Source organism: Homo sapiens, chromosome 1, assembly GCF_000001405.40.
Source record: "Homo sapiens chromosome 1, GRCh38.p14 Primary Assembly".
Taxonomy (NCBI): Eukaryota; Metazoa; Chordata; class Mammalia; order Primates; family Hominidae; genus Homo; species Homo sapiens.
In genome coordinates this window covers 35,428,121-35,649,433 of record NC_000001.11, presented here as the reverse complement: position 1 = coordinate 35,649,433, position 221,313 = coordinate 35,428,121, and the positions used below count along the sequence as shown (strand labels likewise).

Here is a 221,313-nt window from a genome sequence, read left to right as displayed (position 1 = left end):
TCTCCTTTACTCTAGGTCTCTACCTTTACCAACAGTAATTTCTTTGGGTAGCATCAAGACATTAAACATATCAGCTCCCAGTTCATATATATACTCTCTGATTTTTAGCAATCTGACATGCCTAGAGAGGGACACATTTCAGTCATTTGAGTTGATTTGGCTTTCGGTCAAGGAATTGAATTCTACAAGAGCATGGACTACTATACTGTAAGAGAATTAATATAGCCTAGAGGAAATACCATAAATGTATACTGTTTATTCCATGTGAATGCAAACTACTTCTGATTCTCCTTCTCGAATGACTCAGAAATAATGCATTATCAGATCAATAGCTGCAAACCATGTACCCAAGATTGTATTATTCTTCTCTAGTAATACCAAACCCAACACGGCAGATGTAATGGGGGGCTATTATTATTATTATTATTATTATTATTTGAGATGGAGTATCACTGTCGCCCAGGCTGGAGTGCAGCGGCCTGATCTCAGCTGATTGCAACCCCTGCCTCCTGGGTTCAAGTGATTCTCCTGCCTCAGCCTCCCGAGTAGCTGGGATTACAGGCATGCACCACCACACTCAGCCAATTTTTGTATTTTTAATAGAGACGAGGTTTCACCATGTTGGCCAGGCTGGTCTCAAACCTCTGACCTCAGGTGATCTGCCTGCCTTGGCCTCCCAAAGTGCTGGGATTACAGGCGTGAGCCACCGCGCCCAGCATGGGGGGCTATTATTTGTAATAATCCATCTAGTCGTTACGTGAGGCAGATTGGTCAGTTAAATTGAGTTATGATGGGACAACCGCCACTGAATCCTTCACATATTTGAAGGTGGCATCAATTTCTATTAATTCCCTAGTATAGTATTATTTTCAAAATAGCTTTATTGAGATATAATTAACATACAAAATATGCACATACAATATTTTGACATATGTATACACCTATGAAACCATAACCATAATCAAGATAATGAACATATCCATCACCCTCCAAAAGTTCCTCATGTCTATTGCATCCTTTCATCTGAACCCTCTCTTCCTCTTCCCTCCCCTGGCAACTACAGATCTTCTTTCATTATAGATTAGTTTGCATTTCTAGAATTTTATATAAATGAAATCGTACAGTGATTTTTGTCTCTTTTCTTCACTCAGCATAATTGAGGCTTATCCATATTGCTGTGTGCAATAGCTCATTCATTTTTATTGCTGAGTAGTATTCCATTGTCTGGATACCACAATGTGTTATTCCGTTGATAGGCATGACTCTCTTTCTCCGTCTTTTCCAGTTTTTTACTATTACAAATAAAACTGTTATGAACATTTATGTAGAAGAGTTGGGTATCTAGTAGGCAGCATATAGTTGGGTCTTCCTTTTTCATTTTACCTGAAAATTTCTGCCATTCAATTGAGGTGTTTGGACCATTTATATTTATGTGATTACTGACATTATCATTGGATTTAAATCTACCATCTTGCTATTTGTTTTCTTTTTTTTTTTTTTTTGAGACAGAGTCTCACTCTGTTGCCCAGGTTGGAGTGCAGTGGCATGATCTCAGCTCACTGCAAGCTCCGCCTCCCAGGTTCACGCCATTCTCCTGCCTCAGCCTCCCCAGTAGCTGGGACTATAGGCACCCGCCACTACACCCAGCTAATTTTTTGTATTTTTAGTAGAGACGGGGTTTCATCATGTTAGCCAGGATGGTCTCGATCTCCTGACCTCATGATCCACCCGCCTTGGCCTCCCAAAGTGCTGGGATTATAGGCATTAGCCACCGAGCCCAGCCACTATTTGTTTTCTATTTGTCTGTTATGCTTTTTCTTTTCTTCCTTTTTTGTCATCTTTTGGATTGAGTATATTATTCCATTTTGTTTTCTGTTAACACATTAGCTATAACCCTTTGTAGTATTATTTTAGTATGTTTGGGGTTTCTTGCATACATCTTTTACTGACTACCTTCAAGTAATGTTATACTACTTTATGTACTGCATGAGAACTTTATAGCAGTTGTATTCCAATTCCTCCCCTCCTGGCCTTTGTGCTTTTGTTATTCTACATTTTACTTTGAAATACATTATAAATCCTACAATATATTTTGTTTTGTTTTGTTTTGTTTTGAGACAGAGTCTCGCTCTGTCGCCCAGGCTGGAGTGCAGTGGCGCAATCTTCGGCTCACTGCAAGCTCTGCCTCCCGGGTTCACGCCATTCTCCTGCCTCAGCCTCCCCAGTAGCTGGGACTACAGGCGCCATCCACCACGACCTGCTAATTTTTTGTATTTTTAGTAGAGACGGGGTTTCACCATGTTAGCCAGGATGGTCTTGATCTCCTGACCTTGTGATCCACCCACCTCGGCCTCCCAAAGTGCTGGGATTACAGGCGTGAGCCACGGTGCCTGGCCTCGCCTGGCTAATTTCTTTTTGTGTTTATGGTAGAGATGGAGTTTTACCGTATTAGCCAGGATGGTCTCGATCTTCTGACCTCGTGATCTGCCCGCCTCAGCCTCCCAAAGTGCTGGGATTACAAGCGTGAGCTACCACGCCCAGCCTACAATATGTTATTTTTGCTTTAAACAATTCTCTTAAAGACATACAAATCTCTCTCTCTCTCTTTCTCTCTCTCCCCCTCCCTCTTTCCCTGCTCCCCCTTCATTCTAAACAGAGTCTTGCTCTGTCGCCAAGGTTAGAGTACAGTAGCACAATCCTAGCTCACTGTAACCTCAAACCTCCTGCCTCAGCCTCCCTTCAAGTAGTAGTAGCTAGGCATACACCACACCAGGTTAATTTTTTTTTTTTTTTAGAGGTGTGATCTTGCTATGTTCCAGGCTGGTCTTGAACTCCTGGCCTCAAGCAATCCTTCTGCCTTGGCCTCCCCAAGTGGTGGTATTACAGTTGTGAGCCACTGTGCCCAGCCTTCACTTTCTTTCTTTAATGAATCAATGGCACTTAGCAATAGCCACCCAATTCTTTGGTCCAGACAATTACTATTTTTCTCATATTTCTCAAGTGTCCAAGAGTTTTCCAGCTACTACATCCCTTTTCACCATAACCCATCCCAGTTAAACACAGGTGAAAGACTGAGCTTTCACCTGCTGTAGCACTGTTACAGGAGGTCGGGAACTATCAATATTCTTTCTACTGCTAGCGTTGGTGTCCTCATCATCCTCTAGGTGGTGAGTGAGCTCACTCCAGAATCCCTTGGAGACTGCTTTCTAGGATGACTTCTGGTGCCAAATGTTTTTTAGTTTGAGTTCCCTAGAAGTGAACCAAAATGAGGATGCTAGTTCAAGTCATTAATTGGGGAAGTATTCTCAGGAGAAGCAGAGTTAGGAAGCAAGATAGGGTAGGGGGAAAAAGCTAAGCACGAACTTGGTCTTGGCTGGAGACCAGCTTTAGACTGATTCCACAGGGAGACTCGGGAGGACAAACTGTATCCCACTTAAATTCAGGGAACTGATTTTTTATTCCTGTGCCAGTCAATCAGTCAATCACTGGCAAGGAGTGGGTACTGGCAAACAGCCTCCTATGCAAGGCGGACTCCTATTTGGCTGAGGAAAATTCTCTGAAGAAAAGGGTAGTTGTGAGTTGTTATCAACCAACATTTATAACAGCTGGGAAATGGGTGCCCAGGTAGGTAAACGGAGTATGGGCAGGGCATCAACAGTATGCAGTACAGTAACTGTCCTGAATGTTTAGGGATGTGCCTCTGATCTCCAGTCTACACTTGTCCCAATCCTATTGTCTAAGCTCACAGGGTCTTTTGAGGGTGAGCTACACTGATGCTTTTATCTCAAGCTTGGGCTTGGGAGTCTTGGCAAGGTTGGTAGCTTCCACATTATGGCCATGTTCCCCAATACTGCAGTCATTCTTCATCACGGTTCTGCCAAACTCTCGCAGAATATGGTTCCTTATACTCATGGAACCAAACAGACCTGCGTCTTTGTCCCATCTCAAGGGAAACACAAAGCAAACCTCTCTTCTGAATGCCTCTTTTATAAATAAGAAAATTGAGGCTCGGGAAGGCTAAACGAATTTTGCAACAAGGCTGAAAAAGGTAAAGCTGGGACCACACTTGGGTGTTGACTTACAGGCCTTCCACTATATCAGGGAGGCAGACTATAGTCCATGAGCCAAGCCCACCTTCCCCCTTCCCCTACCTGTTTTTTAAGCAAAGTTTTATTGGAACACAGCCATGCTCTCTTGTTTATGTATTGTCTATGGCTGCTTTCTCACTGTAATGGCAGTTGTTAGTTGTTAGTAGTTGTTACAGAGAAAGTATGACCTGCAAAGCCAAAAATATTTACTATCTGTAAATATTTTGGCTACATTATGCTACTTCTGTGAACCTCCACAGACTTCTAATTCTAAGACTCAGTTATTCTAAGACTTTAGTTGGAGGAGAGTGACACAGCACAAGCTAGGTCTTGAAAACCTACTTTCTTCTATACTAACAAGAAATGAGGGCAGCTCTAGTGCTACTTAGCTAAAGCAGATTTCAAAAAGTCCTAGGGAGAGCTGGGTGTGGTGTCATGTGACTGTAGTGCAGCTACTTGGGAGGCTGAGGCAGGAGGATCACTTGAACCCAGGATTTTGTCTCAAAAAAATAAAAATAAAAATAAAAAAGCCTGGAAAGAAAGAAGGATGAATCAGCTTAAAAGATAGTCCTTAAAAATAATAATAAAAATACTGTGGATCTTCCAATTCAGAAATCTGCAGCGTTTGTGAATGAATGAATATTGGTATGTACAAAGGAAAAGTCTGGAAGGATACAGACATTCAGTGGGTGGTTACCTTTGGCGGAAGGAAAGGTATTTAACTCTTTGTTTCTTCTATATTGTTTGTGTATGTGTGTATATATAGTATAACTATGTACTTTTTGCAATTAAAAAAACACACAAACACACACAATGAGGATGAGAGAGAGAGAGAGAGAGACCTCCCCCCTCCAAGTGGTATTTAAGAAAACAATCTTTCTAGAGTGATGGATGCAGCTGTGTTCATAGTGGATGGTTGACTTAATGACCTCACTTGCCCCTGGCATCCATCCCATGATTGATAGGCTGCCTCAAACTCCTCAGGCTCTGTGTTCCTTTATGTGCAGGGAGCTGGAAGAAACATTCAGAATAAAGTATTACAATTTCTGCAGAGACAAACGAATTGCATAGTTGTGTTTGGAGATACAACTGCAACTCGTTTCCCATTTCTCAATAAGCTAGTATGAAGACTCAGTTGTGGATGTCAGAAACCCAATCAAGAAATATTTCACCTTTTTTTCAGAATTGCTTCAAGATATAAAGGGATGGCTGTTTTTTTTTCTATTAGAAAAAATACAAATAGTACATGAGCACTGTAAAACATTCAAACAATACCCATGTGTATAAAATAAAAAGTGAAAGTTCTCCCTTCAAATTACACTCACCAGGGTAATAAATGCAAATAATTTGACACTAGAATACCTGTAAACAGGTATTTACAGGTATTCCATTCATATTCAAATATTCATAGTTAAACAAAATGGCATCAGGCTACATATAAAAAAGCATTTTTACTTTCACTTAATGTATCTTGGGCCATGGAATATATAGGTATATTTAGATTCATCTCATTCTTTTTATGGGTGCACAATATTCCACTATGACTGTACTACATTTTTTTTTTTTTTGAGACAGAGTTTTGCCCTTGTTGCCCAGGCTGGAGTGCAGTGGCACGATCTCAGCTCACTGTAACCTCTGTCTCCCAGGTTCAAGCGATTCTCCTGCCTCAACCTCTTGAAGTGGCTGGGATTACAGGCGCCTGCCACCTCGCCCGGCTAATTTTTTGTATTTAGTAGAGACCGGGTTTCACCATGTTGGTCAGGCTGGTCTCGAACTCCTCACCTCACGTGATCCACCTACCTTGGCCTTCCAAAGTGATGGGATTACAGGCATGAGCCACCACACCCGGCCCAACAATGTCTCCACTTTTAGACACGTAAGTTGGTCCTCTTTTGTGTTGTAGTGCTGCAACACTAAATATCTCTCTCTCTTTTTTTTTTTTTTTTGAGAGAGAGTCTTGCTCTGTTGCCCAGGCTGGAGTGTAATGGTGTGATCTTGGCTCACTGCAACCTCTGCCTCCCGGGTTCAAGCGATTCTCTTGCCTTGGCCTCCCCAGTAGCTGGGATTACAGGTGCCGCACCACCACGCCCAGCTAATTTTGGTATTTTTAGTAGAGACGGGGTTTCATCATGTTGGCCAGGCTGGTCTCGAACTCCTGAACTCGTGATCCGCTCGTCTTGGCCTCCCAAAGTGCTAGGATTACTGGCGTGAGCCACTGCCCCTGGCAACACTGAGTATCTCGGTACACAAATATTTGGACTGTGTGTCCAAACATTTCTTTTGGACATATTCAAAAGGTTATGCATATTTAACAGATATTAAAATTGTTCTCTATAAAAAGGTTGTACAACTTAGAACCTTACCCCCAATTTATACTTTCTCATTGTTTCTTATTTCCCATTTTCCTAATTACCATCAAGGTTGAGGATCTTTTCATGTTTATTGGCCATTCGTGTTGCTTCTTTTGTGAATTGTTTTTCTTAGTCTTTGGTCTTTTTTTATTTTTTATTTTTTTTTTTGAGATGGAGTCTCTCTGTTGCACAGGCTGGAGTGGAGGGGCGCTATCTCGGCTCACTGCAATCTCCGCCTCCTAGGTTCAAGCAATTCTCCTGCTTCAGCCTCCGGAGTAGTACAGGCGCCTGCCACCACGCCCAACTAATTTTTTGTATTTTTAGTAGGGACGGGGTTTCACCATATTGGCCAGGCTGTTCTCGAACTCCCGACCTCTTGATCCGCCCCCGTGCCCTGCCGGGTCTTTTAAAAATGGTATTGTCTCACCCGGCTCCCCTCCCATTGGTTTGTAGGAATATCTTTTAAGTTATAGATATTAACTTTTTCCTTTCTTCTGTCTATAAGGTCCAAAATAGTAACTATTTCTACAATTGAAACATTCCCAATTTACATTTACTGTTGAGCATGATAATGACTTTCACCACATAGAGACGTGTAATTTTAGGTAGTCAAATCTGTCAAGTCTTTTCTCATATTGCTTCTGGGTTCCCTGTCAAGCTTAGAAACACATCTCTTCCAAAAATTACAGAAATATTTTTCTACTTTTTCTTCCATGTTTGTATCTCTCTCCCTCTCTTTTTTTTTTTTTTTTTTTTTTTTTTTTTTTTTTTTTTTTTTTTGAGACGGAGTTTCGCTTTTGTTGCCCAGGCTGGAGTGCTCACCGCAACCTCCGCCTCCAGGGATCAAGCGATTCTCTGTCTCAGCCTCCAGAGTAGCTGGGATTACAGGCATGCGCCACCACGCCCAGCTAATTTTGTATTTTTAGTAGAGACGGGGTTTCTCCATATTGGTCAGGCTGGTCTCGAACTCCCAAGCTCAGGTGATCCGCCTGCCTTGGCCTCCCAAAGTGCTGGGATTACAGGCGTGAGCCACTGCGCCCGGCCATGCTTATATCTTTAATCCAACCATATACTATTTTTGTGAAGGATGGAAGTAAGGCTCCCCTCAAGTTAATTTTTCTCCAATCTGGCTTGCAGGAAAGGGGTTTCTGGGGAGATTTTACCGAGCAACGTAGGGAAACGGCTGCCTGGCTACCTACCCCTTTTTGACACCCACACGTGCTCGGCACCTTACATACACTGCGTGATTTTATCCTAAAGCCACTTTTAAAATCTTAGTGTGTAAACAGAGAAACTGGGCGTCACATAAGGCAAGTGACCTGCACAGCCTGCTCCGGAGGAGACCCGTACGATCCCAGAGACAAGCACTGAACATAAGGCACCCGGCGCCGCGCCCGCTTTGCAACCTCTCGCGACAGTTGTACGTCATCCGAGAGCGCCGTGGAAGTCGTGCTGCAGGCGTCGCGCCAATCTTCGCTCTGAGGTGCTGTCTCACCGGTGAGACCTGGAAGCGGGCGAGTCTCGTGCTGTGTCGGACCTGCAGCCCCTGGCCTTCCGCCACCATGGAGTACCTCATCGGTATCCAAGGCCCCGACTATGTTCTTGTCGCCTCCGACCGGGTGGCCGCCAGCAATATTGTCCAGATGAAGGACGGTGAGAGGAAGCAGGGGAGGCCCGGCCAGGCCTGGGGTGTAGGAGCGGCCAGAAGGAGTTTGTCGGGGGTTGAATAAGTACCAGGGAGGATCTGAGAGATGGAAGCCGGCCTGCCCTGCCCGTACTTATTTTATTTATTTATTTATTTTTTCGAGAGGGGTTTCGCTCTTGTTGTCCAGGCCGGAGTGCAATGGCGCGATCTCGGCTTAGCACAGTCTTTGTCTCCCGGGTTCAAGCGATTCTCGTGCCTCAGCCTCCCGAGTAGCTGGGAACAGATATGCGCCACCACGCCTGGCTAATTTTTGTATTATTAGTAGAGATGTGGATTTCTCCATATTGGTCAGGCTGGTCTCGAACTCCCGACCTCAGGAGATCCGCCCGTCTCGGCCTTCCAAAGTGCTGGGATTACAGGCGAAACAGGCAGACAGGTCTGGGACCTTGGCATTTGCTCCTCCAGGGCTCCTGGGTCAGTGCTCTGCTCTGGCCTTCGCTAAATGCTTCTTGCTTGGTGAGAGTTGCCTAAAGGGAATCAGTTTATAAATGTTTAAGCGCCTGCCCAGAGCCTGGCTCTCTAGATCCCCGAATCTCTGATAAGTTTCCTGGTGTCGCTAGTAATGAGGTTAGTTTGTTGGCGGCATAAGGTGGGATCCTGAGGAGAGTGAGACTGTGGGACTGGCTCTCTAGATCCCCGAATCTCTGATAAGTTTCCTGGTGTCGCTAGTAATGAGGTTAGTTTGTTGGCGGCATAAGGTGGGATCCTGGGGAGAGTGAGACTGTGGGACCAGAAGCTTGGCATTTTCCTTCTTCCCGTGGCTCCCGATTCTTCTTTTCCAGTTTTCCAGAGCAATGGCTGCCAGGTTTTCCTTATATTTAAGTAGTTAATGGAGTTAAGAGATTGGAGCCCTGTCATTTATTTGCCTTATGAGTTTGTATAAGTTATTTTGCAGTGCCCAGATTTCCTCATCTTTAAGATTAGCAATACCAAACTCACAAACTTGTCGGGAGGATTTAGTAAATGAGTTATGTGCAAATCCTTAGCACTAGGCAGGTACTTAATAATACTAAGTGTACGTAGGTGCCCAAACATATTTGTCAAATGACCATTAAGTCATCTGAACCAAAGCTTAATACTTTTTCAACAGTAGCACGTCTTTGATCAGTTAAGGAAAACAAACTTAGATTCTGCAGAAAAACAACCAAAATCTTCTTAAAATTATGTATTGAGTAATTTAGTATAGATAGTATAGTATAGTATAGTATAGTATAGTATAGTATAGTATATTATAGTACTTAGGGGCAAAATGTCTGGACTCACTGCATAGGTTGAACCCAGGTTCTGCCACTTGTGACCTTAAGCAAATTTCTCTAACTCCGTGCCCTAGAGCTAACATCTATAAGGTGGTAATGTAATAGCACCTATCTCAAAAGGTTAATGAATTAATGTAAATCACTTAACATAGCACCTTATACTTTATGAAATTCTATGATTAGTTTGTAGAAGTTTTGTTTGTAAGCCAGTCCTTCCAAAGGAGTGAATTTGTTTTGAGAGTAAATTTGTCCATTATTTTGAATACTAAGGTCTTTGACAAGCAAGTGATTTTAACATTAAGTCATGTCTAGGTAGAACAATAATCATTATCTTTACAGGTCTTTTGTTTCATCCCAAATGTATGTGAAATCACATTGAAAAGTAGAATGTGCTTTAAGCCTACTTATGTACACAGTACTTTTAGTCATTATAGGGGATGCAGTATATTACTTATAACCCATAGAAGAGTCCAAGACATTAAGAAAACAAGGAAATAAATGCTGCAAGATGATTTTATATAATAAAAGAAGTATTACTAGTTAGTAGTAGGTTGGTTTTTAAATTAATGAGTTCAAGAGCAAATCCTAAGAGTAATAAAAGAAAGATAACTATGGTATGGGAGAAAGATGAATTTGAGTTAGTTCTTGAAAAATAATTGGAAATAGTTGCACTCTGCACATTCCAATTTTCCCTATAGTCTTTTCTGGTATAAAACAAATTATAATAGAAATTTTAGTATTGTATGATGACTTTTTTATTTATTTTATTTATTTATTTTTGAGACAGAGTCTCGCTCTGTCACCCAGGCTGGAGTGCAATGGCGCGATCTCGGCTCACTGCAACCTCCACCTCCTGGGTTCAAGCGATTCTCCTGCCTCGGCCTTCCAAGTAGCTGGGATTACAGGCGCCCGTCACCATGCCCAGCTAATTTTTGTATTTTTAGTAGAAACGGGGTTTCACCAGTTTGGCCAGGCTGGTCTCAAACTCCTGACCTCAGGTGATCCACCTGCCTCCGCCTCCCAAAGTGCTGGGATTACAGGCGTGAGCCACCGTGCCCAGCCGTCTGATGACTTTTTTCTAATCATTCATTTCACGATGGAGCTTGTTTAGAGTAGGCAAGAATGCTGAAAAAATAGTAACCTTCTGGGACTCCTTTCTCCAAGTATAAAATGATAATACAACTTCCAATCAATTGTCCAGTATGTCACTTTGTAAAAACATTTTGATACTATAGAGTAGACATTTGCTGAGGATTGCCACCTTATTAAGTGGTATAACTTTTGGTTTGCTTATATGCCGCATTTCATGTCTCTTTTCTCTTGGCCTATGTAGAATTGCTTTTAAGTTACTCGGAGTACTCCAGCCCACACAGAATTCTCTCTTTTCTGAATTCCTATAGCATGTATAATCCGAACTACATTATCTAACACTGAGTATCATAATATTGGACATGTATAGAATTCATTAGTTTTTCTCACTTGTGAGTTAGACAGGGGTAAGTCATATTATTAACATTTCACACATTTGGAAATAACATTTCACACATCTGGAAACTGGGGCTTAGAGAGGACAAGTAATTTGCCGAAGTTCAGAGTGCCAAGTCCACATCATAACCAAGGTCTCTTGGATTCTAGTTCAGTTGGTTTTCCACAGTATGACATGCTAATGTTGTTCATTTTGTTGGCCATTTGTTTCATGTATGTGGATCTCGTAAGTTCCTCGTCAAGAATCAGAAATTCCCCAGAGCTACACAGGCAGTTTCCTGTACAACTCAGGGGTCTCTAAGTATCTATCTCTTGTGTTTTTATTAAATATGTTGCCCTCTGCTACTCATTGGACATATTCAGTGTTTAAAAAACATTTTTGGCCTTGTATTAAGCTAATTTTAAAGTTGAACAGGTTACTGCCTAGGATTTTAGCCTTTCTTCTAAGTGTGACATAAGTTCTTTGTAAACAAGCTCCCCCTTCAAATAAAAATATCTTTTTTCTTATTATAAAAATAATGCGAACTTATTGAATAATGCTTTCTTATAAAAGTGAGGCATGTTAAGTATAGAAGTTTTAGGAAAAACCAACAAGCAAAAGAAGGAAACGAAAACTGCCCATACTCTTACCACTGGCAAGCACTTAGAATATACCCTTCTGCTCCTTTTTCTTTGCATAGATAATATAAGTGAATGTTTTTCGTTTATTAACAAGTTTGCAAACTAACAATCTTTAAATCTAGCCTGCATAACAAATAAAAGTGTGTTTGTTTAGGAGTTTTGAGGCAATTTGATATTATCTACAGGTGCATTTTGTGTGTTTTTTCCCTCCAAGTCTAAGAAGCCATATTACTGGTATCTACAACTCTGAAACACTTGTAAAGTATTTGACAGTAGCATTTTGTTCTTTAAATCCTATTAAAGGATTTTGGCATTTCAGAAGCTTTCAAACAGGAAACGTGTCTCCCAGGGAGGATTATTCAGCACTATTTGAAAAATGAAAAGTGAAAGTGAAAGTGAGATAGGAAGATTTAGGCCTTTTCTGAAGCTGCAGACTGAATGTGGAGTTTTCTTCCTTAGGCAATAACTGTAACCTGAATATTTATTTATCTGTCTAATCTGAATGACTCTGGTTCAGCTAGATAAGATTAGAGTATTAGGATTTTTGTGAGGTATTTTAAATAGCTTACTGTCAAAATATTCACTAGAATTTTTGCTTTGGCAATCATTTTAATTTTCTCTTTTTCTTTGGAAGTGGAATTTGTTTACTTTTTAAAGTGATTAATATTCTCAGTTGATTTTCTATTCTTTCTTGAAATGGTTCCTTAATTTTAATTATAGCACCAGTCCTTTTCATATATGCTTTTGTATGTGTATAAATATAATAACTAACATTTGTAGTTGTGGAAACATTTTAGGGCTTTGTTATCATGAGCCTAAAGATAATCGCCATTGGCTGGATTCCTTCAGTTTCTTCTGTCGTTCTGTTCCTTGCATTTCAAATGCCTTTAAATGCTTTAAATTGTATTTTCAATTGGTAGCTTTCATGTATATTCTCCAACCGAAATTGGCATTACACAATATGCTGATGGTTTAACATGAAGAGTGAAAGAGAAAAATTGATACCATTACCTATTAAAATCTTCTAAAAGCAATAATTAGTTAAATTATTCAATATACAGTCGTCCCTTGGTATCTGTAGGGATTGGTTCCAGAACCCCTGCAGATACCCAAATCCATAGATGCTTAAAGTCCATTATATACATGGTATAGTATTTGCATATTACCTATGCAGGTACTCCTGTGTACTTCAAATCATCTCTAGATTATTTATAATACTTAATATGACATAAGTGCTATGTAAATAGTTGTTATACCATATTGTTTAGGGAATAATGACCAGAAAAAAAGTCAGTACATGTTCAGGATAGATGCAAGCATCCATTTTTTTTTTTTTCTGAATAATTTTGATCCATAGTTTGTTGAATTGTGGATTCAGAATCCATGTATATGGAAGGCCAACTGTAGTAATTAATAAACCTGTTTATGGTTACATAAATAATGACGGTCAATGTCTGTTAAGGCAGTTTCTAACACAGTTTTCTTCTTTGAGCAGATCATGACAAGATGTTTAAGATGAGTGAAAAGATATTACTCCTGTGTGTTGGAGAGGCTGGAGACACTGTACAGTTTGCAGAATATATTCAGAAAAACGTGCAACTTTATAAGATGCGAAATGGTGGGTAAGACTTACAGTTTTAGTTGGCATATGAGTTTACTAGGGCTGCCATTACTAAAGTCACAGACTGGGTGGCTTAAACAACAGAAATGTATTTTCTCACAGTTCTAGATGTTAGAAGTCAAAGATTAAGGTGTTGGCAGCGTTGATTTCTGAGGCCTCTCTCCTTGGCTTGCAGATAGCCATCTTCTCCCTGTGTCTTCACGTGATTTTTCTCTTTGTACTATATCCAAATTTTCTCTTCTAAGAATACCAGTCATGTTGAATTAGGAACTCATTTTAATTTAATAACCTCTTAAGGATCCCTTCTCCAAATACAGTCACATACTAAAGTACTAGGGATTAAGACTTCAACATATGAATTTTTGGTGGACAAAATTCAGCCTATAACAATTGGTTTGTCTTTAAATTTGAACTGAAAAATAATATTCTTTAAGACTTATGTGGTCATATTTTCTTTTTTTTTTTTTTTTTTTTTTTTGAGACGGAGTCTCGCTCTGTTGCCCAGGCTGGAGTGCAATGGCGCGATCTCTGCTTACTGCAACCTCCGCCTCCCAGGTTCAAGCGATTCTCCTGTCTCAGCCTCCTGAGTAGCTGGGACTACAGGCACGCACCACCACGTCCAGCTAATTTTTGTATTTTTAGTAGAGACAGGGTTTCACCACGTTGACCAGGATGGTCTCCATCTCTTGACCTTGTGATCTGCCCACCTCGGCCTCCCAAAGTGCTGGGATTACAGGCGTGAGCCACCACGCCCAGCCCATATTTTCATTAGAGTTTTCTGTGTTTAAGAAGTTGTCTAGACCCTAAAGATTCTAATCCTTCATAAAAGATTTTCTACAAAAATCCTAGAGCAGAGAACTGTTGTAACACTGATAGCTGATAGATAAAACTAACACCATCGGCCTGGTATGATGGCTCATGCCTGTAATCCCAGCAATTGGGGAGGACAAGGTGGGAGGATCACTTGAGACCAGGAGTTTAAGACTAGCCTGAGCAATGTAGTGACACCTCATCTCTACAAAAAAAAAAAAAATTTTTTTTTTTTTTGAGATGGAGTTTCACTCTTGTTGTCCAGGCTGGAGTGCAGTGGCACAATCTCGGCTCACCGCAACCTCTGCCTTCCAGGTTCAAGCAATCCTCCTGCCTCAGCCTCCCAAGTAGCTGGGATTACAGGCATGTGCCACCACGCCTGGCTAATTTTGTATTTTTAGTAGAGACAGGGTTTCTCCATGTTGGTCAGGCTGGTCTCAAACTCATGACCTCAGATGATCTGCCCACCTCGGCCTCCCAAAGTTCTGGGATTACAGGTGTGAGCCACCACGCCCGGCCTTCTACAAAAAAGTTTTTAAAAATTAGCTGAGTGTGGTGGCATGCACCTATAGCCCTAGCTACTCAGGAGGCTGAGGCAGGAAGATCGTTTGAGCCCAGGAGGTCGAGGCTGCAGTGAGTTATGATTGTGCCACTGTACTCTGGAAGGCAGCAAGACTCTGTCTCTAAAAAAAATTTTTTTAAACCAACCAAAAAAAAAAAAACCCAACACCATCTTGGAGGTAGGGATGGTAGTATCAGACTTTTTAAGTGTTAGATATCTCAGAGGATGTGGTTTGAGTTTAAAAGTATCTGAACCTGGCCAGGCACAGTGGCTAGCACCTGTAATCCCAGCACTTTTGAGAGGCTGAGATGGGAGGATCACTTGAGGTCAGGAGTTTGAAACCAGCCTAGGCAACAAAGCAAGACCCTGGCTCTATAAAAAATAAAAATATTTACCTGGGTGCAGTGGTGCACACCCATAGTCCCAGCTACTCAGGAAGCTGAAGTGGGAAGATCACTTGAGCCCAGGAGTTCAAGGTCTCAGTGAGCCATGATAGTGCCACTGCACTCCAGCCTGTGCGACAGAGTGAGACCCTGTCTCAAAACAAAGAAACAAAAAAATCTGAATCTCAGCGTCAAAAAACCTAAGTAAACCTTGGCTTTACTATTTTTTATGTGATAAGTCATTTATCTTCTCTGGGACTTTATTTTCCTTATCTCTGAAATGAATTATAATACTAATGAATAATACATATGAAAATATTTTGTAAACCTAAAGCATTGTGTAACTAACTATAAGTATTTACTGTGCCATAAAAGGGTTCTGCCTTACTCTCTGGTAGGTTTCCTTCTAGAGAGATAATTAAGACTTTTGTGAAGTATTTTGTGAGCTCTCTCTGGGGCTAATGAACTCTTATCCACTGGGAAAACCTCCCTAGCAAACGATACTAGCCACTAGGCCTCTGATCCAGGAATGTTTGTAGTGGTGGTCTGGCAGAGAAAACCTTATTTCCACTTACCTCACAGTTCAATAACAACGTTATACACTGCACTGGTATAATATGGAGCTATGAAGGAAGTTAATTTGAATATACTTGCATGTGTAAAATGACCAAAGATCTATTCACATAGTTTGGGCAGTGGATTTAGCATTTGTATTCAATTCCATAAATACTTTTGAGGGCCTCTTCTATGGTAAGCATTCTGCTTAATACTTAAGAGAATTCAAAGATGAATAAGGCTTAGTCCTGACATTCAGGAACATAAAGTACATGGTACTTAGGTTTATGCAGGTTTAGAATATTTCAAGAATTCTGCTTTTTTTTCCAGTGGTTCCACTTTTTGCCTGCATAACAAATGAAGTATGTCAGTAATGCTTCTGAAGTCCAGTAGGTACTGTATGACTTCACTGGCTGTCCTGAGAGAGGGAGAAGAGTGAACAAGAGTAGCAAGAGTTGTTTGTTACTGGGTTTTAGGGTCTAAAGTCAGTGCACAGACAAAAACTGTGTTTGGTTAAAATTGCCCTTAAAGACCCTTAAATTACCTGCCAAGTACAGTTTTGTGTATGTAACTCTATATAGTAATTCTTATATAAGTTAAAGAACTGAGCTAAAATAAGGGAAAGAAAGAGAAAATCTATATGCAGATAATCAGGCATGACTTTTCTGCCTTTAGGATAATGGTCAGATCTTCAGTGGTGTTTAGGGGGTTAAGTAAAGAATTGAATAGTATTCCCACTTGTCTAGGTTCCTTCTTTTTTTTTTTTTTTCTTTTTTGAGTCAGGGTCTCGTTCTGTTGCTCAGATTGGAGTGCAGTGGTGCAGTCTCAGCCCACTGCAACTTCCAGCTCCTGGGTGCAAGTGATTCTCGTGCCTCAGCCTCCTGAGTAGTTGGGATTATAGGCATGCACCGCCATGCCTGGCTAATTTTTTGTATTTTAAGTAGAGACAGAGTTTCGCTATGGTGGCCAGGCTGGTCTTAAACTCCTGTCCCCAGGTGATCCACCCACCTGGGCCTCCCAAAGTGTTCTGGGATTACAGGTGTGAGCCACTGTGCCTGGCCTCTTTTTTTAAATTATTATTATTATTTTTGTTGTTGTTGTTGAGACAGGGTCTCACTCCTGTCGCCTGGGCTGGAGTGCAGTGGCACAATCATGGCTCATTGCAGCCTCGAATTCCCAGGCTCAGGTGATCCTTCCACCTCAGCCTCCCAACTACCTGGGAAAACAGGTGTGCACCACCACCCCTGGCTAATTTTTATATTTTTAGTAGAGACGGGGTTTCATCATGTTGCCCAGAATGGTCTTAAACTCCTGGGCTCGAGTGATCTGCCTGCCTCCGCTTCCCAAAGTGCTGTGATTACAGGCATGAGCCACTGCACCTGGCCAAGGATTGCTTTCATTATGATTTAATATGCACTAATAGACTTGTGAGGATAAAGTACAATAATACATGTGAAAACACTCAGCATAGACCCTGAAACATAGTTGCTGCTCAATAAATATTTGTTAGGATTTGAATCTGAATCTCTCCTAATTTGACAGTGGTATTTGAAATGTTGTAAGCAATTACTTAACCACACTGCTGTGTGTCTTTCCATACTGACATTTTCTGTGTGGGCCCACTGAGTTATGGATCATTCTTGTGCCTTTTGGCACTGGTCCCATTCTACAGGGGGATTAAGCTCCAAAGTGAATGCGTTATTACATGCACACCTGATGCTATTCCTCTGGGTTGTACCTTTGTTGGTATGACAACTTTTATTTTTGAAGTTTTAACACTTGAGATACTCTATTTTTAAAAATACTGCAGAATGATGGAAATGTTCTTTTTCTGTGGCTTATACTTTTGAAAGTCATATTATACTTCTTAATAAAGTAACATTTAAAATATTTTTTTAATAAACTATGACTCTGAGGTAGTCCTAACTTCTAGCCTCTCTTTTCCCAATATCCTTTTTGTTCCTGTTTTCGTTTTTTTAGAGACAGGGTCTTGCTCTGTCACCCATGCTGTAGTGCAGTGGCACAGTCATAACTCACTTGAACTTCTGGGGTCAATTGATCCTCTCCACTCAGCCTCCTAAGTAGCTGGGATTACAGGCATGTACCACCATGCCTAGAAATTTAAAAAAAAATTTTTTTTAGAGATGGGGGTCTCACTATGTTGCCCAGGCTAGTCTCAAACTCCTGGGCTCAAGCGATCTTCCCACCTTGGCTTCCCAAAGCTCTAGGATTACAGGCATGAGCCACTGTGACTGGCCCCCAATATCCTTTTTAAAATAAACTTTTAAAAGATTGGCATCTAAGACGCCTTTCTTTTTTTTTCACTTCTTGTGTATTCGTGTTCCTTTCCTTCTACGGCAGAAACCACAGTGTGTTGATGAATGAATAGTTTAAGCAAGGCTGCTAGAAGTTTCATTCCACTATAGAACTGGTTCTGTTTGTGGCCAAGAATTGCTGTCAGTACTAACCAGCTATTTCATAGCTGTTGCATGAGGAAAGGGACTAGAGTAGGATTGTACCCCTCAGTCTATGCTTTGTTTACTCTGAGTGTACAAAAGATGGTGGGCTTTAGGAACAGGGGTAGTGAATAATTTGGGGCACTGTTATTCCTTCTGCTTTACTTTAAGTATGACTCTTTATCTCTTCTACCAGGATATGAATTGTCTCCCACGGCAGCAGCTAACTTCACACGCCGAAACCTGGCTGACTGTCTTCGGAGTCGGGTAAGTAATATATCAGACATTGTTAGATAGAGCAGAAAAATCCTTTGTGCTTCTTTTATATTCTCATTATACATGAGTAGTATTTTTGCCCTTTTTTGGCCTTCCAGAACCCCTCCTGTTGCTACTTGTTCATTCTTAAGTCCAATGTCTTTGTGCACAGTTGTTATTAATAGGTACAGCCCAAAGGGCAAATATTCATTCCCAGAGAATTGGTTGGGACACACCAATATGAAGGCCTGTGACAACTTACCCTTTTTTTTTCCCCCTAAAAACTATTTTTTAGAGCAGTGTTAGGTTCACAGCAAAATTGAGAAGAAGTATAAAGATTTCCCACATTCCTCCTCACCCACATGTATAGCATTCCCCATTATCAGCATCTTCCACCAGGGTGATACATTGTCACAAATGATGAGCCTATATTGACAGTAATCACCCAGGTCCATAGTTTACATTAGGGTTTACTTTTGCTGTTGTGGATGTTATGGGTTTGGACAAATGTATAATGACATGTATCTACCATTACAGGATACAGAGTATTTTCACTGCCCTAAAAATCCTTTGTACTCTACTTATTCATCCTTCTCCATCCCCACAACTCCTGACAACCACTCATCTTTTTACTTTCTCCATGGTTTTGCCTTTCCCATCATGTCATATAGTTGGAATCATGGATTATGCAGCCTTTTCAGATTGGCTTCTTTTATTTGGTAATACACGTTTAAGGTTACCCTATGTCTTTTCATGGCTTGATAGCTCATTTCTTTTTAACATTGAAAAATACTCCATTGTCTAGATATACTACAGGTTATTTATCCATTCACCTACTGAAGGACATCTTGGTTGCTTCCAAGTTTTGGCAATATGAATAAAGCTAATGTATACATCCATGTGCAGGTTTTTGTTTGAACATAAGTTTTTTTTTGCGTAAATACCAAGGAGTGTGATTGCTGGATCATATAGTAAGAGTACGTTTAGTTTTTTCAAAGTGTTTTTGTAACAAACCATATTACTTAATACCTGTGACTGAAAGTCTCTATGTGTTAGTGAAAGTAGAACTTTGAAAATAATAATTCAGATTATTTTTATTTTTATTTTTTTGAGATGGAGTTTCACTCTTGTTGCCCAAACTAGAGTGCAATGGTGCAATCTTGGCTTACTGGAACCTCTGCCTCCTGGGTTCAAGTGATTCTCCTGCCTCCATTTCCCAAGTAGCTGGGATTACAGGCATGCACCACCACGCCCAGCTAATTTTGTATTTTTAGCAGACACGGGGTTTCTCCATGTTGGTCAGGTGTCAGGCTGGTCTCGAACTCCTGATCTCAGGTGATCTGCCCGCCTTGGCCTCCCAAAGTGCTGGGATTACAGGCGCGAGCCACCGCACCTGGCCGGTAATGTGGATTTTTATCTCGAGATTGCTTATCTGTGTTTCTCTTTTTTTCTTTTTCTTTTTTCTTTTTTTTTTTGAGACGGGGTCTCACTCCAGTTGCCCAGGCTGGAGTGTAGTGGTGTGATCTCAGCTTACTGAAGCCTCAACTTCCCGGGTTCAGGTGATTCTCCCACCTCAGCCTCCCAAGTAGCTGGGACTACAGGTGTGCACCACCACATCTGGCTAATTTTTTGTATTTTTAGTGGAGGCAGGATTTCACCATGTGGCCCAGGCTGGTCTTGAACTCCTGGACTCAAGCAATCTGCTGGCCTTGGCCTTTCAGGGTGCTGGGATTATAGGAATGAGCCACTCACTGTACCTGGCGTACTTACCTGTGTTTTTCTATGACTTTTTCCCAAAGCATACAGCATTGTTCCTCCTTACTTATTCTAGCCTTGTTGCTATTCTAGAGCTGTCTCCATTTCATCGACAGCATGTTAAAAGATGCAACACTAAGTTAAGGATTGAATGCATTAAAGATTGTGTAGGATGTGCTAGGAAAGTTCATATGGTTGCTAAAGGTGTGTGTTATTCCCTTCCCACAGGGACTAAATAAATAGAGCCTTACCACGTGATCTCACCCCCTGTGCCTGTTTACTTATCTATGAAATGGAGATAACTTCCTAACCCCACAGGGGTGCCAGGAAAATGAATGCTTGTAAATCATAATATTTAACATTCATGTGACTTTTGCCCAAAGCATTTTGCTTAATAATTTAATCTACTCACTATTCCACTGAGAAAGATAGTCTCTATCACTGAGATGAAGTGAAAGGCATAAAGTGTCAAAGGGACTAGCTCCAGGTCACACAGCAGGTCAGACAAAGCTAAAATAATGGTGCCATAATTATTTGACTATTCTGCCTTTGGTTCTTCAGTAGTGTTTCTAGAACACTGATGCTATTCATATTTTTATTATGGTTTGAGTTTTCATCTGTACTTGCTTAAAATAACAAGTTACTTTTTTTAAAGTTACTTACTACAGATCTATAAAGCAGTTTATTTTCTAGTGCCTAATAATCTTTGACTGATAATTTCTCAATAAATAGTACCTCTCAGTGCTAGCTTTGACCAAGGGCTTGTACAATCTGAGGGATCATGAAGTTTGAAGAGAAGCTAGAGACATGTAGGATTGAGAGGAGGAGGCAAATTTACATACATTGTTTTGTCCTGGGTGAAAGATCAGTAGTCTTTTCTTTAAAAAAAAAAAAAAAAATATATATATATATATATATATATATATATATATATTTTTTTTTTTTTTTTTTTCTTCCAAGAAAGTCATTGTCACCAAGTGGTCTTTTCTTCACTCCTCCTTGAGAAAGGAAAATGGGTCAGATATTAGTTTTTCTGTCACCCAGAAGTTCCTGTGGTGTTCAGCATTTTATGACTTGCCATGTACGATGTTCCTCTGACTTATCAGGCAGAACCGGAGTAAGAATTCCAGCTTTGGGCACAATAAATACTGTGTCATAAATATCACAGACATTAAGTGAATTAAGCTCCTTTTTGGAATTGAGATAAGAATGGCAGTGTGCTTCATGCAAATGCAGTGAATCTGGTTTAATCTTCTCCTAGCAGAAATGTTTGATGTCTTAACAAATATCCCTTGTAGACAGTGACATGGGGCTCTGGTAAATATTGACTACCTCTGCCTGAGCTTTTCCAGTAGGTCCAATCTCTGCTCCCCCATCTCCTTATCAAAATAGATTCTTAGTTCTAAAATATGAATTTATATTTTAGTCGTCTTATTCTGGGAAGAGAGATGATAGTTTGTCAGTGTTCCTAATAAGTGCAAAGTCACCAAATTTAGTATATTTATATGGTCACACCAGTTGGCAGATGTGACTCATTTTGGGTCAGCCAGTTACCATGTATAACTTCTGTGTCTGTAGCTCAAATTGTTTGATTTCTAATTTGCTCTGTGTATGTGTGGTGGTTTGGTTGGGAGGACATTTACTACCACTGAGTATATAATGAATCTTACATAAACTGGTTCATTAAAATGTAGGCAATTTAGCATTGTGGTTAAGAGCATAGTCTCTGGAATTGGACTACCTGGGTTTGAATATTTGCTTACTGACTTACTAGCTGGATGTCTTTGGACAAATTCTAAGCTTAATTTCCCTACTTACCAATTTCAAAAAGTTATTATGAAGATTAAATAAGGTAATAATGCAAAGCTCTTACTTTTTTTTTGAGACAGGATCTCACTCTGTCATCTAGGCTGGAGTGCAGTGGTATGACCACAGCTCTCTGCAGCCCCTTGACCTTTCAGGCCCAGATGATCCTTCCACCTCAGCCTCCCTGGCAGCTGGGACTGTAGGTGCATACCACTATGCCTGGCTAATTTTTTGTAGAGATGGGGTTTCTCCATGTTGCCAGGCTGGTCCCGAACTCCTGGGCTCAAGCAATCCTCCCGCTTCTGCTTCCCAAAGTGCTAGGATTACAGGCATGAGCCACCATGCCCAGCCCACTTGTGTTTTTATGCTGCGATTGCTGTTTGGTCAAAGAAGCAATTTAATGGCTATAAGTTAGTTTTTCGTGAGGGATCATTTGTTGTGCTTTTTTTTTTTTTTTTTTTTTTTTGAGATAGGGTCTCGCTCTGTCACCTAAGAGGTGGCACAGTCACAGCTCACTGCAGCCTCAACCTCCCGGGCTCAAACAATACTCCCACTTCAGCCTCCCAAATAGCTGGAACTACAGGCGCCAAGCCACCATGCTGGTATTGATAGGGAAAATAGAAGTAAAATAACATTGAACATATATTATGTGCTAGGATTTTTCTAGATCTACACAGTCCAGTATGGTAGCCAACTAGCCACATGGGGCTATTTAAATTTAAGTTAATTAAAATTAAATAAAACTTAAAATTCAGTTTCTGGTGGAAAATCTCCTGGTAGACTTTGCCTGAATGCTAAATCAACTTTTGTTCTTAAAAAAAAAAATTCTGTTCCTCAGTCACAGCCACATTTCAGGTACCCAATAGCCACAACTATTGTATTAGACATCACAGATCTGGAACATATCCATCATCATAGAAGTTCTCTTGGACAGTGCTATTCTAAATACTTACATATGTATCTGTTATTAAGTATCCTTATTATGACACCATAAGATGTGTGTTATCCCCATTTTACTTACAAGGATGTTAAGTATTTCTCTTAGATATGTTTCCAAAGCACATATATACTATGTTAAAGGTTAAGATTCCAGCTTCAAATATCAAACTCTTTCATGGTGTCTTCTTTATTAATTAGTGGACTAATGTACAAGTGTATTTGTGCATTTAGGGAAACATGAAATGTTCAGTTTTGTTAAAATGTCGAAATTGCACATAGTATTATATAGATAAGTTTGAATATATGTCCATTGTAGGTTTTCAATAAGTGTTTGCTGAAAAAGTGTCATCCAGCTAGGTCTATATATTCTGCTGAGAATATTAATTATGCATTTATACACTGGAAGGGAATTCTTAATGAATGGAATACCGGAAGAAGTATTCTTAATAAATGGATGTTAATTTGTATAGGAATTAAAGGCATGAAATCATCAGAAGACGAAAAAAGACAGATGGGGAAAAAATTCAGAAGCCTTCAGTTTAGTTGTTTATTTAAATGCTTGTATACATTTAAGATGGTCTCTTCTTGTTGGTTAGACCCCAAAGAGCAGAAAAAGGGCTTATACTATGCTCAAGGCTTGCTTTCTTCGGCCAGGCACAGTGGCTCATGCCGGTAATCCTAGCACTTTGGGAGGCCAAGATGGACAGATCAGTTGAGCCCAGGAGTTCAAGACCAGCCTGGCCAACATGGTGAAACCCCATCTCTACTAAAAATACAAAAAATTAGCCAGATGTGGTGGCACACACCTGTAATCCCAGTTACTCAGGAGGCTGACGCAGGAGAATAGCTTGAACCCAGAAGGTGGAGGTTGCAGTGAGCTGAGATCATGCCACTGCACTCCAGCCTGGGTGACAGAGCAAGACTCTGTCTAAAAAAAAGGCTTCCTTTCTCAAATTCTCCTTACAGTTTGACTAATGTCAGAGGATGATGAGTTATGGGGCTATTTCTTTTCTTTTTTTTTTTTGAGACGGAGTCTCACTGTGTCACCCAGGCTGGAGTGCAGGGGCACGATCTCGGCTCACTGCAAGCTCCACCTCCCGGGTTCATGCCATTCTCCTGCCTCAGCCTCCTGAGTAGCTGGGACTACAGGCGCCCGTCACCATGCCTGGCTACTTTTTTGTATTTTTAGTAGAGACGGGGTTTCACCATGTTGACCAGGATGGTCTCGATCTCTTGACCTCGTGGTCCACCCGCCTTGGCCTCCCAAAGTGCTAGGATTACAGGCATGAGCCACCATGCCCAGCCTATTTCTTACTTAAAATGAATTATGTGGCATATTTGATGTAGCCCATCTGAATGCCCTAAAATTATCTCCATTTAACAGATAGAGAGACAGGTATAAACCAGGCAAATCTGGTGTCCTTGGGAACGTGAAATTTTGTGGCAAGGCTTAGAGTAGGATGCTGGCCTCCATGATGTGTAATCGTCGGGTTTCACTGCCACACTGGCCAAAGAGTTTTCATTAGAACTTTTTCCGAAGTGTTTCATGAGCCTTTGGTAATTTATCTTTTTACCTATTTATTTGTAAATGCTTAGCAAGTAAACAGTAGAAATAATAAGTTGAAAAGATATCCAGCCTGATGTAGTGGTTTTCAAACTTTATTCTGTGAAGCTGCTTCAGGATACTCACCAAGGAAGACCAGTGTGCAATGCTTTTTTTTTTTTGAGGTGGAGTTTCGCTCTGTCACCCAGGCTGGAGTGCAGTGGCATGATCTCAGCACACTGCAACCTCCACCTTCCAGTTTCAAGTGATTCTTCTTCCTCAGCCTCCCGAATAGCTGGGACTACAGGCGTGCACCACCATGCCTGGCTAATTTGTGTATTTTTAGTAGAGACGGGGTTTCATCGTGTTAGCCAGGATGGTCTCGATCTCCTGACCTCGTGATCCACCCGCCTCGGCCTCCCAAAGTGCTGGGATTACAGGCGTGAGCCACCGTGCCTGGCGTTTTTTTGTTTTTGTTTTTGTTTTTTTTGAGACAGAGTCTTGCTCTCTCACCCAGTCTGGAATGCAGTGGTGTAATCTCGGCTCACTGCAACCTCTGCCTCCTGGGTTTGAGCAATTCTCCTGCATCAGCCTCCTGAGTAGCTGGGATTACAGGCATGCATCACCATGCCTGGCTAATTTTTGTATTTTTCATAGAGACGGGGTTTCACCATGTTGGCCAGGCTGGTCTCCAACTCCTGACCTCAAGTGATCTGCCCACCTCAGCCTCCCAAAGTACTGGGATTACAGGCATGAGCCACTGCACCCAGCCAAGTGTTCAGCACTTTAGCTCTGCTTCATATAGCTCAACTCAGCTTTTATCTATTTGATAGATAGGAATTCTAGGTAAAGTTTTATTTGAAAAGGTGCCATCACTGTTCCCTTACCACCAAAGAGCCCTGCAATAGGAGGGTTAATACTAGCTCTGCTGTGAGTTAGTTGAAAACCTTGGGAGAAAGCAAGCATTTGATTGGATGGTTTTTAGGGTTTGTTCCAGCCCCCAAATAGCATGATTTAAAAATCTTATGTCAAGACCACAACCAGACTTGAATTTTTATTTATTTATTTATTTTTTTAGGGAATGGGAAAGAATATGTAGGAAAGGATTTCAGGTCTTAGTCATTTCCAGCAGTGACCAAAGCTTATCCCCACACTCTGGCCTTAATTCAAGGCTGTTTGGTCTGGTTAGTAGTAGGCATGTATAGCATGCTCCTGTCCTAGAAGAAACCTGTTGCTTTGAGCCTTCTATTCTGACCATGAGAATTATTCTTCTCATGCCTTAGGTGGCTGGCACAAAGGCATCATCTGTTTATTGGTATCAGTGAGGTCCTGTGAACAGATGGCCCAGGTGAAACCCTGACTTTGCAAGTCTTGTCCCTTATACACTACCAACCATTTGTTACATGTGATTGAAATATCACTAACAAGGGTAATTTCACATGATTTTTGGCAAACGTGGTTAGCAGGATGTGACATGACGCAGCACTGCCTTCTTCCTCCATGTGCCATCTCCCTTGAGGCCTCATCTTCTCTACTTGCCCCCGTCTCACCCATGCCGAGGCTTGCCTTCAGCTCACCTGCTCCAGATGGGCAGCACAGTGGGAGGACACTGGCAAAGGCAGATGTGTTTATTTTCCGGAGACAAAATGTTGTGCTGCTGCAGATGGCAGTGCCTTGGAGCAAGAGGCAGCCTTTGACACTGCTGCCACACAGCCTGGGCATCTTGACAGACAGAGCCAGCTTACTTTTGGTGATGCGGAAATTCAAAAATAAAAAACGAAAACCAAGATGTTCATTATGCAGCTCTTGGACTGTCAGTGCAAGCAGCAGCCCTTTTAGACCTGGGGAGCAGTTTTCTTCCCTACCAAACCTTAGTCAGCTAGTGAGCTAACTGTGGATTGTCACTGTAGGCCAAGAGTTACGTGTCTGTTCATTACTTTTGTCTCCCAGCCTTAACAGGACATAAAGTAAAAACTGGAAACAAATGGCTACATTTAGATGGATACTCAGTTTGGTTCTGCAAAACATATGTGTATCCCAGGTCCCATCTCACAGGAGTCTCTTAGGATTGGGGGTGGCTCATGTTGGCCCCATTGGAGATACCGCTGTTCTGTTTTTAGTGGTCATTTTGATTATCCAAAGACCCAGAGACAGATGTGCCTTGAAGTTGAGGTGTCTCAATTAATATGACAACACTTTGTGCTTATAGTGTTTTTCTACTAGGAGGAGTAAGCATTCTGACAGCTGCCCTTTTAAGCAGTATGCGTATGCATTAGTTAAAGCTTGACTAAGTCCATTAGGAAGACAAAGACTGGCTGTTGAATCATTACACTTACTAGGATCCTAAAAAAAATAACTTGGGAAGATTATTTGAAAGTTACTGGCTTTATCAGGAAATTTTTTTTTCTTTTTCTTTCTTTTTTTTTTTTTTTAAATGTGCTGTTTTTCCTAGCCCTAGCTAGTTAGGAGTTTGCAGGTGTAAAGTCCTCCCCCTCCCCTTCCCTGTCTCTCTCCAGGGGGTTGTATGTGAGAAGGTGTTGCTTTCTCACTCAGAGAGCATATATGTGCTACCCTGTTGGATGCCTGCTGCGAGCCCAGAGAACCCCCGTGCTCATTGAATGGAATAAGCCTATTGGATGGCTGGAATTTTGCAGCCCCATAATGCCAACTTTTCACTTAAAGCATCTTTCCTATCCACAATGGGAGTGAAGCAGTATATGTACTTGGTCTAGATTTATATTGTTTTAAAACTCGTGTCTTAAAAATTTTGTGATTTCCTATTAAGGTTTGGTTTAAGCCTAAGGCAGGATAGTGCTGTGTCTGCTTAGTAGGAATGTGCTTTTACTTTTAAAATGTTTACTATTAGAAGTGCAGATTTACCCCCAACTTTTAAGATTGCTTTAAATCACTTGCCCCAGTCTGGGTAGGCATAGGTGTGGGCATGCCCTCCCACATACTCACAGATACAAACACACACAATATCCTGGCATCTTGGTGCCTCTTTTTACCTGCCCTGGCCCAAGATCATGTAGGAATATGAATTTAGGGGCTGATCTCAACAACCTCATGAGGTTTTCTTTACTCTCTCCCAAAAAACAGTTACCTAAAATGAAGGGCAGTGGGAAGGCTTTTCACAAGGGGAAAGGTGGATTTTTCTATTTCTTGACCTGAGAGGTTGTTACGTGTATATTTACTATGTTCATTCGCTATACCATGTATATTTTATGCTTTTTTTTTTCTTCTTTTTGAGACATAGTCTCGCTCTGTCGCCCAGGCTGGAGTGCAGTGGTGCTGTCTAGGCTCACTGCATCCTCTGCCTCCTGGGTTCAGGCAATTCTCCTGCCTCAGCCTCCCGAGTAGCTGGGCCTACAGGCACATGCCACCATACCTAGCTAATTTTTGTATTTTTAGTAGAGATGGGGTTTCACTGTGTTGGCCAGGCTCCCGACCTTGTGATGCATCTGCCTTGGCCTCCCAAAGTGCTGGGATTACAGGCATGAGCCACTACGCTTGGCCTATTTTATGCATTTTTATGTGTATGAGTTATTTCATAAAAAGCTATAAGAAAATGAAAAGGAAGACTAAAAGGGTGGGAAAACATATTACTTTTTAACCTAAAAATGAAAAAAAAAGGGCCAGATTTACCATTACTTTTGAATGTAGACAACAGAGCAAATAGGATTAACTGATTGGAAAGAAGAAAGGAGATAATAGTCTCTGAGTCTTTGTAAACTGAAATGATCCAGCAGAATTCTACACTTCCTTTTCTGACGCTTCCTGATGGATGTGGTTTCTTACAGCCAGGATGTTCCATACCTGCTGATATTCATTCAGCCAGTCTCCAGCCTGCATTGTCCTTGGGGCTGAGGAAACAAAGGTGCACACCTCAATGTGGGCCTTCAGATGGAGAAATGGAGGAGTAAACAGTCAATTGCACTGCAGAGTGACAAGTGCTAAGATAGCCATATACACAGGGTACTCTGGGAGCACAGAGCCTAACCTGAGCCTCAAAGGACTTGCTGTCATGAATGCAAAGATGAAACAAAAGGGCAAACTGAAAGCACAGACCAAGGTGTTTGAGAGTATGTTAGGTTAGGCACAGTGATTTGTTAACAGTAGTCAAGGCAGGGATAAATACTTCTCTGGGCCTCCTCATAAGTTCATCTGTTGTGGGATACTGTGTACAAAATAGGGCTCTACTGATTAAAAACAAATATAAATATATATATTTATTTATTTATTTTATACTACATACATAAAATCGATAATCTAAAGTCAGCCGGGCACAGTGGCTCACACCTGTAATCCCAGCACTTTGGGAGGCCAAGGCAGGTGGATCACCTGAGGCCAGGAGTTCGAGACCAGCCTGGCCAACATGGTGAAACCCCCGTCTCTGCTAAAAATACAAAAATTAGCTGGGCATGGTGACAGGTGTCTGTAGTCCTAGGTACTCGGGAGGCCAAGGCAGGAGAATCGCTTGAACCCAGGAGGCAGAGGGGTTTTTTTGTTTTTTTTTTGAGACAGTCTTGCCTTGTCGCCCAGGCTGGAGTGCAGTGGCGCAGTCTTGGCTCACTGCAAGCTCTGCCTCCCGGGTTCACGCCATTCTCCTGCCTCAGCCTCCTGAGTAGCTGGGACTACAGGCACCCGAGGAGGCAGAGGTTTTAATGAGCCAAGATTGTGCCACTGCACTCCAGCCTGGGTGACAGAGCGAGACTCTGTCTCTAAATAAATAAATAAATACAAGCAGTGGGCCTCTCTGGAAGCCTGTTGGCTAAGAGGGTGTTAGCATGATCAGATGAGATTGGTAAGATCATTAGCTCGTTGGCTGTTCTTTGATGGAGCATTTGGGGAAAGAATGAAGGAAGCGGGGAGACCAATGAGGGGCCTGCATGTCAGTTAAAGCCGTAGCAATAACTTTTGTTGGATCTGGGGTGCTAATGGGGAACATGGTTCTAATAGAAGGGCTCCTAAATAGTCTTTTCCTCAGAATTTCCTTAATACTCTATGGATATCTGAAAACATATACCATCATATATAGTCCTAACTACTCTTTTCTAGAAGACCATCTTATTTATTAGCTCAGAGAGATGAATCAGCTTTGATGTTCAGAATTCATAGATTAGATATTCATGGGCATGCTTAGCATGCACAACTTAATATATGCCTTGTAGTGTGCAAGCGTGTAGCAAAGCATGGTTTCTGCATTTGAGATTTTTAAAAACTGACTTAACGGTATATGGAATCTTAAATTTTCCTAGAATCTGCCAGCTCATGAAAAAAAAAGAATTCAAGTGTCCTTGTTGCAAACATGGTGTTGGTTTTATCATTGCACAATCAGCAATTTTATTTTGACGTTATTTGGGGGGAAGCAGTATTTTTGATTAGCAAGTAAAATTAATGTAGAAAACAAATACTGTGTTAACTATTTGGTATAATAAGGCATCTGTGCCATGTTGCATTTCAACTCATTAAATTTCTAAACTTCTAATTACGATAAGTTACAACTGTAATAGGAAAACCAATCAAACTTGGAGTCATTGATAGCTTTAGAGAAGTAAAATTTATAGTAACTTTGGAATTACTGAGGAGACCTTTAAAATCTAATTTAGTTAAAAATTGAAATATACACAATATTTAAATTTTTTTGGTTGTAAAATTCACATTTATTGGGCACCTACTACTTAGCAAGTCTTCTTCCAGGAACTTTAACACGAGTGAGCACTTGAATTCCTCACAGCTCTGTCAAGCAAGCAGTACTGTCCTCCACATTACAGATGGGGCACTCAAGACTCCAAGTGGCCTATCTCAAGTAACACAACTGTAAGGTGATAAAGCCACATTCGATTTTCATTGCTTTGTCACAGAAGTACATGCCTATCTTATATGACTTATGGCATTTAAAAGCAGAGTTTATCCAAGTAGTAATTTAAAGGATGTTTTTCTTTTAAAGTTTAAAATATTGGTTGTAAATGCAGCAACATTCCTGAGCTTAAGTTCAAGAACTCAACCGTTATATGAGTTTTTACCAGTGTATTAAGCAAAAACATTTGAACATGAGCTAATTGTTATTAAAGGAAAACAAAGACAATTTTTATATTTTTATTTTGGATCTGCCAGCATCAAACAGGTATACCAAATATACTTTCGGAGAATGACCTAAGGCAAGGAAAAGAAAAAGGAAAAAATTGTTTAGACAGTCTCATTTTCAGAGCAGTGTTTCTTTTATTTTGTCTTGGTCCTCTGGAAGTGAAAGGTTTGCTTTGTTTGAGGCACACTTGCCTCCTTATTTCCCAGTATAGTATGAGAATTTATAAACGTGGGCCAGTTTGTTTTTTAGTGCTACAAAAAATAAATGCATTTGGAACAGGAAAGAACAAGAAAGTCAGGTGTTTAACTTTTTGTTTGTGAAGCTCATTATAGTATTCTGATTTTGATCAGTTTACATTTGTACTTTTTTTCCGTCACAAGATTAAGAGAAAATTGTTTTCAACTTCCAATTCCATACCTTCTCCACTCTGAGTGGCAACTGTAGATAACAGGACCCTAACCGGCCCTGGGTTCTCTCTCGCACCTCTGCTTTTGTCATTCCAGCACTTTGCTAGTCTTCCCCCTTGAATGCACCAACATCCTAACGTGGCTCGCTCTTCAGTTCCAGTTAAACTCAGCGTTTATCAGGGAAGTTTTTTCTGTATTTGCTCCCCCACCCCCCACCACATATGTCACCCTCAATTTCTTATGGCAACTTAGGTATACCTTTGCCATAGTGTCCCGTTGTAATCATTTTCTTTACTTTCTTCCATGTGCGAGTGTGAGACTGTATGTGTTCATATGAATGAAACTCTTCACTGGCTGGCTCTTCATTCAGTCTCATGACCTGGGTTATACACTATTTTCTCTTCCCATCTGTCTTTGGACAACTGTGCTTAAGCTCATTAGGTCCAAATTGAGCTCTTTTCAGTTGGACTGCCACTGTCCCCCTTATTGAGAGTCCTCACTCTTCTTTCTCCCTCACCTCTTCTACTGTTATGAAGTTCCATCATTTCTACCTTCTAAATATATCTCATATTTCATACCTCTCTCTCCGCCCCCTCTACTTTTTCCTTAGTTTGGTCCTCATCGTCTGTCTAGAGTAGACTATTGTAGATCCTCTAACCATCCGCCCTTCCTCTCAGTCCTAATCCCGGTCTATCTTTCATGTAACTGTCAATTACCATCCTAAAATGGCAATCTGTTTTGTATTTCCTTTCTAAAAGTCTTCTATTTAAGAGAAGCAGGGAAAATGGCTGGGACATCAGGGTTCCTTGGCACCAATTAACCAATGTGCTATGTCATGAAAAAAGGCTTGGATCAGCAGAGGGATGGAAGTGGCAAATGTTCACTGGTTGCTGTATGGTTTACATACTAATGTAAATATTCTTTAGGAGGCCAGTGACAGTGTCATCCCAGTTTCTCTCCCTACTTCCTGCTGAAGTCACCTAATTCTCCAGGTGTATGTGTCCCATGTTCACCAGTATCCAGACATTCCATATTCCTCTGTTTCTTTGTCTTCACGTATACTGTTTCCTCTATCTGGAGTCCTTCCTATCCACATCTACCTTATGAGTGCCTTCCAGATCCAGACTCCCATCTTCATCATGTCGCATGATGCTTCTCATACAATAAATGCTAAATAAACATTTATTGAACTTATTCACATTCCAAATGTGGAAATGAAGTTAGTTGGGACATCTGCCCATTTAATAATTATTCTATGTTGTAGTCCCAGGGAACTCATGGAATTTGGTTGAAGGCTTTTATAAACTGTGTATTTTTTACTTAAAGCTAAAAGAGATTGAATCTACACATGGGTTTCCTTAAAAAGGAATATAGCCAAGAGGATTAAAGTCAGGGTACAAGGCCGGGCATGATGGGTCATGCCGGTAATCCCAGCACTTTGGGAGGCCGAGGTAGATGGATCACTTGAGGTCAGGAGTTCGAGACCAGCCAGGCCAACACGGTGAAACCCTGTCTCTACTAAAAATACAAAATTAGCCTGGCGTGGTGGCGTGCGCCTGTTATACCAGCTACTCCAGAGGCTGAGGCAGGAAAACCACTTGAACCCGGGAGGTGGAGGTTGCAGTGAGCCGAGATCATGCCACTGTACTCTAGCCTGGGCAACAGAACAAAACTCTGTCTCAAAAAAAAAGTCAGGGTATAAATGATTCCATATTGCTTAGGTAGTTCTCTACCCGCTTCCCCATCCATAGAACCATAGTCTTTTAGAGCTAGGAAAGGTACTAGGTCACAATAATTGGAAGTTGCTGAAATCTTTGAGATTTTTTTAGGTGTTTGAAATAGTGGATTCCAATTCACATATGAAGTCCTTCTTTAATTAAAATAGCAAAATTGAAATTGAGATTTTAAAATTATACCACCAAACCCACCCAAAAAAGATAGCTAGTGAATTTTTTTAGTTATGGCAAACAAAGTCCAGAGTTCAGAACATTAGTGTAAGAAAATAACAATTGATTCATTTTATTTATTAGTGAAATTGAAAAATTGGGGATTGGCAAAGCAGTTAAGGTGTTGGTAATCTATCATCATGGGTATTTATTGAACTACCACATAGTTTTAGATCCTATAGAGGAGTCGTAATTGTATGATATTTTAAACTTGCTGTTTTAAAACTTAAAATATTAGGTAGACATGGAGGCACCCACCTGTAGTCCCAGCTACTTGGGAAGCTAAGGTAGGATTCCCTTGAGCCCAGGAGTTTGAGGCTATAGTGTGCTGTGATTGCACCTGTGGATAGCCACTGCACTTGCTTGGGCAAAATAGCAAGACCTTGTCTCCCAAAATAAACAAACAAAATCCTTAAAATGTTATTGGTCATATAAAGATGTGATAAGTGAAATAGAGAGCAGTAGATGCTAGTATGCAAAATAGTGCATTCTGAAATATATGAGTGTGAAACTGCATTTACATACCAAATCATATTTTTACACTAATTTCCATTTTGTGGAGGCAGCATGATTTCCTGGAAAAGCATGTAGGACTTGCAGTTGGGAGGCCTGAATTCTGGACCTGACCCTTGATGCTAATTACCTGTGTGGTTTAGGGCAAGTTACTGTTTCCTCTTTGAAGTTTAGTCCCCACATTTGTAAAAGGGATACTGGGTAAACTAGTTGAGGTTTTCTATCCTATCTAAGTCTGTAAATTGCATTTTCATGAAATCCTCTCAGTGCTAAAGATGGAATTTTAGGCAGTTTTGACAATCCCCTGGACTAAAAGAAATAGCAGATGTACTGTTCCTTTCAAAGTCCAGTCTCTGTTTAGTATATTTAGAAGTCTGTTTATGAAAACACTCATCTCTAGACAAACTCATTTGTCTCATTGGTGGTTCTGCATCTTCTTCCAAATTACTGACCTCACACACTGCTTAGCATTCCAAGGTGCAACACATCAAAAAAGAAATTGCACCATTCTCCAAAGCACCTCACTCATAGCAGTGTCGTCCCATTCAATTAGAGGTGGCAAAGGCTGGCCTGGCTCCAAAGGAAGACTGTCAATTCCTCTCTTTTTCTGTGTCCACGCTTGGCAGGATGCTTCCTCACGCCCACCTCTCTCCCCCTTGCTGTGACTTTAGCTTCCGCCAGATGTCACACCGCTGCTTGTCACCGCTCAGACTCTTGTCGCTGATTTTGTTGTTTCAGTGTATTTATCACAACCATTCTCTTTAGCTGTAAAATTTATGGAATTTCACGCTCTTAGTTACTACAGTGTTTCTTTTTCATAAGAGAGGGAATATACAAGGAGTCATATGCACAAGAGTTGGAGGGAAGGGAACACTTAATCTAACTTAAGTAAAGTTTGCCTGTGTGCAGTGCACACTCGCCACCCCCAAATGTAGAAGAGTCCAAAGTGGCACTGAGCTCAGTTCTGTGGGACTCAGATGCTCAGAAGTTTTTAAGAAGTCTATTTCAGTCTCGGAAAGAAGTACATAAGAGATGTGCTTATCAGCCAATTCCCCTGTCTTCTTAAATTTGATCTTTTAGTAACCAACAAAAGTTGGACAATTTTATTGGCTCTCTGTAGCCCACTTCTTGATCTTACTATCTAGTCAAATCTGTTGATAATGCAGTCAAATCCTAAAAGTGGTGGTGGTAGTGTTGTGGTAATAGTCAATCTGCATTATTACAATATATCAGGCATTGCACTGAGCACTTTACATGTATTTATCTAAACCTTACCACAACCTTATAATGATGGGTACTTTTATTATCCTTATTATACAGATGAAGAAATCTCAAAATGACCTAAATGCACTTCACTGTGAAAATAAACTCATGTACTCATTAAAGGAGGAAAAGATACATTTGTCTAGTTTCGTCCTCACCCCACCCTCACTGCCTTCTATTAAGAGGCAAAATTTTGGTGGTACCTCATGCTAGAAGCTGAAGTTCATTCTGAATTCCCAGGCTGGTTCATTTAAAATTTTTTCTTTGTATATCAATTAGACACAACTTTAAACATGTTGGTGTTTGCATTGCAGACCATTGATGGTGATTGCCAAGACCTTTGGGTAGAGAGTATCTTAGCTAAATGTTTGGGTTCACTTGGATGAATGTTTGGATATTTAGGTTAATTCAATACTATATATAATGTTCAGTCTTAGCTTATGGTGTGGAAGAAGCCTAGTCTTGTATGTTGCAGTTCTTCCCCTTGGGGACCTCAAAACTTTGTCTTACTACTTAGACTTACTATCTAAACAATTAGAATAGTGGAGACAACCAAAGGCTAGATTATATCATGTACAGAATAGAGATTTCATTTTAAAAGATTCTTGGTAATCTTTGCGAAGGATTACTTTGTAAGAGATTCTTTGTCAAGAGGATCACTGGCAGTGCTCTCATTATTGATTAATGTTTTCATTTCCCCAGATAATTAGGCAAATCCTTAAGTATGTAACATCATGGGGAACTAAGGGAACTGATGAAAAACTGTCTAGAAAGTAGCTTTACCACTCAGAGTAGACACATTTGGAAGGGAAGAAATGACATGGTTAGGGAGGGTTGACCATGAAGTAGATATGCTCTACGTGTCTAGTACAAATGCTTGTGACACTGAACACCATTACCCTAGGGCCCCTGGAAAGAGTCCCAGGAATGAGAGAGGAGGAAACTCATTTACTGACTGCTTTTCTACCATGTGTCAGGCACTGTGCTGGGCACTAACATCCTTCCATATCCCTTTATGAAGACACATAGGAATTTCCCTCGTATCTCAGTGCCAGAAGTAGTTGGGCTTCTCCTGAGTACTTGCATTGTTTATAGAGTCTTTACTGTTTCGGGCATTACACTTATTATCCACATGCATTATCTTTTGGAATCCTCACTGCAGCAACCCTTTTGTAGTAGGGATCATCCCATGTTTTAAATGAGAAATTAAAATTCAGAGAGATTAAATGACTAACTTTTCTAAAGTCACAGCCCAACTCTTTCTTATTTATTTATGCTATTGGTCTCCTCTTTGTTCAGTTCTGAATGCCTGGCCTGTATCCTAAGCTTTTCTTTACTTAGCACCCTGTGTCTAGAGGGAGGTAGAAAGAGAAGGACCCAAGCCTAGCAAAAAGCAACAATAGATGTACATTCATGGAGATGCTGGCAGTTGACTTAAACTTGAACCACTTCTCAGAAGTAGCACTTATTGCTTTCTCACATTTGTTTAGTGACTTTTCTTTTTATTTGGTAGAAATAGGGTCTTACTCTGTTGCTAGTCAGTCTGTAGTACAGTGGGGGGATCATAGTTCACTGTATGCCGGGGCTTAAGGATCCTCCTGCCTCAGCCTTCCAAGTAGCCCCCTAACCTAGATTTTTTTTTTTTTTTCCCATAGAGACAGGGTCTTGCCATCTTGCCTACACTGGTCTTGAACTCCTAGGCTCAAGCAGTCCTCTCACCTTGGCCTCCCAAAGTGCGGGATTACAGGCATGGGCCACTGTGCTCAGCCAAGCCAGAGATCTTTGGTGGAGCATTGTCAGAAGAATTTTACAAACTGCAAGTTGTTGCACAGATGTATTGATTTAATTAGTCTAGATAACACCATTTATTTATGCTTAAGCATCTCACACATGCAAAAGTTGGTAATTCAAAGTCACACAATAATTTGTGAGTTATCTTCAATACCAGGAGTTGTAGCTTCTGAATACCAACTTTGGTAAGTATATGTGTGCGTCAGATGCCTAAGCATGAGTAAATGATACTATATAGACCAATTAAGTGATGGAGTTTGCTTCTGAAATTCTGTTGACATCCTATTTCATCTAAAATTTTCTGGTAGTGGATTTTAAATAACATTTATTGTTCTAAACAATTTAATCTCATAGTATGGACAAGATCTTCATTGAAGACAAAACATCTGGGTTCTAACAAGGCCTCTTTGAGTATCTGGGGGAATACTTAATATACCATTGCAACTTGATGAAATTGTCTTGGCTAAGTATACAGTGAGTGTTCTGGCTAGTTAGTAGAGAAGAGTAGAGATTATCCTCTTAGCAAAAAGATTTAACTTACTTTGTGATAGGTAAAAGACTGTATTATTAATTCTCTTGGGGAGGGATACCAGTTTCTCTTTGCTATTCTGCCTCTTTTCCTCCCTCTTTCTCTCTTCTAATTTTAACTGTAAGAACACCAAGGTATTCTATGTCTGCCAGATTTTGCAGTACTGTTTTCACACTTATATATAACTAATAGCATTTTTAAAATCTGTAGCTAATTTAAGCAGGTTTGTTGTTGTTTAAAGTGATAAGCTTTCAAAAAGAGACTGGGATGTAGTTATGTAGTAGGAATTTTGGTAGCATCTTTTCTTCCAGAGTTTGGGTTGTTTTACCGTTATTATTTTTTCTCATTATATTTCCTAGAAGATAGAAAGGAGAAAGATTAATTAACCCAGTTTTACATGTTAAAAAAAAAAAAACCCAGAAGCTCATAGGGGTTAAGTTTTTTGCCTAAGGTCAGCTTTACTAAGAAGGTACTCAGAATGCACAGAGAATTCCAGAGCTTGGCAGAGTGCCGCACGCTACTCATTGGGAAATACAATAGGCAGATAATTATTTTCTCAGAAGTCTTGACTGCTGGTCAACTTATTTCTCTCTGGGACTACCCACTGTCCTATCACTAAAACAGAAACTTATTTGGAGGTGAGGACTACTCTGTAATCTCCAGGCGATGTTAGGAACCCTTTCTACTTAGCACAGCTGGCTTAGAATTCCAAGTAAGTATATAATATGAGTTTCATGCTAGGCACGGTGGCTCAAGACTGTCATCCCAGCACTTTGGGAGGCCAAGGTGGAAGGATTACTTGAGCCTAGAAGTTGAAGGCCAGCCTGGGCAACATAGTGAGACCCCATCTCTCTCTCTCTCTCTCTCCTTTTTTTTTTGGAGATAGAGTCTTGCTCTATTGCCCAGGCTGGAGTGGTGCAGTAGCACTATCTCGGCTCACTGCAGCCTCTGCCTCCCAGGTTCAGGCGATTCTCATGCCTCAGCCTCCCAAGTAGCTGGGATTATAGGCTCGTGCCACCACGCATGGCTAATTTTTGTATTTTTCGTAGAGACAATATTTCACCATGTTGGCCAGGCTGGTCTCAAACTCCTAACCTCAAGTAATCTGCCCGCCTCGGCCTCCCAAAGTGCTGGGATTACAGGCATGAGCCACCGTGCCCGGCCAAGACTTCATCTCTTAAAAAAATAATAATAAATCAGCAGGGCATGGTGGTAGGTGCCTATAGTCGTAGCTGCTCAGGAGGCTGAGGTGGGAAATTCACTTGAGCCTAGGAGTTTGAGGCTGCAGCGAGCTATGATTGCACCACTGCACTCCAGCCTGGGCGACAGAACAAAAGCCTGTTACTCCCCTCCCAACCCCTCCCCCCAAAAAAAGCAAAAACCATGAGTTTTTTAAGGCTGCCAAGTGGCCGTGTTAATCAGTGTTCAAAGAATGTTAAATGCCACTTTTAGGACCATTAGCTATTACACTTCATGCTTCATAATGAGGTGTCTCACTTACTGTGCGTTTAATTAAATACATAGACAAATTTAGGGATGGGGACATATCCATGGGCAAGGCCTGCTTACTACCCGCTGAAGCAAAGGCAAGAGGAGAAACACATCCTGCAGAGAAAAAGAAAGCCATATAAAATGGAAGTCCCACCCCTGATGCCTGGGGGCATAGACAGACTGAATTTAACATGGTAAATGGCGCAGCTGGTGTAGAAAAAAAAAATCATCCATTTGGAGATGAAGAGCAACGCAGACTCAGTCATGGTTCTCTATAAAACTTATGTTTTTAGATTTGCAGGTAATACAAAGAAAGGATACCTATAAATCCAAGTTATAATTATTTTTTGTTGCTTTTTATTTGTCTCAAAATTACTTTTCAGTTAAGTCTGGTGATTTGATTTAAATATTTGAGACTTATGGCCGGGCGCAGTGGCTCACGCCTGTAATCCCAGCACTTTGGGAGGCCGAGGCGGGCGGATCACGAGGTCAGGAGTTCGAGACCAACCTGGCCAACATGATGAAGCCCTGTCTCTACTAAAAATACGAAAATTAGCCGGGTGTGGTGGAGGGCGCCTGTCATCCCAGCTACTTGGGAGGCTGAGGCAGGAGAATCGCTTGAACCTGGGAGGTAGAGGTTGCGGTGAGCCAAGATCGCACCATTGCTCTCCAGCCTGGGGGACAAGAGCCAGACTCCGTCTCAAAAAAACAAAAAAACAACAACAAAGAAAGAGACTTACTATCCCTCCCTACCTCATGAGTTGTTTCTTTTCTCTCTCTTTCTCTTTTTTTTTGAACCCAGGCTGGAGTTCAGTGGCACAGTCATGGCTCATGGTAGCCCTGACCTCCTTGGTTCAAGTGATCCTCCCACCTTAGCCTCCTGAGTAGCTGGGACCACAGGTGCGCGCCATCATGCCCGGCTAATTTTTTAGTTTTTTTGTAGAAACCAAGTCCCACTGTGTTACCTAGGCTGGTCTGAAACTCCTGGGCTCAAGCAAGCCTCCCACCTCAGCTTCCCAAAGTGCTGAGATTATACCTGTGAGCTACTGTGCCCAGCTATAAGTTGTTTCTTTAGTAGTGGGCATGCAGTTTACCATTTGGGATTGGTCCAGATGCCCAGACTGAGTTTGTTTATTTCATTTGATGTGGTTGGAGCATCTGCTTTTTTCAGTCAGTGGCCTGGCATTCTCAGAATTGTTCGTTGGTTTCAACAATTAGGAATGACAAAAGAGCACCTATGCTTTGCCTTTGCAGTGCTTGCAAAATTTTTTTTTATTTTAAATTTTTGTGCGTTCATCGTATGTGTGTATATATATATTGGGTATATGGGATATTTTGATACAGGCATACAATGTGTAATAATCACATCAGGGTAAATGGGGTATCTCTCACCTCAATCATTTCTCCTTTGTGTGACAGACAACCCAATTATACTCTTTTAGTTATTTTAAAATATACAGTTAAGCTATTATTAACTATAGTCACTCTGTTTTGCTATCAAATACTTTTTGAAGAAGTGCTTTTATACAGGTTCTCATCCATAGACTTTAAGAAGATGGCAGCTTTTTCATATACCTTAAAGTGCTCCAAATGCCCTTCCTTTCAAAGAGAACAAGCTGACGTCCCTTGACCTGTTACCATACTCCAGGTCCTCTAGATTTCCCTACATTTTTACTTTCATTGTGATTTACTCAGTTGCTGCTAATATTTTCTTTCTCATGAAGAGTCAGAATATTCTCATTTGCCATGGGAAGAGATGTTGGTGTTCTGCTTTAGTTATCACTTTGCCATATCTTTTCTTTGCAGACCCCATATCATGTGAACCTCCTCCTGGCTGGCTATGATGAGCATGAAGGGCCAGCGCTGTATTACATGGACTACCTGGCAGCCTTGGCCAAGGCCCCTTTTGCAGCCCACGGCTATGGTGCCTTCCTGACTCTCAGTATCCTCGACCGATACTACACACCGAGTAAGTATTAATACTCTAGGGAGGGAGCAGTGGCAGAGCCCTGCCCTCAGCTGCTTCCCAGGTTTGTCCACTCTTGGAGTTGGGTGGCCAGGGCTTGAATAGGATGGATCCTAAGAAGCATAACCAGGTTCCCCTCTGGAAGCTGCACTCTTCTGTCAGTCAGTAGGGTCTTCCAAAAGCTGATGTAAGTTCTATTTTTTGCCATTCAAAATGAGATAGTACATATCTCTAGAGCTGGGTTTTGTTTTGAAGGAGGATTGGAATAGATGTCACAGTGAATAAAACATTTTTATTGGGTTCTAAAATCCTTCATTTCTAAGAGTTCAAGTTTTTTCACTTATTTTGCTTTGCCTAGATTTTTGGCATCTCAGTAAAGAATGAGTGGGTAAAGCAAGTAGCTGTATATTTGTTTGGAACTTGCAAGGATGAACAGGTCCCCAGCATGACAACTGAAGGTTTCTTTGCTTAAACATCAAAGCTTTCTAAGGCTACAAATCTGAGCCTTCCCTTGGTTGTCACCTAATGGCTGCCTCCTCTTGAAAGAAAAAGCCGTCGCTCTACTTGTCCGTAAAGCGTCAGTTTGGCAAAACTTCAGATACAGGGATGCTTTTTTAAAATTTTATTTTTTAATTGACAAATAATAATTGTACATATATTCATAGAGTACATCATGATGTTTCAATACATGTAATGTAAACAGATCATGGTAGTTAGTATATTGATCATCTCAAACATTTATCATTTTGTGTTGGGAACATTTAGTATCCTCCTTCTAGCTATTTGAAACTATATATTGTTAGCCATAGTAATTTTACAGTGGTATAGAACAATAGAACTTATTCCTCTGTCTATCCATAATTTTCTATCTTTTTTTTTTTTTTGAGGCAGAGTCTCCCTCTGTCGCCCAGGCTGGAGTGCAGTGGAGTGATCTCGGCTCACAGCAACCTCCGCCTCCCAGGTTCAAGCAATTCTCGTGCCTCAGCCTCCCAAGTAGATGGGATTACAGGCGTGTGCCACCACGCCTGGCTAGTTTTTGTATTTTTTGTAGAGATGGGGTTTCACCATGTTGGCCAGGCTGGTCCAGAACTCCTGACTTCAAGTGATCCACCCGCCTTGCCCTCCCAAAGTGTTGGGATTACAGGCGTGAGCCACCGTGTCCTGCCAATTTCGTATCTTTTAACAAATGTCCCCCATCCCTTACAGAGGATTTCTCAGCCTCTAGTATCCTCTATTCTACTTTTTACTTCTATGAGATCAGCTTTTTTAGCTTCTACATATGAGTGAGAACGTGCAGTGTTTTAACTTTGTTCTTGGCTTATTTCACTTAGCAGAATACCGTCCAGTTCCATTCATGTTGAATGACAGTATTTCCTTTTTTATGGATGAATAGTATTTCATGGTGTATATATACCACATTTTCTTTATCCATTGATCTGTTCTCGGACACCTAGGTTGGTTCCATATCTTGGCTATTGTGAATAGTGTTGCAGTAAACACTGGGGTGCAATATTTCCCCAGTGATATAATGATTTCATCCAATATAATGATTTCCTTTCTTTTGGATAAATTCCCAGTAGTGGGATTGCCAGATCATATGGTAGTTCTATTTGTAGTTTTTTGAGGGACCGCCATACTGTCCTCCCTAGTGGCTATACTAGTTTGCATTCCTACCAACAGTGTATAAAGAATTTCCTTTTCTCTACATCCTTGCCAGCATTTGTTGTTTTTTGTCTTTTTGATAATAGCTATTCCTAACTGGGATGAGGTGTTACCTCATTGTGGTTTTGATTTGCATTTCTGTGATGATTAGTGATGTTGAGAATTTTTTCCATATATTTGTTGGCCATTTGTATGTCTTTTGAAATGTCTGTTGAGATGATATGCCCATTTTTTAATGAATTTTTGTTCTCTATTGAGATATTTCGGTTCCTTATATTTTCTGGATATTAACTCCCTGTTGGATGAGTAGTTTGCATGTATTTTCTCCCATTCTGTAGGTTGCCTTTTCACTCTTGTTTCCTTTGCTGTGCAGAAGCATTTTAGTTTGATGTAATCCTGTTTGTTTATTTTTGCTTTTGTTGCCTGTGTTCATGAGATTATTCATAAAATCTTTTTCCAGATCAGTGTCCTGAGGCTTTTTCCCTGTGTTTTCTTCTAGTTTCTGGTCTTAAATTGAGGTCTTTGATCCATTTTGAGTTGAATTTTGTATAGGGTAAGAGGTGAGGGTCTGGTTTCATTCTTCTGTGTATGGATATCCAGTTTTTCTAGCACCATTTATTGAAGAGACAGACTGTCCTTTCCCCAATGAGTGTTCTTGGTACCTTCATCAAAAGTCAAATGTAGATATGTGGCTTAATTTCTTAATTTCTCTATTCTGTTTAATTGGTCTATGTGTCTATTTTTATGCCAGTAGCATACTGTTTTGGTTACTACAACTTTGTGATATATTTTGAAGTCTGGTAGTGGTATCAACTACCAGATTTGTTCTTTTTGTTCAGGATTGCTTTAGCTATTCAGAGTCTTTTGTGGTTCCTTACAAATCTTAGGATTTTTTTCCATAATTCTGTGAGGCATGTCATTGGCATTTTGATAGGGATTGCATTGAATATATAAATTTCTTTGGGTAGTGTTGTCATCTTCATAATATTAATTCTTCTGATCCATGAGCATGAGATGTATTTCCATTCGCTTGTATCCTCTTCAGCTTATTTCATCAGTGTTTTATAGTTTTCGTTATAGAGGTCTTTCATCTCCTTGGTTAAATTTATTCCTAGGTATTTTATTTTCTTTGATTTTTGTGTCTATTGTAAATGGGATTGCCTTCTTGATTTCTTTTTCAGCTAGTTTGTGTATAGAAATACTGATTTTTGTATATTAATTTTGTATCCTGCAACTTTATGGAATTCATTTATCAGATGTGAGAGTTTTCTGGTGGGGTCTTTAGGTTTTTCTATATAGAAGATCATGTCATCTGCAAATAGGGACATTTGACTTCCTGCTTTCCAATTGGGGTACTCTATTTCCTCCCCTTGCCTAAGTGCTCTGGTTAGGACTTCCTAGACACAGGGATGCTTTTGTGCTAAGTTCCATCTTCTGACCCCAGTCCTAACCTCGACTTTAGCCTCTGTGGGCAGTGGGTACTTTGGAATTCTTAGCTTTTACAGACTATAGATGAAGCACAGATAACCACTTCTCTCCTTACATTCCATTCTTCACTGTCAGTATCGTAAGAATCTGGCATGTTCATTCTTTTTTGGTGCTGCCCTCTCGCTCAACCTTAGCCACGCTAGAGCTCCAGGCCACATCCTGAAAAGAATTAGCCTGGCCTCCCAGTGACTTTCTTGATTTGGCATCTGTCAGTAATACAGCTGATTTGCCCACCAAAATAACTACTAGCCACCCCTGAAGCCTGAGTGCATAACATGTCGTCCCAGTTTGCCACGCCCACAGACAGTTCCTTTGGCTCCTATTTGGGGAGAGTCTCAGCCCCATCCTATGAATTCTCTTCCCATTGTTAAACAGAGACCCAGCTGGGAAAACAAGGCTGAAATTCTGACCCCATCGTCTCTTTCCCTGATTTGCAGCTGACTGGGGCAGATGGAATTGATTCAAACCCTGGACTAAGGGGGAGTGAAAGGGGTGGGTTATGATAAAGAGAGACAGGCTGCTGGACTTCTTCAGAGGTGGGCCCTGGCCAGGGGAGGCAGAATTCCTTCATGCTCACCCTTTACTGTAGCAAATCAATTTGCAATGGCTTATAGCTGCTGGAGCACTGGGTCTGGGGCCCCCCCAGCTGCATGTGGAGTAAGTTGATTGCAGGCTAGAAGGCAAAGCATTTTTTGCCTTTTACGTTTGTGTGGCACTGAGACCTGAAGAAGCCAGATTTGGAACTTAATCAAAAGCTTCTGAGAGTTGGATATAATGACAGCACCGGAAGTATTTGGTCTCTGTGTTCTCTTTCAGCTATCTCACGTGAGAGGGCAGTGGAACTCCTTAGGAAATGTCTGGAGGAGGTGAGTAGTTCCCATAGGATCCTGAAAGGAATGTTTGTCTCTCTGTTTGCCAGTGTTGTTCCTGTTCCTCAGTTATATTTTTTCAGATTTTTGCCAGAAGGTGTAATACATACCCACTAACCAGATGTGAAGTTGCTACCAGGGATAGAGTTTGGTGTGGATAGCAAGCTCACTTTTCTCTCACAGATTACCTCCTCAATGTCAGTTTTATAATTTAATTCTTTCTGGTTTATCCAAACCAGTGGTTCTCAAATTTTAGTGTGTGTAAGTATCACCTGGGAAACCTGTTAAACAGATTGCCATCTCTGCCCCAACCCTCAATTCTGAGTCCACTGTTCTGAGGTACAAACTGGGAAGCTCTGCTTTAACTGGCAGTCCCAGGTGATTTTCCTACAGGTGGTAACTGAGGCTGTACTTGAAGAACTTCTGCTCTAGACTTTATTTTTTTATTTGAGACGGAGTTTCGCTTTTGTTGCCCAGGCTGGAGTGCAGTGGCACGATTTCAGCTCACTGCAACCTCCGCCTCTGGGTTCAAGCAATTCTCTTGCCTTAGCCTCCCGAGTAGCTGGGATTACAGTTGCCCACCACCATGCCCGGCTAGTTTTTTGTATTTTTAGTAGAGACAGGGTTTCACCATGTTGGCCAGGCTGGTCTTGAACTCCTGACCTCAGGTGATCCGCCTGCCTCGGCCTCCCAAAGTGCTGGGATTACAGGCATGAGCCACCACGCCCATCCCTGCCCTAGACTTTATACCTGCTCTGTTCTTGTGCCACCTGTAATTGCCATACTGCCTGCTCCCTTAATAGTGCTCGAGTCTTTGTAATCTGTGAGAAAAAGCCTCCCCTAAGAATTCAGGAGGACCATAGAAAGCAACTAGGAAGCTTTGGGCAGAAGGGGAGAGTAGACTTTGGCTTGCGAGGACAGGATTACAGAACACACCCTTTCTAACACTACTCCTTAGAGTCTAAGGCTTTGGGTATAGATGGAGAATGGGGGAATGGGGAGGTCAAAAACCAGCCACATTAGTTTTTTTCATTCTTTTACTGTTCCTGTGGCTTAAGGATGAACTTGACCTCGTGGTTTAGTAAGAGAGTAGGAAGATAAGAGCAGGAGCGTTGGGAGTAATGTCAGTTTGCTTCTTACACAAACCTTTTGTTTTCAGTCCACAGTGCCCACCCCACCCCCCGCTTTTTTTTTTTTTTTTTAAGAGATGGATCTCACTTTGTTGCCCAGGCTGGAGTGGAGTGCAGTGGCACCATCATAGCTCACTGCAGCCTGGATTTCTGGAACTCAAGCGATCCTCCCAAGTAGCTGAGACTACAGACAGGCACCACCATGCCCAGCTCATTTTATTTTTAAGAGATGGGGTCTTGCTATGTTACCTAGGCTGGTCTTGAACTCCTGGGCTCAAGATATTCTTCCACCTCAACCTCCCAATTACAGGCCTGAGCCACAGCTCCTGGCCTCTGCTTCGTTCTGAGGACAATCACTCTTTGTTAGCTTATTATCTTGAGACATTTTAAGAGAGACGTCTGTGTTTACCAGACTGATGGGTAACAGACTATGGGGAACAGAACACTGGATTGTCTCATTCTTTCGTCAGCTGACTGACCAGAGACAGGCTCTTAGTTGCACCTCCCAGTTCAGCCTCCCTGCCTCCCAGTCATCCTCCAGCTGCTGTTTGGGTACCCTCTACCACTAGAGTACTAGTGCCCTACTGCCAACTGCCTCCAGTAGAATATCAGTTCCACAAAAGCAGGGATTTTTGTTTGCTTGTATCCCCAGTGTCTAGAACAGAGCCTGGCACATAGAACTTAGTAATCATTTGTTGACTGATTTCCTCCATGTCTCTCTGCAGCTCCAGAAACGCTTCATCCTGAATCTGCCAACCTTCAGTGTTCGAATCATTGACAAAAATGGCATCCATGACCTGGATAACATTTCCTTCCCCAAACAGGGCTCCTAACATCATGTCCTCCCTCCCACTTGCCAGGGAACTTTTTTTTGATGGGCTCCTTTATTTTTTTCTACTCTTTTCAGGCGCACTCTTGATAAATGGTTAATTCAGAATAAAGGTGACTATGGATATAATTGAGCCCTCTGGTCCAGGTCTCAGTTTACCTAATATTACCTCAGAAAGGATATGGAGGGAAGATGATCTTTTTGCCAGGTCTGACTTTTCTTCCTGCTCCGCCCTCCATTAACGCTCAGTACCCTTTAGCAGCTGACGGCCCCACGTTCTACTCCATGCTTGGCTTCCTTTCCAACTAGCTCTTTCATATATTTTACTTGCTAGTATCTCCATTCTCTCTAAAGTAGTGGTTCTTTTTGCCCTTAAACTTAAATTTTTAAATTAATTAACCTGAATTAATAATACATGCACTTAATGTAACATGCAAACAGTACAAAAACATGTAGTGAAAAATATTTCTTCCAGAGCTGGGTGTGGTGGCTCATACCTGTAATCCCAGCACTTTGGGAGGCCGAGGCGGGCGGATCACGAGGTCAAGAGAGCGAGACCATCCTGACCAACATGGTAAAACCCCGTCTCTACTAAAAATACAAAAATTAGCTGGGCGTGGTGGCACGCACCCCTAGTCCCAGCTACTGGGGAGGCTGAGACAGGAGAATCGGTCGAACCCGGGAGGCAGAGGTTGCAGTGAGCCTAGATCGCGCCACTGTACTCCAGCCTGGCAACAGAGTGAGACTCCGTCTCAAAAAAAGAAGGAAAAATGTTTCTTCCATCCCTATAATCCAGTCATCTGCTTCCTGCTTCCCTTCCTGGAGGAAACTTCAGCTACTAATTTCTTATGTTTTTTAAGAGATATTCTGTTACTGTGTAAAGTATACATACATACAGACACATGCCCCCTTTAAATTTTTTAGATTTATTTATTTATTTAGAGACAGGGTCTCACTCTAGCCCAGGCTGGAGTGCTGTGGCGTAATCTTGGCTCACTGCAACCTCCGCCTCCCGGGCCCAAGTGATCCTCCCATCTCAGCCTCCTGAGTAGCTAGGATTACAGGCGCACACCACCAATGCCCAGCTAGTTTTTGTGTTTTTCATAGAGACAGGGTCTCACCATGTCATTCAGGTTGGTCTTGAACTCCTGGGCTCAAGCAGTCTGCCTGCCTTGGCTTCCCAGTGCTGGGATTACAGGCGTGAGCCACCGTGCCCGGCTAAAAAGTATTTTTAAGTTCTGCATATTGCTTATTTCACTTAACACTATATTAGAGATTGTTTTATATCAATACATATAGATATGCTTATTCTTGTTGACAGTTGCATAATTTTCCATTAAATTGATGTATCATGGGCAGTTAACCAGTTACTCGTTTTACTCTTAGCATAACTTTAGGGAACAATGTGGATGTTTTGTGGTTAAAGCTATTAAAACAGTGGTTCTTGACCAGATGTGTGTTTCAGAATGTTCATCTCACATTTCCAGTTGCTACTGATGCTGCTGGTCTAGGAACCACATATCAAAACCATTTGGTCTCCGACTAAGATAAACCCTACTTTATCCAATTCTGTGCTCCTCTTAATATCATATACAGATAGGTTTTTGTTTTGTCTGTGATTAAATGTATCATCTAAGATACTACCTACTGATCATAACGTTCATATTAAAGTATTGGGTTAACATTAGATTTGGGTGTCTTATACACTATTTAATACGCCAATGATAAATGCCTTACACCATAAGAAGAAAGCTAATCATTGAGTAAATGGGAGAAAAGAGATGATTCACGTCACTACAGTTGATTCAACCTCCAACACCACCATGAATATGCATAGGTTTGAGCTTTTAGCTAGATTCCTGAGTGTAAGGCATCTATTTTAAAAGTGCCACAGGTTGGCCGGGTGCGGTGGCTCATGCCTGTAATCCCAGCACTTTGGCCGCCCGCCGAGGCGGGCGGATCACCTGAGGTCAGGAGTTCAAGACCAGCCTGGCCAACATGGTGAAACCCCATCTCTACTAAAAAAATATATAACAATTAGCCAGGCGTGGTGGCACACGCCTGTAAACCCAACTACTTGGGAGGCTGAGGCAGGAGAATTGCTTGAGCCCGGGAGAGGGAGGTTGCAGTGAGCCGAGATCATGCCACTGCACTCCAGCCTGGCTGACAGAGCAAGACTCTGTCTCAAAAAAAAAAAAAAAAAAAAAAAAAAAGCGCCACAGATGATTCTGACGCCCTACCCAGTGGAGTGCTGCTACTAAAGCACAGACTATCCTGCTACATGATTTTCCCATCTGTACAATGACTGAAATAGCACCTATTCTATGTGGTAGATATGAGAATTCCATGAAGTAATATAGGTAAACATTTAGTTCAGGGCTTGGCATGTGGTAAGTGCTCAGTAAGTGTATAATGATTGGTAAACTTGTTATTCTGCATTCAGGCCTCACCAGGGATGACATACGGTTCTCTGCCTTTGAATGTAAGTGTCCCCAGGGCAATCTCAGGCAAGCCTGCAAACCCATCCTGACTCTCAGTGTTTTTTTGCCAATCTGGATCTCTTTCCTGAGCTCCAAATCAACTCATTCCTAGATAGCTCACCCTCCAGATTTAGGGACATCGAACTCAGTATGTCTAAAGCTGAGCCTTACCATCTGCCCCTCTCCAAACCGCCTCTATGACATTCTGTCTTAGAGAATTAGAGCTACCTGGTTTCCCAAGTGCCCAAGTCAGAAACCCAGGCATCATTTATTTTTAATAAATGTTTTATTTTGGAATAAATTTGGTTTTACAGAAAAGTTGCAAAGATAATATGGTGTCCTTATACCCCTTATTCAGTTTCTGTAATGTTAACATCTTCTATATACCACAGTATGTTTGTCAAAACTGAGAAACCAACATTGGTTGGTGTATTAGTATTACTAAGCTCCAGGCTTTATTCAGATTTTACCAGTTTTTCCACTAATTTTCTTCTGTTCTAGGATATAATCCAAGATACAACATTGCATTTAGCTGGGCATCATTTTTATGCCATTCTTTATCTCCTGTCTCTACATGGCCACCAAGTTCTGGCATTTCTACATCCTAAATCTTTTAATTTTATTATAATTTTTTATTGTTGTTTTTCAGAGACAGGGTCTTGCTCCATCACCTAGGCTGGAGTACAGTGGCACGATCGTAGCTTACTGCAGTAAGTTCACTTGAACTCCTGGGCTCAAGTGAACCTCTTACCCCAGCCTCCCAACTAGCTGGGACTAGAGGGGTGCACCACTGCACCCAGCTAATTTTGTCAAAATTTTTTGTAGAGACAGGGTCTCGCCATGTTGCCTAGGCTGGTCTCGAACTCTTGGCCTCAAGTGATCCTCCCACCTTGGTCTGCCAAAGCACTGGGATTACAGATGTGAGCCACTGCACCCAGCCTAATCTTTATAAATCTCCATCCCCATTACTCTGGTTCACCCCCTATCGTTTCTTAGACTATTTAACAGCCTCCTAACTTCACTCTACTTTTAATCTCTTCCCTCTCCAGGTCTTTCTCCATATTTTAAAAAACTAGTTTCACCATCCATTCCTCTCTGCCCTTAAAACTTTCTGGTGGTTTTCCATGGCTTAAGAGAATAAAGCCCAATTCTTTGATTTGACATGCTAGGCATTCCATAATCCTCTCCGAACCTAACTCCCCACTTCCTTTCCCTCCTTTACACCTCATAAAGCCTGTGTTCCAACTAAATTTACATGGCCTCGTCATTCACTCCTGACTTCACACCTATATATACCTACTATAAGAAGGGTAAGCATTGCTTTGTGGAACTTTTCTTACAGAGGGATGTGTGTGTGGAGTCATGATGTAGTGTGTTCTGGTAACTTCTGTTTTCTTCCGCTGGATTTTAGTTTTTAAAATGCCAGCTGTGTCCTAAATCAATTTCCTGAAGTTTAAAAAACACTGGGAATGTACCCATTATTTAACACTCCTGGCCAAACACTGTTCAGAATGGAGTTCTGATTAGCTCCCATCTGCTTTCAGGTGATTAATACACAGAAAAACAAATTATTCCTTCCCAGGCTCGGGGTGGGAGGGGGGATAGGTTGGAGAAGAGAGCAGCTGTTTTGCCTCAGGGTAGGGAAGCTAAACCCTACTAGAGAGGGTATGGGAAGGCAGAAACCTTTGAGAGATGGAAGAGGCCACTGAAATGACCCAAGAGCTTGGTCTTGCTAGCTGAGCAACTGCTAGGTCTGCCCTGCCTGGAGCCCAGAGTCCTTTCACTTCTGCTCCCCTCGGCCTTTTGACCAAAGCAGCAGCAGTGCCCAAGCAAGAGAAAGAGGTGCATTCTTGGATTCTCTCTAAATGTCTGCTGCTTGCTTAGTCCAGTGTGTAAATTATGTGTTAGTGTGTTTGGGAGGAGAAACCTGCAACTTGCCTTCACTTACTTTCCTTCATGGGAGGGAATGTTTTCAAAGACTGCACTTTTCATATTTATTCTGGAACACTATGATCCTTTAAGAGAAAGTAGGAAAGTCTTTAAACTCCAAATTGGAATGCTTACCCAGTCTAAACACTCTCCGTTTAATTCACAGATACTTGTTTGCAAAAAAGAAGCCATGTAAACAATCTGTGTATACTTTATTTTTAATTTTTAATTTAATTTTATTATTATTATTATTTTTAGACAGAATCTTGCTCTGTCACTCAGGCTGGAGTGCAATGGCACGATCTCGGCTCACTGTAGCCTCTGCCTCCTGGGTTCAAGCAATTCTTCTGCCTCAGCCTTCTGAGTAGCTGGGATTACAGGCGTGCACCACCACACCCGGCTAATTTTTATATTTTTGTAGAGACAGGGTTTCACCATGTTGACTAGGATGGTCTTGGAACCCCTGACCTCAAATGATCTGTCTGCCTCGGCTTCCCAAAGTGCTGAGATTACAGGCGCGAGCCACTGCACCCAGCCCCCGTGTAAACTTTATTCATCATCTACTTTTCCTTAGGGCTAGACCCAGTTAGAGGCTAAAACGTGATTTATTTTGCTGTGGGGAAAAGAAAAACAACTTAATGGGAAGAATCAAATGCTGAGACCTCATTAGGAGCTTCTTAGGCCACTTAGTGTCCATACCATACTGCTTCCTCTGCACTGTTAACTATCCTGACCATATGCTGGCTTAGCAGAGCCTTGGGGCACAAGGGCCTGGGAGGACCTGCTTCCCCTTGCTGGGGTCAGGCCTGTGAGCCCTTCTGTAGACGGCCATGTGATGCAGTGGAAATGAAGGGAGGGTCGGATCACACACGTATGCGTGATCACTTGCTTAGTGACTTTGGGCAAGTTGCTTTGATCTACAACTTTCTTGTTTCTAAAATAGGACTTGTTGAGGACTACATGATCCTTCCTTAGGGAAAGTTGTCCAGCCCCTGAAAAGTTTTTGATAAACTAATTTCTTCTGGGTATTTATAACCTTTTATTGATTTGTTACTATATTCCAGGCATTATATAGAAGCGTTGTATATCTTATTTAATCCCCTCAACTTCCCATGGTCAAAGATAATTTTAGAGGTAGGATGTCTCTTGCCAGGCCCTAGGCTTCAGTTAAAGCAGAGCATACTTCAGCCTTCCCCCACATTCCTTTCTCTTCCTTTCTGCAGAAAGGATTGAATAACCCAGATAGGGATACTTGGGGAAGGCACTGAGCTCTTTGTTAAAATGAGGAAAAGCAAATATTAGGTGTTAAAGTCATGCCAGCCCCAAATGGAGACTTTCTTCTTGATGTATTCAGAAGGACTGATTGAAAGGGGCTGGAGAAAGGCAGAACTTCCTCCCGCATGATTGAGAATTCTTTAGTGCCACATCTGGATACTGCCTCAAGGTATCAGCACCACCTAACATCCTGCTGGGGGGGGGTACATACCAGGGGACCTGAAGCTTAGAGTGGCACACCAAGTGAGTGGCAGGGCCAGGGTTAGAACATATTGAGGGTCCCCATGCATTTAGCATGAGGGACAGGCCCCCAGAGGAGGCCCCACTGTGTCTGGAGAGCTTTCACTGGACACATGGGGACGTTGAGGCATTGCAGCTTCTTGGGAAAAGAAGTCACATCTTTGGACCCTTATCCTGAGAAATGATGCCTAGACCCTGTGTTTCTAGCACAATCTTCACTTGCAAAGCACCCCATCTCTCCCTGACAGCACACTTGCAAAGACACGGGGACAGCAATCCAGGCAAACAACAGTGAATACAATGACCCTGGGGCATAAAACAAAGTGGTAGTTTGAGGAACAGAAAGGAAACCAATGTGGCTGGAGCAAAGTGAGTGATGAAGAGAGTAGTATAAGATGAGGCTAGAGAATCAGGCAAAGTTAGATCATTGCTGGACCTGACTTTGAAGGTGTACCAGAGAAAATAGACCGGTTGGGAGACTACTATAGCAGTCCAGAGAACTAGGGTGTTGGCAGAGAAGAAAGAAGATGGACTCAGAATCCATAGGTCTTTCTGAAGGATTGAGTGTAGAGAAAGAACTAAATAGGACTCCCCAGTTTCTGACTTGAGCAACTGGGTAGAAGGTGGTGTCATCTACTGTGGTGGGATGGTCTGGAAGAGGTCACGATTTCAGTACTTGAGTCATGTGCTCCATTTTGGACATGAGTTTTGAGATGCCTACTAGCCAAGCTGGCAGACAGTTGTACCTCCAAGTCTGGAGTTCAGGCAGCAGCCTGGGCTGAAGATAAACATTCAGGAATTGGCAGTATTGAGATATTGAAAGACATGGGATTGAATGAGACCAATCTAAGGAGACAGTATAGAGAGGGACCTGAGGAAAGCCATCATTTAGAGGTCAAGTAGAGAAGTAGCCAGCTAAGTAGGCAGAATTGGGACCAGTGAGGTCATAGGAAACCAGAAGTTAGGAGCCACAGAGGAAAAGAGTTGCAGAAAAGAGCAAGTAGTCAGCCATATCCATTGACTGCTGCTGTTAAATCCAGAAAAAAGGCCTTGAGATTTGACATTGTGATGACCATGCTGAGTGGACTTCAGCCGACTGGTCGGGAAAAAAGCAGATTGAAGAGGAAATTGGAGGTGAAGAAATGGAGGTATAGGTATAGCAATCTTTCAAGAACTTTAACTGCAAAGGAAATAAAGAAATGGGGAAAGGATTTATGTTTTGTAAGGTAAGAGATCCTAGAACATTTGTACTCTGTGGGGTGATCCAGTAATCATTCTGTAGAGAGGGAGACACTGACGATACAGGACAGAAAAGATGACTGAAGAGTGTAATCCTCAAGACGAGAGTTGGATGAGCGTTGGCCTGATAGACACACACCGTCACCAGTGTTCCGACTGACACCTACACACCACCACCAACGGGCATGGTAACAAATCCACCACCAACGGGCATGGTAACAGCCAAACTGACACATACACCCACCAGCCCACCAAGTCACAGGAATACACATACAGTATTCACTTGACACACACACACACAGGCACAGCAACTAATAGCCACACTGACATGCCAGATAGACCAACATCTGTACCTCCTCTCACACAGAGGGGCCCCCAGTTCCCTCCCATGCTCTTAGGGGCCCCTTCCAATCCTACCCCCTGCCCAATTCCCAGGCCCTGCCTCTCCCCAGTGACATTGCCCTCTTAGGAGGCAAATCCAGGCCTGGGCTAAAGAAGGACAGGGAGGGCTTCATATCCAATGAAAGGCTTTATTAAGAGAATGAGAGATGGGGACATGGGGAGGTACATCAACTGCAGGGGCAAAATAACCACAAATACAAGATCCCAGTGACAACCTCAGGGTGCCTGACACACCTTTCTTCCCTCCCAACCCACCCACAGCCCTTTGCCAGCAAAAACACCCTCTCCCTCCTGGTCCAGCTGGACATATCAGTGTATGGCCAGAAAACAGTGAAATGAATCCCCAACTCATTGGGATAAATAAGTTGCACTGGACATTTTAAAATTTCAAATTTAATTACAACATACATAAATAAATAGGACAGACAGCAACAGGACTATGATGAGCAGCAGCCTGGATTCAAGTTCTGCGATTTGTGCTTTATCTTCTTTGTTCCTTGAGGACCCCTCCTGCCCACTTCTCTCTGAGAGTAGGAAGGGTACAAAGAGTCCACTGGGGCCTCCTTCCAGCACCCCTTTTCTGGGGGTAGGAGATTCTGGAATGAGGGGCACCAACTCCTCAGTAGCACCTCTGATTTATCAATTTTCCTCCTGCCACCAGTGAAAAACACAAAGGCTTTGGCCTCTAGAAGCACCCACGGCCACCCAGCCACGCTAATGGAAAGGGCTCTGCCCCATGAGCCAGATCTTTTCATGTCAATTTTCTGTCCAAACCCTTCTCAACCATCAAAGGTCAGAAAATTGCACACATGAGACAAATACCTGGGCCCTTAACTTACCAACACACCACCACAGAGAGGCCACCCTCCCTTACTCCAAGCCAGATCCCCAACTCTGGGATCTCTGGATGAATGTTCTCTTTCTGGCCTGACTCTAATCCCACCTTTCAGTCCTTCCAGGCCCACCCCCAAGAGCTAAGTCCCTATTTCAGGGCCTGGGAGCCCCTTAGGGATGGGGTGGGAGAAGCAGTTATTTCCGATGCTTGGCATCCTTCTCCGAAGCCTTGGTTTCACCATGCCCACTGCCCACACTGCTTAGAAACATCTTGTCCAGCCCCTTGAGTGACTCCAGCAAATAGTTCTGGAAGGCAGTGAGGGCAGCACAGATGGCAGGCCCACCGAAGCCATGGGTGATGAGGCTAAAGTGTGTCAAGCAGCTCTGTACTCCGGGCTCCAGGATGAGTGCTGGGCGGCTGTTGCCCAGCGGTGAGCGGTCCTGAGCCATCAAGTCTGCAAACTCCTTGCAGATCTGCCTGGTGCGAGAAGGAGGGTCAGAGGTTGGAGGACAAAAGTCTGAGCCCAGAGAAGGACCTGCTACATGCTAGGCATTTTACAGACATTAGCTACACAATTGCTGACCCTCCCAACAGTCTGCAAATGATGACCATACTGTTTTTTACAGAAAAGGAAACTAAGGTTCAGAGAAGTCATTTGACTAGCCCAGTATCACACAGCTAATAAACAGCACATGTCGATCACCCTGTAATGTTTCTTTTTTGGATGTCTGGCCCATATTCATTCAAAGTGCAGCTCAGCTACTTACTACCTTATATAGGAAACTTTCCTGGATTCCCTCTCCCACCCCAAACACTCAATGCTTCACAGAACTTTGTCTTTGAAGCTATCAGGAAACAATCCAGAATCTGCCGGAAATAATAACTAGCAGTGAATATAATTGAAGGCTGGATGCTGTGCCAACCACACTGTCTGCATCATCTTAATCTTCATAACAAGTCTATACTATTATTATCCCCATCATACGGACAAGAAAACTGGTTTCGGACAGGTTGGATGACCTGTCAAGGTGACCGAGCTGGGATTTGAACCTAGCTCTAGTTTGCAGCCATTCATTATTCATTCCTTTGTGCGTCCTGTGTGTGGCTCAGGCAAGAGAATCACTCATCATTCATCTTTGTGTCACCATGAAAGCCAGCCAGTATCTTACACATGACTGAGACCCACAAAGTGCTTGATGAATGAGCTGATAAGTGAACGAGGTGAGCCCCGTCCTGGCTAGGTTTCTCCAGCCACAGTATGAGCAGCCTCAGAGGTCTCTCCATTTGGCAGTCCCAGGAGTCTGTGCTTCCTCTTCTGCCTTGGGCACTTGAGGAAAGCCTCAAAGGCAGGAGGGTGGAGTTGTCAGTTTGAAGGACTGTGTTAGGTGGGAGGACTGGATGTTCTAAGCCGGAAACAAACCCAAGGATGTGAGGACAGGGTTGGCAGAAGTGGGTGGAGTTTGTGTGGGCCAGACTGTGGGGCCCTCAAAAGAGTTTGAACTTTAGCCTACCAACTGGTAGTTCTCAGATTTATCTCTCTCTTTTCTTTTTTTTCCGAGACAAGGTCTTGCTCTGTCACCCAGGCTGGAGTGCAGTGGTGTGATCCCAGCTCACTGCAGTCTCAACCTCAGCCTCCCGAGTAGCTGGGACTACAGGTGCGCACCATCACTCCTGGCTAATTTTTTTTTAGTACAGATGGGGTTTCGCCAAGTTGCCCAGGCTGGCCTTGAACTCCTGGGCTCAAGCGATCTGATCACCTCAGCTTCCCAAAGTGCTGGGATTACAGGCATAAGCCACTGCACTCAGTCTCTCTCTCTTTCTTTCTCTCTTTCTCTATCCCCCTCCTCTCTCTGTCTTTTCTTGCAGTGGGACTGCTATGGTGTGAATGCTTATGTTCCCCAAAATTCGTATGTTGAAATTCTACCCCACTAGGTGATAGTATTAGGAGGTGAGGACTTTGGGAGGTGATTAGGTCATGGAGGTGGAGCCGTCATGAATGGGATTAATGCCCTTGTTATAAAAGAAGCCAGAGAGTAACCCCTTCTCCCTTCTACAATGTGAGGACACACAGCAAGGTGCTGTCTATGAGCCAGAAAGCAGGCCCTCACCTGACACGGAATCTGCCTTGACCTTGAACTTCCCAGCCTCCAGCACTATGAGAAATAAATGTCTCTTGTTGGCTGGGCGTGGTGGCTCACACCTATAATCCAAGCACTTAGGGAGCCCAAGGCAGGTGGATCATGTGAGGTCGGGAGTTTGAGACCAGCCTGGCCAACATGGTGAAACCTTTACTAAAAATACAAAAATTAACCAGATGTGGTGGCAGGCACCTGTAATCCCAGCTACTCAGGAGGCTGAGGCAGGAGAATTGCTTGAACCCAGGAGCTGGAGGTTGCAGTGCACTGAGATTGCACCACTGCACTCCGGCCTGGGCAACAGAACAAGATTCTGTCTCAATAAATAAATAAATAAAAATTTCTGTTGTTTATAAGCTACCCAGTTTATGGTATTTTGTTATAGCAGCCCAAATGGACTAAGACAAGAACTCTTTTGGAAGAACTAAATCTTTCGCCTTTTTTTTTTTTTGAGATGGGGTCTCACTATGTCACGCAGGCTAGAGTACAGCGATGCAATCATGGCTTACTGCAGCCTTGACCTCCCAGGCTCAGGTTATCCTCCCACCTCAGCCTCCCAAGTAGCTGGGACTACAGGAGTGCACCACCACACCTAACTGTTGTATTTTTACTAGAGACCGGGTTTCACCATGTTGCCCAGGCTAGTCTCCAATTCCTGGGCTCAAGCGATCCACCAGCCTCAGCCTCTCAAAAGTGCTGGGATTACAGATGTGAGCCACCTTGCCTGGCCTGAAAAACTAAATCTTGGGGCCGGGAGTGGTGGTTCACACCTGTAATTCCAGAACTTTGGGAGTCCAAGGCGGGTGGATCACCTGAGGCCAGGAGTTCGAGACCAGCCTGGCCAACATGGTGAAACCCCATCTCTACTTAAAATACCAAAAATTAGCTGGGCCTGGTGGCAGGCGCCTGTGATCCCAGCTACTCGGGAGGCTGAGACAGGAGAATTGCTTGAACCCAGGAGGTGGAGGTTGCAGTGAGCTGAGATTGCGCCACTGCACTCCAGTCTGGGAAACAAGAGCGAAACTCCATCTCAAAAAACAAAAACAAAACTAAATCTTAATAGAATACTAGTTTGTTAAACAGGCCCTGAGGTGCCCTCGCAGACCTAGTTTGAAAATCAATGCAGCGGGAACCATTGAAGATTCTTATGCAGTGGGGCGGGTGCACGTGCAGGGAGGTTGGAAACAGGGACGCTCTGGGGTGAAGGTCCAGGAGTGAGATGAAGACCTGAGTAGAGGTGGCAGCATGTGAACGGTAGTGAGGGAGGCACAATGGGATTTGCAGAACAGTCAGGTGTGACTTGGTGGCCTGATGGACGTCACTGGAGCAGAGGGTTGATGGGCAAGGCTAGAAGAGGGAGCCTCAGACCTGCGATGGGGAGTAGGGCTGGTGGTGTCCTGGGAGTGTATGTGAGTGTAGGACCCATGCGTGAGCCTGTGTGAGCCAGTATGTGACATCACTGTTCCTGATGCAGGAGCCCAGATATGTTCACATGTAGTGTCTATGTGTGCTCCAGGAGCTTGTGAAGAGTGTTCATGTATGTCTGAGTGATAAACATGATGCCCAAATATACCCATATGTGGCACCCAAGTGTGCCCAGGTGGCATGCACACATATGCCCAGGAAAGCCTAAGCAGGGAGCCTAGGTGTGCCCATGTGTGGTGCCACATGGGCCGCAGGTACGTGTGTGTGCTCACTGCTCGTGTACACAGTGGCGCGCACGTACGTGTGTGTGCCCACTGCTCACGTACACAGTGGCGCACACATACGTGTGTGCTCACTGCTGATGTACACAGTGGTGCGCACGTATGTGTGTGTGCCCACTGCTCGTGTACACAGTGGTGCGCAAATACGCATGTGTGCCCACTGCTCATGTACACAGTGGTGTCCATTGTGCCCATACATGATGTCTGTCTGTGCATGGCACCCACGTGTGCCTGTGCAGGGTGCCCTCACTCACTTGGCAGCCAGCAGCATGCTCTTGCGGCTGTGCAGCTCCCCCGGGTCAGCGTGCTGTCGGCACAGGTACTCGGCAGCTGCCTTGGCTGGGAACTCCGTCTCACAGACGTAACCGAAGTCTCGGGCCAGGTGCACGGCCTCTCCTGGGGGGAGGGGAGCTGTCACTACTGCAGGGTGTACCTCTGCGCCTGGAACACAGCTTTGAACCTCTGACCCCCTGGTCAGGGGTATCCTGCCCCATCCTGCCTGTGTAGATGCCCCCTCTGATGTTCCTTCCCAGCCCAGCTCCAGCCCCCATTCCATTGCCCCACCTTGGGGCCATTAGGGTTGGGCTCTGAGCTCAGAGATGGGAGCTGGGCCCACCATGTATTCCAGAGGCACCAACCTCCAGGGGAGGGGGCTGTCACCCCCTTCATCCCTTTACCACATCCAAACACTGGCCACTCCCCGCCAACACACACACCCACACACCCACACCCACACCCACATACACATCCGCACACTGCAAGTAGGTCTCCATTGCACATGCATGCACACATGTACAAGGACTACACACAGAAATCACAAACACACCTTATACATGACAGAGAATACGCACACAGATACTGCAACACTTACACGGATACACACACACCACTAAACACACCCTCCTGCATTAGAGACAGTCACACCAGACAACTCACTTGCCCTCACATCCACTCCCATGCCCACCTTCAGGCCTCACTCACCTTCCACTAGCGAAGTCAGCAGCGTCACATTGGCGGCCTTGCGACGGCCAGCTGGCAGGTTGAGCCCAATCTTCTCTAACCGTTCCCGCAAACACCGGCCCCCATTTTTGGACTTGGCCCTTGACATGCACAGAGACAGACAGACATACAACTATGAAGACAAGAGAAACGCATGGAAGCTAAGTGGCTGCCAAAGGGCCTTGTTGCCTCCACCAGCCCCTGTTGAGGTTTGGGATTGGTCCTGGGGATGCTCTGAGGTCTCTTTCAGCAAGGGCGCAACTAATCTCCATGGTTTTGCAGCCAAGACAGAGGCAGGGGGGCCAGCACCCAGCTCCAGGAGCCCCTCAGTTCACTCTAATCCTCTCAACAGCAGGGGCAGCCAGGGTGGGGCATCCTGGGGACCTTAGCACACCAGAGGGCCACACACACCTACCAGGGGATACACAGACCTATATGTAGAGACACGCAGTGACATACAGAAAGAGAGACACATGGGGAGACACAGGTACACACACAGCCACCTGGTGACTCTCTCACACACACACACACACACACGTGAAAGAATAGAGACACATAGAACCAATAGAGACAGACATGCAGAGACACAGACTCAGACACCCAGGGACACAGAGACACAGGATCACACCAAGTCAGGGTCCCAGGAACACATGTACAGACACTCAGGGACTCACAGAGATCCTCCAAGACGCTAGGAGTAAGGAGATAACCCCTATGACTGCACACATGCCACTCCCACACAGTGGCACAGATATGTAAACATCCATATGACTAGCTCCAGATGCACAGGCAATCACACACACACACACACACACACACACACACACACACACACACACACAGAGCAGGACACACCCTAGGCCACACATCCCACTAGAAGAAACACAGGATACTCACACTCATGGAAACACATGCTCCTGGCCATCCGCTACTATAGACACATGCACACGCACACACATGTCCACACCATCCTCAGACTCATCCAAGCTCATGGCCCTGAAGCAGAAATACCCTTCCCAGGCACAAAGACATGCACAGAGAGAGAGAGACACAGGTCTAGGAAGATGAACCATGGACTACCATGCTCCACACCCCAAAACACACAGGGCCTATGCTGCCGCGCAGAATGGGCCTCGGGTCCTGGGGTTCATTTCCTAGAAGAGGGGGTGAGGATGGCCCTCTCTCTTCCCCAGACCCAGTCTCGTCCTGACCAGTGTGGATGAGTTCTCCATCCCTTCTCTGTGCCCAGGCTTCTTTCTCTGCCCACCTCCCTACCCCAGACCCACAGACATGTGGCAGCCACCAGGGACCTGGGCCGGCCCCCACAACATGCACAATCCAGAGTCCCCGGGGCCTCCCCTCCCAGGGAGACTGAGGCAGAGGGCCTAGGTGAGACTGGCCTCCTCTCTGATGCCTTGAGAAGGCCTGAAGAGGCCAGGGATCCAATCAGGCGGGGAATTGTGGGCTGGCCTTCCTACCTGCGGAGGACACCCCCCAGGAGGGAGGCGTTGAGGCACTCGGGAGGCGAGAGTCGCCGCTGCACCTCCCCCACCGTCACCTTGTACTTGGACGTTGAGCTGAGCAGTGAAAGCCGGCCGGGCACGGAGCAGAAGACCTCACCAGGATTTGTGATGCCGCCCACCAGGCTGTCTTTGGCCAAGGAGAGGGCTGAGAGGCTGCTGGCTTTGGAGGGGATGGGCACTGTGGAGAAGAGGGAAACGCTGAGCCAGTGGCTGCCGCACACAGCCCCACTCAAGGGAGGGTCTGGTATCCTTGCTTTATGAAGGGAGAAACTGAGCCACAGTGAGGTGAAAGTGACTCGCCCAAGTTCCCTCAACTGATGGATGTGAACTCAGAGACTGAACTCCGAGTTGTCTGGCTCTTGAATCTGTGTCCCCCTCACTGAACCAGGCTGGTCCTATCTTAAACTCAAACAGCTCCAGCGGAATCTTGGTGTTTTAGCGGATGCCATCAGAGAGGGACCTGGATGTAAGGATATGAGTGTGAGCTGGAGGCAGGACCCCTGGGGCCCTGCAGCAGGGTCAGGCCAGGGCTGGGCAATCACAGGGAGTCCCCAAATCCCCTCTTCCCATTCGTGATTCCCACGTTTTTCCTCTCTGCCCTCCCACCCCACCTCACCCCTGCATCGGTGAGGGGCCTGGAGACTGTGGGCTCCACATCCTGGAGACAGGGAGGTTATTGCCCTGTTAATGCCTTCAGCCCTGGCCCTCTCTTCCTGCCAAGTCACTCTGCGAATGCTAAAGGAGACCAGGAGATAGGCCCTATACCCCCTCCCCAAACACTCCCTAATTATCTACTAATTGTCTGAAGACCAGAGAAGGAATCTGAGAAGTTAATTTTCTTTCTTTCTTTCTTTTTTTTTTTTTTTTTTTTGAGATGGAGTCTCGCTCTGTCACCAGGCTGGAGTGCAGTGGTACCATCTCGGCTCACCGCAACCTCTGCCTCCCGGGTTCAAGCGATTCTTCTGCCTCAGCCTCCTGAGTAGCTGGGACTACAGGTGCCCACCACCACGCCTGGCTAATTTCTATATTTTTAGTAGAGATGGGGTTTCACCATATTGGCCAGGCTGGTCTCAAACTCCTGACCTCATGATCCACCCGCCTCGGCCTCCCAAAGTGCTGGGATTACAGGCATGAGCCACCGTGCCCGGCCAGAAGTTAATTTTCTAAAATTCACTTAGACATTCTTGGCTATAAGAGAAAGAAAGTTCTTCCTGCAGTCTAACCTCCATCCTCCTGCTTAGCCTCAGGGGAAGGGAGAATATCGAAGCACTTGCTTCTTTAGCGGAACCCTTTGGCCTTTTCTTCCTTTAAGGAGGTGACAGCCTTGGTAGACAAGGCCTCGTGTGTACATCAGGAGTGAGGCTCGGGTGTGGAGTCTGGGACTAACAGCTACTGAGCACTCACTGCTGTGTGCTCCCGTATATAAACCCACTCAGTCCTTGGAACAACCCACAAGGGGCTACACTTATCACTATTCCCATTTTACAGATGAGGAGACTGATGTCCAGAGAGGTGAAGTAATATGCCTGAGATCACACAGCTGGTAGACGGAGAACCGGTAGCAAACCCAAGACTGCAGTCTCAAAGGCGGTGCTGTTAGCCTTCCAGCCACTTGGCAATATTGGCTGAGCACTTTCATGCCAAGAATGGTGCCAGGGCTGAGGAATACAAAAGTAGGAAAGGCTAGCCTGATCCGTAGCCTGGCAGAACGTCTAGTCTCTCCCTCTCTGGATAAACCTCCCCACCTCCACCCAGCAGCCCAGCCAGAAACCTCTGTGATACCCTCTGCAACCCTCTCCCCCAGCACATCCCATCCATCACCACACCCCATCCATCACCACATCCCATCCATCACTAGATCCTACAGCTTTCTTTTTTTGTTTCTCCCACCCCTGCCCATCCTACGACTTTCATTTCTTTATGTGCCTTGTATGTGGCCACTCCTCTGCATGCACACAGACACAGGTTCCCTTCCCATGTGAATTTCTCCACAGACCTTGCTCTGGTCACCCTGCCCCAGTCCAGAGGGATCTTTCCATCTGAATGCATCATTCTGCAGCCAAAAACTCAGCCTAAAACTCATCAGAGCCCGGTCAGTTCCCTGAGAATCAAATCCCAGCTCCAGAGCTAGACAAAATGATGTCACCTGTCAATGAGTGCCAACTATAATTTCACCTGTCAATGAGTGCCAGGTGCTGAAAGTTCAAAGAGGTTAAAGTGGGACAGCAAGTAAGGGGCAGAAATGAACCTTCAACTCTGAGCACTGACTCCAGAGTTCACAGCTTTAACCATCATGTTACAATGGCCTCCTTCACCCTCCCTTGTGTTCTGGCTCTGCCTGCCCCTCTTGCTGGGTCCCCATTTGTCCATTAGGCTCTAGACCCAAGCTGACCAAGAGAAATATAATGTGAGCCACATGTATACATTTACATTTCCTAGTGTCCACCATTTTTTTTTTTGAGACAGGGTCTTGCTCTGTTGCCCAGGCTGGAGTACAGTGGTACAATCACAGCTCACTGCAACCACCACCTCCCAGGCTCAAGCAATCCTCCCACCTCAGCCTCCCAAGTTGCTGGGACTACAGGTGCGTGCCACCATGCCTGGGTAATTTTTGTATGTTTCATAGAGATGGGGTTTCACCATGTTGCCCAGACTGGTCTTGAACTCCTGGACTCAAGCTATCCACCTGCCTGCCTTGGCCTCCCAAAGTGCTGGAATTAAAGGGGTGAGCCACCAGGCCTGGCCCACATTTTAAACAGTAAAAAGAAACATGTGAAGTTAATTTTAATCAATATAATAGTAAATAATATATTACTATTTAGTATATTTTATTTAGCCCAATATATTAAAAATAGAATCATTTCAACATGTAATCAATATTTTAAAAATTATTAGTGAGATATTTTACATTGTTTGAAATTAGCCTTCAAAATCCAATGGACATTTTATGCTTAAGCGCATCTCAATTCAGACTAGTCACATTTTGGGTGCTCAAGAGCCACTCGTGGCTATAGTGGCCACTTGGTGGACAGCAAAGCTCCAGGCTTCAAGGGAGGAGGGGCTCAACAGGTAACATAGTAAGTGGGCTGTGGGGGAGGTTGGCAGGCTAGAGGGGCACCTTATGCAAAGTCCCGCCAAGCAAGACACAAAGCTCCTGGTTTGTTTGTGTTTTTGTTTTGTTTTGCTGATTTTTGAAACTAGGATTCTGGATTTTTCTGTGAAATCTCTGGAGTTTTAAGCATTGGCAATGATTCAAAGATTTAAAAACCCAGCACAGGCCAAATGGAACAAGTGTGAAGTGCCTCCTGGGATGTAGTGACTCCCAGGGTGTGAGCTCTTTGAGCCCCACAGTGCTCCTTCGGTTCTCAGGGGTCCTGCTCCACTCTACTGAGTTTAGGCACCAACCCCTGTGCAGAGCTTCTCTCCCCTGCCCCCCAGCTCCCTCTCACCCCCATCCCTGGCCTTACCGCACTGAACCTTCCTGGTCTGTTTCCATGGGTGTCTTCCCTACCAAGCATGAGTGTGTGGAGGGCAGGGTCTTGGCACAGGTGGCCATGAGTGAATATGAAATAAGCTAATGATGCAAGGGCTCTGGGAACCCGAACTGAACTATACTGTATGTATAAAAAAATTATACCTCGAGCTTGACTTCAAACAAATAAAACTACAAATGAGGCCAGGCACGGTGGCTCACACCTGTAATCCCAGCACTTTGGGAGGCCGAGGTGGGAGGATTGAGCCCAGGAGTTCAAGACCAGCCTGGGCAATACAATGAGACCTTGTCTCTACAAAAAATACAAAAATTAGCCCGGCGTGATTGCACATGCCTGCAGTCCCAGCTACTCTGGAGGCTGAGGTAGGAGGATTGCTTGAGCCCAAGAGGCAGAGGTTGCAGTGAGCTGACCATGCCAGCCTGGGTGGCACAGTGAGACCCTGTCTCAAAAACAAAAACAAAAACAAAAACAAAAAATTGATAAATTAAAAATAAAAAGAAGGGCAAAGTAACTGTCTTCCCTCCCATCACCCCTCACCAGAAGTAGGGGTTGGAGAAAAAGGATGAGCAGCCTTCTCCATCCAACTGCTATTAAAACCTAGGGCCCAGGCTGGCTGAGCATGGTAACTCACACCTGTAATCCCAACACTTTGGGAAACTGAGGCAGGAGGATCACTTGAGCCCAGAAGTTTGAGACCAGCCTGGGCAACATAGTGAGACCTCATCTCTACAAAAAAAAATTTTTTTAAGTTAGCCAGGCATGGTGGCATGTGCCCATAGTCCCAGCTGCTCGGAAGGCTGAGGCCACAGAATGACTGAGCCCAGTTTGAGGCTGCAGTGAGCTATGATTGCACCACTGCACTCCAGCCTGGACGACAGAGCGAAACTCCATCTCAAAAAAAATAAAAAAGGATGACTGTATACAAGAACTGTATGCCCTTGTGATAAATACAGCAATGAGGATGAGCTGGAGTATGGAGGAATGTGGTAGCCTAGATATGGATATTTGCAAGTGCTTTCTCCTGTTGATGCCAGATTTATGCAAACATAGGTGCTGCTAGATATAAGGGCAGAGATGACATTGCTCATGTGTTTGTGTATATGAGTGACTGACCTTGCTGCTTCCCCCACCTGTCCCTTTTTTTCTCAGAGCTTCTTCCCTTGAAAATGGCAAGAGGGATGGAATCCATGGTTAGGGAAGCAGGTCGGTCACAGAAGGGCAGTGGTGGAGGTAGGAATTAAACTAGCACACAGGGCAAAGCAGAGACACTAAAGTTTGTCTCCCACACACACAGAACAGGATTCCCTGTGGTGACTCCTGAAGCTGAAGTGATCTAATGGTGTCCTGCTGGTCACATATGCAGAAGCCATTCACACACACACACACACACACACACACACACACACACACTCCTGCAGACACAAGAGCTCCCGGTTATTCAACCTGTCAGACAAGGCACTCTGTCCGCAGGTGGTAGATATGGTCTGACTTCTGAACCTAGGCAAGTGTGCAACAGACTCTCCAAGAAGCCTTGTTAAAGTTGCAAGTTTTTTCTAGAAGAAAACATGGAAGGCCAGGCGTCCTGGCTTACACCTGTAATCCTACCACTTTGGAAGGCAAGGCGGGTGGATCATTTGAGGTCAGGAGTTTGAGACCAGCCTGGACAACATGGGAAAACCCCATCTCTACTAAAAATACAAATAACAACAACAACAACAACAGAAAACTTAGGAGAAAAATCTTCGTGACCTCAGGTTGAGCAAAGAGTTCCTAGATACAACACCAAAAGCAAGGCCCATAAAAGAAAATGATAGGCCAGGTGTGGTGGCTGACTCCTGGAATCCCAGCACTTTGGGAGGCTGAAGCGGGCAGATCACCTGAGGTCAGGAGTTTAAGAGCAACTTGGCCAACATGGTGAAACTGTCTCTACTAAAAATACAAAAATTAGCCCAGCATGGTGGCACTCACCTGTAATCCCAGCTACTTGGGAGGCTGAGGCAGGAGAATCGCTTGAACCCGGGAGGCGGAAGTTGCAGTGAGCTGAGATAGCGCCACTGCACTCCAGCCTGGGCGACAGAGTGAGACTGGTCTCAAAAAAAAAAGAAAGAAAGAAAGAAAGAAAATGATGATAAACTGGACTTCATCAAAGTCTAAAACTTTTGCACCTCAAAAGATATTATTAAGAAAATAGCATGGTATGGTAGCATGAGAATGTAGTCCCAGTTACTCGAGAGGCTCAGGCAGGGGGATCACTTGAGTTCAGGAGTTCGAGGGTGCAGTGTGCTATGATCTTGCCTGTAAATAGCCACCAAACTCCAGCTTGAACAACTTAGTGAGACCTATCTCTAAAAAGTTTTTTAATTAAAAAAAAAAAAGAGAGCAGTTGCTCACTCCTGTAACCCTAGCACTTAGGGAGGCCAAGACAGGAGGATCACTGGAAGCCAGGAGTTTGAGACCAGCCTGGGCAACATAGCGGGACCCTGTTTCTATGAAAAAAAAAAAAAAGATAATTTTTAAAAATGCAAAAAAAAAATTAAAATTTTAAAAATAGAAAAGAAAACGATAAACCACAAACTGGAAGAAAATATTTTCAAATCATATATCTGATAAAGGACTGTATTCAGAATATATTATATAAAGAACTATTATAACTCAACAATAAGATAGCAACCTAAATAGAAAATGGTCCAAATATGTAAATAGACATTTCACTAAAAATGAGAGATGAATGGTTAAATAAGTACATGAAAAAGTTCTTAACATTATTAGTCATTAGGGAAATGCAAATTAAAACTATACTGAGATACCACTTGATGGTTATAATAAAAAAGACAGGGGCCAGGCACGGTGGCTCATGCCTGTAATCCCAGCAATTTGGGAGGCTGAGGTGGATGGATCATGAGATCAGGAGTTCGAGACCAGCCAGCCTGTCCAACGTGGTGAAACCCCGTCTCAACTAAAAATACAAAAATTAGCTGGGTGTGGTGGTGCGTGCCTATAATCCTAGCTACTGGGGAGGCTGAGGCAGGAGAATTGCTTGAACCCAGGAGGCAGAAGTTGCAGTGAGCCGAGATTGTGCCACTGCACTCCAGCCTGGGTGACAGAGAGACAATCCATCTCAAAACAATAAATAAATAAAAAAGGCCAGGCATGGTGGCTCATACCTGTAAGCCCAGCATTTTGGGAGGCCAAGGCGGGTGGATCACCTGAGGTCGGGAGTTCAGGACCAGCCTGACTAACATGGAGAAACCCCGTCTCTACTAAAAAAACAAAATTAGCCGGACGTGGTGTCACGCACCTGTAATCCCAGCTACTCAGGAGGCTGAGGCAGGAGAATCACTTGAACCCAGGAGGCAGAGGTTACGGTGAGCCGAGATCACCTCATTGCACTCCAGCCTGGGCAACAAGAGTGAAACTCCATCTCAAAAAAAAAAAAAGAAAAAAAAGACAATTCTAAGTGTAGGATGTGGAAAAGTGGAACCCTCACACATTGCTGGTGAGAATGCAAAATAATACAGCCACTTTAGAAAATAGCTTGACAGTTTCTTAAAAATTAAACCTAAACCGACCATATAATCCAGCAATTGCACTCCTAGGAGTTTACTCAAAAGCGCTAAAAATATATTTCTATAGTAAGGCATGTATGTGAATGTTCATAGCAACATTATTTAAGACAGCTAAAAAGTGGAAACAACCCAAGTGCCCGTCAACTGACCAATGGATAAACAAAATATGTTACACCCGTACAATGGCATACTATGAAGCAATAAAAAGAAACAAACTGCTGATAATAGTTTGTTTCTTTTTATTGCTGTTTCTTTTACTTAGCATAATGTTTGGGGCGAGCCTCAAAAATATTATGCTAAGCAAAAGACGCTTGATGCAAAAGTCTGCATATTTATATATTCTATTTATAGAACATGTCCAGAATATGCAAATTTATGGACAGAAAGCAGATCAGTGGTGGCCTAAGGCTTGGGGTGAGAATGGAGAGTAGCTACAAATGGGAACTTCTGGGGATGGCAGAAATGCCTCAAAATGGATTTTTTTGTGGTAATGGTTACACAACTCTACATTTACTAAAAATCATCAAATTATATTCTTACAATGTGTAAATTTTAGGTATGTAAATTTTACCTCAAAAAATCGTTAAAAAATGCAAGTTCCAGGGCCATACTTCCAGGGGTTCTCATGCAGTCAATGTGGGGTGGTGCCCAAGAAATTTGCTTTTTTTTTTTTGAGGCAGAGTCTCGCTCTGTCGCCCAGGCTGGGGTGCAGTGGCGCAATCTCAGCTCACTGCAAGCTCCGCCTCCCGGGTTCACGCCATTCTCCTGCCTCAGCCTCCCGAGTAGCTGGGACTACAGGCGCCCGCCACCACGCCCAGCTAATGTTTTTTTTGGTTTGTTTTTGTTTTTTTAGTAGAGATGGGGTTTCACCGTGTTTGCCAGGATGGTCTCGATCTCCTGACCTCGTGATCCACCCGCCTCGGCCTCCCAAAGTGCTGGGATTACAGGTGTGAGCCACTGCACCTGGCCAAAATTTGCATTTTTAACAAGCACCCCCTGGGGGTCCTGATGCATGTGGTTCCTTGGACTACACTTAGGGTACCACTGGTCCAAAGCTTGAAGGGGTTGGAGCAAGAGGAAGGTAGACGGGAGGAGTAGTGACCTGCTCCCTGGCCCACACTGGGGCACAGCATGTGCAAATGCCCTCCCTAGAGTCTCCTCATCTCCCCTGCTGGGACCTGCCGATTAAGTTTCCTTCTCATCAACTGCCAGAGGGTTTCTTTCTTTCTTTTTTTTTAAGATGGAGTTTTGCTCTTGTTGCCCAGGCTGGAGTGCAATGGCACAATCTTGGCTCACTGCAACCTCCGCCTCCCGGGTTCAAGCGATTTTCCTGTCTCAGCCTCCGGAGTAGCTGGGACTACAGGCGTGCACCACCATGCCTGGCTAATTTTTTTTGTATTTTTAGTAGAGATGACATTTCACCATGTTGGTCAGGCTGGTCTCAATCTCCTGACCTCAGGTAATCCACCTGCCTCGGCCTCCCAAAGTGCTGGGATTACAGGCATAAGCCACTGCGCCCGGCCCAGGGTTTCTTTTACATATAATTTCTATCCTTCACTCCCCTGCTCCAAGGTTTTCCATAGCTCCCACCATTTTCAGGTAAAGTCCAAACTCCATCTGCACATTTTTTAAGTTGCTTTCTGGGGCAGAGAGTAGCCTGGGAGGCAGGTGAGAAAGGGTTGTGGAAGTGCAAGTTCAGTAAATTTTTGATATTTTGTTTATCGTGGATTTTTGCACTATTTTCATTTAAAAAGGCCAAGCGTGGTGGCTCACGCCTGTAATCCCAGCACTTTGGGTGGCTGAAGCGGGCAGGTCACTTGAGGTCAGGAGTTCAAGACCAGCCTGGCCAACATGGTGAAACCACGCCCCTACTAAAAATACAAAAATTAGCTGGGCGTGGTGACAGGTACCTGTAATCCCAGCTACTTGGGAGGCTGAGGTACGAGAATCTGAGAGGCAGAGGTTGCAGTGAGCTGAGATCGTGGTGCTGCACCCCAACCTGGGCGAGAGAGTAAAACTGTGTCTCGAAAAAAAAGATTTTTTTTTTTTTTGAGACAGAGTTTTGCTGTTGTTGTCCAGGCTGGAGTGCAATGGTGTGATCTTGGTTCACTGCAACCTCCGCCCCGCAGGTTCAAGGGATTCTCCTGCCTCAGCCTCCGGAGTAGCTGGGATTACAGGTGCCTGCCACCCCACCCAGCTAATTTTTGTATTTTTAGTAGAAACGGGGTTTCACCATATTGGCCAGGCTGGTCTCGAACTCCAGACCTCAGGTGATCCACCCGCCTCGGCCTCCCAAAGTGCTGGGATCACATGGTGTGAGCCACCGCCGCCCGGCCTCTTTTTTTTTTTTTTTTTTTTTTTTTTTTTTGAGATAGTCTCCCTCTGTTGTCCAGGCTGGAGTACAGTGGCATGATCTCGGCTCACTGCAACCTCTGCCTCCTGGGTCAAGCAATTCTCTTGCCTCAGCCTCCTGAGTGGCTGGGATTACAGGCTAGCGCCACCACACTGGGCTAATTTTTGTATTTTTAGTAGAGATGGGGTTTCACCATCTTGGCCAGGCTGGTCTCGAACTCTTGACCTCAAGTGATCCGGCCTCCCAAAGTGCTGGGATTACAGACGTGAGCCACTGCGCCCGGCCTATTTATCTTGATTACTGAGTTTTTTGGCACCCTCTCAAATTCTGTCCCAGAAGTCAGTATCTCACTCATCTCACCCATGTCCTGGCTGCTTAGAGATTGTCTGGGAAGTGGAGACCCTCCCCAGCTCCCTCCTCCTTCTCCAGGGCCAAAGACAGCAAGGAATAGGGCGACTGTTTACATCAGCTCCTGTCCTAGAGATCCCCTGAGATTGGACAGCTGAGCCCGTGGAGAGGGATTCCCCACCCCCAAGTAGGCAACCACCCACTCTCCTCCAGAGGGAACGAGGGATCCATCTCAGTTCTCATCCTTGACCACTCCCCTCCAGCTCTGATTGTATAACCTGAAACCCACACACGGTTTGTAACTTTTTTTTTTTTTTTCCGAGACGGAGTCTCGCTCTGTTTCCAGGCTGGAGTGCAGTGGCGCGATCTTGGCTCACTGCAATCTCCGCCTCCCGGGTTCAAGCGATTCCCCTGGCTCAGCCTCCCTAGTAGCTGGGACTACAGACGCGCACCACCATGCCCGGCTAATTTGTTTGTAACCTTTTTAACCTGTCTGGCTTTTCCACAGGGAGAGGATTTGCATATGCTGTGTCCTGTGTGATGAAAGGAGCCCTTTTTACACACCCCCTCTTTCAATGCACTCAGACTTCAAAGCCCATCACTCATTCATTCAACAAACACCCACTAAGCACCTCTTGAACCCGGTTCAACTATCTCCCCTCTAGGCACTCACCCAACCTCGGGCACTCTCCGCGCCTCCTCTGAGCTCCTCCCGCGTCCCATACAGCCCCTGCTCACTGCTGGAAAATATTCCTGTTAAGCTCCGTCTCCCCACCAGTCCTGCTTGCTTTCTGTGTGTCTGGGATAGGTTGCAAAACTGGAGGTGACAAATGTGGGCAGGAAATGGAGGGCTCCCTTATACTCCTAGGGTCGGCCTCAGCCCTGCCATTTCCTGCCCAATACCGCGGATGCAACTGGCATGGGACCCGGAAGTGTGTGGTAAAGCGCCGGGGCTTCGCCTGGCCGCCCCTCCCGGACGCTTGCCTGCAGTCAGCGAAGCTTTTCCAACCCAGGTCTGGGCCCTGCGAGCTCCAGGTGCCTCTGCCCCGCGGCGCTGGCGAAGTCGAAGCCCGAGAACGCCCACCGCAGCGATGCGAAGGCCGCTTCTGGGGTGGGGCTGAGGCTGCAGCTGCCTCCCTTTCGCACCAAGGACCCCAACCTTCAGCGACGCAGCCGCCGCTCCCGCCCAGGCTGGGAGGCACTGTAGGGATCCGACGCTTCAGGTGGCCAAAGAGCGACTTTCTCTGATTCCAGGGCCCTGGCGGGGCAGGCTCCAGTACCGCACTCGGCGGAGGCCGAAGGTCTGTGGGGCAGGACAGGAGTTCCTCGTGCCGTCGGAAGGGCCGAGGACGAAGGAGGGCGCTAATTCACTCCCCACTGGGCTGGCGGCAACGCCGAATCCCGCAGTGACCGCGGAGGGCCAAGGTGAAAACTGCTGGGGGCGCCGAGGGCAGGTGTGGGGAGGGGCGGCTCCAGGGAGCAAGGAGCCCACCTGCCTCGCCGCCGCAGCTGCCCTGGGTCGACCGCCCACGCTTTCCCCTGGGTCACGACCTCCGGATCCAACTGTGCCCGGCTCCTGCCCCTTCCCCTTTGCTGCTGCTGCGCGGGCTGTAACTTGACGTCTAGGCTGGGGCGTCCAGGGCGCAGTCTCCGCTCAGGTCGCCAGCGCTCCACTCGCTCCACTGGGCCACAGACCCGCTGGCGCTGGGGTCCCGCTGGCGCTGGGGTCCCGCTGGCGCTGGGGTCCCGCTGGCGCTGGGGTCCCGCTGGCGCTGGGGTCCCGCTGGCGCTGGGGTCCCGCTGGCGCTGGGGTCCCGCGGTTGTGCACGTGAGTCCGCGTGGCCCCGTCCCGCGCGGTTGTGCACGTGAGTCCGCGCGGCCGCGTCCCGCCCCGCTCCAGGGAGCCAGCGCGCCGCCACCTGGGATGTTAGGACTCTCGTTGTGTTCTTTGGACTGCTTTGGGGGATTTCGGCGTACCCCTAGGATCTAGGAGTTTTGGAAGTTGTTTGAGAGAAACCAGCTCTGGGAGGGCCTCGCATCCAGTCTCCTGTCTCGGCTTCGGACCGGGGTTCCGGGTTAAGGTGCTCAGAGGAACAGCTGATCCTTCTACCCTTGCGCAGGGCAGAGATCCCCAAACCTCTTTCTAAAATGCAGGGTCTTAGTCTTTCTCAGGGAGTCAGTGAACCTAGACTCCCAGTCTCTTGAGCCCAAGCATGAATAGGGAACTGGGGACCACCACCATGCTCATATTTCTGGTGGCCAGGAAGTCCAGGCAGGCTTTTGCCCACTGCAGACGGATCTCTTTCTTCAGGGGTCAAGAAAGGCTCTGTACAGTAAGCCAACCAAGCCCCACCAGCAGAGCTGCGCTGCAACCAGGTTCCTAGTGTCTTTCCCACACTCCCAGTTCCAAGCGACACAGGACACAGCCCCAATTCCACCTCCCCCCACCCACTTCCTGCCCTGTTGCCTCATCTTCCCTGCTACACACTCCAAGTCATCCACCCAACCCCCAGCTCCTGGTAACTCAGCCCCAGCTCCTGGAAGTCCAGCCCCAGCCCTGCTACCACCACTTCCACCTTGGCCTCCCCTGAGAACAAGTGGAGGGCAAATAGAGCCCAGGCTTGAATTCACTCGTTTGAAAAACAACTCAAGCCAAACCCTGTGGGAGCAGTGCCTGCCTGGGGCACCTCAGGCTCATGTGCACCTCTGAATTCTTTCGGGCACCTGCCCCAAATGTAAAGAGGCTGCTACCCAATGCCTGGGCCCCTCTGACTCTCTGCTCCTCTCTGGCTGTCTCTCTGTTTTTGTCGTCTCTCACCTTCCCCTGTCATGGCCAGTACTTGGTCCTCAGGCCAGAAAAGGTGGATCCCGTGTCCCTGGATTTTACTAATGCCAGGAGTCACATAAATACTCCTATATATACACAGAGAGGGCCCGCGCATGCTTGGAAATCCTCAGATACCAAAGAACAAAGTGCAGGACACAACAGAGATACTGTACATATTGAGAAATGTGTACATCCCCCAAATGCAGAGAAATGCACACCAACATACAGAGACACACCTCACAAACACATTCACAGAAACAGACACACTCACACTCCAAGAAATACTAAGACACCCATGAAGGGAACATTTCAGACATGCACAGGACCCTGAACTCACATGGACACAGACACCCAGGAGCAGGTGGGCCCTGACTCAGGTGCACACAGCCTAACACACAGTACTCACACACAAGCTCCCCTAAGTCTAAATGCCGCAAGAGACTCCCACAGAAAGAAAATTCCCCCAGAGGCCTCCAAGGCCCTGCCTGGAAGGAAGAGGAAGAAAGTGCCCGCCAGGCACCGAAATGCTAAGGCACTGTAAAGTGAAAATCATTTCCCCAACTCCGTGGGAACAGCACTTCCATTCCCATCTCTTAGGGAAACAGGGAAGTGGTTTAACTCGTTCTGCAAATCAACTCCAGATCCACAAGAGTGCCCTCCCCCTCGGCGGGGAGAGGCCAGGCTCCCAGTGCTGCAGCCCAGTGAATGCTGATCCGCTGAGGCCCACCCCAGGCCACAGGGTGCTGGGCAAACTCACCAAGCCCGCACGTCTGCCTAACATCTGGCTGGGCCAGGAAGAGTGCCTGGTGGACACCCAGCCTGGCGACACACAGGAGGCACGGCCGGTGAAGAAAATGGATCTGTGCACCAAGGGCCTGCACCATCTCGCCGGGCTCTGCCCTGACAGACCATTCCTTACCTTTCTTGATCACGGACTGGTCTAGGAGGCTCATTCCCGGCTCGTCCATTGCCTGCAAATAGCAGAGGGCAGCGGTGAGGGCGCATAAAGCCCTAGCCGCCCATGTCTTCCCAAGCCCCTGCCACCCAGGGTCTCTGTCTGCTCCGCCCAAGGCGCACCAGCTTCGCTTGGGGCGGCGACGGGCAGGCCCAGGAATCGCTATGTCCAGGCACTGAGCTGGAGCCCTGGGCATCTCACTGTGCAGTGCAAAAAGGGAATTTTGAATCTTACACTGGTAACTATTATGCTTCTCTTCGCCCCAGGTGCAGGCTGCCCCATGGATGCCACACGTGGCAGCGGGGAGAAAAGAAGTGATTCGGTCCCTGCCGAGGGTTGCTGCCACCCACGCACTGCTGGCGGACTCAGTGCCAGGCAGCCTTGATGGCCAGGCAACGTCTAACCCAGGAGGTGGGACACATCCTCGGAGTCACCAGTGAGATGTGGCGAGCTGGGAGAAAAGTCGGCTTCCTGCATTTGTCACCTTCTGCCTCCAGCCATGGTAGTAAACCACCGCGGCCAGTCCCGACCCATCCCGGATCCCTCGGGTCTCACCTGCAGGTCCTCCAGACCGGGGGCCGCCGCCAGCCCCGGAAGGCCGAGAGGTGCGTCTGCCAGGCCGTGCGCGCCGTCGGCCAGGCCGTGCAGGAGCCGGGGCACGGCAGTGGCATAGTCACGGCGCGGGTCAAGGCCCAGGGCGCGGGCGGGCGGTGCCAGCAGGCCGGGAGGCTCCTCGTGGGCGCGGGCGGCTGCGCGGGGCGCGGCCCAGGCGGCCTGAGGAGGCTGCGGCTGCGCCAGGGGCGCCAGGCCGCCATATGGGTCCCCTGCCAGGTGGGGAAAGGCTGCGGCGGCGTCGGGCGCCTGACCGTAGGGCAGCGGTGGCTGCGGGTAGGGCGGCGGGAAGTAGGGCGGCTGGAATTCGGCGGCAGCTGTGGCGGCCGGCGTGTGGCAGAGCGGGGGCGCCGGCCCGTAGGCCGCCTGGGGCAGAGACGACAGGCGGGCCCCGCCGGCAGCTGCTCCCAGCCCGTCGGGGCGCTCCTGGGGAAGGAGAGGGGTGCCTTAGGTGACCCACTGGCAGCTGAAAGGACCCCAGCCTGAAAGGATCCTCCTCAGCTCGGGAGGGTTCAGCTGCAGTCCCTCCCGTTTCTTGGGGCCCGAGGTTTATTTCCGAGCCACCCGCGGGCGCAGGAGCCTCAGGCTGGGGACAGCGGTCACTTGCGCATCGCGTTCTCAGCTGGCGAAGTCCCTGCGGCCCCCTCCCTCCGAGATTTCGTTAGCGCGGGACAGGAGGGTTGGAAAGTCCAGCACTCAGGCGCCCCGATCCCCCGGCCGAATATGTCCCGGGCCCGAGACTACTCACCATGGCGGAGTAGGTGTGCACCAGCATGGGGCGGTGAGTGCCGGGCGCGAGGCGTGGCGGCGGCGGAGCCCTAGCCCGACGGCGAGCGCTGCGGGCAGAGGCGCCGGGAGCCGGCACAGCCCGCGGAGGTCACGGTGCGGTAGCTGGGTGCGACCCAGCCGGGATCCTAGTGGGCGTGGGGTCCTCAGCGGTGGCCGTTCCCGGGCGGGTCCATGGAGGCAGGACGGACGGGCACTGATCGCACTTGGAAAAGTCGGTCAACGGGTGCCCAGCGCCCGCCCTTCCTCCTCTGAGCGTAGCCTGCTCCATGCACTCCAGTTATAGTGGCGGGGGCGCGCCGGGCCTCCGGGGGCGCGCATTAAAGAGACAAGCTATGGCAGTTCTCTCCCTTTTCCCCAGCGGCTGCCACAGGGGAGGCAGTGGCTTTGGCGGGATCGGGTAGGGTGGGTAGGGGGCGTGAATTCAGCCCACATTGATCAGAGCCGCCTTCTGGGCTCGCAGCTCGCAGCTGCAGTGAAACAGAAATATTCGAGGCTGGGACGCAAGGGCCCTACATTTGCCTGGCTCTATCACATCCTTGCCTTTAAGCAAAGCACTATTCTTCGCTGGCCTCAGCTTCCTCGGTAAAATAGGTATCAATCCTTTCTCTAAGCACCTCAAGAGACTTTGGATGAGGTGGGTAATCGGGAACGTGGAAGAAGTTTGTGAGCTGAAGACTCCAGCCTATCTGCTCATGCGCACACAGTGTCAGTGCGTGTGTTTAGGGGGTCTACCATCACAGTCTTTCCTGAATGGTTCTGGATCAAAATCCCTCGAAGGTGCCCACTTCGCTCTCAGGCTTCCTGGGCTGAAAACTTCCAAGCCAAGCCAGGCTCTGAGGGAGTTGGAGACAGAAGCTGGCCAGACAGAGAGAGAGACTTGCCTGGGATGGGTTTGGGTATGAGCTCCACCTGACAAGGGGCCAAGATATTTCTGAAGCCACAGGGTCCTGGGCTGATTGAGTGTGGGCATGAGATACCCAGAGACTGTTGAGTGACTGTGTGTAACTGACTAGCATGGATGCCGTGTGATTGTTACACTAACATGCGCAGGCTACATGTTCCTGTGTTACCATGGCAGGCACTCCCTGGCTGTCAAGCAAGTTCCAGTCTCTGTAGTCACTCTCTCTTTCTCCCCAAACCCAACCCTCCCCTCCTGACAAGCAGAGACAGGGATTAAAGATGGACAAATGAGAGGAATGCTAAGGAGAACAGGAATTAAGAAAGCAGAAGAAAGATGTTTTTTAAAAGCAAGATGTGCAGACCAGGGCAAAGTAGAAATAATCACAGCAGACTTATTACAGAATGTGCCAGCCTCTGTGCAAAGTGCTTCACGAATATTGGGTTCTTTAACCCTCACAGCAGCTCTATGAAAGAGATACCCATATCATCCCCATTTTCAGGGGAGGGGTGAGGCATGGAGAGGTTAAATGGCTTGCCCAAGGTCAAGCAGCTAAGTGGCAGAGCTGGGGTGATCTGCCCCTGGCCCCTCTCTGCTCAGAATCACTATTCTCTACTGCCTCAGACTCAGGGGCTTGGATTTAGTCCTGACTCTGCCTAACTGTGTGATCCTAGCTACATCCCGTTTCCTCTGTGATCTCAGTTTCTGCAACTTCGACAACACCAATAAAAAAGTAGGGGAAGGCAGAGAAGACTAGTTGTTTTTTTAGGTCCCTTTTTAGTGAAGTAGTAAATGAGAAGATTAAGGTAAAATTATTGATATAGAAGAGGAGGTGATAGTGACACCATTAACTCATGGAATATATGGTTCCAAGTGGGTATCCCAGAAGGCACATGGCAGGTGCAGAGCTCAGGGCTGGATGATCTCAGCCTGGGGAGTGGTGGGGAAAGAAGGAGGCTAGAAGCCAAGGATTCATCATTAAGAACTTTCTGAAGTCTGGAACCGCCAGCGAGGTTCCAGAGGATGAAGCGGAATTGGGAAGCTTTGCAACTTTCCTGCTCGAGATGGGTCAGAGATCAGGATTGTGTTTGTGTGTATCTATATATGAGGGAGTCTGTGGCAATGCCCTGTTCCTCCCTCCCTCAACCCCAGCCACAGGGCATCAGAAGTCAAGCTCCAGGACAGGTGTCAGTGCGTGAATAGAAATTGATGAACTCCTCTGGGAGAAGTCTAGGAGCCGCAAAGGAGATGATGCCTGTGCCCAGCTGCGGGGATGCCCCTGCTCTCTCCAGCAGCTTGGGAAGGCCAGAGTGGCGGGATGTGCTGCCTGTCTGTGGCTTCCTTGGGTTTTCTCAATCTACTTCCTACACCTTTGATAGCCCCTTTTTGCCTCATTGTCCTACTCCGACCATTTCTGTCTTCTTTTCTGTTTCTCTTTTCACCTACATGCTTAATGTCGGTAATTCTTTCTCAGAGCAGAGAAGCTTCTTTTTCTTCCTGCACTCTTCATGAGTGAGCTCATCCCCTCTCAAGTCTTTTTTTTTTTTTTTTTTATAACAGAGTCTCACTCTGTTGCTTGGGCTGGAGTGCAGTGGCACAATCTCGGCTCACTGCAACCTCCACCTCCCGGGTTCAAGCGATTCTCATGTCTCAGTTTCCTGAGTAACTGGGATTACAGGGGCCCACCACCACGCCCGGCTAACTTTTGTATTTTTACTAGAGACAGGGTTTCATCATGTCAGCCAGGCTGATCTCGAACTCCTGACTTCAAGTGAACACTCGCCTCAGCCTCCCAAAGTGCTGGGATTACAGGCATGAGTCACCACGCCCGGCCCAAGTCTTTAATGACTACCTGTCTACTGTTATCTCCCAACTGTGTTATCTCTGGCCTGAATCACTAGTGAGAGATCCAGACCCATAGACACAGCTGCCAGCTGCGTATTTTCTCCAGACATCTCATTGCAGCTGTCTGAAATTTTCCAAGTCCAACACTGAACTCAACATCTCCTCTATCCCCAGCACCAACCCCAACCTGCTTCTCCTTTGCTCTGTAGTTTCATAAATGACACCACCCTTTTTCAAGTTCAAAACTTGCTAGTCATCCCAGAAGAGCGTAGGTCCTTTCCTTAACCCCCACAAGCTAATCCTTATGGAGTGTTGCCATTTCTAACCCTTAAACATCCACCCACAGAAGGTATGTGGTGGAGAATTGAGGCAGGTATCCCAGAGGGCACATGGCACCCTGTCTCAGCACCTTAAACTACCTTACTCTTACTCATAGATCAGTGGCTCTCAAAGTGTGGTCCCTTGAGCCCAGGAGTTTGAGACCAGCCTGGGCAACACAGCCAAAGAGTGGTTCCTGGACCAGCATCACCAACAATATCTGGGAGCTTGCTAGAAGTCCCAATTCTTGGATCCCACTCATGACCTTCTGAGTCAATAACTCTGGGGGTGGAGCCCAGCAACCTGTGTTATTAATAAGTCCTTAAGGTGACTCAGAGGCACATTAAAGTTTAAGAACCACTATCTAGGCCATTGCAACAATTCTCTAACTGGTCTCCTGACTTTATTCATATCTCTTCTGATCAATTTCCAACTTCCACAAGAGTGACTGGACCATGTTACCTCCCTACTGAAAACTTTCCTAGGGCTCCCCATGACCCATCTTCGGGGGAAAAAAAGTTTAAACATTCTAATGAGCATTCCAGACTCTGCAGTTGTGACTAACTTACTTTTCCTCTTTCAGGAACTGCTTCACAAGATTAAAGGAGAAACAGAAAATGTATCTAGCGCTGTGCTTGGGGCATGGCAGGAACTCAATGAATGCTTATTAAATACTGTAAATGATAAACACATCAATGGATGGTGTTATGAATCCACTGGCCTATTAAGGGATCCTTTAGGAAGGCTCTATGTGAACATGATCCTGGGTATCTACACATAGAACCCAGGTATAATCTGAAGAGATCATCTGATAAGTGAGTGATTTTGATTATGGCTACTGGGGAGAGGGATGTTCTCCATGGTCTGCTGCTGCTTTGAGTCTCCCTAAAACATCAGAGTCCCATGATTTCAGACTCAGGACTACTTCTTTCAGTGCCAAGGGACTCCTCACTCTCTGAGGCATGGAGGTGGAGATTTCTGGTTGTCTGCTCCCTGGGACACATGCACACATGTGGAGGCCTGGGGTGCAGTGGGGTACACATGCAGACAGCCTTGGGAACATGGGGCACACAACTTGCACAGAGACATTCATGGGAAACACAAGTACACATAGGAACATGGGACATATATTGACATAGAGTTGCATGCTCAAACATACGTGGACTCCCATTTGGCACACTTGGCATACTGCTTTTCTCCAAGGCTCCTTCTCTTTTCAAAAAGTGAGCTTGCATTTGGATTTTATGTTAAGAAAAAACTCTGATCTGCCTCATTTATTGTTGACACAGCCACCCTCATCCTCCCAGCCTTTGATCACCTCCTGCTCCAGGCCAGGCTGAGTGTTTGCAGGGTGGGGAAATCTGGCACAAGGAGATGCCAAGGCGCCATCTCGTGGTTAGATCTCACAACTGCAGCTCAGATCTCCCTTTTCCCCACTCCGCTGAAATACCAAGAGCAAGCCAGAACTCTCTGACCATACCTCATTTAAGCACAGAACTCTGTCTGCCTTGTATTAGGAAGCTTTGCAGGGTTTGACTTCTCCACTATGGGAGGGAGAGCACCCTGACAGCAGGGACCATGGGTGGCTGTCACTTTATTTGGGACCTTTCTCTTCTCTTTTCACTTCCCCAGATGATCTCAGTCCCTCCCATGACTTTAGGGACCCTCTATACTGACAGCTCCCAAATCTGTCACTTGCCCAGACTTTTCTTGAGCTCCAGACCATAGAAAGCAACTACCCCTTGGATATACCATGAGCAGCACAAATTCGCCATTTACCAAGTTGAGTTGTGTATGGTATGCACAAATCTGTCTCTGTCCCAGTGTTCCCAGTGACAGTGAATGCCCCATTATCCACTCAGTCTCCCAGATCAGGAATCTGGGAGTCATCCTTGGTTCTACTCCCCTTCTCTTTACCCCTCTTCACTTCCAGTTAATCACCAAGTCCTATTAACTCCTACCTGTATCTTCTCCAGCCTCATTGCCACTGGCTTAGTTCAGACTTAGCATCTCCTCTCTGAGCTCCCTGGCTCAGCCATTCCTCTTGCAGTGCCTCATCTTCCCAAAATGCAAACGGGATCACATTCAATCTGCTAAAAAATCTGCAGTCTAGCCGGGGATGGTGGCTCATGCCTACAATCCCAGCACTTTGGGAGGCTGAGGCAAAAGGATTACTTGAGGCCATGAGTTTCGAGATCAGGCTGGGCAACAGAGTGAGACCCTGCTTCTAAAAAAAACAAAACTGCAATTTGATCTCTCAGCATGATTCCACGTTTAAGCTTCTGAGCACAGCACAGTAGGATCTGGTCCATGCCTGCTGGTTCAACCTCATCTTCCACCACTCCACACTTCACACTCTATACACCATGGAATGCGAAACTACTCGTAGTTCTCAAGCTTGCATGCCTTCAGACCTTGCTGTTCCTTTTCGTGTCTGCCTGGCAAGCCCCTCCTCACCCTGAAGTCTCAGAGCACATAGTTGCTGTAAGTTTTCCTGCAATCGTTTGGCCAGTCTGAGGGGCTCGCATGCTCCAGCCACACTGTGTTTGGACCTACATAGAAGCCACTGCTTACAGTTTTTTTGTTTTTGTTTTTGTTTTTTTGAGACAGGATCTCACCCTGTCTTCCAGGCTGGAATGCAGTGGTGTGATCATAGCTCACTATAACCTCAAACCCCTGGGCTCAAGAGAACCTCTCGCCTCAGTCTCGGGAGTAGCAGGGACTACAGGCACGAGGCACCATGCCCGGCTAATTGTTTTTCTTTTGTAGAGATGGAGTCTCACTGTGTTGCCCAGGCTGATCTTGAATTCCTGGGCTCAAGTGATCCTCCCACCTCAGACTCCCAAAGTATTGGGATTACAGGCGTTAGCCACCACACCTAGCCTCTATGTCTTTTCATATTTACCCCAGAGAATCCATGCTAAGAAGATGGCTTTCAGTACAACCAGTCAATAAATAAATATTCCTGTCTATGCATAGCCAACCACAGGTGGGCACATAGGCTATGCTCAGCACGTGCTTATAGGTTTGAGGGCCTAGGTGGAGGAGGTTGCGGAGGGTATGGGTCTGGGGCCTGTCTGGCTCCAACCTCACAGCTTTGGCTCAGGACTGGTGAAGTACCCATAGTGGGTACTTGGCTCATCTGCTGAAGCTTGCAGGCCCTCTGGCTTCTCATTTGGCATACAGGATCAACAGCTGGTAACCTGAAAGCTACATTTGGACTGCATGTTTTGTTGGATCAGTAGTTATTTAATTAAAGATAGTTACTGACATTCAAAAGTTGGGTTTCACATACAAATTAGGATTCCTGACTTCTTTAAAAATGGGAGGATATGGCAGGGCCACTTGGCAGCAACCCAGTGACATGGGGGCGGGGGTGCAGTGTTTCATCTGTACTTGAGAGCACCAGAGCCCCCACAAGGCCTGGCCACATCAACATGAGTTTGGCAATCTGCTGTACAAGTGAAAGATGTGGGCTGGGGAGTCGGATGGCCTGTGTGGAGTCCTGGCTCTGGCACTGACTAGCGGCAACACCTTGAGCCAATCACTTATCCATGCCAAAGTTGCTTTGTCTGTAAAATCAGAACCCTTCAGAGGATTCTTGGAAGGGCTGAATGAGGTCTCATGATGTGTTTAGCAGGGCATGTGTTCAGCACCTGGTAGCTGTGAACTGATGGAGCCTGGAAGGGAGAGAGCAGGTGCAGGGCAGACCACGCAGGAGGCTTCTCGTCACCAATGAACATTTATTGAGTGTCCACATGTGCACAGCTTTGAACTTGGCGATCACAGAACGCACTGGGGGAGGGAAGCAAGGGATCAAGAGTGTGTGTGTGTGTGTGTGTGTGTGTGTGTGTGTGTGTGTGTGTGTGTGTGGTCCCCCTGGGTTTATAAGAAAGGTAGTCCCTGCTGGAGCCGCCAGTCGCGTCTCTGCAGAGAGGAGTCATAGCAGGGGTGGGAGTTAAAGCCAGGCACCACGGTGGCAGTGGAGTGTAATCACTGGGGAAACATGCGGATTCTGGGGAAGTGTCCCTCCTGTTCCTGGCTCCAGCCAGGCCAGATGGCACCAGGGGGACAGGAATCAGATGCTCAGGTGTCCAAGCAGGGATAAGGACAGGCAAAATAAATAACCCCCCAACCCCCATCGTCACTCTGCTGCAACACGACACAAAGGTTTAAAGATCTGGGCCCAAAGACTCTGGGTCCCTTCAAGCAAGCTCAGGTGGAAGGAGGTTTCCCCACCCCCCACCAGGCCTGTCTGCCCCAGGTTGCCCTAGGATGGAGGCAGTTCAGACCCTGGGTCACTGAAGCTGATAGGAAGAACTGCGATATCAATGGCCTAAGCCTGCTGTCTGCCCAAGGGAGCCAAGGGCAAGAGCCAAAGGGCCAATTTAAAGGACGTGGACCTGGGGGGCCAGAGGAGGCACCACAGCCGAGGGGAGCCCACGCCCTGGCCGGCAGGGCACATGGGCTGAGGCAGTCTGCTCCTGCCAGCCCTGTCTTACCCTGGAGCCTCCCTCCTGCAGGGGAGCCAGACATCGGGCACAATGACACCTAGTGCCCCCCTCCCTGGGGGCTGCTCCAACCTTCCCCGGCCTGGCGGGGACAACCACGTTGATTTCCAAGCCGATCCCTGCCCCCATGGGGGCCTGAGGGGCGGAACGCAGTTCCTTACACTTGAGGGGTGGGCACCATGCCCTTGCCCTCAGAAAAGCCAGAAAGCTGGGGTGTTTTGGGGAGGAAGTCTGGGGAGGGGGGGGCCAGATTGGGGGCTTCAGGGAAGATGCCTCCTCCCTCCTTCCCTCTCTGCCCGCCCCTGGGTCTGTCCCCGGTGGACACCCCTCAGGGCTCTGACAGGCACTGCTCCAAGGCAGCCATGCGGTAGTGGCTGGCCGTCTCCTCGCCCGCCTGCAGCCTCATGGCCTCCCGGCACAGCCGGTTGGCCCGCGCCAGCTCCACCAGGACACCCTGATAGGCGGCCACCATCTCGGGCTTGACAGAGTTGGGGCTGACACTGCCTAGCAGCTGGAGCAGCTCCTGCGGCCAGCGGGAGCGCAGGGCAGCGGGGGCCAGCCAGGGCAGCAGAGGCACACAGCCGGTGAAGGCCTGCATGCCCAGGAACCAGAGCTCCTGCAGGTCGGCCCAGATGCCCTCATACTCAGGGGACAGGGCTAGCACTGCCTGGTCTGAGCCCGGGGTGGCCCGCGCCACGTGGGACTGTGATAGGAAGAGGATGGCAGCTGCGAAGAACCCTCGGGATGCTGGTGTTCCCTGAAGAGCTGCAAGGTAACGGAAGGAGTGGGGCATGAATCGGACAGGCCAGCTGCTGTGTCAGACCCTTCCCTAGTCCTCTGTGTAGACACATGCAGGAGCCAGGGCACAGCCTGGAATCAGACTGCCTGCGTTGAAACCCTGCCTTAGATGCTCACTGTGTGACCTTGGGTAATTAACTTTTCTGGGTCTGTTTCTTTACTTGTAAAATGGGCCAATAGTGCTCATCTTAGAAATTTGTTGTGAGAATTAAATGTGATCATCTTGGTACACTCAACCACCAAGACCTCTACCGGCACTGGAGGTGGGGGTGAGTCACAGGGTCAGATGGGAGAGAGAACCCCTCAGGGTTCTGGACACAGAGCTCAGACACAGGTTAAGGGAGTTGCACCATTTGATCCTTGGGCCAGAAGAGGGCGCCAGAGAGGAACATAAGCAAGTGACCCTGCTTTGCTTACTGGCTGTTCAAGGGGTGACCCTCACACTGCAGGTGCTCTCCAGGAAGCTGTCAACCTAACCTGGTGGTATTTGAGGGTGAGCCAGAACTGGGACCATGAAATTGGGGGCTGCAGAGATGCAGCCTGGGACTGAGAGTGCAGAGTGGGCTCCTGGTGTACAGGGATGTGCACCCCTTCCCATGACGGGGTACCCTGCTGGGAACCCCTCAAAAGGAACACAGAGGCAGTGGAAGGTACGGGCATGTTACGCCCTGTTCCCAGGCATCTGCTCAGCTCCTCCAACCTGACAGATGGGGCACAGGGAACAGGCAGGGACAGAGGGACCCAAGCAGACACCCACAGCCAAAGAGGGAGACACGGAGGGCTGCCAGGGGCTGGAGGGGACGTCCCTCCCCCTGCAAACAGCCAGAGTGAGGCAGAGCTAGGGAGAAGGTGTGCATAGAGGGACACCAAGTGCTGAAGGCTGTCACTGATGGGGGTGAGGTACCGAGCAGAGCAGAGAAAAACATCAATGGAAGGAAGTCAGGTTTCTGACTCAAGGCCTGGGTGGGGGCGGCTCCACCTTGAAAACACTGGATTCAGATTCCTCTGGCTGCCAGGGATTCCAGGTGCCTATGCCTGTGCCTGTGAGCAGGTCTGTACTTAACACCCACCAGACTTTGCCTTAAAAGTCTTCAGAAGAAAGAGAATGTTAGCATTTTGGGAAGAACGGTGGGGGTAGGGGATGGAGATACACTGCAAAGATTTCCTCTTGCTTAGAAAATGCTGCAAAACCATCTTCTAAAAATGGTGACTTTTGCCCCAAACACAGGAGGTCCACCCAGGTCTTCTGTCCTCACCCATCAGGACTGGATCCCCAGTTCTTACCTGGAGAGGTGCTAAGGAGCCGGGCCATGAGGAGCCCCAGGGTGGCCACATTAGCAGCCAGAAGCAGCCTTCCCTGTTGCTGCACTAGTGCTGGTAGCGACGTCATGAGGGTGTTCATTAGAGATGTGAAGCAGGCGTCACGCCTGGAAAAGAAAGGGGGGAAGGATGGAGGTAGGTGGGGGTCTAGTACAGCCAAATCAAGCCCTTGGCAAGAAATTAGGCAGTAGGGTGATTAACTTTGGGCCCCAAACATAGCATCTGGGGGGCAGAGATTGGAACAAGCAGACATGCTGAGACAGTACCTGGGGGTTCCAGCATGCCGAATCCTTGTGCGGGGCTGGCTATGTCTACTCTGAGACCCCCATGCTACCACTAACAAATCCATGGGCATGGGGGGCAAAGTAGGAGACTGAGAATTGAGGCAACTGGGCAGCCTCCTTTGCCTCCTCCGGCCTCCTCCCCCACCTCTCCCGAGCCCCTCACTTGATCAGCCCCGGTGCGGTGACCACGAGGTTGAGGAAGATGTGGCAGCAGGTCTGCAGGCCAATCTCCACGCTGTCAGGCAGCACCGAGGTGTCGTGGCCAGGGGATGTGAGTTCCCACTGCTGCAGGAAATACTTGCACAGAAGCGAGGGGGCCCCTTCCTTGATCAGGATCTCCCGGGGCCCATCTTCAACGGTCAGGTGGCACCAGCCAGGCAGGAGGAGCCTGGGGATGTGGAAGGGACAGACGTGTGTGGGATTGGGAGAGATGAAGGCACATAGATTCCCTTTTTAGGGCACCTTGCCTAAGAGAAATGGAAGTAGGGGAGAAGGACACATCCTCGCAGGTACCACAGAAAAAGTACAAGCTTCAGAGTCGCACAACCCAGGACCAAACTTGGGCTCTGCCACAAAGTGTGACTGTGGGCAAGTGACTTTAATCTCTATGAGCCTCAGTTTCCTAATCTTTCATATGTGAATGAGACTTCTGTTATATTTACCACGTGGACCAAATGAGATCATTTTGGTAAAGGGTATAGCAAAATACCTGGCTCGTAGTAGGTGCTCAATAAGTATAAGTTCTCTTTTAACTGAGAAATCTGGGGTTGGCAAGTGACACCTGGCAGCCGAGGAGTCCTGTGGGAACAAGCCCCCCAAAACAGAAATAACCCTAAGGGATATCTCATGGCCCAATCAGGAAGCCTGGCACAGCTCAGTTTGTGGGGAGGGGTGTCCTTGTGTTAACGCTTTTCGGTAGAATGATCTAGCTGGACAGACTGTAACTACAGACTCACCGGAGAGCGTCTCCTGGCCAGGTGGGCCCTGGGGTGGTGGGGGAGATGGCCAGGTTGGCCACCTGCTGGGAAAGGTCATTGGCCTCCTCGGCCTCCTCGTAGAGGGTCTTGGCATAGCGGACGAGGAAGGGCAGCAGCTGGCACACCTCCTTACGCAAGGATGAGGTCTCCTCGGCCAGCCAGGCACCCAGGATCCGCACCGAGGCAAACACAAAGGGCTCCTTCTGCTTCTCTGACCCCACCTGTTGCCACAGGACCCCCTTGAGATGGAGCAGGACCAGGGACCCTCCCTGCCTTGCCAGAGGCCAGCCAGCTAGAAATAATACAACTAGAAGGAAATTCTGGCCTGTGAGCCTTTCAAAGGCAGGCCCCAACCTTTATTCTGTCCCATGAACCCAGCACCTAGCATGTGGTAGGGACGCACACAAGGGACTGGCACAGAGTGAGCCAGGCCCTCCACACACGTCTGCTGAGTGAACTGGGCCTGAGTGAATTGAGTGACATGCCCCCGTACTCGCTGAGGCTCCAGTCACATCTCCCTAACTCCCTACCTCTGGAGTGTCTCAAGGCTAGAAGGAAATTCATAGGTCAAAAGCTAAGTTAAACACCCTTTACAGCAGCTCTGACCTGGGGTGGGAGGGCAGGTTCCTGGCTACTGTGTAACTGCTCCCAATGGTGGGAGTGAGGGGATGCTCTCTTTTGTGCTAAGTCAGAAAAAAGACATGAGCTTAGCGTGGTGCATGGAATATATGGCTGGTGAGCTCGGTGGCTGGAGCAGGCCATTAAAGAGACCAGAGTCATGACTGAATCCCTGTGGGACAGGACAGCTGGCCTCTCAGGCGGGGAGGCAGGAGGGGATGTAGGGGAGGCAGGCGAATTGATCTAGCCAGACCTCTATAGAGGCCAGGAACCAGGCAGCCCTGCTTCTCTTCCCTGCACCATTAGAAGTTCGGGTGTGTGCGTGTATAAAACAATGCTATGGAGTGAGCAGAACAGACTGCTTCAATCTTGTGTGCATGTGTTGGGGAGAGGTGTGTGGCGTGTAGTGTGTGTGTATTGGGGGGAGCGTTTGAGTGGGAGGTTACTGTGTTGTGTGTGTGTGCGTGTGTGTGTACTGTGATGTGAGTGCACATATGGTGTGTGGTATGGTGCTTGTGTGGAGGGAGGGAGAGAGAGGGAGGTTGGGCCGCACACTACTCCCTGGAGTGCTGGCTACAGTATCAGCTTGTGTGGACATGCAGCTTCGCTGTCTCCCCATTATTCTCCTCCCCCTTGCCTCCCAGCTCCAGCACTGGCTCCCCCCATACTGGGCCCCCTCTGTGGGTCACTGCACCCTCACCTGCAGCAGGTAGTGGATAACAGCCCCTATGGCCTCCTTCATGACGCTCACGAGCTGCACCTTCTGTGGCTCCTTAAGCAGTGACTGCTCACAGCGAGTGCATTCCTGGATCCCCAACTCCATGAGGGCATAGCAGGCGGTCACCACATCCTCTTTCACCTCCGTGCCCGTCTCCTCCAGTGCCAGCCGCACTTCCACGCACGCCAGATTCACCAGCAGGGCCAGGAACTTGCTCCCGGAGCTGCCCGCCGGGATCCAGTCGGAGCCGCAGGCGTGTGCCAGGCGGGCTGCCAGCTTCAGTGCAGGGTTGCGCTGCCAGGAGCTCAGCTTGCTTCCCAGGATGCGTGCCAGCCCGGCCTGCAGATCCCGGTAGCATTCAGGGGGCACGGTTGTCGGGGGCAAAAAGAGGGGCAGCAGCTGGCAGAGCTCAAACTTGCTGGCATCCTCAGCTTTCTGGAAATCCTCACTGAGGCCCCGCAACACGGCCAGCAGGTCGGGCTCCGCCTCCTTCCAGCACTGTGTCTCGGCAGCAGCCAGCAGCCCCACCAGGAGTGCCAGGGCCTGGTCAAAGCCATAGCCGTGCCCCAGGTATGCCTGGCATAGGGCAGACACGGTGCCACCAGCAATGAGGTGCCGAGGCCCTCTGGGTGTGCCTGCTACAGCCGTCAGGCACTGGTAGGTGTCATCAATCATGGAGCGGCGGGCAGCATCGTCCGGGTCCCCCCGGGCTGTGAGGAAGGTGCTAAGAATGGGAATCTTGTTCAGGACTTGGGGATGGGCGGCCAGTTCAGGGTCACTGCAGAAGCAGGCCAGCAGGGCCACACCCAAAGCCCGCAGAACATGGTCAGGGCAGCCATCCGGCGCCTCCTTGGTGGTCAGGAGACGATTGGGGAAGGTGAAGCCGACAGCATCGAAGATCCGCCGCCGAGTTTTGGCATCTATGTCACCTGCTTTGACTGCCTTGGTCACCTATAGGGGGTATGTGCTATCATCAGGATGAAAGGAAGAAGTGGGAAAGACTGTCCCTCTCCTGCATCCTGGGGCACTGAGGACTAGCAAGATGAGGTTATGCAACAGGACTCATCTGAGGTCATTTCATCCAGCTCCTTTTTTCTCCTTAGAGGCAGATAAATGTGACCTCTGGGATCCCTCTCATCTGTGACTGTCCCATGGAAGTGAGGTCTAGTCTTCCTCAACCATTCATTTGAGCATTTCAACACCTGGCCAGTTGAGAAGTTCTTCCTGATGTCTAAATGCCCACAACCTGGGATGGAAGGGGCTTAGAACTCAATGTTTTAAGATCTCCCAAGGATTTAAAGTCCTTCCTTAATTGCTCCCTCCAGAGAAGTCCCTGATCCATTTCTGCCACCTTCTCAGGGGAAATGGCTCCTGTGTCTCGCCGCTCCGCCTGTCAAAACATTTCCCCTTACATTTCACCTAAACACCTCCTCTGCTGCAGTGTGAGCCCTTGACTCCAGAGCCTTCTCCTTGTTGCCATGGCAAACAAGCAGCGGCTGTACTCCCTCCTCCCTTCACCCCCCACACACAACCCCCCCTTCCTAGCACTGCAGCTTCTGCTCTGCTGTCCCCAGCTTGGGTTCCTCCAAAAAGGCTAAGCCCCAAACTAGCTCCCATTCCTTAACCTACCTACTGCCATCCTGGCCTTCCCCTAGGACCCCTCCCCAGCCACTTCCAGCCCTGCTACTCTCTCCAGGCCCAGAACAACCATCCCCAGCCCTCAAGTACTCTGCACTAGTTACTACCTGCTGCTGTTACCCTATGAGTCAGCTTCCATCTGCTCTGGGACGCCCCAGAAAACAGACCCAGGCAGCCCCTAGTGCCACAGCCTTATTCAGTCCCATTCTCCTCTTTGCCCCCATTCTCAGGGGGAGCAAAAAAGAGCACAAAGGTAGGGGTCTTGGGCCTTCGTTGGTGCCTCCAGGGTTGCTAGCACTACGTACATATCCTTGGGGACTCACTGACCCCATTCCTTGGGGGCCCAACCACCCAGCCCTTCCCACCTCCCAATTTTCAGCCAGTTCCTTACTAGCAGCAGGGCTGCAAACTGCTCGCTGTCATTCTTGGCCTCACGGAGGGCTCCCAGGTAGCGCTCCAGGGTGGGGTTTCGGCCCTCTGCCTGGTTCAGAGCTGGCTCGCAATCCGAGGCCATGATGCTCGCCTTGCCCAACTGTGAACACAAGAGGGACTGAGCATCCCTCTGCAGAGGAGGGACGGGGGTGGGGTGGGGGTGAGAGTGGAGGATGGAGGGAGGGAGGGATTAGCACAGAGGGAGGGGAGGAGAGAATCTGGAGGGGTGGACTCCTCAGGACTGACCTCCCCCCAGAAGCCCCTTTAAGGGGCTGGATCTGCAAATCCTTAGGGATAAAGAAGGGACCCTGGTCCAAGGTCACCTCCAGAAAGCGGGAAAGAAGGACCATGCATGCTGCTGCTCAGCCGGACAGCTCTCCTCACCAGTCTCCTGGGGGTGGGCGGGAGCTGGCCCCACTGCTCAGCTGTCCCCCTGGCACCGGAGGCTGGGTTTTATCTCCCTCCACAGGGACACAGAGGGAGTGAGTGGTGAGGACAGACAGGGAGAAATGGAGACATACATGGGTGAAGTTCGATTATCCGGACTCAGGCTGACATGGGAGAAAAGGACACCCCAGGCTTCCTTTCCCCTCCCTTCTTCAGAGGCAGAGATACGCTTCAGAAGTGAGAATACAAGACGCTCAACAGGGAAGGCTTGGAGGCCCCTTTGGGGACCCCACCCCTCCAGCCAGGGCTCTCAGTCGCCCCCGCAGGCTCCTTGCCTCCTCTCCTTTCCCTCCCTCGGGTAGAGGCTGCAGCAGCAGCAGCAGCGGCGGCGGCAGCAGCAGAATTAACCCCTTGCGCTCCCTCTTCTCGCCCTCCCCGTCCCGCTACCAGCCTGTGGATGCCGGCAGGGGCTGGAGAAGCAAGAGGGGGTCCCGGATAGTTCCCAGGACAACGGAGAATCCAAAAGCCGGATAATCGAAGCAGGGCTGCTGAGATGGGGAGATGAGAAGGGGAGGAGGGTTCCTGGCGGTCACCACCTGTCCCGCCGCAGCCAGGTCACAACACGACATTGATGAAGTCACGACAGGGCGGCGATGAGATCACACTTCACGATGGCGCGGTGATGTCACGGAGAGATCACGTCAAAATCACGACATGGGAGACAGCCCCCAAAGATGACAGGGCAAATTAAAAAAAAAAAAGATATATATTGAAAAGGGCTGTGACAAAATGGAGTCTCGACAGGGCACGATGGTGTCGCGATATGGCGCGATGGAGTCGCGATAGGGTCCCCGGGGTGTGTCGGCATCGATCAGCGCCGGCTCGGAGAGGCCCCGGCTGGGATGCAGGGGAGGGCCCGAAGGGGGCTGAGCTCACCAGGCTGCGGCCCCGAGCGGCGAAGTCTTCTCCCAGCGCGATGCTCCGGGAGCCTCGGGCCGCTGCTCACGCCGCGTTGCCCACTCCTGGCTCCAGGCTGCTGCAGCTCCACCCCCACCCCCGCACCGCTCTTGACGAATCCGCGGCTGCTTCACTCCGGGCTCTGGCCAATGGCAAGTCAGGGTGCTAAGCAGTAGGGGGTGCCGCCGTTGCCGCCATCTTGCTTGTGGGTATTGCCCGAGTCTGGGGGCTGGGGCTCGAGCGAAGGAGGCAAGGTGCAGACTGCCTCTGGAGAGCGGGCGGCGAGAGGCTGGGGGCCCAGATTCCTTCGCTTGTGCGTAGTTTTACCCGCCCAGCACTGCCCCTCCTCCCCCTTGGTCTCGCGGCCGGCATTGCCCTTCCCGGGGGAGGGGCGGGAGGGCTTGGTTAGCATGGAGAGTGTGTTTCCGGGTCGGTCCCGGGGAGGTGGGAGGAGGCGGTGTTTCCGGCCGCCGTCGCTGTCCAGGGAGGCTGAGGCGAGAGGTAGCTGTCCGGGTGGGGAGCCCGCACTACCTTCTTCCTCTTCCTCCTCCTCCTCCGGGTGAGGGGAGCGAAGGTTGGGGGTCCCCGAGCCCATGGACCAGGAGGAGGCGGAGGCCGCCGAGAGCCGGGGCCCCGCTATGTGGCCCTGAGCCCCGGTAGGTGGCCGGGGGCGGCTGGCTGCCAGGCCGAGGACCATGGGCTCAGGGGAGGGGCAAGCGGGACGGGCGATGTCAGCGGCTGCGCTGGCCGGATGTTGGGTCCGGAGGTGGCGCCCCTGGCTCGGCCAGGGCAGCCAGCTGCTTCTGTCCTTGCAGGTGCGCAGCTTGGGTCCCAGGCTGAACCCCGCTTCTCTCGGGCCTGGGCCTAGTCATGCAGCTCCCTCCATCCCCTGAGAGCCAGGCAGACAGCCGGGGTTCGGGGCGCTGCCGTCCTTCTTCCACCTTCGACCTCTGCAGCCTAGTCTTTAGTTGCTGTCTCTGATGTTTGGTCTCTCCACCGAGATAGAAAGTTGGTGCAGAATGAAGAGGGGATGGGGTTGAGCACGATGTGTCCATTATAATGTGAAACCTGCCTCATCCACGATTTTGAAAATTATGCCCCACAGAGGGTCCTGTAGTGGCTGCAGTGAGCACAAAGGTGAAATGAAGGAAGTCAAAATTGATAACCTCTGGCGGGATTCCAGGAACTCTTTGGCTTCTGGTCTCATAGTGGTTGTGTCCAACTGACAGTAGTTGCAGTTAGTGAAGAGCATTAGCTGACTCTCCTTGTGCTCTCTCCTGTGATTAACAGACTGAAAACTAGGAACAAATTGGAAAGACGACCTCCCAGAACAATCTGTTCATTTTTCCAGCTATTTGGAAAACAGTGTCTGCAAATATAAGCAAAGCTATTCATGGCAGTCTGTTCTGTAACTTTCCCAAATATCTGAGACTTTTTAAAAAAGAGCTTTATTCTCGATTACTCATACCAACTGAATAGATTGTTTCAGACGTGCTCCATCGTTGTTCAAACATATCTTATCGCTGTGTACATAAATGGAGTTCCACGTATGTAGTTGACAGACTGAACTGTGATACATCCCCCATCAACCTGAAGTATTAAGTAAACATTACCCCCTGCTCTGTCTGAACAGCTGCTGCAACAGAGAGTGCTTTTATTTTGGGTGTACTTGTAACGCCCTAAATGCCAGAACTATTGTGAGCTTCTCTAGATTTTCATTTGTCAAGTATTGTGGGGGTGTGTGTTCTCTCCCTGGGTTGTTACCCTTTGATTCAGTAACAAACTATTCGGATCTTGGTGATGTGTTGTTGTTCTTGCGTTTGGTCAGCAAGCCTTTAACTGGACCCTAGCAGTGATTTGTGCCCTTAGGCAATTATAGGTTTCAGAGGAATGACTGGTTAGGAGTTCAAATGAAATTAACTCTGCCTTTCTCTTAGACGCAAGATTTATTAGACATGGCACTTCTAATCAGCTTGTTAGTCCAGTGGTGTTTATTACTCCATTTTTCAAAAGCTATTCATTTCTTTTCTGCTTCTCCCACCCACCTGTCAGGCTATTGATGACAGCTGTTGAGTCACCTTGAGTTTTAAATCCTTTTGTGGTAGGCAGAAATGTGTTGGGTAAGATTCATACACACCCATACATGCACACATGCATACTCACTCGTTCCCTCTTGGGAGGCTAGAGAAATTGCTGGATGTACTTTCTAACTTAGGCTCCATTTCATAATCTCTTGAACATGTCTCTGGCCCACACACCTCCTTTCTGCCCCCTGCTCCCTGAAATACAACTACAAAACAACTAGAAATAGGAATGGATGGAAGTGAATGAGAACGATGAAGTCCTTCAGATGCATGTGGTTCTGCAAAAGCCTTTTCTTGGGTGGGCTGCACCTTAGTTTTGCAGCTGTGTGTATGTCTGTGGCTGTTTCTTGGTATTAGTCAGTATTGGTATCCAGCCCAGGCAATGCTGATCTCCCTGTATGCTGGCCGTGGATAGGAGTTAGGGGTTGGCAGCCTGTGTCGTTTGCTGGATGTAGATGACAGGTACATAGTTGGACAGAAGTTTTTGAATTGCTTCTTCAGAACTCAGTCAACCCTCATAATGTTGCCAATATTTACGTACTAATTTAGACAATATAGCAAAGTTTTATATGAGGGGAGAAATTTATGGTAAATGAGTTTTTCTGCTGGAAGAGACCTAAATAATCCAGCCCCTAGATTCTGGAGTAGCCAGCATAGTGCCTGACGTAAGTATCTGTTGAATGCAGGGATTGGGGTGGGTAGCATTGAGGTGTAAATTGAATAGATTTTCATGATAATAGTGGTGGGCGGAGACAGTAGCAGACTGGAGAGTGCATGCCCTGCCTAAAGACATTTGCATTCAGAAATTTAAAAAATACTGGGCCAGACATAACCCTCAGGTTACTTTACCTCTGAGGGTGCAACCTCTTCTCCTCAAAAGTAAGAAAGTGTGTTTGGTCAAAGTCACAAAGCTGTTAGTAGCAGAACTGCAACTAAAACTCAGAGATCTTCTTGTCTGCGGGCTGGTACTCTTTCCATTCTACCACATAGGTGATTTACTGTTAGATTAAAAAAAAAAAAAGGAATATAAAGTTTCAGTTTTCAGTGGATTCATTTGATATCCCTTGCTGTGTTGTTATTCTGATAATTATAGGCTACCTCAAAGCCCAGGTTTAAAATTTATAGGCAGGGTTGAGCCGTTAAAGACAAACTTGAAATTTTTCTTTCCCCTAATCTGTCATATTTTCTAGCATTCCACATTTCCAGGAATTAATTATTAATTACTCGGCATGTAATTTCTTCTCTTTCTGTCCTTCTAGTGTACTGGTTCTGCCTGTCTGGAGGGCCATGGAGAAGAGGCTGGGAGTCAAGCCAAATCCTGCTTCCTGGATTTTATCAGGATATTATTGGCAGACATCTGCGAAGTGGTTGAGAAGCCTGTACCTGTTTTATACTTGCTTTTGCTTCAGCGTTCTGTGGTTGTCAACAGGTACTATTTTCTTTATAGATTTAAGATTTTTTTTTTTAGAAAAGGGCATTTTATGTGAGTCCCTCAGTTCATTTTAAGGACTATTAGGAGGCAGAAAAAACAATCTGCTAATTGACAGAAATGGTCATCCTTTTGGTGACTGAGGTCTGTTGGGTTTATTTATTTGTTTTGTTTTGGAACCAGAGTTTAAATTGGATTCTTTTTCATAAGGGAGAATTGGCACAACCGTTTTAAGACTTGATAAAAGTCAACTGGGTATTTCCACTTAATGACTATAAAACCTTGAGCAAATTACCTATTATCTTTGAGGAAGGGTTATTATCTACCTCATGGTTTGATTTGAGGGATAGTATAATTAAAGCATGTAGCACAGCACTCAGCATGGGTGCTTAGTCTTGCTATTTGCCCAGGCTGGTCTTGAGCTTCCTTTCCTTTCCTAAAGGAATCTACACTTATGGGAAAAATGCGTTCCTTACTTTTTCCATAGAGAGGGGCTATGTTGATAGATTTTTTAGACTATGCTTTCCTCCTAGAGATTATTTCACCAGGGTAAAGCCTCTTGCCAGGAATCAGTGCCAAGAAGGCTAAATTTCAAAGGAGAATGCCCTTTCTTTCTTTCTTTCTTTCTTTCTTTCTTTCAAGTTCTTTTGTTGATATTGTGCTTTCATAGTATGAGTGTGAGAAAACAGCAATATGAGAAAGATTTCTGTGTATGCTGCCATTCTGGCCAGTGACCAAAAACCTTCTGCTGTAGAGACCACCATCTGGGATAACTAATCAGCCTTTTTCCCTTATAATTACAAAGATTTCTGTTGCTTTCCTAAAGGAATTGGTGGTCATGATTTTGAGACCCTAGTAATTATTGTATTTAGCAATTTCAGTAACATCAGCTTTGGGGTTTTTGTTGTCTTGCAGTGATGGTTGATGATTGCATAATTATAGCAGTGGAAGTTGTACTTGACAGAAAGCTGATCTACATGGTTTTTTTTTTTTTTTACCCCAGATGATGCTTTGCTGGGACAGCTGACTATTTCAGGTCAACATTTTATATAAGATCATTAGAATTAAATAAGTAATTGATTTAGCACCATCAGAATAGGGAAAAATCACTTCTTTAAAAAAAAGAGATGGGGTCTTGTCACCCAGGCTGGAGTGCGATGGTGCCATCATAGCTGCCTGCAGCCTCAAACTCCTGGGCTCAAGCTGTCCTCTTGCTTCAGCCTCCAGGCATGAGCTAGTATGCCTGGCTAATTTTTTTTTTTTTTAAGACAGTGTCACTCCATCATCTAGGCTGGAGTGCAGTGGCACAATCTCGGCTCACTGCAAACTCTGCCTCCCAGGTTCAAGCGATTGTCCTGCCGCAGCCTCCTGAGTAGCTGGAATTACAGGCGCACACCACCACACCCGGCTAATTTTTATATTTTATCCTTTTTATATTTTAGTAGAGGTAGAGTTTTGCCATGTTGGCCACACTGGTCTCAAACTCCTGACCTCAAGTGATCTGCATGCCTCGGCCTCCCAAAGTGCTGAGATTACAGATGTGAGCAACTACACCCGTCTGCCTGGCTAATTTGTACATTTTTTTAGGAGATGGGGTCTTGCTGTTTTGCCCAGGTTGGTCTCGAACTCCTGGCTTCAGTCGATCCTCCAACTTTGGCCTACTGAATAGCTGGGATTGCAGACACCAACCACCATGCCTGGTGTAAATCACATTTTTTGAAGCACACCTACCACATACCAGACTCCTAATTGTAAACATTACATACCTTATCTCATTTAATCTTCATGATAACCCAAAAATAGATAGTTTTCTTCTCATTTTATAGATAAGGAAATTGAGGCCTAGAGAGGCAGAATGACTTGGCCAAGGTCACACAGCAAGAACATGGTGGAGGTAGGATTCTAAATCCAGGTTTGTCCACTGTAGAGCTCATACTCTTTCTCTTCTGGTACTCTGCCTTCCAACCATAGGGGATGTTTTGGAGGACCAAAGGTTTTTTTTTTGAAACGGAGTCTCACTCTGTCACCAGGCTGGAGTGCAGTGGCGCAGTGCGATCTCTGCTCACTGCAACCTCCGTCTCCCAGGTTCAAGTGATTCTCCTGCGTCAGCCTCCCGAATAGGTGGGACTACAGGCGCATGCCACCACACCCAGCTAATTTTTGTATCTTTAGTAGAGACCAGGTTTCTCCATGTTGGCAGGATGGTCTCCATCTCTTGACCTCGTTATCTGCCCATCTTGGCCTCCCAAAGTGCTGGGATTACAGGCGTGAGCCACCATGCCTGGTGGCAATTTTTTTTTTTTTTTTACCCAGTACCATGGTAAGCAGCTTCCTATTTGAGGGATTCAAAGTATAGAGGATGAAGAAGCAATTCCAAGTCTTTCTGTGCTTTCCAATCTAGCACTTGGTTAAACACAGCATTGTAGGCTCATTGTGCAAGTCTTTAGTAACCTTGAGCTTGGTGCTTAAAAACAGCACCCTAATTAAGTATAGAAGTGCAAAGGTGGTGGTGTTAGGTGTAGTTCTGGTGGGGATTAGGTTATGCCAGTTCTATTTTAGAAAAATTTGGAGCTTTTATCATGGAAATTAAAAGATCAAGAGCCATGTATGTTCAAATTGAGGGAACATGCAAGCAACATGTGACAGACATATTTGTTATATACTTTGATTTAATTGGAGCTCCTTCCCATTTTTTTTTTAAAAGGAATATCCTAATAGAAAAAATAAATAGGGCTGGGCGCGGTGGCTCATGCCTGTAATCCCAGCACCTTGGGAGGCCGAGGCGGGTGGATCACCTGAGGTTAGGAGTTCAAGACCACCCTGACCAACATAGTGAAACGCCGTCTCTACTAAAAATACAAAAAATTAGCCGGGCGTGATGGCATGCACATGTAATCCCACCTACTCAGGAGGCTGAGGCAGGAGAATCGCTTGAACCCGGGAGGCGGGGGTTGCAGTGAATCAAGACCGCACCACAGCATTCCAGCCTGGCCAACAGAGCGAGACTCCATCTGAAAGGAAAAAAGAACAAATAAATAAAAGGCATAAACAGAGTGCCATAAATAAGAAGTTAAAATGAATATATTTAAAATGTTCGTTCTCATTACCAATCAAAACGACAGATTAAAATGAGATATCCTTTTAAATCTATCATATTGATGAAAATTAAAGTAAAACTATCCAGTGCTGCCAAGGGGTGATGTGGTTGTCCTCATATAGTGCTGAGGAGTTTGAAAAGAGAACTTCTTGGCATAAATATCAAGAGCCCTAAAAAAATTCATATTTTTCGACTTAATTCTTCATTTAAGAATTTATCTGAAGGATACACTTAGATAGTTGTGAATGAGAGCACTGATCAACAGTCATTTATTCTGTGCTGCAAAATATTGCTGAAACCTGCTTAATTATAGGAGAGTGGTGAAATCTTTGCATCTCCACATGGTGGGATACTATCCAGTCTTAAAATTCATATTTTAAAAGAAAAGCTGGGTGTGGTGGCACACGTCTCTAGTCCCAGCTACTCGGGGGCTAAGATGGGAGGATTGCTTGAGCCTAGGGGTTTGAGACCAGCCGGCAACATAGTGAGGCCCTGTCTCTTTAGAATTAAAAAATGTTTAATAATTTAAAAAAAAAGTACACGGGAAAATGCTCCTAATATTAAATGATAAAATCAAGTTATGCAACTACATATTCAATATGCTGTCAATTTTGTGAAAAGAAGAAAAAATTATGTAATAGAAAACAGTCTGAAACAAGATGTACAACTAAATATTTATGTATTTTTTTGACTAGAGGAATTATTATCTCTTCATATTTTTCTGTGTTTTCCAGGCCTTTCTTTGGTATACTTGTATTCCTTTTTATATAAGGGGGAAAACAACCTACTTGAAAAAGCAACAACAAAATAATAACAGCAAAAACCTATTGGTGGGAGCCTGAGTCAGTATTTCTCTACTCATGAGTTTACTCAGTGTTTACCTGAGTGTTTACATTTTTTTCCGATAAAATACATTCTTGATTCCTGCTGTTATTTAGCTCATGGATTATTTCTGAAAAACTAACCAAATTAAGGCAGCTCTGCAGTTATCCTCCACTCCCGCTTACCACTTAGGAGTTTGCTCCATCTTTGGTAGAGCCCCAGGCAGCTGTTGACTTAGACATGGTGAGCTTTTTTATTTCCACTTTTGGGTTCAGTACTGAAGCCCTACTGTTAGAAAGCATTGATTACAATTTGATAAAAGATGGTCTGTCTGTGTTTTCCTTGTGTGCCATGGAATGGCTATTTTTCTGTTTAATTTTATTGTTAAGTGGCTTGAAAAATAGTGTTTTGGACCTGGGGATTCTCATCTGGAGACAAATAGGAAGTGATCCCAGGAGTTTTGGAAATTCCTACAATAGATTGTCAGCTTCTTGAGAGCAGACATGTTGCCTCTTTTAGTTATGCTAGATATTCTTAGCGGGTACCAAGGCACATAGTAGATGCATAAAATATTTGTTGACTGAATAAATTAATAAATTACCAATAAGGGAATTGTTCTTTGAGAATTAAGCTTTAAAAACAACAAAATCAGAGCAGAGATATGGAAAGGCACTTTAAGGAGACCAATGCTTTTGAGACCAACAAGATTGACTAAAATCTTAACAAATATATTAACACATACAAAGAAAGAATGTATACATCTGAAGAGTTATGTGTGCATGTTTGTGGGGGATGCAAGGACCTAATTGGCCCTAGAAATCTGAAACAGGGAGAATCACTGAAGCCAATGTCCTTAGGCCCAGAGCTAACAGTTGGCTATGAAAACTTGTACTGACATTTCCCTACCTCTGGGAAGGAGATTATACAGTTAGTTAATACGTATTTTGAGTACAGAGATAAATTATTCAATTCAGAACCATTTTTTGAGAACTTACTAGGAGTCTGCTTCTAGACTAGGCACCAGGATAATAAAGATTAGTACAATACAATCCTTTCTCTGGAATAACTACCAGTAGCAAGTGAAAAGGTAGAGGCCAGGTGCATTGGCTTATCCTAGCACTTTGAGAGGCTGAGGCAGGAGGATCACCCGAGGCCAGGAGTTCAAGACCAGCCTGGACAACATAGTGAAACCTCATCTCTACAAAAATAAAAAAAATTAGCTGGTGGTGGTGGGCACCTGTAGTCCTAGCTACTCGAAAGGCTGAGATGAGAGGATCACCTGAGCCCGGGAGTTCAAGACTGCAGTGAACTGTGATCATGTCGCTGTACTCCAGTGTGGGTGACAGAGGGAGACCCTGTCTCTTAAAAAAAAAAAAAAAAGATGCAACGCACAGAGTGCTACTGGAACCGTAGGAGAAGCATTTAGCTTGGAGGCAAAGAGGGTGCTCTAAGGAGTTCTTTCTAGAGAAGCATCTTCTAGAGAAGCTGATGCCTGAACAGAGTTGTGAAGGTTGAATTTGAAGGATTCAAAGGGTATTCCCATGCAATGGGAATGCAAGAGCAAAGGCACAAAAGTGAAACAGCCTGGTATATAGAAGAAACTCCACAAGCAGTTTAGCACTACTGGAATATAAAGAGCAAAGCTGGTATGGCAGCTCCAGAAGAGGTAGGTGGTGGCTAGGTCACAAAGGATCTTGTATGCTATGCTAAGAAGCTTCAATTTTAAACTTTTTAGGTAGATGGTCTATAAATTTTTTTCATGATGCACTTTAATCCATTGAAAAATTGAGAATGTACCCCTGTATATAAATTTATACATTATAACACGTAATTTTATACTAATGTCTTATATATGTGTAAGAGATGCCAAAAACAAAATGTTAAAGGGATTGACAGAAGCAAATATGAAGAGTTCTAATATTTTCTTTTCATGCCCGAGGGATTTGTCTTGTGCACCTCTTAAGGCAAACACTATAATACTTTAATGCTAGTATTAAATATAAAACTATTAATACTGTATTAAATATACTATAATACTGGTAAATTTCTGAATAATTTTTGCAGGAGTATAGAAAAGTGGTAATTGTGGAGATGGAGATGGATGGAAAAGGGAGGGAGGTCAGGGTTAGAGGTTAGGGTATCCATTAGCATGTTAATGAAATAGTCCAGGAGAAAGTTGATGAGACTCTGTCTTCAAGGAACCTCTCAGTAATTTCATTCAATACAAACAAGTAGAGGTAGTCCTAAAGAGATGGGTAGAATTTAGATGTTCTGTAGTAGAGAGATTAGAGGAAGTTTTTTTTTTTTTTCGAGACAGAGTCACACTCTGTTGCCCAGGCTGGACTGCAGTGGTACGATCTCAGCTCACTGCAACCTCAGCCTCCAGGGTTCAAGCAATTCTCCTACCCCAGCCTCCCGAGTAGCTGGGACTACAGGGGTGCACCACCACACCTGGCTAATTTTTGTATTTTTAGTAGAGATGGGGTTTTGCCATGTTGCCAGTCTGGTGTCAAACTCCTGGCCTTGAGCATTCTACCCACCTTGGCCTCCCAGAGTGCTGGGATTACAGGCGTGAGCCACTGCACCTGGCCAAGAAGTTTTTTAAAATTGAGATATACCACTATCTAATTCCAGAACTTTTTTCTCACCCCTAGAAGAAGCCCTGTACCCATTAGCAGTCACTCCCTATCCTCTCCTCCCCCAGCTACTAGAAACCACAAATCTGCTTTCTGACTCTATGGATTTGCCTATTCTGGACATTTCATAAATGGAATCGTACAATACGTGGCCTTTTGTGTCTGGCTTATTTCATTTAGCATAATATTTCCAAGGTTCATCCATATCCTAGCAGGTATCAGTACTTCATTTCTTTTTATGGCTGAATAATATTCTGCTTTATGGATATGCCACTTTTGTTTATCCATTCATCAGTTGATGGACATTGGGTTGTTTCTACTTTTTGGCTATTATGAACAATGTTGCTCTTAACATTTATGTATACATTTTTGTGTGAACATATGTTTTTAATTTTCTTGGATATCTGTATATATAAATACATGTATTTACATATAAATAGTACAATTGCTGGATCATGTGTATATATATATATAATGTATATATGTAATTCCACTCCACTATATGTATATATCCAATTGCACTATAGTAAAATATATATGCAATTTATATATAAATATATATGAAATAAATTTATATATAAATGGAATTGCTGGATTATATATAATCACGTATAATATGTATAATTATATGTAATTATATATGTATATATTACATATATAAATAGTGGAATTGCTGGATCATATATATAATATATGTAATAATATATATGATCCAGCAATTCCACTATTTGTATATAAACATGTAATAATATATATATGATCCAGCAATTCCATTATTTATATATGTATATAAATTTATATATAAAATTTCACTTTTATATATATATTTATATATAGGAGTGGAATTGCTGGATGTTATGGTAACTCTTGGTTTAACTTTTTTGAGAAACTGTTTTCTATAGCAGCTGCACCATTTTACATTTCCACCAGTAAAGTATGGGGGTTCCAGTTTCTCTACATCCTTGCCAACACTTGTTATTATTCATCTTTTCTATTATAGTAGAGAAGGTTGTTGAAGGTTAGAAAAATCAAGGAAAGCTTCATGGAGGAAATGGAACTTGGCTTGGGCCTAATACGTATTCAGTTTATAGATGGACAAACTGACACAGTTGGAGACAAGGACTAGAGAAACAACTGGATGGGTATAGATTTCTTCATTCTTTTGTTCATTTTTAAAATTACTTACTCAGTCAATAAATATTTATTGAGGCAGGCACTGTTCTTCGTGAAAGATTGCTGTCCAGTTCCCTGACTTGATCTTTGCAGTCAGTGAAGCTTTCTGAAAGAGTAGACCACATTTGCTATTTCCATTCTCCCACCTTCATCCTCTTCTGAGTTCAGTAAGGTCTGGCTTCTGCCCAAACCTTGGCTTTTGCCAGGGTAACTACTGACCTTCCTAGTTGGACGCCTTTATTTCTTACCTTACTTAACATCTCTACTGCATTTGACACCTTTGATTACCTTCTTGAGACCGTTTCCTCACTTGCCTTAAGTTACACCATGCTTTGTTTTGTCCTCCTCTTAGCCAATGCACAGCACTTTCTTATTATTTTTCCCCCACTCCCTTCTCTCCCTTACATCTTTTGTTTGTCAGGGTTCTGTTTCACCCTTTTTTGTCCCACTTGTGGTCTCCCTGGGCAGTCTCATTCATTCCTCACTTGTAACCTGTGTGCTCACTACTTCCAAATTTATAGCTATTCCTGAGCTCCAGACCACTTAGCCATCTGTACGCTGCACATCTCCAGCCAAGATGTCTCATGGCTACCTCTAACTTAGTATCGCAAAACTGAACCTGTGATCTTTTACCCCCTTTCTTTTCCTTTATTCCCTATAACCATGAAAAGACCACCTCTAGCCATATTCTGAGGTTGAAATCCCTGAGTCATTTTTCTTTTTTTTCAAGGCACAGTCTTGCTCTGTCGCCCAGGCTGGAGTACAGTGGCACAATCTTGGCTCACTGCAACCTCTGCCTCTCAGGTTCAAGCGATTCTCCTGCCTCAGCCTCCTGAGTAGCTGGGATTACAGGCACCTGCCACCACGCCCGGCTAATTTTTGTATTTTTACTACAGACAGGGTTTCACCATGTTGGCCAGGCTGGTCTCAAACACCTGCCTCACCCTCCCAAAGTGCTGGGGTTACAGGTGTGAGCCACCGCACCTGGCTGCCTAAGTCATTCTCTATTCTTTTCTGTCCTTCACATGCATGTCACAGTTCATCTCACATTTCTGTGTAGAGGGCTCCATTTCTCTGCATATGGCATTACCATTCTGCCTGATGTATTCCAATTCAGATAAACATAAGCTCCTTTCTCGTGCTTTCCCTGAGACCCCTGGTGTGGACTTCTCTAATGTTCTCATAATATCTATGCATCTCTCTATGATTATACCATGTTATACTCTGTGTGGCCTTAGGCTTTGTGAGGAGAGGTTCAGAGTAGGTTTTGCTCTAGAGTGTGGTCCTTACTCCTAAGGTGAGGCCTTTCTGGTGTCTCTGCTGGTGTATGGCATTAATGTGATTGCTTCACTCTTCACTCTGGCAGAGGGCCAGAGTTCCAGCATGCTCCTCTTGCCCCCCTAGAGGGCACTGCTTGACCTCTAGTGAGTCTCCCTCTCAGCCCTGTAGCATCTACCATCTAGTTAATAAACATCATGTGGTCTTGCCGCATGCCTTTGTAGTCTAGCCACGGACTGGCAGGGGACCCTCCCACTGGACTTCTGGGGCCCCCTTTCTTCACAGCTCCTTCCTCTCAAATTCTTACCCCTCACCTTCTAGCCAAACTCACATCTCCGCTTCCTGGGCTCAGTGAGACCCATGTGTTCTGTTTGGGTTCCGGCTTCCTATGTCATGGTTGGGAAATTGTCCCTTAACATACAGCTGGGCAGTTATGGGGCTCACTTCAGGTTTCCCTTCTCAGGATTGCAACCTTGCCCTGCCTGTTATCTCCTGACTAAAAACAGTTGGATTGTATCTTCTGTCCAGTTTTGTAGTTGTTTACGGCAGGACGGTGAGTCTGATATCAGCTACTCCATTATGGCTTCGAGCAGAAGTCTACTTTAATTAGTTGTTTATGTATCTGTCTACTCCATGAAACTATTTTACTCATAGTTACATCTCTAGCATCTAGCACTATACCTGCTGTAGTAGGTGGCAATAAAGGTTTGTTGGATTAAAGATAATGTACCTTGGAATATACATGTTAGGGAACATCATTCTTTCCTGCTCTGTTTTTCAGCCTCAGCCTGTTAAGTGGGCACTTCACTCCCCAAGAGGGAACAAGTTTTGGGGAGTAATTTTTGCTATATCCTCTGCCTTTCCTCCGACTCACTCCATGAGTGGCAGAGTGATTTTTCTGATTGATGAGATTAGAAAAGAATCCTATTGTATGGAGTGGCCAGTCTTGAGGATTTTTTTTTTTTTTTTTTTTTTGAGATTGAGTCTCAGTCTGTCACCTAGGCTGGAGTGCAGTGGCACAATCTTGGCTCACTGTAACTTCCACCTTCCGGGTTCAAGCGATTCTCCTGCCTCAGCCTCCCGAGTAGCTGGGACTATAGGTGCATGCTGCCATGCTCGCCTAATTTTTTGTATTTTTAGTAGAGATGGGGTTTCACTGTGTTGCCCAGGCTGGTCTCGAACTCCTGAGCGCAGGCAATCTGCCCGCCTTGGCCCCCCAAAGTGCTAGGATTACAAGCACGAGCCACCATGCCCGGCCCAGTCTTCAGGATTTTTATGTTTTGTCCCACTTCCATGCTCTAGCCGGTCTGCCCATGCCAGGTCAGCCTGCATTTTGTCCAGTTAGGTAAGTTGAATTCAGTATAGGAAAGTATAAGAAAGGCCATTTGTGATTACACATCTCAGCCATGTTCTCCAGTCATCCTTATCACTTACTATAAAGATAATATTTTGATCTTCATCTGCACCTAACTGCCATGCTTTGTATTTTAATTATTCCCAAACTCTGGGTGGGAGAGATTAATTATCACCCTCAACCTCTACAGAGACTGCAGATGGGACAAAATCACCTCCTGCCTTAGCAAGAGGTCTCTTTACCACTAGTTGCCTTTTTTTGTTGTTGTTGTTCTCATACCTGCCTGTATTCCTGAACCCAAGTAAGTGTCCCTGGCAGGAAAAAGGTACCTGTAGGCCTTGCCCTCACTTGCCTCGTTTGCCCTTACTTTGAGGGCTGTAGCCTCTGTTGTACCAGTCAGAGCCAGTGGTGTCTTTTTCCTTTAAGAGAATGGTATATTTTGAATATGCATTGGTCTTAATCTTCAGGGGAAAAGCATTTTCAGGAGACTTTTTAGGTGGCATTATATCTCTGCTCTTCATGTATCTGTTGGGCACCCAAATTGAGGCAGATGACTAATGGAATATATCTTACAGCAATGAGTCTTCAACAGGAACTTTCTCCTGCCAAATTGTCCTATATTCTTAACTACATTGCAGTACAGGAAGGTAATAAATTATTAATCCTAAATCAGTCTCCTCAGACTGTAGGATAATGACTTGAGTACATGTCACTTGGGGGAAGGTAGAGTTTTCTGGCTGTTAACACAAACCATGCAAGGTTTTTGATTCTAAAATTCAGCTAGCATTGAGCAAGTCTATGGTGTCTTGTTATATCACGATTTAATTGACATAAGTAAGGCCAATCAGAATTTGCTAAAGTTGGTCTCTCTCTCAGTGAAATTAAATCACTGTGTCTTGCTTAAACACTTTAGTGAAAGATAATCATCTTAAATCCTACTATCTTGGAAAACCATAATTTTGGTGGGTTCTTTTTGCCCTTTAGAAGACCTGTGCAAATATAAACTTACTTCCCCATTTGTGTGACAAAATGAAGAGGGATGAGAAAATTAGCATAATTGGGCAGTAAATCCAACTCAATTTAAAAACTATCTTAAATTTATTCTCCTCAGGAATTCCTTAAGGGAGGAAATAATAAAACAGCAGAGGAGTTTATAAAAACAAACAACAATTGCAGGGCCGAAGCATAGCCTTTTGGCTTATTTTGGAGATTTTATTAAAATCTCAGTAATTGGAACAGCTTCTAATTCAAGGCATTGTGTGAAACTGGCAGGAACATAGTCAAGAACTATGTGTGTGGTTAGTGTTTGGACACTTTTTTATTTTTTTAAAGCCTCAGCTCTTCCCTGTGCACACCTATTTTCAGATGAACAGTAGTGAAGGGTTTGGGTCAGAATGGATAGCTCTTGATTTGAGGACCTACCTTTTGAACTTTCTTTCTGATCCTTCTTCCAACAGCTTTCCTAAGAAAAGCCCATATGGTTAAGGTCCTGTAGCCACTTTTGACTCCAGATAGTACTGGATAAGTTCCAGAGAGAGGTTGTAAGAATTGGTCTTGACTACCTGCCTTTTCATCAGCTGAGCAAGAGATAGGAGACAGAGTGGCGAAGGGCGTGGAGCATGGACTTGGGTGTCAGACAAGTCTCAGTCATGGTTTTATAATGTACTGGGTGCTGTTACTGAAACATACTTTCCATCAGGTTCTTCATCTATAAAATGGAAATGACAGTACCTCTTAACAGGATTGTGAGTATTAAATAAAATATTCATGCAAAGGGCTTAGCCTACTCCCAGGTACATAAATAAAACTCAGCAATTGTTAGCAATAACGTAAAAGTTTAATATGGTTAAATTCTTGTCTAACCGCCAGATGACCCAGCAGGCAGGAGGGTTGAGTTCTCTGCTAGCTTCTTAAACCTCTGTCCAGTGGGAGCTTTGTCTGCACATTATTAAGTATGAGGTAGGCAGCTGGGCCTTCTGTATTATTGGGGAAAGTAGGCCTCCATTCATATAGCTTTACAGGTCTGAGACTAATTGAAGCCCATGACAGAATGAATTGTATTGTGCATTTTCCGTGATTGTAATATGCCACTGAGGAGCATGATGGGCCACTTGTTTCTTCCCCCAGCTAAGGAAACATTTCCTCTGGAAGAGGACTCTGTTCTGCTGCCACGACTCCACCTTGCTCTCTGCCCTAGTTCACTTCCCCCAAAACTGATATGTGCCCATGCTTGGCAAGGCCTTGTGGTAGGCCAGGTTGGCTCTGTCTTTGGTCAGGACAGTGTTTTGACTGGGGCTGATTCAACAACACTTTTGGGTTTTGGGTTAGAAGTAGTTTGTAGGCTGGGCGCGGTGGCTCACACCTATAATCCCAGCACTTTGGGAGGCTGCGGTGGGTGGATCACCTGAGGTCAGGAATTCAAGACCAGCCTGGCCAACATGGTGAAACCCCGTCTCTACTAAAAATACAAAAATTAGCCAGGTGTGGTGGTGCATGTCTGTTATCCCAGCTACTCAGGAGGCTGAGGCAGAAGAATCACTTGAACCCAGGAGGGAGAGGTTGCGGTGAGCTGAGATTGCACCATTGCACTCCAGCCTGCGTGACAGAGTTAGATTCCATCTCAAAAAAAAAAAAAAAAAAGGAAAAAAAAAAAAAAGAAGTAGCTTGCAGAGTTTGTCCTGTGCTTCCTTCCTTCAAAACATATTTATCAGGTGCCTGCTATCCTAGGCATTAGAAATGCAGTGGTAAGACCAGGCGCAGTGGCTCATGCTTGTAATCCCAGCAGTTTGGGAGGCCGAGGCAGGTGGATCGTTTGAGGCCAGAAGTTTGAGACCAGTCTGGACAACATAGTGAGACCCTGTAACAAAAAAATAATAAAAAGTTAGCTGTGCTTGATAGTGTGCATCTGTGGTCCCAGCTACTTGAGAGACTGAGGTAAGAGGATCGCTCGAGCCCAGGAAGTCGAGGCTTCAGTGAGCCATGATCACGCTGTTGCACTCCAGCCCGGGCCACAGAGTGAGACTGTCTCAAGAAAAAAAAAAGGGAAAATTAATACATTGGTGAGCAAGACAGATACGGTTTCTGCCCTCATGAAGCTTGCAGTCTGTTAATACCTTTGCCATTCTTAGGGAACAGAAATTCCCTTTGAGAGGGATGGCATTGCTGACATCAAGATTCCCTTCAAGGAGTTTGAGGCTTCCCTAGGGTCCCAAGGTAATGCCATGACAATAGAGACCTAGTCTTCTTTGCAGAATCCTGGGAATGTAGGAGACTAGACAATTTGATGTCTCAAGCTGGTCTTAATAGAATAACCTTCTGCCAAGAATTATGTAAGTGAAGTTCCTGTCCACAAGATGGTATATCTCCAGTTTTCCTTTCTATCCAGTGCTCTGTCTCTCTCACCTTTAATAATCCACATTTCCTGAATAAGCAGTTAGAGTGGTTATTTGGAAATGTGGAAAGAGTGCTATAGCTGCAGCCTTTGCCCCCAAGTTGGAAGTGTGTTCCTGTGGTGATTTCATGGGCGTTAGATACACCCAGCCCATCAGCACTTGAAAGTCTTCTGCATTAGGGTGCTCCTGCCCTTTTGGCATCAGGTTTGTTACTCAGGATCTTAGGTGAACCATTCCAATGCTTAGCATGAAGCAAGCACCAATTATATAAATCTTGAACTTCCCTGGCCAATCACAAAAGGAAACTATAAAATGCCCTAAGAAGAGAAAGAATTATGAATGTCCCTGAATGGTGAGTTAGCCATCACAGACGCTGTCCAAAGGGAAACAGAAGCAGGGAGGAATGCCAGCCAAGGCCTATCTGGAACTCTACCCACTGCAGACTCTGCCCTAAAGATGGGTGCCCAGTGCATCTCACTTCAGTTCCCCTTTTTAAACTCCCTCAGCAGATGACAGGATTTTTAGGAATGCTCTCTTTCTTCCAACTGGCTTAACATTATGTTTTGATTCTAATCCAGCAGCACATTTGAGTTTGAAATAAATGTATGCTTATGAATTCTTTCACTTTTAGGTAATAAGGGGAATGACTAATATTACCAGACCTGGGAGATGGAGTGGGGGGTAACATTGATTCAGTTTCACTTCTGTAGCCTTAATTTCAGATTCAAGTTCACCATTTCAAGAGGACTGCCATCCTGCCTGTTAAGAAATGGCTCCTCTGTTTTTTGTTTGTTTGTTTTTGATACAGCTCAATGTTTATTGTCCTTAACTGAGGGCAACCAGAGTCAGCTGGAGGCTTATGGAAGTGGGGTGGCTACAGTGAATGAATCTTAATCAGAATAAATGAAGCAGCCTTGTAGAGAAAAGCTGAAGAGCCAGCTTCCATCTCAGAAAGTTGAGTAATCTGCATCCTGCTGGGTCAGTCTGTGGCATCTGGCCTGAAGCAAGCAGCCCCATATGCTGAAGCAGTGCCAAGCTGTCTTCTACCTGTGCATTCTACTTCATCAGTTTCTAACTGCTTGGTTTTCAAAATTGCTCTCAGCTGTGCTCCCCAGGGTATGCTTATAAGCTGCACTCTGACATTTCTCACAATGGACTTTTCAAATAACAGCGAGTTTTCCTATTACGCCTTCTGTGAAAAGTTAAAGGGAGGAGTTGGCCCCTGACCTGAGGTCTGCAGACCTGGAACAGGGTTATTTGCTCAGGATGTTCAAGGCAGAAACAAAAGTTTTCTGGCCTATCCCTGGAGACTTTCTCTGACAAGCATACCCTCCTTTCCGTTCCCAAGCTGTTTTGATTGAGCTGTTTCGCCTCCACTCTTTTGTATTTCATGTGGGGGTTGCTACCTTGGCAGCATGGCTGCCTCTGTCAGTGGAGAGGAAGTGGTGGAGAGTAAAGGCCGTATGTGTACGATATGTTTCCAGGGCTTTGCTGTGTCCCTGTGGGTAGTGTGTGTGTGTCAAAGAAAGAGAGAGACACTGAAGAACATTTGGGTGTTCTTATTTCCCTGCCTAGAATTAATACCATTTTTTGAAGCAGCAGAGAAATGTTGCCATTATACAGATGAGGATAAGGAAACGCCAGTTTCCGTGCAGTTAGAGATAGTCTATACTAGATAATTTGGCAGTCAGGAGTGTTGACCAATTTGCCCATATTTTCATTTCTGTCAGTAGAATGTGACTTACAATTAACTTGAAAATGGAGGTATAAGAAAAAAACACAAGTAAAAACACGTCAGAAAAATGAAGTCTATTAAAAGCCACATGATTGCCATAAATAAACCAAACAATATGAAATTACCCGAATGTCAGTGCCACATTATGGTGTTGACTTAGATTACATTCTCCTAATATTTGTGGTCTCTGGCTCTTTATATGTGTTATCTCACATTCAGTCAGTGCCTTAAAATAAGCTAACTGCATTTTTTTTTTTTTTTTTTTTTTTTTTGAGACAGAGTTTCACTCTGTTGCCCAGGCTGGAGTGCAGTGGCATGATCTCAGCTCACTGCAGTCTCCACCTCCCAGCTGCAAGCAATTCTCCTGCCTCAGCCTCCCGAGTAGCTGGGACTATAGGTACGTGCCACCATGCCTGGCTGATTTTTGTATTTATAGTAGAGATGGGGTTTCACTGTATTGGCCAGGGTGGTTTTGAATTCCTAACCTCAGGCAATCCGCCAGCCTCGGCCTCCCAAAGTGCTGGAATTATAGGCGTGAGCCACTGTGCCTGGCCTAACTGCATTTTTGTACCTTCTCTAGGATGCTTAATTCACATTATTAATGATAATTAATATCTAGGTATTTTATATATATACTATAGATACACGCATTTTAGGTCAACAAATAATATATCAGGCTAAATAAAACCAAGTTCCTGCCATTAGAGAGGTCACACTATGGAGGCAGAGAGAGATGTAGAAACATAAAGAAGCATGATCAATTCCGAGATGTGCTATGGGAACACAAAGAATGGGGCAGAGAATAGCTGAACCCTGTTTTATAGCAGGCTGGTAAGACATGGGATGTTCTAATCCCTTTGAACCTCCTCCTCCCAGATTCATTTGAAGTGGCTTTTAACCCACAGAGCTCTTTTCACTTTTTTTATCTTAGAGGGAGGGATAGAGGGAAGAGTTTGTACAGCTCTGTAAGTCTAGAGAATAAGAGCCCTAAGAAATTATTTCTGTACAGATACAGATTGGCTTTGATTTAATTTAAATAAACTGGCTCTCAAAAATTCTAAGAATACTAACTACTCACACAGTTTTGCTTTCATTTACACACAGATGAGAAAGCATCTGTAGCTCTGCATTTTATTTGCTATAAGCAAAAAGTGGTTCGAGATATTTAAGTATCTGAAGCTTGGTTGTATTGAGTCCTCACATGTCCCAGTTCAGCCCACTGCAGTTTTTTTTTTTTTTTTTTTTTTAATGGCGCTTACATAATGCTCCAAAAAGAGAGAGTTTCAATGGGTAAATTGATATAAACTTTTCCTCTATTGGCCATATCTGCTGAAATAACACTTCATGGCTAGCTATATTATTTCCTTACTTCCTCCCAAGCCTACAATTCTGTTTAATTTACATATTTCTGCTGCGGCCCTCTAAATGACCTTCTCTTTAAAAACAACAAAACAAGCCAGAAAAAAAAAAAAAAAAAGGAAAGGAAAGGAAAAACCTTCCCAAAAAACAAAATAGTGCTCTGATTCAGGGTTCTTTGTGTGGGTTTCCAAGGGAGGTTGGTATGATTGTGCTGAATGCAAATAATTTATCAGCCGGTAATAACTGCAATGAGAAATGGCAATCAACTGCAGATTCTTAACAATACCATCTACAAGTGGGCTACACAGGGAATTGGTAGATTCACGACATCATATCTAGGTGCTTTTCTTTTTAGAAAAACAATTCTTTCTTTTTAGAACCACTTTTATGTATAGGCAAAAGTTTATCTGTTATAATTTAATACCTGTGCTTTTTGAAGTACAAAGACAGTATTACATAGAGAGGTGTGGGCTCCTTCAAGCTGTGGCTTGGAGGCGTGCTCTCCTTGCTGACAGCATTCTCCAGAGTCTTTTAGTCATAAGGTGGTGGGAGAAAAAGCGAAGCAGGAGATTCTGAGTACATCATATGCAGCAGTGTAACCCCCTAGTTACAGTTGTTTTTTTTTTTTTAAGTGCATAGCTTAATCATTTGCCTTCAATCTGCCTTTAAATATTATAAAGCCCTTGATGACTGGATTGTTTCTGAACAGGTGACTTTATGGTAGGAGAGCTATTTTCAGCTACACCAGTGATTTGATTAATACTTGGCTGTGAAAAATGCCTTTGGGCTAAACCTTGGCAGATGGGTCTTTTGAAATGGAATAGCACCTGTATCCAATTAATGCAAACTTTTGATTTATTAAGTTGTTTTAGGTAGAAGTTAAAGGCATTAGAATTGTGATAGAGTGGTTTCCCTGTTTTCACCTAGGTGACCAGAACTTTGAGGTATCTTTTTCTGTTTTTCCTTTTTCATCATTACTCAGGACAAGGGAAGGTGAATGGATCTAGATGTCATCAGTGATGCATGGCTCTTTGCCTAGGTGAACTGGGAAGCTATTCTCCACTGTTGCTTTGTTCAGAAATTTTCATGGTGAAGGCTTATGTCACCTTTGAGTGAAGTCGAATGGTCTGAAATAGGTAGCTCAGGGAGCTGAAATTTGGTTGGTCCTTTCATGAGGAAAGATTTCTTTGGGATTTGAAAGGATTTTCTAGTTTAGAGTTTAGACAGGAAAGGCTGTTTCCCAGCTGGTTATATTATTCAGTTATCTCTTTTTTATCCACTCTGCTTTTCTTCAGTTTCTTTCTTTGCACATCTCTCATATTTCCTATTCAGTGCACTCCCCAATTTAATTGGAAAAGCTCATTCTAATTTGTTAGTGAACCAGGAACTTTACTTTTCTCTCTTGCCTCTTCCTTCTTTCAGCCAAGGAAATTAATTAACATTAAGGATCTGATTCAAATGACTATAACTCAAGATATTCCATATTGGAGCTGACATCTTTTGCTTGATTTTGTTAGTATAGAAAAAATCCCACAAATTTATTTAAATATTGGGTGAACTTTTAAAATTAACAAGAAAGCTCCTTGAATGTCTACTATGTGCTAAGCATCTTTCTGGGCCTACACATACAATATACAACCCCAGCACTTAAAGAGGGCAGAGTGTGTGAGGTAGACAAACAAATATGATCTGGTGAGAGAAATGCTATGATAGAGGTATATGTAGGATGCACAGAAGAGAGGCATCTTGGGGTGAAGGTTTCATGGGAGAAGCCTTCCTGGAAAAAGTGGTGGCCGAGCTAAAATGAAGTATAACAACAACAACATAAATAATGGCAACTAATATATACTGAGCTTTTTAATACTATATGCCAGGCTCATGTTAAGTACTTTGCATATATTTTCTCCTTTATATCTTTAATAACTCTGTAGGGTAGGTACTGTTAAAATTATTCCTGTTTTACACATGAAAAAACTAAGGAATTTGACCCAAGATGACACAGTTAGGAAGTGACTGGGTTGAGATTCAAATGCAGGAATCTCAGCTTTAGGAACTAAAGCTTTAACCACAGATTTTTGGGGTGGGGGCCAAAAGATAGAAGAGAGCAATTGTGGAATAGGGCTGTTGATCTTGATAGGGGATTTTGTTTGAAAACAAATTTCAACTCAATGTTATGAGGGACATGTATGAACATTACCTTGGGGAATGAATTTATTTTCTCACCTAGACTAAATGAGGGTGGTTTTCATATTTTCTTTAGCCTGTGAAGTATAAGTATTCTGTTTCAAGTAGGTAGAGTAAAAGGACTTTCCCCTACTCTTCTGCCTATAAATATTGCCCTCTTCTAGGGAGATGTTCTGGTACTGGGTACTGTTATTCTTTTTTTTTTTTTTTTTTTTTTTTTTTTAAGACGGAGTCTTGCTGTGTCTTCCAGGCTAGAGTGCAGTGGTGTGATCTTGGCTCACTGCAACCTCCATCTCCTGGGTTCAAGCGATTCTCCTGTCTCAGCCTCCTAAGTAGCTGGGATTACAGGCATGCGCCACCACAGCTGGCTGATTTTTTGACTGCCATGTTGGTCAGGCTGGTCTCGAACTCCTGACCTTGTGATTGTTTTTCTTTCTTTTTTTTTTTTTTTTTTTTTTTTTGAGACGGAGTCTCGCTCTGTCACCCAGGCTGGAGTGTAGTGGCCCGATCTCGTCTCACTGCAAGCTCTGCCTCCCAGGTTCACACCATTCTCCTGCCTCAGCCTCCTGAGTAGCTGGGATTACAGGTGCCTGCCACCACGCCCGGCTAATTTTTTGTATTTTTAGTAGAGATGGGGTTTCACTGTGTTAGCCAGGAAGTTCTCGATTTCCTGACCTCGTGATCCACCTGCCTCGGCCTTCCAAAGTGCTGGGATTACAGGCATGAGCCACTGCGCCCGGCCACCGATTGTTATTCTTTTCAACAGTTTGTCACAATCCAGTATCTTTGAGGCTTTTTAGTGACAGTGTTATAGGAAAGGACTTGCTGTTGTAAGCATTCTTAACCAGCAAAGTACTGCAAGATTCAGGTTTTGTGATTGAGTCCTTGGAAGCTTGTTTTCCATCTAGCAGATAATCAAGAGTTAGTGTGAATAGTAGCTGATATGTATCTGTTGGGCAAGTAGTTCCATGAGGAGTTTGTTTTTGTTCAGAATGATCTTTAGGAAAAATGGAAATACCACGGTGAAGGGAAAGAAGTCAGAATATGTACACAAAGCCTATTAATTCTTGTGTAGCAGTTAGTGTAGTTTCAGCAAATCATCTACACCATACATTTAAAAAACTGTACTCTTAGCAAAGCTAGGCACATAGCAAAGGCAGTGAGTAGTAATTATTTTCAAAGGACTGCTTTGTGAGGCAGCTGCCACCTTTCAATCCAACCTGTGTGTAGTTGAGGAAAAAAATGTTACCCCTTTTGAAAAGGAGGAGAGAGGGCAATGGTTATTACCTTGGCTTTTTTCAAACTTCGTAATACCTGATTGTGTCCTTCAAAGGATTTAGTTACCTCCTCTGCCTTGTTTCTGAATGTGCTAACCCCTGCAGGGTAGAACTGATGTGGAGAGTAAGGTGGAACCATTTTTTTTGTATTTGTTTATTAGTGGGTGTGCAGGTGACAGACATGCTGACAGTCAAAAGGGAGGTGGAGGGTGCCCCCTGAGGAGGTTTGTTTTTGAACGGTTCCTGTGAGTTGTTTTTGGGATTGATAATGTGCCTGCTTATCTCATTTTCATGTGGCAGCCATCTTGGCTGAGACCCATTGCTTCTGAGAGAATGCATACTTTTGATGATAGCTGTAGGAAGACAGATGGTGTAGAGCCATAGTTCAATTACTGAATAAAGAGACAAATTTAAGGCTGTGCCTTTCTCCTTGATAATAGTTCATTTATAGGTATAATTATCAAGGGAAAGCTTTGAATGAAGTCTTGACCATATTAGAAAATTGTGAGATTTCAAGAAAAGAATTTTAGCTTCAATGACGGTAAATATTAATTGCAAATTTTTTCTACAGAATACTCTAACCATGTATTTGTTTCTGCAGCGAAAACCCCACCGAAGAGAAGAATTTATCAACTGCTTTTTTTTTCTTTTTTGAAATAATACTGGTAGCTCATTCTCTCTACTCTTATTTCCACCATCACAGCCTTTCCTTTGGGATACAGTCTGATGAATTTAGTTAGAATTTACATTTCTGGACACTAACAGTATGACTCCTGAAACAGGGGACGTTCTGTCTCTGCTCCCTACTTGGTTGCTAACCAGGGCAGTTTTCAAGTTTGCTTGAGAAGCCAAGCTTATTACCTGAGATTTAAGAATGCCAGAGCCAACAGCACTGTCTTTAAATATTTCCAGAGTTGTTCACAGCTTTCTAAAAGTATTTAATGAATTTCCTTCTGGCAATAATTCATATATCCTGTAGACTTTTCCACTCTGCTACTTGGAATTATGAAACCTGGTCTAGATTTTGTGCCAGATATATTAGAATTCTGTCTTTTGAGAGGTGGTGATGTAAGTAAGCATTGCTAGTTCCAGAGCCTCCTGTTTTGGGGATCCTCCAGGTAATACATATGGGAGCACTGCTTTCTCTGCTTTGCTATGATTTTAGAAAGAGGGGAATTGGCTTTGCTCCACTGTTCTCACCCTGGGTAAGCTTTCTACATGCTCCTACCAACAGTGCATTCCAGACTTTCCCAAAAGATTTTCAGTCTAAGGTTCTACCAACTGTAAGCCATTTTTTGTAAAGATTTAATATTGCTTTTGCCTGGGCCCTGGGAGCAGAGCCAGGGTATGGCAGCGTGGGCAGGGAGAGGAACTGATCTAAAATTGGAGTATATTTTCATCTTACCTTTTATCCCAGTTACTTCTAGAATCCAATATTGACTCTACCAATGCCTTTCTGCTTCCTCCTTTTATGAACTCTTTGTCCCAAGAGTATCAACACTGAAAATTTAATCTTAAGTTAAATTATTCTTCAAAGGTTAACTATCTGGTAAATGATGGACCTAGAGCTGAAACTAGAATCATTTAAGATGTTAACTGTCTTTTAACCACCTAAGACAAAGAACTATGATTCAGGGAATGGATGAAAAAGAACTGTTTTTTTCTTTTCGTATTTTTATTATTGAACACATGATGTAACAACATTAAATAACATTTAATTTTTAAAAACTCAGTCAAAATCCCACGAATTAAACATGTGAACTGAGAGATCAGAGTACCTCTTCCTCTTTTTTTTTTTTTTTGAGACGGAGTCTCACTCTGTCGCCCAGGCTGGAGTGTAGTGGCACAATCTTGATGACTGCAACCTCTGCCTCCTGTGTTCAATGATTCTCCTGCCTCAGCTACTTGGTGCCTACCACCACGCCCGGCTAATTTTTGTATTTTTTTAGAGTTGGGGTTTCACCATGTTGGCCAGGCTGGTCTCGAACTCCTGACCTCAAGTGATCCGCCTGCCTTGGCCTCCCAAAGTGCTGGGATTATAGGTCTGAGCAACCGCGCCAGGCCTACCTCTTCCTCTTATTGGAAACCATTGAGATTAGTTTTATTAGCAACACTATAGCCCGCTAACCTCCCCTGGGCCTCACATTTCTTTTATAGAAGCTAGCTTTTTCCTAGGCCTCACATTTTTTACTTGTAGTCATTGTCGAAGATATAAGGGCCCGAGTCTTTCAAGATGACCGACTAGAGGTATAGAATTCAGTAGAGAAGTGACAGAAAACACATGAGGCACTGAGGGAGAGGGAAGCGAGGTGGATAACCCAGGCAAGATTGGCTGGGAGCCAGAGGGGCTTCCCAACGTGGAGACAGAATAAGTGAGCAATCCCCAACAGTCCACGTTCTCACCACCTCCTGTAATCCTAGCCACGAGAGAGTGCTTTGACCCTTGTGGGCCCTGATACTGGCAGAGGGAGATCCCTGGAGCCTGTGTGATGGCATTGCTCCAGAAAGGGAATGCACACTGAGTCCCACGCATCCCCCAGGTCCCTAGTGGGACACAGGACCATTTTGAGAGTCCAGCTCTCACCAAACTGTATCCTGCCCTGGGGCCCAATAGCCCCTGCCTCTCTACATCCCTGGAGCCCCCCTGACATTCCCTCGTATCTGCCTAGAGGGCTCTAGCAGCAAGACACTGGTTGGGCCCAGAGGAACCACAGGGTCCACACAATGTCCTGTATACCAGGGAAAGGGCAGTGTAGTGTATCAGGGAGGCTGCTCCCAGGACAAAGGGTGCCAAAGTGCAAGCTCCCCAGAGTATGAAATCTGCCTGCCTGGGGCCACTGTCACTAGCAGCAACCCCATACCCTTCAGCAGCAGGCTGCCATGTACTTTCATGTGCCATGAGGACAGGATCTCCTTGCCAGCTGCTACAGCCACTGCTGCTGCCAGAAGCTGAAGCTTATGCTCCCCAGAGCCTGAAACCTACCTGCCTGGGGTGACTATTACAGACAGCAGCCCTGCCTCCCTCTTGTCTCCCACAAGTAGGGCTGCTGCACACTTTCACGCACCCTGAGGACAGCCTTTCCCTGCGCACTGCTGCTGCTGTTGCCATGCCAATCAAGTATGCTGCCCACTAACAACTGTAGCCTAAGCCACTGAGAAAATCACAGATGCCACTGATGGTGTTCGTTGCTGGATGGTGTTCGTTGCCGAAGAAATCGTATGGAGACTACACTGCCGCATGCATCCAGAATCAAAGCCAAAGTGCCCTACCCAACCAACACTGTAGATACATCTGTAAGAAAAAATCTTTCCCTGTGAAAGCCAATACAAAAAATTGGAAGTGACTGTTACACTTGATATACAGTTATCAACAAAAGGACTCAAGAAACATGAAAAGGCAAGGAAATATGGTATCTCCAAAAGAACACAATAATTCTCCAATAACAGACTTCAGTGAAAAATTTATGATCTGCCTGAAAATTCAAAATCATGATACTAAAGAGGCTTAGTGATATGCATGGGAACACAGATAAACAACACAAAGAAATCAGAAAAACAATTTAGGATATGAATGAGAAATTCACCAAAGAGATAGCATAAAAAAGAACCAAACAAAAATCCTAGAACTGAAGAACTTAGTGAATGAAATAAAAAAGGCAATTGAGAGCTTTAGCGATAAACTAGATGATAAAGCAGAAGAAAGAATTTCAGAACTCGGGCTGGGTGCAGTGGTTCATGGCTGTAATTCCAGCATTTTGGGAGGCTGAAACAAGCAGATCGCTTGAGTCCAGGAGTTAGATGGGCAACATAGTGAAGCCCTGACTTTACAAAAAAAAAAAAAAGGCCGGGCATGGTGGTGCATGCCTGTAGTCGCAGCTACGCAGGAGGCTGAAGTGGGAGGATTGCTTGAACCTGTGAGGCTGAGGGTGCAGTGAATTGTGATCGTGCCACTGCACTCCAGCCTGAGTGACAATGAGACCCTGTCTCCAAAAAAAATAATTTCAGAACTTGAAGACAGGTCTTTAAAAATAACCCAGTTAGATTAAAAAAAAAAAAAAAGGCATTGTGACATATAGGATACCATAAAGTGACCAAAAATCTGAGTCTTGGGTATCCCAGAAGGTGAAGAGAAGTTTAATGGCATAGAAAACTGATTAAACAAAATAATAGCTTTAAACTTCCCAAATTTAAGAAGAGATTTAGACATACAGATACAGGAAGCTCAGAGATTCCCAAACAGATACAACCCACAAAGATCTCCTTGGCACATGATAGTCAAACTGTCAGAAGTAAAGACAAAAAGAATTCTAAACACAGCAAGAGAAAAGCATCTGTTCACATCTAAAGGAATCCTGATCAGACTAACAGCAGATTTCTCAGCAGAAACCTTGCAAGCCAGGAGAGAATGAGATGATATATTCAAAGTGCTGAAGGGAAAAAACAAACCTGCCAGTTAAGGATACTGTACCTAGTGAAGTTATCTTTCATAAATAAAGGAGAAATGAAGACTTTCCCAGACAGGGAAAAACAGATAATTCATAACCACTAAACCAGTCCTACAATAAAAGATTAAGGGAGTCCTACATTCGGAAGTGAAAGGATAATATCTACCATCATGAAAACTCGTGAAAGTATACAACTAACTAATAGAGCAAGCACACAGATGAGAAAGAGTAAGGACTCACTCATTTTATCATCAAACCATAACAATAAGAAAGGAACAAAAGATATGAAAATAACCAGAAGGCAGTTAACAAAATGACAGTAGTAAGTTCTCACATATCAATAATAACCTTGAATGTAAACAGATTAAATTTTCCACTTAAAGGATATGGACTGGTCCAGTCATGTGGACGCATTCTTTTAGTCCCAGTACTTCAGGAGGCCAAGGTGGGAAGGATTGCTTGAGCCTGGGAGTTTGAGACCAGCCTGGGCAACATAGTGAGACCTCATCTCTACCAAATAACAACAACAATAACAGACTGTCAGAATAGATAAGAAAACTTGACCCAACTATATGCTGCCTACAAGAAACTCACTTTACTTGTAAAGATAACTATAGACTGAAAGTAAAGGGATGGAAAAAAATACTCCGTGCAAATGGAAACCAAAGGTGAGCAGGAATAGCTTTACTTGTATCAGGTAAAACAGACTTTAAGTCAAAACCAGTAAAAAGAGACAAAGAAGGTCATTATATAATGATAAAGGGATCCATTCAGCAATAGGATATAACAATTCTAAATATATATACACCCAACACCAGTTCACCCAAAGCAAATATTAGACCTAAAGAGAGAGGTAGACTCTAATACAATAATAGTTGGGGACTTCAACACCCCACTCTCAACAATAGACAGATTATCTTAACAGAAAAATCAACAAAAAACACTGGATTTAAACTATGCTTTAGATCAAATGGATCTCACATTTACAGAACATTTCATCTACCAACTGCAAAATACACATTCCCATCAACACATGGAACATTCTCTAGGATAGACCATATGTCAGACCACGAAACCTCAACACATTTTTAAAAATCAAAATCATATCAAGTATCTTCTCAGACCACAATTGAATAAAACAAATCCATAACAAGAGGAACTTAGAAACTATACAAATACATGGAAATTAAACAACATGCACCTGAGTGACCATTGGATCAATGAAAAAAGAAGAGATAAATTTCTTGAAACACTTTGGGAGGCTGAGGCAGGAGGATCACTTGAGACCAGGAGTTCAAGATGAGTCTGGACAACATATTGAGACCCTGTCTCTACAAAAATAATTAGCCAGGTGTGGTGGCACATGCCTGTAGTCCTAACTACTCAGGAGGCTGAGACAAGAGGATCTCTTGAGCCCAGGTGTTTGAAGTAGCAGTGAGCCATGATTGTGCCACTTTGCTCCACCTGGGTGACAGAGTTAGACCCTGTCTCCAAAAAGAAGAAAAAAAATTTCTTAAATTTAAATGGAAAAAACATACCAAAACCTATGGGATACAGCAAAAGCAGTGCTAAGAGGGAAGTTTAGAGCAATAAACACCTACATCAAAAAAAGTAGAAAGATTTCAAATAACCTAATGATGGACCTTAAGGAACTAGAAAGGCAAGGACAAACCAAACCCAAAATTAGTAGAAGGAAGGAAATAATGAAGATCAGAGCAGAAATAAACAAAATAGAGACTAAGAAATAAAAAAAAAGAAATGAAAAGTTGGTTTAATGAGAAGATAAACAAAATCAATAAACCACTAGCTAGACTAACCAAGAAAAAAAGAAGAGCCAAAAGCAGGAATGAAAAGGAGACCTTACAACTGATATCACAGAAATGCAAAAGATATCAGAGAACATGAACTATACATGAACAAACAGGAAAACCTAGAGGAAATTGATGAATCCGTGGACACATAAAACCTACCAAGATTGAATAAGGAAGAAATGGAAAACCTGAACAGACCAATAACAAGTCACAAGATTGAATCAATAATAAAAAGTCTCTCAACCAAAAAAGCCTAGGACCTGATGGCTTTACTGTCAAATTCTACCGGACTAATAAGCAGGAACTAATACTGGTTCTTCTCAAACTAGTCCAAGAAATAGAAGACGCAGAAACTCTCTCTAATTCATAGAATTCTTCATAATTCTATGAAGCCAGCATTACCCTGATACCAAAACTAGGCAGAGACATAACAAAAAAAGAAAACTACAGGTCAATATCCCCAGTGAACATAGATGCAGAAATCCTCAACATAATATTAGCAAAACAAATTCAACAGCACATCAAGAAGATACTTCATGATCAAGTGGGATTTATCCCAGGGATGCAAGGATGGTTCAACAAATGCAAATCAATAAAATGATACATCATGTCAACAGAATGGAGGACAAAAACCGTGTGATTATCTCAATAGGCAGAGAAAAAGCAACTTATAAAATTCAACAACCTTTGTTTCCACAAATGCTTTTGGAATATAAAATTCAGTATCCCTTCATGATAAAAATGCCCAACAAGTTAGGCATAGAAGGAACAGCCTCAACCTCCTGGGCTTAAGCAGTTCTCCCACCTCAGCCTGCTGAGTAGCTGGGACTATAGGTGCATGCTGCCATGCCTGAATAATTCTTTAAATTTTTTGCAGAGACAGGATCTTGCTATATTGCCCAGGCTGGTCTTTAACTCCTGGCCTCATGTGACCCTCCTGCAATCCTTCCGTCTTGACCTCCCAAAGTGTTGAGATTACAGGCATGATCCACTGTACCCCACCTCTAAAATTTTTATGGAACCACAAAGACTCCAATAACCAAAGCAATTTGAACAAAAAGAATAAAGCAGGAGGCATCACACTTCCTGACTTCAAAATATATGATAGTCTGGACACAGTGGCTCATGCCTGAGCAACTTAGTGAGACCTCATCTCTACAAAAAATTTTAAAAATTAGACAAGGGTGATGGTATGTATCTGTGGTCCCAGCTATTTGGTAGGCTGAGGCAGGAGGATTGTTTAAGCCCAGGAGGTTGAGGCTGCAGTGAGCTAAGATTGGACCACTACACTCCAGCCTGGGCAACAAAGCGAGATCCTGTCTCTAAAAACCCACAAATATATATATATATATATACATATATATATGTATGTGTGTATATATATATATATATATATATGTATGTATATATATATGTATGTATATATATACACACACACACGTACATATATACATATACACACACATACACATATGTATATATGTACATATATATGTGGGTTTTAAATATATACATATATATATATATGTATATAAAATTCTAGTAACCAAAACAACAGACAGCATGGTATTGGTATAAAAACAGACAGTCACATAGACTAATGGGACAGAACAGAGAACTCAGAAATAAACCCACGTATTAATAGCCAATTGATTTTTGACAGAGGTGCCAAGGACACACATTGGGGAAAGGATATCTTGTTCAACAAATGGTCCTGGGAAAACTGGATACTCATACACAGAAGAATGAAACTAGAGCCCCTGTCTGTCATCATATACAAAAATCAACTCAAAATGGATTAAAGACTTAAATGTGAGACCCAGAACTGTAAAACTACTGGGAAGAAACATAGGGGAAACACTCTAGCATATTGGTCTAGGCAAAGATTTTATGGCTAAGACCCTAAAAGCACAGGCTGCAAAACCAAAAATAGACAAATGGGATTATGTTAAGCTAAAAAGCTTCTGCACAGCAAATGAAACAACAAAGTGAAGAGAGAACCCGTTGAATGGGAGAAAATATTTGCAAAATATCTGTCTGGTGACAAGGGACTAATATCCATAATACACAATTCCAACAACTCAACAGCAAAAAACCCTACATAGCCCCATTAAAAAGTGGGCAAAGGATCTACATATCCAGACATAAAAATGATTAACAGATATGTGAAAAAATGTTCAACATCACTAATTATTAGGGAAAGGCAAATCAAAACCACAATGAGATATCATCTTACCCCAGTTAGAATGGCTGTTATCAAAAAGGCAAAAAAGAACAGATGCTGGCGAGTATGCGGAAAAAAGAGAACTCTCATATACTATTGGAGGGAATGTAAAGTAGTACAGCCATTATGTAAAACAGTATGGAGATTTCTTAACAAACTAAAGATAGAACTACTATATGATCCAGCAGTCCCACTACTGGGTATTATTTATCTAAAGGAAAGAAAATTAGTATATTAAAGGGATATGTGCACTCCCATGTTTATTGCAGGACTGTTCACAATAGCAAAGATATGGAATTAAGTGTCTGTCAACAGATGAATGGACAAATAAAATGTTGTATATTTATGCAGTGGAAAATACTATTTGGCCTTAAAAAAGAATGAAATTGTGTATTTTACAGCAACATGGATAGAACTAGAGGTCATTATGTTAAGTGAAATAAGCCAGACGTAGGCAAATATTGCATATACTTACTCAAATGGGGGAGCTAAAAAAGTTGATCTCATGAAGATAGGGAGTAGAATGATAATTAACTGAAGCTGGGAAGGATGTAGTTGTAGGGCATGTAGGGGGATGAGGAGAGGTTAATTAATGAGTATATACACACAGCTAGATAGAAGGAACAAATTCTAATGTTCTGTAGTAGAGTAGGGTAACTATAGTTAACAACAATGTATTGTATATTTAAAGATAGCTAGAAGTGAGGCCTTGAAATGTTCTTAAAACATAGGAATGATAAATGCTTGTGGTGATGGATATCCTAAATACCCTGACTTGATCACTGCACATTCTATGCATGTAACAAATACTCACAGGTATCCCATAAATATGTACAAACTTTATCAATAAAACATTTTTTAAAAAGATGTGCTTCTGATCATCTTTCTTTTCCTAGGCTCTACTCCCTTGAGATAAGGCAAAGGATCCAGTTTGTCAGATAATTGCAGAAGTCAGAGATCTCACCCAGTACTAAGTTCTAGCAATAATTTAGGAATAAAACAGTCAAGAGGTACAGTCAAGTAGGGAGAGTTGGGGACATTCTGTATGACTCCTCAAGTTCTTTCTTCCCTCATTGAACATGTTCACTTGGGCCTTAGAGTAATGGATGAGGTCTCTAACAGAGGCTTCCAGGGTCACCTGACAAAGCTTGGACAATGTTTGGTTATGAAACATTTCTTTTTTATACCCCGATAATTGTATAGCTTATGTGACATTCTTGAGGGAACCATGGACACAAAAGAAGGCATTTTCAGGACAAACCAGTCTTACAACTTTCTCCCCTGCTTTTGTCTCCTATTTCAAAGGTCTGGATTTTACCAGAGCTGCTAGCAACAACCAGGGAATATAATTTTTTGTTATTTTTTCTTTGACCTAGTAATCCCTGTTAGTCCCTGTGACTATTTCCCCGAGTCTAAATCTGTTTCCACCAAGTTCAATTTGTAAGACTTGCCCCATGATTTGCCTCAGAGCTTTTTGCCATTTTATACCAAAGACGAATAGGTAGTCATCCTGTCATTAGTTCCTTTTAGTTTTCCATCCTCTTCTTTTTCTTGCTGTAAAGTGCCTTAACCATTATGATTTGTCAGTCTCATTTGACATTCTTGTGTAACTTGGTGCTTTTTGACTCACTTGCACTTAACTCTCCCTCCCCTCCCAACTTTTAAACTGTGACTAGAATCCATTGAGTTAATAAACCCCATCTATACTTAGACTTATTAGTGAAGACATTAGATAGAATATTTTGAGACTGGCTTTCTCTTAGAAAAAGACACTGTTTTTCCTCTGGTCTGCAGGCCATGGCCATTCATTCTCTCATATTCCATGTATCTCTGAGTTGGGAGGTAGGGTTAATGTCTTTAACACTCTTCACTGTCACTTCTTGAATATTCCTCCTCCACTTTCATGCAAAAACTTCTGCTCTTTGAGATTTATACCACGTTCTACCCGTAATCATTACTCATCTACCAACCGTCATTTACCACCCTCATTTATTGTAGCATATGGGCCTCATCTCCTTTCAAAGTCCCATCATCAACCTGGATGTCTTCAGTATGACCCACCTGATACCTGGCCATCTGGTTTCCTGACATTTCTTTTGTTCATTCATTCTTTCAATACTTCATTCATATACACATATGCATTTATTTATGCATTTGTTGAAAAAGATTTTTTGAGCACCTACAATGTAATGTTCCAAACTCTATGCTAGAATTAGAGATGCAGGGGTAAAAGAATAAAAGAAGATGGAAAACCAAACATGGTCCTGGAGGTTACAGTGTAGTGAGGGGCAAAGACATGGAGCCAATGGTTGAGCTGAAACCTCATGTGAGGAGTTAACTGGATGGAGAAAGGAGTCAAGAGAGTTCTAGGTAGAGGAGGCAGCATGTCAAAGGCACAGTAAAGGGAGGAAGAATGGTCCATTTCAGGGATGGAAGAAGGCTGGTAGATTGGAACATAGGGAAGGAGGGAATGTGTGATACAAGCTGGAGCTAGAAAGGTAGGTAGGGTCCAAACCATACAAGATTTTTTTTTTTTTTTTTTTTTTTTATGTGGAGTTTCACTCTTGCCAGGCTGGAGTGCAGTGGTGCGATCTCAGCTCACTGCAACCTCTGCCTCCCGGATTCAAGCGATTCTCCTGCCTCAGCCTCCCGAGTAGCTGGGACTACAGGCGCCTGCCACCACGCCCGGCTAATTTTTTTTGTATTTTCAGGAGAGATGGGGTTTCCCAGTGTTAGCCAGGATGATCTCAATCTCCTGACCTCATGATCCACCCACCTCGGCCTCCCAAAGTGCTGGGATTACAGGCATGAGCCCCCGCGCCCGGCCCATACAAGATCTTTTTAAGTTATGTTAAAGATTTTGGTTTTCATTGTAAGAGGCCTGGGAAGTCATTGAAAATTTTGTTTGTTTAAATTTTTAAAACTTATTTTTCAAAAGAAAATAATACGGGTACATTGTACAAATTCAAAAGATATAAAAGGATAGGCTGGGCACAGTGGCTCACGCCTGTAATCCCAGCACTTTGAGAGGCCAAGGAAGGCGAATCACGAGGTCAGGAGTTCGAGACCAGCCTGACCAACATGGTGAAACCCTGTCTCTACTAAAAATACAAAAATTAGCTGGGCGTGGTGGTGCGTGCCTGTAATCCCAGCTACTCAAGAGGCTGAGGCAGGAGAATCACTTGAACCTGGGAGGCGGAGGTTGCAGTGAGCCAAGATAGTGCCACTGCCCTCCAGCCTGGGTGATAGAGTGAGACTCTGTCTCAAAAATAAATAAATAAACAAACAAATAAATAGATAAATGGATAAAGAACAAATAAGTCTCCTACTTTCATCTTCAGTCACCTGGCTTCCCCTCCTAAAGTTTCATGAATATTCTTCCAAAAATAGCCTATATGTGCATATATATATATTTTCTCCCCCCTCAACAAATTGTGGCATGCTATACATACTGCTCTGAACCTTTTTCCTCCCCACATAATGTATCCTGGATATCATTCTATGTTAGAACTATACAGAGTGGCCTTATTTATTTTAGCGGTTGCATGGATCTTCCTTCCTTCTTTATTTATTTTTTATTTTTTATTTTTAAGACAGAGTCTCGCTCTGTCACCCAGGTTGGAGTGCAGTGGTGTGATCTTGGCTCACTGCAAGCTCCACCTCCCGGGTTCACGCCATTCTCTTGCCTCAGCGTCCCAGATAGCTGGGACTACAGGCGCCCGCCACCATGACCGGCTAATTTTTTGTATTTTTTAGTAGAGACGGGGTTTCACTGTGTTAGCCAGGATGGTCTCGATCTCCCGACCTCGTGATCCGCCCACCTTGGCCTCCCAAAGTGCTGGGATTACAGGCGTGAGCCACCGCTCTCGGCCTACTTATTTATTTATTTATTTTTATTTATTTATTTATTTTATTATTATTATTTTTTTGAGACGGAGTCTCTCTCCGTCACCCAGGCTGGAGTGCAGTGGCGCCATCTTGGCTCATTGCAAGCTCCGCCTCCCGGGTTCACGCCATTCTCCCTCCTCAGCTTCCAGAGTAGCTGGGACTGCAGGTGCCCACCACCATGCCCAACTAATTTTTTGTATTTTTAGTAGAGACAGGGTTTCACCGTGTTAGCCAGGATGGTTTAGATCTCCTGACCTCATGTTCTCCCCATCTTGGCCTCCCGAAGTGCTGGGATTACAGGCGTGAGCCACTGCGCCCGGCTTTATTTATTTTTTTGAGACTGAGTCTTGCTCTCTCGCCCAGGCTGGAGGTTAGTGGTGCAATCTCGGCTCACTGCAACCTCCGTCTTCTGGGTTCAAGTGATTCTCTTGCCTCAACCTCCCCCAGTTGCTGGGATTACAGGTGTGCACCTGCCCAGCTAACTTTTTGTATTTTTGGTAGAGACGGGGTTTCACTGTGTTGGCCAAGCTGGTCTCGAACTCCTGACCTCAAATGATCCACCCGCCTCAGCCTCCCAAAGTGCTGGGATTACAGGAGTGAACCACTGTGCCCAGCCTTCTGTAATTTATTTAACCAGTTATCAACTGATGAATGTTTAAGTTGTTTCCAATTATTTTCTATCTCAAACAGTATGCAGTGAATATTTTTGATATCGTGTCACATAGTGCTAGTTTATTTGTACAATAAATTCCAAGTTTAGCTACCTTTATTTTATATAGGCTGAATTTCTTTTCTTCAGAGCATTTATATTAGTCTCCAATCCTACATATTTATTGTCTTTTAATCTCTGTCTCCCCCATCTAACTTATAAACTCTACCAAAGTAATTCCCAGCATGCAGCAGGTGCTCAAAAACACTTATTGAATGGATGAATGAATAAAAAGATGAGGATAATAGCTAGGAGGGAAGTAGGGGTGCTTCAATTTTGAAAAGAATGGAGGTCATTGAGGTTGCTCATTCTTGAGGCAGCAGAACCATTAAAGGGCAGAAGTTCAAGACCAGCCTAGGCAAAATAGTGAGACCTCATCTCTACAAAAAAATAAAACATAAAAAAATAGCTGGGTGTAGTGGCACACATGTGTAGTCCCAGCTATTTGGGAGGCTAAGGTGGGAGGATTGCTTGAGCCTAGGAATTTGAGGCTGCAGTGAGCTATGATTGCACCACTGCACTTCAGTGTGGGTGACAGGATGAGACCCTGTCTTAAAGAAAAAAAAGAGGCCGGGTGCAGTGGCTTATGCCTGTAATCCTAGCACTTTGGGAGGCTGAGGTGGGTGGATCATGAGGTCAGGAGTTTGAGACCAGCCTGGCCAATATGGTGAAACCCCATCTCTACTAAAAATACAAAAATTAGCCAGGCGTGGTGGCACATGCCTGTAGTCCCAGCTACTTGGGAGGCTGAGGCAGAATTGCTTGAACCCGGGTGGCAGAGGTTGCAGTAAGCCAAGATCGTGCTACTGCACTCCAGCCTGGGCGACAGAGTGAGACTCCGTCTCAAAAAAAAAAAAGAAAAGAAAAGAAAAAAGAAGATTTGAGGGTGGCTACTGTGGGAAATGAAATAAATAATGAAGGTAGAAACTCGGAGAATGACCAGGAAGCCCACTGCTGATAAGAATGGAGACCATTTACTTAGAGTGAGATCAGTCTGTGAAGTTGGATCATTTTTTTCCCAGCTCTCAGAACAGATTCATCCATGACTGCCATTTTCCCAGATAGCCAGGGCAAAGGAGTGGAGAATATCAGTGCTGGAGAGGTTGAAGCAATGGACTATAGAATTGGAGCTGAATAAGGACAGATAAGATGAATCTGAAACGTATCTCCTCTTTCTCTTCCTGAATAATCTCATCTATGCTCATAGTTTTAGTTTCCTGTGGGAAGAAAGAGAGAGCAAAGTTCTTTTTAAAAAGAACTTTGAAAAGAGTTCTTTTCACTGGTCTGGTTTGAGCACATAGATCCTGGTCTGGAGAATGATAAGAGATGTCTGGAGGCAGAGGTCAGGCCATGCCACACAGAATTTTGAAGGCTACTGTGTGAGGTTCAGGAAGGTCACCTAAGCACCATATAATCAAGGTCTGCTCTGTTAAGTGGTTTTACTTTTATTTCATGTAACAGGAAGATAAATAATTTGGGTGTTTTAATTGTTACTGAAAGGCAGCAGCGAAGCAGCCTGAGCTGGAAATGTGGATCCACATTTGAGAGCAGTGGAAGTTTACGTAGAATTAGAAGCCATCATATGGTTGAAGTTATACAGGGGAAAAAAAAACTTTATTTCACTGTACTGAATCACTTTTATTTTATTTTTTTTAAACAAATATAGCTTACAATCACTTTTAATTCTTACCATGTTCTTTCTAAGCCTCTGGGCCTTTGTTTGAGTATTCTAGTTTCTACCTCCTACCTGTTTCGATTTATTTTCCTCTCAAAATTTCACGTTCCCAGGGACACCAGATTTGCCTGGTTTATACCTGTCTCTCTATCTGTTAAATCAAGATAATTTTAGGGCATTCAGATGGGCTACACCAAATATGCCACATAATTCGTTTTAAGTAAGAAATAGCCCCATAACTCATCATCCTCTGACATTAGTCAAACTGTAAGGAGAATTTGAGCAAGGAAGCCTTTTTTTTTTTTTTTTTTTTGAGACAGAGTCTTGCTCTTGATCTTGGCTCACTGCAACCTCCGCCTCCTGGGTTCAAGCAATTCTCCTGCCTCAGCCTCCCGAGTAGCTGGGATTACAGGTGCCCACCACCATGCCCGGCTAATTTTTGTATTTTTAGTAGAGACAAGGTTTCACTATGTTGGCTAGGCTGGTCTCAAACTCCTAACCTCAAGTAATCCACCTGCCTCGGCCTCCCAAAGTGCTGGGATTACAGGCGTGAGCCACTGTGCCTGGCCAATTTTTTAACTTTTATTTTAGGTTCGGGGGCACATCTGAAGGTTTGTTATATAAGTAAACTCGTGTCACAGGGGTTTGTTTTACAGATTATTTCATCACCTAGGTATTAAGCCTAGTACCCAATAGTTATTTTTTTCTGCTCCTCTTCCTCCTCTCACCTCTACCCTCAAGTAGATTCCAGTGTCTGTTGTTCCCTTCTTTGTGTTCATGCGTTCTCATCATTTAGCTCCCATTTATAAGTGAGAATTTGGTTTTCTGTTCCTGCGTTAGTTTGCTAAAGATAATAGCCTCCAGGTCTATCCATGTTCCTGCAAAAGACATGATCTCTTTTTTTATGGCTGCATAGTATTCCGTGGTATATATGTACCACATTTTCTTTATCCAGTCTGTCACTGATGAACATTTAGGTTGATTCCATGTCTTTGCTGTTGTGAATAGTGCTGTAATGAACACTCACATGCATGTGTCTTATGGTAGAATGATTTATTTCCCTCTGGGTATATACCCAGTAATAGGATTGTTGAAGTGATGGTAGTTCTGCTTTTAGCTCTTTGAGGAATTGCCATACTGCTTTCCGCAATGGTTGAACTAATTTATACTCCCACCAGCAGTGTATAAATGTTCCTTTTCTCCGCAATCTTGCCAGCATCTGTTATTTTTTGGCTTTTTGATAATAGCCATTCTGACTGGTATGAGATAGTATCTCATTGTGGTTTTGATTTGCATTTCTCTAATGATCAGTGATATTGAACTTTTTAAAATATGCTTATTGGTTGCCTGTATGTCTTCTTTTGAAAAGTGTGTGTTAATGTCCTTTGCCCACTTTTTATTGAGGTTGTTTTTCTCTTGTAAATTTGTTTAGCTTCCTTATAAATGCTGGATATTAGACTTTTGTCAGATGCATAGTTTGCAAGTATTTTCTCCCATTCTGTAGATTGTCTCTTTACTCTGTTGATAGTTTCTTTTGCTGTGCAGAAGCTCTTAAGTTTAATTAGATCCCATTTGTCAATTTTGGCTTTTGTTGTGATTGCTTTTGGTGTCTTTATCATGAAATCTTTGTCTGTTTCTATGTTCCTAGGATGGTATTGCCTAGGTTGTCGTTGTCTTCCAGGGTTTTTATAGTTTTGGGTTTTACATTTAGGTCTTTAATCCATCTTGATTTGATTTTTGTATATGGTATAAGGAAGGGGTCCAGCTTTAATCTTCTGCATATGGCTAGCCAGTTATCCCAGCACCATTTATTGAGTAAGGTGTCTTTTCCTCATTGCTTGTTTTTGTCAGCTTTGTCAAAACTCAGATGTTCGTAGGTGTGTGGCTTTGTTTCTGGGCTCTCTATTCTGTTCCGTTGGTCTATGTGCCAATTTTTGTACCATTACCATGCTGTTTTGGTTGCTGTAGCCCTGTAGTATAGTTAGAAGTCGGGTAACGTGGTACCACCAGCTTTGGTCTTTTGGCTTAGCATTGTATGGGCTATTTGGGCTCTTTTTTAGTTCCATAATGAATTTTAAAATAGTTTTTTTTCTAGTTCTGTGAAGAATGTCATTGGTAGTTTGATAGGTATAGCATTGAGTCTGTAAATTGATTTGGGTAGTATGACCATTTTAATGATATTGATTCTTCCTATTCATGAGCATGGCATGTTTTTCCATTTATTTGTGTCTTCTCTGATTTTTTTCAGCAGTGTTTTATAATTCTCATTGTAGAGCTCTTTCACTTCTCTCTGGAATACCTGTATTCCTAGGTATTTTATTCTTTTTGTGGCAATTGCAAATGGGATTGCCTTCCTGATTTGGCTCTTGGCTTGGGTGGTGTTGGTGTGTAGGAATGCTAGTGATTTTTGTACATTGATTTTTGTCTCCTGAAACTTTGCTGAAGTTGTTTATCAGTTGAAGCAGCTTTTGGGCCGAGACTGTGGGGTTTTCTAGATATAGAATCATGTTGAATGCAAACAGGGATAGTTGGACTTCCTCGCCTCCTATTTGAATGCCCTTTATTTCTTTCTCTTACCTGATTGCTATGTCTAGGATTTCTAATACTGTGTTGAATAAGATTCGTAAAAGAGGGAATCCTTGTCTTGTGCTGGTTTTCGAAGGGAATGCTTCCAGCTTTTGCCCATTCAGTATGATGTTTGTTGGCTGTGGGTTTGTCATAAATGGTTCTTATTACTTTGAGGTATGTTCCTTCAATATCTAGTTTATTGAGAGTTTTTAACATGAAGGGATGTTGAATTTTATAGAAAGCCTTTTCTGTACCTATTGAGATAATCCTGTGGTTTTTGTCTTTAGTTCTTTTTATGTGATGAATCACATTTATTGATTTGTGTATGTTGACCCAAACTTGCATCCTGGGGATGAAGCCCAGTTGATTGTGGTGGATTAGCTTTTTGATGTGCTGCTGGATTCAGTTTGCAAGTATTTTGTTGAGGATTTTTGTGTTGATGTGCATCAAGGATATTGGCCTGAAGTTTTCTTTCTTAGTTGTGTCTTTGCCCAGTTTTGGTATCAGGATGATGCTGGCCTCATGGATTGAGTTGGGGAGAAGTTCCTCCTCTTCAATTTTTTGGAATAGTTTTAGTAGGAAGGTACCAGCTCTTCTTTGTACATCTCGTGGAATTCAGCTGGGAATCCATCTGGTCTTGGGCTTTTTTTGGTTGGTAGGCTATTTATTACTGATTCAGTTTTAGAGCTCATTATTGGTCTGTTCAGGGAATCAGTTTCTTCTTGGTTCAATCTTGGGAGGGTGTATGTGTCCAGGAATTTATCCATCTCTTCCAGGTTTTCTAGTTTGTATGCATAGAGGTGATCAAGTAGCTTCTAATGGTTATTTTTATTTCTGGGCGGTCAGTGGTAACATCCTCTTCATCATTTCTAATTGTGTTTATTTGGATATCCTCTCTTTTTCTTCTTTATTAGTTTAGTTAGTGGCCTATCTTATTAATTTTTTCAAGAAACCAACTCCTGGATTTGTTGATCTTTTGAATTTTTTTTGTGTCTTGATTTCCTTCAATTCAGCTCCGATTTTGGTTATTTCTTGTCTTCTACTAGCTTTGGGTTTGATTTGTTCTTGCTTCTCTTTCAGTTGTGATGTTAGGTTGTTAATTTGAGATCTTTCTAACCTTTTGATGTGGGTATTTAGTGCTATGAATTTCCCTTTTAACACTGCCTTAGCTGTGTCCCAGAGATTCTGGTATGTTGTATCTTTGTTCTTATTAGTTTCAAATAACTTCTTGATTTCTGCCTTAATTTCATTATTTACCCAAAAGTCATTCAGGGGCATGTTGTTTAATTTTCATGTAATTCATGTAATTGCATGGTTTTGAGTGATTTTCTTAGTTTTGACTTCTATTTTCATTGTGTTGTGGTCTAAGAGTGTGTTTGGTACAATTTTGGTTCTTTTTTTTTTTTTTTTGAGATGGAGTTTCACTCTTTTTGTCCAGGCTGGAGTGCAATGGCACGATCTCAGCTCACTACAGCCTCTGCCTCCCAGGTTCAAGGAATTCTCCTATCTCAGCCTCCCAAGTAGCTGGGATTACAGGTGTGTGCCAGCACACCCGGCTAATTTTGTATTTTTAATAGAGATGGGGTTTCACCGTGTTGGCCAGGCTGGCCTCAAACTCCTGACCTCAAGTGATCCACCTGCCTCGGCCTCCCAAAGTGTTGGGATTACAGGTGTGAGCCACCGCACCCGGCCTTAGTTTTGGTTCTTTTGCATTTGCTGAGGATTGTTTTATGTCCAATTATGTGGTCAATTTTAGAGTATGTGCCATGTGTCTATAAGAAGAATGTATATTCTGTTGTTTTTGGTTGAAGAGTTCTGTAGAGGTCTATCAGATCCCTTTGGTCCAATGTTGAGATCAGGTCCTGAATATCTTTGTTAATTTTCTGCCTCAGTGATCTGTCTAATACTGTCAGTGGAGTGTTTAAGTCTCCCACTGTTATTGTGTGGGAGTCCACGTTTCTTTGTAGGTCTCTAAGAACTTGCTTTATGAATCTGGGTGCTTCTGTGTTGGGTCCAGATATATTTAGGATGGTTAGGTTTTCTTGTTGAATTGACCCTTTAACCATTTTGTAATGCCTTTCTTTGTCTTTTTTGATCTTTGTTGGTTTAAAATCTGTTTTGTCTGAAATTAGGATTGCAACTCCTACTTTTTTCAGTTTTCCCTTTGCTCTTTGCTTGGTAGGCTTTCCTCCATCCCTTTATTTTGAGCCTGTGAGTGTCATTATGTGTCGCTCATCCTTACAAGTGAGAAGTGAGAAGACAGAATGCCATTGGGTCTTGTTTTTTATCCAGGTTGCCACTCTGTGCCTTTTAAGTGGGGGCATTTAGTCCATTTTGTAAGTTTTGTTTTTTTTTTTTAATCCCTAGCATCGATGATACTTTCCAACACAGTAAATGTTCGTAAATGTTTGTTGATTTCATATGTGTTTACTTTCATCTCTTGCCCATTTATAGACATTTTGGTTGTCAGCCCGACTATGTGTGCACTTTTATATTTAGCTTTTTACTCTTAGGGTTACATTGTAAACAATTTTCCATCTTGCCACCTGGTCTTTATAATGATCTTTTAATGATAGTCGTTAAGTTGCTATGCCGTAATTCACTTAACCATTACCCCAGGAAGAACTAATAGACTAGAATATACAAATTTAGAATTGCCTGCCTTGTTAATGAATTCTCAACTACAGGAGGTAATTTAAAAGGCTGGAAAATACTTTGAATTGTTTTAGAGGGGATTTTAGCTCTAGATGGGAATTGAACTAAATATATTTTTAAAATATTTCTTTCCCTGAAATTTGGTAATTCTCCTATGTTTTGTGGCCTCTGTAAATGAATGTGAACCTTGTGTGTTTGAGTATATAAATTTCAAAGTGTTAAAGACATCACTCTCACAAATATAAAGGAAACGTTTGTCAGAGATTTAACTCATGAGTAAGGGAATCAGTGGGCAGTAAAGCTGCTTTTAAGAAATACAAATTTATATTGTCAGTCAGGAAAAGAATGATGAAATAAGTTTGTAAGTTAGATGTGAAATATTAATATCTTACAGAACACTAAAACTAAAACATTGGAAGTTATGTATATTATTTTTGTTTTGTTTTATTTTTTGAGACAGGATCTTACTGTCTCCCAGGCTGGAGTGTGATGGCATTATCATAGCTTAATGCAGCCAGTATCTCCCAAGCTCAAGCAATCCTACTGCGTCAGCCTCCTGAGTAGCTGGGACTACAAGTGCACACCACCACACCTGGCTGATTTTTTAAAATTTTTAGTAAAGACAAGGTCTCGCTATGTTGCCTGGGCTGGTCTCAAACTTCTGAGCTCAAACTATTCTCCTGTCTCAGCTTTCCAAAGTGCTGGGATTATGGGAGTGAGCCATCATGTGCAGCCAGAGGTTATATTTTATACTGGACAGAAAAAAAAAAAAAAAAAAATATATATATATATATATATATGTTATATAGATATGATTTATATATATATAAATCAAAATCATTTGTAACATATTCTATAAGTTAACGTCTAAATTTAAGCTCTACTCAGTAGTAAATAGTGAATCAAACAAAGGTACATTCTCTTAGACCAGAGGTTGACAAGCTTTTTCTTAAGGGGCCAGATAGTAAATATTTTAGGCTTTGTGGGCTGTTAAGTTCTGTTACAACTACTTAACTCTGCCATGGTAGAGCAAAGGCAACTATAGATAACACATACATAAATGAGTTCCAATAAAAATTTATTTATAAAAATAGGCAGCAGCCTAAATTGGCCCCTGGGCTATAGTGTATAGCCCCTGGTTTATTGAATCTGTAGTAATATCCCTTCTTTCATTCTTTTTTTTTTTTTTTTTTTTTGAGATGGAGTCTCGTCCTGTTGCCCAGGCTGGAGTACAGTGGTGCGATCTCGGCTCACTGCAACCTCCACCTCCTGGGTGAGGCAAGTGATTCTCCTGCCTCAGCCTCCCAAGTAGCTGGAATTACAGGTGAATGCCACCATGCCCAGTTAATTTTTGTATTTTTAGTAGAGATGGGGTTTCACCATGTTGGCCAGGCTGGTCTTGAACTCCTGACCTCAAGTGATCTGCCTGCCTTAGCCTCCCAAAGTGCTGGGATTACAGGCATGAGCCACTGCACCTGGTCCCTTCTTTCATTCTTGATTCTGGTAACTTTTGACTACTCCTTTTTTTTCCCGTGGTCAGTCCGACTAGAGATTTATCAGCTTTATTGATCTTTTGAACAACTAGGCTTTTGTTTCCTTGATTTTTCTCTATTGTTTTTTGTTCGATTACTCTTCTCTTTATCATTTCTTTCCTTTACTTACTTTGGGGTTTAATTTACTCTTTTTTTTCCCCAGATTTTATGATGGAAGCAAAGATCATTGATTTTTTTTTTTTTTGGTCAAAGTTTGGCTTTTATTTTTCCAGATCTTTTTATTTTATTTTATTTATTTATTTTTTTTGAGACAGAGTCTTGCTCTGTTGTCCAGGCTGGAGTACAGTGGCATGCTCTTGGCTCACTGCAACTCCCCCTCCCATTTCCAGCAATCCTTCTGCCTCAGCCTTCTGAGTAACTGGGATTACAGATGTGTGCCACCACACCTGGCTAATTTTTGTATTTTTAGTAGTGACGGGGTTTTGCCATGTTGGCCAGGCTGGTCTCGAACTCCTGACCTCAAGTGATCCATCTGCCTCATCCTCCCAAAGTGCTGGGATTACAGGCATGAGCCACCACGCCTGGCTTAGATCTTTTTGAATCCAGGTAATATATGTGGACAAACAAAAATAGCTTCATTGTTAAAAATATAAATAAGAACATAATATATAGATTTTCTGCAACTTGCTTTTTCCACTTAAGTTATGAGGGGGGATATTTCTATGGCTGTATATAAAATTCTATGCCATTTCTTTCAAATGGTACATAGTATTCTGCAGCAACTATTTCCATACTGACAGACATTTAGGTTCTTCAGCTATTTCACTAATACAAACCATACTACAGTGAACATCCTTACAAATGAGAAGGCTTCTAGATAGCGGTGCACTTATTAAATATCTCCTCTTTGATGGTCAGAAGAAATAAACTACTTTTGCATGTTTACCACACTACATTTGATGACCCATTCTTTTTAAAAATGTTATTTTTTAGTAATTTTTATCTTTTGTAGAGATGGGGTCTCACTATGTTGCCCAGTCTGGTCTTGAACTCATGGGCTCAAGTGGTCCTCCCACCTCATCTTCCCAAAGTGCTGGGATTATAGGCATGAGCCACCATGCCTGGCTTGATGACTTTGTTATAAATTTTCTTATGTTGTTTAAGGGCTGAACTTTGGGGAAAAGCTTCCCACATTCATTACATTCATAAGATATGGATTTTCTGATTTTCAGCAAGGCCTTGGCTGTACCCGAAGGCTTTCCCACATTTCTTATAGTGAAAGGTTTTTGGTTTTTTGTTTTTTTTTCCCCCCAGTATGAATTCCTTGATGTCCAATAAGAGTTGAGCTCTTTGTAAAGGCTTTCCTACAGTCATTGCCCTGATAGGGTTTATTTCCACTATGAGTTTTCTGATGCCCAGCAAAGGAGATTTGCCCAGCAAATCTTTCTATACCTGAAAAAGATTTCACATTTAATATGGTGATAGAGTTTCTCTCCTGTATGAAATCTTTGATGACTAATAAGAGTCAAGCTCTTACTAAAGGCTTTTCTGTATTTATTACACCAATGTACTTTTTCACTAAGATGGTTTTTCTGATGCTCCAACAAAGTTGAGTTATCTCTGAAAGCTTTCCCACATTCCTTACATTTAAAAGGCTTTTTTTTTTCAGCCAGGCGCAGTGGCTCACACCTGTAATCCCAACACTTTGGGAAGCGAAGGTCAGGGGATTGCTTGAACCCAGGAGTTCAAGAGCAGCCTGGGCAACATAGGGAGACCCCATCTCTGACAAAAAGTTAAAAAATTAGCCAGACACAGTGATGCTCACCTGTAGTCCTAGCATCTTGGGAGGCTGAGTCAGGAGGATTGCTTGGGCCCGAAGGTCAAGGCTGCATCGAGTCATGATGTGCCACTGCTCTCCAGCCTGGGCAATAGAGTGGGAACCTGTCTCTAAATAAATAAATAAATAAATAAATAAATAAATAAATAAATGTTTTTAAAAGGCTTATCTCCACTGTGTTTTCTCTCCTGATGAGTAACGACTGCCTTCTGAACAGTTTCCCACAGTCGTGTTTGTAGAGTTCCTGACTGTATGAATTCTCTGATGACTTGAAAGGACAGTTTTGACCAGGCGTGGTGGCTCACGCCTTGCTCTGCAGTGACAGAGTGAGACTCCTTCTCAAAAAAAAAAAAAAAAAGAAAGGGCTGTTTTTTTCTGAAAGCTTTTTCACGTTTATTGGTATTTCTCTCTAGAATAAGTTCTCTGATGATTAATAAATGTTGAGTGCTTGAGGAATTTGCCACATTCAGTACATCTGTAAAGTTGCTCGCCTGTGTGAGCTTATGATGATTTGAAAGGGGTGATAGTAGGATAGTCTGCTCATGAAGACTATTCCACATTCTTTATATTTATGGGGTTTCTCACTAGTATGATTGCTCTGGTGGCTAAAAGAGGAAGAGTTGTATTCGAATTGTACTTTCCCACATTCTTTTCATTTATAGCACCGCATCTCTGTGGAACCTCCTCCCTCTCAATCCAGGCCTCTTTCTATCATGACACTTTTTGTTTGCTCTTGCAGAACTTCAGAGTATTTTGCTTTAGGGTTAAGATCTTTGTTTCAAACCAGTACTCCTGGACTGCAGAGGTACCTGACGCAGTTCTGACGCCTCCATCCAGGCTCCTTGCTGCAGTTGGGTGATTAGTTTTGGTTTGAAAGAGAGAAACCCACAGGCACAAGATTCCCATAGTTTTCCAGCATCACATGGCTGTACAGGTCCTGTTAAGTGTATTATTAGGTTATCTCCATTCGACCTGGGTGCAGGCCACAGCCACATCCCCAGATGTTAGTGATCCCTGGATTTGGGCCATCTGTCTCCTGAACTGTCTCCCAGATAAGAGCAGAGAACCCTGTGTATGCTAATAGTTATGGAGGCTAGAAATCCAAAATCAAGGTGTTAGAAGGGTTGATGTCTTTGGAGACTGGAGGTGGAATTCCTTCCTTGCCTCCCCCTAGCTTCTAGTGGTTGCTGTCAATCCTGGCTTTCCTTGGCTTGCAGCCGTATTGCTCCAATCTCTGCCTCTGTCATCACATGTCGTTTTCTCCATGTGTCTCTCTAAATCATTGATTTTATAGACTTTTCTTCTCTGAAATAAGCATTTAAAATTACGAATGTCCCTCTAGACATTGCTTTAACTGTATCCCACACATTTTTATATATTGTGTTATTTTCATTCTGTTCAAAATATTTTCTAATTTCCCTCATGCAGTTTCAACCTATACCTTAGTAAATCAGTGTTCAGCCAAAACTGAAGGTGACTACTGTTCAGATTTCTGAAGCTCTTTCTCTGTGTAGCTTCCTCCTTTCTGGTACTTTGTTTAAACATTCTAACTACCAGTCACCCTGAACTCCGTCTCCTCAATTTAGCAACTGCCCTGTTATGCTTGCCTTCTTCTTGCCTGTGCCACAGTCTGGAGCATGCCTCCAGCAGAAAGCCAAGGGATTCATAGAGCTCACCTGGTTTGTTTCCTTTCAGGGATCATAGTCCTGCACTGCCTGTTGTCCAGTGTCTAAAAACAGTTGCTTTATATATTTTGTCTAGTTTTCTAGTTATTCATGGTGGGAAGGCAAGCCCCATAGCAATTCCTTCTTCAAGAGCAGAAGTGGAAGTTGTATTGCATTTTTAAAAATTAAATAATATATCAGCTTAGAAAAAAGCACAGATAATTTTCATCTGTGTTGACCTCTTAAGTATGAGAAAATAGTTATGAGAAGAATGAAGGAAAATTGATATAAAGGTAAAAATAGTAGTTACTGATAAAACAATTTGATTTCAACAAAGTCTGTTCACTCAGTTAGCTGTTACCGAGATTCTTACTATTGGTGCCTGTGTGGAAGGATAAATAAAAATGAGGGGGTATTTCTGTATCTGTTGGTAGCTTGATTTTTTTTTCGTAGTTGGTATTCTTCATCTTTTTTTTTAAGGGAGTTCTATTTTCTGTGGCCTTCTAAATTGCCTCGTCTGGTGTTAGGTTGGTGCCAGTGCTGGCTTCCATAGTGCTCCTGACTCAATACTCTAGAAGCTTGCCTTTACCTTCCTTTTATCTTTGATTAGTTTCCACATTTAGTCCGTTGGACATTTAGTAAGTATTCCGTGGGAGTCAGATTGGCTTTGGCTGATTGTCAGTTGCTTTCGTTAGAGGTCTTTTCAGTTGTGTGTACATGCAGACATGATTATCCATATCTTCAGTGTTTTGATTCTATTGCATATTTTTTCTATGTAATTCTAACATATATTTTATGTTATAAGCCCAGGGCCAGGACTAGGGTAAGGAGAGAGGTGCCCAGAACACAGAATTTAAAGAGACACTCACTATGAAGGTCCTGTGAGCCAACCCTTTGCTGGAATGACTCTGAAAGTGAGCACCTCCTTAAATTTTGTGCCTGAGGCACCTCTCTTGCCTCACCCTAGTTCTGTTTCTATATAACCCTGACAATAGCTGGTAATAGACACCTATAGAGCCAGTACCTTAAAATGAACTCACATAATCACTTCCATTTAGAACAAGTTTTGACTTCATCTAAGAAAACAGAGGTGAGATACTATTTCAGAAAAATCAATGCCATACCTGAAATAATTAAAACAGTCCAAAGTTTATCCATCAGCAACATTAGCCAGAATTTTGGATCATATTATTTAGGTTACCCATAGCATGTCACTGTTGTACTTAGGTTCCATTATTTCTTATCATGACATGACTTGTCATTAGGAAGTTCTTTCTAGCAGAATTGCTCTCGTGGTTAAAATTTTTGGTAATCTTGACTACCACTCTGGCTGATACTATGATATGCAAAACCATTTGACTTTGGCAAATGATTGGTTAAAGAATGAATGTGCCTATTAACTGCATGAGGTTCAGAGTACTCAGTCTGTGTTGCTGCCAGTTTGCTGGGGAAACTGTTCTTCTGGTCCCACAGTTCTCACATTGCTACCTGTTCTTCTGGTCCCACAGTTCTCACATTGTCCCTGAGAAATACCTTGGAGGTGAGTGGGAGGTCATCAGGTATTGGGACTCTGCCCTCTTCCTCCCAACTTGCCACTTCCCTGCATATGCTTCCACCAGAATACCTCTTTTTTTGTTTTTGTTTTTGTTTTTGTTTTCCTGTTTATGAAGTGACATTCTGTGTAAAAGGTCTCCATGGCAGGAACTCATTGAGAAGGAGAACAATTAATGAATGTGGAGCAGTATTTCTAGAACCTAAAATATCCGAAGACAAAAAACACTCTCTTTCACTTCCTTTGTTCCACTCACTAGATGGCTTTCTCACCCTCTTAAAAACTCGTCTTCAAAATAACCTCAAATGTTGGTTCTCAGGGCTCTTTATGGAGCAGTAGTCTCTGTTTTTATTTCATCTGAAAATGTTTTCATTCTTTGTTTTTAGATGCCAGTGAGAGCAGGTGCCAGCAGGGGAAGACACAATTTGGAGTTGGCCTGAGATCTGGGGGAGAAAATCACCTCTGGCTTCTTGAAGGAACCCCCTCTCTCCAGTCATGTTGGGCTGCCTGCTGCCAGGACTCTGCCTGCCATGTCTTTTGGTGGCTAGAAGGGATGTGCATTCAGGCAGACTGCAGCAGGCCCCAGAGCTGCCGGGCTTTTAGGACACACTCCTCCAATTCCATGCTGGTGTTTTTAAAAAAATTCCAAACTGCAGATGATTTGGGCTTTCTACCTGAAGATGATGTACCACATCTTCTGGGGCTAGGTTGGAACTGGGCATCTTGGAGGCAGAGCCCACCCAGAGCTGCACTCAGACCTGCTGTATCTTCCAGTGACCAGCAGAGCTTAATCAGGAAGCTTCAGAAGAGAGGTAGTCCCAGTGACGTAGTTACACCTATAGTGACACAGCATTCTAAAGTGAATGACTCCAACGAATTAGGTGGTCTGACTACCAGTGGCTCTGCAGAGGTAAGCATGCTATGAATAAGGAGCAGAGAAATGGTTAAATCTGCTCTTACATTTGGTATATATGAGCAATGAAGCTGATGCTTGCGGGCAGTGCTCATAGGCTGAGGAGTGTATATATAAAGCTGCTTGGTGTCAGCTTCTTTGGTGCTGCCCAGATGTACAAAGGGTAATTTGACCCTAGAGATGTTCATGCTATGTAGGTCTGACCATTGTTTTGGTAAATGCAGAAAGCTGCTCATTATCTAGTCTAAGCTGGTTCTTGGCTACAGGTAAGTACAGTTGTATGGCTGTTAGTATTCACCAACCATTCTGCAGTATTTTCTGCCAAATTGCAAAACAGTTGATTGATGTGGTTACAGTCAAGTTCTCCTCCATCTCTCGCCTGTAAACACATTCTTTATGAGGTAGTTTCTATTCCAGTCAGAATTAACCATGCTTGGTACTACAGATTAAGATCTGACCTGCTGGGCTGTGGAGCAGGATGTGGCCATTAGCCAAGAGGTCTCTGGAGTGAATTCTCACCAAGCTGTATATGCCAAGGGAGATACCACCAGTAGAGTTTATTCTGCTTATTATGTTTCTTCATTGTTGATCTCCTTGGGGAAATGATTAAAAGGAATGACTCACTCTCTGCTCAGTCTTCCTTGATTGCTGTGACTTATTTTTGTATTTGTTTTGTCCTAGTTGTCTCTATCAAGTTGAAGCCAGAGTGGGCTATGACATGCCAAGCGCTCTGTGTACTAATTGTTGCACTGTATCATTTTGTTTAATTTTCATAGCAATATTTCCAAGTAGGCATTATTAGCCCTGTTTACCTGGTGAGAAAACTGAGGCCCAGAGAGGTTAAACAGTTTGCCAGTGATCATGCAGCATAGCTAGAATTGGAACCCAGATTTAATATTAAGAAAAAAACTTTTTAGTGCAGTATTAGAGAACAATCCTAGATTTAATATGCCCATAAACATTTATGGCTACCTACTGTCAATGTCAGGCACTTTTCTAAGCCTTAGAGATACAAAGGTGAATAAGAATGGTTCATTCCCTCAGGGAGTTTATAATCTAGTGGAGACTGATACATGAAGATAGGTATTTACAGTGGTGTATAATTATTGCATTAACATACTTATGTACACAATGCAGTAAGAACACAAGAAGTGATTCACTTCAGCAGGCAAGTGGTGTGTATGTGCAGGTAAGACTTCTCCGAGATGTTTAACATTTCTTGAAGGATGTGTAGGATTGTACTGGGGTGGGGTTAATGGTGGTAAAAAAACATTCTGGACAGAGCCACAGTGTATGTAAAGGCTCGGTCATAGTCATTGTGTATTTACTTGCGAGGTACTATACTAAGCTGGATACTGGGAATATTACAATAAATAAGATGAATATCATTTCTGCCTTAACAAGGCTTATACTCTGGCAAGGAATATTACATTTCTAATAATTAAATTATTATAATAATTATAAGCTTGATGTGGGTAATGAGAGGGTAAATACAGAGTGCCGTGAAAGCATCCAACAGGCACCTAATACAAACTAAGGTGTCAGGTTAGGCCACTTTAAAGAAAGAAAGTTTAAGCTGATATTTGAAGTAGGAATTCGGAAAAGAAACAGGGAAAAAGAGTATTTCAGGCAGAGGAAATAACAATTTCAAAGTGTGTTAGGTGCCCTAGAATATGGCGAGCTCAAGAAATTGGGAGAGACTGGTGTTGCTGGGCAAACGGAGAAAGAGAGCTGGTGGTGAAAGAGAAGTCTTGAGAGGTATGCAGAACCTTGAGGCCTTATTAAAATACTGGTTTTTATCTGAAGATCAGTGGGAAACCATTAGGGAGTTTTAAGTAGGGAATGACATAATCAGATAGTGGCTATGTGGTGAGTAGACTGGAAAGGGCGAGAATATACAGTTGACCCTTGAACAGTGTAGGGGTTAGGAATGTCAACCCTTTGTGCAGTTGGAAATTTGCATAAACTTCAGAATCCCCCAGAATGTAGCTACTAAAAGCCTGCTGTTGACTGGAAGCCTTACCAATAAGATAAACAGTCGATTAACACATATTATGTATGTCATATGCATTATATACTGTATTCTTAAACTAGATAAAATGTTAAGAAAATTGGCTGGGTGTGATGGCTTATGCCTGTAATCCCAGCACTTTGGGAGGCCAAGGCGGGCGGATCACAAGGTCAGGAGATCGAGACCATTCTGGATAACACGGTGAAACCTTGTCTCTACTAAAAATACAAAAAGTTAGCCGGGCGTGGTGGCAGGCGCCTGTAGTCCCAGCTACTCGGGAGGCTGAGGGAGGAGAATGTCGTGAACCTGGGAGGTGGAGCTTGCAGTGAGCGAAGATTGCGCCACTGCACTCCAGCCTGGGCAACAGAGTAAGACTCTGTCTCAAAAAAAAAAAGGGAAGAAAATCATAAGGGGCTGGGCACGGCAGCTTATGCCTGTAATGTCAGCACTGGGGTAGGCTGAGGCAGGTGTATCAATTGAGGTCAGGAGTTCAAGACCAGCCTGGCCAACATGGTGAAACCCCGCCTCTACTAAAAATACAAAAATTAGCGAGGTGAGGTGGTGCACACCTGTAATCCCAGCTACTTGGGAGGCTGAGGCATGAGAATCGCTTGAACCCAGGAGGTGGAAGTTGCAGTGAGCCGAGATTGCACCACTGCACTCCAGCCTGGGCGACACAGCAAGACTCTGTCTCAAAAAAAAAAAAAAAAGAAAATCACAAGGGAAAATATACTTAGTATTCATTAAGTGGAAGTGGATCATCTTATAGGCATCCTTATTGTCTTCACGTTGAGTAGGCTGAGGAAGAGGAGTAGTTGGTCTTGCTGTCTCAGGCGGCAGAGGCACGAGAAAATTCACATATAAATGAACCTGCGCAGTTCAAGCCTGTGTTGTTTAAGGGCCAACTGTATATGGCCTGGTAAAATAGGAGGCTTTTCAGGCAAGAGAACCATTGTACTAAAAAAGGAGATTAAAGACAGGAAAAGGGATAAATAATGAATAATCCCTTAGAGCTGTGGTTCTCAAACTTTAGCATGCATCAGACTCACTTGAAGGCCTTGTTAAAAATAAATTGGTCTTTGTTTCTTGCTCTGAAGAGATGGAAATAAAAAAGATTGCCGGGCCCCAACTCCATAGTTTCTGACTCGGTAGGTCTGGAGTATGTTCTGAGAATTTGCATTTCCAGAAAGTTCCTGGAGTGTGCCAATGCTGCTGCCCAGGGACCAGAACCACTGCCTTATAGGGCAGGAAGGTTAGAATACTGAGCACAGAGTACAGTATTAGTCTTAAGCAGGATACTTCCTTCATTGTGACAGAGAGAAAGGATTGGGTAGGACACAGCTAGGGTGGGTTTATATACTGGGTAGAAGGAAATTGTTGTAGTTCTCATCTCTTTCTTGTTTTTTCTTAAGTGTGATAGATCATTTATGGATAGTAGAAACAGAGGTAGAGGTAGATGGGATTGGGGGGAGTGGGTAATAGACAGGAAAATCAGAGGTTTAGAGAGTGGGGTAAAGGTCTAAAATAGCCATCGTGAAGGATAGAAGATGGCAAACTAGGTAAGAAAATAGAAATATTGCTGGGTAGCCTTGAAGATGGAGATCATGCATTTATAACAGTGGTACTGATCTTTAAGTTGTGTGATTCTCCTCAGTAGCTCTCAGCAACTCTGTCAAGAAAAGCCTGATAATTTGATTCATCCAAGATAGGAACTTTGCTAGGTAGTTTGTACAGAAGGAAAATGAGGTATGGAAATCGAGGTTGTTGTAAAAAGAGTGATGAGAGATAGTATGAGAAAGTATAAAAAGAGGCAAAGATAGCAAGGCGCTACAGAAGTAGACAAGTTTGGCATTTAGTGGTTACCATGATGGGAAGCAGATGTCAGAGGAATGGGTAATTGTGAGTGCTGGAAGGATAGGAGGCGGTGGTCAGAGTATGTAATATTTGAATTTAAGATTTTGGAGGTGGTAAAGTTCTGATGGCAGAATCTAGGGTGAGCTGTGGAAGAGGGTTGCTGGGGTAGAGTGGAGAAGAAGTTTATTGGAGGCAAGGAGCTCAAAGAACCCAGCAAGCTCAAAGAACGTGTTAAATGAGTTACCCATGTGGACACTGAGGTAGTCTTTAATGATGGTGATGGTGATGATGATGATGATGATGATGATGATGATGATGATGACAGCAGCAATAACTGATGTTTACTGAGCATTTACTATATGCCAGGTACCATTCAGAACCCTTTACGTGTATTAACTCTTAATCTATACAGCAAATCTTGTGAATTACTATTACTGTTCCTGTTTTTTTTTTCTTTTTTTTTTTTTCTTGAGACAGAGTCTCACTGTGTCACCAGGCTGGAGTGCAGTGGTGCGATCTTGGCTCACTGCAACCTCTGCCTCTGGGTTCAAGTGATTTTACTACCTCAGCCTCCAGAGTAGCTGGTACCACAGGGGTGTGGCACACCCAGCGACTTTTTTTGTATTTTTAGTAGAGATGGCATTTCACCATGTTGGCCAGGGTGGTCTCGATCTCCTGACCTCGTGATCCGCCTGCCTCTGCCTCCCAAAGTGCTGGGACTACAGGCATGAGTCACTGTGCCTGCCCGTTCCTGTTTTATAAATGAGGAAACTCAGGCAACACAGCTAGGTATGTGGTACAACCAAGACTTGAACCTAAGCAGGCTGATTCTGTACGGACTCAGTCCTCTTTTTTTTTTTTTTTTGAGATGGAATTTTGCTCTTATTGCCCAGGCTAGAGTGCAATGGTGCGATCTTGGCTCACTGCAACCTCCACCTCCCGGGTTCAAGCAATTCGTCTGCCTCAGCCTCCCGAGTAGCTGGGACTACAGGCATGAGCCATCACGCCCAGCTAATTTTTTGTATTTTTAGTAGAGACAGGGTTTCTCCATGTTGGTCAGGCTGGTTTCAAACTCCTGACCTCAGGTGATCTGCCTGCCTCGGCCTCCCAAAGTGCTGGTATTACAGGCGTGAGCCACCACGCCTGGCCTGTCCTCTTACTGGCCTGTCCTTTCTTACTGTTCAGGTAGGACTTGGGATGAGGAGGACTTTTGAAAGCCAGATGTCAAAGTCACCAGTAAAATAGGAAGAGTGACGAGTAAATTGGGAGATGATAGCTGCAATGAGAGTTGAAGTGGCAGCAAGATGGCAAAGGAGAAGAGGTTTTCACAGGGAGGTAGAAGAATAATGGTTTGCAGAGGACATTGGGAAGCAGCAGCAAAGAAAATACCTCCAGCATACTATAGGATAATTATGGCCCGTGAAATTAGAAATGGATAAGTTAGAAAAATGGTAGATTTAGATCTGACAGTCTCCTGGAGGATGGTGAAAATTCAAACTTGGGTCTTACAGAATTCAGGTGTATGCTGGAAGGAAGATCCTGAGGATGTGTTGGCTATAGAGAATTCTTTCTTCTAGTTTACCATTAGTGGGCAGTGGCAAGAAATTGCTGCTGGTGAGTAGGATTTCAAGACCTTTGTGGTCTAATGTGGAGAGTGGATAGACATGAGGGGAGGAATATTGAATTTGAACTATGAACCCCAGGACTGGGAGTGGGCTTTTGCTGCATGCAGTGTTGCACGGAGGCATTACAAAGCTTGGCATTACATATTGAGAACTGCAAGTATTGCTAAAAAAAAAAAAATGGGGCAAAGTGAAATCTTCAGATCCAGATAAGTTATATTTGACCTTATATATCATGCTTAGGAGCTAGCTTCTTACCCTGAAGGCCATGTATAGCTCTGGAAAGGTGGTAAGATTGCCTTGTGCATTGAGAATTGCCTTGGCATTTCTTTTGGGAGAGAACTTGGGAGTTCAAACTTCTGCTTAATGCACTAGGGAAGGGAAGAGAAAAGTATGCACTGCAGATCTCATTCTAATTAGGGATGACTGGCGAGCAGCACCAGTTTCTAGTTTGTGCTGTTTTCACTAAGGTAGGTCAAGCAACTCTGCATCCAAAGTGGAGAGAAATTGTATCATAAATTGCTTTTGTCTTGCCTGCCTGCAGAGCTGCAAAGGCATTTGGATTGTCAGTCTGCATTTTTCACTCTTTTGGAAATATACATATATTGAATCCAAAGGCAGATATTGTGGACCTTTTGCAATTCCAAAAGTAGAAAGGAATGTCATCAATATATTCCCGTTTCTCAACTTAAAGAGGGTGAAGCCTGTCCTGCTTAGTTTAAGTATTGCACCCTTTCTGTACCATGAACCTCTGAATTGTTGGCAGGAGGAGCACAGAGGCTTGTTGATTGGGTCCTGGAACGTGTACAGTATAAGCAGTTCAGCCAATTAATTGTGTACATTATAAGAATGTGTACAGCTTAAGCAGTTCTGACAATTAATTGCTGCCAATCCTGCTATGTGCCAGAGAAAAAAGTGCTTTATTTGAGCGCAGGAAATGAAAGTCCACTTAGGTATCCCTGCATGTAAGGTTTGACTGTAGGAAGACTGAAGTGTTGTTCTCTCTAACAGCATCGTCTCCCTGTTTCCAGTCAATAATCACACACGGCATTTTGACCCTTAGCAAGCCAGTGGCTTTCTGTGGAACAAATAAATGACTTAGAGGATAAATGAGCCAAGCACCCAGATAGCCATCTGCTGCCTTCTTTTTCTGAGAACTCTTGTGCTGGCTCCATGTAAAGCCTGAGCTTACCTCTTATCAGAAGATAGAGGTGTGGGGTGTGGGCAGCCACAGAGGGATAATCTTACGTAACTGATGACAGAAACCTAAGCAGTGCTGTTTCCCTTCATGTTTTGTTGTTGTTGTTTTGGGTTTGTTTTTCAGGGTTTTTTTTTTTTTTTACTTGTTTTTACTTGTTTGCTTGTTTTTGTTGTGTTAGTTCTTGGACCACAACACCCTTTCCTTATTTTTTTTTCCCTTCATAGCTACCCATTTTCTCCTCTAATCTAATAGTTCTGGTTCTTTAATCTACTTATCTAGTTTTTAGTATGTGCAGTGAGTTTGAAATTGCGTTTATTGGCTCCTTTGTAAGCTAATTTATTGTCTTAATTCATTGAGGCTGCTGTAACAATACCATAAACTGGGTGGTTTATAAACAACAGAAATTTATTTCTCACTGTTCTGGAGGCTGGGAAATCCCAGCTGAAGGTGCTGGCTGATTTGGTGTCTAGTGAGGGGCCAGTCTGCATAGACACTGCATTCTAGCTATGTTCTCACACGGTGGAAGAGGAAGACAAACTCTCTCTGGTCCGTTTTCTAAGAGCACTAATCCCATTCACAAGGGCTCCAACTTCATGACCTAATTACCTTCCAAAGGCCCTACCTCCTAATACCATCACTTTGGGGGTTAGCTAGATTTCAACATACGAATTTTGGGAGAACACAAACATTCAGTCTGTAGCACCTACGAAGCAAGAGTTGATGGGGATTTTGGTGTGGGTCCCTTAACAACTCCTTACTAACTGGCAGAACTTGACCATCTCTTGTTAACACCACAGGTGTCATCCCTCTCTTTCCTATTTAGTGGATGGTCTTAGTTTCTCTAAGGAGACTCTCAGAAGACTAACTTTTAATTAATTTCTATAAAGATAAACCCTGCCATATTCTCCAGTCTCAGCTTTAGTTGCTGAGAATTGGGATGTGGTGTGTCATTAGACCCCACTAATGCAGGAAGAAGACCCGACTAATGCCACTGCAGGAAGACATTCCTTTCCATTGGTAGGATTTTTATTAATGACAGTGGTGGGTTTTTATTTCAATACCATTGTGTCTCAAATCAAAATGTATTGAAAGCTGAATTTTTATAAACTGTTGTTTAATATTAAGTAGAAACTAGGATAGCATGTTCCTTACCAAGGAGGACCCCTATATGGATTGTGATTATGTAACCAGGTAAGTGTGAACATCCTGTGTGTGGCGTTACAGACTCCTACTCAAAATGGAATAGATAGTGATGAGAGTTTTCTTTTGTTATCTTTAATTATGACATTAATTGCTGGGCCTGGCTTACTTGATTTGGAGAGGGTAGCCTCAGAGTGGAGGCAGGGAGGAAGGGAGAAGGAAGAAGAGAAGAGAATTGGAGAGATGGAGAAAGAGAATATGAATTGAAACCTTTCATCATTATGAATAAGAATTCTTGAAGAAGAAACAGGTTTGTTCAGAATTGGTTTAGTTTTTATTATTTCTATCCAGTGCCAGAAAAAATTGCTCAAGGAAATTCCATCCAACCCTTTATTATCCCCTAAAAATTTTTAGTATTACTTCATAGTTTCTTTTTTTTTTTTCCCGAGATGGGAGTTTCGCACTTATTTCCCAGGCTGGAGTGTAGTGGTGCAATCTCGGCTCACTTCAACCTCCGCCTCCTGGGTTCTAGTGATTCTCCTGCCTCAGCCTCCCAAGTAGCTGGGATTACAGGCACCCATCATCATACCCAGCTAATTTTTTGTATTTTTGTAGCGACAGGGTTTCATCACGTTGGCCAGGCTGGTCTCGAACTCCTGACCTCAGGTGATCCACCTGCCTTGGCCTCCCAAAGTGCTGGGATTACAGGCGTGAGCCACTGCGCCCAGCCTACTTCATAGTTTCTCAAATAAAATAATTTGTTCCATGTCTCCTGTTTCTGTTTCCTTAAAAATACAGTACATAAATTTTTGAAAATGATAAACAAGGTTTTCTTTAAAACAAATTATTTTAATAAATGAAAATCTGTCTGCCTAACTTTAAAATAGTCACACTGTTCTTCTACTTCTGGGAATCTGTCTAAAGCAATAGTTTCTAAATAAAACTTTGCACACAATGGTGAGATGATACTTATTTTATGAAAAAAATGAAAGCAGTCTGTCTAATGAGGGGAAAATGGACATTGTGCAATCGTTATAAATACGCTTTTGGGTGCATGAATGGCTCTTTTGTTACTCCTTTCTCCTTTCCATTCCACCCACATGGAATACTTGTTCTTCTGTGGGTGCCATACTTTTAGAAAGCAGCTTTTTTGAAGTATAATTGTCATATCATAAACTGTACATGTTTAAAGTGTACAATTTGGTTAGTTTATTTATATCTATCTCTATGTCTATAAAACCATCACCATAAAAAGATAACGAATATATGTATCAACTCTAAAATTTCTTCTGCCGCTTTGTAATCTGTCCCTCTCACCCCCTCTAGAAAATTGATCTGCTTTTAGTCATTATAGATTTTCTGTAATTTTTAAATAAATTGAATCATACATTACATACGTATTCTTTTTAACGACTTTATTGAGGTATAATTTATATAAGGAAACATTCCTTTTAAGCATACAATTCAGTGGTTTTAGTAAATGCATAGAGTTGTAAATCATTATTACAATCCAGTTTGATAACATTTCATCTTTTTTTTTTTTGTCTTTTTCCTGCCGTACAGTTTGATAACATTTCTATCACCCCCCCAAAACTTCCCTTGTCCCCATTTATCCAAAAGTTCCTGTGTGCCATCCCTATTCCCACCCCCAGTCCTAGGCATCCATTGATCTGCTGTCTCTATAAATTTGCATTTTCTAGACTTTGCATTAATATGGAATCATGGAATATGTAGTCTTTTGTGTTTAGGTTCTTCTACTTAGCGTAATGTTTTTATGTCCATTCATGTCATAACATATGCCAGTAGCTGCTTTTTTTTTTTTTTTTTTTTTTTGGAGACACAATCTCACTCTGTTGCTCAGGCTGGAGTGCAGTGGCACTATTTCTGCTCTCCGCAGCCTCGACCTCCAGGGTTCAAGTGATTCTTGTGCCTCAGCTTCCCAAGTAGCTGGGAATACAGGCATGTGCCACCACGCCCAGCTAATTTTTGTATTTTTTAAAGTAGAGACGGGTTTTCACCATGTTGGCCAGGCTGGTCTCAAACTCCTGACCTCAGGTGATCTGCCCACCTTGGCCTCCCAAAGTGGTGGGATTACAGACATGAGCCACTGTACCCAGCACCTAGTAGCTGGCTTTTGAAAATTCCTAAGTAGTATTCCATTGTATAGATATAATTTGTTTATCCATTTACCTGTTAATGGATATTGGATTGCTTCCAGATTTTGGTTATTACAGATTAAGACGCTAGGAACATTTGTGTACAAGTCTTTGTATAGCATATATTTTAATTTCTCCTGGGTAAATATGTGGGAGTGGAATAGCTGGATTACATTGTATGTTTTATTTTATTTTTTATTTTTTTGAGACGGAGTCTCACTGTGTCACCCAGGCTAGAGTGCACTGGCACCATCTCAGCTCACTACAACTTCCGCTTCCTGGGTTTAAGAGATTCTCCTGCCTCAGTCTCCTGAGTAGCTGGGATTACAGGCACCTGCCACCATCCCCGGCTAATTTTTGTATTTTTAGTAGAGACAGGGTTTCACCATGTTGGCCAGGCTGGTATCGAACCCCTGACCTCAAGTGATATACCCATTTCGACCTCCCAAAGTGTTGGGATTACAGGCGTGAGCCACCATAACCGGCCTATATTGTATGGGTATATTTAACTTTTTATCAAACTGCCCAAGTGTTTTCCAAAGTGGTTGTACCATTTTACATTTCCGTGATTAATGTATCAAATTTCCAGTTGCTCCACATTCTTGCTAACACTTGGTATGGTGAATCTTTTTAATTTTATACATTGTAATAGGTGTTTAATTGAATCTCATTGTGGTTTTGGTTTGCATTTTCCTAATGACTAATGATGTTGAATATTTTTTGTGTGCTTATTTGCCATTCATGTTTTTTTTTTTTTTTTTGTAGAGTGTTAATATTTTTCCCCATTTTTAAAAAGTGGAAAAAATTATCTGGGTGTGGTGGTGCACACTTGTAGTCTCAGTTATTCAGGAGGCTGAGGCAGGAGAATTGCTTGAGCCTGGGAGGTTGAGGCTGCAGTGAGCTTTGATCATGCCACCACACTCTAGCCTGGGTGACAGAGTGAGACCCTATCTTAGAAAAACAACAACAAACAAACAAACAAAACCAAACAAACAAAAAAACTGTGTTATTTTCTTACATATATATTTTCTGCATACAAGCTCTTTCTCAGATACGTGATTTGCAAATATTCTCTCCCAGTCTGTAACTTATCTTTTCATTCTCTTAGCAGTGTCTTTCAAAGAGCAGATATTAATTTTGATGAAGTCTGGTTTATTAATATTTCTATTATGGATTGTGTTTTTGGTGTTGTATCTGAGAAAGATTTTCTCCTAAGTTTTCTTCTGAAAGATTCATAATTTTATTTATTTTTTAATTTTTGAGGCAGAGTCTCACCTGGGCTGGAGTGCAGTGGCATGATCTCGGCTCACTGCAACCTCCATCTCCCAGGTTCAAGCGATTTTTCTGCCTCACCCTCCCAAGTAGCTGGGACTACAGGTGTGCACCACCACGCCTGGTTAATTTTTGTATTTTTAGTAGAGATGGGGTTTCACCATGTTGGCCAGGCTGGTCTCAAACTCCTGACCTCAGGTGATCCACCTGCCTCGTCCTCTCAAAGTGCTGGGATTACAGGCATGAGCCACCGCACCTGGCTATAAAAGTTTCATAAGTTTAGGTTTTACATTTAGGTCTAGGGTTATTTTGTACATTGTGAGAGCTATGGATGGAATTTTTTTTTGGCATATGAATATCCAGTTGTTTTAGGACCGTATTTTTTCCATCCTTTCTACACTGAATTGCCGTTTTACCTTTGTTGAAAATCAGTTAAGCGTATGTTTATAGGTCTGCTTCTCTACACTGTTTGGTCCCATTTATCTGTTTGCCTATATTGACATGAGTTCTACACTGTCTTGATAACTGTAGCTTTCTTTTTTGAGACAGGGTCTCACTGTGGTTGCTCAGTTGGAGTGCAATGGTACAGTCTTGGCCCACTGCAGCCTTGACCTTCCGGGCTCAGGTGATTCTCCCACTTCAGCCTCCCAAGTAGCTAGGACTATAGGCATGCACCACCATGCCTGCTAGTTTGTTTTTTTTTTTTCCCTTTGTTATTTTAGCGGAGATGGGGTTTCACCATGTTGCGCAGGCTGGTCTCAAACTCCTGGACTCAAGCAATCCACCTACCTCAGCCTCCCAAGCTGCTGGGATTATAGGCGTGAGCCACCACACCCGGCCTAACTCTAGCTTTGTAATATATGTTTATTTTATTTTATTTTTTATTTTTATTTATTTATTTTTTGAGACGGAGTCTCACACTGTTGCCCGGGCTGGACTGCAATGGCGCGATCTTGGCTTACCTTAACCTCCGCCTCCCGGGTTCAAGTGATTCTCCTGCCTCAGCCTCTTGAGTAGCTGGGATGACAGGCGCCCACCACCATGCCCGGCTAATTTTTTGTATTTTTTAGTAGAGATGGGGTTTCATTATGTTGGCCAGGCTGGTCTTGAACTTCTGACCTCGTGATCCACCTTTCTCGGCCTCCCAAAGTGCTGGGATTACCGGTGTGAGCCATTGAGCCCGGCTGTAATATATGTTTAAATCAGATGATGTTTAAAACTTTGTTCTTGATCAAAATTGCCCATTTTAGGTTTTTTGCATGTCCTTATAAATTTTAGAATTATCTTGTCAGTTTCTTTTTAAAAAGTCTTCTGGAATTTTCAGTGGGATTGTATTGGGAGTGTAGATCAATTTGGAGAAACTCAACAGCCTAATAATAATGTTGGATTTTCAGACCCATGAGCACAGTGTATCTCTCCATTTAATTAAATAATCTATAATTTTTCTCAGTGACGTGTTGTAGTTTTGGTGTACAGATCTTTTTGTTTGTTTGTTTGTTTGTTTGTTTGAGATAGGGTCTCACTTTGTCACCCAGGCTGGAGTGCAGTGGCGTGATCTCGGCTCTCTGCAGCCATGACCTCCTGGGCTCAAGTGATCCTCCTGCCTCAGCCCCCCAACTAGCTGGGACTACAAATGTGTACTCCTACATCTGGCTAATTTTTTTTAGAGTTGTTGCTTCACCATGTTGCCCAGGCTGGTCTCCAACTCCTGAGTTTAAGCGATCCACCTGCCTCGGCCTCCCAAAGTGCTAGGATTACGGCTAAATCTGATGAAAGATGTGCAAGAAAGACATGTATACCAGCTGGGCACCGGTGTACAGATCTTGCAGTCTTTTGTCAGGTTTATCTGTAATTCTAAAAAAATCTAAAAATGTGCAAGATCTGTACACTGGCACCCAGCTAGTGTACAGATCTTGCACATCTTTATTTTTATTTTTTTGCACCTCCTCCTCCAACAGAGATCTTGCACATCTTTTGTCAGATCCGTATTTCATTAAAAAAATGTTTAGTGGGTACGTACATAGTAGGTATATATATTTGTGTATTTCATATATTTGATGCTATTATATTTGATGTTTTTAAAGAACCCAGTGTCTGATTGTTTGTTGCTGGTATATAGGAATACAATTACTTTTTGTATATTGGTCTTGTATCTTGTAATCTTGCTAAACTTATTTATTCATTCTGTTAGCATTTTGTATAGATTCCATAGGATTTTCTCTATATATAATCATGTTGTCTATAAATAAAGACAGCTTTACTTCTTCTCCAACCTGGATGCCTCTTATTTCTTTTTCTTGCCTTATTGCCCTGGCTAGAACTTCCACTACAATGTTTTTTATATATTTTTACTTTTTGTGGAGATGAGCTCTTGCTTTGTTGTCCAGGCTGGTGTGGAACTCCTGGCTTCAAGCAATCTTCCTGCCTTAGCCTCCCAGTGTGCTGGGATTACAGATGTGAGCCGCCATGCCAGGCCTCCAATACAGTGTTGAATCCAAGTGGCGAAAGTCTACATGTTAGCTGTAGGTTTTTTGAAAGCAACAAGTCTGTAAGTCAGCTATAAGTCTGATGTTAGCTGTAGGTTTTTTGAAGATACCTTTCATCAGCTGTAGGGAATTTTTCTATTCCTAGTTTGATGTGAGTTTTTATCAGGAATAATTGATGGATTTTGTCAAATGCTTTTTCTGCATCTATTGAGATGATTTTTTTTGTTTTTAGTATGTTAATATGGTGAATAATATGATTGATTTCAAATGTTAAACCAACCTTACATTCCTGGAGTAAACCCCGCTTGGTCATGATATTATTATTATTATTATTAATTAATTTATTATTTTTTGAGACAGAGTGTTGCTCTGTCACCCAGGCTGGAATGCAGTGGCTTGATCTTGGCTCACTGCAACCTCCACCTCCTGGGTTCAAGCGATTCTCCTGCCTCAGCCTCCTGAGTAGCTGGGACTACAGGCGCATGCCACCACACCCAGCTAATTTTTATATTTTTAGTAGAGACGGGGTTTCACCATATTGGTCAGGCTGGTCTTGAACTCCTGACCTTGTGATCCACCTGCCTCAGCTTCCCAAAGTGCTGGGATTACAGACGTGAGCCTCCGCGCCCAGCTTGGTCATGATATTATTTTGATGTATTTTTATATTTGATTTATCAAATTTTTGTCATGAATTTTTACATCTGTTTATTGGCTGGCCTCATAGAATGAGTTGAGGAGTTTTTCCTTTTCTTCAGTTTTCTGGAGGGTTTGTGTAGAATTGGTATTATTTATTCCTTAAATGTTAAATATAATTCTCCAGTGAACCATCTGTACTTCGAATTTTCTTTGTGAAAAGTTTTAAACTAGAAATTCAATTTATGTGATAGATACATTGCTATGTAGGCTGTCTCTTTCTTCTTGAGTGAGTTTTGGCAGATTGTGTCTTTCAAGGAATTTATGCATTTCATGCCATTAGTCAAATTTATTTGCATAAAGTTCATTATAGTCTTTTACTGTCCTTTTAACATCTGTAGAACCTTTAGTTACATTGTCTCTCTCATTCTTCATATTGATCATTTGTGTCTTCTTGTCTCTTGCTCTGGCTCTGGCTCTTGCTGTCTCATTTCTCCTGATTAGACTAGTTAATGTTTCTCAAAGAACCATGTTTGGTTTTATTCGTTTTTCTCTATTGTTTTTCTGTTTTCTATTTTATTGATTTCTGCGCTAATCCTTTTTTTAAAATATTACATTTAATATTTTCCCTGTTTAAACAAATCCAAGTTGACAGGTTTATTTTTTTGCTTTCAGTACTTTCGAGATACTGTGTCAATGTCTTCTAGCTTGCATTGTTTCAGTTGAGATATCTGCTCTAGTTTTTATCTTTGTTCCACATATATCATGTTTCTTTTTTCTCTGGCTGCTTATATAATTTTCTCCTTACCACTGTTTTAAGCGATTTGATTATGTTATTCTATGGCGTAATTTTATGTTTCATGTGCTTGGGGCTTGTTGAACTTTAATCTGGATTAGAATGTGGGTTTATAGTTTTCTTCAAATTTGGGAAATTATTGACAATTATTCAAATATTTTTCTGTCCCTCTCCCTTTGGGACCAATTGAATTTATTTCACAGTTTGCTGATCCCCATTCGTTTATTTTCAGTCTTTTTTCGTCTCTGTGTTTCATTTTGAGTAGTTTCTATTGAAATTCTTTAAGGTTACTAATCTTTTCTTCTGCATTGTTTAATCTGCCATTAAATTCCTACAGTATTGCATTAGTCTGTTCTCACATTGCTATAAAGAACTATGTGAGACTGGGTAATTGATGAAGAAAAGAGGTTTAATTGACTCACAGTTCTGCAGACTGTACAGGAAGCATGGCTGGGAAGCCTCAGGAAACTTACAATCATGGTGGAAGGCAAAGGGGAAGCAGCACAATCTTCACATGCAGGAAAGAGAGAGAGTCAAGTGGGAAGTGCCACACACTTTTAAACCATCAGATCTCATGAGAACTCACTCACTATCATGAGAACAGGAAGGGGAAATCCACCTTCATGATCCAGTCACCTCCTACTATGTCCCTTCCCCAACATTGGAAATTACAATTCAACATGAGATTTGGGTGGGGACACAGAGCCAAAACATATCAAGTGTATTTTCTTTAATATCAAACATTGTAATATTTATATTAAAAGTTTGATATGAGGTCTTTTTTATGTCTTATAACCTTTCCTATAACTTCTTAAACATAGAAATATAATCATAATACTTATTTTAATATCCCTATCTACCAGTTCTGTCATCTCTGTTATTTCTGGATCAGTTTTAATTGATTTACATTTTTTTTCTCATTATAGTATTTATTTTCCAGCTTCTTTGCATGTCTGGTTATTTCAGATTAAATGCTAGACATTGTAAATTTTACCTACTGGGGTGTTGGATATTTTTGTATCACTATGAATATTCTTGAGCTTTGTTCTGGACTGTGGTTAAATTATTTGCAAACAGTGATACTTTTGAGTCTTGCTTTTAAGCTTTGTCATGTGAGTCCGGAGCTGCATTTAGTCTAGGGTTAATTTTTCTATCCTACTAAAGTAGGACTTTTATTAGTACTTTAACTGATGCCCTATGAATTACAAAGTTTTCCATTCTAGCTTTGTGGAATAGGTACTATTTCTTAGCCGTCTAAACTTGAGTACTTTTCTCTGTAATCAAGAGAACTACAGGGCAGCCTAGGCAACATGGCAAAACCTCATCTCTGTAAAAAGTACAAAAAGCTACTTGGGGGGCTGAGGTAGGAGGATTGCTTCAGCCTGGGAGGTCGAGGCTGCAGTGAGCCAAGATCGCGTCATGGCACTCCAGCCTGGGTGATAGAGTGAGACCCTGTCTCAGAAACAAACAAAAGCCAGGCATGGTGGCTCATGCCTGTAATCCAGCAGTTTGGGAGGCTGAGGCGGGCAGATCACTTAAAGTCAGGAGTTCGAGACCAACCTGGCCAACATGGTGAAACCCTTTCTCTACTCAAAATACAAAAATTAGCCGGGCACAGTGGCAGGCGCCTGTAATCTCAGCTATTTGGGAGGCTGAGGCAGGAGAATCGCTTGAACCTGGGAGGCAGAGGTTACAGTGAGTGGAGATTGCACCACTGCACCCCAGCCTGGGTGACAGAGTGAGACTCCATCTCAAAAAAAAAAAAAACCCAAAGAAACAAAACAAAGAATACAGGTTAGTTTTTCCCTGACCCTCTGTAGTTTCTCCATATACATCTGATTATCAGTATTCCCTTGAGTACTTAAGGGGGTCTCCTTCAAATTTTCAGAGTTCTGTCTCTGTATAGCACTCTTCTTTCCCAGACTTCCAGTTCAGCTCTTCAACTCAGAAAGACTGCTGGTCTGTGCTTGGATTTCTTCTTCCTGTGCCATGGCTCAAAAACATTTTCTAGACAGTAAGCTGGGGCAATCATAGGGTTGATCTTACTTGTTTTTCATTTCTTAGGGATCACTGTTTTTTATCACCTGATGTCTGGTGTCTTGAACGCCATTGTTTAATATATTTGGTCTGGTTTTTAAATTTTTTTCAGAAGGATAAATCTTCTTGCTGTTACTTCTTCTTGACTGGAACAGAAAGTCCACCATGTTTTTTTTTGTTTTTGTTTTGTTTTTTTACCTTGTGGCATTCACCTACCTAACTACTACTTAGTCTTCCTAGGCTTTACTTCTTTTTGAAGCCTTCTCTGATATTTACTTCCCAAGTTTGGACCCAGATGCTCTCCTAAATATTTGCATAATACTCAACTCTATCATTAAGTTTTCAGTCTCAGAACTTGATGCTCATTGTTCAAACTTGATACTTGCAAATATGTCCTTGATCTTGTCTCCTTGCATCTTTAGCTACCATTCGTTTGTCTCTCTTCCTTTTTATCTAGAAATATCAAAGGTAGTCTGCACTTGCTGTCTCTTCTTTATTCACTTACATCTAATCCTCAGCCATGTGGAATTTGGTTTCCACTGAAGCTACTCTTGCCAGGGTCACCAGTGACTTCACAGTTGCTGATTGCAGTGTATTCTTTTCAGTCTTTATTTGATTGGCCCCATCTGCATTATTTCATACTGGTTGCAATTGTCCCTTCTTTCTTTGGGGACCACACATTCCTGGTCCTTTTCCTTCTTCCTGATGATTCCTTCTTAGTCAATTTTGTTGGTCCTTTTATCAGCTTACAGCCTTTGTATTCCTAAATGTTCTATTCTTTGATTACTATTTCTTTTATTTACATGTTCTTCCTGTCGTAGTTCATCCACTCCCATGGCTTTAGGAGCATGATTCCAAATCTTAGTTTCTGTTTCAATTTCCCAGAGGTATTTTAGCTTCAATTTGTCTAAAACATAACTTCCTGTAATTTCCTTAAAGTTGCTCTTCTGTAGTCTATTTCGTTTTTGATACTACTGTAGTCAGTCCCTCACTCAGGCTAGAAACATGGGTGTCATCTCAGACTCTTCCCCAAACCCCAGATCTATTACAGCTCCATAAATATTAGATTCTTAATATTTTAAAATCCATCCCACAGGAGGAGTTTCCAGTAATGGTGGCAGAGTGAAGTAGTCTCTGAAACCTTCCCACAGATAATATTAGAAAATCTGTAAACAAATGTATTAAAAGATACTGGAAAGGTTCCAAAAGCAGATAGAAGCTAGAGGAGCGCTTACTTTTGAAAAATGGCAACTGGGAGTGAAAAGAATTGTGAATTTGCAGCTTAAAAAAATTTTTTCCTGAGGGCATTCAACAACTCCCACAGCAGAGGAAAGTGGCAGTGGAAAACTCCAGCCTTACTTTCTTATGGTGGCAAAAACAGAGTTCATGATAGAAAAAGCATCTGAAAATTTAGCAGGAGGGCTTGAAAGTGAGAAAACCACAGAAGAGGGTGACCCCCATAACCTGACTGTGAACTCTGCTAAAATCCCTGGATGTACCTCTAAACTACACCTGCATGGGCAGACTCCATGAGGCCTGCTGAAAAAGCAGGCAGAGATTAGGGAGGCAGAGATTAGAGTTCTGTCTTTGAAAGACAGAATCTACACAAGGTGAACTTCGTAAGTTTGCTGCTTTTTAAAATTGAATGCATTCTCCAACCATGGGGAACCAGGTGGCAGATATATGAAGTCTTATGGACTTGAGGTGTCAGTGGACGTAATCTTAAGGCTGAAAAGTTAGGGAGGAATCCCCAGAAACAAAGACAGTACAATGAGAACAGGCCCCAAATCTGAGTAAAATCTCTGGCCAAATTCTTGGTCAATTATCAGTTACACAGGCAGACCTGTAGTGGCCAGGCTGGGCGTGGTGCCTTACGCCAGCACTTTGGGAGGCCAAGGCAGGTGGATCACTTGAGGCCAGGAGTTAGAGACCAGCCTGGCCAACATGGCGAAACCCCGTCTCTACTAAAAATACAAAAATTAGCTCGGTGTGGTGGTGCATGCCTTTAATTCCAGCTACTAGGGAGGCTGAGGCACGAGAATCACTTGAAGCCAGGAGGCAGAGGTTGCAGTGAGCTGAGAAGATCACACTGTTGTACTCCAGCCTGAGCAACAGAGCAAGACTGTCTTAAAAAAAAAAAAAAGTTGTGAGAACTACACAGAGATATCAGTTGTTGAACACTGTAAGGAGCAAAGTCTACAGTTCAGTCCAGGGAGGTTATTTGTCTACTAGGAAAACCTCCCCCAGTAATCCCAAGGAAAATATAGTAGAATCCAGAGTCACTACATGTATCAGAATGTCCAACGTTAAACCAAAAATTACCAGACATGCACAGGAACAGGAAAGGGTGATCCATACGCAGGGAAAAAAAGGCAGTCAATAGAAGGTGGCTCCAAGTTGACTCAGATGTTGGAGATAGTAGTCAGACTTCAAAGTAGCTATCATATGTATGTTCAGATAATTAAAGGAAAATGTTTGTTTTGTTTTTGTTTTTTTGGGTCTCATTCTGTTGCCCAGGCTGGAGTGCAGTAGTGCTATCTTGGCTTACTGCAGCCTCAAACTCGTGGGCTCAAGCGATCCTGCCAACCCAGCTTCCTATGTAGCTAGGCCTACAGGGGTGTGCCACCACTCCCAGCTAATTATAATTTTTTTTTTTTTTTTTTGTAGAAATGGGGTCTCGCTATGTTGTGCAGGCTGATCTTGAACTTCTGGCCTTGAGCAATCCTCCCACCTTGGCCTCCCAGTATGCTAGGATTACAGGTGTGAGCTACTGTATCGGGCCAGAAAATAGTTTCAATGAGTAAACAGATGAAGAATTTCAGAAAAGAAATGTTAAAAATGGGAAAATAGAAACAAGAGGGCTTACAAAATGGCAGCAAGAAGGGATCTGTAGTTTTCGTGTAAAAAACAAGTATAAAACTGGGCAAAATTGTTAAAACCAAATATTTTTAACATATCTAGAAATAAAATAGAAGCAGAAACAAATTGAGAAAAACTTATTCTTTTTTTTTTTTTTTTTTTTTTCTTGAGACAGGGTCTTACTCTGTCATCCAGGTTGGTGTGATCATGGCTCACTGCAGCCTTGACTTCCCTGGCATGAGCCATCCTCCCACCTCAGCCTCCCAAGTAGCTGGGATTACAAGTGCGCACCACCACGTCCAGCTAACTTTTTATATTTTTTGTAGACACGGGGTCTCACTATGTTGCCTAGGTTCTTGAAAAACTCGTGGGCTCAGGTGATCCTCCTGCCTCGGCATCTCAAAGCGCTGGCTTGAGCCACCACACCCCAGCCTAAGAATTTATTCTTAAAAGGCTGGTAATACTTTGAGTAGGTACAGTGGAAGTCTGTGGTCTTCTTGGAATGTTTCCCATCTGTCCTTACCTCCATTACTCAGCTCTGGTGACAAGAATTGTAGTTTTACCAGTGTGTGGCTGAACATGAAAACTAATATCTTAAGGAGCCAGAGTGCAGTGGCACATGCCTGTAATTTCAGCTACAGGGAGGCTGAGGTAGGAGGACTGCTTGAGCCTCGGGAGTTCCAACCAGCCTGGAACTCAACATAGTGAGACCCCGTCTCAATTGAAAAGGAAAAAAAATAAATAAATAACACTAGCAAATTTTCTGCCAGAGGGGGTAGACTTAATGTGGGACAGGTGAAAACTCACAGCTTTGCCAACTAAAAGTGGCAAACTTGGTTGAGAATGAATGGAGAGAATCCACAGCTTTGCTAGCTGAAGGTTGCAGTGCCTGTTGGAGTAGATGGTGGACCTGCCAGAAACTAAATGGGAAGATCTTGAAAATAAGAGAGCCATAGAAGGGCTACGATAAGCTCTCCACATATCTCTGGCTGATAGGGAAGTTACCTGCATGTGCAGGAGGGACCCAAGGGAACCCAATAAAAAGTAAAAATTAAAGGGGACTTGAGAACTGGCTGTAACTTTGAATGCATTCCTCAGGCAATATACAGATAGATTGGCAGATGGCAAAGCTTTATGGGTTTGAGGTCTATGAGCAACCCCTGCCCAGATCATTGTCTGACTACTAAATGATGCAGGCATAGGCTGCCCTAGAAACCCAGGCTAAAATAAAAACAAGAAAAAAAAACCGAGCAGAGCATCAGTCACAACATACTATGGGAGAATTAGATTTTGCAGTTTAAGTATAGGCAAGTTATTAAAAACAATAAATAGCCCATCAGGTAAATAAAACAATCGATAGCTACTCCAGTAGATTATCTGAAGCCTCTAGTTTTCAACCAGATATTATAAGACATGCAAGGAAAAATCAGGAAGGTGTAACCCATGCTCAGGGAAAAAAAAGTCATTAATAGAAATGATTTCTGAATAGGCCCAGCTATTAGATTTAGCAGAGACTTCAAAATAGCTGTTAAAAAAATATGGGAAGGGGAATATCACACTCTGGGGACTGTGGTGGGGTCGGGGGAGGGGGGAGGGATAGCATTGGGAGATATACCTAATGCTAGATGACACATTAGTGGGTGCAGCGCACCAGCATGGCACATGTATACATATGTAACTAACCTGCACAATGTGCACATGTACCCTAAAACTTAGAGTATAATAAAAAAAAAAATATATATATATATATATATATATATATATATATATATATGATTAAAAACTTAAATCGTGTTCAAAGGTTTAAAGGAAAATGAGATGACAGTTACTTAACAAATAGGGAAGTGGCTCTAACCACATTTGGTCAATATTGTAGTAGAGGTCCTAGCCAATTATAATGCAAGAAAAAGAAATGAAAGAAATAGAGATTGGAAATGAAGAAGCAAAACTGCCTTTATTCACAGATGATTGGATTATTTCTAGAAAATTCTAAAGAATCTGCATAAAAGCCACTGGAACTATTAAGTAAAGTTAGCAAGATTGCAGGATATAAGGGCAATACACAGAAATCACTTGTGTTTCTATATTAGCAATGAATAATTGGGAATTGAAGTTTTATTATTTATTTATTTTAGAGATAGGGGTCCCACTATGTTGCCTAGGCTGGCCTTGAACTTCTGGGTTCAAGCAATCCTCCTTCAGCCTCTCAAGTAGCTGGAACTCCAGGTGTGCACCACCATACCTAGCTTGAAGTTTTAAAAAATGTGTAACACCCAAAGACATGAAACACTTAGGCATAAACTTAACAAAATATGTGCAAAAACTGTATACTGAAAACTACAAAACTCTGCTGAGAGGAATATGAGAAATAAGTAATGATGTCCTCCCCTCCCCGCATTCATGTCCATCTGGAACCTCAGCATGTGACCTTATTTGGGAATAGGGTCTTGGCAGATGTAATTAGTTGAGAATCTCCAGGTGAAATCATCCTGTATTTAGGGTGGGCCCTTAATATAATGACTGGTGTCTTTATACGAGAGAAAGGAAAGGGAGCTTTGGATCCATCTACACAGACACGGAAGAAGGCCACGTGAAGAGTAGAGTTAGGTTGCCGCAAGCCAAGGAATGCTAAGAGCCTCCAGGAGCTAGAAGAGGCAAAGAAAGATTCTCCTCTAGGGCCTTCAGAGGCAGTATGGCCCTGCCAACACCTTGATTTCAGACTTCTGGCCTCCAGAACTGTGAGAGAATGAATTTCTATTGTTTTAAGCCACAAAGTTTATAGTAATTCATTATGGCAGCTCTAGGAAACAAATATAACCATGTTATACAGATTGGGATCTAGAATGATCAAAATGATTTTGAAAAAGAACAATAGAGTTGGAGGACTTAAACTATCTAGCTAGAAGACTTACTGTATAGCCACAGTAATCAAGGCAGTGGTATTGGTATAAAACTAGATTAAGTTAATGGAACATAATATAGAGTCCAGAAATAGACCCACACCTATATGGTCCATTGATGTGCCAGTGCAGTTCAGTGGGGAAGGGATAATCTTTTCAACAAATGGTGCTAGAACAATTAGATAATGATATGTAAAAACATGAACCTTGACCCTTACCTCTAGAGGAAAATCAACTCAAAACGGATCATAGATCTCAATTTAAGAGTAAAAGCTATAAAACTTATGGAAGAGAACCCAGGAGAACATTTTTGTGATCTTGCTTTGGCAAAGATTTCTTAGCCATGTCACTGAAAGCATGAACTGTAAAAGAAACAAATGATAAATTGGAGCTTATCAAAATTACAAATTTTTGTTAATGAAAAGCTAACACTAACAAAACGAAAAAGGAAGATACAGACTGAGAAAACATTTGCAAATTATATGTCTGACAAAGGACTCATTTATAGAAATAAATGAGCTCTTGTAACTTGATTAGAAAACTAGTAACCCATTTTAAAAAGCAGGCAAAAGATTGGAACAGATAGTCCACCAAAGAGGTTATACAGGTGTCCGATAAATACATAAAAAGATGTTCAATGTCGCTAATCACTAGGAAAATGTAAATTACAACCACAGTGAGATACCACTACATACCTCGAATGGCTAAAATTAAAAAGATTTCCACACCAAATTCTGTCAAGATTATATGATAACTGAAATACACTGGTGGTGGTACTATATTATGTCATAACAACTTCAGAAAATGGTTTGGCAGTTTCTTGAAACAGTTAAAGGTACATTGATCGGGGGTTCTATTTATAAGTATTTACCTAAGAGAAATAAAAGGACATGTCCATACAAAGACTTGTAGAGGCTGGGCGCAGTGGCTTACACCTGTAATCCCAGCACTTTGGGAGGCCGAGGTGGGTGGATCGCTTGAGGTCTGGAGTTCAAGACCAGCCTGACCAACATGGAGAAACCCAGTCTCTACTAAAAATACAAAACTAGCTGGGCGTGGTGGCACATGCCTGTAATCCCAGCTACTCGGGAGGCTGAGGCAGGAGAATCGCTTGAACCTGGGAGGCGGAGGTTGTGGTGAACCGAGATTGCGCCATTGCACTCCAGCCTGGGCAACAAGAGCGAAACTCCATCTCAAAAAAAAAAAAAAAAGACCTGTAGATGAGTGGTTATAACAGCTTGATTTGTAATAGCCAAAAGCTAGAATAAACCCAAACGTTCATCTATAGGTGAATGAATAAACAAATTATAGTATATAATATAAAGCAGAAAACTACTTAGCAATGCTAAGAAATGAATTATTGATACACAAAACATTTTGTTTGTATTTTGTTATTCATACAAAATAATTTTTCTGAGTGAAATAAGCCAGACTGCCCCTCTCAAAAAAAAGGGTACTTACTTTGTGATTCCATTTATAGAACCTTTTAGGAAATGCAAACTATAGAAACAGAAAGCAGGCCGGGCGTGGTGGCTCACGCCTGTAATCCCAGCACTTTGGGAGGCCAAGGCAGGTGGATCACGAGGTCAGGAGATTGAGACCATCCTGGCTAACACGGTGAAACCCCATCACTACTAAAAATACAAAAAATTAGCTGGGCATGGTGGCGGGCGCCTGTAGTCCCAGCTACTCAGGAGGCTGAGGCAGGAGAATGGCATGAACCCGGGAGGTGGAGCTTGCAGTGAGCCGAGATCGCGCCACTGCACTCCAGCCTGGGCGACAGAGCAAGACTCCATCTCAAAAAAAAAAAAAAAAAAAAAAAAAAAAGAAACAGCAGAATGGTTGCTTAGGGTGGGGAGGAGAAGGCATTACAAAGGAGCATGAGGAATCTTTGGAAGTGATGGATATGCATTAGCTTGATTGTACTGGTGGTTTCAAATGTGTATACATACATAAAAATTTATCAAATTGTACATTTTATGTATGTTCAATTTATTGTATGTCAATTATACCTTAATAAAGCTTTAAAAAGGGGGGGTAAAAATTTGGATAAACTTTACCTCTTTGCCTCTTCAAAGAAAAAATGGTCAATAAGCACAGGAAAATATGCTCAATATTATTAGTCATCAGGAAAGTCATCAGTGATATATTACTTTATAACCACTAGAATGACAAAAAATAAAAAGACCAGGAATACCAAGTGTTGGTGAAGTTGTAGAGCAACTGGAACTCTCGTATGTTGCTGGTAGAAATATAAAATGTACAGCCACTTTGGGTAACAGTTCATAGTTTCTTACAAAGTTAAACATATACTTATGTATAACCAGCAATTCTCCTAAGTAACTACCTAAGATAAATTAGAACACGTGTTTACAGAAACATGTATACTTAAACATTCATAGCAGTTTTTATAACTAAGAACGGAAAACAACTTAAAATTCCATCAGTAGATAAATGTAAACCAAATTTTTGTGTATTTCTATAATGGAAAACTACTCAGTAATAAAAAAGAATGTACTACTGATATGCACAATATCATGAATAAATTTCAAAAACGTGTTGAGTGAAAGCCAGAAACAAAAATAGTATGTATATGCTTCCTTTTATATGAAATACAAGAAAACCCAAACTAATCTCACTTTGATAGCAAACAAATCAGTGGTTTCCTGAGCCTAGAGATGGAGACAGGGATTTATTATAAAGGGGCATGAATGAATTTTGGGGGCTGATAGAAATGTTCTCTCTCTTAATTGTGGTTACATGGGTATATATATTTATCAAAACTTTGACCTTATATACTTGAAATGTGTGTAGTTTATGTGAATTATATTTCAACCAATTTGATTTTTTTTTTTTGAGACAAGAGTTTCACTCTGTCGCCCAGGCTGAGGTACAGTGGCATGATATCGGCTCACTGCAGCCTCCGCCTCCTCTCGGGTTCAAGTGATTCTTGTGCCTCAGCCTCCTGAGTAGCTGGGACTACAGGCGTGTACCACCATGCCCAGCTAAATTTTGTATTTTTAGTAGAGATGGGGTTTCACCATGTTGGTCAGGCTGGTCTCAAACTCCTTACCTCAAATGTTCCACCTGTCTTGGCCTCCCAAAGTGCTGGGATTACAGGTGTGAGACACCACACCCGGCCGAATTTGATTTTTAAAAAATCCATACCACCACCCTTGTTTCGCTACTCATTATTTCTCATTTGGATGAAAGCAGTACTCTTCTAAGTGATATTCCTGCTATTGCCTTACTTCTTCAAACCCATACGCTAAGAAATGACTTGTAAGACAGAAACTCGACCTTGTTACTTCCTTGCATACAACCCTTAAATTGCTTACCATTACTTAGTTTCTTAAAATAACATGTAATGCTTTTTTCCATCTGGTCTTTGCCTCTATCTTTCCAGCTCATCTTCTATTACTTTTGCCTCTCACTTTGCTTATGGCTGTCAGTTCCCAATACAGACCATGTTAATTTCATTTTTTGTGCCTACATTCATTCTCTGCCCTCTGCCTTTTGTCTAGTAAACAACTGTTTATCCTCTAAAACTCAGCTTAGGGCTCTTCTCCTTCAGGAAGCCTTTTTCTTTAATAATAATAATAAAAAAATCATTCTTTTCCATACTCTTTCTCCCTCAAAGGGAGATGGATTAAGTAACTTTAGCTTGTGTTTTTTTTTTTTTTTTTTTTTTTTTGGCTCATCATAAACATTGGTATATTTACTTTTTTTTTTTCTTTTTGAGACAAGGTCTCATTCTGTCACCCAAGCTAGAGTACAGTGGCATGATCACAGTTCACTGCGGCCTTGACCTCCCAGGCTCAAGCGATTCTCCCACCTCAGCCTCCCAAGTAGCTGGGACCACAGGCATGGCCACCATGCCCAGCTAATTTTTTATGTTTTGTAGAGACAGGGTCTCGCCATATTGTCAAGGCTGGTCTTGAACTCCTAGGTTCAAGTGGTCTCCTGTCTTGGCCTCCCAAAGTGTTGGGAGTACAGGCGTGAGCCACCATGCTTAGCTGGTATATTTACTATTTTGGCTTATTATGCTTTCAGTGCTCAACGATTAGTTTTATTTATATTTTGGATCCACAAGGGCTATTTTGTAATAGGTGCTCAATAAGTATTTGTAGAAAGATTGAATAGAAATGTTAACAGGGTAAAAGTATACATTGTTTTGCTTTTCCAGCACACTTAGAATGCAGAAAATTACTATTTTGTTTTAAACAAAACATTTTGGCTAGGAAAAAAACTCAAGATTTATCTCAACATTTAACACCACTTTTATTTGGGTGGTGAGATTAGTTTCTTTAATATTTTTGATATTTTTGCATTTTTCAAGAGAACATTTAATAGACTATTGTTTCATGAGACATAACCTGAAAAATTATGTAACTTTTACCTACTCAAATTAGTTTTTTTATTTCTTTAGGTCCACAAGGCGATTACAATTTCCAGTCCCCTAACCACAGACCTGACTGCAGAGCTGTCTGGTGGGCCAAAGAATGTATCAGTGCAACCTGAAATATCAGAGGGTCTTGCTACTACGCCCAGCACTCAACAAGTAAAAAGTTCTGAGAAAACCCAGATTGCTGTCCCCCAGCCAGTGGCTCCCTCCTACAGTTATGCTACCCCTACCCCCCAGGCCTCTTTCCAGAGCACCTCAGCACCATACCCAGGTAAGGACCTTTGCTCTTGGAGATAGAAGGAAAAAGTAGAACATTTGATCAAAGTATTCCCTTTTAGAGGAAAGAAGGAAGGGAGGCATAACTTGAATACTGTGTGTTAGAGAAAAAATAACTCTGTCATTGCCCCTGCAGTCATGGACTGGGGGCTCTAGAGCCTTTCCTCAGCAGGCCTCCAGCTTATGGAAATTTACGAGGCTAATTTTCACAGATCCAGATTCCACTGTGACTTAAAGGCACATGATTCAATTAAGTATAATGTTCAAGTGATCAATCAGAGCCTACTGGGAAGAAAGATTTGGATCAGTGTATTTGCTTACCTTCTGAAAGTCTGGTTGTAGGTCTCTCATTTTTATAGCATCTTTATTTTAATTTTTATTTATTTTTAAAACTTTTAATTTTTGTGGATATATAGTAGTTGTATACATTTATGGCATACATGAGATACTTTGATGCAGACATGCAATGTGTAATAATCACATCATGTAAAATAGAGTATCCATCCCTTCAAGCCTTTATCCTTTGTGTTACAAACAATCCAGTTATATTATTTTAGTTATTTTAAAATGTGCAATTAAAATATTATTGACTATAGTCACCCTGTTGTGCTATCAAATACTAGGTCTTATTTGTTCTTTCTAGCTTTTTTTTTTGTACTCATTAACCATCCCCCCCTCCCTCTTACCCCCACACTACCCTTCGCAGCCTCTGGTAACCATCCATCTATCTAACCATTACTCTCTATCTCCATGAGTTCAGTTGTTTTGATTTTTAGATTCCACAAATAAGTGAGAACAAGCAGTGTTTGTCTGTGCCTGGCTTATTCACCTAACATAATGACCTCCAGTTCCATCCATGTTGTTGGAAATGACAAAATTTCATTCTTTTTTATGGCTGAGTAGTACTCCATTGTATATAAGCACCACATTTTCTTTATTCATTCATCTGTTGATGGACACTTAGGTTGCTTCCAAAGTTTGGCTGTTGTGAACAGTGCTGCAAACATGGGAGTGCAGATACCTCTTCGATACACTGATTTCCTTTCTTTTGGGTATAGACCCAGCAGTGGGATTATTGAGTCACATGGTAACTCTATTTTTATTTTTTTGAGGAACCTCCAAACTGTTCTCCATAGTGGTTGTACTAATTTACATTCCCACCAATAGTGTACGAGGGTTCCCCTTTTCTCCACATCCTCACCAGCATTTGTTATTGCCTGTCTTTTGTATAAAAACCATTTTAACTGGGGTGAGATGATATCTCACTGTAGGTTTTTTTTTTTTTTTTTTTTTTGAGACAGAGTCTCACTCTGTTGCCCAGGCTGGAGTGCAGTGGCGCAATCTCGGCTCACTGCAAGCTGCGCCTCCTGGGTTCATGCCATTCTCCTGCCTCAGCCTCCCGAGTAGCTGGGACTACAGGCGCCCACCACCACGCCCAGCTAATTTTTTGTATTTTTAGTAGAGATGCGGTTTCACCGTGTTAGCCAGGATGGTCTCGATCTCCTGACCTTGTGATCCGTCCGCCTTGGCCTCCCAAAGTGCTGGGATTACAGGCGTGAGCCACCGCGCCCGGCCATCTCATTGTAGTTTTTATTTGCATTTCTCTGATGATCAGTGATGTCGAGAACCTTTTCATATGCCTGTTTGCCATTTGTAGGTCTTCTTTTGAGAAATCCCTGTTCAAATATTTTGCCCATTTTTAAATGGGATTATTAAATTTTTTCCTGTGGAGTTGTTTGAACTCTTTATATATTCTGGTTATTAATCCCTTGTCAAATGGGGAGTTTGCAGATATTTTCTCCCATTCTGTGGGTTGTCTCTTCACTTTGTTGATTGTTTCCTTTGCTGTGCAGTAGCTTTTTAATTTGATGTTATCCCGTTTGTCCATTTTCGCTTTGGTTGCCTGTCCTTGTGGGGTATTACTCAAGAATTTTTTTTTTGCTCAGACCAGTGTCCTGGAGAAGCATCTTTATTTTTAAAGCCATTCATAAGAAGTAGATTTATACATAGTGTATAAATAAATCTGTGCTTCACAGGTGCTGTTCTAAGGTATTAGGAAGAATTGGTTAATCAAGAAACTAAGTTGGTCTTTATCCCCTGAAAAAGTCAAGAGGGTAAAAGCAAAGTCAGTGATAATGAATTTTTGCCAATTTTTAATTTTTCAGGGTGTCCTTTGGTAGTAATAGAACATGAAATTTTAGGGGTTCAATCATGAGGCACCAAAGTAATTTTTGTATCCAGTCAAGATGCCTGTAATTTTTGGTGTAATTGTGAAGGGTTTGGGTTGAACTGTTTTGAATAGCCATTTTTTGGTTCATTATACTTTCTCTGAGTATCATGTTTCTTTCTTTTCTTTTTTTGAAAGTCACTTCAGAGAGTTCTTATTCCATCTCCTGGGGCATCCAAATGCTGAAGCTTCCATTAAGGATGGTTTCATTTCTCCTCAAGTGCAATGTTCCCATGCAGAGGCGGATAAATCTCAAGTTTCATATTTGTCTAGGAAGCCCTTCTCGCCTCCCAGGCTTGAAATATGAGTGGACTAGCCTATTGTTTGCTTTAAGCTCTCCTAGTTTTGAAGTCTCATAGCAAATGAACATTTATTGTCAGAGAAATAAGATTTATATAATCGGTGGCTTTCAGTGGTCTGCAAACATTTTTAGTTGGGGGAGGGGAGTGATGCTACTGACGTCTGGTGAGTATGGGTCAGTGATACTGTTAAACACCTTACAGTGCTCAGGACATTTCCCTCCATGACAAAGAATTACCTGGTCCAAAATATCAGGAGTGCTGAGCTTGAGAAACTCTGACATATGTGAAATAGCTGGTGAATAGTATAAAGACAGTATATAGCTCTTTGCTGACTTGAGTGTTCCAAAAATGCTAGCATACTTCAAGATTAGATCAGTTTGAACTGAAATGGTCTGGGAAGATTTCTTGGAGAGGAGACAGACTTTAAGCTAGAAACAAAATGCTGTATTTAGAATAAAGCAAGGCAAACACCGCAGTTGAAAGAAATAACTTTAGCAAAGTCCCTGAGAGTAGACCGTGGCTTTGTGGAACACAAGAGGGAAAATCAATGTAACTAGAGGCAAAATTAGATAGGAAGGATAAGACAGTGAGATCAGATGATGGTTCTCTAATGGCAGGTTGGAAGTTTGTCCTTAAATATGATATGGGAGCAGGAGTCTTAAATAGAAGAGTAACATAGTGGGTGAGTATTTTGGAAAGACTAATGGTGTTGGTTGTTTTAGGAAGACAGAATAGATTGGAGTAGAGAGAGCTAGCAGAGGGAAGATAAAATAAGATTCTTGGGATAAGCAAGCTGGGCGTGGTGGTGCATGCCTGTAGTCCCAGCTACTTGGGAGGTTGAGGTGGGAAGATCGCTTGAGCCCAGGAATTTGAGGCTGCAGTGAGCTATGATTACACAACTGCACTCTATCCTGAGCAACAGAGTGAGGCCCTGACTCAAAAAGAAAAAAAAAATTCTTGGAATAATCTAGTGTGAACAATGAATCTTGTAGCAATTGGAATGGAAAGAAAGTAAGGCAGATTTGTAACCATTTGCCTTCCCTTCTAGAAACTTTATATATGTATCTTATTAGAAAGTTATTTGTTAGCATAAAGGTGATACTTGAAACAGGATTTGAACTCTGTGGAATGTAGTATATAGGGAGGGCTTAGGGACAGACTGTAGTAAAAATACAGTGGAGGAAAAGAGAGAAAGGAGGAAAAATAGAATAATATGGTGTCATGATATCCAAGAGTTTTAAGATGGAGGCAGTTAGCAATAGTAGAAGCCACTGAGATGTGAGATGAAGAATGAGGGTATTAGGGTACAGCTGTTAGATTTACTAAGAAGTAGTTTTGAAAGATCCTTTTCAATGGAAAAGTGGGGACAGAATCAAATTTCAAGCAATTAGAGAGTAGAAAAAAGTTAGTAATTGATGGCAGTAGCTGAATATTGATCATGAAAGGAGTTTGATCACAAAAGAAAGAGAGAAATAAGACAGTCTGGATCTATTTCTTATCTCTGGTATATTTACTTTGTTTCCAGTTATAAAGGAACTGGTGGTATCTGCTGGAGAGAGTGTCCAGATAACCCTGCCTAAGAATGAAGTTCAATTAAATGCATATGTTCTCCAAGAACCACCTAAAGGTAAACATCCCCTTACATTTGGATAACCGTTTTTTGTTTTTGAAAGAGATGGAGTCTTGCTGTGTTGTCCAGGCTGGTCTCAAACTCCTGGGCTCAGGAGATCCTCCCACCTTAGTCTTCCTAGTAGCTGGAACTACTGGCATACACTACCACTCCTGGCCCTTATCTTTTTCCCTCCTCTGACTTCCTGTCAGGAAAAAATGTATTTTTTTTAAGTTACAAATTTATATTAGCAGTCATCTTGAATAACTTCTTTCTAAGTTCTACATCTGCTATTTACTGGTTGTTTGACCAAAATAAACAGATTAATCTGAGTCTCAGTTTCTTTCTCTTAAAATGGATTTAAATACAACCTAATAAATATGTTCTATATTAATAAGCATCAGCTATATGCTAGGCACTAAACTGGTAACTTATCTACTATCTCATTTTGCCCTTAAAGTAATCTTATGAGGTAGGAATTATTATCCCCATTTTATTGAGAAAGAAATGGAAATTAAGAGAAGTCATTTACTTAGATTCACACAGATAATGAGTGGCTCAGCTGAGATTTGAACCCAAGCGTGACATCAAAGCCTGTGATCTCAAACCCTACATTATATAGTACCTCTCATATTCCATAAATATTTGTGCATACCCGGGTTATATCCTATCCTCACAGGACCGTTGTAAGGACCATCGTTTCCCATAGTGAGAACCCTGTCCCTGGGGGAAAAAAAAGCTAAGCCTAATGTGATATACAAAATTCAAGTTTATAAAATATATAAAGTATGGATGATTAATTCATTATTTAAGAAAACTTTTGTAATATGAACATTACTTTCACCTTTGAAGTATGTGTTAATATACCAAAGTTTGACTTACAAACACATATGGGTTCTCTTAACACTATTTAGGACTTGAGTGGTACATACTTTGATGGAAATTGAGCCAGTTGGGTTTATGTTATCATTAAAAGGTTAGTCAAGTAGAATGTCCTTCCCTATTTAGGATGGGGTCCTTCCATTTTAGGTACACACATCTCCAATACAGTATTCTTAATTTCTAGGCCTAATACCAAATAGCATATTAATGCAAAAAGTACTTTTCCAGAAGCAAAATGCCCTGTCTGTTCTATATTTCTGCTCTCAAATCGAGGTTTCCTTATCAATTCATTTCACATTCCTCTAGAGAAGCTTTTTCCTTTCTTCCTCTGGTGACAAGTTAAGGTGATTGGGTTTAGTGGCTTTTGAAGTTGGAGGTGAGGGACTGCCTTGAGCTGTTGATTACTACCATTCTTTTGTGAAAGACATGTTTGGCTCTACTGTATTTTCTTTCCTAACCCATATTTGCATGTACCTTTCTGTGGGTTACTATCATTTTGTAGATCAGTGTTTCAAAACATGTTAGTTTAGAAATAGATTCTTTGGCCAGGCACGGTGGCTCACACTTGTAATCCTGGTACTTTGGGAGGCTGAGGTGGGTGAATCACCTTAGGTCAGGAGTTCAAGACCAGCCTGGCCAACGTGGCGAAACCCCATCTCTACCAAAAATACAAAAAAATTAGCTGGGTGTGGTGGTGGGCACCTGTAATCCCAGCTACTTGAGAGGCTGAGACAGGAGAATCGCTTGAACCCAGGAGGCGGATGTTGCAGTCAGCCAAGATTGTGCCATTGCACTCCAGCCTGGGTGACAGAGCAAGACTCTGTCTCAAAAAAAAAGAAAAAAAAAAAAAAAAAAAAAAAGGCTGGGCGCAGTGGCTCATGCCTGTAATCCCAGCACTTTGGGAGGCTGAGGCGGGCAGATCACCTGAGGTCAGGAGTTCAAGACCAGCCTGGCCAGCATGGTGAAACCCCATCTCTACTAAAAGTAAGCCAGGCGTGATGGTGGGCGCCTGTAATCCCAGCCACTGGGGAGGTTGAGGCTTGAGAATTGCTTGAACCCAGGAGGCGGAGGTTGCAGTGAGCCAAGATTATGCCACTGCACTCCAGCCTGGGTGGCAGAGAGAGACTCCATCTCATTAAAAAAAAAAAAAAAAAGGGAAATAGATTATTTTCTCCTGTCCTCTCTCCAGGTTCTTCCACCTTTATTAGATATGTGAGATGGATGGTTTCAAACTTCCAAAGGTTGGGGGTGATGAGGCAGGACCAATTCTGCATGCTCTTTATCCTTCTCCTGCCCTATGGCAGCCCATTAGGATCCCTCCAGGTCCATTTTCAAAACCACTGTCCGGCTGGGCGTGGTGGCTCATGCCTGTAATCCTAGCACTTTGGGAGGCTGAGGCAGGCAGATCCTGACTTGAGGTCAGAAGTTTGAGACCAGCTTGGCCAACATGGTGAAACTCTGTTTATACTAAAAATACAAAAATTAGCCAGACGTGGTGGTACGTGCCTGTAATCCTAGCCACTTGGGAGGCTGAGGCAGGAGGATCACTTGAACCTGGGAGGCAGAGGTTGCAGTGAGCTGAGATTGCACCACTGCACTCCAGCCTGGGCAACAGCAAGACTTCATCTCAATCAGTCAGTCAGTCAATAGAACAAACGAACGACTGTCCTCAGTCACTGCAACCAGCACTCTTTCTAACAGAGTTACACTCAGTTGTTCCTACCTTTGAACATATTTCTGCCTGCGAGGCATAATTCATCCCCTGAGCTTTTCTGTCCTAGGAATATTGTCCTGTTTTGAAATTTATGTTGCTAGCCTTAGCTATTATAAAATTATCTGTTCCCAAACTGTTTTCTACATGGAAAAGAATTTCCAGCTACAGTTGGAAGAAATGTCTCTGAGTACAAGTCCTGCTTGTGCTGCTTCTTTCCGTCTCCTCTCGTAACATAACTACTACATACTATATACGTTTGTGAGAGCTGTTGGCGCTGACAACTGGCCAAAAAAATTCTTGTTTTGGAGGAGGAAGGAAGGAAGGAAGAAGACCTTGTCTCCCAGGATTATAAAATAAAATTGGTCTTCAGATGAAGGATATCTTGGAATTAGGTTCTGTGTACTGATTTTAACATTTGAACTCATGAAATAAGAAAAAGATGACCACTCTCTGCTAAGTGTTTCAGGTTTTTTTTTCCCCCTTTTTCTTTTTTACTTTTGGTTAGTAACTTAAACTAAACCTTCCTACCAAAGTCCTCCCTTCCCTAATCAGAAATGCATTTTGATCCAAAAAAATTTAAGACTACTTTTTCTGGGGAGGGATGCCATTTAGATAGGATCCTACCATTGCCTTACCTAGTGATATAGTCTGACCTGCAAGTGGGTACCATTTAATGCTTCATTTGATTTTAATTAATTTCACTGGGCCTGTTTTAAATGGGCCATCTCCTACCATCTTCTGCAGTGTGTTATTTAGCTCAGCAGGAATGAAGTAGCTCTTTTAACTCACCAGGGTGTGATGACCTCAGTGAGACGAGCATTGTTAGCACTCTGTAAAAAGCTATTTTTGAACCATGTTATTTAGAAGTCATTGCTGTTCTTTGTTGCAAAAGAAGTTTTGCAAGAAAATGGCCTTTGTTCCCAATGAGTTCATCTATAATGGTTGGTCGGACATGTATTTTCAGTGGTATGCCACACCATGAGCAACCTGGTATTTTTTAGGGAGGATTGGCCCTGAGAGGGTCGGTATAGGGCAGGAATAAGCATTGTTGGGAGAGAGTTGGAAGAAGCCCTAACTGTAGCTGAGTCAGCAGCATTCGCTCTTTCTTTCAGCAGATGGTTTGGTTTCCCTACAGGCTTTGGGGTGAAATCTTAAAAACTAAAGCCTTGTCAAGATCAGAAGAGATTTGTTATTGGCAGGCTATGTGGCTGTCCTCTTTGTGTGTTGGTGTGTGTTTTCATGATTTTTGTAACTGCCCTTCTATAGGAGAAACCTACACCTACGACTGGCAGCTGATTACTCATCCTAGAGACTACAGTGGAGAAATGGAAGGGAAACATTCCCAGATCCTCAAACTATCGAAGGTGAATTTGCCTCCTTTCACTTGCAGGGCAAAGGTAGAGGAGTTGACTGTTTTCTAAAATGAATATCATATAATTTTCTGTCTACACTTAAGTTGTAAACAGTCTTTTAGAAATGAATCCTCCAAAAATCTGACTGGCTGACATCCAGTATTTGTTAGTGTATGATTCTCAAAATTTCATTTATGGTAAGAAGACTGTACCAGCATGGTAGTGGTGGCTGAAAATATACACTAAACGGCTTTTAAGGCTAACTTAAGGATTTTAGAATTTGGGATAAGCTAGGTTATTTGTGGCCACATGACTGCATACATTCACTCAGCCTTTGTGGGATTCAGTATAGGTTTTTTCTTTTTTTTTTTTTTTTTTTTTTGAGACAGGGTCTTGCTCTGTCACCTAGGCCGAAGTGCAGTGGTGTGATCACGGCTCACTGCAGTCTTGACTTCCCAGGCTCAAGCAATCCTCCTACCTCAGCCTCCTGAGTAGCTGAGACTGCAGGGTCATGCCATTATACCTGGCTAATTTTTGTATTTTTTATAGAGATAGAGTCTCATCATATTGCCCAGGCTGGTCTTGAACACCTGGTCTCAAGCAGTCCTCCCATCTCAGCCTTCCAAAGTGCTGGGATTACAGGTGTGAGCCACCATGCCCAGCCTAAGTACAGTTATTGACAGATCTAAAATGTTTGTATTTGGCTGGGCGCAGTGGCTCCCGCCTGTAATCCAAGCACTTTGGGAGGCTGAGGTGGGGTGGGACAACTGCTTGAGGCCACGAGTTTGAGAAGAGACTGGGAAACATGGCAAGACCCTGTCTCTACAAAAAATTAAAAATTAGCTGGGTGTGGTGGTTCATACCTGTAGTCCCAGCCGGTCAGGAGGCGGAGGTGGGAGGATCACTTAAACCCAGGAGTTTAAGGCTGCAGTGAGCTATGATCATACTACTGCCCTAAAGCCCAGGTGACAAAGTGAGATCTTTTCTCTAAGAAAAAAGTTTGTATTCTTTGGCCCAGCAGTCTCATTTAGTCATTCATTCTACATCTATTCATTGTACACTGGTCATGTGGCAGGCATTGGGGATTTACCAGAGAATTAGTTATAATTTTAATGTTCAAGAACAATAGAGTCTAGTAGGTGATACTGATAGGAAGCAGGTAATTATAACAGGTGGCACACTAGGTCAGTGCAGAGGGTCAATGAAGCCTTGGAAAGGTAGAGTGGATTTCTTAGAGTGACTGACTTACTAGGTAAAGGGTGAAGGGATAATACCTCAAGCAGAAGAAGCAACATGTCCACTGGGCCAAAAATGGGAGCGAAAATGTGGGGAAAGGGGAATTTATATGTGGTTGTGACTAAGTTGGAAAGATGCAGGGGCCAGATGGAGCAAAAGCCTTATATGCCGGATTAAGGACTTTGAATCTTATCCAGAAGGAATATGGAGCCCTTGAAAGGCTTTAAGCAAGAGAAACACATGTTTAGATCTTCAGATTAGAAAAATCACCTGACTACAGATTGGAGGAGATAAGACTCAAACTATAGAGGTCAGTGAGGAATCTGTTGAAAAATTTAGGTGTAAAATGGTAGTAGCCTGAGTGAAAGAACTAAATAAGTAAAATTGAAAACCACCAGCCTAGACAACATGGTGAAACTCTAACTCCACAAAAAATACAAAAATTAGTTGGGTGTGGTGGCATGTGCCTGTGGTCCCAGCTACTCAGGAGGGTGAGGTGGGAGGATCGCTTGAGCCCAGGAGGTAGAGGTTGCAGTGAGCCATGATCATGCTACTGCACTCCAGCCTGAGCAACAAAGTGAGACTGTGTCTCAAAAAATAAAAATAAAAACCACCTATTGAATTCATACCATGTGCCATACCCAGTGCCGATTATTTTGTACACTTATTTCTTTTAATCTTCGTAACAATCCCAGGATGTAGGTATTACTATCTTTTTTACAAATGACAAAACTAAAAACTGGAGAAATGAAGTGATTTGGCCAGAGTTCACAAAGGTATTAAATGGTAGGTCTAAACTGGAGCTTTCCATCTCTAAAGGCCATGCCTTTAATAATTGTGCTATGACAAGTGGTTAAGAACTAAGGTGATGGCAGTGTGGATGGAGACAAGTGAGTAGATTGGAAAAATAATACGGAGTTTGACTTGATAAAATTTGATGATTGATGAACTGGTTGGGGATGTTGGGGAAGAGAAGTCCAGGATAATTCTAGCTTTTTGGCTTAGGTATCTGGGTGGATGTTCATTGAAATGAGGAGCACAGAAGGAGAAGCAAGTTTTAAGGAGAAGTTTGCAGATGATTAATTCATTTTTGGACAGAGTGAGTTTGAGGTACCTGTGAGACATTTGAATTGAGTTGTCCTGTTAGTAGCTGGGGGAAAGGGACTGGAGGTCAAAAGACAAGTCTGGGCTGGAGAGATATATTTGCACATCAACCTCAAATAGATGATTTTTGAAGCCACAGCAATAGATAAAATCAACCAGGGAGAGTGTGCAGAGTGAAGAAATAAGCAGGCTGAGGTTGGAATCCTGGGAACACCCATCATTTAAGGGATGGAGGGTAGAGGAAACTGAAGGAAATGAAGTGTGAGCACAGAAGTAAAAGCCAAGAAGAAGAGTGTTATAAAGAGGAAATAGCCAAAGATACTACTTGTGGTTCAATTAGTATTTACCCAAAGAAAATACTTCAAAAGAAAGAAAGAAAGAAAAAAAAAAACATTTGCCTGGAAGATGTTTGTTACAGCATTAGTCATAATAGTAAAAATTTGGAAACAACCCAAGTATCGAACAATTAGAAATGCTTATGTGAAATTTGACACATTTGTTCATATACTGCTTTGTGGTCGTTAAAATAAATATTAAAAAGATTGTGGCTGGGTGCAGTGGCTCAAGCCTGTAATCCCAGCACTTTGGGAGGCCGAGGTGGGTGGATCACCTGAGGTCAGGAGTTCAAGACCAGCCTGGCCAACATGGCAAAACCCATGTCTCTACTAAAAATAAAAAATTAGCTGGGAATGGTGGTGCAGGCCTGTAGTCCCAGCTACTTGGGAGGCTAAGGCATGAGAATCACTTGAACCCAGGAGGCAGCAGTTGCAGTGAGTCAAGATTGCATCACTGCTCTCCAGCCTGGGTGACAGGGTGAGATTCTGTCTCAAAAAAAAAAAAAAGATTGTATGATTGTATTATAGTAGGGAAGGTGTTCATGCTAAATGAATGGAAGAAAGAACAATAGAAAGTTTGATACCTTGATTTTAGCTAGAACTTTGAATACCACTGAAATATGAGCTCCTTGAAGATAGAGATCTTACCTTATTCGTATCCAAACTACAAGCCTAGGACAATGACTGGTACATGATTTGGTTTCAGTAAATGTTTGTTAAACGAATGAGCTGTACACAACTATTATTTTAATATGTGGTCAAGAGTTAGAAGGAAATGGAGAAATTTGATGAGTTGATGTGTTATGATAGTGATATGCTGGGTACTTTTTTGTTTTTTTTTTATATTAAGTTTATAAATTAGTAAAAATCAGGAGGGAAAAATATTCAGATATTTGGGAACTATTTAGTATCTTTACAAAATGTTTTTCTTTGAAGTGATGATTATTTTAATTTCGTAACTCTGTGGAGTGGGATATTCGGGCCCTTAATGTTCTTCTGAAAAGAAAATGGGAGTACAGAGATATTTGAAATCCCTTCTGTTGTTCTAGAGTCAGCTACTCATAAGATTCACATTAAAAGGGTTTTTTTTTTTTTCAGTTCGTTGTTTATCTCTTCAGCTAGTTTACTTTTTCTTGCTGGAGTGCAGTGACATGATCTCGGCTCACTGTAACCTCCACCTCCCGGGCTCAAGCCCTCCTTTCACCTCAGCCTACTAAGTAGCTGGGACTACAGGTGTGTGCCACCACACCTGGCTAATTTTTGTATTTTTGGTAGAGATGGGGTTTTGGCATATTGCCCAGGCTGGTCTTGAACTCAGGAACTCAAGTGATCCACCCGCCTCCTCCCAAATTGCTAGGATTACAGGCTACTTTACCTTTTCCATTTTGGAAATAGGGGAAGGAAAGAGTGAAAGATTCAGCTTGGGAAAGTTCAGATATATCTTATTTTAAATGTAATTCCTGCTCTTTGTGATTGTCTAAGAGATCTTCTCTCACTTCTGCAGCTCACTCCAGGCCTGTATGAATTCAAAGTGATTGTAGAGGGTCAAAATGCCCATGGGGAAGGCTATGTGAACGTGACAGTCAAGCCAGGTATGTTTTCAGCCCTGGCTGTGTCTCCCTTCCTCCCTCTGCAGGACTCCTGAGGAGATAGAGATTTGATTTGGGGTTTTTGATTCTCATTTTTTTTGTAATGTATTTATTCAGCAATTCCTAGTTCAATGTGGTGAATAGTTACAATAGCAAAATACAGACTTTGTTCCAACAGTGCTCTAGTTGGAATGCTGAGCTGGACACATGGCCCACAGTGCAGTATGGCCTAAGCAATAACTTATCTACCGAGACCTACTTCTTCAAGTGGGCCATGCTGAGAGGGACCATGAGTTGTAATTAACAGACACAGGGAAGCCAAGAGCCTAGGAGAAGCATGCAGAAGGAGAACCAGCCAAGTGACCAGCTCTTTCTGATCTCTTTCCAGAGATGTGAGCCTTTGTACACAGAGTTCCTCATTTAAACACTACCAGTCTCTTTCACCTTGGTAACAAAATCATGTCATTCTTTTAAAATGAACCACTGTAGGTAGATCACAGTGCAGTAGGAAGGAATCTTATTTTGCATTTTCAGAGAAATTTAAGAGAAGATGGGCAGTTGTATTAGTACATTTTCATGGTGCTGATAAAGACATACCTGAGACTGGGCAATTTACAAAAGAAAGAGGTTTAATGGACTTACAGTTCCACGTGGCTGGGGAGGCCTCACAATCATGGTGGAAGACAAGGAGGAGCAAGTCACGTCTTATGTAGATGACAACAAGCAAAAAGAGAGTTTGTGCAAGGAAACTCCCATTTTTAAAACCATCAAATCTCATTCACTATCACAAGAACAGCATAGGAAAGACCTGCCCCCATAATTCAATTACCTCCCACCAGGTTCCTCCCACTGGGTTCCTCCCACAACACGTGGGAATTGTGGGAGTTACAATTCAAGATGAGATTTGGGTGGGGACACAGCCAAACCATATCATTCCACCCCTGGCCCCTCCCAAATCTCATGTCCTCACATTTCAAAACCAGTCATGCCTTCCCAACAGTCCCCCAAAGTCTTAACTCGTTTCAGCATTAACTGAAAAGTCCACAGTCCAATGTCTCATCTGAGACAAGGCAAGTCGATTCTGCCTATGAGCCTGTGAAATAAAAGCAAGTTAGTTACTTCCTAGGTACAATGGGGGTACAGGCTTGGATAAATATAGCCGTTCCAAATGGGAGAATTTGGCCAAAACAGAGGGGTTACAGGCCCCATGCAAGTGCAGAATCCAGCAGGGCAGTCAAGTCTTAAAACTCCAAAATGATCTCCTTTGACTCCATGTCTCACATCCAGGTCATGCTGATGCAAGAGGTGTGTTGCTATGGTCTTGGGCAGCTCTACTCCTGTGGCTTTGCAGGGTACAGCCTCCCTCTCAGCTACTTTCACAGCCTGGCGTTGAGTGTCTGCGGCTTTTCCGGGTGCATAGTGCAAGCTGTCAGTGGATTTACCATTCCAGGGTCTGGAGGACAGTGGCCCTTTTCTCACAACTCCACTAGACAGTTCCCCAGTAGGGACTGTGTGGGCCTCCAACCCCATATTTCCCTTCTGCACTGCCCTAGCAGAGGTTCTCCATGAGAGCCCCGCCTCTGCAGCAGACATCTGCCTGGACATCCAGGTGTTTCCATACATACTCTGAAATCTAGGCGGAAGTTCCCAAACCTCAATTTTTGACTTCTGTGTACTTGCAGGCTCAACACCACATGGAAACTGCCAAGACTTGAGGCTTGCACCCTCTGAAGCCACAGCCTGAGCTCTACATTGGCCCTTTTCAGCCATGGCTTGAGCAGCTGGGATGCAGGGCACCAAGTCCCTAGGCTGCACACAGCACTGAGAACCTGGGCCTGGCCCACGAAACCATTTTTCCCTCCTAGGCCTCCAGGCCTCCAGCCCCTGTGAGGGCTGCTATGAAGCCCTCTCACATGCCCTAGAGACATTTTCCCCATTTTCTTGGGGATTAACTTTCAGCTCCTCATTACTAATGCAGATTTGTGAAGCCAGCTTGAATTTCTCCTTAGAAAATGGGATTTTGTTTTCTATTGCATTGTCAGGCTGCAAATTTTCTGAACTTTTATGTTCTACTTCCCGTATAAAACTGAATGCCTTTAACAGCACCCAAGTCACCTCTTGAATGCTTTGCTCTTTAGAAATTTCTTCTGCCAGATTCCCTAAATCATCTCTCAAGTTCAAAGTTCTGCAGATCTCTAGGGCCGGGGCAAAATGCTGCCAGTCTCTGCGAAAACATAGCAAGAGTCACCTTTGCTCCAGTTCCCAACAATTTCCTCATTTCCATCTGAGACCACTTCAACCTGAACTTTATTGTCCATATTGCTATTAGCATTTTGGGCAAAGCCATTCAACAAGTCTCTAGGAAGTTCCAAACTTTCCCACATTTTCCTGTCTTCTTCTGAGCCCTCCAAACTGCTTGAACCTCTACCTGTTACCCAGTTGCAAAGTTGCTTCCACATTTTTGGATATCTTTTCAGCAGCACCCTACTCTACTGGTACCAATTTACTGTGTCAGTATGTTTTCACACTGCTGATAAAGACATGCCCGAGACTGGGCAATTTACAAAAGAATGAGTTTTAATGGACTTAGAGTAGCACGTGGCTGGGGAGGCCTCACAACCATGGCAGAAGGCAAGGAGAAGCAAGTCATGTCTTACATGGATGGCAGCAGGCAAAAAGAGAGCTTGTGCAGAGTAACTCCTGTTTTTAACACCATCAGATCTTGTGAGACTCATTCACTATCATGAGAACAGCACAGGAAAGACCCACCCCCATAATTTAATCACCTCCCACCAGGTTCCTCCCATGAGGTGGGAATTGTGGGAGTTACAATTCAAGATGAGATTTGAGTGGAGACACAGCCAGACCATATCAACAGTGGTACATATACAGCATAAATTCTCAATGCTCTTTTCTTTCTTGGTAATAGATTTTCTTTTCATTCCTTGTACTTTGTAGCCAAGATAATCCTTTCACCTTCTTAAAAATGTGATCAGCATCAAGACCATTTGATCATTTTGCAAAGAAAATGCCATGGATTTGTAGCACACAGTCATTTGGGTGGACCAGAGTGGTTTGTGACCTTCCCATCACTTAACCCATAGTTAGTTCACATACAGTGAGCTCTAGGATGGTTGAGAAACCACCCATCAGCTTTTCAGCACAGTCTGTGCCAAGGGACGGTTTGATTGCCAAGGTCTTTATTGCCCACAGCTTGTTTGTTGTCTGCTTCTAGTCAGGCTTGGCTGAAAGGAGTCACTTGCTGCTGTAGTACTTTTCATCAACTAGATAGCACATGAGCATTGAAAGAATACACAGGGCATGGTCTTAGGAATGGTCAGATTTGGAAGAGGCTTTTATACTCCGAAGTGTCTTATGTTAGAATGGCAGTCTGGTCTTGTGACTCTCCTGTGTGGTGATGCTTCAATCATTAATTATGTAATGCAGGGGTCCCCAGCCCCAAGGCCATGGACTGCTATCTGTCCGTGGCCTGTTAGGAACTGGGCTGCACAGCAGGAGGTAAATGGCGGGTGAGTGAGCACTACTGCCTGAGCTCTGCCTCCTGTCAGATCAGTGATGGCATTAGATTCTCACAGGAGGATGAACCTTATTGTGAACTGCACACGCAAGGGATCTAGGTTGTACACTCCTTTTGAGGCTCTAATCCCTGATGGTCTGAGGTGGAAGTTTCATCCCAAAACCATGCACTGCACCCCAGCCCCCAACCCCCACCACCCGTTCATGGAAAAATTGTCTTCCACAAAACTGGTCCCTGGTGCCAAAAAGGCTAGGGACCACTGATGTAATGGAAATTGATTTATAATCCTCTCAGATACAGCCTGCTCCTGTAATTTCTGAAGCCTCTTTCCCAATTTCTTTTGGGTCACTTTCTTGCAGAGCCCCGTAAGAATCGGCCCCCCATTGCTATTGTGTCACCTCAGTTCCAGGAGATCTCTTTGCCAACCACTTCTACAGTCATTGATGGCAGTCGTGAGTACTTGTCTAAGTATGATGTTTTAGAAGAACATTCACCGTGTACTCTGATAGAAAACTCTAGTAGAAGATTTGGGGCCAGCTGTGTCTGCGTTCTGTTTAGGCCAGTCATCTTGACCATGTTAGGGGAAGGCCAACCATCTGAAGCAACTGACTGAAAAGCAACACACCAGACAGGCCTTCTTTAAAATCCCCAGGTAGCCTATTTGAAGTAATATTTCCACTTTGAGATGGTAAGAAACTGAAACTATGCATGTAATTAGCATGATTTTAGTTGAAACTCACTGGTTTTCAGATTTGCTTAGTTGGAGTTGCCTTTTTCATTCATGGAACCAAAGTTCCTTCCAATCATAGCAAGGTAAGTAACTGGGAGGCCTGACTGAGGAGCTTTTACCCAGCCATCACTTGCCTAACGAGATTCTCATCAGCCGCCTCCTGGAGACACTCACAGAATGCACTCCACACCCTGGTCTGGGCTTCTTAACATTTTACTCTTCAGAGTAGTGTCATCCAGTGAGTGACATGAGAGGATTTTGGGTCTTTGCCCTTAATTGTGGCTGTATGGTGCAAGAGGTTTCAGACCTATCCTCTCACCAGTATTTGCTTGGTTTTTGGTTTTGTTTTGTTTTGTTTTGTTTTGATTTTTTGAGACCGGTTAAGGTCCTTTACCCTGACTGTCTTGGCACCAGCGATGGTTTTTGGGAGAGGCAGTCACAGCTTTAGCAGAGGACCCTCTAACAAGGTTAAGCGTTTGATGTTGATGGTGCTGGCAAGAAGAGGAGGCTAGGAGGATGATAGTAGGCCAGGAGGGAAGAGAGGGAACAGGAAGAAGCCCTTGTGATAGAGAGTGGTAGAAAGGGCTCACGTTGTACTGTTTTATTTTACAGTTTTGAATAGGTGAAAGTTAAATAAATATGCAAATGTATACAGTGAAAAGAATCATACTATCCGTGTGTCCTAAGTGTCCGGTTTTCCTCCAGACAGTCAATGGTGTTATTATTTTATGAATCCTTTTAGAGATATTTTATACATATATAAGAAAATATATATATAGTCCTTCTGTCTTGTGTTTACACAAATGAAAGCACATTATATGTGCTGTTATGTGTGATGCTTGTTTTTGTATGTTGGAGAATTTTTCTTTTTTTTTTGAGACAGAGTTTCGCTCTTCTTGCCCAGGCTGGAGTGCAATGGCACAATCTTGGCTCACTGCAACCTCCACCTCCTGGGTTCAAGCAATTCTCCTGCCTCAGCCACCTGAGTAACTGGGATTACAGGCACGCACCATCAAGCCTGGCTAATTTTGTATTTTTAATAGAGACGGGGTTTGTCCATGTTGGTCAGGCTGGTCTCAAACTCCTGACCTCAGGGGATCCGCCCACCTCAGCCTCCCAAAGTGCTGGGATTACAGGCATGAGCCACCATGCCTGGCCTAGAGAATTTTTCTTAATCAACACATAAGATGCTTATTCTTTTTTTTAAAAAATGATTAAGTAGCATTCCATCATATAGATGTATAATTTCATTGTACGAGTTCTTACTTGTTTTCAGTCAATCTCTATTGATGACCATTTAGATTACTTTCATTCTTTTGCTATTACAAACAATGTTACCATGAATAATCTTGTAAACATGATGTTTAACACATGTACAAGTATATTTTTAGGATAAATTCATAGAAGAATCGCAGGGGCAGAGATAAATATTGCCAAAGTACTCATTATAGAGGTTGTGTCAGTTTATGCTTATACCATGACTAATGAGAGGTCCTCTTTCTCCACACCTTTACCAATATAATGTGTTATGAAATTTTGGTCTTTACCAATTTTGTAGGTTAAAAAAATGCTATCTCAAGTGTAAATTAATTTGCATTTCTTTTAAGTGAGGTTGGGTATTTTTTCATGTGTTTAAGAATTATTGCTTTTCCTTTCTTCATACAGTAGTATTTTAACCAGAGGTTGCCTGTGTTGGAGTTCTTGGAAAACTACACAGTAGAATATACATAGAGAGGCAGAATGACCCAGTATTCCTAGGGAAGAAACATTCTGGAGAGATAGTCTGTAATTTCATGAAGTTTTCCTAGCTTCAAATCTCTGGGTAGTTGTCCTGGTTTGTGTAAACTGGATAAGTGCTAAGACCAAGCGTTCTCATGTTGTAACTGATGTTTCTTTATGGTCAAGAAAGCACTGATGATGATAAAATCGTTCAGTACCATTGGGAAGAACTTAAGGGGCCTCTAAGAGAAGAGAAGATTTCTGAAGATACAGCCATATTAAAACTAAGTAAACTCGTCCCTGGGAACTACACTTTCAGGTAAATTAGGATTCAGCTTCAAGTTTACCATAGGCCATTTTTTTGCCTCTCGTGGGTTTTACATTGTTATATGAGTAACTTTGACAAATATCAAATTCACTGTGGAGTTGGTTGATAATACAGCTTTTGGTTCCATTGGTTCTCTGAGCCCTATGGTGATTGTGATTACAACAATGGTAACTTTTTAGGGCAAAGGTTCTTGTATAGTAGATCAGGATCTGCCACAGTTAATCTTTCTCAAGCCTTATCTGGCAGGTCTCCAAAAATTTTTTTTAGGATTTCTGTTGTTAAATGAAAAGGCCCATCTTCCTTTGCCTCTTCTCAGGCAAAATCTGAAAGACCTACTCTCATTTTTTTCTTCCCTTTGGAAAATGCTTCCTCAGCTTACGTACCTCATAATCTTTATGTTTGACTAGTGGTTTTCATTCTCTGCTGGGGCTTTTGGGGAATTTGATTCAAAGAAAGTACATTTGGGGAGCTAGTATTGATATTCTAGAGTGATTACTAAAGCTTTGAAGCTGACTCTAGAGTAATCCTCCTTATGTTTGCGTAATTCCTTGTATGTTAAAAAGCACTTGTATTAATATATGAGTATCATACAAACATGATATATAGATGATACTATCTTCATTTGACAGCTAAGAAAAATGAGGCTTCTCTGAAGTCTCACAGCTGGAACTTAAATGCACATTTTCTTTTTTTTTTTTTGAGACAGAGTCTTGCTCTGTCGCCCAGGCTGGGGTGCAGTGGCGTGATTTCGGCTCACTGCAAGCTCTGCCTCCCGGATTCATGCCGTTCTCCTGCCTCAGCCTCCCGAGTAGCTGGGACTACAGGCACCCACCACCACGCCCGGCTAATTTTTTTGTATTTTTAGTAGAGACCGTGTTAGCCAGGATGGTCTTGATCTCCTGACCTTGTGATCCACCCGCCTCAGCCTCCCAAAGTTCTGGGATTACAGGTGTGAGCCACCGTGCCTGGCCCTAAATGCAGATTTTCTAATCCTGAAGTCAGGGTTCATTCCACTTCACTCCTTGACTTGATCCATGTATTTTGTTCATACTTCCTTTAATTCCCTTCTCAATCTGTTCAAGTTTTGCCCATCCTTAAGAACCTCCTCAATTTCCATGAGGTTCTCTGAGATCCCTCCAGACAGGAGAGAATATGGCTCTCCTCTTTCCCTATTGCACTCAGGGCCTCTATGTGGCATTTACCATAGTGTGACAGTTTATCCATGTCTATCTGTCTTCCCATGAATCTGAGATTAACCAAATTTTAGATGGTGCCAGAGACACAGAAATGAGTATCCTAGCACAATACCTACCATATAAATCAATATGCAACTTCTGACTTAGCAGGATTTCCATTGATTCAACACTTCAGGTGAATGAAAAGTAGCTGCCAGTACAACAAGATTGGAGCCTTCTACGTCGCTTAAAATGGACATTTGAGCTGGTTTTCACCTTAGATTTCTAATGTCGGAATTTTTCTATTTACAGAATTCAGCTTGGGCCAGGTTGATCCTTTTAAAACATAGTAACAATGATAGCTGATATTTCTTGAACATTTACTATGTGCTAAATACTATTCTGAGCTCTTTGCTGGCAGTATTGCATTTAATTCTTATAACAGGTATTATGGTTATCCTCATTTTACAGATTAGGAAATTTTGGCACAAAGAGTTTAAGTAACTTGCCCAAGGTCACACAGTCTAACTCTAGAGTCTAAGCTTTTAACCACAAGGTTAACCTACAGGTTTTTTAGTGGATGGGGTATGAGAGTGATTTTTTTTTCCTAACCTTCATTTTAAAAAAAATCTATGAAATGATATGATTTGATTTGATTAGCATTAAGGTTGTAATTCACTCACCTTTTCCTCTCTCTTTTACATGGCAGTAGCCTTTTTCCTCAGCCCTATAGTCAGCTGCTGTTTGGTTTCAGGATCTTTGCAGGCAAGCCAGGGACTGTTTGAGGTGAAAGAGAAAATGGGCAGCTGCCATTTTGCCGTCTGTCTATAAGGTGCTTTTGTCCTGACATAGGAGACAAATGGCATATGTTAAAAACAAAAAACAGGCTGGGCGCAGTGGCTCATGCCTGTAATCCCATCACTTTGGGAGGCTGAGGCGGGTGGATCATGAGGTCAGGAGATCGAGACCAGCCTGGCTAACAAGGTGAAACCCCGTCTCTACTAAAAATACAAAAAAATTAGCTGAGCATGGTGGCAGGTAGCTGTAGTCCCAGCTACTCAGGAGGCTGAGGCAGGAGAATGGCGTGAACCCAGTAGGCGGAGCTTGCAGTGAGCCGAGATCGCACCACTGCACTCCAGCCTGGGCGACAGAGCGAGACTCCGTCTCAGAAAAAAAACAAAACAAAAAAACCCAAACCTGTGAAAACAACAGAGAAACTAGGAAAAGAGGCAAAACTTCTGTAAATTTTTGTTTTTCAGATATCTGCTGATTGGTACATGTTTGTGTGTCTGAGGTTTTTGTGCTTTTTTCCTAAAGGCTGTAATACCAAAAATCCCCTTCACACCATAGGTAAAAGGTGAGACTGCAGGATAAAACCTCACTGACGTCTGGCCCTGTCTGTGGCTGGTGGTGAGATTTAAACAAACTACATGTCTTTTCTATGCTTTTCCTCTTTCTGTCAGCAAAATGGAAAGATCCCAAACCTCCTTGCTTGCTTATGCTCACATTTTGAGGTGGCATGAGAAGCTTTAGGCTGTTCAGCTGGAAGGCATCATTTAGGTAAAAGCCTGCTCTTATAAATGAACATTTTTTTTTATTTTCTTTCTTTCTTTTTTTTTTTTTTTGCAAATCCTGTGTCTCACTGGCACAAATTGTGGGACTGTTGCGTAGGAGAATTCATTTTCATCTCAAGCTCCTGCCTTACTGGAGCCAGCCCTCCTGGTTCGTCCCGCAGGCTGTCTGCCTAGGATGTCCATCGTTGTGATGTGTAAACAGCTGGAACAGGATGATGGGAAAACAGCCTGCTGCAGACGGAGCTTGCACTACATAGCGTAGGGAATCGGGAATAGGGACTAAGAATTACCTCTTCTTAAGATTTGGTTTCTGAGCTTTGGAATCAGAGAACTATGCTTGCATCTTGGCTCACTATATAGCCCTTGGGTGGGTTACTTAGCCTCTCTAAGCCTCTTATAAAACTGGAATCAATGATGCCTACTCTATATGGTTGTTATGAGGGCCATATCAGACAATTCTTATAGAGACCTCAGGACACAGATGCGTGCAGGCAGCAGCAGGACAAAATGGCGCTGGAGACATATTGCCTGGATCAGAACCTGACTCCACTGCTTTCAAGCTGTATGACCTTGGGCAAGCTTGCTTCCTTCCTTCCTTCCTTCCTTCCTTCCTTCCTTCCTTCCTTCCTTCATTCCTTCCTTCTTTCCCTCCCTCCCTCCCTCCCTCCTTCCTTCCCTCCCTTCCTCCTTCCCTCCATCTCTCCTTCCTTCCTTCCTTCCTTTTTCTTTTTTTTTTTAAATGAAGTTTCCCTCTGTCTCCCAGGCTGGAGTGCAGTGGTGCAATCACAGCTCACTGCAACGTCCGCCTCCCGGGTTCAAGAAATTCTCTTGCCTCAGCCTCCCAAGTAGCTGGATTATAGGCCTGCACCACCATGCCTGGCTAATTTTTGTATTTTTAGTAGAGATGGGGTTTCACCATGTTGGCCAGGCTGGTCTCAAACTTCCAACCTCAGGTGATCCGCACGCCTTGGCCTCCCAAAGTGCTGGGATTACAGGTGTGTGCCAACGCACCTGGCCTCTCTGTCTTTCTCCTCATATATGTGAGGAGTAAAATGAGGATGATACTTTATAGAATTGTTGTGAGGATTTAATGAGATATAAAGAACTTGGAGCAGTGCCTAGCACATCATAAAACTTCAGTCAGTGTTAGCTTCTAGTAGTACTTTCTGCTTCTCCAATAGAAGTGGGTAAGAATAGGTAACCTTGCCACATTGGTATTTCTTAGCCTTAATTTTCAGTCTTCTAGTGTTTATTCCTCTTTCCTTAAACCCGTCCCTGATCACACTCCTCTCTCTGCCCTGATAGCTTGACTGTAGTAGACTCTGATGGAGCTACCAACTCTACTACTGCAAACCTGACAGTGAACAAAGCTGTGGATTACCCCCCTGTGGCCAACGCAGGCCCCAACCAAGTGATCACCCTGCCCCAAAACTCCATCACCCTCTTTGGGAACCAGAGCACTGATGATCATGGCATCACCAGCTATGAGTGGTCACTCAGCCCAAGCAGCAAAGGGAAAGTGGTGGAGATGCAGGTAGGAGGGAATGGTTCCTATTTTTTCTTGCCCAAGAGAAGTAGAGCTGCTGGACTGCATTTTTAGAAACCTCCAAACAAACTGAGAAAGCTTTAGGGGCCTTTGATTAACGTGGTAGCAAAAATCTTTATCTTGGCCGGGTATGGTGGCTCACGCCTGTAATCCCAGCACTTTGGGAAGCTGAGGCGGGCGGATCATGAGGTCAGGAGTTCGAGACCAGCCTGGCCAACATTGTGAAACCCCGTCTCTACTAAAGATAAAAAAATTAGCCGGGCGTAGTGGCGTGCGCCTGTAATCCCAGCTACTTGGGAGGCTGAGGCAGGAGAATCCCTTGAACCTAGGAGGCGGAGGTTGCAGTGAGCCGAGATCACGCCATTGCACTCCAGCCTGGGTGACAGAGCAAGACTCCATCTCAAAAAAAAAAAAAAAAAAAAAAAAATTATCTTAAATGTTTAGTATTAGAGGAAAAGGCTGAGAAATGTTAGTTGTTCTGGATGACTCCAGAGAGTCAAACTATTTAGAAGCTACAAGGGTGCAAATCTTAGTGAGCTCTATAACAAGTTAGAGTAGATTGGCTAGATGGTGAGTATCTTCTCTCTAGAGATGCTTAAGAAGAGAGACTAGATCTGTCACCAGGCAGGTAACATAAAGAAAGAAAACTGGATGGTGGCTGTGCTGAACTTAAGCCCTGACTAAAGGAGTCATCTACTCTTCAGGTCCAGCTGGTTGTTGCCACATGGAAGGATGGTCCTAACATTGCTTGATAACCCAGCTTTTCAAGAGAAGAAAGAAATTGAGACCTTTATGTGAAAATTTCCAATATGAGAGACACCACAGGCCAAAAAAAATATTTGCAAGCTGGATTCAGCCCATGGGCTACTAGTTTTTGCCTACTGCTCTACAGGAAGTTCCTGCATTGGAAGTTTGCCCAAAATTATTTATAATGTCCCTCAAGATTCTATATTTCTCAGTTTTAAGGCCTCCCTTAAAGCCTCCATTTTACCTGACTTTTGTTTAAATGTTATGTTAGGTTGTTGCAGAACCTGTACAGACCTGAAGGAGACAGTATGGTGTTATACAGCATCTTGAGCTGCTGCCATGTTTCACTGAGACAGCTTTGTTAGGAGCACTGTGTAGCTTCAGTAGGAAGAGGATCTTTTTAAACAGTGTTTTTAAAACTGGGTCATTTATTGTTTGTTCACGGTATTCTTTCTGGTTTGAGTCATAGAGACTGGCCTTGGTAATCTCTGCACATTTCCCAATACTGCCCTCTCTTATGAGAGTTCTGGCTTTATTTGAAACTGCTGCTGTGTCAGAGAGGGTTGTTTCCTTGAAGGGGGAAACCCTTAGCAAGGTGCCTCATGATATCTGACTCCATATTCACTCACATGCTGAACTGGTACGTAATAGCCCAGTACCATCTTAGGTCTTTGGTTTAGAAAACTAAATCGTTTTTACCAGAGTCGGAATTATTGTGTGATGTGATTCCTGGAGTCCACTTTTCCACTTCTGTATTTGTATTTGTAGGGTGTTAGAACACCAACCTTACAGCTCTCTGCGATGCAAGAAGGAGACTACACTTACCAGCTCACAGTGACTGACACAATAGGACAGCAGGCCACTGCTCAAGTGACTGTTATTGTGCAACCTGGTAAGCTCCAGCCTTGTGGTTCAGGCTCTTCTATTGGTGGGTCCATTTAACCTTGGGGGAAAAGAGTGTTGGGTTCTGAGCTGTATGAGGGTAGAAGCAGAAGGCACCGATCCATAGAGCCTCTGGTGACTTCTATTGTTCCTTCCCCTTGTGCTTTCTTCATAGCTAGAGATGAAGGATACTTCCCAGCCTCAGCTTGTGCCCTTCCCTTGGCTTGTTGTTGGTACCTTCAAAGAGACCTAGGAAATAGAGTTTATGCCATCCCAAATCCTAAAAAGTAATTGCGGTTTTTGCCATTCCTTTCAATAGCAATTACTTTTGCACCAACCCAATACCACGTCCTTGAAGGGCCTGCTTAAAACTGACTTCCTCAGGACAGCCCTGTCTTGTCACTCAAATCCTTTCATTTGAACTCCCTTAGCATTAGAGTTCAAGTTTAGTATGGCATTATAACTTCATTATGTTCTATGTTTCTGTCAGAATTGCTTGATATGTTTCAGCCTTATATTCTTTATTGTGTGCTCCCTGACGGTAACCACATCTCCCACAGTATCTGACAGTTCTGTGGCCTGAGAGGCAGAGTCCATGGCTTCCAGAACATGTGTCCCAATTGGTTCCTCTCCTTTCCCACCTGGACTGGCTGCTTTTGACCTCTAACTCTTTGTCTTCCAGAAAACAATAAGCCTCCTCAGGCAGATGCAGGCCCAGATAAAGAGCTGACCCTTCCTGTGGATAGCACAACCCTGGATGGCAGCAAGAGCTCAGATGATCAGAAAATTATCTCATATCTCTGGGAAAAAACACAGTGAGTATTGACACAAAATCCTTATTTTTGCAAAGCCTCCAGACCTTGGAAGAGCAAGGTTTTATTTGCTATTATGAGTTGAGTTGCTCTTATTGGCTTATCCAGTGGGGTGACTGAGGAAGAAATGTTTGCAATTCCAAACTTCAACTCCAAGAAAATGATATTATAATCATAATTTTTGTAAGAAAAAAAGAATGCTTGCCATCAACTAGTCCCCAGGTAGTACTGTGTGATCCTGGTGCTTTTTCAGGTACAATCCATCTGCTGAAATGCAGAGTTTAATTACACTTGAGAGGCAGGATGGAAGGGGTAATGGAGCAGAAAAATACTGTTGCTCAGAATTAACTGGGTAAGGCTGGCACGGGGGATGGGGCAGAGCAGCTATTAAGAGAAATTGAAAATACATCCATAAAATGAAAGCATTACTCTGTTATTGTTTTCTTGAAGACACCATTTACCAATTAAGTTAGCCAGAGGCCAAAGGCGGTAATCAAAATAATTCTAATTACATAGAAATTACCTAACTGAACCATTCTTAGTTCCTGTAGTTTCTTTTAGCTCCTTTAAAGCATAACTAATGCAACTGAAATTATATGCAGGATCCCACAAGTAGCAAAAGAATTCTAAGAAGAGTTAAAAGTATTCTCTGTTTCCAAAGGTAGCAACCATAGGACAGCCTGGGTTTTTTTTTGTATTGTGTTTGTTTGTTTGTTTGTTTGTTTGTTTGTTTGACAAAGGCATTGGAGATGGGTGGAAAAGAACTTTAATTTGACTATACAAATGACTTGCTTTTGAGATTGCTGAGTTGGAATCTAGAAATTATTTCCCTCAGCTCTTGTTTTTATCTTTTGTAGAACATAATCTTACCCAGCCCAGGGTGTTTTTAATTATAATTGTTTATTGAAGATATGGCTGATAGACCTTTTAGCTGAGTTTTATTAGTGTTTACAGCAGAGATAATGCTTAGCATAGCTTCTTGAAGGAGACTGTGCTTCAGGAGGAGCTACCAGGATCAGAGGCTGTAACTTTAAAAGGCAAAACAAAGTAAATCCTGGATGTCTGCAGATTTCTCTGGCTTTCCTGTAGTTAAAAGCTCTGGGGCATTTTGATCCTTGAGCAGAGGGCTCTCTGGCTGTGTGCAGCCTGAATGTTGGCACAGAGCTCCCTTGGCTGCTGCAGGCAAGTCTCTGAGGCCACAAGGGGGAAGAAGGGTTGTAGGGTGTCCTAGGTGCTTGATGGCCCCTGTCCAGGAGCTGGAGGGAACTTTGCTTATAGAGTTGCTACAAACAAGATGATTTTGTCCTGAGAGTTCCTCTGCAGTCTTGCCCCATTTCCTTTTCTTTCATCAGGAAGGATTTGGGCACGTGATTAAGAAATGCATTTTGCTTCCTTGCTGGCAAGAGCCAAACCAACTACTGGGCCAGAAATGCTTTTTAGAAACATCACTCTTAAATCATTCTTTTGATCAGAGACTTGCTCAGAGAACTTTCTTCCTTTTACAAACTAGAATGGTAAAGCGTTCAAGTGTTCTAGAAGCTCATATAAAGGATAAGGCTAGAGGTGTTTGAAAGCTATTTGAATTTTCTGACCAGCAGGCAGCCTGTATTTTGAGGCCAAATGACACTTTGTCCAATTGAAATATTTTTAAACATGTCTTGTCAAGGTCTGGGTAACAGTAGTTCGTGTCTTTGCTGAGGGAGTCATTGTCTCCTCCTGCTAAGTTAGGGACAGGACAGCAGCAGACAGGTACAACTCTACCCTCTAGTTTCTTTTTTTGCAGGGGACCTGATGGGGTGCAGCTCGAGAATGCTAACAGCAGTGTTGCTACTGTGACTGGGCTGCAAGTGGGGACCTATGTGTTCACCTTGACTGTCAAAGATGAGAGGAACCTGCAAAGCCAGAGCTCTGTGAATGTCATTGTCAAAGAAGGTACCTCTCTGCCTCCAGTTTGTGTAGCAGCCTCTTAGGGTCAGATAGCTGAAGAATTTATCCTGTCATGTTTGCCTGCAGAAATTGATTAGAGATAGCAAGAGGTGGGTAAGAGGGTTGGGGTGAGGGCAATTGTTATTTTCTTTTCTAAAACAGCCTTTAATTGGACTGTAAGGTGAATTTTAACTTCCCTCCCTCCTCCTGCTTACATCTTCCCTTCCCTCTCATCCCCTTACTTTCTTTTCAGTCCTCCCTCCTTCCCTCCTTACTTTATTTCTCAGTTGAATAGGGAAAGAATTAAGGGTTCTATTCTTTGCATTTTTATTTTGCCCCTCTGCATTGCTGAGACCTGGGCCGTGACTCCTGTTAGCTACAGTGACACCTGCTGTCAGGCTTGAGAATGACGGCCGCACTACAGCTGACTATGCTTGCCCTGAGCCTTTGAGCTGAGGCCAGCCAGAGGCCTTGCTCTAGTTTACAGGCACAGTGACCAGTGAGAGCTGTGGGAGAGGGCCTTAAGTTGAGGGCCTTAAGTTGATAGCAGGAAAAACCATCAGATATGCAGACCTCCAGACATAAGATACCAAGCTGAGTAAATACTGCACAGACATCTGAATATACAGAGCTTCACGTGGGGCTCCGAATAAGAGAGGTAGCTCTTTGTTTTCTCTTGTGAAGTTCCAAGGAAGGGGTCCAAAAAGATATTCAGAGAATAACATTTTAAGATATTTTGAAGGAGAATTTGCAAGATCAGCTAGGTGAAACCTAAACTCCAAGGTTTTAAGCCAGTTTGGGCCGTTATTTCTGATCATCACATACCTCCAAAGCAGAGAAATGGATTCCATTTGGGAAGGCTGCTGGGAGAATATGAGAGGAAAGCACACTCGTCCCCTCTGTTGTACAGTGTTAGGAGAACATTTCTCTGGGTAGGACTGGAACCTCAGGACTGCAGCGCTGGTAGCTTTCATCTACACTGTTGGTTGGTGGCAGGGACAGGCACTTAAAAAGGTTCTCCAGTTAAGGTACTCTTGATGTTTTAATTTCCCCATAAGCATCATGAAGAAACATTTCTTCTTTTCCAGAATGTCACATTATGTCAATGATTTCTTTTTGATTAGAAATAAACAAACCACCTATAGCCAAGATAACTGGGAATGTGGTGATTACCCTACCCACGAGCACAGCAGAGCTGGATGGCTCTAAGTCCTCAGATGACAAGGGAATAGTCAGCTACCTCTGGACTCGAGATGAGGGGAGCCCAGCAGCAGGGGTAAGTGTGCTAGGAGCTGGAGAGCTACACAGGAGTGGGGAGGAGGAGGAGCCACGCGTTCCAGTATATGCTTTAATCAAGTGGTCCCTTATATCAAACCCAGATTGTTCTCTGAAATCCAGGGAGGTGAAGTGACTTGCTTAGGGTCATTCTGTAAGCTAGTATAGCACAGAATGGGTTTCCCTTCCCTGATCCTAGCAGTTGTAGGCTGCAATGCTGTTCCGTATCAGGAACTGCCCAAGGTTGAAACAGTTCAGCCCTGAAGGGCCTAGTTATGGTGAAAGCAGCAACTGACTCCAGGAAAGGAATGGCATTTTGTTCTGTAACATAGCCATGTTGTTCAACCCTACAGGAGGTGTTAAATCACTCTGACCATCACCCTATCCTTTTTCTTTCAAACCTGGTTGAGGGAACCTACACTTTTCACCTGAAAGTGACCGATGCAAAGGGTGAGAGTGACACAGACCGGACCACTGTGGAGGTGAAACCTGGTGAGTTCATTTAGTGATGAGGCTGAGTAGAATTGCTGAATCAGCCAATCAAGGCCTCTATCCTGAGATCCCCTTCCCCGAGCATGGACAGAGCCAGATGGCATGTCCAGCTTTAAAAATAATCGAGAAACCCCAAGCTGAAAAATCCATAGAGACCGTCTGTTCCAATAATACCTCCTACCCATGCAGAAATACAGACCTCCCCCTATTCATCTCAGATGGAGAAACAAACTCAGAGAGGGCAGGACTTGCTCAGTGTCACACAGCAGTTGTGTCAGAGCCAGGCCTTTGTGCTCGTAGTCCAGCACTTTCTCCTCTCCTCGTGACTGATGAGAGAGGGCTCAGAGTGCTTGGGAATCTGAGCATGGGAATAGCTTGAGTCATGATGTCTCATCAGCATCCAGATGCAGAAAACAATTTATTTTTATAAGTTGAGCCTCAGGCCTTGTCTGATAATCCAGGGAAGGTAAAGTAATAGTGCTCTTTACATTTTTCAGCTTTGCAGAAATAAAAATTTTCTTCTTAAATAGAACCATGTTTTTATTTTGCTTTGAGATTAATATGGTGATAGGGAGGCACTGAGTATGGAGGTGGGATAGAGCTGTATAAATTCCTGAGCTTCTGATGAAATGGTATTAACTTTAAACCTACTCTTTATTATCTAGGCCAACCTCATATATGGATGTTTTGGACAGGAAGGGATCTTGGGAGGTCTTCCAGTCCTTGTCCTGCCTCTAGGAAGGACAGTAGCTGAGACACTATAAAATCTCTTTGGTGTTTAAAGTCAGATCACAGATAGTCTACTAATTATGCAAATTATACATCAGAACAGGCAAGTGGTGCATTCAAGTATGTAAATAAGGCATTCCAAACAATCAGTTTGAAATTCCAAATGTAGAACATCTTTAGGACATATTCAAAAGTAAAACATGATAGCCTCACCGTTTTAGAGTTATACAAAGATAGTGCAGCTGTGATGTGGCTCTAAGGAAATCCTTGTGTCTTGGCTGACTGGATTTTCTTTTGTTAACTGTATTTAAACCTGGAGGGACGGATGCATTCCCATTATTGAGGAGGTTGTTGAGATGGACACTTTTCCTCCCATTGTTGTGCACAAAATACAGCGAGGCACTGAAAATCAGATGTGAGTCAGGAGAGATTGCTTAATAACCCCCACTTGGCCTGGATTGCTCAGCACTGCCAGTTGCACAGAGGCTTTTAAAACAAATGTTTAAGTGTTTCTCTCTTCCCCACTCCCGTCATTACTCCCCACCCCTCATTGCATCACTGCTTCAGCCTTATCCCCAGCACATGTGTGGGAATTCTCAGGTTGGTATAGAGAGCAGGAGTGCTTTAGAAGCTTTCTAAGCCAGCCCCAGATTGCCCGATCAGGAATTCACTATTGTCCCTTTCCATTTGAAGGATATCTGAATGTTCTCACTCCTTTCTCTCCTGTGCCAAAGCAAATGCACAGTGGCAGGTCTGTGTTTACTCTCCTACTTCTAAAGCCATGACTGATCCACATGCTTTCCAGATCCCAGGAAAAACAACCTGGTGGAGATCATCTTGGATATCAACGTCAGTCAGCTAACTGAGAGGCTGAAGGGGATGTTCATCCGCCAGATTGGGGTCCTCCTGGGGGTGCTGGATTCCGACATCATTGTGCAAAAGATTCAGCCGTACACGGAGCAGAGGTAGCTGGGCAATGAATGGGGGGAGCAAAGGAAAGACCAGGGGCCCCCGGGCTTCTTGAATGAGCTGAGAAATAGTGTGGTTAGATAGAGAAAGGTGGGCTTTCTGACCAGAAACACTCATGTTGCCTTTTCTTCAATAGACTTCTGTCTTCTAGTGCAGGTGACATGCGCTGTACTAGACACTTCAGCAGGGCTCCAGGGTGTAGGAGGTCAACTATTTTGACAACCACAGTCTAGTAGAGGAGATAAGTAAATATGGAACATTAGTACGGTGTGGGTTTGGTACAACAAGCGGCATTGTGGAACACTGTGGCAAGGACAATGAATTCTTCTAGGAGAGTTGGGGTAGGAGTAATCCAAAGATTTTTCTAGAATAAAGAAAACTTCAACCTGGGCAACATAACAAGACCCCACCTCTACAGAAGATTTAAAAATTAGCCAGGTGCAGTGTGGTTCGCCTGTAGTCCAAGCTATTTGGGAAGCTGAGGCAGGAGAATTACTTGAGCCCAGGGGTTTGAGGCTGCAGTGAGCTCTGATCACACCACTGCACTCCAGCCTGGAAGACAGAGTGAGACTGTCTCAAGAAAAAAAAAAAAAAGAAAAAAAAAGGGGAAAAGGAAACTTATATTGACCAGGCATGGGAGGATGGGGAGGAAATTCAGAACAGGGCAACAGCATTGAGCAATGGCCCTGTGGTATGAAAGTACACAGTTTCTTCCAGAAGAAGTCACTTGGTTCAAGCTTAGTGGCCCCAGGATGTGGTAGAAGACAAGACTGGCAGTGGAGATTGAGAACAGTTATATGCAAGCTGAGGATCTTAGTTTTAATAGTTTGGGTAGGCAGATCCAAGTTGGTTTGTTTTATGTGTGTGAAGTTTTTGTTTTGTTTTTAAAAGCAAGGAATTTCCATAATTTGATTTTTTTTTTTTTTTTTTTAAAGAAAGATCAGTAGTGTGGAAGCTAGTCTAAAATAGGGAGAGACCAAAGGCTGGGAGACCATTCAGGAAGCTTCTGGACTAGTCCAGTGAAAAGGTAATAAAACCTGAATTAAGATAGTGGAAGAAGAGGAGAAGAAATTAAAAGAAATTCAGTGGTAATTCAGTAGTACCTGGCCCTTTACGAATGAAGGTGAGTGAGATAGCAAATGTGAGGCTTTTGGTTTGGATGTCTGGATAGATGGTTCAGGTCATTAACTGAGATTGGGAAGGCAGGCGAAACCAGTATGGATGATTGAATTTGGGGTGTCTTACTGGCTGCGTCAGGAGATGTTCCGTCAGATAGCCACAAGTAAAGGCTGGAACTTGTGGAAGGAAGAGCCCGAGATAGGAGTTACTGCATACAGGCAGGAGCCAAAGCCATGAGAACGGGTGAGTCTCACTAGGAGAGAGCTAAGATGGATAAGGACACAACTCTGAAGGGCATCATTATTTAAGGAGGAGGCAGAGAAAGAAGAGGTAGCAAAAGAAACTAAGAAACAGCAATCAGGTGGGAGGAAAACCAAATGAGAGTAGTCTGCTGGAAGTTAAGGGGTGATCTGGCAAAAGGGGTGCTTCCAAAGGATTCAGATGCTACAGGGATGGAGGTGTGGTGAGAACACAAAGTAGGCCTATGGGTTTGTGATTAGTAGATCAGTGCAACTATAGTGAGAGCATTTTACTTAGATGTTGGAGGCAGAGGACAGATTTCATGGTTTGAGGATACAGAGATGGTCAGTATAACACCTTTTTGAGGAAGTTGGTGCTGAAAATAATATGGGAGGTAGGATTGAAAGAATATCTTTAAAAATTTTTTTTCATTGTGGTCCTTGTGGAACATGAACATCTTTTTAAAATAGGAAGTTTGTGAGCATTTGTATAGACTGAGAGGAAAAGGAGATGGTGGAGATAGGGGATGGGTAATAAATGGAGGCAGATCTGGGGGACCAGCCAAGTTGGAAACATGAGGTGAGAGCAGTGGTTCCCAACTCCAGCCACACAATAGAATCTTGCGGAGGTTGTCTGAACATAACACTGCCCAAGCCTTAGCCCCAGAGATTATAGTTCAGTTGGTCTGGAGTGGGGTCTGGGTACCTAGAATGGAAAAGCTCCCCAGGTGAATTTAATCTACAGTCAGGGCTCACTAGGTCAGAGATAGCACGATTAGGGATAAGTATACTCAGCAGCCTGGGAGTAGGAACAGGGCAAATGGCTGCTTGATTGATCCAAGCTGGCGGGAATTGGCTGGCAAGCAGTGGAAAGATGTTAGCAAGAGTGCTGGTAAGAGCACTGTTGACAGGTTGCTCAGATTCACCAGCACTGCATAGGGGGCATGAGCAAGAGAGAAGCTTCTGGGTTTCCCTGAGCTTCTGGCTTGTACTGGATTGACTTAGTTAAGGAATTCAGGAAGAACATGTGATTGGAAGAAAATAGTATTTTACAGTAGGAAAGAACATGGCCCTTATATTAGACCCAGCTTCTGAGCCCTGCCCTACTAGTGTTAGCTCTGTGGGAAAGTTACTTCACCTCTCTGAACCTGTTTTACTATCTGTGAAAATACTAGTACCTATTTATAGGATTGTTATGAGGATTAAATAAGTTAATGTTTGTATAGTCCCTCACACATAGTGTGCAATTAATGGTTATGAGTTGATTTTGAGACTTGTTGGATTTGAGGTATCTGTTGAAGCTCTGGGGTAGATATTCACACAAGTATTTGCAGATATAGACTGGTCACTCAGGAGAGATGTGGGGAAAGGAGATAAAGATCTGAGGGTTATTGATATATAGACCGAAATTGAAACTGTAAGCATGAATTAGGTAACTGGGAGAAGATAATGGGCAACGGACCACACATCCTTTATGGCAAAAGTTTTTTTTTGTTTGTTTGTTTCTGGAATTGATAATGCCCCATTGTTAATCCCACTGTGCAGCAAGCTTTTAGAAAGTCTGTGGCAGTACTTCTCAGATTTTATGTCATGCATGCCTGGAAAATGATACCATTTATAGGGCACCTTGGGATAAACAGAGAAGGCTGCTTGTATTGGAAGCAACTGGTCCAGGGCCTCTAGGATGCCCAGGTCCCACCCAGCCACACTGCATGATGAGGGGATCAATATCTTGGTCACACCTGTAAACCAGTGTGACTCACTGATTTAGAAGGTTCTAATTGTAAAACTCACATGGAGCTCAAGGGGCAGGCTACTAAAAATTAAGGCTAAGGCATAGAACAGACTTGGTACTACCCAGATGTGAGTTCACATGTGGCCTATCTTGGACAGGAATTGACAATCAGCAAACAGATTCTGGGCATGGAGTAATATAAGTTCATAGCAGCCATACTACAGTGTAAGATCTTTTTGTTGTCATCATAATTGTTTTGGCTATGTTGTGATGCTGTCCAACAATTTACATTAACAAAGCATTGTGGTTTGTCTTTCAAGTAAACTAGTCACAAACCCAGCAGTCTTAGCTGGAAAAAGGTGGACAGCAGGAATGTAGCCATACCAAATCCCCATTTGTCTCATCCTCCAGTTAGATGGAGAGTATGGGTCTTCTTGCTGGAGGAATGGGTTCTTTTGTTAGCTGGGGCAGCTTAGGGCATTTTAAAAAGAACAGACTTTGTAGTCAGACATAACAGGGTTGGGATCTGGCTCTGCCATAATCAACTGTGTGACCTTGGGCAAGTTACTTAACCCCTCTTACAAAGCCCCAGTGTTGTTCTCTGTAAAATGGAGATGACCCTGATAACACCTTTCTCACTGGCTTGTAGTAACAGAATGCATGTAACACTTAGCACAGTGTCTGTCACAAACAGAAGGTACTTAGTAAATGTTAGCTGTTGCTGCAGGTATGGACCGCTTCAGCTCATTAGTACTGTTGCATGTCTCTGCAGCACCAAAATGGTATTTTTTGTTCAAAACGAGCCTCCCCACCAGATCTTCAAAGGCCATGAGGTGGCAGCGATGCTCAAGAGTGAGCTGCGGAAGCAAAAGGCAGACTTTTTGATATTCAGAGCCTTGGAAGTCAACACTGTCAGTGAGTAATTCTGGGAATTTGGGAGCAAGAGCCTACCTAGTGCCTGCAGCTCACCCATTGGTCCTTTCTGTCCTTGGCCTTCATCTTCTTTTCTCTGGGAAGATGGAGATAATCATTCTCTTGCACTACTATTACCATGAAAGAGTCCTGATTCATCACTGGGGATTCTTAACTTGGGGCCCATGGGCCCCTGAGATCGTGTTCAGAAGGCTGTGAGCTTGAGTGGGGAAAAATTTACATCTTTGTTTTCACTAACCTCTGACTGAAACTCACTGTTTACTTCAATGATCAATGTAGGCAACAAACTACAGTAGTATCAACAGAACCTGTGGCTTTGAGGCAATAGAAATCACAAATAATTTCCTATCACATTACATGATGTCATTTTTACTTATCACTACTTCAAAATTATGATAGTTGTTAAACCCACTTCTAGCTCTTGTTGTTTAATGCTTATTTATTTATTTATTTATTTATTTATTTATTTTGAGATAGAGTCTTGCTCTGTTGCCCAGGCTGCAGTGCAGTGGTGTAATCTCAGCTCACTGCAACCTCCGCCCCCCCGGGTTCAAGTGATTCTCCTGCCTCAGCCTCCCAAATAGCTGGGATTACAGGCATGCACCACCACGCCCAGCTGATTTTTATATTTTTAGTAGAGATGGGGTTTCGTCATGTTATCCAGGCTGGTCTTGAACTCCTGACTTCAAGTGATCTGCCTGCCTCGGCCTCCCAAAGTGCTGGGATTATAGGTGTGAGCTACCATGCCCAGCCTGTCTTCTTAAATATTTCAAAAACGTTTAATATAATTATTGCCTTCCTTTGAAGTACTATAGGTATTTTATTTTTCCAATTGTGAGAAGGGGATGTGTGGGACATAAAAGATTAAGAATTGCTGATATAGACAAACAACAAGTGAAGACAGGCTGGAAGTGTCTTTCTAGTGGCCTCCTGACTGCTCCAGTTTTGTCCAGTCGAGATGAGAAAGGCAGGCACCATGCCCAAGGTGGGTCTCGAGGACATTTCACCACATAGCATTAATCTGGGGTGCTTTGGTGCCCTCATGGGCTCTAGGTGCTGCTTGTCACCCCTGGCTGAGTCTTGTTGACTTTCTTCCCTTTGCTGCCACTCTCAGCATGTCAGCTGAACTGTTCCGACCATGGCCACTGTGACTCGTTCACCAAACGCTGTATCTGTGACCCTTTTTGGATGGAGAATTTCATCAAGGTGCAGCTGAGGGATGGAGACAGCAACTGTGGTGAGTTTTCTATGTGGCACAGTGCCAGCCTGTTTGGCGCTGAATGTGGTTCTGCACTGAGTGGGTGGGTGTTGGTGTTTCTGAAGCAGATGAGCAGGCAAGGAGAAGAACTTTGTGTATTTTCTGTTTGCAGAGGACTTTTACTTCCTTCCTCCACACTTGCTCAAGGTTAGAGGAAAGCCCTGAAGCAGTCGTGTAAGAAGAACCAGGCTTAACTCAGATCCAATGCCAGTTACAGCCTAAATCCCACCAGCTGAAAAGCCTCCTGTCTTTTGGAGTGCCTCCGTGCTGTAGCCTAATGGAAGCCCTCGTTTCCCTCTTAAAGCTCTTTTCAGCCTGCACCACTGCTGCAGGGTCTCAGGGCTTGCCAGGAGCAGGGACTGGAAAGCAGGGACATTTCAAAAGGTTTAAAGCTTCAGCTGCCCTTAACTCCAAGGTCTTACCTTCCTGGGGAGCCTGAGGCATTCTTGTCTCCAGAGTGAAGCCACACCTGCCCAAGCTGGGAGCAGCCCAGACCTCCCTCCCAGCCTCTCCCTCCACAGCCCTCACCATTTTGATTTTCTTGGCAGAGTGGAGCGTGTTATATGTTATCATTGCTACCTTTGTCATTGTTGTTGCCTTGGGAATCCTGTCTTGGACTGTGATCTGTTGTTGTAAGAGGTAAGATGGATTTTCCTTTGAAATTCATTCGGGCTTCTTGTCATACATTCGTTCCTCAGAGAGGTATTTGGCACCTTCCACGTGGAAGGACTGGGCTGGGTCCTTAGTCAGCATTAGAGAGTTCTGACCCACCTAAGGCATGCACGGGCAGCTTTGCTCACCCTGAGACTCTCCTGAGGGCAGAGGCACACTCCTTCAGTGAGTGGCAGCCACTGCAGTGATTTGGAACCTGGGAAACATGGCTGGGCGGGAGCAGGGCAAGGTGGGGGAGTGAGCGTGAGGGCCAGGGGTACAGACCCGGATCACATCTGTAAGGTGTGTTTTCTTTAATGCACCACACTGTAGCCTCACCAGCATAGCCCGCGAGTTTTTAATTCTGCCTTCTTTCTAGTTGGGATTCATGAGTGTGCATGTTTCCACACATGCACTTTAGGCTAGCCAGGCTCAGGCGTCCTGTGTTTTTTCATTTGAGTCTTCCTATTGAGTCTTCTAAGATGGAATGGTTACATTTATTTTATGTTTTCATTATTAATAATATTATTTCTGTGTATACTGTGTGCCATAATATTTTTATAGGTAATATCATTTTTAAGACACATAACCTTTTCCCATTTTACAGATAAAAAAACTTAGGCTCAGGAAAGGTACATCACTGTCTGAGGACCAGTTGATAGTGACAGAGCTGAGATTCAACTTTCAGTATAACCTCTTATAAAACTTAGAACTAAAGGAATTTTTAAAAATTCCCACCAGTCTAAGACAACCACCATTACCAACTTTGTTAGTGTAATGCCTGTCTCCTCCCACACCCTTCAAGCAGAGGATTTTGTTTTCTTTACGTTTTTAACCAATCTGTCCTTCATTGCCCCTGTGGGATGGTGAGTCCGTGCCAAGGTGGTCATAGCTCCCTTGCCCTTCTCCAGAATTGCTGAGGAACATTTGAGGAACAAATCACAGTTGCCACCTTTCCTGGCTGAGAAGTGAGGAGAGGACACCCCTCTCAGTAGGTGCCCCACCAAAATAGGGCCCTGCATGCACATCTGGCTCTCATCCTCATCCTCCCAGAGAACCTCTTTCCTGAGCAGGGGTGGGGGTTGTGTTTTTTAGGCAAAAAGGAAAACCCAAGAGGAAAAGCAAGTACAAGATCCTGGATGCCACGGATCAGGAAAGCCTGGAGCTGAAGCCAACCTCCCGAGCAGGTAGGGGCCCTGGGTGCCAGAGCTTCTAGGTCTGTGCACTCTCTCTGTGGAAGGCTGCTGTCACTAGCCCCTCCTGAGTGTGTCACTAACAGCCCACTGTGCTTGCAAAGCATTTTGTTCCCTTTTGCCTGATGAAGACTGAGGGTCAGATTTGCCCTGAGCTGCACTGGACAAAATGCCTCCAGGACCCACTTCGCGTGCTACTTCCGCTTGGCGGGGGTGCTGGGCCTGTTGTTTTCCTTTGCCTGGGCATTCTCCTCATGTTTCCCACCTGGAGTTCCGCTTTTCCAACTGCCCCAGGTAGTCAGGGTCAGGGACCTTGGACTTGTCTCTTACTGCTGACCAGTCTGTGCTTTATGGGCAGAGATGAGACCCAGGCCCGTGTCTGCCAGCTGACCACCTTTCAGCCAGCCTTGTTCTCCTGTCTTCCTATCTTTATCATTTGGCAAGTCCTCAGCTTCTGTCAGTGTCTTAGGGCAGATAGGAGGGCATTTCCTTGCACAAACAGTAAGATGACTTTGAGTGATGGCACTGGGAGATCAGGGCAGGTAGTAGGCCTTCCTTCCTCCGCTGGGCTGGGTCACCTGGCGAGGGTTTCACTCATCATGGATGCCATGGGACAGGTATCATTGGTTTATGAGAGCTAGACTCTATAAAGCGATTCCTAAACACTCTGCAAGTAGAACTATTTTTATATAAAGCATTTATTAAACACTTTTCATGCTTAAAGCTTTGTGTTAGGGAGAGGCTATGGGGGTATAGGGAGTCATCAGACACAGGCTGTGCTCTCAGTCTAGTGAGGGAGAAAAGACACACAGTAGCAGAAGAGAACAGGCTCACAGCAGTCTGGACTCTGCACCAAGCAGCTCGATCCACCAACACTGTCAAGGTGGAGACTGGAGGTGGTGGGGCTTGAAATGAGCCCAGGAAACCAGAGCAGTGAGGGCGGGCGGGGCATTTCACCCAGGAATATTGAGAATGAGGGCCTGGAGGTGAAATGTGCAAAACCCACCCCTCACACTGCAGCCAAGGTTTTTATCATGTTACTCTGATCATGTTTTTCACCCCCTGACATTCTTCAATGACTTACTATTTCTAGCACAAAAAGCTAGAACTTTTGGTCTGGTAGATGTGGCCTTTGTGAGCTTACATCAGTTTGCTTTTCTGGAATCTTTCTCTTTGCTGATCTCCCTCTTTTCTAAACAAGTTCTTCTGGTTCATCCAGTAATCTCTTTCTTTTTTAAAAATGTGGCGACAAGGTCTTGCTCTGTCACCCAGGCTGGAGTGCAGTGGTATAGTCATAGCTCACTGCAACCTCCAGCTCCTGAGCTCAAGTGGTCCTCCTGCTTCAGCCTCCCAAAGCAGCTGGGACTACAGGCATGCACCACCATACCCAGCCCTAGAAAGCTCTTTCTTATCCCTCCCTTAACCTCCTCAAGTTGTGCTCACCTTTCTCTCACATGCCTGGGTCGGCATTTCTCTCGCTGTCTCATGATTAGTTATGTTTGCCTGTCTCCCCACCCATCAGTGAAATCCCTGAGGGCAGGGGCTGTCTCATTCATCTGTGGATATGGAGCGGGACCACTATGTGCCAGGCCCTGTGCCAGACACTGCTTATATTGTGGTGAATCAAACGGACAGACTTCACTCTTGTGTAGCTTATGTCAGACAGACATTAAGCAAACTCACAAATACATAAAATATGCTCATAAAAGGCCTTTATGAAGAAAAACACTTAAGCTGAGACCTGGATAAGTGGGAGCTAGCCAGATAAAGCTGCAGGAAATAGCATTCCAGGCAAAGGAACAAAACTGGTGCAGACCCAGCTGCTAGAAGGAGCAGAGAGCATTTGAGGAGGTAGAAGAAGGTGACATGATGGACAGGTTCACCTTCCCACAGAGTAAGGGGTGAGTGACCCAAGGCTCAATGGATGAGCAGGGTCCCTGCTGAGGACTTCTCTTGAGTACAATGGGGAGCCACTGATAGCTTTTTAAGGGGATGAATGGTGGGATTTGGTTTACATTTATTATTATTTGAGACAGAGTCTCACTCTTATCACCCAGGCAGGAGTGCAGTGGTGCGATCAAGGCCCACTGCAGTCTTGACCTCCTGGGCTCAGGTGATCCTTCCACCTCAGCTTCCTAAGTAGCTGGGACCACAGGCATGCGCCACCATCCCCAGGTTTTTTTGTTGTTGTTGTTGTTGTTTTGTATTTTTGGTAGAGACGGGGTTTCATCATGTTGCCTAGGCTGTTCTTGAACTCCTGGGCTTAAGTGATCTGCCTGCCTTGGTCTCCTAAAGTGCTGGGATTATAGGTGTGAGCCATGGCACCCGGTCTTGGTTTATATTTTAAAAAGACAACTGTGTAGCTGGGCGTGGTGGTGGGTGCCTGTAATCCCAGCTACTCGAGAGGCCAAGGCAGGAGAATTGCTAGAACCTGGGGGTGTGAAGGTTTCAGTGAACTGAGATCACTCCAACCTGGGCAATAAAGCCAGACTCTGTCTCAAAAAAAAAAAAAAAAAAAAAAAAAAGATAACTGTGGCTGACAGATGCAGGGGTTGGAGGGGAAAGGCTAGCTGAAAGGAAGTTAGATAGAATGTCCTTGGGGTTGAGAGGCAGATAGATTCTAGATACATTTTTGAGGAAGACTTGATGAGGTTAGTGGTCTGCTGGCCAAGGCGTGTGGGAGAAGGGAGAAAGGAAGGATGGCTCCCAGCTTCAGCACTGAGCCTCTGTGGGTTGGGTGGTGGTAGTATCCCTGAGATGGGAGAGACTGGAGAAGAAATGGTGGAGATCAAGTGTTTGGTGCAAGACAGTTATGAATGGAGTTGAGGGAATGAGAATGAAAGATTGACAAGGCCCAAATTGTGAAAGTTTGACTATCAGCCTGCAGAGTTAAACATTTATCCTGGTGATGCTGGGAAGCAAAGTCTTGGATAAGCTGGTTTAGGAAAATCAGTCTGGTGACAACATATAATAATTGAAGGGGAGTGGCTACAAGTGTGGAGACCAGCAAGGAGATTTTTGGTCCAAGGAGGAGCTGACAGTGATTCACACAGCGTGGTGTCAGTGGGTTATAGCTAGGTCTGGCAAGGTCAGGGCTGACTTCCAACCGAGAGATGGAGAATGATAGTGCTGTTGACAGAATCAGAACCTCTGATGCAGTGACTGGGTAAGAGAAGATGAATTAAATGGAACTCAGCAGAAGAGTCAGACATGGAACTGTAGAAATAGGAATCTCCCATCTGCTGGTGAGGATCAGCACCACAAAGGGTCACATCCCTTATGGGGGAATGTTGAAGGACAAAAGAAGAGGCCTAGGGTTGAGGACCCCAAGAATGACCATCCAGGAGGGAGGAGGGGATTCATTAGGGGACAGCCGTCGGTGTTTGCTGCTGCAAAGGCCAAAGAATCAGAATTGATAGCACCAGAGAAGCTCCTGGCCCATCAGAGAGCTGCAGTAGAGTGGGGAGTGACAGTGGAAGTGAAAGCGCAGGTGATTTAGAAAGCGCAGTGAGGAGATGAAGGCCCTGAATATTTAAAAATCCTTTTAGAAGCTGAGCAGTGAAAGCTAGAGAAGCAGGATGGCAGGCAGAGGGCAAGGGCCTCCTCTTCCTCAGAGAAGGGCTCATGAACAGATCTGTGGGTGGCAATGTCGAATGCAGGTAGAGGAGTGGTGCGTTGGAGAGGTGCTTCCTGACTGAGGAGGAAGGAGGGAGAAGGGAAGAGAGGAGAGAAAGGGAGCATGGAGTTCAGATGCCTCTTCTGAGGCAGGAGGGGAGAAACGGGCGGTGATGGCCCGGAGAAGTGCCGCGCTGCAGAGGTGAGATTGGATGGGAGCCTGAGCTCAGCACATCGGACATCTTAGGGAGAGGGGAGAGCCATGGGGTGTTCCAGTGGCATCTAGGTGACCAAAACCAACAACGTGCGACCAGGTGAGGGCAGCAGGGCTGGTCTCTTGTGGGCAGTGTCTACCGAAGGGAGCTGGGAGAGCCCGCTCAGGTTCGGTGTGGGTCTGAGCAGGCCGGAAGCACTGGTTCTTGTTCTGGGCTCAGTGGGTTAGCAGGTCCAGCCTAGAGTAGAGTCACTAGGAGGACGAGGAGAATGAGATTCAAGACCATATGGTGTCAGGTATGGAACTGAAGAAGTTTAGCTGGAAGAAGGGTAAACTGAGTGGGTCCGTTGGGGGGAAAGAGGATGTGTGTGCGCGGGAGTCTGGACGGACAGTTTGCCAGGAGCCAGTTTAGGCTGAGGATGAACAGTAACTGAGGAAGGAGAGCAGTGCCACCTGGTAAGTGTAGGGCTGCCCCCCTCAGGAGGCCCCCTTTACATTCAGCAGCTATGGCTTTGTTTTCTCTTGTTGCTGTTGTTTTTTGTTGTTGTTTTTGTTTTCTATTGATTTTTTTTCTAAAACTTTCTATTGAAGTATATTAGGTTGAACCTAGGCTCCTGTCCTCACTGCTATAGCCAGAGGGGCTTTGGGAAGGAGGCAGCTGTGAACAGGTGGGTATTTCAAGGGGTGAGGCAGGGCCTTTGGAGGACCTGGGCCCTTGCCAGGGCCCTTTCCACTGTCCCCACCACACTGGAGATGTCCTGGCGGTCAGTGTTCTTCTGTGGCCCTGCTGCTCCGCTGCCCGAAGACTCAGTAGGAGAGGTTCAGTCAAGACCCAGAACTGTAACCCTGACACCAACGCGGGTGAGGAAGCTCCCTGCCCAAGCCCCAGAGCATGTGGCACAGGCACAGCTGTACATGGACAAGGTCCTTGGGCGCATGTGGTCCTGAATGGCAGGCGCATCAGGGTCTGGATGCGCTCAGCCTGGAGAGCTCGGGGCACTGCCACCCTTAAGTCAGGTGTGGCCAGGAAGGGCTGAATGGCTGGGAATCCTCTCAAGGCACTTTCAGTATGTGAGGGAGATCTGGATCCTTCTCCCCGGAGAAGGGAGAATGATTATTGGATGATGAGATTGTGGTGCTGGAGAGGGCTCTCCCCTCTCCCTAAGATGTCCACCCCTCACCTGACTGGTTACCTTTTTTAGAAAGGAGGGAGGTTAGCTCCTGGGCGTGGGCATTCCCAGGACCCAGAACACTGCTGAGGGGGTGCCACCTGTTGGCAGCTCCCACTCTAGTCCTGCTATCTCAGCCTGCTGTTTGTTTTCTCTGGAGTTTTTGCACCAGCCAGAGGGCAGCCATCTTTGCTGTTGGAACTCTTCTTATCAGACCACATTTCATGTCTGTGGCCGCTCGGCATCTATAGGGATAAGTAGTGAAGGGACTGCCATGGCTTGCAGAATCGCAGGTGTCTTCTTCGACCCCAGGTGCTTCATACGGTTCTTGCTTTGTGTGTTCTGTGATTTGGCTGCTTGGGACTGCTTCTGAGAGTCCCCATTTCAGTCAGGCTCTCCCAGCAGGAGAGACCTGTCCAAGTGTGCACCTACTCTGCCACCCTAGCATCCAGTGAAGCCACAGCAGACAAGAGCCCACAGAGCAAATGTCTACATGGACTGAAACTGCACACTCCTGCTGTGCCAGCACTCAGCGGCCTTGCTGACCTAGGGTGCAGCTAAAAGCTCATTCTCCAGAGCCTGAGTTCTTTGTGCTTTCCTGCCTACCATGTCATTCCACCCATAGAGGGAGGTGATAAAATATTCCAAATTTGAAAGGTAAAGAAAAGAGAATGTCACTGAGTGGCCTGAACCAAAGCTCATGGATACTGGAGATGAAGAACCAGCAGGAGACCCCAGGTGTGCTCTCATCCGTACTCTGTGACACCCCTTAGTGGACTGTTCCAACCAGTTGGGCCCGGGAGAAGGACTAGGGAAGCTTCCTTCCCATCTGCACCTCCCAGCCTGGAGAGGAGCCTGTGACTTGCCCTGTTCCTTGGCTCCTCAGGCTGGGGTAAGGTGTGGGGGTGGCTCCAGCCTTGAGGCCAGTCTCCTGATGCTGGATTCCTTGTTTTCCCTGCAGGCATCAAACAGAAAGGCCTTTTGCTAAGTAGCAGCCTGATGCACTCCGAGTCAGAGCTGGACAGCGATGATGCCATCTTTACATGGCCAGACCGAGAGAAGGGCAAACTCCTGCATGGTCAGAATGGCTCTGTACCCAACGGGCAGACCCCTCTGAAGGCCAGGAGCCCGCGGGAGGAGATCCTGTAGCCACCTGGTCTGTCTCCTCAGGGCAGGGCCCAGCACACTGCCCGGCCAGTCCTCCTACCTCCCGAGTCTGCGGGCAGCTGCTGTCCCAGCATCTGCTGGTCATTTCGCCCTGACAGTCCCAACCAGAACCCCTGGGACTTGAATCCAGAGACGTCCTCCAGGAACCCCTCAACGAAGCTGTGAATGAAGAGGTTTCCTCTTTAAACCTGTCTGGTGGGCCCCCAGATATCCTCACCTCAGGGCCTCCTTTTTTTGCAAACTCCTCCCCTCCCCCGAGGGCAGACCCAGCCAGCTGCTAAGCTCTGCAGCTCCCCAGTGGACAGTGTCATTGTGCCCAGAGTGCTGCAAGGTGAGGCCTGCTGTGCTGCCCGCACACCTGAGTGCAAAACCAAGCACTGTGGGCATGGTGTTTCCCTCTCTGGGGTAGAGTACGCCCTCTCGCTGGGCAAAGAGGAAGTGGCACCCCTCCCCTCACCACAGATGCTGAGATGGTAGCATAGAAATGATGGCCGGGCGCGGTGGCTCACGCCTGTAATCCCAGCACTTTGGGAGGCCGAGGCGGGCGGATCATGAGGTCAGGAGATCAAGACCACCCTGGCTAACACGGTGAAACCCCATCTCTACTAAAAATAAAAAAAAAAATTAGCCGGGTTTGGTGGCGTATGCCTGTAATCCCAGCTACTCGGGAGGCTGAGGCAGGAGAATTGCTTAAACCTGGGAGGTGGAGGCTGCAGTGAGCCAAGATCGTGCCACTGCACTCCAGCCTGAGTGACAGAGCAAGACTCCGTCAAAAAAAAAAAAAAAAAAAAAGAAATGATATCTGGCCCCCCCTTAACACTGGAGCCCCACTCCCTTCTCCCATCCGGCCCGAGATTAGGGAGGATTGACTGTGTCAGGGATGGCGGGTGGCCTCTCTCGCTGCCAGGGCCCTTGTCAGAGCAGCCAGGCTGGACAGACGGCCTCCCTCCTCTCCATCTGACCGGCACCTGCTGCTTCGGGGCTTAGGCCACCGCTCCCTGTCCCCAGAGGAGATAGCCCCAGATGGACTGGAATGTTGTGGCATGAGAGCGCATGTGTGCGATGGCCCCGCTGTGGTCCCCTCTCTGTCCCTCCATCTGTATGTGTTCTGTGTCCCTTGCATGTGTGCGTGTTAGAGTGAGCGCGTATGCATCAACTCATTGGGCTCTTGGCTGCTCACAAGGCAAATTTGACTTGGAAAGACTTTCATCTCCTTGGAACCAAGACTTCCTGAGTCCCCCTCACCCTGGCCCTGTTCCACCATGGTTATCTGGGTATTGGGGAATGGAAACTTTGGGGGAGTGACTTTTTAAAGAGACACTTATAATTTCTACTACTGCACTACTGTCCATTGTGGGATGATTAAACATGGTATTTAACTGTGCACTCTGTCTGCTGGGTGTGCTGCTTCACGCTACGTCTCGGACCCGTGCACAGCTCCCACCCCCTGGGCAGCCCTGTGAGGTCGTGTCCTCTGGCAAGGAAGTTTTGGGCCTGGCATCAGCACATGCAAGCAGTGGTGCTGGGCCCTGCCTGCCACTGGTGGGTGGGAGTGCACCACCCCAGTACCCCTGCTGGCTTTAAGGGAGGAGGGTTGATGTCCCTTCTTCCCATATCTTTTGTTAACACAAAAATGATCATGTCCACCTGTGACCAAGCTGGGGAGACACAGAGTGTCCTAAAGTCCAGGGTGTGGCTTTAGAAATTTTGACCACTCATCTTCCCTTTGGTGTTCCCAAATAGTAGAGGTTGGCCACATGCCCCCAAATGTGTTGACTGTACCTAGTTCACAGAGCACTTTGCTGGGTATGTGGCTTGGGAGGGCTGGTGCACAGCCTAGCACTCCCAAGACAGGGAGGACGGAAGGACCACTGAGCTCATGCTCCCTCCAGGGCCCTGGGCACAAAACCCTGCTGCAGGAGGGCAGCAGTGGCTGTTTTTACAGATCGAGAGCCAAGGCATAGTGAGATGAAGTAACTTAATCTACACACATGGTGACAGAGGAGAACTCAGGCCCGGCAGAGCCTTGCTCGCTCTGCAGCAGTCTCCAACCTCAAGACGAGAGGCTTCTTCAGACAGGTTGCTGGGTTTCTAATTCAGTAGGTCTGGGGAAGGGGGAGGACATAAGAATTTGCCTTTCTAACAGGTTCCCAGGAGATGCTGATGCGCTGGTCCTGGGCCTCCCTTTAGAACCTCTGGCCTAGAAGCACAGTCAATGCCGCATGAATAGGAACCAGCACATGTCCCATCCTGAGTGAGGGTGAAAGAAGTAAGTTTAGTAAAGGGAGGTCTCGAATCTGCCAAGGAGTGTCCTCCAAGCTAAGGGCACAGGTTTGCTCAGTTGACGGGTGGAGGTCGGGGGCAGTGTTGCAGCCCAAACACAGCCACAGCAGACAGGCTCTGTGGAGCGGAGGGCACTCCAGAGAGTGGCCAGATGAAAAACAAGTTGGCCCGCACACAGTGGAAGCCATTGGCAGCTCGGGCAACAGAACAGTGGAGCTGGGTACAGGCCAGACTGCACAGAATAGCTGGATGGGAGGCGATAAGGCCTTGGTGAGGTTGGTGCATCGGGAATAGCTTCAAAGGATTTGGGAAGGAACCGCAGGACCCGACCACTTACTAGCTTTGTAGTAAAAAAGGGAGGCTTCCCTTTTCCTCTGGGCCTCTTTTCTCCATCTTGTTTACCCTCAGCTACAACCCACTGAAGGATATATATACATATATATATTTTAGTTGGAATTTTGCTCTTAAATGGGGAGCTGAATCCTGGGAACACTGGCAATCATGATTTTTCTTCTTTTTTTGAGACAGAGTCTTGCTCTGTTGCCCAGGCTGGAGTGCAGTGGCGTGATAACTGCAAGCTCCGCCTCCTGTATTCAAGCAGTTCTCCTACCTCAGCCTCCCCAGTAGCTGGGATTACAGGCATGCACCACCACGCCCGGCTAATTTTTGCATTTTTAGTAGAGATGGGGTTTCACCATGTTGGCCAGGCTGGTCTTGAGCTCCTGACCTCAGGTGATTCACCCACCCGGCCTCCCAAAGTGCTGGGATTGCAGGCCAATCATGATTTTTCTTGGCATTTATTAGTTGGTTAAATAAAGCATTAAAAGAGAGAAAGTGCCATCCTGTTGGAGCAGTTGAAGCTTTTCCCCAGGTAATGCCCCTGTCTTCAAGTGGATCCTAGGAGCCTAGAATCCTCCCCCTCTGAAACCTGGGGCTCTATATGGGGGCTGTTGACAATTTCTATGCTTTCAGCCACGGTGCAGCACTCAGCCTTTTGTCCCCAACCCGCTTGCAAGTTCATGAGGCTAGACCCATAACTTCTGTTTTGCAACACTCTTACCTCTAACACAGCACAGATATTAAAACATCTTACGTGAGCTACATGATCTGGGAGTAAATGCCTCAGAAGTTTCTCATTCTGATTCTGTTACGTAGAAATAAAACAAACACACGAGTTTCAATAGCGTCAGATGAAAACAGTTCCTGTCTTGCTACCCATAATCTGTATGTTCCATCAGTGATTAAGGGACAGCAGTAGAGAAACCACAGAAACCATAAACATGGCTGTTTTCAGGAGCGACCAGTGCACACCACTTTATTCCTATCTTATCTCAGAAATCCCAAGCTATCTCTCTTAAAAGCACGAGGCACTTTTAAACATGGTACTCTTTGGAAATACCAAATACCATACTCTTATTTGGGAAAGCAATATAAACTTCAGCATTTCAAAACCACCAATGTCAACTTACCCATCATCCTATCCCTAGTCTCCACCACAGGAACTGGGATGCCCTTTGAAGTGTGCCCATGATGAACACAGAGCCTGACAAACATCAACATAGGCATGCGGAGAGGTTCCAGGAGCACAGGAGGGGGACACAATCTGACCAGCCCAGGGATGTGACAGAGGTGGTTTCTCAAAGGAAAACGCCAGTTAAGGCGGGGAGGGAGATGGCAGATCTGGTCGCTGCTGGTTTCTCCCACACAAATCCTCCAATGGAACCTGGCCTAGGAAGTTCCCAGGGAGTGCTACTTGGGGAGAGAATAAAGAGATGGAATGAAAATACTGAACTGTAACATATAAGATGGGGATGGGGTGATGACTGTAACCTAGTCTTTCCATAGGACGATGGTAGAAATACTCATTTGAGAAAGTCAGGCATTCATCTTAAAAACATTGAGAAAGCCACTGAAAATTCAGAACTAGAATGTAGAACATCTAAACCAGACAAGGAAAGAAAAAAATTAAAAGATTTCAACCAACCCATCAGCAGGAAGGGAGGGAAAAAAAATCAGCATGAAAAATGTGACCACTTAATAGGCATTAGTTTTCAGATTGGATGTTAACGACAAAACCACTACCACCAAACAGAACTTAACAGACTGGGTTTAATTGTAAATCTCTATTTACAGGACAGACAACTAAAGCATCACATAGACTGAAAATAAAAAGACAAGATACACTGGGGCTTTGGATCCTATTAAGACAGTGAACTAGCGTATGCTACAGGTTCCCTTCCCCAAAAATCAACCCTAGAAAAACAACATCATCAACTGAGGCACCACTACCACAAATCAAACCAAACTGAAAACTCCCCACAAATCCTGTAAGAATCCCCAAAGATGGCCGGGCGCGGTGGCTCACGCCTGTAATCCCAGCACTTTGGGAGGCCGAGACGGGCGGATCACGAGGTCAGGAGATCGAGACCATCCTGGCTAACACGGTGAAACCCCGTCTCTACTAAAAATACAAAAATTAGCCGGGCATGGTGGCGCGCGCCTGTAGTCCCAGCTACATGGGAGGCTGAGGCAGGAGAATGGCGTGAACCCGGGAGGCGGAGCTTGCAGTGAGTCGAGATCGCGCCACTGCACTCCAGCCTGGGCAACAGAGCGAAACTCCGTCTCAAAAAAAAAAAAAAAAAAAAAATCCCCAAAGATGCAGGTGATAAAGTGGGAGGGGAGGTAGGGCATCAGGGAGATGTCTGCTCTTGCTGGACATGGGACTGCCAGTCAAGTCACTGATGTCAGTGGGACACTATCAGGGCAGCCCAAAGCTCTGCTGAGGAGAAAGAGGGGTGGGCTGGGCAGCTGCTCTTAGGTTTGAAATTCCAAGCCCTTGTTCCCTCCAAAGCCTCAAGAGCTGGCAGAGGATGACTGGAAATTGTGCCTCCTCGCAGTGCTGCTTCCTACAGGTCTGAAGGTGAATCTTGGAACACTCCTGGTGGAGTGGTCAACAGCAACTGTGAGGGACCTGGAGGTCATGAACTTCCCTTCTTCAACTCACTGGGAGGGACAGGGTAGAGCCTGGCTTTGGCCTTTCACCAACAAATACTACAGAGAAGCTGGTGCTGTGAAGGAACATGAGCTCACAGGCCAAAATAACCAGATGCCACCTGAGGAGCCCAAGCCCCTGCCCACAAAGACAGCAAACTGAACTAGAATTCAAAACAAACCGGGAAATGTTGGCAATCTGAAACAGGAACAAGGACCAAGCAGATTTTTTTTTTTTTTTTTTAAGAGACGGAGTCTCACTCTGTCACCCAGGCTGGAGTGCAATGGTGTGATCTCAGCTCACCGCAACCTCTGCCTCCCAGGTTCAAGAGATACTCCTGCCTCAGCCTCCTGAGTACCTGGGATTACAGGTGCCCACCACCACACCTGGCTAATTTTTGTATTTTTAGTAGAGACGGGGCTTCACCATGTTGGCCATTCTGGTCTCAAACTCCTGACCTCAGGTGATCCACCCACTTCGGCCTCCCACAGTGCTGGGATTACAGGTGTGAGCCACCGCACCCGGCTCCAGATAGAAATATTAAGGGTGAAAAAATTAACAAATGGGATAGGACAGATATATCTCACAACAAATCCATGAGGTGGGGCATCATACTGAGGGCCTCTGCCAAAACAAAGCAGGAAAATAAAAACGTGGGAACACCCCCCCACACACATACAGAGCAGTCCAGGGACAGAGCAGAAGTGCCAAATCTGAATAATGGGAGTCGCAGAAGGAAAGAGAAAAAAAAATGGAGAAAATATTTGGAAAAATAATGAGAATACATTTCCCAGAATTAAAGAAAGATCAAAGGACTCATAGAATAATTAGTAAGAAAACTGTACAAACAGAAACATTGTAGTGAAAGACATTTAAGACCAATAAGAAAAGCAGAAATTCTGAAAGCTCTCAGAGAAATAACAGATCAAATCAGATGGACATCAGGCTTTTTAACAGTATCAGATGAAAAAAGAAAGGAAGTGCTAAAGGAGAGAACTTTGACCCCAAAATGTATAGTAAGACAAACTCACTAACTTGAGTGTAATAAAAAAATATTCTCAGGCGGCCGGGCAAGGTGTGTGACGCCTGTAATCACAGCACTTTGGGAGGCCGAGGCAAGAGGATTGCTTGAGGCCAGGAGTTCGAAACCAACCTGGTCAATATAGCGAGACCCCATCTCTACAAAATAAACATTTTGAAAATTAACTCCACATGGTAGCACACGCCTGTAGTCCCAGCTACTCCAGAGGCTGAGGCAGGAGGACTGCTTGAGCCCAGGAGTTATAGAGGCTGCAGTGAGCCATGATTATGCCACTGAGCTCCAGCCTAGGTGACAGAGCAACACCTTGTCTCAAAAAAAAAAAATTCTCAGGGACACAAGGCTTCAGTAACTTTTTCACAAAAGGGCCCATTTAGAACATATTCTTGCAAGAAGTGGTCAAATATAGAAAAATTAATCTAGACATGGGAAGAGAGATGG

General features: G+C 43.9%; 4 protein-coding genes, 1 long non-coding RNA gene and 1 pseudogene across 30 annotated transcripts, besides 38 other annotated features; 3 read left to right on the top strand and 3 right to left on the bottom strand.

Annotated features, from left to right (window-relative positions):
- Positions 7,003–7,967: an enhancer, noted in NCBI's record as "NANOG-H3K27ac-H3K4me1 hESC enhancer chr1:36107068-36108032 (GRCh37/hg19 assembly coordinates)". NCBI's record gives its function as "activates a minimal SCP1, AML or CMV promoter by ChIP-STARR-seq in primed H9 embryonic stem cells {active_cell/tissue: H9 hESC(primed)}" and the evidence as "EXISTENCE:reporter gene assay evidence [ECO:0000049][PMID:30033119]".
- Positions 7,003–8,933: a biological region, named in NCBI's record as "NANOG-H3K27ac-H3K4me1 hESC enhancers GRCh37_chr1:36106102-36107067 and GRCh37_chr1:36107068-36108032".
- Positions 7,720–8,179: an enhancer, noted in NCBI's record as "active region_736". NCBI's record gives its function as "activates an Ori minimal core promoter by ATAC-STARR-seq in GM12878 lymphoblastoid cells {active_cell/tissue: GM12878}" and the evidence as "EXISTENCE:reporter gene assay evidence [ECO:0000049][PMID:35858748]".
- PSMB2 (proteasome 20S subunit beta 2) lies at positions 7,908–49,893 on the top strand. 3 transcript variants are annotated; one of them, NM_001199779.2, is made up of 6 exons: positions 7,908–8,017; positions 13,002–13,124; positions 18,090–18,160; positions 40,026–40,188; positions 44,152–44,201; positions 46,060–49,893. In NM_001199779.2, the coding sequence occupies exons 1-6, from the start codon at positions 8,002–8,004 to the stop codon at positions 46,165–46,167; spliced, it is 531 nt and encodes a 176-aa protein (NP_001186708.1). In that variant the 5' UTR covers positions 7,908–8,001; the 3' UTR covers positions 46,168–49,893. The 3 variants fall into 3 exon arrangements, with proteins under 3 accessions (NP_001186708.1, NP_002785.1, NP_001186709.1); NM_002794.5 differs by having other exon boundaries at positions 7,908–8,092; NM_001199780.2 differs by lacking the exons at positions 7,908–8,017; positions 13,002–13,124 and adding an exon at positions 17,897–17,998.
- Positions 7,968–8,933: an enhancer, noted in NCBI's record as "NANOG-H3K27ac-H3K4me1 hESC enhancer chr1:36106102-36107067 (GRCh37/hg19 assembly coordinates)". NCBI's record gives its function as "activates a minimal SCP1, AML or CMV promoter by ChIP-STARR-seq in primed H9 embryonic stem cells {active_cell/tissue: H9 hESC(primed)}" and the evidence as "EXISTENCE:reporter gene assay evidence [ECO:0000049][PMID:30033119]".
- Positions 18,020–18,220: a silencer, noted in NCBI's record as "peak173 fragment used in MPRA reporter construct". NCBI's record gives its function as "represses an SCP1 promoter by STARR-seq MPRAs in K562 erythroleukemia cells {active_cell/tissue: K562}" and the evidence as "EXISTENCE:reporter gene assay evidence [ECO:0000049][PMID:32103011]".
- Positions 26,116–26,749: an enhancer, noted in NCBI's record as "NANOG hESC enhancer chr1:36088286-36088919 (GRCh37/hg19 assembly coordinates)". NCBI's record gives its function as "activates a minimal SCP1, AML or CMV promoter by ChIP-STARR-seq in naive H9 embryonic stem cells {active_cell/tissue: H9 hESC(naive)}" and the evidence as "EXISTENCE:reporter gene assay evidence [ECO:0000049][PMID:30033119]".
- Positions 26,116–26,906: a biological region, named in NCBI's record as "Sharpr-MPRA regulatory region 1763".
- Positions 26,612–26,906: a silencer, noted in NCBI's record as "tiled region #1763; K562 Repressive non-DNase unmatched - State 17:Gen3'". NCBI's record gives its function as "represses a minimal TATA promoter and a strong SV40 promoter by Sharpr-MPRA in K562 cells {active_cell/tissue: K562}" and the evidence as "EXISTENCE:reporter gene assay evidence [ECO:0000049][PMID:27701403]".
- A 3,949-nt stretch (positions 49,894–53,842) lies between the features above and the next one.
- TFAP2E (transcription factor AP-2 epsilon) lies at positions 53,843–76,120 on the bottom strand. Of its 2 annotated transcripts, none has more exons than XM_017001139.3 (7): positions 75,830–76,120; positions 75,025–75,507; positions 74,434–74,485; positions 60,882–61,104; positions 59,386–59,504; positions 58,659–58,800; positions 53,843–55,036 (listed from the first exon to the last, which is right to left on the bottom strand). In XM_017001139.3, exons 1-7 carry the CDS (start codon positions 75,854–75,856, stop codon positions 55,012–55,014), a joined length of 1,071 nt encoding a protein of 356 aa, XP_016856628.1. In that variant the 5' UTR covers positions 75,857–76,120; the 3' UTR covers positions 53,843–55,011. The 2 variants fall into 2 exon arrangements, with proteins under 2 accessions (XP_016856628.1, NP_848643.2); NM_178548.4 differs by having other exon boundaries at positions 54,106–55,040.
- Positions 58,165–58,664: an enhancer, noted in NCBI's record as "H3K4me1 hESC enhancer chr1:36056371-36056870 (GRCh37/hg19 assembly coordinates)". NCBI's record gives its function as "activates a minimal SCP1, AML or CMV promoter by ChIP-STARR-seq in naive H9 embryonic stem cells {active_cell/tissue: H9 hESC(naive)}" and the evidence as "EXISTENCE:reporter gene assay evidence [ECO:0000049][PMID:30033119]".
- Positions 58,665–59,166: an enhancer, noted in NCBI's record as "H3K4me1 hESC enhancer chr1:36055869-36056370 (GRCh37/hg19 assembly coordinates)". NCBI's record gives its function as "activates a minimal SCP1, AML or CMV promoter by ChIP-STARR-seq in naive H9 embryonic stem cells {active_cell/tissue: H9 hESC(naive)}" and the evidence as "EXISTENCE:reporter gene assay evidence [ECO:0000049][PMID:30033119]".
- Positions 71,266–72,118: an enhancer, noted in NCBI's record as "H3K27ac-H3K4me1 hESC enhancer chr1:36042917-36043769 (GRCh37/hg19 assembly coordinates)". NCBI's record gives its function as "activates a minimal SCP1, AML or CMV promoter by ChIP-STARR-seq in naive H9 embryonic stem cells {active_cell/tissue: H9 hESC(naive)}" and the evidence as "EXISTENCE:reporter gene assay evidence [ECO:0000049][PMID:30033119]".
- Positions 71,494–71,663: an enhancer, noted in NCBI's record as "active region_735". NCBI's record gives its function as "activates an Ori minimal core promoter by ATAC-STARR-seq in GM12878 lymphoblastoid cells {active_cell/tissue: GM12878}" and the evidence as "EXISTENCE:reporter gene assay evidence [ECO:0000049][PMID:35858748]".
- On the top strand, positions 71,572–79,623 carry TFAP2E-AS1 (TFAP2E antisense RNA 1). Of its 4 annotated transcripts, none has more exons than NR_183385.1 (3): positions 71,572–72,112; positions 74,736–74,971; positions 79,515–79,623. It is a non-coding gene; the product is annotated as a TFAP2E antisense RNA 1 (long non-coding RNA). The 4 variants fall into 4 exon arrangements; NR_183383.1 differs by having other exon boundaries at positions 74,736–75,074; NR_183387.1 differs by having other exon boundaries at positions 71,572–72,768; positions 74,736–75,074.
- Positions 71,674–71,743: an enhancer, noted in NCBI's record as "active region_734". NCBI's record gives its function as "activates an Ori minimal core promoter by ATAC-STARR-seq in GM12878 lymphoblastoid cells {active_cell/tissue: GM12878}" and the evidence as "EXISTENCE:reporter gene assay evidence [ECO:0000049][PMID:35858748]".
- Positions 71,924–72,013: an enhancer, noted in NCBI's record as "active region_733". NCBI's record gives its function as "activates an Ori minimal core promoter by ATAC-STARR-seq in GM12878 lymphoblastoid cells {active_cell/tissue: GM12878}" and the evidence as "EXISTENCE:reporter gene assay evidence [ECO:0000049][PMID:35858748]".
- Positions 72,119–72,971: an enhancer, noted in NCBI's record as "H3K27ac-H3K4me1 hESC enhancer chr1:36042064-36042916 (GRCh37/hg19 assembly coordinates)". NCBI's record gives its function as "activates a minimal SCP1, AML or CMV promoter by ChIP-STARR-seq in naive H9 embryonic stem cells {active_cell/tissue: H9 hESC(naive)}" and the evidence as "EXISTENCE:reporter gene assay evidence [ECO:0000049][PMID:30033119]".
- Positions 74,669–75,415: an enhancer, noted in NCBI's record as "H3K27ac-H3K4me1 hESC enhancer chr1:36039620-36040366 (GRCh37/hg19 assembly coordinates)". NCBI's record gives its function as "activates a minimal SCP1, AML or CMV promoter by ChIP-STARR-seq in naive H9 embryonic stem cells {active_cell/tissue: H9 hESC(naive)}" and the evidence as "EXISTENCE:reporter gene assay evidence [ECO:0000049][PMID:30033119]".
- Positions 75,657–76,156: an enhancer, noted in NCBI's record as "H3K4me1 hESC enhancer chr1:36038879-36039378 (GRCh37/hg19 assembly coordinates)". NCBI's record gives its function as "activates a minimal SCP1, AML or CMV promoter by ChIP-STARR-seq in naive H9 embryonic stem cells {active_cell/tissue: H9 hESC(naive)}" and the evidence as "EXISTENCE:reporter gene assay evidence [ECO:0000049][PMID:30033119]".
- Positions 79,116–79,217: a silencer, noted in NCBI's record as "fragment chr1:36035818-36035919 (GRCh37/hg19 assembly coordinates)". NCBI's record gives its function as "represses an EF-1alpha promoter that drives an FKBP-Casp9 reporter gene in an ReSE screen in phorbol 12-myristate 13-acetate-treated (for megakaryocytic differentiation) K562 erythroleukemia cells {active_cell/tissue: K562(+PMA)}" and the evidence as "EXISTENCE:reporter gene assay evidence [ECO:0000049][PMID:32094911]".
- A 3,031-nt stretch (positions 79,624–82,654) lies between the features above and the next one.
- NCDN (neurochondrin) lies at positions 82,655–91,635 on the bottom strand. 3 transcript variants are annotated; one of them, NM_001014839.2, is made up of 8 exons: positions 91,551–91,635; positions 91,211–91,278; positions 90,187–90,327; positions 88,140–89,108; positions 86,801–87,042; positions 86,008–86,232; positions 85,525–85,667; positions 82,655–84,207 (listed from the first exon to the last, which is right to left on the bottom strand). In NM_001014839.2, the coding sequence occupies exons 2-8, from the start codon at positions 91,241–91,243 to the stop codon at positions 83,771–83,773; spliced, it is 2,190 nt and encodes a 729-aa protein (NP_001014839.1). In that variant the 5' UTR covers positions 91,244–91,278; positions 91,551–91,635; the 3' UTR covers positions 82,655–83,770. The 3 variants fall into 3 exon arrangements, with proteins under 3 accessions (NP_001014839.1, NP_055099.1, NP_001014841.1); NM_014284.3 differs by having other exon boundaries at positions 91,211–91,635; NM_001014841.2 differs by lacking the exon at positions 91,211–91,278.
- Positions 88,603–89,237: an enhancer, noted in NCBI's record as "H3K27ac-H3K4me1 hESC enhancer chr1:36025798-36026432 (GRCh37/hg19 assembly coordinates)". NCBI's record gives its function as "activates a minimal SCP1, AML or CMV promoter by ChIP-STARR-seq in naive H9 embryonic stem cells {active_cell/tissue: H9 hESC(naive)}" and the evidence as "EXISTENCE:reporter gene assay evidence [ECO:0000049][PMID:30033119]".
- Positions 89,694–90,419: an enhancer, noted in NCBI's record as "H3K4me1 hESC enhancer chr1:36024616-36025341 (GRCh37/hg19 assembly coordinates)". NCBI's record gives its function as "activates a minimal SCP1, AML or CMV promoter by ChIP-STARR-seq in primed H9 embryonic stem cells {active_cell/tissue: H9 hESC(primed)}" and the evidence as "EXISTENCE:reporter gene assay evidence [ECO:0000049][PMID:30033119]".
- Positions 90,807–91,016: a silencer, noted in NCBI's record as "silent region_643". NCBI's record gives its function as "represses an Ori minimal core promoter by ATAC-STARR-seq in GM12878 lymphoblastoid cells {active_cell/tissue: GM12878}" and the evidence as "EXISTENCE:reporter gene assay evidence [ECO:0000049][PMID:35858748]".
- Positions 91,147–91,873: an enhancer, noted in NCBI's record as "NANOG-H3K27ac-H3K4me1 hESC enhancer chr1:36023162-36023888 (GRCh37/hg19 assembly coordinates)". NCBI's record gives its function as "activates a minimal SCP1, AML or CMV promoter by ChIP-STARR-seq in primed H9 embryonic stem cells {active_cell/tissue: H9 hESC(primed)}" and the evidence as "EXISTENCE:reporter gene assay evidence [ECO:0000049][PMID:30033119]".
- On the top strand, positions 91,773–215,942 carry KIAA0319L (KIAA0319 like). 18 transcript variants are annotated; one of them, XM_006710909.3, is made up of 21 exons: positions 91,773–91,884; positions 94,915–95,084; positions 142,299–142,822; positions 170,222–170,468; positions 174,528–174,629; positions 178,474–178,571; positions 182,739–182,826; positions 186,721–186,813; positions 188,997–189,129; positions 193,193–193,421; positions 194,949–195,072; positions 195,745–195,877; positions 197,658–197,806; positions 198,925–199,076; positions 199,429–199,567; positions 201,102–201,261; positions 205,131–205,273; positions 206,406–206,528; positions 207,098–207,188; positions 208,296–208,387; positions 214,353–215,942. In XM_006710909.3, the coding sequence occupies exons 2-21, from the start codon at positions 94,943–94,945 to the stop codon at positions 214,538–214,540; spliced, it is 3,150 nt and encodes a 1,049-aa protein (XP_006710972.1). In that variant the 5' UTR covers positions 91,773–91,884; positions 94,915–94,942; the 3' UTR covers positions 214,541–215,942. The 18 variants fall into 18 exon arrangements, with proteins under 18 accessions (XP_006710972.1, XP_016857858.1, XP_047286782.1 ...); XM_017002369.3 differs by having other exon boundaries at positions 197,643–197,806; XM_047430826.1 differs by lacking the exon at positions 91,773–91,884 and adding an exon at positions 92,031–92,130.
- Positions 91,798–91,857: an enhancer, noted in NCBI's record as "active region_732". NCBI's record gives its function as "activates an Ori minimal core promoter by ATAC-STARR-seq in GM12878 lymphoblastoid cells {active_cell/tissue: GM12878}" and the evidence as "EXISTENCE:reporter gene assay evidence [ECO:0000049][PMID:35858748]".
- Positions 91,874–92,601: an enhancer, noted in NCBI's record as "NANOG-H3K27ac-H3K4me1 hESC enhancer chr1:36022434-36023161 (GRCh37/hg19 assembly coordinates)". NCBI's record gives its function as "activates a minimal SCP1, AML or CMV promoter by ChIP-STARR-seq in primed H9 embryonic stem cells {active_cell/tissue: H9 hESC(primed)}" and the evidence as "EXISTENCE:reporter gene assay evidence [ECO:0000049][PMID:30033119]".
- Positions 92,088–92,227: a silencer, noted in NCBI's record as "silent region_642". NCBI's record gives its function as "represses an Ori minimal core promoter by ATAC-STARR-seq in GM12878 lymphoblastoid cells {active_cell/tissue: GM12878}" and the evidence as "EXISTENCE:reporter gene assay evidence [ECO:0000049][PMID:35858748]".
- Positions 92,238–92,337: a silencer, noted in NCBI's record as "silent region_641". NCBI's record gives its function as "represses an Ori minimal core promoter by ATAC-STARR-seq in GM12878 lymphoblastoid cells {active_cell/tissue: GM12878}" and the evidence as "EXISTENCE:reporter gene assay evidence [ECO:0000049][PMID:35858748]".
- Positions 93,402–94,357: an enhancer, noted in NCBI's record as "H3K27ac hESC enhancer chr1:36020678-36021633 (GRCh37/hg19 assembly coordinates)". NCBI's record gives its function as "activates a minimal SCP1, AML or CMV promoter by ChIP-STARR-seq in primed H9 embryonic stem cells {active_cell/tissue: H9 hESC(primed)}" and the evidence as "EXISTENCE:reporter gene assay evidence [ECO:0000049][PMID:30033119]".
- Positions 94,358–95,314: an enhancer, noted in NCBI's record as "H3K27ac hESC enhancer chr1:36019721-36020677 (GRCh37/hg19 assembly coordinates)". NCBI's record gives its function as "activates a minimal SCP1, AML or CMV promoter by ChIP-STARR-seq in primed H9 embryonic stem cells {active_cell/tissue: H9 hESC(primed)}" and the evidence as "EXISTENCE:reporter gene assay evidence [ECO:0000049][PMID:30033119]".
- Positions 104,267–104,316: a silencer, noted in NCBI's record as "silent region_640". NCBI's record gives its function as "represses an Ori minimal core promoter by ATAC-STARR-seq in GM12878 lymphoblastoid cells {active_cell/tissue: GM12878}" and the evidence as "EXISTENCE:reporter gene assay evidence [ECO:0000049][PMID:35858748]".
- Positions 109,296–109,385: an enhancer, noted in NCBI's record as "active region_731". NCBI's record gives its function as "activates an Ori minimal core promoter by ATAC-STARR-seq in GM12878 lymphoblastoid cells {active_cell/tissue: GM12878}" and the evidence as "EXISTENCE:reporter gene assay evidence [ECO:0000049][PMID:35858748]".
- Positions 109,436–109,485: an enhancer, noted in NCBI's record as "active region_730". NCBI's record gives its function as "activates an Ori minimal core promoter by ATAC-STARR-seq in GM12878 lymphoblastoid cells {active_cell/tissue: GM12878}" and the evidence as "EXISTENCE:reporter gene assay evidence [ECO:0000049][PMID:35858748]".
- Positions 117,537–118,036: an enhancer, noted in NCBI's record as "H3K27ac hESC enhancer chr1:35996999-35997498 (GRCh37/hg19 assembly coordinates)". NCBI's record gives its function as "activates a minimal SCP1, AML or CMV promoter by ChIP-STARR-seq in naive H9 embryonic stem cells {active_cell/tissue: H9 hESC(naive)}" and the evidence as "EXISTENCE:reporter gene assay evidence [ECO:0000049][PMID:30033119]".
- Positions 118,037–118,538: an enhancer, noted in NCBI's record as "H3K27ac hESC enhancer chr1:35996497-35996998 (GRCh37/hg19 assembly coordinates)". NCBI's record gives its function as "activates a minimal SCP1, AML or CMV promoter by ChIP-STARR-seq in naive H9 embryonic stem cells {active_cell/tissue: H9 hESC(naive)}" and the evidence as "EXISTENCE:reporter gene assay evidence [ECO:0000049][PMID:30033119]".
- LOC100419802 (zinc finger protein 485 pseudogene) lies at positions 138,093–139,357 on the bottom strand (annotated as a pseudogene).
- Positions 142,169–142,218: an enhancer, noted in NCBI's record as "active region_729". NCBI's record gives its function as "activates an Ori minimal core promoter by ATAC-STARR-seq in GM12878 lymphoblastoid cells {active_cell/tissue: GM12878}" and the evidence as "EXISTENCE:reporter gene assay evidence [ECO:0000049][PMID:35858748]".
- Positions 149,312–149,606: an enhancer, noted in NCBI's record as "tiled region #12145; K562 Activating DNase matched - State 5:Enh". NCBI's record gives its function as "activates a minimal TATA promoter and a strong SV40 promoter by Sharpr-MPRA in K562 cells {active_cell/tissue: K562}" and the evidence as "EXISTENCE:reporter gene assay evidence [ECO:0000049][PMID:27701403]".
- Positions 183,660–183,806: a silencer, noted in NCBI's record as "fragment chr1:35931229-35931375 (GRCh37/hg19 assembly coordinates)". NCBI's record gives its function as "represses an EF-1alpha promoter that drives an FKBP-Casp9 reporter gene in an ReSE screen in HepG2 liver carcinoma cells {active_cell/tissue: HepG2}" and the evidence as "EXISTENCE:reporter gene assay evidence [ECO:0000049][PMID:32094911]".
- Positions 186,938–187,037: an enhancer, noted in NCBI's record as "active region_728". NCBI's record gives its function as "activates an Ori minimal core promoter by ATAC-STARR-seq in GM12878 lymphoblastoid cells {active_cell/tissue: GM12878}" and the evidence as "EXISTENCE:reporter gene assay evidence [ECO:0000049][PMID:35858748]".
- Positions 198,155–198,334: a silencer, noted in NCBI's record as "fragment chr1:35916701-35916880 (GRCh37/hg19 assembly coordinates)". NCBI's record gives its function as "represses an EF-1alpha promoter that drives an FKBP-Casp9 reporter gene in an ReSE screen in HepG2 liver carcinoma cells {active_cell/tissue: HepG2}" and the evidence as "EXISTENCE:reporter gene assay evidence [ECO:0000049][PMID:32094911]".
- Positions 215,943–221,313: the final 5,371 nt, after the last annotated feature.

Coding starts and splice junctions, on each gene's coding strand:
- PSMB2 (NM_002794.5), top strand. CDS start 8,002: ATGGAGTACCTCATCGGTATCCAAGGCCCCGACTATGTTCTTGTCGCC. Junction 8,093..13,001: donor TATTGTCCAGATGAAGGACG/GTGAGAGGAAGC, acceptor TTCTTTGAGCAG/ATCATGACAAGATGTTTAAG. Junction 40,189..44,151: donor CGACCGATACTACACACCGA/GTAAGTATTAAT, acceptor GTTCTCTTTCAG/CTATCTCACGTGAGAGGGCA.
- TFAP2E (NM_178548.4), bottom strand. CDS start 75,856: ATGCTGGTGCACACCTACTCCGCCATG. Junction 75,508..75,829: donor TGCACACCTACTCCGCCATG/GTGAGTAGTCTC, acceptor CTCCTTCCCCAG/GAGCGCCCCGACGGGCTGGG. Junction 61,105..74,433: donor CCAGTCCGTGATCAAGAAAG/GTAAGGAATGGT, acceptor TCTTCTCCACAG/TGCCCATCCCCTCCAAAGCC.
- NCDN (NM_014284.3), bottom strand. CDS start 91,243: ATGTCGTGTTGTGACCTGGCTGCGGCGGGACAG. Junction 90,328..91,210: donor ACCTGGCTGCGGCGGGACAG/GTGGTGACCGCC, acceptor TTGTGTTCACAG/TTGGGCAAGGCGAGCATCAT. Junction 87,043..88,139: donor TTATCCACTACCTGCTGCAG/GTGAGGGTGCAG, acceptor CTGTGGCAACAG/GTGGGGTCAGAGAAGCAGAA.
- KIAA0319L (XM_017002369.3), top strand. CDS start 94,943: ATGGAGAAGAGGCTGGGAGTCAAGCCAAATCCTGCTTCCTGGATTTTA. Junction 206,529..207,097: donor GGATGGAGACAGCAACTGTG/GTGAGTTTTCTA, acceptor TTTTCTTGGCAG/AGTGGAGCGTGTTATATGTT. Junction 208,388..214,352: donor GAAGCCAACCTCCCGAGCAG/GTAGGGGCCCTG, acceptor TTTTCCCTGCAG/GCATCAAACAGAAAGGCCTT.